We start from the raw sequence: 272,137 nt of genomic DNA on the forward strand, positions 1-272,137 counted from the left end.
CAATTTATATAACAACTAAAATGTATAATAACTAACCTTTGAGTTGTACAATATTAAATCCGGTGTGCAATCCTCAGGCAGTGATAGCGTAACTAGTTAGTTACATGGCGGATGACATGTATATTTGAAACAGGACCAATCAAGTGAGATGCTTGGCCTGGGCTATTGTTACGACACCAAGGACAATGACATGAAAATAGATCCACCCAGATACCCTTTTACCTAAAATGTAATCAGCGCCGTGACACATAATTGTGCAGTAAACATAAAAGCAAGAGACAAACGGACTGACCACAAATTGCAACTTATAAATAAGATTAACATGATTAGTTATACATTTATGTACACGATATAATATCACTAAATTAATACCTGTTACATGATGTTATTATCAACTGACATTATTGAAGGCTCTGTCCAGGAGATTAAAGTATCGTCAAATTGTTGTCCCCCTGTGTGACACGTAATCCTAACATAATCGATGCAACTATCATCAACCAGTATTTTTAAGCCAACTCATTGCTGAGTATTTTTTAATATTGACTAGTATTGTGCACAACCACCAGTAGCTAAAGTGATGACGTAAATCCTGCTGGGGTATCATGCAGGAAGCCGAGGTACTGTAAGTCCTCATGATCCCCAGCGAGGTGGCCTAGCTTTGGTTGCTGGTGGCCTACTTGGTCACGTCGCTATATGGCTGAAATAAAGCCGATGCGACGTTAAATTCTAACTCACCCATCACTCACACTCACGGGGATCATGAAAGATGAAACGAAAATCAATCAAATGTGGAGAACAGAGGTCAGACTACACGCTATGTTGCCGATGGCTGAATATTTATCCAGTGGTCAGTGGATTGTGACGACTGACAAAAAACTTGCATTCTCGGTGGTTTGTAGAGACGAAGGATTACGATCGTACATAATAACAATTTTGCCACCATCAGGTGTAGTTAAACATAATATATCATGTTCGGCTTCAAATGATCACCTGTCTCTGTTTCATTACTTAATGAAAATAAGTATCAAGTAGATGACATGTTCGTGGAGTTAGGGACCGAGTACAACGTTTCTAATATGTTACTTTGGAAGCCGTTCAGCAAAGTCATTGCTCAAATAAACCTAGTGGCTTTGCCTAAGAAATTGAAAAGTATTGAAAAGATATCAATGGATAATTTGATTAATCAGTTGGAATTAGGTGACAAAGAAGAGCCAGAAACGAACTCTAACTTGGAATCTCTGTTGCTGGTAGTGGGATGAGTGTTATTAATAGTCGTTAGTGTACTGTTGTATCCGGTAAAACCCTGGCTAGCAAAAAGAGAACGTGGTGGGAGAAGTTCGAGATGGTGTCGGTTGAAACTATGCTAAAAAAGAGTATAGTGTTTTCTCTCCGAGGGTCGGACACCCTAATCCCTTGGTGAAAAGAGTATAACTGAAGACGCACGCTGCCTCGATTATTTAAAGACCGCCGTCAAATAGCTGGAATATTGCTGATTGTGGCGTTAAACTACAAACAAACAAACAAACAAACAAACAAACAAACAAACAAACGTGTGTATAGGTATACTCTTAATAAACTTACACAGTGTGAAGCAAGAGGCTAGTGAGGCTAGGACCTAGTCCTGCACTATGTGTGTGAAATGTGTATGAGGCCTTGTATGTGTATGTACCATCCAAACACACATGGTAGCCTATACTCCATCGTGACTTTGATTATTAAAGCGTAAAAGACAAGTATTATTTCTCTTGACTAAACCGGTACAGGCTTTAAGTGTCAAATATTTGCAACTCAACCGAGACAAGTTGCTTTACCGTCAGAAAATATGGGGCCTTTCTTTGAAATGCTCTGGGTGCACTAGACGACACGTCACGGTCCTTAATTTTTTATAAAATGATTTTTTGTGTTCAGTACAAACTATTTAGGACATATACAAGAAGATACAATAAATCATATAAAAAGCAAACTGTGCCATATCCGCCCTCAGGGCATTTCAAGTTTAGACAGTTGCCGGGCTTTTCGCTCCCATTGAAAAGTATTCTTCGGTCAGTGCTTTACCTATAGACTACTGCACCGGAGGTACATGTAGTTATATAGTGCAATAAGTGCAATAATCTTGGACGCGACGTTAAACTCCATTTCACTTCACCTTCCCCTGTGTGAATCTCGGGTGGAATGTGTCCTCAGCACCCTATTGCTTGTCGTAACAGGAGACTAAATTGCCGTGGGTTGCACCCCTGTGTCGGTGTGGAAGGCATTCTGGTCGTTGGGAGAACTGGAGCCAGGAACAATGTTCCTTTTGCCCAACACACCACTTCGACTCTGACTTCACCTAGAATGTGCCCGGTCCTATCAATCGGCTGTTCATATCAAGCCCTGTGCATGAAGTTTTGATATGGCTTGACACAATTCGCTTATTTTTAAATAGTGAGTTAGTGGGTGGGTGATATTTAACGTAACATCGGCAATATTTCAGCCTTATCGTGACGAAACAGTTATTAAAAATATATTTAGATTGAATAAAAAGCTGTCAGCGAGGGTCAGTATCATAACTTAGGTATCACAGTTTAGATTTTTAAAACTAGTTTAGAACATTTAAAAGAATGCATTATCATTCAACAACACATGTACAATATGAAAATTGGCTATAGATCACCAGCAACTGAAGTTAGGAACCATGCTAGGGACCGTGGGGACTTACGATACTTCTGCTACCTGCACGGATCCCCGGCAGGATTTACACCATCCCTTCAGTTGCTGGCGATGATACGGAATTCAGCAAACAATTAAAAAGCAAAGATACTTCGTTTAAAACTGTTGTATGAATAAAGGTACTTTGTAGGATTTGGTCTAACATATCCTCTCAGGGGGACAATATGTTTACAGTAATGCAACCGCCTTTGAGAATACCGCCACTAACCTTCTTAGTTACAAATTATACACTACCAATATTATAAAATATAACTATCTAAACATTTCAAAATATTATAAAAAAAGTTAAATATATTTTTGAAAAAAAAAAAATAATTAAATGAGAGTGAGTGAGTTGGGTTTAACGCCGCTCATAACATTATTCCAGTTATATCACGGCGTGTTAGCTTAATGTGGGAGGAAAGCCTGAAGTGATGTAGGTCTCAGACGTTTACCACTTCGGTGAAACCCACGAGCACGGGTATGGTGCTGACAAACCTAGAAACATAATCGATGCGAACCGGGATTCGAACCCACAATCATAGGTTTCTGGCGTGCCCAAGTCACAGCGAATCGCGACGACTGGGCCACCCATTCCCCCAATTAAATGAGATATAATACTATTAAATAGATCCTTAATAGATGCTGATTTGACATAAGTATCCCTTTGACGGAAAAAATCAACACAGTCAAGAAGGACATGCCTGGCTAAATTCTTTCATCACAAGGGATACAGAACGGAGGTTCGCCACCCTTCAACAAATACTCATGGAAGAAACGAGAATGGCCAATACGACATCGTCGTAAAATGACCTCTTCAAATCTGGACTGACAACCGAAGTAGGTGTAACCGATATTTGGTTTAATGTCATGTAATTTATTAATACCTACACGGGTGTCCCTCTTCTTTTGCATGAGATCTCGGATATATGATCTAATTCAGGCGTGTGATGAGTGTATGGAATCAGAAGTAGTGTCACAGATTTGTTGAGTGCTGCTTTAGCTGCAGCATCACCCATTGTGTTACCAACGATGCTAACATGGCTTGGTAACCAGGACAAATCGATGTATTGACCAGTAGCAAATTCAGTCTATAATCTAAGAATTTCGATTAAAAGTGAATGTGTGGTAGACTGATTTTTATTTGCCTGAAGACAGGAAAGACAGTCGGAAAATATAATAAATGTTTATGCTTTGATTGTTTACTAATGTATTCTGGTACTGTCATCTATAATATGGCTTTTGATGCGGCTGTAAAGGTGGAACAGTTATCTGCCATACTGTATGATATTGTCCTGGGTGCCGTTGTACAAAGCGATCTTGAGGCTAAGGTGATCGTTACCCCCACACCTTAACACAGACTTACGACAGTTCTAGCGCTAAGGTTGTTTTGTACAACGACACCAAGGATCCAATGATAGTGGCGCTGGTAATTGCGTCACCGTCCTAAGATCCATCTGTAAAGATAGATTTGTAGGTATATAAAAACTTCTTAATTGATTATATTCTTGTTTATAAATTAGTTGATTGGTGTCGAATCTATTTAGTTTAGTTAATGTAAGATCCACCTCTGGTTTTACAAACTGCCATGGTGGAGAAGACAAAAGCAGAGCGGGGACTATATTGTTAAGATTTATTTTAGTAGAAGAAGTATCAGATAGTAGTCTAATTCCAAGTGGTGGAATAAGAGATGATTTTTTTTATTGTTAGGATGTTCGTAAAGAGGATTAAACATAAGTCATACGCCGGATTGGAGTTATTAGAACGTAATGTAGAGATATGTTGTGACGATAATTTAATGCGACGTTGTTTAAGGGATGGCTCGTCAGCTTCCACGAACAAACTGTGAATAGGCGAAGTTCTGAAGGATCCAAGGCAAAGCCTAAGTCCCTGGTGATGAATATTATCAATTAATTTGAAATTGCTTTTACAAGCCCCACCATAGACGATGGAGCCATGATCAAGTTTAGAGCGGAAAAGTGTTCTGTATAGATGGATGAGGGTTTCCTGATCCCCTCCCCATTTAGATTTGGAGACAACCTTAAATAAATCTAGGGCCTTCCGACATTTATGTTTTAATCTGGGGAAGAAAGGTCAAATGTTGATCGAAAATTAGACCTAAGAATTTGCTTATTTTACAACTTTAATAGGAATGTTTGTTTAAAATTAAATTTCGTTCTCTGTGGGGTTTATTTTCCACATAAATTTATACAGATTGTTTTAGAATTGGAGAAATGAAATCCATTTTCTAAAGACCATTTCTGGATTTTATTTTAAAATAGCTGCAGTTGCCTTTCAATATTATGCATGTTCATGTGGAATCATCCACACAAGAAACTATCCATCAATGGAATCATTTAAAACTTTAATTTAACTGTTTATCTTAGTATTAAACTATGTGCCAGACAAGATACTGCCTTGTGGGACACCCTGATCCTGATTATCATGATCAGACAGGGTAGAACCCACGCGGACTTGAAATTGCCTGTCGGTAAAAACTTGGATATAAATTAAGGCAAACGGCCTCGCAATCCAAAATCATGTGAATCTTTTAAAATACCGTGTTTCAGGTAGTGTCATACGCTTTTTTCTAGATCGAAAAAGATAGACACTCCATGTTGTTTATTGATGTCTGCATTTTAAATGAATGATGCCAACCGAACTAAATAATCTATAGTACTTCCGGAAACCACATTGTATATCAGTAATAAGATTGTTGGTTCCAAGTACCAAACTTGTCGATTATTTATAATGCGTTCCATGGTTTTGCAAACGCAGCTTGTAAATGGATATTGGTCGGTATGATCTCGCTCGGGTTTGGGTATTGAGACAACTGTGGCATCCCAACATGAAGGAGGAAATTTCCCCGACTTCCAAATATCATCAAAATTGTCAATCGTGTTTCTAAAGATGACTCTGGTAAGTGCTTGAGGAGTTGATAATGTATGTTATCAGTTTCTATAGCAGTATGGTGAGCTTGTCCAATGGCAGCTCCTGAATAAAAAAACAGTTCATTATAATCTTCCCCATTATCTGAATTTAAAATTAATAGTTTTCTGTTCTTGTTGCTTTGATACTTTATGAATTGAGATACATAGTTAGATGAGGAATAGTGTTTAGCCAAAGTTTCCCAAAGTTTATTAGCAATATCTGATTTATGAGTTAGTAGTTGCTCACCATTGTTTAGATGGTGAATACTATATTTAGTGCCCTAACCCTTGATTTCGTTTGGTCATGTTCCATACCTTGGACATGGGCGTTTGTGAATTTATTTTTGAAACATAATTTCGCCAAGATTGACGTTCACTATGCTTATATGTACGCCAAGCTTTTGCGTTTACAACTTAAAAAATATTTAAACTGTAGATCATAGGGTGGCGACGGAAATAACGTTCAGTTCCTTACCTTCCTAGCTTGTTTGCAGTCATCGTTAAACCATGGTTTACGTGTGGGGAATAGCAGAGGACTTTGGAACACATTCTTCAGCTGTACTGTTTACTTAATCACAAAAGTATTGTATTGGGTCAGGAACGTCAATAAAGCGTAAGGGTGTTAGTTTGGATGTGCAGAGACTGTCATACAGAGGCCAGTTAGCTTCAGTAAAGTTCGCTCGAGATGTTTGTGGAACATCAAAGGGGGTATTACGGATAAGAATGGTTGGAAAGTGGTCACTTCCACAGAAGGTCGTCGTGGACGGACCACTCAAATTCATTCAGCAGGTTGGAATCGGTAATAGACAAATCAAGAGAAGAGTATGTGCCTGTACCAGGTTGAAAATATGTTTTTGAATTATCATTTTAAAGGCAGGAAGCATTGTTGGAAATAAAGTCTTCCAGGATCTTTCCTTTACTTCATGTATGATCACTACCCCAAAGTCGATCATGTCCGTTCATATCGCCCATTGTGATACAGGGCTTAGGCGGCTGGTCACAGAGAGTTGAAAGATCGATTTACTGAAAAGATGAAGACGGGGGAATGTAAAGAGGAGTGTAAACAATGTGCGTGCTGATACGTGCTGCGATAGCCTGTACAGGAGTAATGAGAGGCATAGGATTATGAAGAACACCCTGCCTCACCAAGATTGAAGAACCTCCAGTTGCCTTATAGGAATCATTTTGTCTAATGTTGAGTTCATCTGTAGTTTTAAAGTGAGATCCTGTAAACAAAAACCTGATGGCTTCAAATAGTGTGTTAATAACTGCAAATCATTATAATTGTCCTTTAAAGTTAGTCCTCTGCAGTTCCACTGTATAATAGGACTAGAAATGTTCATGGTGGTTCTACGGGTGATCTTGGCTTGGAGGGAAGTCCACTCCCATGGTCTGTTTGAGATGGAGTGACTTCCTTCGCCAAAGGTCCAAACTGATTATGAACTGTAACAGTCGTGGACTGAGAAGAAGGCACCTGCCAGTGTTGGAGGGAAAAGGCCTTTTTTAGAGTTTCTCTGTTTTTGTTTAAGGTAAATCTTCATGAATTGGTGATGAGTCTGATTCTAATAATTCTGATGAATGTACAAACTCCGTCTGTGAAGCTGATGTTCTTGTTGCTTTACACTTTGAGATGTTTGAGCTGTAGTGTCTTGTATCATCTGCTGATCACTAACCCAAGAGATGATTGTTTGGCATCCTGTTGATAGTGTGGCAACTTTAACAACAGGGGTTACAGTTGCTGCTGCTGAGTAAGATTTGGTTGAAGTATTTGGAGATTGTGACAGATTATTTTTTTAGCATCATGAAAAGAGATATTGTTATTGTGTTTGATTTGTAATATTTATGATTGAAGAAGAAATTCTGGACAAAGTTTAGCGGAGGCCAACTGGCCCCTCTTGCAATTTGCACATTTGATGGTATCTGTGCACTCAGCAGTCTCATGTGACCCACTGCAGCGGACACAGATTGTTCTGAAAGTGCAGGTCTTAGCACCCTGTTCAAATGTTGACATTTGTAACATCGGAGTGGGGTTGGTACATAAACCTTCACTCCGATATTAAAATATCCAGCTTTGATAGATTTAGGAATTTTTTAAAGGGAAAAAAGTAAGACATATGTGTTGGTCTTGATGCTGTTATCCTCTATTCTTGTGAAACGCTTGACAGCTGTAACGCTGATTTGTTTGTTCAGTCACGATTTAATCTTCACTCGTGTCTGCCACACATCGGGCTCTGTCTCTCACGATGCCTCGACACGAGTTCAATGTCCTGTGTGCCGAGACAGCAACCTCTACATTTGGAAATTGGGTGATTGATAACGGGTTAGATATTGTTGTCTCCTGGCAAATTCCACACGTATGGAGCGATTACGCAGGCGGGTACCACAACAACCATTGATGGCCTTAGAAATGGCAAACGGTTCAATTTCGTAGGTTGATTATCATAAGTCTCGATTACAATGAATCAAGCCCAGGAATCAAATTGGAGATCAGTTTCCTCATCAGAAGAGCTAGCATCTACTTGTTTTCTTTTTTAACCAGAGTGTTTTCGAGACATAATGACAGAAAGTGGTTCTGAACCCCTTCACCACACCCATCATCGAGTGTTAACAAGGATAGTGTCTTATTGTATTGGATATCCAAAATCCAAAACACCAGGGTTACAGGGGTGTTACACTCCAGCAAATATGAAATGAAGAGCTGTATTTGTCAACTAAATTCACTACCAAGCTAGTTCTGCTAATAACAATAATTTAGAGACATACAGAATACAACATTACCAGATTGGCCCTTCCTTCTGGCATACGACTCTAGGCAATGTATTATTTCAATAATTGTGCTGAACATACCAAGCAATATATTTCTGAAAATTAACATACATGTATGTACACAAATAACAATTAGCTTGGCGTGACTGTACTGTAGCTTTGTATTCAACATTTCTTTTGGGGAAAAGGAATCAAGGATAAAGCTTGTAAGTTGAAGGATGTTAAGAAATTACGATCTGAAGCTTTTTTATTAAATGATCTAGGGAGTGAGTGAGTTAACGTTTAACGTCACATCGGCAATATTTCAGCCATATCGTGACGAGACAAAATTAGACATCAATCATAGATATCTTAAACTGTATAACATTTTGTCGTCGAGGACAGTATGATAACTAGAATATCACAGATTTACGTAAAACTAGTTTAAAAGCATGCAAAATTAAATTAGCATTCAACAACACAATATAAAAACGAACTATAGATCTCGGCTAACTGAAGGTAGATCACCACACAAGGGACCATGGGGACTTACAGTACTCTTGCTACCTGCATGGACTCCTACGGGATTTACATCACCCCATCTGTAAACTGTTGTTGGCGATGACTGACGAATTTAGCCAAACATTAAAACAACACATAGTCTACGCTTAAAAGACGGGGCATAAATAAATATACTTTGAAAAACGTGGTTTTACATACCCTCCCATGGGACCAATACTTTTACACTACTTCTAATCCCTTCAAGGATACAGTCCCTAACAATCTCGGTTATCCAATATAAACTGACGTCCAAAAGAAACTTTACCAACTGAAAATATAAATTTCAGACAAAGCATAAATTTTTTTCCGATGAAGTCTATCTAAAACACATAATCTAAATACAACAATAGTGTATGCAGAAAATGTTAATCGTCTGTTACATGTTTGCGAGATAACACGCGAAAAAGTGAAAAACACGTGCACCACGGACAACTGCAAATGCACGTGCGGGTAAGGGTATAAAACGGTTGCAACAGCAAGTCAGACATCCACAGTGAACAAAAAAACACAAAAGAAATGCCACGTCTCACAGTCGAACAACGTGAACGAGCCTTGGGTATGGTACAGATGCGAGCCACCCATGCCCATATTGCACGAACCTTAGGTTGCTCCCGTGTTGCCGTTACCAACTTGATGCAACGTTACAGACAGACAGGGCGGGCCGCTGATAGGCCAAGAACAGGCATACCCAGGGTGACCACGCCCCACGATGACCGGTACTTGCGTACCTTGCACCTCCGAAATCGCTTCCTGACAGTGACGTCATCGGCGACAAATGCCTTAGGTCACAGAGTTAGTCGACAGACAGTGGCCAGGAAACTCAGGGTTCATGGAAAAAGGGCTTTTAGACCATACAGAGGACAGCGCAACATCGTCGTCTGCGATTGAGATGGGCCCGGACTGTACGGCGTTGGCAACGACGTGACTGGCAGAGGGTTGTCTTCACTGACGAAAGTCGATTCTGTATGTTTAGGGCTGATGGAAGACAACGTGTTTACCGCCGAAGGGGTGAACGAACGGCGGCGTGTTGCGTGCAGGAGGTCGTACCATATGGTGGAGGGAGTGTCATGGTGTGGGGAGGGATCTGTGGGCAGGAGAGGACACCGCTGGTCATCGTCGACGGAAACTTGACAGCTCAGCGTTACATGGATAACATTCTTCGTCCAGTTGTCCTACCATTTTTCCAACAGCAGCCAAGTGGTGTCATTTATCAGCATGACAACGCCAGAGCCCATACAGCCAGAATTGTCACTAACTTCCTCGCAGCCAACAACGCCAACGTCCTGCCGTGGCCTGCACGCTCACCTGACATGTCCCCCATAGAACACCTCTGGGACTTGATGGATCGTCGTGTTCGACAACGACCACACTCTCCAGCCAACCGGCAAGAACTGATCTTGGCCCTCCAAGAAGAATGGCGTCAAATCCCACGTGACCTCATCAGACGACTGACTTTTTCTGTGCGTCGAAGAGTTTTTGCGTGTATTGAGGCATTTGGGGTCACACACGCTACTAATGACTTGTTATTGAACGTGAGCGATTGTGTATGTACTCTGCCTATTGTCCATGATTCTGAAAGCTCGAGTTTTGTACCACAACCAACTTTGGGGGGCTCTGACGTCATTCTCGGTCGCGGTATGATTGTCATTTTCAGTGTTGATTACGTTGATATATTGATCTTCTCAATACACTTTACTTCATGCATGTGTGTTTTGTTGTTTCACAGCAAGAGTGATTTCAAACTCTGGTAAAGATTCTTTTCGACGTCAGTTTAGTTACCCATGGTAAAAATGCCTTGATTATATACAAAAGTTATCGATTAATTCAATTTCCTTGAAACAAGAACTTAATGAGGATTTATGTTAAAAAGATCCTTGATTCATGAAACATTGAAATACTTATCCCTTGTGATGGAAAAATTTACACAGTCAAGCGGGACATGCTTGACTGTGATTCTTTCATCACAAGGGATACAAAATGGAGGATCTTCACCTTTCAATATATATTCACTAGAATATCTACTATGGCCAATACATTGTTGTAAAATGACTTCTCCAAATCTGGACTGACAACCCAAGTAGGTGTAACCTATATGTGGTTTAATCTCATGTAACTTATTGATACCTACCTGGGTGTCCCACTTCTTTTGCATAAGATCTTTTATGTTACCTTTTGGGATAAGAAGTGGTGTTACAGATTTGTTGAGTGCTGCTTTTGCAGCAGCATCGGCAATCGTGTTACCAATTATTCCAACATCGCTTGGAAACCAACAAAATCGTACCATCCAGTAGCAAGATCATTATATAATTCTACAATGTCTAGTAAAAGTGGATGATGCCATGCATTATTTTGAATGGCCTGAAGACACGAGAGAGAGGCAAAAAAGATGATACTTTGATACTTTGTTTAAACGTACGCTGAGCTTTAGCATTATTTTTTTAAAATTATTCACATTATGTACCATAGGACGATGGCAGAAATAATGCTTTGCCTTTTTCCGAGCTTTCTGAGCATCTTTGCAGTTAGAATTAAACCATGGTGTACGTATATGTGGAATCGCAGAGGACTTAGGGCTATCAGCTACTTCGTTTAGTTTATCCGAGAACAGCGATACTGGATCGGGGACATCGGTAAACAGATCAGGCTGTAACTTGTTAGATGAAAATAATTTAAATAAAGACCGATTCCGCTGTAGTGAAGTTCCATCTTGATGATGGAGTAACATCGGATGAAAGTACAGCTTTCAGAATGGTTGGAAAATGGTCACTTTCGCATACAAACGTATTAAGCATATCCATAATGGTAAATCAAGGGAAGAGTACGTACCTGTTGCGGGATGTAAATATGTGCTGGAATTATCATTAAAGAGGCATAAATTATTGTTGGAAATAAATCATCCAGTACTTTCCCCTTATTGGTTTTATGTGTACGTCCCCAAGGTGGATTGTGTCCATTCAGATCACTCATGGTGATGTGATAATCTGAGATTTTATTATTGTTATTTTACCCCTTAATTATAATGTAAGGTATATCCTAGAGTTGGTTTTATTTCATGAAGTTTGTTTATACCTAACTTGGTATTCCACTTTGTTTGCATTAAATGTTTGATATAATCTTTTATATATATCTTTTTTTTAAACTTATTGTAAATTCCCTATTGAGTGTTATTTTATTGATAAAACCCTTGAAACCTTCAATTTTGCCCCTTCATTTCGAAAATGAACTATTTTAAAACGTTGCAGTGCAACCATGAACCATCAGATTTTTTTCTGTTCTGAGAGCGGCTGCCGCCAAGGAGAACCAGTAGCCCCATATCTGGTTTTTTTTGTGAACAAATGAACACGTAAAGGGAATTGATGTCAGTATAAAAGAATATTTCATATTTCAATATGCAGATAATGCAAATTTCACTCTAGATGGATCTGAAAAAGGAATCTTAGAATTAGTAACTATTACAAAAAAAAACGTCTGCGAAAGTACCAATACTAAATATCAATATCAATATGCGACAAAACAATTGCGGTTTGCCTTGGATCAAAAACAAATTTTGAGGTGCAAGCTTGTCCGCATATACCACTCCGATTGTCTAAAGAACCTTTCACAACTTCAGGAATAATGTTTTCAACATGCTTAAAGGAAATGACAGTGTTAAACTTTGATATAATCTTCACCAAAATGAACAAATATTGGTCGAATAGATCTCTTACATTAAGAGGTAGAATAACAATATTAAAATCTCAGATTATCACCCTTTCCTACACACATTTTTGTGGCACTTCACAGCCCAGACAAACAGTTCTTTAAGAGGCTAAATTCAATTGTATATGAATATATTTGGGCAGACGGGCAGGCAGGCAGGACTGAAAAAGAGGAATACGCAAAAGTAAGGGATAAATATATTCGTAGCTTGAAATCATTTTGTAAGTATATGAAAAAACGTATTAAAATGTCATGTGCCGCAGCGGGCTTATGGCACCATTAGGTCAAGAATCTATAAATCTCATTTAATTTTGAAAAAGGGCAATTTCAAAACAACATTATTTCTTTATAATAAAAGATGTAGTCAAAAGCTACATTATTCTTAAACAAAGCGGGGGCACGGGTGGTCCAGTCGTCTAAGGCGCCGCGATTCGCTGTGCAGAGTTACGTCCCTTGGGCACGCTAGAAACCTATGATTGTGGGTTCGAATCCCGGTTCGCATCGATTATGTTTCTAGGTTTGTCAGCGCCATATCCGTGCTCGTGGGTTTCACCGAAGTGGTTACCGTCTGAGACCTGCATCGCTTCGGGCTTTCCTCCATCATCAAGCTGACACGCCGCGATATAACTGGAATACTGTTAAACGCGGCGTCAAACCCAACTCACTCACTAACTCTTAAACGAAACCCAACTGTTCAAGGATTTTGGAGTTTACCTTTATCAAACTTTGTTCCATACAGCGAACTATGATTGTTTATAAAATGGTATAAAGAAGGTTCAATGTATGTTAGGGACATTATTTCTAATACCGAAGATTCAAAGACTGTTGATAGACTCAGAAAAGAATTCGATTTGAATGAAACATATTTACCTTACTGTAACTCAAACAATAAATAACTAAACGATGGATACAGTTGTAAAAAGTTAATGCTAAATAATGACGGTGAACCTGTAATTGCGATCTTCTAAGTGATATTCCTCAATCTGCAGATTGTAAATTCATTCATAATTGTTTACAGGACACTCTTGGTGATCCTTTTGGTAACCCCCATGTAAAACGGGAAAATATACTGAACGTCTATTTTGAAAAATGTGTTGCATTGATAAATGATACTAGGATTGAAAATAGAACAAGAAACTTTCAATGAAGAATAATCCATCGAATATCAGCAACAAGCTCCTTTCTTTATGCGATAGAAAGATGAAAATGATTTTGTACTTCTTGCAACAGAGAGAATCTCTGGAAAACCTTTCTTTCTATGTGTAAAATCAAATGAATTGACATCACAGTTCCAAAATTGGTTTAAATATAAAGCAGGAATCCATTTAGTCATCGACATCAGATCCGTTATGCTTGGAGATCAAAAGATAGTAATCTAGTAAACCGTATATTTATTATTATTGAACAATACATATATAATTCCAGATATATTGTACTGACTTGTATGTGACGCATGTTACAAATACAATAAAGGCTACTTCTATAATCTTGGACAATTCATTTTTAGAGAAAACAGATTGAAATTCAATTGTAAATGGCAATGTCTTAAAATATTCTAATGAAGTTTTAATTACTACCTCCACCCTGCCTGCCACCTCTACCTATTACCTTTCCACTGCCAAATCAACTCTTTTCATTTCTCCATTCATATCTTTTATGTCTCTTTCTGTCGTTTATTTATTTAATCTGGCACAAAACGGGGTCATCCCTTACTGTATTACTATATCTCACAAATGAAGAAACCATGCCAAAGGGTATAATGACATTGTCAGCAAATGACATCGATATGTTGTGTTTGTCCATTCTGTAACATGCCCAAAACGTATCACGACATTACAAAGTACACACAATTTATGGAAAACAAATTCTTTATTTTACTGTAATGGCGACGTTCCAGTATAAATCCCTATACCGTTGCCAGGCAAGACTGGATAATGAGTGAGTGAGTATTGTTTTACGTCGCTTTTAGCAATATTCCAGCAATATCACGGCGGGGAACACCAGAAATGGGCTTCACACATTGTACCCATGTCGGGAATCGAACCCGGGTCTTCGGCGTGACGAGCGAACGCTTTAACCATTAAGTTACCCGACCGCCCCTCCTGGATAATGAAGCATGATACAGACTATCTATGGTAGGTGGAGGATTGACAGTAACAACAATTGCATCCATGAGAGAGGAAGGGTAGTTGGTTATTCTTTTCTGTTTCAATGGTGAACTGTGCTCGGGGATGTTGTTGGTTTAGATATTGTAGTAGCAGGGTTGGGTCTTGGTCTTGTTTCAGGATAACGAATTGGTGTCTTCGACTTGTCTGTACCAGCAAATGGGTTGGATGGGGTGATGTGGTGAGGGTTTGCTGTTGCTGTCATATGGATCTCAATTAGGATAGGAGAGAGAGGGGACCCCATGTTGAGGCCGTGTATCTGTTGGTAGTACGCGTAATCCCAGATATATATAAATTAACTAAAGACATGAATACAGACACAATTATTGATGAAGAATATCCAAATACTACTATGCACGATGATGAAATGCTCAATAGTGATATCACAATAGAAGAAATACGCAAAGCACTAAAAAGCCTGAAAAATAACAAAGCTTCTGGTATAGATCACATTGCAAATGAGTATAGAGTAAACTCCTGACAATTATTAGCATCCGTATATATATCTTGATTACTTTAATGCCGTGTCCAATACCGGAAACATACCAGATGCATGGCTAACGGGTGTGATCAAGCCAGTATTTAAAAAGAAAGGTAACCCACTAGACCCAAACTCTTACAGACCAATCACAATTTTGAGTTGATTGGGGAAACTCATCTTTCACTGATAACATCCTGTTTCCCGCACAAGCTGGATTTAGGAAAAACTACTCAACAGTAGACAACCTGTTTATCATCAATGTGTTAATTCAGAGCCTTAAGTATATAGCAAACAAAAATTTCACCAAGGTTTTTGAAAAAGTGTGGAGAATAGGTCTTTGGCACAAACTGTTGAAAAGTGGCGTCAGGGGTAAATTTTTCATCCTAATTAAAAATCTGTACAGCAGTATTAAATCGTGTGTTGTTGTAAACAATGAAATATCAGCTTTTTCCCAAGCCTTTCCGGAGTTAGACAAGGGGAAAATGTATCCCAATTACTATTTTCATTGTACATAATGAAATCTCTATTGGAACATTGTACATAAATGAAATCTCTATTGGAACATAACTGTCACGGTGTAAATGTTGATTATAATCTTGGCGATGACGCAAACGTATTATTACAATTTATAACTTTACTGTATGCTGATGATACAGTCTTCTTTAGATGTTAACATTTCAAAAACAAAAATTATTATATTTGGCAGTGGCCCTGCTAAACGAAGTAAACTCCAGGTCATGTTTGGTGGAAAACACCTCGAGATAGTAGACAGCTATGTTTACCTTGGCATAACATTTCATAGAAATTTGAAGAATGATAGGTGCAATCAAATCTAATGCCTCTAATGCCAAGAAAGCTATGTTCTGTCTCCTGAAGAGAGCAAGAAATATTAATTTACCTCTCGATTGCCTTTTATCGGCGTTTGATTCTATGGTATCACCTATCTTGTTATATGGTTCAGAAATATGGGGATACGAAAATTTACAAATTATTGAGCGTGCTCATTTAATATTTTTGAAATTTGCTACTGGATTAAGAGCATCATGCAACTCCAAATTGCTTATTGCGAAGTAGGCAGGGAACCTCTACGCATAACAATCTCCAAACGTGTAATTAAATTCTGGCATAACATCGCAACACCTATGTGTGATAAGAAGCTTTCACAAATGATTTATCACTTTGTTGAAAGGAATCATGATGTAAGCAATCCCTGGCTAGAATGGATTAAAACTATATTAAATAACTGTGGACTAACACACATATTCTATAACCCTAATACCTGTAATGCCACACGGGTGGTTGCAAAGGTAGGCCAGATACTACGGGATCAATTCCTACAAGAATGGAGATGCAATATGGTATTGAGCAGTAAAGGTTACTGTTATCAGTATCTGACAGAAAAACCAAAATTTGAAAGATACCTTTTAAAAATATGTATATTCCAATCTTAAAATTCAGAACATGTAACCCTAACTTACCTATTGAAACCGGCCGTTGGAATAATGTAAAGAAAGAGGATCGTGTATGTGAACTGTGCAAATCTCCTTCAGTTGCAGACGAATTTTATTATCTGTTTAGATGCCAGGCTGTCAAAACATAGATTTGTATACTCACCAACTGCTTACCAAAAACATTGGTCTAATTTGTATACATTTAAGAGGTTATTATCCAGTCAAAACACTAGAGATTTTAAGAACCTATAGAGATTTAGTGATGAAATAGTTAAAGCAGTAAGAAAACACAAAACAGAAAAGATATAACACATCCATGCATGACATACTGTCCTCTTGTAACATATTAATACTTTGTTTACATGCTTACTCTTTTGTACCACCGCAGGTGGTTTGGGGGGAATAAACTGTTCTGTTCCAAGGTGAACTAGTTAGAGGTGATGCAGGCAGTGGTGAGGGCGATGATAGATTTGGTTTGAATGTGCTTCTTCTGTACTCGGGTCAGACTGTTGAAGGTGTTTATTGCCACGTCTCCATGTAGACGACGGAATGCTTGACAGACATTTCTTAAACGTTGAGTCAAGACAACAAAGTAGACACAACTGATTGATGATTTTTTAAATATATTTTACTGCAATGGCGACTTACTTACTTACTTACTTACTTTGGAGATTTAACGTGCGCTTTCCGACTGATGCGTATTTCGCACACGGAAGAAATGGCGACGTTCCTGTATAGATTCTTATACCATTGTCAAGCAAGGCTGAATAATGAAGCAAGGTACAGAATATGTGTGATAGGTGGAGGATTAACAGTAACAATTGCATCCACGAGAGAGCTGAACATGAGTAGGTTAAACAATAACAACAGAAGGATAATTCTGTAACAACATGATGGACAGATAACACATGACGAGAAAGACAATTAAACGGGAAGTCAATTAAGCAGGATTAAGCATATGGGATGGGGTGATTATTGCTTAATGAGTTCATAGTAGGCGGATTGGATGAAAGAGCCTTGATCTTATTGTTTGGGGATGGTTTTAATACTTCATGTCGTGATAAAAATATGCATACTATTGAACGACAATTACGTTGGTGTCTAAATACAATTCATGCATGGTCACTTGAGAAGGGCTTTAAATTTCACAGACCAAGACCAATTGTACACATTTCGGTGGAAAATATTAACCCCAAAAAGGCCCCGAAATCTTTTTAGATGGCACTCAAATGAAGATTGTAAAAGAAGTCCAAATTTGGGATTAATTTCCGACCATCATGTTTTTGCAACATATAAATTATTTGAAAACAAAATGCCTGAAGGCCCTAGATTTGTTAAAGGTCGTCTAAAATTCAGTAGGGAGGGGAATCAGACAACTCTCTTTCACTTATGTAAATCTGAAATATTCTCTAAACTGGACTATGGCGCCATTATGTATGATGGAGCAAGCAAGAGTAATTGGGAAAAAAACTAGATTGACTCCACCATCAAGGACTAAGACTATGTCGTGGTGCCTTTCGAACATTTCCTGTTGACAGACTTTGTGTGGTGGGTAATGAACCTCCCTTAAAACAACGCAATGTTTGTGATACCCACTATGAAGAAACTGTGTCGGAATAAACCAAAGCTGGTTCCTCGGCTTGGAATTCGGATCAAATCCAATATTATTGCTTCAAATCTGGATCTGGACGTTATCTTACTTACTTACATTGGAGATTTTACGTGCGCTTTCCGACTCTAGCGTATTTCGCACACGGTGGACGTTATCTCTCCGGCTTTTATCTACCCCTCCCTGTCAGTTAGTAAGGCCAGGAGTGGACATTTCTCTAACACGCTTTATGAAATCTACCACAAATCAACTGGTATATCAACAAAAATATGTACAATTAAGAAATAAATTCGACACTCATCGTTTAATCTTTACTGATGGATCCAGAAGGACGGTGGCAAAGTAGTAAATGCCATTGTCGTTGGATCAAACCTTATACCTGACTCACTCACTCATTCACCGTTTATCCTAACAAAATCCAGAGTAACTCTGTCAAATGTGCACGCACTGACTAGTGATGTATAGCGTTTTGCTAAATGCCAATGACCCCATAACGTTTTGAATGGACTATCCCTTTAAGAGTGGCACATACGGAGATGGTTCATGTATATCATTCAGCCTTAAGAATGTCACAGCAGTACCAACATAAATGTAGGCAGATTGCAAAACAGTGGTTAAGAGATAAAACAGTTTAGTTTATTTGCATACATCAGAAATGGTATATAACAAAATAGACATTAGCCATCAATACTTATGGTCTCTAATATGTGTGTGTCTGCAGAAAACGGTAGCCTGTACAGTTTTGAGACAACTTTTTCAAAGGTTGTGCACCATAATCTGTGCAAACCTGGTGCAGTCATTGGTGATCATTTAATTTCAGTTTATAACAGCAAGGATTATGTTTATTGTTGTCTCGATACAATTGTAGCGACAGCAACGTCAACATTCAGCCTCCATTACTTTTTTGGTTAATGGTAAAGGCACATCATGACATGTTAAAACATATTTCGATTTCAAAATACACAGGTCTTTCCTATAGTCTCTTGTGTAAAAAAAACCTCTTTTGTATCTGAGATTCACCGTTCCAAGGGCGTCAATACATAAACCAAAATATGCGTCCTCAAACTTCAAGAACGGTACATGACGCGATATGTCATATACCTGTTTTGCAACGGCCATACTAGTGACATAGCCACTACCTGAACAATAATCAGGGTAGTATGGCTCAGGAAAGCCGTTGAATGAAATATATCCCTTCGATCTCTTGTCTCTAATCACTTGTCCATGTCCACATGCTCCTATTACACCTGATTGCAAAAATATCTGATGTCGTTTGACTAGTCGTATCATTTCAGGCACATTAATCCACATGTCGTCATCTGTTTTTAGGACAAATTTGGCATTGTCACAAAATAAGGAGGCCCATTTTAAACCCATGATGGTTTTGTATGTCAGATTGGTGTACGAGTCTCTGAAGTCCTCCATCAACATGTCTTTATGGCGCATTGCCTCAAGCTTTACGTTTTCCATTAACTGATTACGAAGAACTTCACCCAGTAGGAAGACATAGCGCACATGTCCAGTATTGTTCCTGGAGATTGAAGCCCATGTTGCGCGTATGCCATTCCTTCTGTACACATTGTTGTGGCTTGTCAGGATGAGTATTACAAGGTCAACTGAGTCATTATTCGTCTCGTCGCAGATGTCTTTATTTTGTATGAGATACATGAAGTCGTGTCTGAAACAGCTGTTACACCTAAACGGCCGAACTTGAGATCCAGATGCAGACGTAGGTTCTTTGTTTGACTCCTCCGTGATGATCACGGGGTATGAAATGCCAGCAGCTGCATCAGGATGGCTTTCAGTGTCTGCTTCAGATAAGGCATGATCGGTGCTGAAGGTGCTGAAGGTATTTTGAAAACGCCTGTGCTTGATGCTCATAAGGCGTGTATTTGGCGAATATTTTCTGGTGGTATCACTTTTCGTCTTTAAAAATTCATAACATATGTTTAAAGAGATAAGAATTATAATTGTGAGACATATCAAGTACTTCATGTTTTTCAGCCGCATCGTTATCATCTCTTTTTGTCACATATTCATCTGGTGTTCCTGTAATACAAAACATTATGTTTAGTTTTTCATGAAACAAATGTGTACATAACTTCAGTGATATAGGTTTTCTGTTGTCGACATTCAAGCATTGACTGGTGTTAATAAATATTGTTGAGCAGTTTAAGAGTTTTGATATCGAATGCAATTTCAATACGTTTCCACATACACCCGTATCCTTACTTTTACCTCCTTTGAATTCACTTATAGCTAATGCAGCCAAAATACAACTCTTGAAAATAACGATAATTTTTACAACTGTCACTAGTCAATATGTCTGTACCTCCTTCATGTTTATAATTGGTCTCTCGTTAATGTCACTTGTTTTGAAGAAGGGGGAGTGTCAGTTATACAAATCTGATAGTTACACACATCCACAGATGCCAATTACTAACTTACAGATTATTATTTTCTTTTTTAATGGTTCAGTACTAACACCGATAAGCAAAACACAGGCTTCACAAAACAAAATTTAAATTTCCCTTTTGTAAATTCATGTGAAAATATACCTTAAAATAACGAACTCCAAATAGTATGGGCATCGGACTTTATCGTTGTTTCTATTTGGTACCCCTAAAGATGTAATCAAAATTTTATTTGTGCGTCTGACCTTGCGTTTGCACTGACAAACGTCAAACAACAAGATCCACCGGGCACACAATAATTCCTTAAAGCGAGATGTGAAATATGCGTATGCCTGCTCACAATATCCCACAGTAACATCGTACATAGTTTGGTTACAAGAAATATGTTTGAATAAATCGTTAAAAACTACCTCAGTGAGTGGGTGAACAGAATTCCAGTTACATCACCGCGTGTAAGATTTATATGGGAGTTAAAAGCCCAGAAATGACTTTTATCCCTTTGGTGACACCCACGGTTTGGTATGGTGTTGACAAACCTGGAAACATAATCGGGGCGAACAGGGATTCGAACCCACGATGACAGGTTTCTGGCGTTTTGACGCAACCCTTCACAGCAAATTGCGGCGCCTTAAACGACTGGACCACTCGTGCCCCCTCAATCCCAGAACCATAATCAGGGTAAAGCGACTCAGGAAAGTCGTTGAAAGAAACAAACCTCCTCTATCTTTTGCTCCTTATCACTTGTGCCTGTCCACATGCTCCTAATCACCTGATTGAAGCTGATTGCCATTGACTAGTCTCAACAATTGTTGCACATTTATCCGCATGTCGTCATACAACACGTATTCAATAATAATATTTCATCAGTCAGCGAGCTTGAAATGTCGATAAGAGCAAGTAAAAAATGCAACGGCTTCCAGATGAGTTTTCAGTTGTTTGAATAATTGAAATGAATGTTGTATTACAGATACAACAGATGAATCTGTGCCAAGAAGACGTGTTATAACATAATATGGTGTTGCTACAGAATATGCATTTCTTGATATGTCTGATGATCATTCTTAAGTCTTTGAACTATGTTATTTATTTTTGATGATCAAATATGACCCAAATATACAGTCATAATGTCAGCAGAAGGCACAAACATTTTCAAATTAGGTACAGCAGCGAAGCCAATCATGCCTCATCTGAACCAAAAACCAGACGCATGACATTACCTATCATCACGGAGTCAACAACAGAACCGATGTCTGAATCTCATTCTCAAGTATGGTCTTTTAGATGTAACAACTATAATTTCTATAGTGGGAGATATTTTCCCGAAACCTGGTATCATAATTACTTGATAGTGATTCATAAACATACTCGTGTCTGTCATATCGTCGGAACCGTACACTATTTCAAGTACCAAAGACGTAAATTGATTATAAAAGGCTTTAGTCGATTGTTTATCCTAGGGACCTGTTCTGACCCTGGCCTCCTACCTTTATCTCCACAGTAACTAAGTCAACATATCTACATGATTGCATGTTACATTTCTATCCGGTCCACTCTACGAACGTCTTGGTTTTGATGAATGTTAATTATATGTGCACATTGTTTACGGATATGTAGCAAAGTGCCATTCACTGTCATAATGGAGAAACAAGATCTTTTCATCCCCTCTATCTTGTTCTGAGTATATACGCGGTACCCAGTAACCTATTCGCTGTACAGGCATACCATGACACTCACTCAGTTGGTACCGTTGCGAAAACTGAAACGCAAATGTTTGTTATCGTGTTGTACTGTAAAATAGCGAATAATCAGAAGATATTCCGCGGAAAAGATGCGAATACATCTCGAATAATTGCGACAACTATTTCATTGTTCTATGGCACTAATTATGGCGCCGTCAACGCGTGGCGGGCCATGACAATACTCTCCACACATGTACATGTACAATGTATACTATGATGCTACACTATGAATCAATTGCAGGTGCATTTAATGTTTGATAAAACACATGTAAACACCATTTTGAAAACTATTTTTGCTATGATAATGCTGTTTTTAAAGTATTAGTTTTACTAGGTGTCATTGTGATATAACAGTAGAAGCTATACGTTAAAATGCATTTTGCACATACTGTAGAGGGTATTACCATCAGACAGACTGTAAGTAAGACAGCAAACTAACTTTATTAACGTGTTATGCACATCAAATTGGCATTGCCTAAATGTCGGGCCGGGCCGGGCCAAAACGGGCCAAAGTGTTACTGGCTAATTACTTCATTATCGGCGATCATACCTACATATAATTGATGCAAAATACAAACATGACATTAATGAACAATCACCAAACAGAAAAGTGCACCATAAATAAGTAATTCGGAGTAAATCGCTTGAAAACCAGAAAGTGGAGCTTTGTGTAAGCGTCGCTGATCTTGGTAACATGTAAAAGAGCAATCGTTAAACGAAATAAGATTTGAAACGTATCAAATACTTATAGCTATCGTGATACAAATTTCCATCTGTCGGCATAGCGTTTATATTTATTGCCTTTAATTGCCTTTAGGGCAACCAAGTAGTTTACTACGTCTTAACATATCCTTTACGAGGCGTATTTGGTGACGTGTGCCAACAAACACTGTAATATAACTGACAACTTAGCTTCCTGTATCATGATACATCTTTCAAGATTTTCCATATTTTGCCCTGTGCAAATTACCAGGGTCTGTAGTTATACAAACTGATACTAATATTTTACCCGGCTGTATTGTACATCAGATTATCTTCCCGGATGTTGATTACTCAACATTCGGGTCTTAGTCTTTGTGTCGCGTTCAATACACCGGCCAGGGCCCCAAGCGACATGACTGTTGAATACGATAATTTAGCATCTGCTTTGGACCAAATTAAAAAAGACTTTACAGGATATCCAAGTCTATCAGAAGTGTGTTGAGCAAACCATTATTTCCACAGAAGACGTTGCAGCATTAAACAGTGCAAGAGACAATTGCGACCCGAGTGGTTTGCTTGGAAACCGTCAACAACGTGGCGGAATTGACAGCCAAGTACCCGACCATGTCTATTCAGATGGCAGTAGGAGTGCGCCTGTTGCCGACATGCAACGGGAATATAAAGTCTTTAAAGACTGTGTTCGCTATACAGAGACGGCGCCAAAACAATTGTCTGTTATTGTTTACAAGGGAGTTCCTAACTTCAGTGATGATGATATGCAGGGGTTATTAACTATTTTCATTCAAAGGTTAACTGTCTGCAAGGAGAATAGTCAGGGTTGTTAGTGAATAGCCACGGTGAGACTGCAAGATTGCTCAAATGTGTAGAGAAGAACAACACCGCTTTTTCATCAGTTTTTACTGAACGCGAGGCATGCTGTGGAAATATCTGCTGTCAGGTCACGTCATGTTCAAGCACAGCCTTGGCGTAGTTTCAGTTCTCGTCCTTCGACTTCCTCGTTTGCACGTGGAAGCTACCGCGGTTGAGGATGGCAAGGTCATTAACATAGACCAATTTCAGCAGTTCAACAACAATTATCCAAACAGTCGTCAGGGATTTCAACATAGCGGTCACAATAAAGATAAAACAGCTTTTTTTTTTTTTTTGGGGGGGGGGGGGGGGGGGGGGGTGGGGTGGCATGATGAATTGACAATGCACATGATGCAGTATGAGCGCATGGCACAGTGTAATACCGAATGAATCACAGTCTTTTGATGCTAGCAAAATTAACATTTCATTTCAAATTGGACAGATATTAGGACCAGTCAGACTGTATTCCAATTGATCCAGGATGGAGTCATATTCCATTTGAGAATCAACCACAGTGTTTTGAGTTGCCAAATCGGTATATGGTACTTGGATAATTAGTTATTGTTAAAGACTGGCGAATCGCTTTTAGTCCTAATGGGTCCCGCGGTCAAACTTGTGAAGACAAGATACTTTTAAATATATGTTTTCTTATCTTTAATTTCAAAGGGATGATATTAATTGAGATAATCTAACAGATACAGCTGAAGCAGCAGGAGGAGGGACTGGAGGAATGAGTCTAAATTAGGAACTTTTACAATCAGCTGTTAATGATCATCATGATGACTTAAAAGAAGATAAAAAAATATGTTACTCCTATTGGCCATGCCTGCTCCAAGTTTACAATAGATAGTAAAGGAATACTGCGACTGCATGGCTCTCCGGATAGTGAATTTATGCATTCTCGTCCTCTGAAATCCATAGCATATACTACAATAGCTGGGCGTATAGATGGTATCAATCTTATTCGTAGTGAATTAAACATTGTAGCCTATGACAGCTCACAAGCAAAACTGAGGTTCTTCAAAACAGGCCGCATTGAGCTTGATGCAACAGCAGCTGCTACTAGAAAAGATACTTTGGAAGACATACCACAACATGCCAAAGTGTTTTCAGACGGACTTGAAGACATTTCCATTATAGGCACCATCTTTGCAGTATTAGAGAACTACGAGGCTTAGACAAGGCAATGCAAACAATACGGGGATTACGCCTCAATACTACAGCTAAGCAAGCTGAACTCGCCAAGCATATAGCTTATGAGAAAAAAAAGTTACACAGGCAGAAGATGAATTCAGTAGGCGCCATATTGCAGAAAGATTGCGTTACTTCGCAGACGAAAATCAGCCTACGTGGAAGCAGCTTCCACTAATAAAGAACCACTTCAGTCACAAATAAGTCGAAGTCAAGAAACTATTGATCAAGTCCTCAATAATGTCACTACACTGGCTGAAAGAATTAAAACATTGTTATGAGAATAGGGATTAACCATTCCAAGTATTTTAAAGGCATAGGGTTTTATAAAACTAAACGGCAAAAAAAGTATAGGTTGGCAATTTGTAATTTTCCTAAAAACAGCGATAACTAGGGGAAAGTGGGTACTGGAAATATGACTGCCAAGGAACAGGTACCAAAAAACACCTCACCCGAGCGCGCCACCTTTGATGAAACAGGTTTCCCGCCTATGGCATAAACTGCACGTGCATGTATAAATACGTTCGTCCGCAGGATATAACCACACGTGATGAAAGCACACAAAAGAAATGCCACGACTGTCACAGGAGCAGAGAGAGAGAGAGACATCGGTATGGCCGAAATGGGGGCAACACAGGTCCAAATTGCCAGAAGGTTTGGTTGTACACCACTGACAGTAGCCAGGCTGATCTAACGGTACAGGCAGACAGGGAGGACACAGGACAGGCCTAGAACCGGACGACCCCGAGTGACAACACCACTGGAAGACGGTCAGATACGGCTCATTCACCTGCGAAACAGATTCGTAACGGCGACGGCGACGGCGACGGCAGCAACAGCGTAGGGACATCCCATTAGCCAACGTTCAGTACTACGACGACTTCGTGCTGATGGAATCCGAGCATATCGTCCTTTCCGAGGAATGGTACTGACTGCTCAACATCGACGCCTGAGGCTGCGATGGGCGAGGCAGGTTCGAATGTGGCAAGTGAGAAATTGGCGTTGAGTGCTGTTTACTGATGCAAGTCGGTTTAACTTGTTTCGAAATGACGGCAGAGAACGAATTTATCGACGTTTGGCTCCGGTGTGTATTCGAGAGGTCTATCCATTCGGCGTGGGAGGTGTCATGGTGTGAGGCGGTATTTGTGGAGATCAGAAGACTGATTTGGTGATTATACAGGGAAACCTGAACGCTGTGCAGTACAGAGACTAAGTGTTGCAGCCAGTTGTGCTTCCGTTCTTACAAAACCATCAGCAGGGGACATTGTTTCATATTTCATAGATTATATTATAATTTACAACAAAACCTCTTATTGTTATATTTTTATCGATCATGGAACTCGACCTGTACTTTGTCTTGCCGCCCAGTTATATTTCAACTTTGGTTCTCGCTTCAGCTGGTGGTGCTACATGTGATGGATGCTAAGGATGGTGTAAAAGAGTGGATAAAAAGCATTTAACGTCATTAAGGGAAGCTCTATGAAAGCTTTCAGGGAAAGCTGCAACAGCACTTCCTGGTATATAAGGAAGTATTGTATCCTGGCTCTTGCATTTATTCGCTAAGACTGCCACTTGGCTTAGTCAAAGCCTCTGTGCAGTGATTTTAGCAATTGCAGGGCTGTTGTATGTGGCTGCTAAAGATCATGAGTGAACCTGCTACAACTTCATCTACAATAAGTGCTGTTAATCATCATAATGTTGTAGATTTTGAGCAACAACATGTTCAGATGCAGTGTTTGGCTGAATTACAGTAGATTACTGTGATTTGACTATTCCTGTTTAGCCTGTGCTTGGTTGATTTATTCAGGTGGTAAGATCTGAATTGATGGCTAGTGTTTGTTTATCAGTAGCAATTACAATTTTATCGTTATAACCTACCACTTGGGCAATCGTAAGTTCAATGTTACTCGGTGACGTATACAGACCTATTCCCCAAACATTGTCTACTTAGAACAAGCATACTGTAGTACATCTTGATATTGCTGGATAGGTCGATCAACATGTGATGAAATAGCATCCTCGACGTTTGCAGCAGACTGCTCTTGCGCATCGAATGCTGTACCTGCGCCAATTATGCCCTGTGCGAGGTAATGATAAGTTGTTTATAGACAAAGAAGGTCGTGCTATATCTGATAGATATTATAGTGTATGCACATGATGAACTTTTTAAGCCTTATGGAGCTAGAATCACACTAAATGAGTCAATGGAACACTCGCTTTAAACAGCGGAAAATATTTTCCTTTTACTTCATAGGGAAAAAACACTTGGATTTACAGGAGGAGAAGTGAGGCCCATAACAACAGTGCATGAACTTAAATTACCCAATATAGTTCCCTACCAAGTGCTGTGCATCCACATTGACCAGTTTAGTACAATAGATAATATTCAGATTCAGTGTCAAAGTTCTTCAACTCTACTAAGGAGAACAGAATCTTTCTCATCATACAGTATAAGAAGTAAAGACAGGGCATTACTACAGGGCTCAAAGATTCAGTAACAAATGTCATATTTTGGATAACTCATTCTGAGTAAAGTACAGATACTCGTACTTTGGGGGTTGAGTCCCGTCCGGGAATCGAACCCACCGTGCTAGAATGAGGCAACTAATCGCCAGCACACAAAGTCAGCGATCTAACCCACTTGCGATCGGCCACCATACATTAACATATTTAGCTATTAACATAATATTACCTATTAATATACCCTTTCAAGTCATTACCATTGAGATCTGCTCATATCCCATCAACATCAATTAGTTTAAAATATTTTAAAATTTTTATGCAAAACATTTTGGCTCACCGATGCGAACCCAAGCGACGCTTACATTTCCACCCAATACAAGTCTGTATTTCATTTTGTTGGTAAATGTGACAATATACCCTTATACTATCAACAAAAGCGACAAATTTGCTTACGGTTGGCACATCAAAGATGTCGGACAAATAGAGATATCTGGGATATCATCAGGATATCCACTTGGGGGGGGGGGGGGGGGGGATTACAAAGTCAACATCCCGTCCCAGATCGGAGACCCTTAAACTTAAATCTCCCATCAGTCAATTCTATTTCAGAAGCACAATAGCATTGATTATATTTCCAAAAACAGTTTGCATTGAAGGAGTTAAACGACGCATGAGAATAATAAGATTCAATGTTTGTACACAACATTCATATATTTACATGTATACGATGGGTACATGGGCAAGTATAACGGTAAACACAAACACGTGTTTGATAACATTTTTTTGTGTTAAAACAATGCTAGAGAATAATTAATTTCGATGTTTCAACGACACAAATTTCCATTTGGCGTGAAGATTAACAATAGTGGTAAAAATATTTTAATGGATCACTGTAAAACAGTCATATACCATGAATGAAATGTATATACATGTTTAACGCATTGACAGAGAGGATTGCAAGCTGGAACGGTTTCTGCAAACGAAGTAGACATTAGCGATTCCATTTATGCACACGAAGTTGTTTCATTTATCAAAATATGCATGTTTGTTTGAAGGGCACATGCTCTTCGCCGACTTTTATGATCTTGACATACAGACATGCGCGGGAAAAGATACCATATAAAATAAAATAATTTCCATGTTGAAATGAAATAATCAATACACATTAAAAACACATAACTTGTCCAAGAGTGAGTGAGTTCGGTTTAACGCCGCGTTTAACATGATTCCAGTTATATCGCGGCGTGTCAGCTTAATGTGGAAGGAAAGCCCGAAGTGATGCAGGTCTCAGACGGTTACCTTTTCGGTGAAACCCACGAGCAGGGGTATGGTGCTGACAATCCTAGAAACATAATCGAGGCGTATCGGGATTAGAACCCATAGGTTTCTGGCGTTCCCAACTCTGCACAGCAAATCGCGGCGCCTTAGACGATTGGGCCACATGTGCCCCCAACTTGTTTAAGAGGTTGTTTACAGTTTCTTAAATAGAAGCGACTAAACCATTTTCATAATCATAAGAAATCTCTGCTGAATGCAAACTCCATTGTTCAATACCGACTGTATCATGAACATGTGTCTATGAATCACTATCAGATAGATCAGTTCGAATTGAGATTTTTCTAATGTAAAACTAAGTTCGCAAAGAGTTGACAAATAAAAAAGTAGACAAAGTTGAGAGAGCTGATTGGGTGTTACCACCAGTTGGGTACAGGATATACGCGTTTGCGTTTCGTTAGTTGTGGGTCGACCTGTTTTGTATTTATAATACCAGTATGTGTTAGTGTATGTGTCAACATTATGGTTAGTGGAGGCGTGTCAGGTAATCTTCATCAAACATCAATTCTATAATTTTAACATTGTAAAATATTTTCTTTTTCAATCTTAGGGACATCTCCTGCCTATGGAAGAGACGAGTATACGAATCACATCCTGGGGAATGGTAGCCCACTCGGCCTGCAACGCAAAAGCCAACTGCTGCAACGTCTGGGGTTGTGGTTGACGTCGGCGTAGCCGTCTATTCAATTCATCCTACATGTGCTCTGTCGGGTTCAAATCCGGGGTTTAGGGTACTGGAACCAGGAACAGGTCTTCCTTTTGCCCAACACAGTACTTTGACCCTTAGTTCACCCAGACGGGTGGTAGAATAAGCCCGGTTCTATCAATCGGCTGGTCATGTTATGCCCTCGCCGGGATGTTGAATCACTGTTCTCTATCATGGCTACTCAACAATACACAGGTTGTCGTACGAAAAATAAGAGACGACATTTAGACACAGATACAATTTCATCCTCTGATAGTGACAGTACATCACAAACCAATATTGACTCCTGGCCCCGGTTTCTGGTGGTGGATGGTGTTGATGGAGCTCCTCTTAGGATCAACCCTTTCATTGTATCAAAAGCTCTCGAAGGAATTTGTGGAGATCCAGAACGTGACTCGCCTCCGGAACGGGTCATTGCGTGTTGAATGTTCAAGATTTAAAACCAACTGCATTTTGTTTACAAGAAACCTTTCTTAAAACTACTGATAAATTTTATTTAAGACAGTATGATTCATACCATTGCTTTTTTCCCCTCCAGGGGATAAAGCAACTGGAGGCGCTTCTGTTATGGTAAGGCAGGGCGTCATTCAGAGTCCTGTTCCTCTCAATACCACTCTTCAGGCTGTAGCAGTGCGTGTAACATTGAATATTGTTTTTACTTTGTGTTCTTTGTATGAACCACCATCGTACTCTATCCGACAATCTGATCTTCAGGCACTGTATGACCAACTCCCTAAGTCCTGTGTTATGATGGGAGATTTAAATGGCCAAAACAGAACTTTGGGGTAGTAATGACAGCAATTCAAAGGGTATATTATTAGAGTTTTTCTTAGATAACGACTTATGTATTGTCAATGATGGTTCTGAAACATGTCTTCATCCTGCAACTGGAACATACTCTTGTCTGGACTTGTCAGTTGTAAATTCTAATTTACTGAGTGAATTTGAATGGTCAGTACACGATGACCTTTGTGGAAGTGACCAAAATTAATTCAAAATTGTAAAAGCAAAATCTAGGCGTACTCTTATACAAAACAAACGCCAATCTTGGCAAAATTATGTGTCACGTACGCCGATGCCCAAGGTGTGGAACATAATTCAGAAAATTAAAGGTAAGGGTAATAAATCAAACATACATCATCTTAAAAAAGGAGATCAGTTGTTAACTGATAAAACGGATATTGCAAACAACCTGGGTGATACGTTAGCAAAACATTCTTCTTCCTCAAATTATGTCCCTAAATTCCAACAATTTCAAAAGCAGCAGGAAAAGAAAACTATTAATTCAGTTAACGGGGAAGTCTTTTCGATTCATGTGCTCCATACTGCCCTTGAGCAAGCTCATGATACTGCTACAGGGTCTGATAACATACATTATCAACTCTTAAAACATTAACCAGTATCATGTTTAGAAACACTTCTGTTAATATTTGAGGCATTTGGACATCCAGTAAATTTCCTTCTTCATGGGGTGATGCCACTGTTGTTCCCATACTAAAACCTGGATGGGATCATACCGATCCATCAATTATAGACCCATTTCATTGACTAGCTGCGTTTGCAAACCCATGGAACACATGGTCAATAATAGATTAACATGATACCTAGAATCTTATAATTTAATCACAAATAGTCAATGTGGGTTCCGTAAAAATCGCAGTACCATTGACCGTTTAGTTATTTGTTAAGTATGCCATTGTAAACAAACAACATGCAGTGTCTGTCTTTGTCGATCTAGAAAAAGCATACATGTATGACACTACACGGAAGGACGGAATTTTAAAAGACTTACATGACTTTGAGTAGTGGGGCCGTTTGCCTCAATTTATATCCCATTTTTTATTAGACAGGCAATCTCAAGTTCGCGTGGATCATTATAATCAGGATAAGGGCGTCCCACAGGGCAGTAGTTTATCATTAAATTGTTCAGCATAAAAATAAATAGTCTATCCAAAGTTATAAACGACTGATGATTTTAACATATCATGTCGTGGTAAAAACATGCATACTATTGAAAGAGAATTACAACTGTCTAAATAAGATCAATAAATGGTAGTTGGAAAATGGTTTTAAATTTTCAAAATCCAAACCAAATTGTATACGTTTTTTGTAGGAAATACAAACCTCATAAAGACCCTGATTTAGTTTTAGATAGCACTCCGATTAAAGTTGTAAAAGAGGCCAAGTTCTTGGGTATTATATTTGATCACCATTTAATCTTTTTACCACACATAAAACATTTGAAAAAACAATGTCTGAAGACCCTTGACCTACTGAAAGTCGTTTCAAGTTCAAATTGGGGAGGGGATCAGAAAACCCTCCTCCAGCTGTACAGGACACTTATTTGCTCTAAATTGGATTATGGCTCCATCATCTATGGTGGAACCTGTAAAAGTAATTTAAAAGTATTAGATGGTATTCATCATCAAGGACTGAGGCTTTGCCCTGGAACCTTCCGAACTTCCCCGATACAAAGTCTGTGGGTGGAGGCTTATGAGCCGTCCCTTAAACAACGTCGCAACAAATTATCCTTGCAATATATTTTCAAATTACGTTCTTTCCAATCCAATCTAGCCTATGGTTTTGTGTTTTTGTCCTCTGTATGAAGACCTCTATAATAAAAAAATCATCACTTATTTCACCACATGGCATAAGACTACAACTTCTGTTTCTGCAGCTAAAATAAATCTTGAAAATATAGCCCCTGCCCAACGTTTGACTTCCCGATCTTGGCAGCTAGTACAGAGGTTGAGTTAACCTTAACTAAATTTTTAAAATCTGAAACAAATCAACTTATTTATCAACAGAAATATAATCAAATACGAAACAAATATGATACTTACAAATCTATATTCAAAGATGGATCCAAGGATGGTGACGCAGTTGCTAGTGCCGCCATCATTGGATCCAGGACTGTATCATCCAGAATCCCACATAACTGTTACAATTTTTCAGCCGAATCAAAGGCCTTATTTAACAGCACTAGAATACATTAGTAAACAATCATGAGAGAAAACATAAACAATTTATTATTTTTTCCAACTCACTTTCCTGTCTTCAGGCAATTACAAATGAGTCTACCAAACATCCACTATTAATCGAAATTCTTGAATTATATAATGAACTTGATACTGGCCAATACGACATCATTTTCTGCTGGTTACCCAGCCATGTTGGAATAACTGGGAACACAATGACTGATGCTGCTGCTAAAGTAGCACTCAACAAATCTGTGACACCACTTTTAATTCCATACACTGATTATAAGCCAGTGATTGGATCATATATCCGAGATCTGATGCAGAAGAAGTTGGACACCCAAGTAGGTGTTAATAAATTATATGAAATTAAAACAAATATCGGTTACAGATTCTTGGGTTGTCAGTCCAGATTTGAAGAGGTAATTTTACGACGATGTCGTATTGGCCATTCTCGTTACACCCATGAATATTTGTTGAAAGGTGAGGATCCTCCGTTTTGTATCCCTTGTGATGAGAAAATCACAGTCAAGCATGTCCTGCTTGACGATATTGATTTTGCCATGATCACAAGGTATAACTATTTCAAATCATCATCTCTTGGGGATCTTTTTAATAGTAATAGTTCTCATTTAATCATAGTTTTTTTAAAAGAAATTAAACTTATTAATAAATGTTGAAGTGCATAGTTGTTTTTTAAATTGGTAGTGTTTGATTGTGAACTGAGATTTTTATTGGCTGTGCCCTTGACGGGGTGTTACGACGTAAATTGTAATGAAAAGGTAAATTGTAATACTTGCAGCAAATTGTAATAATTTTGACGTAATTTGTAATAACAACGTAAATTGTAATAAAATTTGACGTAAATTGTAATACGCAAATTGTAATACAAATTGACTTAAATTGTAATAATCTCAGCTTGCGGTAACATGTAATAACTTTTTACGTAAATTGTAATAACCTTATAAGTTTAGTGTCAAAGGCGTTAAATGACTAGAACCTATCCTTGTCAGGGTTGGTACAGGGTTTATCGTACAATCGTCATTAAAGTATGGGTGTGGGGGAGGATTGAGGTCGTTATCGTACATTGTTGTATAATTATATGTATATATAAACCCATTAGAGTTTCATTTCTATGGTTGTCCAGAAGAGGATTAATTACTAGAATGAATTTATTTATGAACTTGTTTCTTATTTATTTGAGAAATACTCTGTGTGTTTTGTATTATATTTTGACGAAGAATTCAAATACAACAAATGAGTGACAGATCTCCTGTGCAATGTCAAATGAAAAAAACAGTCGTCAGCAAATGCAGCATAGATTTCCCATGCATGGGAAAGGAGAATACTTAATACATCACATTATATACAATGTTTTTATTAATATCAAAAGAGGGGCGTGGATATTCTTTACCTACATTGCATATACTATTAGATATTGTGTATTCTCGATCTCTGTGAACTTCTCACAGATAAAAAAATAATAATAAATAAATGCAAACCATGTTCACTTATGCAATATTTGTAGCAATGTATGATTCACATATGGATCATTAATATAACATAAAATATTTCCTTTCATAGGAAGAAGTATATTTAATGAAATAAATGAATAAATGAAGAACTAACAACAACTTACTGACAACTTTTGCTGGGAAAATAACTCCTTGCCCCAACAACAAAAACAGAATCCATCATGATAACGGCACGAAATCATAATTCACAAGCATACACAAATAATATCCGGTATCTTCGGGCATGTCTTGTTAAGTTTCAAAGAGCATCAGAATGTATAATAAATTTGTTGCAATCAATTATTGCTGAAATAAAACTGTTTTGATCAAAATTGAAAGGATGGAAAATCTATAATGAAAAGGGTTTTGTCACTAACGTAAATATTCTCTTTGACCTTATAAGAAGAGTATTCTAAGATCACTAAACTCGGCAATCCTTGACGGATTGCGCCAAGCAACCTTGATACCAAATTTGGTACCTCACGTATTATGCGGTACATAATTTTCGAAACACATAAGTACGTTTTTCATAAGTTATCACTAATTTGTGACATATATACGGACAAAAATACCTCAGAGGATAATCTTCTCTGGGGGTTTAAGAGGATTAAAATAATTCCCGCTAACATCAAGCACTGTAATAAAATATTGAAATTATAGCATACCTTCTTAACATTCCAATGAAAAGAATAGTGACTAACTAAGAAACCAAATGATATTTATCTCCGATACTATGCCCTCATCAGTATACACAGACACACATACATACACACATATACACACCAACACACACATACGTGTGTGTGTGTGTGTGTGTGTGTGTGTGTGTGTGTGTGTGTGTGTGTGTGTGTGTGTGTGTGTGTGTGTGTGTGTGTGTGTGTGTGTGTGTGTGTAGTAAATACGACCTCTATATGTCATTGTTATCAGATCTATGACTGCACTTCTACATATAGTTCCAAGTGAAAGATGAGTGACACTACTTAGTGAGAGGTCCCACAAAAATGCTGATATGAGCAATTAAAGGTTATACAAATTGTAACTAATGAACAAAGTAAGATATTCTAAAAGGTGAAATAGAAACACAAACCTGTAGATATACGAATTAGAATGTAGCAAATACATTAGATAAACGTATCTTCTACGTACATAAAAGTATGTCCAACGAAGACATAAGAATATTCTTCGTAGATTTTGTATCACTAATTTGAGACGGAAAATAATCCCCTGAAAGCATAACCTCCTCTGGGGGTTTAAGAGGATTAAAGTAATTCCAACAAACAACAAGCACTGTAATGAAATTACAACATACTTTGTTAAAATTCTGATGAAAAGACTAGTAACTATCTAAGAAACCAAATCATACTGTTGCTGCGATACTTAGGCCTAATCAGCATAGACACACACACACACATACCCACACGCACACACACACACACATTCACACACGCACACGCACACGCACACACACGCACACGCACATGCACACACACGCACACACACACACAGATACAGACACAAACACGTGTTGCACACACTACATACCGATACAAAAACACCACCACACCACGTACGTATGTATGTATGTATGTATGTATGTATGTATGTATGTATGTATGTATGTATGTATGTATGTATGTATGTATGTGTGTGCGTGCATGTAGGTGTGTATGTAATGACAGTTAGTGTGAGCTCTATGTCATTGGCATCACATATATGACTGCACTTCTATATATTCTAGATGACAGTATCATGTACGTAGATGAAAGTATGTAAGTGGACGATAGTATCTAGATGGCATACTATCATCTACGTAGAAGATACTATCATATACGTAGATGAAAGTATCTTCTACGTAGATGATAGTATCTTCTACGTAGATGATAGTATCTTCTACGTAGATGATAGTATTTTCTACGCAGATGGTAGTATCTTCTACGTAGATGATAGTATCTTCTACGTAGATGATAGTATTTTCTACGCAAATGGTAGTATCTTCTACGTAGATGATAGCATGCCACAAACAGAACATCACTTCCAATAAATGCCTTTCACTATGTTGACACCACCCTTCAATGACGATTGTACGATAAAGCCTTTGTCGCAGAGGCTTATGCAGGGTAATGGAGAGACACAAAAGCATGCTGCTTTTACAACCGGATTTATTCCAATGATGATCCACATGCAATCAGTGGTTATGATGATGATTAAGATGAAACCCTAAAACACAATATTTACAAACTGTAGGCAAACATCATAACCAATAGATCATTAAAAGAATACTGCCATTATATATCTATTACATGTGTTTGATATACCAATCAATAAGATATAATGTGAACACTTACTTTACATTTAGTACGGTAAAGCATGTTATGGAGGATATCTCCTCAGTGAGGATGATATCACTGAATACACTACAAAGCAACTAAATAATACTATATTAAGCAATATAACATTACAATAGTATAGACAATTATGCCATGACATGTTGACATAAATACATGTATAACCAAGGGAAGTAACCCTCACCTCGTCTAAGGGACGGAGGCCAAACCACCAGATGTCATCAAAACTGGTCATGCAGCATCTTACGTGACCTGATAAATGATATATAACTATATGAATCTTACTGGTATGGTAAACATCACATGCATTGTATACATGGCATGTGAAACCCATCTAGAAGTATAAAAATCAACATTTTTAGGCATTTCATATGTATGATAAAATCAACAAATATAATGTTTTGGTATTTTACACTTTCATGATAAAATAGTAACAATACATGCTTAAATCTAGTACACTCATCATGCATATACCTCAATGGTAACATCTTACAATATTTAAATATATATTGCACTAACATGAATATACTGATAATTCATGTTTATAACATATACATGATATACTGTTCTTAGGGAACATAAATGACTTAATATGAGTGTACTAAAATACATTATATATACTAGAAACCTAAGTACAATGATAATAAATATATTTAACTCACCCCAAACTGAACTGTCCTTTCCCAGTGAGAGTTGTGACTAGAAATGGTGCACATAGTAAAGGTATGAAGTACATGACCAAGGTGGTCATGTGACGCGGGAAATACAAAGCCAGGCCAAGCTGACCAGCAGAGAACAATAGGCTAGGCTGAGACCGCAGTAGCCTTAGCACAAAGAATCAATCACCACATGTTAGATTATGTTACTGAGGTGTGAGTTAGTGGACTAAGTAAACTAATTTATTTAATAAATACACTTATCCTAAAATACCTATGTTTTGGATAAGTTTATACTAAACTACTTTTTTTAAAATAATCCCAAATATATACATCCTGCCAAACCTATACCAACCATCCCTAACTTAACAGTTTTGTACGTTTGTCATCATACACAGTATTTCTCGAATTGTACATGTGAAACGCAGGCTCAACTGACAAAAATCATTTCTAGTCAATTGGCGTCTTGGACACCACGGTAGTAAGGTTATTACAATTTACGTAAGAATTTATTACATTTTACCGCAAGTAGAGATTATTACAATTTACGTCAATTTTTATTACAATTTGCGTATTACAATTTACGTCAAATTTTATTACAATTTACGTTGTTATTACAAATTACGTCAAAATTATTACAATTTGCTGCAAGTATTACAATTTACCTTTTCATTACAATTTACGTCGTAACACGGGGGTTAAAGTACTGTAAAATTATTGTCCCCCTGAGAGAGTGTTGTAAGTCCAAATAATTCAAAGTACGTTATTCCTATCATAGTTTTAATGGTAGAATGTGTTCTTTTAAATTTCGGCTAAACTCCTAATCGTCGCCATCACTTGAAGGGATGAAGTAAATTCTGCTGGGGTCCATGTCGGTAAAAATGGTACTATAAGTCCCCATGGACCCTAGCATTGTGATCTACATTAAGTTGCTGGCGATCTCTAGCCCTGTTTTATATTGTTTTGTAACATATAGTTATATCTTTTTATGGTTGTATGGTAGTTTTAACTATTAATCTGTGATGTTCTAGTTATTTTACTGTCCATCGATGACAGGTTTTATTCAGTCTGAATATTTATTTTAGTCCAATTAATAATATATAACTCCTAGTCACGATATGGCTGTAAAAGTGCCTATGTGACGTTACATATTAACTCACTCACTCAAATCCGGGGATCTGGAGGGACAGGGAAACCTGTCGTGCCATGATGAGAGATAGCCGCCCACATCATAACGCTACCCCAAACAAACCTGATGCCAGGCAATCAAACACTCTGCACTTTAATAGCGTTCATAGTGCTGCTGCACGTGCAGTACGTGCAGCTCCATGGCCCTTTTGTTACTTCGCTGGGTGCGTTTTTCCGAATCGTACGTGTTTCCCGACTAATGATCTGCATGTCCTTGTTGTGATCATTTACCTCCGGGAAATTTGTCACTGACACCTTAACACATTAAACCTCTTAATTATGCATCTCTTGGGCCGCTAAATTTGCTTATATGGCCAAAAATATCCGTATTCTGTTTCATTTGTTTGAAGCGTATACCATGCCAAAACAGTAGGGGATATTGGGAATCATCAAGACATATCCTTTGATCTATGGAGTGAGATTAACGTCGCGTTGGCATTTCCGCCATATAGTGACAAGAACATGTTGATGTATACAAAATTCTGTCATAAATACAAAGTTATGTTTAAAAACAAATTTATCAAACATATTTGGGCATAACAATATTATTTCCCCAGGTTAAAACACGGACTATAGGCCGCAAGTAACCGAAGTTAGGCCACCCGATCCATATTGTATTGGCAAATGAAAATGATATGCTCATATCTGTTGGGGAGTAGGCGATGAAATCTAAAGGGTTTTAATGGTTGGTGTGATGAGATGGTGGCGCGTTAGATCGTTAATGAGGTCGGGGGTCAAACTCAAAATTTCCACTTTGCAGCCAACGTCGGGTAAAAGAACCTCTGTTTGCCAGACATGCACGAATGCCTCGAGGCATGCTTCTGATGAGGCGACCAATGTCAGCTTGACTCATGTTGTTCCACACATCAATAAGAGCAGCGCCGAGTTCATTGAGAGCGGTGGGTGGATTTTGATGTTGACGTAAACGTCTGCCAATGACGTCCCAGGCGTGTTCAATCGGGGAAAGATCAGGGCTGATTGCTGGTCATGGCATGACTTGGATCTTTTGCTGTTTGAGGAATTTGGTCACATTCCTGGCTTAGTGAGCACGTACATTATCATCTTGAACGATGAAACGTTCCCGAACACTTTGTACAAATGACACCACGAGTGGTGCAATAATCTTGTCCCGATAGTATTGACCTGTGACTCTACCGTGGGCAGTATGGAGCGCAGTTCGGCCAGTCATTGTGATACCACCCCATACCATTTTGTACCCATCCCCAAAACTATCATGCTGTACGACGTAAACGACCATAAAACACTCATTAGGACGACTCTAAACTCGATTCCTTCGGTCATGGAAGTCGAGGGTGAACCTCGAAAAACATGACATTAGCCGAACGTCCATTACCCCAGTGCTGACATTTTCTACACCCCTTGTGCCTGATTCAAATCATGTTGTGGGATGACACGCCGACGTCGTGCACGCAAATGTCGCCTGTACTGACGATTTTACACGATCTGGGCATGTACTCGTACACCAGTTGCCTGTTGCAACCGGTCTCTTTTCCGAATGGCAGTTTGCAAACGATATCTTAATGACATCTCTCTGACTAATCTGACCTGGCCTGGAGCTGTTGTCCTTGGGCGTCCAGAGCGGCATCGATCACCGACGTTATGTGTTTGTTGGTATCGGGCCCACAAGCTGATGATGAGAGATTGAGAAACGTGCAGCGTTTGGGCATTAATATTCTGCCGTTGAAATATGCCCATGACACGCAAACGTTCAGCCCGTTGCAAACGTTGCATGGTCAATGATGTGGCTTCCTCAATGGTTAAATGTTTTTAATAAAATGTATTTGAGCGTTTGGTTCCAAGAAAGCAACATGCGTCTGCTCACATCTGAGTGTGAGTGACAATGGCAAATCTTGCATACCACCCCTTGCAGGTGATGTCCGAGGTCAGATGCTTCATAAATGTCACAATGTTGTGTTTTGATCTTGATTTCTTCTTATTTCAAATTTAATCCGGGGTAAGTGAAAGATGCAAAGCTTAGATATCATTACATCGTAAGTACTATATTTGAAGCAACTCTATATGCTTTAAACATATTTATTCTATGTTAAACTTTATCAAACTTTAAAATTAATTTTGCTGTTGTAATATGCGAGTTAGATAACATGATAAATCATAAATAAGGAAACAGAAAAGACAAATAAAAATATACAACTGCAGAGTTGCGTCCCTTGGGCACGCCAGGAACCTATGATTGTTGGTTCGAATCCCAGTACATTCCGATTATGTTTCTAGGTTTGTCAGCACCATACCCTTGCTCATGGGTTTCACCGAAGTGGTAACCGTCTGAGACTTGCATCAATTCGGGCTTTCCTCCCACATTAAGCGGACTCGCCGCGATATAACTGAAATACTGTTAAACGCGGCGTTAAACCCAACTCACTCACTCACTCACTCAACTAGAGAAGGAGCATGATTCTCGAATTGGATTATATAATAAGTATTATAGAGCTGCGAATGCTCTTCATGGAGTTGACACTGCACTTATAGCAACGAGCATGGGTGCAGCTGGTGTTGGTTTATTATCAACTATAATCGCAGCACATATCATACTTGCCATTGAAGTAGCAGCAGGAGTCTCTGGATTGACAGGAATAGTTCTTAAATTAGCTGATGGCAAGATATCCGAGGAAGAGGTTTGTTTTGTGTTGTCAGAACTCACCAAATACAACACAATGAAACACGAGATTCGGTCAAATTCACGTAAGACCAGTGGTATGAGTGAAGATAAAAAACAAGTTCATTTTACAGGAGAGACAACAATCATCCCAAGCATTATTTGCTCAAACCAGAGAACTGGTATGAGAATACATTGATCCCGTTCGTCATTTTTCCCGGCAAAATAATTAGCCATAAGTTCCTTCACATCGGCCACATCTCCCTTCAGTAGGGATCAATTCCCTTACCCCCATCGTCCACGACCATACTACTGTTGTCAATATGTCTGTTACAGCCACCATAAAATCCTCCATGTCACAACTATCGTTTAACTTCTTTATCAAAATATTAATTGTCCAAACTTTGTTTATAAACTGACATATGTCGCATACAATCCTCTTATTTGATAGAAACAGTACGTGCGCTAATTGGAGGATCAACTGGTTGTTACATTCCCTATATCAGCGAACGGTCCTGTCTCATAATATGCACTAGACAAAAAATTAAAGGCTAATTACCTCAATTTTAATGTTGTTCTTTGGTTGCAATATTTATCAAATATTCTAAACTTGTGGTTTCATTATGTTTTCGAGTTTCGTTTCTCATAGGTCAAGTATGGCCGAGTGTTGTTGACGTGAACACTAATGTACTAAGTGTGTACAACTTGTGTCAAATAAACAATTGCAGTAGATATACTATATACACTATTAATAGTAGATATACGATGAAACACAACTTTTACTGAAATTGGTTCTCTCCGAATGTTATGATTGGAATCTCTAGAATTAGAATCGGGTATGAACCATTGATTCATCTACTCATACATTTAATTTTTCTTACAAATGTTACAGTGCATATATTTCATTACACTTTTTATATTTTTAACAAATTAAACTTAAACTAGGAAATTCTAAAATTCGAAAGTCGCTAGACCAGTATTTCTCGTTTTTATCGCCACTGGTCGACCATGACGGCTGCTCCTCGGCAAGCTCATTCACGCGAACAGTAAATTACGTAATCATAGATAAAGTCGGCGCGTACGTCCGCCCCGGCCCTTGTTCTCTTGATAAATGTTTTGTTACCAGCTGGCGCAGGTTTTGACCACCATCTTAAACTGTAATTAAAACAAATTCTTCTCAGGCAATACTGATACCATTCTATTACCACCTGCTTTTGTGTAGTCAACTTTGACAGCCCAGGGCAGATAACAGAGACCGAAATTACAACTTCAAAGTAATTGTTAATGTGATAAGAGTAGAGCTGTGGGGGTATATAACTCCTTGGGTTTTGGTCCTCAGCACACTTGCTTGAATAAACCCTAAGGACCTCACAGCTCTCTTCTCTCTTGTTTCAAGGTAAGAAACATTTAAATATTCCTATTTTATGACTAAACTTCTTATTTCATTGTTATTATTGTCTAGAAAATGTTATAGTTAAGTTGAATCAGTACTGCCATATTGTTACTCTCAATCTACTGTGTACAAGTTCTAAATGACTGCTCATTATATATATTATTTACTGTTTAATACACAGTAACTTCCCAGTGTTATTTGAAGTGTAATGCGTCGTGGGCTCCTCCAGTTTATGTGTCATTAATATGCGGCACCAATAGTTCTCTCCTATATTTCGACATCCATAATTATATTCCCCTTCTATGTCTAACATCATCTGTTCAAAATGCCAGATGCATATACAGTTTATATTTCCGTGCAGTAGCGTAGCGTACATGTAGCTTAGTCACAAAACGGTTCCTAGAGTTAACACAACTGTTTCAAGCAAGATTTATTACTAGGTTGGTTATTCCATACTTTCCGACAGTCCACCAATCAAAGGTTATATGTGCAGCTTTACCTTCCGTGTGCGCTTACAGCATAGGCTATAACAACGCATTCCATATTTCTTAGGTTTTATCTTCATCAAGTAAGTATTTGAATATATTGTAAAGAGTCCCGTCCCTCATATAGTTGCATACGCTGCAACACAGCCTATACCACAATTTCATGACCGTAGTCATTTAAATACTGTAAAAGTCATCTTTTATACTTCATAATAACGTACATTCAAACGCGCACCGTTCAAGTATACAATTACCGTATTCACTCCATTAGCTGTTATGGTATAGCTCCGTATATATGTAGGAAATGCGCGTAGTCAATAGCAACATAGCCGCCGTGATTCATTACCGTAGTCACCAAAGTAATCACTACTAAAACTAATAATGACACTAACTAAAACCGAGCTATATCTTCTACCGCGTACATTCGTATCTTTATTTGGACCAAGTATTTACCTTCCGTATTAGCCGAAATTATTATGTTGTGATAATTATTACTGAAAACACAAATATTAATGTTTACCGTCTTTTCATAAGTAAATGTCATGTTCCTCATCTTAGCAGTTTGCGCAGTCTACCGTACATGCTCCATTAAAATATTACGACTACTCAATTTAGCTGTTAAGGAATGTTATTTAGCATTACCGTTATTATTCTAGTAAATACTGCATCTGTTGTATAATGTTACCGTACATACTCCAATTTAAATACATTGCCTTTATTATTATGCCTTTATTAGATGGACAATGTGTTAGCATATTATTATCATTATTATGATTGTACGTCACCATATATATTAATTGATGTAACTTGAATAATATGAGACACTTGCTTGAATAAACCCTAAGGACCTCACAGCTCTCTTCTCTCTTGTTTCAAGGCTAGCTCCCAATAGCTAATTCCCCAAACCGAGGCCTGACAGTTATTGGGATCACCCCAAAAAGGCTGTCTTAATTGGTGGAGACGTTCGATCCTCGGTGCCTGGAGCCAGCCTTGTGAACTACAAGTTGAGACTGTGACGTTACCTGTACCTGACTCCACACTACCACCACCACCTCCACAGCTTGACACCACACTATGCCTGCTGACACCATCGTCCCCTACAGAAGCAACAACACAGTCAGTCTCATCTTACCCAGCAACAACCCCCAGTAATGGCACAGATACATCTCCCCAAATACACAGGTCAGCAGGATGCTGAAAGTTGGTGGGCAGATTTCTACAACTTCAACTTCCTCCATGGTCACACAGACACCCAATCCTGTAGAATTCTACCCTTCTACCTGGACGGAGCTGCTAAAGTATGGTTCAGGGACCTGCCTGCGCACACACAGCTTGACATCCACTTGCTGAAAGCGGCCTTTCAGCAACGATTTCGCAGTTCATCAGCCTTCAATTTGAGTCTTCTTGATATGACACAGAAGGAACAGGAGGACGTTGGAGACTTCATCACCAGGGTCCAAGCATCCGCGTTACACTCCTGCTTACCACAATCTGTGATAGTAGCCATTGCAATCAATGGGCTACTCCCACAGATTAAGCAGTGGGTGTATATGAAGGAGCCATTGACGCTGGATGAGGTTCGTCACCATGCCCAACTGGCTGTACAATCGCAGGCCCCAAGCAAGGAAGAGGTCAGCTTGGTCCAACAAGTTGAGCAATTAACGAACTTGGTGACCATGCTGATCACTACAAACAAGGTCTGTGCTGTACAATCAGCAACTCCCTCATCCCACCATCAGCAGCACGAGCCCCAGGTCCAGCAACAGCCACCCTCCCCATCACCAAGATACCACCAGCAACCACAACAGGAACCATACCAACCACAAGAGGATCCATACCAGTCGCCACAGCAGTACCAACCACAGCAGGATCCATACCAGTCACCACAGGAACAATACCAACCACCACAGGAACCATACCAGTCACCACAGGAACCATACCAACCACCACAGGAACCATACCAGTCACCACAGGAACCATACCAGTCACCACAAGAACCATACCAGCCACCACAGGAACCATACCAGCCACCAAAGGAACCATACCAACCAACACCACAGCAGTACCAACCACTACAACATCAATACCAGATACGGCAGGAACAATATCAACCACTACAGGAACAATACCAACCAACACCACAGCACTATCAGCCACCACAGAAGGAGTATCCAGTCCCACCACCTCAGCCCCACCACACAGCACAGCAACAACAACAGACGCCATCCTTCTACCCGTACAGCTCCAGCAACAGTCAACGTCTGCCAATTCCACAGCACCTTCGAGGCAGATGTCGCGGATGTGGTGAGTTTTTTCGGTTCCCTCACAATTGCCCTCATAGAAATACAGTCTGTAATTATTGCTCACGCATAGGTCACCATTCAAAAGTATGCATGCGCGCATACTATACACAATATCGACAGCCACAGGGACTCATACCTGATACTCATCGTTCTAGGGTCAGGCAAGAGTCAGCCTTTGTATCACTTGTGGCTCCCTTGACAAAGAACACTGTTCATGTCAAGGTGAAACAAGTGAGAACTACAGCTCTTGTTGACACAGGTGCATCAGTTAGCTGTGTCAGCATGGGCTACTTAAATAAAGTTGGCATCAAACCCTCTCATTTACGCCCATCTCACCTAACTGAAATCATAGGTGTAGGTGGTGAAAAACATTCTGTGCTAGGTTCTGTCTCTCTTGACATTAACATAGGGCATATCTACCTCCCCCAAATCTTTCATGTCTTTCACAACTTACATCACTCTCTCATCTTAGGCATTGACTTCCTTGAATTAAACAAAGTCACTATAGACCTGCCCTCAAAATGCCTTCACATACATGAAGGTCTTGTTTCAGTCTCCCTGGCATCAATCAATGGAGGCTACGCAAGACCATGCAAGTCTGTAATTATTCCTCCACACTCTCAAGCTGACATTCCCATCAAAATTTCTCATTGTCAACAAGGTCAAGTTTTTCTTCTTGAACCAGTTCCGGCATTAAATGACATGCAGCTCCAAGGTGCTAAGTGCCTTATAACCAACAATCCAAAATCAGCTTGCATGAGATTGCTTAATGCTAGTGACAGCCATGTCACTTTATATTCAAAAACAGTGGTTGCTGTAGCCTCAGAGATTGACCCCACATCTGTCCTTGACCTTCCTGACACTTCTGATTCTGATCCTCCTACTACTACAAGTGCTAACACAACACATTCACAGGACATTGACTTTGATCTTAGTGATGCAGACCTCACACATGAACAACAAACACATTTACGTGCATTTCTCCAATCACAAAGGTCAGTTTTTGCCTCAGATTGGTCAGAATTAGGACACACCCACTTACATCAACACAGAATAGAAACAGGTGATGCCAGACCGATTAGACTCCCTTTTTACAGGCAAAACGCAGCCATTAGAAAAGAATGTTCAAGACAGGTAAAAGAAATGTTAGATGCCAATATCATTCAACCTAGTTCTTCTGAGTGGCACTCACCTGTTGTCATGGTTAAGAAACGTGACAGCTCTTACCGCTTTGCCGTAGATTATAGACGCCTCAATGCAGTTACTAAGCCTATATTTTTTCCTCTGCCACGTTTTGAAGATGTCGTTGATGCAGTAGGTGACAGCCATGCCAAAATCTTTAGTGTCCTTGATTGTGCTAGTGGCTTTTGGCAAATACCACTCCACCCAGATACAAAACACAAGTCCGCCTTCATTACGCCTGATGGTGTTTTTGAATGGAATCGCCTTCCTTTCGGCCTCAAAAATGCTCCTATGGCATTTCAGCAAACCATTTCAGAGGCACTAAAAGAGATGAATTGGCGTTACATATTGATATATGTCGATGACATAATAATATTTTCTAAAACCTTTTCTGAACATCTGAATCACCTCAAGGCAGTATTCCAAAAGATCAGAGAAGCAGGCCTCACTCTAAAACCCAGCAAATGTAAATTCGCGACAAAACAAGTTACCTACTTAGGGCATATCTTCAGCAAAGATGGCATCCATGTTGATCCTTCCAAAATAGATTCAGTCACACAGATTCCACCTCCTAAAAATGTCCATGACGTGCGCCATTTCCTAGGTTTGGCATCATATTATAGGAAATTTGTAGCAAACTTTTCGGGCATTGCCTCCCCTCTTTACAATCTTCTAAAAAAAGATGCATCTTTCGAATGGTCATACAATTGTCAACAGGCATTTGAAAAGCTAAAACATGCCCTTACAACTGCACTTATCCTCGCATACCCTGACCAAAACCAACCCTTCATCCTCACAACTGATGCATCACAAACTGCAATAGGGTACATCTTAGGCCAACTTGATTCTCAAGGTAGAGAACATGTAATATGTTATGGCGGCCGCTCTCTCCATACTGCTGAAAAGAATTGGGGTATCACACATCTAGAATGCCTGGCCGTCCTAGAAGGTATTAAAAACTTCAGGGTGTACCTTGCAAGTGGATCATTTTCTGTTTACACAGACCACAAAGCTCTGACTTGGCTTAAGAAAACCAAACATGACTCTGGTCGCCTTAGTAGATGGTCCCTCATGCTGCAAGAGTATGATTTTGAGATCATACACAGGCCAGGCAAAGCCAACACAAATGCAGATGCCTTATCTCGCATTCCTCATGCAGAGCAAGTACATCAACCTAACACTGATGATATACCCTCCCCACCCATTTCAACAGAACCCATCTCATCAACCCGCACATATGAACAAGTAGCTGCCACTGCTTCATCTCCACTCTTACCCACTCCAACTTCACATTCGATGTCACCATCAAGCAGCCCCAAAGTGTCATTCCCTCATCACCAAGGCAACACGAGGCCTACTCCCTCGACTGCCACTTCTCTCCATTATGCCAATCCCAATACAGGCAACATGAGGTTTACACCCTCAACTGCCACTTCTCGCCATTATGCAAATCCCAATGCAGGCAACATGAGGTCTACACCCTCGACTGCCACTTCTCTCCATTATGCCAATCCCAATACAGGCAACAAGAGGTCTACACCCTCGACTGCCACTTCTCACCATTATGCCAATGCCAATACAGGCAACAAGAGGTCTACACCCTCGACTGCCCATTCTTCCCATTATGCCAATCCCAATACAGGCAACAAGAGGTCTACACCCTCGACTGCTCATTCTTGCCATTACGCCAATCCCAATGCAGGCAACATGAGGCCTACACCCTCGACTGCCTCTTCTCTCCAACATGCTAATTCTCACTCAGCCAACAAGAGGTCTACACCTTCGACTTCCTTCACTCGCCAATATGCTTATTCAAAAGCAGGCAATATGAGGTCTACACCCTCAACAGCCTTATCTCACAAACCAGCCAGCCATGCTCATCCAAGTCCCATGCCACCTACTGACAAGAAGACAAACAAGTCGGTCACCACTGCTACAAAATCCTCCAACAACAGTGTCCACACCAAACTACCATTCATGTCTCGTCCCTCCAGCCAGCTGAGGTCTTCTTCCTCTTCAACCAAATCATGCTCATCTCCACAAAACAACTTTCCAAAGCATACAAACATTGACAATGACACTCTTGACTCACCCAGTGTCTCATCAGAAGATATCAGTAGAGATGACATAACATCCTCTATATCTGTAGACTTTGTCTACAAGTCGGGTCCTCACGATCCTCCTTCAGGCCCTATGGTCTTTGCTATGGGAACTGATCTTGATGATAAAGACTTGGCAGAAAAGCAACGTAAATCCCCTGACCTTTGTCCAATCATGGACTACATTGAAAAAGGTGAAATTCCTTCCACCTATACAGATGTTCAAGTCAAGGGTCTAACTGGCCTTGCTCAAGAGTATGACATACGTGATGGTATTCTGTACCACTTCTATCATGCAAAGCATCGAGGTCAGAAAAACAATCGCCCTCCCATGGTAACACAGCTAGCTGTCCCTGTCTGCTGTCGCAAAGAGCTTCTTTTTGCCTACCATGATTCCAAAGCTGGTGGTTGCCACTTTGGACGAGATGCCACTCGTCAGACAATACTCACAAAGTATTACTGGCCAGGCTTATACCAGGATATTGAGAATTATGTCAAGTCCTGTGATGACTGCCAACGCTCCAAAAGAAGGACAAATGCTAAGCCAGCACCAATGGTGCCCATGCCTATTGAGGACACATTCTCTCGTCTCCATGTTGACATCCTCGGGCCATTGCCTGAGACTAAGGAAGGTTATAAGTATGTTCTCCTTGCAGTTGATTCCTTCTCACGCTGGACTGAAGGTTTCCCTATGCGCACTCAAGAAGCCTCCGAGGTTGCATCAATCCTGTTCACTGAGGTTTTCTCACGGTTTGGTGCTCCCCGTACTCTTCTTACTGACAGAGGTAGGCAGTTCACTTCCAAGCTAGTAAATGCTCTCTGTGAACTCCTTGATATCAAGCACTACTACACTTCGTCCTACCACCCCCAGACTAATGGGATGTGTGAAAGGAGGAACAGTGTCATAGAACAGGCTCTCCGAACATATGCTGACCCTGATCAGACCAATTGGGCCAAACTCATTCCATGTGTTATGATGGCCATGCGCAATGTACCTTGTCAATCTACAGGGTATTCACCACACTACCTTCTGTTTGGAAAGGAAATGAATCTTCCTTTTGACACAACCTTGCTGCCTAAATCTACCCTCGGCAAAGATGCACAGGGTCATCTTCAAGATCTCTTGAAAAATCTGAATGTTGCAAAATCCCTTGCAAAGGACAACATGTCTGCTGCTCAGGATAAAAGCAAGAATCTTCAGGATATCAGAGCCAAGGAACCTTCATTTGCAGTTGGTGATCAGGTTCTCATGACTGATCCAACTGTCAAAACTGGCCTTTCCCCCAAACTGTCAAAGAAATGGATAGGACCTTACAGAATCATTCGCATCGGTCTTAACCATACTTTCAAACTACTGAACACTAACACAAACAAAGAACATAAATCCTTCATTCATGCCAACAGACTTAAAACTTATACACCTCCAACCCCTCGAAGACAACCTGCACAACCAGCTCAGCATCTAGCAACACCCACTCAGTCGATGGCCTCCCAGCCTGAGAATCCTCGTAGAGAAGCCTCACAAACAGCCCAGCATCAATCAACTCCAACTCAGTCAACATCCTCCCATCCTGACAACCCTACCACAACACAGCACACTTCCGTAGAGGATCCCATTATGCTACCTCACTCGTCTGATAACTCTGACACTATTCCACAGAGTCCCACATCATCTGCCCAACCAGATGATCAACTTTATGCTGTAAAACGCATACACAAAGCTAAAAAGAAGTCAGGAGTAACTCATTACCTAATTGAATGGGAAGGTTACCCTCAACGCACCTGGGAACCTGCCTCCAACCTTAGTGCGGAAATGATAAGTGATTACCATACATTTAGAACAGGATCTGGTCACAGACGGAAACGGAAACACAGATATTTTGCAAAATCATAGGTCTTGACCTTCCATGCTATTCTTCCTGGCAACAAGTCATCATTTGTCAAGGTAGATGAGCTCTGACCACCCCCCTACAGGTAATCAAATTGCCTTGTGTTCTATAAGTGCTACGCAGTGAAATGTTGTGGCCACAACTTTCCTGCAACAATGGTCATCCCATCTGACTTGTACTTTGGTTTCTTTTTGTCTTTGGTCCATCATGGAGAGCCACTATCCTTGAGTTCGGCTGATATTCGTGCCTCCTGTCCTGAGTGACCTCGCTTTGCCTCCAATACCTAACTAAGATATGTACACGTCAACTACCGTTAATCTCTCGTTGTCATCACCACCTTAACAGACTACAATGTTTCCATTCTGTTAGGAATCTTGGCTGTTCCTTGGGCAGCATTTCTCATCCTTGTCTCAAAATCTCAACTGTCTTCTCCAAGACTTGAGTATGCCACAATTCCAATTCTTCCACTCACTCTGTGCCTTCCTATTGGCATATCCAAACGCCTTCTGGTGCCTCACTTCCCACACATTCACAAACTCTTTAAGCACCCCTTTGCCACCTATATCCTAATATTTCACAAGGGATACTTTCAAATCGTAGACCTAGCGTGATGTGAAATGTTTGACAGTGTCAGGGCAAATTGTTGTGGAACGCTAAAAACTCCCTCATCACACAACAACCTTTCCTCATATTATGTATGTTTTTGTTAACCGGTTTCCTTTTCACAGAAATGCTTGTTCATTACTTCAAATTGTCATTTTTCTTGTAGTTTAATATGTAGGTATGTTTCAGAATCTTTGTAATGGAAATCGTGTGCCTTATGTTTTCAACTGATCAAACTATCTTCATGCACACATTTGTTCATGTCCAACGTAATCTATTGTATCATTGTATTCTGATTATCTATGTATATTCGCTTCATTTTAATCCTTTTCTTTTGGCTTTTGAGGACAAAAGCTCCACGACGCACAGGGGTATTGTTACAGTGCATATATTTCATTACACTTTTTATATTTTTAACAAATTAAACTTAAACTAGGAAATTCTAAAATTCGAAAGTCGCTAGACCAGTATTTCTCGTTTTTATCGCCACTGGTCGACCATGACGGCTGCTCCTCGGCAAGCTCATTCACGCGAACAGTAAATTACGTAATCATAGATAAAGTCGGCGCGTACGTCCGCCCCGGCCCTTGTTCTCTTGATAAATGTTTTGTTACCAGCTGGCGCAGGTTTTGACCACCATCTTAAACTGTAATTAAAACAAATTCTTCTCAGGCAATACTGATACCATTCTATTACCACCTGCTTTTGTGTAGTCAACTTTGACAGCCCAGGGCAGATAACAGAGACCGAAATTACAACTTCAAAGTAATTGTTAATGTGATAAGAGTAGAGCTGTGGGGGTATATAACTCCTTGGGTTTTGGTCCTCAGCACACTTGCTTGAATAAACCCTAAGGACCTCACAGCTCTCTTCTCTCTTGTTTCAAGGTAAGAAACATTTAAATATTCCTATTTTATGACTAAACTTCTTATTTCATTGTTATTATTGTCTAGAAAATGTTATAGTTAAGTTGAATCAGTACTGCCATATTGTTACTCTCAATCTACTGTGTACAAGTTCTAAATGACTGCTCATTATATATATTATTTACTGTTTAATACACAGTAACTTCCCAGTGTTATTTGAAGTGTAATGCGTCGTGGGCTCCTCCAGTTTATGTGTCATTAATATGCGGCACCAATAGTTCTCTCCTATATTTCGACATCCATAATTATATTCCCCTTCTATGTCTAACATCATCTGTTCAAAATGCCAGATGCATATACAGTTTATATTTCCGTGCAGTAGCGTAGCGTACATGTAGCTTAGTCACAAAACGGTTCCTAGAGTTAACACAACTGTTTCAAGCAAGATTTATTACTAGGTTGGTTATTCCATACTTTCCGACAGTCCACCAATCAAAGGTTATATGTGCAGCTTTACCTTCCGTGTGCGCTTACAGCATAGGCTATAACAACGCATTCCATATTTCTTAGGTTTTATCTTCATCAAGTAAGTATTTGAATATATTGTAAAGAGTCCCGTCCCTCATATAGTTGCATACGCTGCAACACAGCCTATACCACAATTTCATGACCGTAGTCATTTAAATACTGTAAAAGTCATCTTTTATACTTCATAATAACGTACATTCAAACGCGCACCGTTCAAGTATACAATTACCGTATTCACTCCATTAGCTGTTATGGTATAGCTCCGTATATATGTAGGAAATGCGCGTAGTCAATAGCAACATAGCCGCCGTGATTCATTACCGTAGTCACCAAAGTAATCACTACTAAAACTAATAATGACACTAACTAAAACCGAGCTATATCTTCTACCGCGTACATTCGTATCTTTATTTGGACCAAGTATTTACCTTCCGTATTAGCCGAAATTATTATGTTGTGATAATTATTACTGAAAACACAAATATTAATGTTTACCGTCTTTTCATAAGTAAATGTCATGTTCCTCATCTTAGCAGTTTGCGCAGTCTACCGTACATGCTCCATTAAAATATTACGACTACTCAATTTAGCTGTTAAGGAATGTTATTTAGCATTACCGTTATTATTCTAGTAAATACTGCATCTGTTGTATAATGTTACCGTACATACTCCAATTTAAATACATTGCCTTTATTATTATGCCTTTATTAGATGGACAATGTGTTAGCATATTATTATCATTATTATGATTGTACGTCACCATATATATTAATTGATGTAACTTGAATAATATGAGACACTTGCTTGAATAAACCCTAAGGACCTCACAGCTCTCTTCTCTCTTGTTTCAAGGCTAGCTCCCAATAGCTAATTCCCCAAACCGAGGCCTGACAGTTATTGGGATCACCCCAAAAAGGCTGTCTTACAAATATCAAATGAATTACACCGTACATCTCACTACAGTTGGATATGTATACTTTCTGAGTCATATCTAAATCTACAAGACGGCCTTCTTTGTACAACACAAACGTAAATGTACGTGTGTAGTGATAAAAGAGACGATCCTTGAATAAAATATATGCTATTTCTATTTGTTCTCGTTCACTCTATTGTACTTATGATTTGAAGTCATATTATCGTTTCAAGGAGTAATGGTACGCTATTATAACTGTCGTTTGGTGCAGAACTGCAGTTGGAGTTCATACTTTCCTGTACTCAGAAAGTCTGTGGTTTATGCAGTTATAGGGCCAGGCTGTTACACGTGTTTATGAAATGACAGTTTAATAGCTAATTATGTTTAGTAAATATAAAGTTACAATGGAAATCTATTTTAACTCACTCTCTATACGACAAACTTCAGTTGTGTCTAACCTTCAAAGTATATATTAAGACGGAATCGAGATATAAATACGGTGGACAATGGAGTTGTTTCAAAATCTCTGCCTCTCAATGATCGCGTAGCCATTGTCATTGTAGGCGTGTTTGTTCCGAACCTTTTTGTAGCTTATAACTTTAAGTATAGACAACAGCGATGTGTATTTCATCTAACGCAATATGGCCAACAAGAGTTCGAGCAGCCTGTGCAAAAAGCCACATGATAAATATCCACTTAACAAAAGCAGAAAGAAACTAAAATATGAAATATATATGACATAACATTGACGTTACCTTGCATGGGCATGTCACTGGGACGGCTACGTGTTGTCTCTTGCACAGCTCGAAGTGAAATGTGTCACTGGTCTTTCCACAAAGGGACGGTCGAAGTTGAGTTGGACACAGCTGTTACAGAACCGATTTTGTACATATTTAAAATCATTTCAATGTCGTTCGTGCAGTTACAGTCAAATATGATGCACATACATGTAGTCATTATGAGCATAAACGGCAGGTAATGAAAACAAAACTGTCAATAAATCGTAGATATCAGCAGTAAACCTGTTTTGTTATGTTTTCAACACTTGTGGATATATTTCACATCAAAAGACAATTTTGAGAGCTATTATTGTGCGTGACTTTAACGCTGATTAATAGTATTTCTGTTACTAATTAAGACCTTTGCAGCTTTCGTAAACCACCAAGCAGGGATATATGGTGCTGACAGACCAAGAAACATTCTCAGCGCGAGCCGGATTCAAGCCCACTGTCATAGGTTCCTGGGACGTCTAAGGGACGCAACTTTGCAAGGCGAATTCCAGTGCCTGAGACGACTGAGCACGGAACAACCAAGGGATGAGTCATCAAGATATACTAGAAAGAAAAATACCCGTGAAGGGCTAGAATTGGTCTTCAGCAACCCATACTTATCATAAGAGGCGACTAACGGGATCGGGTGGTCAGGCTCGCTGACTTGGTTGATGCATGTCATCGTATCCCAATTGCGTTGATCGATGCTCATAATATCAATCACTTGATTGTCTGGTCCACACTCGATTGTTTACAGACCGCCGTCAAAAATCTGGAACATTTCTGTGTGCGGCGTTAACAACAAACAAAGAAAGGAAAAGCGAAGAGAATAAAGATTGATATTTCATGGTCTCCTATAGTCTCTAAGTGAAAATATAAAATACGCTAGTACGTGAAATCTTAAAGGTAACCACACACGCCCACAAGATGGCGTTTCAACTACCACACAGTGAACAAATGCACATTATAAGAATTATTGATTACTGTTGATTTATGAATCGACCCCATGATTAATATGGTTGTCTGAAATGAGGGGATATTTAACGACATCATGATAATTAAGGGGAAATGATCATTATCAGGGCGAATCTGGTATTCGAAGCCAAGATCTATGGATCTTAACGCGGCTTGGAGACGCAGCTTTGCACATCGAATTCCGGTGCCTTAAAATACTGGACCACACGTTGAGATTGGCAAAACTCAACCTAGTCATTATAAATGGTCTTTGTGAAGAAGCAAATCATTTTCATTTAATTAACACATATGGCACCTGCCCACATTTTACTGGTATTTCTTTTATGGAAGACATTAATGACCCGGACTCTCTGTAATACTTAATATTTCCAGGTGCTAAATTGAAAGTTTGATAGAGCTCATCCTTTTATTCAAGAAAGCTCACTTTCAGGGGATTGCCTAAAACTCCTGCCAAGAAAAGTCGGGCCTGCCCGGGCCAGAATACTAAAACGAAACGTGCACGTTTAGCTGCTTTATCGGCGTTTTCATTACCGTATATTCCTACGTGGGCGGGTATCCACAAGAAGGTTATTTGTTTGCCTGCCTTAGTTAGGTCGTTGGAGCTTTTAAGTATTTCATTTATTAATTTAGGTCGGTTTTGGATATTTTTGTTTTGGAGGGCTTGCAGTACACTAAGGGAGTCGGTAAGTATTAGGATTTTTTTGTGGTTTTTGGATTCTTGACTATGGAGGGCTGAGGCCATGCCCATTAGTTCTGCCGTGAAAATTGATTGGTTGTTTGGGAGTCGGAAGGATTGTGTGATTTTAGTTGGTTGTGTGGTATGGACTACGAAACCTGTGTGTTTGGAGGTCGGATCTGAGGATCCGTCAGTGTAAATGTGACACCAATTTGGCCAATTTTCGTGTATGAATGCTAGTGTGGTAGTTTTAGCTATGTTTGGGTCGGTTTGTTTATTTATTTGGCTTGCTAGTGTTGTGTCTATTTTGGGTACTTTAAGTTTAGGGGTGAAGATATTTGATTGTTTGCAGTTTTGTTTAAGATTTTTAATTTGGTGTTTGTTATTCTTTGGGATATTGGGGTAAGTAAGGGGTGTTTACGAGTTAGAGCTTGGTTTTGGGGGCTGATGTTTTGGTTTATTAAGTTTTGGATGAGAGGGTTTGATTGGGACGCGGCCCAGAAATTTAAGCTTATCTGTTCCCTGCGTAGACTTAGTGGCATTTCTCCTGTTAAGGCCTGAAGTGAGGTGTAGGAGGTGCCATGTTGGGTGCGTGTAATTAGTTTGAGAACCTGATATTGTATTAAGTCAAGTTTTTTAGATAGAGAGTTGTTTAGGGTGTTGTATATGGCGCAGCCGTAGTCTAGTTTTGATCTAATTAGTGATATGTAGAGAGAGAGGAGGGTATCTTTGGATGCTCCCCAGTTAGAGCCAGTTAGGCATCTTAGGGAGTTTAGGTCTTCACTGCATTTAGTTGTTAGGTTTTGGATGTGAGCATCCCAGGTGAGATGTTCATCGAAAATAAGTCCTAAGAATTTGGTTTGTTTTTGAAATTTGATTGTTTAGCTGGAGGATTGGGGAGGCGGGTTTCATGTTTTTATGTTTGAATACTATTCCTGTTGTTTTTTCTGAGTTGAGGGAGAAGCCCCATTTGTCAGCCCATTGTTGTATTTTATTAAGAGATTTTTGGAGTAAATTTTGGACCATGTTCATGCTTTTAGTGCGGATCCAGATGGCTCCATCATCCGCGAATTTTGATGAGTTTACTTTAGGGGATAGGCCCTCGAATAGATCGTTTATCATTATATTGAAGAGGGTGGGGCTGAGGATACTGCCCTGTGGAGTACCATTTTCTAGGGGACATTGGTCCGATAGAGTTTGGTCTATACCCACGGTTATTTTACGATTGTTTAGGAAGTCCTGGATGTAGTTCATTATCTGACCTTTGAGTCCTATTTTTTTAAGTTTTTGTATTAGCCCATCGTGCCATACCATGTCAAAAGCTTTAGAGAAGTCGTAGAGAACATTGCTTAACCTGCTTTATATAGGGTTTGACTTCTAAGTTGGTGTGGGCTTTTGGTGTGTGATTTCATGTAATGTTGATTCTAAATATAAAATATTGGTTGATATTGTTTGACAAACAGTTGTACACACCGTCCATTGTGTTACTTCTACTTAAGGATGTTTGTTTAGTCAATTGACATGCGTTCATTGTAAACAAGGATCATTAGTGTGAAAGGATTACTAAGTTTGTCATCCAGTATAATGCACTTCCACGATTAGCATAATTAGAACAGAGTTTGTAATTAGTTACATCCGGACTCCAGTTAATCAAGGCAGCTACATCAGTTGAGCGTGTGAGCAACTGAAGAAGGGGCGAGCAACTCAATGTGATTTATGAATTAGTGGAATTTTAATAAATAAACGAACGCCTGTCGCATAAAATGCATTCGAACATTGAACACGCACAATCGCAGATTTCTATCGTACATTTGAGGGTGAACGTGAACGAAGCCGTGCAGGATGCCTAACAGCGATTTGTCTTCAGAACACACAGTGAGCTCAGGTGAGTTTATAAATGATGATATTTTAACTCACTCACTCACTCAATACGGACTATACGGACTATTTGTGGGGCGATAAGGGGTACAGGCCACAAGAAAATTTATAGAGAAACTAACACAGCCATTACACCTTTTTACAAGATGGAAAACATATTTGCTGTTAATAATTATATTTATAGAAATCGAACCAATATACAGGCTATATGTTGTAGAACAGAATGCTATGCCAAGTTATTCGTACCTGATACCATTAATAATTGGAATAGTCATCTGATATAGAGGCTTATTAAACTTGGACAGTGTTACTTATATTATATACAGTTAAGCCATGATACCAGATTTTGTCACATAATCCTTTATCGCCTCGGACTCGGTTGTAGGGATTTAAACTTCCATTGGCTTAAAAGTTAATATATTAAGTGAGTTTATATTCAGTGGTTTATGGGAAACAATTTGTCAATTTAAGTATTTTGAAATCATTCCATGTACATGTTCGGGTGAATTTGCACTAATGTTATAACTTAAGAATTAATTCATATTTTAAGATAACTATTAAGTATTAAACAGTTAAATAGCTTTTCTTAGTAATTGAACACCTTTCCATCGACCGCACCAAACTGTTGACCAATCGTTTTTGTTCTGTTTTAGTGTATATATGTATCATTTAATACAATTTGTATATAGGAAGCTTGGTTGGGACTTTTGGGATATAAGAACTGAATACAGACTGCCATATTGTCTGAATGTCTTAACAATCTCCGGGTGTGACCATGTAGACAGGATATTATCCGGGTTTCTGATAATTACTCCATGAGCATACTGGGTATTGGTGCTTGGGGATATTAAACGTAACAGTTTGTTATCAAAGGAGATTGATAGTGAACTTTTAGTACCAGTTAGATATGATAATAAATCAATTTCATCTAAAGGCGGGTCTTCAATATTAATCTTATTACCCTTGAGGTTTAAACTGTCGGACTGAAACATGTCACTGAAATATGTAAACCACATATTCTGACTCTTAGTGTTAAAATGTCGGGGTACTGTGGATATACCCCAAAGTACCCTCCAGAATCTAGCAGGGTTATTTGTTGTTTGGTTTCAGATATCTGCTTATTTCACTTGATAAGCTTGTTTTGTCTGCATTCAAATGCTCTTATATTTATTCATTTCAACACAATAAAGTCGCCTATTTTGAACAGATTTGCATTTCCGAAAACGTCTTAAAGTCTTGCGAGTTCGATACTTTGCTCGCTTACAGTGAATATGAAAACAACACTAGAAGCGCCTGTAAATGAACGCTTTCTCATAAAATAACCCGGCCAAATGATCCGAGAGCGCAATGCTTATATCCACGAGCTGTGTTACACTTGTAACAAAAATGATTGGGAGGCACAGTGGATATTTTCAATATATACATTAGCTACGTATACAGTTTGATTCCAGGTGTATTTGTAATTATCACTACATATATCTGAACGATGCTGATTGTACATTTTCAGTGGCTTTTCTTGATGTATAAGATAGATATCTAATTGCATATGATCCGATTTAAACCCTGCCGTGTACATGCAATGACTCCACAAGCTGAAAAGCGTCAACACCAGCAATATCAGGTAAATTCTCAGGCGGGTTGTTACTTTGTCCAACTCTGGCGTTCAGAACACCGGTGATAACCACATAACAGTCAGCTAGGATATCTAGGTTCTCAACCAGCCACTTAGACTAACATCTAGTCTGTGAAATGAACATATCGTACAGAAAAAACAGTTGTTCAGTTATCTTAATAAAAATATAATTAAAGGGTGACCAGTGACTCTCTTCATTTTCAGAAGACATTTCCTGATACTGCGGTAATCTAGACTTGCCAAACATTATAGACTTGCATGGGCTGTATTTGATATATGTTTGTATCAGGGTCTGTAAGACAGACAACCAGCCACTGTTCAAGGAGTTCAATACCAATGCTTTTCCCACTTGATGTATAGTATGTGGACCCCTCTGGTGGTACGTACATACCTATCAAGAAAATATCCTTTTTTCTTTGCAGTACCCGTTTAGATATTTTCAGAGCAACAGAATTATCAATACCAAGCATTACCTGTGTGCACAATGCATCTAATGTCTTTTTGACAAAACCATACATACCGCCTACATACAGTCGTCCATGACGGGCAGTTTTATGTGCCTTTGCTACATAAGGGGTATACTCTGATAAATAATAACTTGATAATAACTTTATCGCTGAATGTTTACAGTAAATACAAAATGTCAAACTCTGATAAATATTTTAGAAAAGCCAAATCATCGCGTTTATTTGATATACCGTTAACTAAGATAATGTGAAAGTAAACAATCATCTGCTTGCTGTTAAGGATTGGTGCGGGAGGGTGCCCTGGGCCAAGTCCCGAGGACGGTGTCTGTCGCGGATGAGTGAACACAGCTATGCGGCTAGCATAAATGTAAACATTATCAGTGGCGCGGGGAATGTACTCCTCACATAGTGTACAAGTATTCAGAATTACATCTTGGTTGAAGGTCAGTGTTGCTTGACAGTAGTAAATATACAGTGAATAGCAAAGAACACAAGATGAAACGATACGGCATATCATCGTGGGGTGTAGTGAATGGCGTGTACCCGTCGACGTGGCTCACCTGTCGGGTCCCGGGTGGATGAGAGAAACATCCAATTCTGGCTCTATATGTAGTTAGATCCTCCATATTTACGTAGTTCGTAAAGATACCACTGAGTCTTTATTCATTGCCCCGTCTATTTTCTGGATCGTTGGTTACCTTTGTGCTCTATAATTAAATATGTGGCTGCTGTTGGGGCGGGTAACTCATCGTCAATATATTGCATAAATATTTAATTGCGATATTATGGTTTGAGCTAACAAGAAAGGAATCTGTAATTTATTCACCATGTACTTCACGTCTATTCGACTATGACACATTTGCTGACTCTTAGTAAGGAACAAAATATCGCAGTGCAGAGTTTTCAGACTTATCATTCAGTACAGCCTTGGAGCAAGGCTAGCTACAGGGGGTGGGAAGAGGCTTCCGATTGGGAGACGGTCAGCAGGAGCAAGCTCACACTTGACGTGTAGTAAAAGAGAGAGAGAATAGTTTATTTTCGTGTCATATGTATTTTACATTATTTTACAAAAGTTGGCCCTTGATATAATACCAGACTGTAGATGTAAACACATTCGATGATACATCCGTGAGGTTTAAGTTGATTTTGACAGCCCGGGCCAAGTCGGACCCAACACAAGCCAAACACTTCTGATAGAGACTATACTGAGAATGTGGAGGAAAAGGGGCTTCACTTGGAGCACCGCTACCGTGTTTTCTTTAAATACCGCGATCTAAGACACTATAAATTGTATATTGGTAGATAAAATACTAGTCTATAGATGTAAACACATTTCATGATACATCTGTGAGGTTTAAGTTGATTTTAACAGCCCGGGACAAGTCAGACGGAACACTTGTCAGACTGTTGAGAGTATGGAGAAAAGAGCTCTACTTTAACCATCGTGTCTGCTTTAAATAAGATGAACAGTGACATTATAAAGTGTTTTTTATTTAGATATAGGACTATCCTAGAGATGTAAACGCTATGCCGACAGAAATATTTGATAAGTTTCAAATCCCATTTCGTTTACCGATTGCTCTTTTACATGTTACCTAGCTCAACAACGCTTACACACAGGTCGACTTTCTGATTTTCAAGCGATTTACTCGCAATCACTTAATTATGCTGCACGTTATTTTGGTTTGTGATTGTTCATTATATTAATGTCATGTGTGTCTGTTGCATCAATAATATGTAGGTATGGTAATGGAGAAATTAGCCAATAATAACTTGGGCCCGGACCGGCCCGACTTTTAGGCAATATCCACTTTCAGGACGAGAAAGAAAATTATAATAGGATTTAACTTCTTCTTTAAAACCGTTAAAATCATGGTTAGAATATATCTTCAGCAACCCACGCTTGACGTAAGAGGCGACTTACAGGATCGGGTGGTCATACTCGCTGACTTGGTTGACGCATGTCATCCTATTCCAATTACGTTAGTCGATGCTCATAATATCACATACTTGATTGTCTGGTCAAGACTCCATTATTTACAGATCGCCGTCATATAGCCGGCGCATTGCTGAGGCGGCGTTAAACAACAAACAAACAAACAGCGAACTTTAATTTCCCCAAATCGTTGTCGTGTGACTGGGTTGCTGGTTCATCACTTGGTTGTCTGGTTTGCTCACATACCGCCGTCGCATGGTATGATCATGACTATTGCTGTGCGGCATCAGGCAAAAACACTTACCTTTTAAGCAAATCATGTGAGCGGGGTGAGTCTTACCGGGTGAAGGCATGCTTACCCTTTTCGCGAAAAACCTGGTGTCATTACTGATTTTCAGTAATCGATTCATATAATATTCCCTGTGTTTTCCCGACCAATTTAATATGTTTCTAAATATATTTCGCGAACAATGATCAGCGTTCAGGGCATTTTTGTTTTATACAAAAGGAAGAAGCTGCTGAAGTCATTTTGTCACAAAATAAATGTGTACTTACAGTGTTCCTGCAGTGCTTCATGCTAACGGTAGCATGGGATATCCTTAGGGATTTTCACTTTAATTACAAGAATCTCATAGTATGCGGTCAATTTGTCAATATAAGGTCTGGAGCATACATTGGAACATTGACAGCTATTCATATGACTGTGCGGTGAAGTTGTATGTATGTTGATATAAATAATATATTTTGCCTCTTTTTCCAAACTTGTGGACGTGGCCGTTCGCACGTCTTTCACAAGCAACATTAGCATCAAACCAACAAATCATGTTTAGAAATTTTGAAACAGACTCTCTCGTTATTTTCTGAGAAAAACGATCACGGGATCACGCTTCAACAGACAAATGATTGCTGGGTTTTGACAATTAATGAATATATTGTGAAATATTATCGATTGCTTCTCGAAGTGACTCCAAAAACGATGTCTTCTTGAAATATGTTTTTGGATTGATGGTTTCTGAAAGTGGTGAGCTTATGAGGTAGTCTGTGTAAGATTTACCTATGTAAAAAATGGTGCAATCAATCAATCCCTTTTATTTCCTTTTTAAGGCCTTGGAGTGAGTGATTGAGTGAGTGTGGTTTTACACCGCTTTTTGCAATATTTGACCCACGTACAAATTGAAATAAACATTAATAATACACGGAGGAGTGAGACATGCTGAACATGACATGAACAGCGTGATGCTAATGCACCTCTTTTGTAGTTAGAACAGTTCGTTCGAGTTGACAGACTGTTACGATGTAATATTTCAATTCAATTTTTTATCATTGTACACAGGTAAATTTCTAAGTATTTATGCTGCAACTTGTAATATGTACGGCACATGCAATGACATTCATCTTTACCATTATCATCCTCCTTTCTGTCGTGATGAGATGTTTCTGCGCCGTATCGCTTTGGTTTTCTTGTTTGACAAATGAGACTCAATACAAAAGGAATGCTTGACATTGGAATACATATCGAGTGAAGAACAAGCTTGAATGTCAGAGAAGATTGACTGCGCTTTACAACCATTATCCTTGAATGGACATTTCATTTCGAAACGCTGCTTTATTACCAACTCCCTGGGATTCCTAGACAAATCCAGGATTCCTGGCAACATCAATTACATTACACAACATAATACATTGATTTGGATATCTATCCTCCGGGAGCTCCAAAGCTCAAACAAATATTCAACCACTCTTAACGAGGAATCAACAAACAATTCCTGCCATATTCAGTTACAACGGCATTATTTGTGCATGTATAACTTACACCCATTACATATTTGCGAAACCTCACATTTCTGAAGTCTCCAACCTTCCAGGTTGTATCGCAATATCAAATATTTTAAATGCAACTACTGGAGATCTATTCAGAAGTATGTTTGCAAATTATTTAACTGAATACGATGCCTTATTTTTATTTATTAACAAAATTTGAACAGAAATTGTTCGAAGTTATCGATCCCAAATGATTATAAGTTGAAATTATTAATCTTCTATCTCCAACATACAAGGCTTCATGCTTCCTCCACCTACAACCATTTCTGAAAACCAACGCTTCCGTTTCATCAGAATTGATAATTTAAGCCAATTGGCAAAATTAAGAAAGTTAGTCACCATTCCTCTGCAAACTGATCTTGATAATTTAACATCTGCTTCAGATTTGAATACATATCCTTTAAGATATTAAACATGTAAACATGAATGTTATTCTTTAACATTACATTAACATTACATTATATCAAAGAAAATCTCTGTTAACTGAATCAAAGGCTTTACCATAAAAATGTACAGTCTTTGATAAACCGTAGTGAGTTCTTGCTTAGGTTATCGTTATATAAAGGTAAAATTTTGGTGCAATATAGAGCAGATGACTGAAGAAATTGAATAAGTTTATTTACACCTTTTGACGTATTATCCACAGAAATCATAAACGTCATTTTATGAAACTGAGTTTGACTTATTTTCCAATGTTTGATGAACGTTTTCCTCTAGGGCTCAGCGTGCATTAGTTTAGAACATAAACTTCCAAGACATAAGGGACATGACTCCACCAAATAAAGCCCAGCCACACTCTTACACACCTTTCTCTGTTGTCTCCACCTCTTGATTTGGCGTTGTGAGGTTGCTCTGAGCAAACTGTAGGGTGAACACAGGGGAATCGCTGTGATGGTTACTGCTCACACTTACATCGTCCTTGAAAATTAACCTTTAAAACCTGAGATTTCCTCTTCTGACTTTTATCTCTGCATCCATGATAAGTTTCAGATTTTGCATTTCGTCAAGGGTAGTCGGTACAGTCTGCTATTTCACTGAGTTCAGAAATCAAAATCCTTGAGTAAGCAATGGATGTGCGATGAAATTACAATACGTAATACGAAATACGTCAGGTGATAGCAGTGAACATTTAGCACCATGACTCCTACGCTCGAAATGGCGGTCTCCAGTTATAGAGTGAGGCGAATTGTAGTCTATTTTCAAACATGAGAAATGGTATATGACAAAGCAAACAACATTTATTGTCCCTGATATGTGTACGTACAGAAAACGGCAGCCTCTAAAGTTATATAAGTTTTATAACAACTTATGCAAAGATTGTGCACTATCATCGGTGCAGACAGTGACATAATTATAATACAGTCAGTGGTGATCGTTCCAGTTCGATGTTTAATGTAAGTTGTAGGCCTGATACAATTGTAGCAACATCAACGTCAACATTCAGCTTGCATTATCTTTTTGATTAATGGTAAAGGCACACCATGACATGTTAAAACATATTTTGATTTCAAAATACACAGGTTTTTCCTATAGTCACCTGTGTAAAAACATCCTCTTTGGTATCTGAGGTTCACCGTTCCAAGGGCGTCAATACATAAACCAAAATATGCGTCTTCAAACTTCAAGAACGGTACATGACGCGATATGTCATATACCTGTTTTGCAACGGCCATACTAGTGACATAGCCACTACCTGAACAATAATCAGGGTAGTATGGCTCAGGAAAGTCGTTGAATGAAATGTAACCCCTGGACCTCTTGTCCCTTATCACATCAAAACGTCCACATGCTCCTAATGCACCTGATTGCAAAAATAAATGATTGCGCTTGACTAGTCGTATCATTTCAGGCACATTTATCCACATGTCGTCATCTGTTTTTAGGACAAATTTGGCATTGTCACAAAATAAGGAGGCCCATTTTAAACCCATGATGGTTTTGTATGTCAGATTGGTGTACGAGTCTCTGAAGTCCTCCATCAACATGTCTTTATGGCGCATTGCCTCAAGCTTTACGTTTTCCATTAACTGATCACGAAGAACTTCACCCAGTAGGAAGACATAGCGCACATGTCCAGTATTGTTCCTGGAGATTGAAGCCCATGTTGCGCGTATGCCATTCCTTCTGTACACATTGTTGTGGCTTGTCAGAATGAGTATTAGAAGGTCAACTGAGTCATTATTCGTCTCGCTGCAGATGTCTTTATTTTGTATGAGATACATGAAGTCGTGTCTGAAACAGCTGTTACACCTAAACGGCCGAACTTGAGATCCAGATGCAGACGTAGGTTCTTTGTTTGACTCCTCCGTGATGATCACAGGGTATGAAATGCCAGCAGCTGCATCAGGTTGGCTTTCAGTGTCTGCTTCAGATAAGGCATGATCGGTGCTGAAGGTGCTGAAGGTATTTTGAAAACGCTTGTGCTTGCTGCTCACAAGGCGTATATGTGGCGAATATGTCCTGGTGGTATCACTTTTCGTTTTCACAAATACATAACATATGTTTAAAGAGATAAGAATTATCATCGGACATATCAAGTACTGCATGTTTTTCAGCCTCATCGTTATTATCTCCTTTTTTATCCACCTGGTGTACCTGTAATACGAAACAAATTATGTTCGTTTAGTTATTATTAAATATTGTTGAGCAGTTCAAACGTCTGACATTAAATGCAGTTACAATATGTATCCACACACACACACACACACACACACACACACACACACACACACACACACACACACGCACGGACGCACGCACGGACGCACACACACACACACACACACACACACACACACACACACACACACACCTGAAACCTAACTTTTTCCCAAGTAGCACTGTGAACTGATGTATATATTTACCCATTCCTAATCCAGCCTTGAAGATACCGATCATTTTGACAGCTGTCACAAATCCATATGTCAGTACCTCACTCTTGTTATAAATGTTACTTGTTCTGAAGAATAGGGCGTGTCAGTAATGCTAAGTTGACAACAGATGCCCATTACAACACTTACAAATTATGTTCTGAGTGATAAAGGTCTCAGAAGTTCATCACTTTGGTGCTGAAAACTGTGAAAACAGAATCGGGGTGAACTGGGATTCGAACCCACGATCATAGATTTCTGGTGTGTCCAAGGGACGCAATTCTACACTGAGAATTGCGGCAACTTAGAGCACAAAGCCACCCGTGGCCCCTCTACCAAGATAAGGTGTGACACACATGTTTTATTTTCGTATCTTTTTGGTATTTGGTGTGTCCGCGTTAAGCTTCCTAAGGGTATGAACCAGGATTAAATACATCACTGATAAGTAGACGACAAATGAACCTCATCCTTCGATGGTTTCAAACCACCACTTCATTTCGGTAACGCGCAAAAGTCAAGCATCTTTCACTTACCTTGTGAAGCAACATAGTAAGTACCAAGAACTTCATTTCCTCACGCTTATTTGTAAACTTAACTTTGAGATTAATGGACGCATGCGGAATGATAAAAAATAAACGGAAAATGTTTTATTGACAATTTGCTAATCGTGCATTATGAAAGTACTTTTGACGATAAGGGTTATTGTTTTATCTACACCTTGCTTATTCGCCGCACCGAACATATTCTAGTAATATGGCCTTATCGATTCTCTATTTATTTCTCGTAATTGTCAGTGGCAAAAAATGACCGAAACGCTCGTAAAATATCAAAATGCATTTGTGGCCAGCTTGGAACAGGATGTGTGATTGAGAGGTACATCCTATGGTTGACAAACACACGTGATGTGACAGTTTCTAAAATGCTGGCTGTACCTATACACGAGCGGGCAATCGAGGTCTTTATCATGCAACCTGACATGCATGTTATATGCCTGATTGAAACACCGACTGGCATCTTCAGACAGTATTCAATAACGAAGCACTGGCCTCTTTCAAGGCATTACATAGTGACAAATTCTTGACATTCGTGTGTGCACTGACATATATACACAAAGAAAAAAGTTAAGCACACCCTAATTAATATATTTCATTATAGTTTGGTCCAAATATTTGTAAGAGTCATGAAAGATATAATTACGGGAAGAATTATGTTTTCTCAAGATGATGTAATCAGTCATGCGTGACGAAAGCTCACGTGCCATGCATGGTATGCCCGTGCAGCATGCTACCCGAGAGTATCTCAAAAAGCAGTATATCCAAACGTTAATAAGGCTTTCGTAAGCTCGGTTTTAATCAATTATTCCATGACATTGTGTGACCATGGCACGAAGGCGATTATCAAACGCCACAAGATGTCAAATAATCGGCATGCATAACGCTGGAATGTCTTGTGATGCCATTGGTCGGAATTTTGTCGAGGAACATGCTCAGACCGGTGATGTACAGGACCGTCGAAGATCCGGAAGACCTCCTGTGACGGCACATCGCGAAGACAGGGACCTTCTTCGTCTCATGCGCCGAGAACCCTTTTTGACAAGTACTCGTCTGAAACAGCTGTGGTTGCCAAATCGGCGTTCCCGTCAGGCTAGACGAGTCATAAAGCGTCCCTTGTTGAGAGATCACCACAAAGCTGCGACGCATACAGGCACGAGATCCTCCTGTACAAGATTTACGCCAATTGGAAGCAGCATTGCATCAGGAGTGGTTGTTGTTGACCCATCAACAGATCCAACGTCTGACTGGAGTCATGAGACGGAGGGTGGAATGCGTCATCCGGACACGTGGCGGCTATACCCGCTTCTGATCTCTTTCACGTGTCATGTCAAGTACAGACTTTAAGGAACAGTTTCACATAAAACGTAACACGTTTACTTAATCCTGCAGCTCCATACTTTTTTTAGGTATTGTCTAAGGTCAAAAGCAGTACCTGTGTTACCATGATGTTTTTGTCAGTAAATTTCAATCACAACTCACCAATATTTTCCTTATTTGTTGTCAATGTTTGTTCTATCCCATAACATTGGTATCGCCCAGCTCCTGTGGTCAGTCATCCCATGCCATGATTTTTGCCATTTGTCATGGTTAAGAAATAGGGGTGTGCCTAACTTTTTTTCTTTGTGTATATTATAGAGCCTGTTACTAACAGCGACAATTTGCTCAGCTACATCTGCAAAACCAGATTTTTTTCAAACGAGCCTAAAAAAACATAATCTTGCAACAATGTATTTTTGGTGGCCGACAATCTCTTTTTTTCAAGACTAAAGTATAATTAGTTTTTCAAACATCTGGGACAATGCATGTTTTTCGATAAAATATATGCTATGGTTAATCACATAGATGCAGAATTTTTGGAAATATTTCGGCAGTCGAGAAATTTAATGTTGCGGTTCTGTATTTATAACTGATCCACATGATATACTAGACGACTTAATGGATCGGGTGTATCAGCGACTTAATGGATCGGATGAATCAGCGACTTAATGGATCGGATGTATCAGCGACTAAATGGATCGGATGTATCAGCGACTTCATGGATCGGATGTATCAGCGACTTCATGGATCGGATGTATCAGCGACTTAATGGATCGGATGTATCAGCGACTTCATGGATCGGATGTATCAGCGACTAAATGGATCGGGTGTATCAGCGACTTCATGGATCGGATGTATCAGCGACTTCTTGGATCGGATGTATCAGCGACTTAATGGATCGGATGTATCAGCGACTTAATGGATCGGATGTATCAGCGACTAAATGGATCGGATGTATCAGCGACTAAATGGATCGGATGTATCAGCGACTTCATGGATCGGATGTATCAGCGACTTAATGGATCGGATGTATCAGCGACTTAATGGATCGGATGTATCAGCGATTTAATGGATTGGATGTATCTGCGACTTAATGGATTGGATGTATCTGCGACTTAATGGATCGGATGTATCAGCGACTAAATGGATTGGATGTATCAGCGACTTCATGGATCGGATGTATCAGCGACTTAATGGATCGGATGTATCAGCGACTTCATGGATCGGATGTATCAGCGACTTCATGGATCGGATGTATCAGCGACTTAATGGATCGGATGTATCAGCGACTTCATGGATCGGATGTATCAGCGACTTAGTGGATCGGATGTATCAGCGACTTAATGGATCGGATGTATCAGCGACTTAATGGATCGGATGTATCAGCGACTTAATGGATCGGATGTATCAGCGACTTAATGGATCGGATGTATCAGCGACTTCATGGATCGGATGTATCAGCGACTTAATGGATCGGATGTATCAGCGACTTAATGGATCGGATGTATCAGCGACTTAATGGATCGGATGTATCAGCGACTTCATGGATCGGATGTATCAGCGACTTCATGGATCGGATGTATCAGCGACTTAATGGATCGGATGTATCAGCGACTTCATGGATCGGATGTATCAGCGACTTCATGGATCGGATGTATCAGCGACTTAATGGATCGGATGTATCAGCGACTTCATGGATCGGGTGTATCAGCGACTTAATGGATCGGGTGTATCAGCGACTAAATGGATCGGATGTATCAGCGACTTAATGGATCGGGTGTATCAGCGACTTCATGGATCGAGTGTATCAGCGACTTCATGGATCGGGTGTATCAGCGACTTAATGGATCGGGTCTATCAGCGACTTAATGGATCGGATGTATCTGTGACTTAATGGATCGGGTGTATCAGCGACTTAATGGATCGGATGTATCTGTGACTTTATGGATCGGATGTATCAGCGACTTAATGGATTAGATGTATCCGCGACTTCATGGATCGGATGTATCAGCGACTTAATGGATCGGATGTATCAGCGACTTCATGGATCGGATGTATCAGCGACTTCATGGATCGGATGTATCAGCGACTTAATGGATCGGATGTATCAGCGACTTCATGGATCGGATGTATCAGCGACTTAATGGATCGGATGTATCAGCGACTTAATGGATCGGATGTATCAGCGATTCATGGATCGGATGTATCAGCGACTTAATGGATCGGATGTATCAGCGACTTAATGGATCGGATGTATCAGCGACTTAATGGATCGGATGTATCAGCGACTTCATGGATCGGATGTATCAGCGACTTCATGGATCGGATGTATCAGCGACTTAATGGATCGGATGTATCAGCGACTTCATGGATCGGATGTATCAGCGACTTCATGGATCGGATGTATCAGCGACTTCATGGATCGGATGTATCAGCGACTTAATGGATCGGATGTATCAGCGACTTAATGGATCGGATGTATCAGCGACTTTATGGATCGGATGTATCAGCGACTTTATGGATCGGATGTATCAGCGACTTCATGGATCGGATGTATCAGCGACTTAGTGGATCGGATGTTTCAGCGACTTAATGGATCGGATGTATCAGCGACTTCATGGATCGGATGTATCAGCGACTTCATGGATCGGATGTATCAGCGACTTAATGGATCGGATGTATCAGCGACTTAATGGATGTATCAGCGACTTAATGGATCGGATGTATCAGCGACTTAATGGATCGGATGTATCAGCGACTTTATGGATCGGATGTATCAGCGACTTAATGGATCGGGTCTATCAGCGACTTAATGGATTGGATGTATCTGTGACTTAATGGATTGGATGTATCAGCGACTTAATGGATCGGGTGTATCAGCGACTTAATGGATCGGGTGTATCAGCGACTAAATGGATCGGATGTATCAGCGACTTAATAGATCGGGTGTATCAGCGACTTCATGGATCGAGTCTATCAGCGACTTCATGGATCGAGTGTATCAGCGACTTAATGGATCGGGTCTATCAGCGACTTAATGGATCGGATGTATCTGTGACTTAATGGATCGGGTGTATCAGCGACTTAATGGATCGGATGTATCTGTGACTTTATGGATCGGATGTATCAGCGACTTAATGGATCAGATGTATCCGCGACTTCATGGATCGGATGTATCAGCGACTTAATGGATCGGATGTATCAGCGACTTCATGGATCGGATGTATCAGAGACTTAATGGATCGGATGTATCAGCGACTTCATGGATCGGATGTATCAGCGACTTCATGGATCGGATGTATCAGCGACTTCATGGATCGAGTCTATCAGCGACTTCATGGATCGGATGTATCAGCGACTTAATGGATCGGATGTATCAGCGACTTCATGGATCGGATGTATCAGCGACTTAATGGATCGGATGTATCAGCGACTTCATGGATCGGATGAATCAGCGACTTAATGGATCGGGTCTATCAGCGACTTAATGGATTGGATGTATCTGTGACTTAATGGATCGGATGTATCAGCGACTTCATGGATCGGGTGTATCAGCGACTAAATGGATCGGATGTATCAGCGACTTAATGGATCGGATGTATCAGCGACTTCATGGATCGGATGTATCAGCGACTTAGTGGATCGGATGTATCAGCGACTTAATGGATCGGATGTATCAGCGACTTAATGGATCGGATGTATCAGCGACTTAATGGATCGGATGTATCAGCGACTTAATGGATCGGATGTATCAGCGACTTCATGGATCGGATGTATCAGCGACTTAATGGATCGGATGTATCAGCGACTTAAAGGATCGGATGTATCAGCGACTTAATGGATCGGATGTATCAGCGACTTCATGGATCGGATGTATCAGCGACTTCATGGATCGGATGTATCAGCGACTTAATGGATCGGATGTATCAGCGACTTCATGGATCGGATGTATCAGCGACTTCATGGATCGGATGTATCAGCGACTTCATGGATCGGATGTATCAGTGACTTAATGGATCGGATGTATCAGCGACTTAATGGATCGGATGTATCAGCGACTTTATGGATCGGATGTATCAGCGACTTTATGGATCGGATGTATCAGCGACTTCATGGATCGGATGTATCAGCGACTTAGTGGATCGGATGTATCAGCGACTTAGTGGATCGGATGTATCAGCGACTTCATGGATCGGATGTATCAGCGACTTCATGGATCGGATGTATCAGCGACTTCATGGATCGGATGTATCAGCGACTTAATGGATCGGATGTATCAGCGACTTAATGGATCGGATGTATCAGCGACTTAATGGATCGGATGTATCAGCGACTATATGGATCGGATGTATCAGCGACTTAATGGATCGGGTCTATCAGCGACTTAATGGATTGGATGTATCTGTGACTTAATGGATTGGATGTATCAGCGACTTAATGGATCGGGTGTATCAGCGACTTAATGGATCGGGTGTATCAGCGACTAAATGGATCGGATGTATCAGCGACTTAATAGATCGGGTGTATCAGCGACTTCATGGATCGAGTCTATCAGCGACTTCATGGATCGAGTGTATCAGCGACTTAATGGATCGGGTCTATCAGCGACTTAATGGATCGGATGTATCTGTGACTTAATGGATCGGGTGTATCAGCGACTTAATGGATCGGATGCATCTGTGACTTTATGGATCGGATGTATCAGCGACTTAATGGATCGGATGTATCCGCGACTTCATGGATCGGATGTATCAGCGACTTAATGGATCGGATGTATCAGCGACTTCATGGATCGGATGTATCAGAGACTTAATGGATCGGATGTATCAGCGACTTCATGGATCGGATGTATCAGCGACTTCATGGATCGGATGTATCAGCGACTTCATGGATCGAGTCTATCAGCGACTTCATGGATCGGATGTATCAGCGACTTAATGGATCGGATGTATCAGCGACTTCATGGATCGGATGAATCAGCGACTTAATGGATCGGGTCTATCAGCGACTTCATGGATCGGATGTATCTGTGACTTAATGGATCGGATGTATCAGCGACTTAATGGATTGGATGTATCTGTGACTAAATGGATCGGATGTATCAGCGACTTAATGGATCGGATGTATCAGCGACTTCATGGATCGGATGTATCAGCGACTTAGTGGATCGGATGTATCAGCGACTTAATGGATCGGATGTATCAGCGACTTAATGGATCGGATGTATCAGCGACTTAATGGATCGGATGTATCAGCGACTTCATGGATCGGATGTATCAGCGACTTAATGGATCGGATGTATCAGCGACTTAATGGATCGGATGTATCAGCGACTTAATGGATCGGATGTATCAGCGACTTAATGGATCGGATGTATCAGCGACTTCATGGATCGGATGTATCAGCGACTTAATGGATCGGATGTATCAGCGACTTCATGGATCGGATGTATCAGCGACTTCATGGATCGGATGTATCAGCGACTTCATGGATCGGATGTATCAGTGACTTAATGGATCGGATGTATCAGCGACTTCATGGATCGGGTGTATCAGCGACTTAATGGATCGGGTGTATCAGCGACTAAATGGATCGGATGTATCAGCGACTTAATGGATCGGGTGTATCAGCGACTTCATGGATCGAGTCTATCAGCGACTTCATGGATCGAGTGTATCAGCGACTTAATGGATCGGGTCTATCAGCGACTTAATGGATCGGATGTATCTGTGACTTAATGGATCGGGTGTATCAGCGACTTAATGGATCGGATGTATCTGTGACTTTATGGATCGGATGTATCAGCGACTTAATGGATCGGATGTATCAGCGACTTCATGGATCGGACGTATCAGCGACTTAATGGATCGGATGTATCAGCGACTTCTTGGATCGGATGTATCCGCGACTTCATGGATCGGATGTATCAGCGACTTAATGGATCGGATGTATCAGCGACTTCATGGATCGGATGTATCAGCGACTTAGTGGATCGGATGTATCAGCGACTTAATGGATCGGATGTATCAGCGACTTAATGGATCGGATGTATCAGCGACTTAATGGATCGGATGTATCAGCGACTTAATGGATCGGATGTATCAGCGACTTAATGGATCGGATGTATCAGCGACTTAATGGATCGGATGTATCAGCAACTTTATGGATCGGATGTATCAGCGACTTAATGGATCGGATGTATCAGCGACTTTATGGATCGGATGTATCTGTGACTTAATGGATTGGATGTATCAGCGACTTAATGGATCGGATGTATCAGCGACTTCATGGATCGGATGTATCCGCGACTTCATGGATCGGATGTATCAGCGACTTAATGGATCGGATGTATCAGCGACTTAATGGATCGGATGTATCTGTGACTTAATGGATCGGGTGTATCAGCGACTTCATGGATCGGATGTATCTGTGACTTTATGGATCGGATGTATCAGCGACTTAATGGATCGGATGTATCAGCGACTTAATGGATCGGATGTATCAGCGACTTAATGGATCGGATGTATCAGCGACTTAATGGATCGGATGTATCAGCGACTTTATGGATCGGATGTATCAGCGACTTAATGGATCGGATGTATCAGCGACTTTATGGATCGGATGTATCTGTGACTTAATGGATTGGATGTATCAGCGACTTAATGGATCGGATGTATCAGCGACTTAATGGATCGGGTGTATCAGCGACTAAATGGATCGGATGTATCAGCGACTTAATAGATCGGGTGTATCAGCGACTTCATGGATCGAGTCTATCAGCGACTTCATGGATCGAGTGTATCAGCGACTTAATGGATCGGGTCTATCAGCGACTTAATGGATCGGATGTATCTGTGACTTAATGGATCGGGTGTATCAGCGACTTCATGGATCGGATGTATCTGTGACTTTATGGATCGGATGTATCAGCGACTTAATGGATCGGATGTATCCGCGACTTCATGGATCGGATGTATCAGCGACTTAATGGATCGGATGTATCAGCGACTTCATGGATCGGATGTATCAGAGACTTAATGGATCGGATGTATCAGCGACTTCATGGATCGGATGTATCAGCGACTTCATGGATCGGATGTATCAGCGACTTCATGGATCGAGTCTATCAGCGACTTCATGGATCGGATGTATCAGCGACTTAATGGATCGGATGTATCAGCGACTTCATGGATCGGATGTATCAGCGACTTAATGGATCGGATGTATCAGCGACTTCATGGATCGGATGTATCAGCGACTTAGTGGATCGGATGTATCAGCGACTTAATGGATCGGATGTATCAGCGACTTAATGGATCGGATGTATCAGCGACTTAATGGATCGGATGTATCAGCGACTTAATGGATCGGATGTATCAGCGACTTTATGGATCGGATGTATCAGCGACTTAATGGATCGGGTCTATCAGCGACTTAATGGATCGGATGTATCTGTGACTTAATGGATTGGATGTATCAGCGACTTAATGGATCGGGTGTATCAGCGACTTAATGGATCGGGTGTATCAGCGACTAAATGGATCGGATGTATCAGCGACTTAATGGATCGGGTGTATCAGCGACTTCATGGATCGAGTCTATCAGCGACTTCATGGATCGGATGTATCTGTGACTTAATGGATCGGGTGTATCAGCGACTTAATGGATCGGGTAGCTCGGCGACTTAGTGGATCGGATGCATCAGCGATTTAATGGATCGGGTAGCTCGGCGACTTAATGGATCGGATGTATCAGCAACTTAATGGAACGGGTGCATCAGCGCCTTTATGGATCAGGTACTTCGATGACTTAATGAATCAGGTAGCTCGGCGACTAAATGGATCGGGTAGCTCGGCGACTTAGTGGATCGGGTGTATCAGCGACTTAATGGATCGGGTGTATCAGCGACTTAATGGATCGGGTGCATCAGCGCCTTTATGGATCAGGTACTTCGATGACTTAATGAATCAGGTAGCTCGGCGACTAAATGGATCGGGTAGCTCGGCGACTTAATGGATCGGGTGTATCAGCGCCTTTAAGGATCAGGTACTTCGATGACTTAATGAATCAGGCGACCTAGTGGATAATACCGGGTCACGTACGTCTACGGCGTGGATCTTTCCTAATTATATCAATCAGTGGTCTGTCTGGTCCGGGACCGCCTCCGTGGTCTAATGGTAGAGCGTCCGCCCGGAGAGCGGAAGGTCCGGGGTTTGATCCCCAGCCGCGTCATACCAAAAGACGTTAAAAGATGGTACTTGTTGTTACCCTGTCTGGTGCTGGTCAGGGGCTAAAACAAGGACTGGTCGGCTCGGAGTCAGTATACTGTGTCTGAGTTGGGTATTCATGTTAAACTGCGGCATGGTATCTCAGTGTGCTAGCACTATAAATCGGCATCAGTCCGGACTAGTACAAGCAGCCACACACACACACATACACGTGCATGCACGTCGCTATATAACTGCAATAATCTTGGACGCGACATTAAACGCCATATCACCTCATCTCACCTCATCTGTCTGGTCCGGACATTTACAGAGCGCCGTCATGAAATTGGTGCAAGCGATCGCGAGTTGAGTGTGGCGTTACAATGTGGGAGTTAAGTCCCTTCTTTAGCCAGTCTGTACCCAACTCCGGGCGAATAAACATTGATTAAACCTTTTCGATTCTACGTCATGTTTACGTGACAGATGATAAAATAACCGTAACGGACATAAACTAGTCACAAAATGTTCTTATGTAAATAGTCGCCAATTGCTTCTTATTCCTTGGCCCGTGGAATAGCAGTAATGACTTTTATATTTTGCTTGTTAGCAGTTCGAATGCCACGCATGAGAGAAAACCTATGCTCTTAACTTCTATCTTGATATCCCGATTCACAAAACCAGCAACAGCACGTACGTCATTACAGAAATACGTTGATGAAGTGCGGAGTCAAACAGGTCATGCATGCTATAGCGCAGAAAAATATTCTTGCCAGTCACATCACTAACATTAGAAACATTGTATAGCCCTCTGGGCCTGCTTTGAATGTAAATCCCTTTGACCCTGCTTTTGGCGCATTAATATATGCACATTATTATCCTGGAACACGTCCCATTTTAATTCTGGAAACCCAAAAGTCCAGAAACTCTACGCTCTTTACCCAGTCTCGGTTAAATGTATTTACAAAATTAAACATGCAGTTTTCATGGGAACATACCAAGGAAGAAAAAATGAAAAAAAAATGTTTAAAAACTCAATATTTAGACTATGTCGCCCATGGGCCTGCCCATGGGCCTGCCCATGGGCGAAGTGTGGCCCATGGGCCTGCCAATGGGCGAAGTCAGGCCCATGGGCGAGAATATTTTCCTCTACTTAAAACTCATGTTTTTGTTTCGCAAATACATTTAATGTATTCATTCAAGTATCATGACACAAAATTAAACTCATTTTAACTTAATTCAACGATTTTATAGCGATATTGAAATATTTCGCCCATGGGCGAGAAAAAGGTTTGGCCCATGGGCGAGAACATGTTTCTTTACTCAAAACTCATGTTTTTCCTTCGCAAATACATTAAATGTATTTATTCAAGTATCATGACACAAAATTTAACTAATTTTTACTTAATTCAACTATTTTACGGCGTTATTAAAATATTTCGCCCATGTTTTCGCCAGTCCCTTTCAAGCATCAACTAACTGTTTGCAAAGTATATTGTTTCATGTGAAATATACTTTATATTATATAATTACATTACTATTTAAAAAGGGCTTTTGGTTGGATGTTTCCTTTAGTTCTACAAATTTCACCTGTTTTACATATTGTAGCGATCTTTAATGAACCCGGCCTTACCTCTCAAAACGTTTTGACAGTTTATCATACGAATTCATGTGCGTGTACTCAAATTCATTGGAGTTATTTTCCACAACATTAAATTTTAGTTAGTTTCTATTTCATTTCCCATTTTATGTCCCGTTGATACATCACACTGGGCAATTACGTGACACTAGGTATGCAATATACAGGTACGCGTGCGCCTATTTTAATGAAAAAAACTATTCGTCTTTTATTGCATAACGTTTGGCTGAATATCTTACATTCTAACGAAATCTCGAAATAATTATTTAATTACATGCGGTTTCGAACTGACCAGTAGGAATTATGTTTCAATGCGATTGAGGAAAACGTGAGTGAATATTGTGACACTAAAGCAACTTTTAACTGCATTGTCACTTTTGGTATGAAAATGGTAACAGTTCAGAAAAAACAACAGCCTTCTTATGATAATTCTCATTAGTACGTTGTATCTAATTACAGTGTCGGCCTTATTTACAGGTGATTCTACAATACCTGCTCTCGGTCAATTACGATCTACCACACCACGCGTGAATAAACAGTTATGCAGGTGTTGCTGTGGGCAAATACCTAGCCTGAAAATGTTTATTTTTTTTAGGATACATGTTTTACATATTTTCGTTGATATGTGGATATATTAAGCACCAAGACACAAAAAGTTTATGAAAGATAAATTAGTGCCTTGATATATTCATCGAGATGTGTATCATCGTTTAATCGGGTCATTCAATAAACGTATGTTTGAAGGAGATATCAAAGGAGCCGCCCAATATACACAGTGTCGTCCGGTGAACTATCACCCCACCCTGTCCATTAGAGTTATGTAATCGGTACACAAATATATTTGATGCGGTGTCAGTGCGGAAGGAGTTTGAATTACGTCCGCCACTTGCCACAGAAATCCTCAAAGTATAGAAACAATAAACAAGGTCAATCCGTACTAATTAGCTAGTGACGCACGCAACAACGACTGTCAATAGGGAAAATGGTGAAAACAAATTGAAATAGATTTTAATAAAACATTATTGTACTAAATAACTCGCAAAAGCGGTGCCTAAAATTGTTTGACCGTGTTATGTGTGTTGTAAACTGACGAATAGCAAGTAATTGTCATGCTGTACGCATGGTTCCATATACAAATTCAGTTATACAACCGGTATGAAACTGAGAACTTAGATACCAAGTACAACCTGCATTCACACACGGAAGCAATATACTTGTGTGTATGCCCTCTCCTCTAAAAAATGTATCACTAAAGTATTTGCATTGTAATAAATATAGTAATGATAAAACTTGGTAATTTGGTAGGTCTCCGACAGATATGATTTTCAGTTTTTTTACACCTTTGATTGATACGGATTACGTACCTGTAGTCTAGTCACTGTACGTATCTAATGTATCTGCTTGTTAGAAATTTCAAATGTCTTGTTATAGCACTGTTCCTAAAATACGTCAGTTTCTTTTATCGGGTATAAATATTTGATTCGTCTTGTCACGCAGTCATTTTTACTTGATCGAATGATTTCCACAAAAAATTACGGCAGAGAGTTTTGTATTTTATTATATTTTTTTAGAAGATTTTAGAAGATGCTTACATCACTGTATCTCAGAACGTAAAACTGATAACATTCAAACATGTAATTAGTACACAGTTAATTGTTACATATAATTTCCTGCATATTCCTTTTTGAACAAAAAGCCTACATGTATACTGATATCGGTGTCCACTGTTAAAAGGGTATTAGTGCAGTCAGCCATGGTAAATGGAGAGACAATAATAAGGTGATTAATTATAGTCTGTTGCAGAATATGCGGTATAAGTGTAGTCATGGATACATATACACATTACACATATACAGATGAAATACACGATATGATGCAGTGCAAGAACAAATTAAGATACGGTTTCTATTAAAAATATTTATACGATTTTGGATTTAATTAGCATGTTTAAATTTTCAGGCCAACACGGCTGAGATACAGCATCGGCATACTCAACTGGAGTTGTTTTCTGCCGGTCGTAAGTTCATTGTTTGACTGAGCACACTCGTGTCGGGGTTGCGATATTTTCTTCTCTTTGTTGGCAGCCTGCCACCGGTCTGAATTTTGAGAAAGGTCTCAGCATGGGACTGTTAATTACTTCTTAATGATGTCTACAAGCTTACAAACTTGTAGATGTTGGGTGCGGTTAGGACCAAACTTTTTCAGCTCAGAGTGTTAGTGGTCCTGGAACCCATAGTGTCAAACAGGTTCTGCACAAAACGTCCATCAGATTCTACTGTTCAGCAACATTGTCACTGAATTTCAGAACTCTGGCATGATATAATAATCAAGGATTTCGAAGGTGAACGAGGGGAAAGGCAGACGCACGTGGATTTACCCTCAGGTTATTATTGTCTGGAGTTCACATTTTGGGGCATTTCATATACTAATTGAACAGAGTTCACCTGCACATGTCCACTTTAGTGATACAGACTGTAACCAAAAATGCAATGAGCCGTAGCTCTTAATCCCTTATAACAACGGTAACAACAACCAGGGTGAGGACACAGTAAGGTTAAACCGTGTCCAACAGACAATCTGAGGTGGCTATCTCCCATCAAGTCAGCTCTGTTTTTAAGCGCATAGTTATGTTTTTACATATTGAAATAAAAGGAATTTAAAAAATTATATTTAACAAACCTACACATTACCAAATATAAAACTTTATAACCCTTTCTAGACTTCGTTCCAATTAACCTTGATCATTCAACTCGCTCGCGAAGGTCGTATGCGACTTTAAAGTGAATACGTCTACAGTGTACAAGTAAATTTTAACTGTATCATATATACTCATGATAAGCAATTATTTTCGTTCCTAATTCGAATGAGCACATTCTGAGGCTAAATCTGCAAAAGGACAGATAAAATATTTCTTTGTACAATGCAAACGATACAAACGTAGCGGCTGATAATAGAGACAATGATTTAATAATCTGCAATATATCAAGTGTTCTCGTTCAATCTATTGTACATATTGAAGTGATTGTAAAGTTTCAAGGAGTACTAAAATGTTGTGGTATTATGAATGTATTTAGAATATGAATAGCGAAAAACAGTCACCATATCGGATGTACATGTATAATTTGTCTTCCAACACTACGCTTGTGCCGAGGCCCATGGTAATAAAAATAATCGGTCCCATAAAAGGAGCAAATAGTTTCGCAGATACTTCTTGCTATGGTTCACTCCCAATTGTCAGACGACCTAATCATCAGTCAGACCAGTCAAGTGTGACCAGCGTACCTGCCTGGATTTGGCTCCTAATTACTGAACTGCCCAATACTGTCATACTGTGGGCAGAGTAAGCGGCCTCGTTGAGTGATACAGACTAACCAGATTATGATTGTGTTTGTAAGTTGCGTTTAATCTGTGTCGGGTTGCAGTTGTTTTATAAGTCAAGACTAGGGGTAGTCAATGAAACCTTTTTGAGTTTGTTTTGCATTCATTTCATTAAATACATTGTTAAGTAGAATAATAACACGTTATATGGATTAAACATCTCCCTAATCTGAGTATAATCTCACATGTACTCTAAGTACCGTACTATATTACTTTGCGGAGACACTGAGTATAATTTTTTAGTTGGCATTGTATGCTGTCTGAATGACTTTACACAAATCCCTGCATTCAATAGACCCGTGAAGATCTTCAACAAACCATTCTTGGCGTAAAAGGGCGACAGCGCTTGTCGTAAGAAGCGACTACCGGGATCGGGTGGTCAGGCTCGCTGACTTGGTTGATGCATGTCATCGTATCCCAATTGCGTGGATCGATGCACATGATGTCAATCACTGGATTGTCTGGTCCAGACTCGATTATTTACAGACCGCCGTCATACAGCTGAAATATTGCTAAGTGTGGCGTTATACAACTAACAAACAAACAAAACACAAAAAGAGAAAATGTATGAGTACTAAAACTTGCAATAGATATGCGTACCCTACGTACACACATGAGTCCCATTCGACAGTCTACAACACACGAATAACTGTCAAACAAGTTTGGGTACCCCTTCTGTTCAGGCAAGTTATTTAGTTCGATTAATTTTGTATTAAAATCATTTTCAATTTGTTTTCATCCTTTTTCCCTATTCCATGCATGTTTATGTTGCTACATCTTATTGCTCATGTTTCCAAGTATTGTAAAACACTTTAATGTTTCTCCTTCTTAATCTAACGTTATAACATTTCAGGTCATTGCCATCATCTAATACACAAGAGATGATACCAAGACATATTTTATTCGGTTTTATGGTCTATGCGGTCTTACAATTGATTTTATTAGTCATTAAATCTTATGTCTAGTAAATATTTTCACAAACAGGGCTGTTAACTGATATAAGGAATGTAACATCCAGTTAAGGACTGAATACGACGTACGTTAGTCTGGTAACGACATTTCTACAATTAATATTTTGAATAAACCGTTAATACGCCAGTTGTGACAGGGATGATGGTATGGTAGATGTAGCAGACATATTGACAGCCGTTGTTACGCAAGTCACTAGGTTATTAGTACGGCATTGGCCTTGTTGATTGGTACTATACTTTCTGTGGCCACTGGCGGACGTAATTCAAACTCCTTCCACACTGACATTGCACCAAATATATTTGTGTACCGATTACATAGCTCTTACTGACAGGGTAGGGTGGTAGTTCACGCCAAACGGACGACACTGTGTATATTGAGCGGCTCCTTTGATATCGCCTCACAACATACTTTTAATGAATGACCAATTAAACGATGATAGACATCAGGATCGCGGAGAAAATACAAGCTTCGTTCGCGTTGAATATATATATCAAGGCACAAATTCATCTTTCATAAATTTGTTGTGTCTTGGTGCTTAATATATCCACATATCAACGAAAATATGTAATACATGTATCCACAAAAATATACATGTACAGGCTAGGTATTTGCCCACAGCAACACCTGCATAACTGTTTATTCACGCGTGGTGTGGCAGATTGTAATTGACCGACAACAAGTATTGTAGAATCACCTGTAAATAAGGCCGACACTGTAATTAGACACAACGTACTAATGCGAATATGAGAATTATCATAAGAAGGCTGTTACGTTTTTCTTAACTATTACCATTTTCATACCAAAAGTGACAATGCAGTTAAAAGTTGCTTTAGTGTCACAATATTCACTCACGTTTTCCTCAATCGCATTGAAACATAATTCCTACTGGTCAGTTCGACACTTGTAATTATATAATTATTTCGAGATTTCGTTAGAATGTAAGATATTCAGCCAAACGTTATGCAATAAAAGACGAATAGTTTTTTTCATTAAAATAGGCGCACGCGTACCTGTATATTGCATACCTAGTGTCACGTAATTGCCCAGTGTGATGTATCAACGGGACATAAAATGGGAAATGAAATAGAAACTAACTAAAATTTAATGTTGTGGAAAATAACTCCAATGAATTTGAGTACACACACATGAATTCGTATGATAAACTGTCAAAACGTTTTGAGAGGTAAGGCCGGGTTCATTAAAGATCGCTACAATATGTAAAACAGGTGAAATTTGTAGAACTAAAGGAAACATCCAACCAAAAGCCCTTTTTAAATAGTAATGTAATTATATAATATAAAGTATATTTCACATGAAACAATATACTTTGCAAACAGTTAGTTGATGCTTGAAAGGGACTGACGAAAACATGGGCGAAATATTTTAATAACGCCGTAAAATAGTTGAATTAAGTAAAAATTAGTTAAATTTTGTGTCATGATACTTGAATAAATACATTTAATGTATTTGCGAAAGAAAAACATGAGTTTTGAGTAAAGAAACATGTTCTCGCCCATGGGCCAAACCTTTTTCTCGCCCATGGGCGAAATATTTCAATATCGCTATAAAATCGTTGAATTAAGTTAAAATGAGTTAAATTTTGTGTCATGATACTTCAATAAATACATTTAATGTATTTGCGAAACAAAATCATGACTTTTAAGTAAAGGAACATATTCTCGCCCATGGGCCAAACCTTTTTCTCGCCCATGGGCGAAATATTTCAATATCGCTATAAAATCGTTGAATTAAGTTAAAATGAGTTAAATTTTGTGTCATGATACTTGAATGAATACATTAAATGTATTTGCGAAACAAAAACATGAGTTTTAAGTAGAGGAAAATATTCTCGCCCATGGGCCTGCCCATGGGCCAGACTTCGCCCATGGGCAGGCCCATGGGCCACACTTCGCCCATGGGCAGGCCCATGGGCGACATAGTCTAAATATTGAGTTTTTAAACATTTTTTTTTCATTTTTTCTTCCTTGGTATGTTCCCATGAAAACGGCATGTTTAATTTTGTAAATACCTTTAACCGAGACTGGGCAAAGAGCGTAGAGTTTCTGGACTTTTGGGTTTCCAGAATTAAAATGGGACGTGTTCCTGGTAAGAAAGAGGTGACGCGTGAAGACTGCTGAGAGACGACTATGCTTGTCGTCAAAGCGACTGACGGGATCGGGTGGACAGGTTCGCTGACTTTGTAAAGGACATGTCAAACGAATCTTCCCCGAGATCGTTTCCTCGAAACGTACCAAGCATGACACCTGTCATGACCGACTGGAATAGTATTTTGTATCAATACAATAAAAATAACATCATATCGTTAAACGACTATCCACTCAAAGCAGGTTGCATCAGCAAATGTGTGGCAATGTTGAATTAAAAACAACACGTAAACACTTACTTGATATGTTTTGACCGCCGCATTCAGGACAGCCCAGTGATGTATGTTTGAAACGTATCTACATATGTCCGCACAGTGCTGCTTAACACTCTACCTGCGCCTGCTGCGAACCTCTCTTTATATAGACGTCGTGTCGTGAGACCTGTTCACACCTGTCGTCCCGTTGTGGTGAACATGAAGGTGTGTGTGGAAGGATGGGGCGGGGGGAAGACGGGTGACGCTTGACGCTTTACTCAGTCATAATGGATAAACGCATCGACCTTCGTGTGAACCCAATCATTTATAAGTAGGTTACCCACAAGGCATGTGTGAATGTACCCGTAATTACACGATGGTCGTCTGAATGAAGGTAACGTTAAGTACATGAACTTAACATTCTGAATAATCATTCAAGGGTGGCAAATCTCCTTGGTCTAAACCATCTCCTGCACAGGTCTCGACATTGTAGTGATATGTGTAAAACTGAGTGCGTGAGTTGGGTTTAACGCCTCTTTGTACAACATTTCAGTTATATCAGGGCGTGCCAGCTTGATGTGGGAAAAGAAACACACTGATGCAGGTTGGTTGGTTTGTTGTTTAACGCCGCACTCAACAATTTTCCAGCTATATGACGGTGGTCTGTAAATAATTCAGTGATTGATATCATGAGCATCAATCCGCGCAATTGGGATACGATGACATGCATCAATCAAGTCAGCGAGCCTGACCACCCGATCCCGTTAGTCGCTTCTTACGACAAGCATAGTCACCATTTACGGCAAGCATGGGTTGCTGAAGACCTATACTACCCTGGATCTACACGGGTCACTGATGCGGGTATTCGCAGGGGTACGGGTATTTTGCTGAATCATACAGGGCGAATTTGGGATCCGAACTCTCGCTTATAGGATTCTGTCACGCCTCAGGGACTCCACCCTGTACAGCAGCCCACGGTGCCTTGGACTCTTGGGACACCTTTCAAGAACAAAGTAAATGTTTTAGTATGTGAGTGAATGTATTGACTTTAACATCGCTTTCAAAGTATTCAAATGTATTAGTCAGATCAATTTGGTTTTAAGCGATGCAGATGTTCTTATGTTTACCACTTTGGTGTGACAAAAGTTCAATGATGTGCTTCAGACACGCCAAGGTCCATAATCGGGGGGCGACCTGCTAGCTGTTTGTAGGTCGCATCTCTGAATTGTAACTTAGTAACCAAAGGGAACTCTGATCCCATACCACGCCCTTGTCCCGTCGTGATAGAGTTGGGATGTTGCAGCCTGCAGGATTAAACTATCAGGGAGGTCTTCCCTTTGAACAAACAGGGAACTCAGTATATGACATGTGTGAGTTTGTGCTACAACAAATGGTTTTGCAGTATTAACCTGAAATAAAAAGTGACTATGTTTTCTGGAAATAGTTGTGCCCGTCCAACATGGGACGTGTGTCCCAGATACTGGTACAAAGTTCTCCTTCTTCTCGGCAGCCATAGGTACAATAGACAATAACCACAAGGTCAAACAGCATGGTTGAGAAGGTTCATATGTCAATAAACTCAACTAAAACGTGGTCCTCACTTTGATTCGCATCAATGAATGTCAAAACAACTAAGGTTAAAGTCAGCGTTGGCTGACACAGCACACTGGACATAAAAAGTGATTGCTTTCTATGCAAAAAGAGAATATGAGAACAAGGGAAAGTGTCTTTGAGTTACTTGCATAGGATGTTATTACCCGTTCTGTATTTATGCATCGTAGTTATAAACCACTGGTGAAGATGACACTTTTTGTAGCTGGAGTATTGGATAAAAAGCCACATTTTAATTCAACATAAACATAGTAGAACACCATCAAACCTACGGGATTAAAAAGCAACTTATAATTAAATTTGTTGGTGACTACAATGAATCGTTTAATTGACTTTTTGAGGGCTAAAAACATATTTTTTTCACGAATATTGTGCTAGAATATTAGTATTATAAGTCCACCGTACCCTCAGCATCCTCCCCTCCATTGATTATTGTTTGGGGGCATTGTCTTTTCGTAATAACCTCGAAGGAGGTTTTACTGTTTACTAGTAAGACCTCATCGATATCCCGGGTATGAGGTTTTACTGTTTACTGGCAAGACCTGATGAGTTTGGGCATGTTTCAAGCGTCCGATGTTCTCAAAATCGAAGACAACAAATAAAACTGTTTTCAATATGGATGACGGGAATTAAACTTCAAACTCCTGATCAGTAGTCAGGCACTCTAACCACGAGACCAGAGAACCTGTGGAATATATGGTGTTCATTAGAAGATACCATGTTCAGCGAATATTTTCAAGCACGATATGTTTTACGAGTGTTTTTTTAGACTGTCGCAACGCACCTTTATACATAATTTAACGAAACATTAATAAATGTCTCGATGGTTCATAAGTCGGATAAAACACTCCTCCTCGGTTTTGGTTGACATAATAAAACCTTTGGCCACTGCAGTGTCATCCCTGACCAGTCGTGTGTCATCCCTGACCAGTCGTATGTCATCCCTGACCAGTCGTGTGTCGTCCCTGATCAGTCGTGTGTCGTCCCTGATCAGTCGTGTGTCGTCCCTGATCAGTCGTGTGTCATCCCTGACCAGTCGGGTGTCGTCCCTGACCAGTCGTGTGTCATCCCTGACCAGTCGTGTGTCATCCCTGATCAGTCGTGTGTCATCCCTGACCAGTCGTGTGTCGTCCCTGACCAGTCGTGTGTCGTCACTGACCAGTCGTGTGTCATCCCTGACAAGTCGTGTGTCATCCCTGACCAGTCGTGCGTCATCCCTGACCAGTCGTGTGTCATCCCTGACCAGTCGTATGTCATCCCTGATCAGTCGTGTGTCATCCCTGACCAGTCGTGTGTCATCCCTTACCAGTCGTGTGTCATCCCTGACAAGTCGTGTAACATCCCTGACCAGTCGTGCGTCATCCCTGATCAGTCGTATGTCATCCCTGATCAGTCGTGTGTCATCCCTGACCAGTCGTGTGTCGTCCCTGACCAGTCGTATGTCTTCCCTGACCAGTCGTGTGTCGTCCCTGACCAGTCGTGTAACATCCCTGACCAGTCGTATGTCATCCCTGACCAGTCGTGTAACATCCCTGACCAGTCGTGTGTCGTCCCTGATCAGTCGTGTGTCGTCCCTGACCAGTCGTATGTCATCCCTGACCAGTCGTGTGTCGTCCCTGACCAGTCGTATGTCATCCCTGACCAGTCGTGTGACATCCCTGATCAGTCGTTTGTCATCCCTGACCAGTCGTGTGTCATCCCTGACCAGTCGTATGTCATTCCTGACCAGTCGTGTGTCGTCCCTGATCAATCGTGTGTCGTCCCTGACCAGTCGTATGTCATCCCTGACCAGTCGTGTGTCGTCCCTGACCAGTCGTATGTCATCCCTGACCAGTCGTGTGACATCCCTGACAAGTCGTGTAACATCCCTGACCAGTCGTGCGTCATCCCTGACCAGTCGTATGTCATCCCTGATCAGTCGTGTGTCATCCCTGACCAGTCGTGTGTCGTCCCTGATCAGTCGTATGTCATTCCTGACCAGTCGTGTGTCGTCCCTGACCAGTCGTGTAACATCCCTGACCAGTCGTATGTCATCCCTGACCAGTCGTGTAACATCCCTGACCAGTCGTGTGTCATCCCTGATCAGTCGTGTGTCGTCCCTGACCAGTCGTATGTCATCCCTGACCAGTCGTGTGTCGTCCCTGACCAGTCGTATGTCATCCCTGACCAGTCGTGTGACATCCCTGATCAGTCGTATGTCATCCCTGACCAGTCGTGAGGTCGTCCCTGATCAGTCGTGTGTCGTCCCTGACCAGTCGTGTGGACTCCCTGACCAGTCGTGTGTCATCCCTGATCAGTCGTGTGTCGTCCCTGACCAGTCGTGTGTCGTCCCTGACCAGTCGTGTGTCGTCACTGACCAGTCGTGTGTCATCCCTGACAAGTCGTGTAACATCCCTGACCAGTCGTGTGTCATCCCTGATCAGTCGTGTGTCGTCCCTGACCAGTCGTATGTCGTCCCTGACCAGTCGTGTGTCGTCCCTGACCAGTCGTGTGTCGTCCCTGACCAGTCGTTTAACATCCCTGATCAGTCGTATGTCATTCCTGACCAGTCGTGTAACATCCCAGACCAGTCGTGTGTCGTCCCTGATCAGTCGTGTGTCGTCCCTGACCAATCGTATGTCATCCCTGACCAGTCGTGTGTCGTCCCTGACCAGTCGTATGTCATCCCTGACCAGTCGTGTGTCGTCCCTGACCAGTCGTATGTCATCCCTGACAAGACGTGTGTCATCCCTGACCAGACGTGTAACATCACTGACCAGTCGTGAAACATCCCTGACCAGTCGTGTGTCGTCCCTGACCAGACGTGTGTCATCCCTGACCAGTCGTGTAACATCCCTGACCAGTCGTATGTCATCCCTGACCAGTCGTATGTCTTCCCTGACCAGACGTGTAACTTCCCTGACCAGACGTGTAACATCCCTGACCAGTCGTATGTCATCCCTGACCAGTCGAATGTCATCACTCACTCACTCACTCACTCATCCCTGACCAGTCGTGTAACATCCCTGACCAGTCGAATGTCATCCCTGACCAGTCGTATGTCATCCCTGACCAGTCGTGTAACATCCCTGACGCAGCCGTAACCGATTATGTACATGCTGTCATGACCAGTCGGTGATGTCATCATTAAAATCTCTCTTGAAATAAACTACAGGGCAAAAGAAAGAACATGTAAACACTTGAGAATTGTTGAGATACACAATGATGCATGTTCGTTTCATTTTTAGCCGCCATCATACCTGAGTGCATGCTTTGTTTTGCCCGACAGTTTATATTTGAGCCTTTTTAACTAAATATTTGACTGAATATGTGTGACCACGCTATTTCTTTATTTTTGTTTTTTTATTTTTGTGGTTAATATTATTAGTACTACGGAAGGAATATCAGCAGCAGTATCATCTCAATCACCATCACCCTCATCCTCATCCTCATCCTCATCCTGACAATATAAGGGGCGGTGGGGTAGCTTGTTGGTTAAAGCGTTCGCTCGTCACGCCGAAAACCCGGGTTCGATGTCCCTAATAGGTACAATGTGTTAAGTCTATTTCTGGTGTCCGCCAACGTGATATTGCAGGAATATTCCTAATAGCGGCGTAACACCATACTCACCCACTCACTCATGACAATCTGAACATTATTGTTAGTACTATTACTATTATTATAACTACTACGAGATCTTTGCTTGGGAATGCTCTGGTCCGCATCTGTTCCTTCCAATTTGTGGTATACGCTACTGTGGGTGAGAGATGGTACTTATATTAATCACGTAGTATAATATGATAAATTATAAGGCATCAAAGCGAAATTCAATTTCAACTTTGTGAAAATACTGAAGCATAGCTATGTTCATGATAGTCTTCATGAACAAGTACATAGTTGGCGAGAATAAAGGAAAATGATAAATAACTGGTAATTTTATATTGTTTTCGGTGGCTGCGGAGAAACATTCCAAACATCGGGAGGCAGTTTCAAGAGAGCAGTATTAAGCCTATGGAGGGGCGGATAGGCAGTTTCAAGAGAGCAGTATTAATCCTAGGAAGAGAACGGGTCAACAGTTTCAAGAGAGCAGTATTAATCTTAGGGAGGGGCGGGTAGGCAGTTTCAAGAGAACAGTATTAATCCTAGGAAGATCCGGGTAGGCAGTTTCAAGAGAGCAGTATTAATCCTAGGAAGAGAACGCGTAGGCAGTTTCAAGAGAGCAGTATTAATCCTAGGGAGAGGCGGATAGGCAGTTTCAAGAGAGCAGTATTAATCCTAGGGAGGGGTGGGTAGGCAGTTTCAAGAGAACAGTATTAATCCTAGGGAGAGAACGGTATAGGCAGTTTCAAGAGAGCAGTATTAATACTGGGGAGGTGCGGATCGACAGTTTCCCGAGAGCAGTATCAATCCTGGGGAGAGAACGGGTAGGCAGTTTCAAGAGAGCAGTATTAAGCCTAGGGAGGGGCGGGTGTGCAGTTTCAAGAGAGCAGTATTTATCCTAGGAAGAGAACGGTTAGGCAGTTTCAAGAGAGCAGTATTAATCTTAGGGTGGGGCGGGTAGGCAGTTTCAAGAGAGCAGTATTAATCCTAGGGAGGGGCGTGTAGGCAGTTTCAAGAGAGCAGTATTAATCTTAGGGAGGGGCGGGTAGGCAGTTTCAAGAGAGGAATATTAATCCTAGGGAGGGGCGGGTAGGCAGCATCAAGAGAGCAGTATTAATACTAGGGAGGGGCGGGTAGGCAGTTTCAAGAGAACAGTATTAATCCCAGGGAGAGAACGCGTAGGCAGTTTCAAGAGAGCAGTATTAATCCTAGGAAGGGGCGGGTAGGCAGTTTCAAGAGAACAGTATCAATCCTGGGGAGTGAACGGGTAGGCAGCTTCAAGAGAGCAGTATTAAGGCTAGGGAGGGGCGGGTAGGCAGTTTCAAGAGAGCAGTATTTATCTTAGGAAGAGAACGGTTAGGCAGTTTCAAGAGAGCAGTATTAATCCTAGGGAGGGGCGGGTAGGCAGTTTCAAGAGAGCAGTATCAATCCTGGGGAGAGAACGGGTAGGCAGCTTCAAGAGAGCAGTATTAAGGCTAGGGAGGGGCGGGTAGGCAGTTTCAAGAGAGCAGTATTTATCTTAGGAAGAGAACGGTTAGGCAGTTTCAAGAGAGCAGTATTAATCTTAGGGTGGGGCGGGTAGGCAGTTTCAAGAGAGCAGTATTAATCCTAGGGAGGGGCGTGTAGGCAGTTTCAAGAGAGCAGTATTAATCTTAGGGAGGGGCGGGTAGGCAGTTTCAAGAGAGTAATATTAATCCTAGGGAGGGGAGGGTAGGCAGCATCAAGAGAGCAGTATTAATACTAGGATGGGGCGGGTAGGCAGTTTCAAGAGAGCAGTATTAATCCTGGGGAGAGGCGGGTAGGCAGTTTCAAGAGAGGAATATTAATCCTAGGGAGGGGCGGGTAGGCAGTTTCAAGAGAGTAATATTAATCCTAGGGAGGGGCGTGTAGGCAGTTTCAAGTGAGCAGTATTAATCCTAGGATGGGGCGGGTAGGCAGTTTCAAGAGAGCAGTATTAATCCTAGGAAGAGAACGGGTCGACAGTTTCATAGAGCAGTATTAATCTTAGGGAGGGGCGGGTAGGCAGTTTCAAGAGAACAGTATTAATCCTAGGGAGAGAACGGGTAGGCAGTTTCAAGAGAGCAGTATTAATACTGGGGAGGGACGGGTAGGCAGTATTATTCCAAGAGAACAGTATTTATCCTAGAGAGAGAACGGGTAGGCAGTTTCAAGAGAGCAGTATTAATACTTGGGAGGGACGGGTAGGCAGTTCCAAGAGAACACTATTAATCCTAGGGAAAGAACGGGTAGGCAGTTTCAAGAGAGCAGTATTAATACTGGGGAGGGACGGGTAGGCAGTTGCAAGAGAACATTATTAATCCTAGGGAGAGAACGGGTAGGAAGTTTCAAGAGAGCAGTATCAATTCAGGTAGGTGCGGGTCGACAGTTTCCCGAGAGCAGTATCAATCCTGGGGAGAGAACGGTTAGGCAGTTTTAAGAGAGCAGTATTAAGCCTAGGGAGGTGCGGGTCGACAGTTTCAAGAGAGCAGTATATATCAATCCTAGGGGGAGAACGGGTATGCAGTTTCAAGAGAGCAGTATTAAACCCAAGGAGGGGCGGGTAGGCATTTTCAAGAGAGCAATATTAAGCCTAGGGGGGGGGGGGGGGGGGGGGGTAGGCAGTTTCAAGAGATGTCACAGTTTACTAGGGTGTCACAGTTTACTAGGTGCAGTTTCCAGAGGGTAATCATCCCAGGGAGAGGTACAGTTTACCAGGTGCAATTTCAATAGGGCAATAATCCAAAGCCTGGGCCGTTTCAAGAGTCAATAATCACATAATCACAGGGAGCGGGAAGAGGTAGTTTCAGTGGGACTACAGTTGCCCTAGTATCAAACGTACAGACCAGGAGCACAAAAGTAACATGAAGAAACTGCCATGCATAACGCACATGTGTATGTCGGCCTCACTGACCATATGGTCTCTGGTCTGCCTGTACGACTCAAATATTATAATTTATTTGTTGCAAAATATTACATATATAACCCTACATAAAATAGTGACCAGTATATTATAGTCCAGGCCAATGTTATACACACATACTGGACATGTATATTTATACAGTAACAATTATGTCGAGCTGTTACAGATATCTTTTATAAAGAGATCTCCTCCTCCGGTCGCGTCAGTATCTGTCCCCTTCCCAGACCTGGCCTCAGTGCTTCGTTTATCGAGTGGTAAGCCTTTTACAAGGGACGCGACTCTTCCCATGGATTACTTGCGCGAAGTGCTACTGTCATGGCGGATCTGTTTACGCGTTTACTGTCGAAGACAGGCCTGTTGTAATCTTAACCTACAGATCGCTTACTATAACTGACAGGAAGTCTCTTAGGTGGGTTATGGTCGGTTTTATTGTGGTAGAGTCAACAGTGCGAATGCAGAATCTGTTCGCCCCCCAGTAGTATAAATAAAATCGATATGGCTCAAGGTATAGCTTTTAGTATCGCACAATCGGAAATAATACATTTGCCTATTGTGATATTAACGGGTGCCACTTCGATCCTTAGGGTTAGTTGTGTCAGATTTGTTTGTTGCTGTTTAACGAAGCACAATATTTCAGCTAAATGACGGCGGTATTTAAATAATAGAGTCTGGATAAGACGAACTGGTGATTGACAACATGAACATCGATTTACGCAATTGGAGTGAGTGAGTGAGTTGGGTTTAATGTCGCTTTTAACAGTATTCCAGTTATATCACGGCGTATCAGCTTTATGTGGGAGGAAAGCCTGAAGTGATGCAGGTCTCAGACGTTTACCACTTCGGTGAAACCCACGAGTACAGGTATGGTGCTGACAAACCTAGAAACATGATCGGGGCGAACCGGGATGTGAACCCACAATCATAGGTTTCTGGCGTGCCCAAGGGACGCAACTCTGCACAGCGAATCGCGATGACGTAGCGACCGAATCAGCAATTTCTAGCTCCCTTCATCAGTCGCCAGAATCAGTGAATCTCCATTGTCCTCACTTACAGCCTAAAGCCTCATCTCCGTTCATGGACAATGTAGTCGAATGTCTTAGGAGGTGTATCCTTGACCACGCTCACGCCCACTCTAAACCTGTTCGTCGACGCATCCCTTCAGGGTTGGGAAGCTCCTTTGAAGGGGCAGATTGTCTCAGGGCTGAGGTCAGACTAGAAGCTCCCATGCTGGCCATATCGCATTGGCAGAATGCATCGTCTCCTGCACACCAAGATATCCATCTCCACGGACATCACGGTTGTTTGGTGTCTCCGCAATCAGGAGGTGGCGAGATGCCACACTCGGCTTCTCATCATCTCATCAGTTGGACCTGCAATTCCTTGTCCAACACATTCCAGGTTGCAGAAACATTTTAGCGGATTTATTTCCCCTATGAACAAGGTCGTTCCCATCGAGTGGCAGCTCCACCTAGATGCCTTCACCTTAACTTGTCAACAGCTGGGCCTCCCTAACTTCGACTTGTTTGCCGCCAGTCACACTTCCAGCACCGAGGATATCTCTGGTTCTGAACCTTCAGGTGTGGGCGGTCGACGCTCTCAGCATCCCCTGGGAAGGTTTAAGAGCGTACACTATTCCGCCACCTGTACTCCTACCCGGGGTTCTTCAAAAGATTAAGACCACACAGAACCTTGATCTGATTTTGATCATGTCGTGGATGCGGATGAGGGGCTGGTTCAGGGACCTCAGGTACCTCGCCAGAAGAGATCCTCTTGAACTCCCATTCGTCACCAAACAGGTTTCACCTGCATGGCGGGTCCATTTACAAAGAGCCTTTGGCGCCAAGGGTAACTCGGGAACTTTTCGATGAGAAGTGGCATTTCTTTGAGTCCTTTTGCAACGACAGACGTCAGCACCTATCTGGTAGCCCTTAACTCAGTATTGGCGATTCCCCAAGATCGCAAGATGATAAAGATCACGGAATTCCAAGCGTTGCGTTCAGACCCCAGTTTGGGTATGCCGCTCTCTATCACAGTTTGTCCTACCTGTTCTTCCTCCATTCCTCATGGTCTCGTTTTTCCTTCTGACAGGAATGATAACAGTTTTCCGTTCTTCGATCAGGATGCTGTACGAGGTACCTGGACTTACTGAGGGTTTATTGAGGGTACACGCCACACACATAATTAAAACAACTTCTTCTGCAGCTGGACCTCTCACGGCTTCGCCTTTCTGTAAAAAAAACCGGCAGTAAATGCATTGATAGTAAATGACTAATGCAGGATAGAAGTATACAAATGTAATTTGTTTTAAGATTTTACTACATTTGTTCATATGGAATATTGCTCACCAGCACTTCCATACCAAGACCATCTCTATCACACACACATACCGGGAGATCATCACACAGTAACAGTTGCTGAAGCTTCCAATCCCTTTCTACACAGTCCTATGACATACATTAAGACAGGAGCTAACACTGCTTGGTATACTACAATGATTACTTTTACATAAGCGCCACTGGCAGGGCACATTTTTATATTTCAATATCAAACTGGAGGCGAAACTTGGTCTGGGAAAGGGACAACAGACTGTTCAGATTGCCTTGTGTGGGGAAATCATCGATGCTTCCCCACAAGTGGTATAATAAAATAAGAATTTGTATATTTACGCCTTTGACAAGTCACTCTAGACATTAGTAAATGAAAGAAGCATCCTTGTGTATTGTCCACATCAATTAAACGGGAGGCAAACGTTAGTCTGGGAAAGGGACAACTGCAGACTGTTCATATTGCCTTGTATATAGGCGTGTGAAAAAATCATCATCGTTATCCCCGAAATTGGTATGATACAAGGATGTTTGTTTATATTTATTCCAATAGTATGTCACTCTTACACATTATTATAAAAAAGAGCCTTGCATATTTTCAATATTATTTTATACGTGGCGCGAACATTGGTCTGAGAAACAGACAACTACAGACTAAGTGCAAAGTGCCTCGTGTATAGGGTGTTGGTAAGTCATCGGCGCTACCACCACAATTGGGATAATACAATTATGTTTACATAGTTAAGCCACAGCCACTACATAGAATATAAAAGCAATAGCCTTGCGTGTTTCTATATCAAATAAACAAACGAGAGGTGAACATTAATCTGGGAAAGGGACAACTGGAGATTGTACACGGCCCTATGTCTATATTGATACGGACTTGGTAATGACGGCTAGCTGGGTCTGGGAAAGAGACAACTGCAGGCTGACCATAGTGCCCTGTATATAGGGTGTGGGAAAGCCATCGCCGCTAACACCACAACTAGTACAATTATGTTTACATATTTTCAGCCACGGGCAGATCATTCTTCACAGTAAAATTAAAAAAGGAATAGCCTTGCTTATTTCTATATCAATCGCCATGCTGTTGGGATGTGCAACCAAACCCAGGGCCTGGTGGAGATAAATTGCTGAAAATAATTCATTTAAATGTTTGTAGTTTGAAAGACAAAACTGATATAATCGATATGGAATTTCATGATAATGATATAATTTGTATCACAAATACCTGGTTGAATATATACTGAACCGCAAAAGAAACGTCACCATGGATAGATATATGAGAAACATTTTTTTGGCCAAACACTGAAAACATACTTTGAGGCATATTAAGAAGATGAAACTTCGCAAAACTGATCATCAAGGTTTAAATTAAAGTGTCAAATGTTCTTAAAGTGAAACACAACACTAGTCTCTGAGAAAATGGCATCACAAATCAGTATCTCGTGTGTTCGCCATGTGCATTGATGACTGTCGTGCAACGTCGATACACGGAATGGATGAGGCAGTTGATGAAGGCCATAGGCACTTGAGCCCACACTCTGAGGAACGCCTGACGCAGTTCAGCTGCAGTTGTCGGCCTTGGTCGGACGTCATTCAGCCGTCTTTGAATCTCGTCCCACAGGTGCTCAATAGGATTTTATTCGGGGCTGAGGGTAGGCCACTGCATGGTTCGGATGCCATTCGCCCCGTGAAGATTCCGGGGTAGAATAGGTCTTCAGCAACCCATGCTTGCCGTAAAAGGTGACTATGCTTGTCGTAAAAGGCGACTAATGGGATTTGGTGGTCAGGCTCGCTGACTTGGTTGATGCATGTCATCGATCCCATTTGCGTGGATCGATGCTCATGATATTGATCACTGGATTGTCTGGTCCAGATTCGATTATTTACAGAACGCCGTCATATAGCTGGAATATTGCTGAGTGCGGCGTTAAACAAAAAAACATCCTCGGTGTGGCCTGTGACAGTGGAGGTGTCTGCTCGTCAATCGTCGACACGGTGTGTCCCCGTGGTCTGACGACCAGTTTCCGCAGCAATAACAAAGCGATCTTGAAGAAGCTGTCGCTTCATCTGACGATCCTGATGTCGGGTGGTAACCCTTGGGCTTCCACTACGTGGTCGGTCATCTGTAGTATTGGTGGCCTGGTGCCGTTGCTGGAGCCTGTATATGGTCCTTACGTAGACTTGAAATGCATTGGCTACTTGCCGGGCGGTTTGTCCAGCTTGCAATCGTCCAATTGCAAGGGCTTGGTGTCGCTGATTTCTTGTCAATCTTGGCATGTGGTAGCAATTCAATAACGAATGAATGTTATCCGATCTGGGTTGATTTTTATAGGGCAAGAAATGGGGGAACGCATGTGCATTTCAATTTGCACGGAACTCACGTGCACCGGGTTACCATGGCCGTTGCCGTGATGCGTTAGGGCGATCGGTTTTATTGTCATCTGCTTTGTTTTTTTAATCATCAAATTAATTTTTCCGGTCAAGGTAATGTTAGTTTTTAGAAAAATAGGACAAAAATTACCCATATATTTAAACGACAACTTTTCATGCAATGTTACTTGGGGTGACGTTTCTTTTGCGGTTCAGTATATTAGATAATGAAATTACACTGCTGGGTTTTCATACTCCTTTCGGGAAAGATGGAGAAACAAGGGGAGGTGATGTAGCAATCTACGTAAAGGATACGCTGTATGCAAGACGAATGTAGGACTTCCGGGCTTGAGGCGGTGAGGGTAAAGACAACATGTAAAAAGAAAATATGCTGATTGGTGCTATCTACAGGGCTGATACACGACATTCATACTGTGAATTGATTGACGAATCTATTGGCAGTGCCATAGACCTTAATATTGATACCGTTATTGCTGGGGATTTAAATATTAATTTTCTGAGTAAAAAAAAAGATTGAATGAATAACATCAGCATGTGGACTTAGTCAGTTAATCACACAGCCAACGAGAATAACAGAGCTATCCAGCACCCTTATAGATCTATGTAATATTTGTCTCGTGTACCGACAGAGTGTATATGTCGGGTGTGTCAGACCCTATCTGCAGCGACCACTACCCAAGGTATGTCAGTATGAAGGCACACAAACCTACTATAAAGACTTACTTTAGGAGGATATATCAATACTCGCTGATGGATATCGATGGCCGTGTAACCTCACTGAGGTTAAACAGTCAGCTAAAAGTATATCAAAACCACAAATTAGATTTCTTAATATGTAAACACTCCTCCAAATTCCCTACAATCTGGAAGGAAGCTCTTGTAACTCCTGCTCATAAGAAGGGTAGTAAAAACGAATGTTCTAATTACAGACCTATTGCACTTACAAGCTGCTTAGCCAAAACACTAGAAAATGTGTATTTAGATATATTATGTATTCAACTTCCTTAGAGGTACTGAAATTCTAAGAATCTCCAGTCGGGTTTTATCCCTGGTGATTCAACGCGTACCAATGGATATACTTGTATGACTCTATTTTAAAAGCCGTTGATGATGGTAAGAAAGTTAGGGCACTCTTTTGTGATATAAGTAAGACTTTTGATAAGGTTTGGCGCCGTGGATTAGTAAACAAACTAGACACTTATGGTATCAAGGGAACATTATTAAAATGGGTTGAAAGTTACTTGATGGATAGAAAACAAAGAGTAGTAGTATATAGAAAACTGATATAAATCCAAATTAAACTTAATACTGGCCGGAGTACCACAAGGGTCTGTCCTTGCTCCACTATTCTTCTTGATTTACGTGAAGGATTTAGTTGATAAAATAAATAGTAATATCAGACTTTTTGCTGACGATACGTGATTATTTAAATGGTACTGTTTATTGCGCAGATAAGAGTATGAAGCGTATTCGGAACTAATTGATCAATCAGTGGGAAACGCAGTTGATATGAATATGTACACTGTAATTGCAGGAGATTTTAATATCAATATACTTCGAGAGAATAATAAAAAAAATCGAATATTTGCAAATGGTGCATGGACTTTCACAAATCATTAGAGAACCTACGAGGATCACCCAACATTCCAGTACGTTGATAGATATACTTTTTGTGACAGACGTTGATAGTGTACGGGGCTCGGGAGTACTTGATCCAGTTTGTAGTAACCACTGTCCAATTATTGTAACCATAAAAGAAATAATCCCTAAATGTCATTCCTTTAAACGTAAAGTGTAAAAAGGGTTTAAGTACTGACTTGCTGAATATTGATACTAGTAATTTATTATTCTCATCGAGGGACGTGAACACAATTACTAACGAACTCACATCTCGAATTATACAAGTTTGTGATAAACATATTCCTAATAAAAGTGTTACCATACGATCAAAGGATCCACAGTAGATCAATAATGAAATACGTTCCTCAATAAGAAAACGACATCGCCAACATGAGAAAGCTAAACGATGTAATACTCCAGCTGATTGGGCAAAGTTTAGGTTGTTAAGAAATGAAGTAATGGACTATATCCGTAAGGCAAAGAAAACATAAGCATCTAAGAATGATACTGTAATAAATAGTTCTCAAGGTACAAAGACTTGATAAAGTTGACAATCGATTAGTAAATATAACTTTGATGGAAGAAGAAGTTAGGGATATACTACTGTCCGTGGAAACCACAAAGGTAACTGGCCTTGGTGGTATTGGAAAAAAAGTACTTAACAAATAAAGCTTACAGTTAAGCCCCAGTCCTTACCAAACATATTCAATTTCTCTCTTCAATGAGAATATTCCCATCACTATGGAAAGAAGCTCTTATCATTCCTATTCATAAGAAAAATAGCGTGAATGAATGACTGTACAAATTACAAACCGGTTGCGCTCACAAGTTGTTTAGCAAAGATCTTTGAAAAATGTATAGTTTAACATGTGTACAACTAATTAATTAAGGAATAATAATGTGCTCACTAGCCTACAATCTGGATTCACGAAGGGAGACTCCACCTCACATCAGTTGACATATTTATATGACTTTATTGCAAAGGGTTTAGATGAAGGTAAGGAAGTTAGAGTTGAATTTTCTGACATAAGTAAAGCTTTTGATCACGTTGGGCACAAAGAAATAATTTATGGGCTCCAACATTATGGGATCTGTGGAAATCTATCGAGATGGTTTGATGGTTACTTAGAGAATCGATATCAAAAGGTAGTTATGAATGGCTATAGCTCAGATCCAAAAGCTGTCTTAGCAGGTGTACCACAGGGCTCGGTCTTGGGACCATTATTGTTTATTATTTACGTCAATGACATTGTTGAAGGTATAAATAGTAATATATGACTTTTTGCTAATGACACATCTTTGAATGTGATCATAGAAGATCCTGATATAGCTGCTCGTAATCTTAATAATGACTTGGACAGAATTTCAGAATGGGCTGCCAGATGGCAAGTTAAATTTAGTCCCGAAGAAACTGAATCTAGTCGCAAACCTAACTTATATATGAATGGTACAGTAATCAAAGATGTACAAAGTCATAAGCACCTTGGTGTTACTTTACAAAGTAATTGTACATGGAAAATGCACATTGATGATGTTGCAAGGAAATGTGGTCCTCTGGTTAATTGTTTAAGAAGTGATAAATATCGTCTTTCCCGAAGTACCTTAGAAACCATGAACAAATCATTTATTTTACCATTTGTTTTTATTATTGTTGTCATATTTGGGACATCTGTACTTATGAACTAGCTACTTTATTGGAAAAATAAACTTAAATGCTCTTAGAACCATATATGGCGCTGTCCGGGGTACGAGTCATCAAAAGATTGACAATGAAACAAATTGTAAGTCATTAATAGACAGAAGATACAATTCAAAATTGGTAATGTTTTACAAAATGAATAATCATTTCTCCCCCGGAATATCGTTGTAGGCTTATTCCTTATACAGTTTCGGGAAACACAAATTATAACTGAAGGGATAAAACTCATCTTCAAACAGTGAAGTGTAAAACAACATCTTTTGCAGATTCATTTATACCAGCTACAACACAACTTTGGAATGTGTTACCAGAAAACTTAACGGGGGCAGACACCGTTACACAATTTAAGAATTTGCTTCACGTAAGGGGAGATAATGGTATACACTTGGATTACATTATGGAAACAGGTTACGTCAAATTGTTCACAGTCGCCCCAGGCTAGGCTGCAGCGATCTTAACCCAGATCAGTATGATAGATATATTTTGTATACAAGAACTTGTTCCTGTGGATATCATACCGAACATGCTATACACTTTTTTGTGTGTGTGTACAAATTACCATGTTCTTCGAGATTTTCAATTAAGTAAATGAATTATTGTTTGATATAAACTGCAAATATATTTGTTATATATGCACATCTAGTTTGACATGTACAATTCATTAGTTACATCTAACCTTCATTGAATCATTTATTGCATCATGTCTTATGTGTAATCGAGCGGTATTAACATAAGCGCTTCGCTTGTTTACCAATCCATTTTCACATTTTCTTACAATAAATATCTTACAATAAATAAATCAATACTGCTAAATCTTAGCAGAATGCATAATAAACATAGCAAATAAGACGCTCCCCTTATAAGACCAGAAAAAAACGCAAAAGCGCATTTAATAAAGCTTAACGAGACTACACACATCTAAAGATAGCACACCAACTAAATCATCAAGTACAAAATCTCGTCAAAACTGCAAAAGCCAAAACTGGAAAAAATTCTTCGAAGAAATAAATCACCACACAGACGCCAGAACAGTATGGCGCAAAATTCATGCCATCCGTGGCGTCAAACGGACCAAAAAAACACCAAACATAAATAACTCAACAAAACCGAAACAGAAAGCAAAAATTCTAGCAATCCATTTCTCAGCCATTAGTAGCAATAGCAACTTCAATAAGTAAACAATTACAAAATGAAAATAAATTCTCCAAATTACCCAAAGACGATAACCTAGAAATAAACCACCCATACGCAATGGGGGAACTATTCCATGTACTAAATAATCGGGGGGGGGGGGGAAGAAAAGCCCTGGACTAGACCTAACCTCAAACCAAATAATTAAACAGCTACCCCAAAATCTTCTTGAATCACTACTGAAACTATACAATTTCGTCTACCAAAACGGTCAAGACCCTATTTCAAGGAAAGAGGCATTGGTCATCCCAATACCAAAGCCAAATAAACCGGCAGAAGAAGTAATTCTTATAGACCAATCTCCCTAACCTGAAACTTATGTACAATTATGGAAGCAATGGTCAAAAACAGGCTCCAACACTTTCTAGAACAAAATAACATAATAAACCAAGATCAAAACGGTTTCACCTCAAACCGCTCTACCTTACATAACCTCAGCCGCTTAGAGCAAGATATGGCTGAACCGACGATACAGAGTAGGAACATTTCTAGATTTCTCTAAAGCTTTCGATATGGTATCGCATAACGGACTAATTCAAAAACTCAAACAAGCAGGACTTAAAGGCCAAATAATAAACTACATACAAGACTTTTTAGCAAAATCGAAAGATAACTGTGGGATTGACCAAAATCTACCAGTCCAGTGTCCCCCTAGAGAATGGTACGCCCCAAGGCAGCATTCTGAGCTCAACACTTTCCAACATTATGATTAAATTTCTTCGAGGGAATATCTAATAAAATTCAAACTTCTAAATACGCTCGTGACGGATCCCTCTGGGTCAGCATCAGTAGCATTAATATGGCACAAAAATATTGCAGAAGGCATTAAACAAAATTCAAACATGGGCAAATAAAAGGGGCTTCTCACCAAATGCCGAAAAGGGGATAGTATTCAAACACAGATATATGCGCGCAAACACCCCCAAACTAAAACTAAACAATAACCCCATACATTTCCCAAACCAGACTAAATTTCTAGGACTAATCTTTGATGAACATCTATCCTGGGGTGCTCACATTAAAAACCTAATAAATAGATGCACTAAAGACCTAATCACACTACGCTGCCTGACAGGTTCCAACTGGGGGGCCTCCAGGGAGACCCTACTATCACTTTACAAATCACTAATTAGATTCTAAAAAGACTATGGATGCCAAATATACAACACCCTAAACTCAATATTAAACAATAAACTAGACTCTACCCAATACCAAACACTAAGGTTGATCACACGCACACAACAGGGCACACCGCACACAACACTGCAGGCAGTAATCCCCTTGGATCTACGCCGAGAACAACTTACAATAAATGTCTGGGCCTCCGACCAAGACAACCCACAAATCCAACAAATGCTTAAAAACAACCTTAGCCCAAAACTCCAAGCGCTAGCTCGAAAAAACACAATTAGTACTAATTTCTCATTTCATACTAAACTACTTAAATACTCCCAACCTAAATTATTTAGGCGCCAAACAACAGTACTCTTTTATACCCAAACTCCAAACCCCCCAAATCGACATATCTCACACCACCAAACTAAATAAAGAAACCGACCGAAACACCGCTAAATCCACCACACTAGAATACATACATGAAAAATGGCCAAATTGGTGTCACATATATATACACAGACGGGTCCTTTGACTCGGACTCCAAACGCATGGGGATTCGGCATCCACATCAACACACCTACAAATGAAACAAAATCCTATAGACTCCCCAATAACCAATCAATCTTAACAGCCGAACTAATGGGGATAGTAACAGCCCTACACAGCGCCAGAAATAAAAAAAAAGAACAACAAAACTGATCCTAACAGATTCATTAAGTAGACTCCAGGCTATAAAAAAAACAAAAACACAAAAAAACAGTCCAAAACTAATACTTCAGATACTTAATAGCTCCGACAATCTCCGCAAACGAGGCAAAGACATAGAAATACGCATGGATCCCTGCCCACGTCTGTGTGTTTGGTAACGAACACGCCGACAAAGCCGCTAAATCAGCACTAAAATTAGAAGAAGTAAGCACCAACCTTCCAATATCTAAAACGAATATTACTAAGGAAAAAATCTTCCAAAAGTCAGACTATCAGAAATCATACTACAAACTAAAACACCTGCTACAAACGCCACTAAAAAAACAAATCCATTATAAAACCAAAAAATCGACAGGGCAATAACCAAATTACAAACAGGCCACACTAAACTAAACTCACACCGACACCAAATTAAAAAAAACCACCAAACCGATAAATGGCCACATTGCAACCAAATAGAAACAGTACTCCTGAACGCGTAATACTACATTGCACACATTACCAACAACACGGAATAACACTAAAATCCACACTAAACTACAACAACCAAATGACACCAGCAACTCCACTAAACCCCTTAAACCCCTTAAATAACGTACAAACCTATAAAGCAGGAGGCATTTATCTAATCAAAACAGGCCTACTCGGTAGCATTTAAAAAAAATAAAATAAAAAAAATAAAATAAAATAAGAAACACAACAAACAAGCTATCATAAATCTATAAAAACTCCTTCCCCCTACCCTATTAGCATGGCATATTTCAAAACTCCAAATTTCGGCCATCATTAATTAAGCGACCATAAAGCCCCTCCAGGTTGCCTTACCTTTCGGACATACTAATTAAAATGGCCTGGCGGGCTCGTGCGCGAAATACCCAAAATGTCGGAAAGCGCACGTTAAAACCCAAACTAAGTAAGTAACCAGTGTTCGCCCCAGATATAATGAGATGGAATATAAGAAAGGCTCTTTCTTTCATATAATAGTGAGTAGAGGGAAATGTGTGTGGCGTAAATATAAAACAATATTTGTAGTAAATGTATATCAATTGTGAGCCAACCAGTTATAATAAGTATATCTGTTTTCCTCTCTGATGACTTTATCACTTTTGATAGCAACGTTTGTCTCTGGAGAAACGAAAAATAAGGAATCAGAGTAAAATATAGTCGCCTGTGTTTTGAAAAGGAAGTTCGGCTGTCGTTTGTCAGCTATATTTGTGAGATTGCGAGAATGTGTATGAAGAATATATGCACTATATCCGTTCTAATACCTAGTCAAACGGATTTTACAAACGTGCATGTATTCATTAGTATAGGGTAGCGTGATGCATTACCATGATGTCTAAAGATACTAAATCAAACTACAGCTGGTCTCAATCGCCACCTTCCTGACAGTGCAGGTAACAAAAATAATGGCTCTAAATGTGTCAAATTGAATTATCTTGAATTAAATATAGATTTTCAAACTTATAAAACATGTTACAGAATGAATTTTAAGGCTTAGAGAATAAAATACTCTCCTTTATCGTTATTTGTTATAGTATGAAAAATGTGTCCCAGAATACTGCGTTCGCTTTTGAGTAATATTTGTTCCGACTGGGATTTGTTTATTATTAGCCGCACATTTCGTTTTGTTGTTCGGCAGCTTAACTATAGTACAGTTGAACTATACGCGCGTATACAGCAGGCCTACCTCTCGATAAAAATAGCGCTGAGGCTTGGTCTGGGAAAAGGACGTCCTCCAAACAGCAAGGCCGTGACCCGAATACTTCAAAAGGCAGCTAATGAAAAGGGAGGTAACCGTCGTATATAATTTGACGCCGTAATCGGCGGGAGATTGCGAACTGGAAACACGTGGTTCACGAATGATGTTGTCATTATCACACTGGAAATTGACATCGTTCTGAAAGTAAACAGGTGATGAAATGTCATGTTTTGAAGTTAGGACACATAAATGCATTCAATGAAACATGCAAAGGTGGATCATTGCATCAACAGTACTGCAAATTTCGATGGCGAAAGTCATGCTAGGACAAACACAACAAGCCATTTTTCAATGTCTCTTTCGTGTTGTTGACAGTTATACAACATACGACAATGGGATATTCCAAACACCAATATGTTAGTGATGGACATTCAAAGTGTATTCCACAAACGAGTTGTCTGATCAGCTAGTTAAGAAAGATCTCTGAAGATGTCTGACATCTCGGTATAAAAATATTTAAAAAATGTCCCTGTTGTCACTCTTCAAGGCTAATATTCCTAACTGCTTTAACACTAGGAATAGGCTATATTCTGGTCCTACTTTACACAAAATCAATGTAGATTACAGCAGAAATCAACCAAGAAAATATTTGTTATGCAGAAAACATGAAAAACTGTTGATATGATTAGTATGGATATTATTTTCCTGTTCATTGAGACATGCTCTTGAAAAATATTTTAAAAATTCACAGACTGAGAAGTCTATGCTATCTTTGAGATTTTTAGTTAAGTTTCATTATATAAATTTATCTAGAAATGATGAAATGTGTCCAATAAATGTTTGATCTGTGTGAATTTACACAATTTGACACAAATTAATTAATGTAACAATGCAACGATGCTGTTCATGTTAGGCCTACATGTGTGTCGACTTCCACATCCACAATCCCAAACAGTGGTACACCTATATTCTATTGCCCAAGGATGAGTAATGTAAAAGCTTCAGTTGTTCGAGGATGAGTTACGGAGAAGCTGCAATTGTTGAAGAGACTATCTTAAATCCCTGTGGTATACCCATGCTATAATGTTAGCCCAAAGTTTGTGAAATATATTGTATACATTAATGATATGCTCTGGCTTGAATGCCACCTAGGTTCAATCTCCTGGCAATATGCATTGCTTACAACTGATTTTGTTCCATTGTACAAACAACCTTGAGGATATCAGGACAAATACATGTTGACACACAAGTTTTGCAGTGCGTCAGGGGCACCCTTTTGAAAGTCTACAATTTGCCGTGCAGATTTACTGAGTTGTGCCAGAAACATATGATCGTTGGCTCAAATCCTGGTTCGTCCTGATTATGTTTCTAGGTTTGTTTAGGTTTTATGCTCTTGAGTTTCAATAATGGGGTAAACATCTAACTTAAATGACTTTCCTCCCACATCAAGCTGACACTCTGTGATAGACATTTTCAAAGGACAGGACACCGATAAACCAAGGTGACTGGCTCTTACAGTGCTTCACATTGCCAGGGGCTGAGTTCATTGACCCTGCCACATCACTACTAACATTGCACTACTGGTCCAAGACTTGACAAGTAACTGGCCAGTTAGATAAATGCTAGTGAAACAGTGTCCGATATAACTGTCCGTCTGCCCCCCGTGGCTGGTAACATTTCTGTTGGGCTGTCTGAAGTTTTCCTCCATCTACCCTACTGTCTGGCAGATAATTTTAAGACAACTTATGTATTCAGTTTTATCATAACTGTTTGTAGATTTTCAAGTAATTGTTTACATTATTTCAACTGAATCACGAGGAGATTTGTCTCTCTTTTTTCGCGATTTTTCAATATTTATAATGTCTGAATGTGGGCAGATAACTTTGAAGATGGGCAGGCAACATGGATGGGTCACCTGTCTGACTGTCTTGTTGGGTTTTAAAAATATTTCAAACACTATGGTGAAATATATCCTTGTCCACAACTTGTATTATATTGTTACTGTCCTAGATGACTTGTGCAAAGGATAAGGAAGATGTACTTACCAGAAAACTACCTGTACAAATGTTTTGGTTCAATTTAGGTCTGAAACAACAAGTTGACCAGTCATTTCATACTTGATTATCCAGTGTATCAAAAATACCCTGCACTCATTCGCGACCAAAGCTTCGTTTAAAGTACAAAGGACACAACACTGAAAATAGACGGCCAATCAAATTATACAATATTGGTTACAGGAACACTTGTGTACATGAGGTACGAGAGTATAACTGGGAATGCCTGGTAGCATAATGACTTCCATCCTTTGTCTTAATACTCAAGAAAACATCTTTCTCATCTAAAATAGAAGTTCATTCTGATTTGTAGTAAACTCCTCTATTTGTCCTGATAGACTGGTGATACACTGAAGGATGGACTACGCTGTGGGTGGTTTCCTATTTCTTGATGAATAAGTTACCATAAAGCAAGGACATGAATGCCTGAAATCATTATTCCTATGTATTCCAGTAAGTTCCTGTAATGATACGAGTGACACACTGTTGCATCACACAATGAGGTGAGGTAGTTCCTACCTGGCAACATGTCTGAAACTGCTTGGCCAGCCATAGAAAGTAACTGTTTTAGTTTACTAGACCTTATAATGATAACGTATATCAAAACTCCTCAAAAGTAGCACATTTCTGCTTGTCCTTACGATACCTTAACTATTGGGCAGTTTGGCAAGGACTGTTGACCCGATCCCGTTAGTCACCTCTTACGACAAACATAGTAGCCTCTTACACCAAAAATGGTATGCTGAAGACCTATTCTACCCTGGATCTACACGGTTCTAAAAAGTATGTAGTGTGTATCAACAGGCGGCCACTTTACAAATGGCCCGTGACATGAGGAGACAAAATGACTCAAAATAATTAGGAAACTGAATCTACAGAACAAAATTGCAACATATTGTCCAGGGATATTTCTAGGATTCCAAACTAAATGCTCTTGACAGACAAATTGAAAAGACACTTTATTTTGGTCCTGTTCTTAGTGATATACATATATATATATATATATATGTTTTGTTGTGGTAAGATGTGCTTATTAACCCTCTCTAATGTGTTATTGTCGGGGGTATCTGTTAATGCTCTCTTGTGTTGTCACATGTGCTGATCAAAATATTCTCTCTCTGATGTTTGGTGTATAGTTTATTACTGTCTCTGTTGTATTAGGGTCAGGTGTCCAGGATGCCTGGGGTGTTGCGATATTTCCGATGCCCGGGACTAAACCAGGGAGCAGCTGAAGTGACCACTGCCAAGATCAACAAAGTCTTGCAGGGGACATTGGTCAAAACTATCGACACAGAAACTTGTATCTATGTACAGAATGATGGTATTGGTAAGTTCAGAAGCACTTCAAAACATATAAAATTCCTTGATGCCTATTACGAGTTAAGTCCCTTCTATGTCCCTTCTATTGACCTATCAGATTACACCTCTCACAAGATGGTGGGACCCGTGAAGATTCCGGGGTAGAATAGGTCTTCGGCAACCCATACTTGCCATAAAAGGCGACTATGCTTGTCGTAAAAGGCAACTAAGGGATCGGGTGGTCAGGCTCGCTGACTAAGTTGATGCATGTCATCGATCCCAATTGCGTGGATTGATGCTCATGCTGTCAATCACTGGATTGTCTGGTCCAGACTCGATTATTTACAGACCGCCGTCATATAGCTGGAATATTGCTGAGTGCAGCGTTAAACATGTTAAACAACAAACAAACAAAACAAGATGGTGGTGCCCAGTCAAGACGATATGATCAATTATCAAGGCCTCCATTGTAATAAAACGGGTCTTACCATGAAAAATGCATGAAATCACTTGGGCACCTTGATTTAAAACCTTTGGAAAGTATCTGCTGATGACCAGTTGATGGTACACTTGCTTTGCAAACTTTCAGTCAACCGAAATCTCTACGTTGAAGCGTTCGTCAAGTATGGAAACTGGGCTTTTATAGTCAGTTAACGCCCTCGCCTTGAGATGTATGAGGGGCAGTTTGGTGGAGAGGTCAGACATGACTTGGTTGCTGCATGTGTTTGGGACCTGACAACAGTATTTTGGTGTTTTAAGATTATTGCAAACACTGGAGCTGCCATCACATATCGAGATGAGGAGATGTTTAAAAAAACAACAGCAATATGATGTCATGGTTTGCTGTTTTTGTACTACTTATTTGGTTTTTTTATCAGTGAAGGTTGATGACTTCATGTTTTCACTTTTCGTGAGTCATGTAGACACTGTGGGTCTGTGGGTCATGTAGACATTGTGTACTGTGAATCATGTAGACATTGTGTTTCTGTGAGTCATGTAGACACTGTGTTTCTGTGAGTCACGTAGACACTGTGTTTCCGTGAGTCATGTAGACACTGTGTGTCTGTGAGTCATGTAGACACTGTGTGTCCGTGAGTTATGTAGACACTGTGTTTCTGTGAGTCATGTAGACATTGTGTTTCCGTGAGTCACGTAGACACTGTGTGTCTGTGAGTCATATAGACACTGTGTGTCCGTGAGTTATGTAGACACTGTGTTTCTTTGAGTCATGTAAACACTGTGTGTCTGTGAGTCATGTAGACATTGTGTTTCTTTGAGTCATGTAGACATTGTGTGTCTGTGAGTCATGTAGACATTGTGTTTCTGTGAGTCATGTAGACACTGTGTGTCTGTGAGTCATGTAGACACTGTGTGTCTGTGGGTCATGTAGACACTGTGTGTCCATGAGTCATGTAGACATTGTGTGTCTGTGGGTCATGTAGACACTGTGTCTGTGAGCCATGTAGACACTGTGTGTCTGTGGGTCATGTAGACACTGTGTGTCCATGAGTCACGTAGACACTGTGTGTCTGTGAGTCATATAGACACTGTGTGTCCGTGAATTATGTAGACACTGTGTTTCTTTGAGTCATGTAGACACTGTGTGTCCATGAGTCATGTAGACATTGTGTGTCTGTGGGTCATGTAGACACTGTGTCTGTGAGCCATGTAGACACTGTGTGTCTGTGGGTCATGTAGACACTGTGTGTCCATGAGTCACGTAGACACTGTGTGTCTGTGAGTCATATAGACACTGTGTGTCCGTGAATTATGTAGACACTGTGTTTCTTTGAGTCATGTAGACACTGTGTGTCTGTGAGTCATGTAGACATTGTGTGTCTGTGGGTCATGTAGACACTGTGTCTGTGAGCCATGTAGACACTGTGTGTCTGTGGGTCATGTAGACACTGTGTGTCTGTGAGTCATGTAGACACTGTGTGTCTGTGGGTCATGTAGACACTGTGTGTCCATGAGTCATGTAGACATTGTGTGTCTGTGGGTCATGTAGACACTGTGTCTGTGAGCCATGTAGACACTGTGTGTCTGTGGGTCATGTAGACACTGTGTGTCCATGAGTCATGTAGACACTGTGTGTCTGTGAGTCATATAGACACTGTGTGTCCGTGAATTATGTAGACACTGTGTTTCTTTGAGTCATGTAGACACTGTGTGTCTGTGAGTCATGTAGACATTGTGTGTCTGTGGGTCATGTAGACACTGTGTCTGTGAGCCATGTAGACACTGTGTGTCTGTGGGTCATGTAGACACTGTGTGTCCATGAGTCATGTAGACACTGTGTGTCTGTGGGTCATGTAGACACTGTGTGTCTGTGAGTCATGTAGACACTGTGTGTCTGTGGGTCATGTAGACACTGTGTGTCCATGAGTCATGTAGACATTGTGTGTCTGTGGGTCATGTAGACACTGTGTCTGTGAGCCATGTAGACATTGTGTGTCTGTGGGTCATGTAGACACTGTGTCTGTGAGTCACGTAAACACTGTGTGTCTGTCAGACATAACTGGTAATAGCCACTGGTAATTCCAGCCAAGTTCGGCATTGGTTGAAACTGGACTTTTAGAGTCAGTTAACTCCCTTGCCTCGGGAAGATGCCAATCTTCATACTCTGGCGTTAATCATGTGCTTTAAGTATATTTTTCGTTGGTTCAGCTCTTGATCCAGAGGAAGAGAGGAAGTTGCAGTGGATCTTCTCCATCCCATTCCAGGCCCACAAGCTGCAGACTACCTCCAGTCTCCATGATTCTCCCTCAACCCTCCTCCTAGAAGTGGGCCCTAGGTAAAGTCCTGACCACCACAACCATCATCACTACTACAGGGGTTTGTATACACCATGTTCCTCCATCACCAGGGCATACGTCAGGCCGATACGTGCTGACGTATTAGTTATTATTTGTAGTTCACTAATCAAATAAGACCATGAAAAATTCAAAGTTCAACTCCATGCAGGAACTTTGTGTGAATCTTGCCATTGCCTGACATTGAAGTAATGTGTAGACCAGATTCCACAAGTCCATGGCACAGTTTGCAGATGTCAGATGAGAAAAAACGGTAATGGTGCAGTGTAAACTGATTGAATTGGTCTGAGCACTCACTAGTTTCCCTCTTGCTGAAATGAGGCTGTTGCTTGGTCCGTTGGTCAGAACTATACTGCCAAGTGGTCATATGTAGTCTTGGTTGATGGAGGAACGTAGTGTATGTTTCCCTTGAAGAATTGATGACGATAAGGAACAAAGTCTTCATTTCTATATCAAATAGGAAAATTAAACAAAAATACTCTTCCAGGACAAAACCTTTACTGGAATCCCAACATTGTAGGTGGATAAAAGTGAATTCTTCAGTATAACACTGCAGGTCAAAAAGGTGCAGCAATGCCATGCAATGCTGTCAAGCACCAGACAAACGTTTAACTCAGGATGCAGGATAAAATGTGTGCACACTGTTCGTGTGATCCCAGGGCAGTGTGGGCCCCCAGTGTCCAATGCTTGTCATTAGATGACCACGTGGACATAACATGTTGTATAAGGGGTTCTTGTACCATCACACACCCTGGTCAGACAATCAAGCACTGCTTCACCAGGTCTCAGTTAGTTACAGGCTACTGTGAATGAATATTGACGACTGAAACGTTGAAACTGTTCTTTGACCTGTGTTCACTCAACATTCACAGTACACTGTGTGTCATATGTCAGTGACTAATGGTGGGTGTTTAGCTCTTCATGTAACATACATGCACAGTAATCAGAAAGTGATGAGTGAGCAGAAAGACCACTTCCAGATATAGGGTCCTGCTCCACTGAGTGGTCTCAGGGGAAGTCTGTGTTGTTATTAAGGTTGAAACGACTATCAAATTCCTGCAGTCAGCTAGTTTTGTCTGTTTGTTGTTTAATGTCGCACTCAGCAATATTCTAGCTATATGACGACAGTCTGTAAATAATAGAGTATGGACCAGACAATCCAGTGACTGATAGAACAAGCATCAATGAACGCAATTGGGATATGATGACATGCATTAACCATGTCGGCGAGCCTGACCACCTGATCCTGTTAGTCGCCTCTTATGACAAACAAAGTCACCTTTTACGGCAAGCAGGGTTTGCTGAACACCGATTCTTACCCGGATCTTCACGGGTCAAGTCAACTGGTCGGTATCTGTAGTCTTCGGACAGTCGACTTGGTGCTTGTTTTAACTGTTGTGAGAGTTCCTAGATTATGGTGCTAAGATTACTTTGTGGAACTGCAACCAGTTCAGACAGCTTTGCCAAGGTGACTTAGTGAATGATGGCCTAAATCTCTTGTATTCTCTCGTTTAAGGTTAAACTTCTCAACAGCATTCTCCACCAATGCTGTATCAATCTGCCAGTCAGTTGGTCTGAGCAAGATATCGAGGATTGAAGAGTCCACACGCTACCTCATCACCTTCACCAGCGATACTAAACCTTCAACTGCGGAGGAAGACCTCATTCTATCTCAACTGTATGACCGTATGACACAATGTAGATACCTCAAACCATTAGAGAGCTTCAAGCTGTCTGTGCGGACGGAGCCTGTGTTTGAAGTGGACATCATGGGACGTGGGCGGTCAGCTTTAGAAGAAGCAAACAAAGAACTTGGTAAGGCCACTCCAAATTAACCCAATGTGAATTTCAGGTTAGAATGGGTCTCCAGCGAACAATTCTGGTTTTTATGGGGCAACCAGCTATGTTTTGATCATTATCACTTCAACAATATTGATGCCGTGTGAGATTTGAGCCACAAGTCCGAAGCCAGAGTCTAGTAAACCGGTGTTTGGTTTAGTAAGCCCAGCTTATAATTGTCAATATGTTAATGATAAAATCTACTACAGATGATGCTAAGAGCCAAGTTCGGGCAAGTAGACTCAACTGTTTAGGCACAGACGGGTGATGTCTTCTTTCTTGCTAGTGAGAAAGGTATTGTACCCAGACACACTGTGTATTTACAAACCTGAGGATATCACACAAAGCTGCCGTCTGTCCTTAATGTTTGGTATTTGAATAAGAATAATGCGACAATCTACACTTTTCATAGATGCAGAACTATGAGTTATCTCCCTTTAATCACTTCCATTAATTCATTTCATATGAGATTAAGAGAAATTCAGAGGTACCCTTTATGTTAAAGCCCCATCTGCGGTAGTAACTACCGCACTCTAGTGGGCGGAGCTTATAAAAGTGATTTGACAGGTCTATATGACGTCATGATAACACATACATTTCATTGGTTTAATGCGTAAACGGGTGACGTCATGTAAACACCCACCCACGTGGGTCGTTTGACAACAAGGACGTAAGTTTTAATGGTAATATAAATATCTACCAAACGATTCCAAGACTTTTCAGCAAACGCGTACGTCTTTGGTTTCAAAACATACCTGCCATGTCGTCTTCACATCTTCATAAAATGATACCGTGGAATGTCCACGATTTATCCAGCACACAAATTATAGTTCTAGATCTCTGGACTAGAACGAAATACGTTTGTCGTGATGCATATGAGCAGTGTAAATGAAGAAACATAATATGTGTTGGGGCACCAATCGCTATCCTGTGGTGTACGGTATATCTGCAGTTTACAAATAGCATTTCTCACAATATATACGGCAATCGGTGATTTCAACAATGTTTTTCTTCGTTGTGTTGTTCGTCTTGCCTCATTTGGAATCTGGATGACAACGATCGTGTAAAAAAAAACTGGTAAAAGGTCAAAAATATTTTCAAGTGATCAAAGTAGTTTCTTGTCGTTTTTTTCATTGCCCAGTAGCAATCTATGTATTTTGGCAAAGTCTTACTTGTCCGATGAAGCTCCTCATGCCGAATTAAGTAACTCGATCCGTGAAACTTGGCGGGTCCCAGTGACCCAGATCCCTGTTGATTGTTATGCCAAGTGTCATTTGCATAAGGCCATCCATATTTTGTGTATGTGTTTCTCCCCTCAAGCCTCAACTAAACAATCAGATACCGGGCGGACGAAATACAATATATGACTTATAAAAAAATGTCTTTCAATAATTGTGTAAGTTATTTGATGACATTTTTAAAAAAGGTTCAACACTTGGTACTAGAAACTAGTCTATGAATTAATTTATGATGTAGATCGATTCGCTTTGCTTCGGAAACGAATTTTTAATAAACAACGGAAAAAAGATAACGTTGACCTGGTTCTTTTATGACGGTGCAATTGTAGATCTAGTAGTATTTCTTTTATTAGATCGGTGCGCAATTTTCCACAGCGGCAGCGAAATTGAGACACGAAGACATTATATTATTTCACGTCGGAATGGAGATAGAAATATTCAAATACGGACAGCCTCACAGACTTCGAAACGGTGTTCAGATTAATATTTGTTCACATTAATTCTGTCATGTGCGTGAAAATGGGTTTCAACATTACATTCATCAAGCTTACATTCAGGTCGCTGGCTTCTTCGGCATTAACACATGTTTTGTCTCAAAGCTCAAAGCAACAATGTTTCTCTCAGATACTTTTTTCTCTCCATCCATGACGAACATCTGTCATAATGTCAATGCTTCAACATTCCTGGGCAGTTGATTTCAACAATGTAATACACACGGCCTCATTCACGGCGTCATCGCAAAGATTCCTTCCAAATACCCACCACGTGATCAGGGTTACGACCTTGGGATAAATTAATAAATTATTTTGCATTTTTAGAAAAGATTTGTTTTCGTGAATATTTTTTTTTTAAATATCCTGTACATGGTACTTTTGGATTGCACTGGGTATTTCTTTTATTACTTTCTAAAACTTTTTATTTTCGCCTTTCTGACCACGCGATCTCCTAGCAACCACGCCCCATGAGCGCATCGAGTTGCTGCTTACAACTGTCAAGAACTTTGCAATTTCGCTTGTCTTCAATATGAGCAACAAAACATTTTCATGTGAAGCCTAATTTGACGAAGAATTGTTCGAGATAATCAGGGAGCCTTAGGTAATTTCGATTATGACATTGGTGACTTAATTGTGGAGAAAGTTCCAATTCAAGATGACATCATTCCGATTCACAACTCGAATCGACAAGATGGCGCCTCTCTTCCCGCCCTTGCAATTGCAACAGAAACTTTGATAAATTCAGTGCCGATTCTTGGGATTAGTGAATCAGTGTCACAGCTAGATTTCATTGTGGAACCAGATGAAGCCGAATATGTATGTTCACACTTCTTTTGTCAACCATGCGTGACACGGCACAGGCAATCGCAGTTAGGGAATGGTGCGGCCACCATGTTGCAGAAATTCGTCGATTCGAACACATTGCTTCTGGACTGAGCTAAATAAACGAAGTGTTTGGAGAGATCGTAGATACTTGGACTTGAAGAAACGGAAATAAACGTTGCAGCAGATGAAGGATCGGTGTGGACAAAACGGGAAAGGGATCCCAGATTATATTTTAAAACTTGTGCGCGAAGTGTATCCAAATACCCCGAACAAAAAATACATGGGACAAGTGTGGATCTAATGATCAAATGTGAAAATTCTGTGAAAGAAAAGGAAATTCATAATTAAAGTTGTCTTGGAATATGTGTATTGGAGTTTTCGTTTATCGTAAGTACAATATTATCTGGATACGCCTTTAGTAGGTCAAAACATCAGGTATATTTCGTTACTTATTAACCAGTTGCTTATGTGCATTGTTATGTTGATACACGTGACATATTCATCTATTGAAGTCAAGCTGAGAAATATTGGCGCAACTTCTGGTGCTTCAAATTAGGCCCCTTCCTAAACACTAGTTGAAAAATCGGTGTAATAATTTAGGTTTTATAAATATTAACTAATTATTGTGTGGCACAAATCTAACTGTTGAATACAAATGACCAAAACTAAACAAATATCTGTAATTTTCGGATTGAACTGAAAGAATCGCGTCGTCAATTTCGTATTTAAATATCATTACTGTTACATTAACCGAAACTGAAGTTCAGCCGTAAAAATATGCAACACAATTCACTTTGACCACAAATGCATTGAATGTGTCACATGTACACACGACCATGTGCTTTGCTATTTATAGCGCAACCGTAAATAAGCTCCGCCCACTGTGATTGATGCAGACGCCAAACACGATCGATTCGATTTTTTATGATAAAACTACAGAAAATCTATTGACTTATGTCTTGATATGGAGCCATTTGTTGTATCCATGGTTTGTCATTCAAGTTGATACTAAGTTTGACGGTCAATGGTGATCTGGTTCCCTTATGGTTTTCAAAAAACGTCTCCCGACACTCGGTTGTGTTTACATTGTCAGTCATTGTTCGAAACTGAAACACCGCCACCTTGCGGGCTATTTATAGTCAGGGTGGGGCTTTAACTCAACATCATATATGGTTAAAACCAATCTCTGGTGGTGAGGATTCAAAATTGTACAAATGGAGGGGCTGACCCCACAGGGGCTGAGGGGCGGGGCGAAATAAGGGTATTTTGGCGTTATTGCTCTAAACGACTTCTTCTCTGGAACTAAGAGATAGATATCAACCAAACAAGGTTGAAAGCATTCTCCGGTGGTGAGAATTAAAAATTGTATAAATAGTGGGGCTGATCCCCCAAGGGGCTGAGGGGCGGGTCGAAAAAGGGGTAATTTGGCGTTATTGCTTTAAGCGAATTCTTCTCTTTAACTAAGAGATAGATATCAACCATATTTGGTTGGAAGCATTCTCCATTGGTGGGGATTCAAATTGGAGAAATGGAGGGGCTGGCCCTATGTATACTTATATATAGTCCCTAGCTTCAGGTCATAACTTTGAAAAGGTTGGGATCCCCACCCCATAACCATTTCTTCACTTTCTAGGCATAAAGTTTTGTCACTTCCTTTCAAATATTGTTTCAACTTCAATAAACTTGATTTATGTATAAAAACTTTGCCTTTGTTTTCATTTTTGTTTCACTCTGAATAGCCATGTGACGTTATAATTATCCTGTGATGTACCACAGCTTTTCCTTTAAACCGTTACTACCGCATAGTTAGTTAGTTTTCTTTTCTAACATTAATTTGCTTCACTAGTCCAGAATGGCTGATTAGTTAGATGTGTACTAGTTTAGTACATAAATATGGCCAAGCAAACTTTTTTTTAAAGCAAAGGTGTGACCACTTGCCTCATTTGGCCAAGAAAACAAAGTGTTGTATAAACAAAGTGGGTGGGGCTTAATAGCTGATTAACAGGCAAATTTTAGAAGTTGTCTTCCCATATAGATGGAGTGATTTTCACTGTATTTGATACTCGTCATTGTATAGATGGAGTGATTTTCACTGTATTTGATACTCGTCATTGTATAGATGGAGTGATTTTCACTGTATTTGATACTCGTCATTCTATAGATGGAGCGGGGCCGATGGGAGAAATTGAATTCTAACTTTGAATCTACAGCGTTAGAAATTGGGACTTGTCCTATAGCAGAGCTCCAGATAAGCTTTTGGTGTTGTGGGTATTTTACCCATGCATTTTAAAATCATTGGGTATCAGTAATTCTATCTGGGTATTCAAATTTCTGTTCCCCACTAGTTTTTACACATGTGGGTATTTAAGTTAAATATTTAAAAACACTATTCATCAAGTCCCTGCAAACTGGTGTCGTGTGGTTTCGAGAGCTTTATAGGACTCCAAAATACCACGATACTTCCACAAGAAAGTGTGATGGCAAATGATCATGATGTAACTGTCATCGTGGAGTTTGGCAAGGTTGACGGAATGCCCGGTAATAATTTCAAAATAAGTTGCTGATTTGCTAATCGAATATGCAGGGTTACTTCACAATATTTTGATGATATGCACAAGTTTTATTTTTGTAGCGTATCTGTAATGTTCGTTGCGTATTTGATACGCTTGGATTATATTTTACTGCGTATTTCTGCATGTCTGATGCGTATTTTACGCAGATACGCAGCTTATCTGGAGCTCTGTATAGTCCTTGCCAAACTGCCCAATAGTTAAGTTTTCATAAGGACTAGTAGAAAATTGCCATTTTTAAGTGTTTTGCTATATGTTATCATAATAAGGACTAGTGGACTAAAACAGTTAGTTTCTATCACTGATCTATATTATACATATACTTGACATCATAACACAAATACATTCATGTTACCAAGATCTGCCTTGGAGTCTGTTGCCACCCCAGGGGTCAGACTCGAAAGGGACTTTGGGTCATAATTACTTAGAAGAATGTCAAAATCCCCATCCTATGTACCCATGCTCATCAATACATCCATGCTACCAGGACTGGCCCTTCTGTTCATCTGTCCGGCACTCCCAAAGGAGTTCGAACCTTGACCATAACATGCAAACCGATATTATCCCCACCCTATAATAAACAGATACATTGTATGTACATTTGTTTGTTATGAAGAGATAATACATTTATGCCAATAGGATTCGCCCTGGGATCCAGCCTTGCCTCTGGAAACTTAGATCCTGGATCATAACATGGAAACAGTTCAGATCTTTCTAGAGAAATACACGTTCATGCTGTCAGAGTTGCCATCCACCCCTTTTAAATGCTGGCAGAGTCAAAATTATGAAATATTTGCAATTTTATATACATGTACAATGCAAATGTATATTTTGTAATTATTGCGTAAATATCCAGGTGAGCGATACAGGCCCTATGGGCCTCTTGTTTATTGATAGAGTAAAAAATTATTCACTATTTCCCGCAATGTTATTGAAAATAAAATTCACACTTCGACAACGGGTCCACATCGAACATGTCAAAGAGCAAAATAGAGACGTTTCAAGCAAATCTTTAAATATAGTATACAAAGTAATAAATAAAATCAACAAAAATATATCTAAAGTTGTCAAACTTACATCTAAGTTATTATTTCCATTTTTTCTTGCAATCTCGTGTAATGTAAGTCCAATGATATCTTGGCTTTTGTCGCCTCTATTTCTCAGCCCAGACATGATGTTTAATGCCAAAATATATGCATGAAACATATTTGTCACAGATCGTAAAGTAGCACGATACATACACAAAGTTCCACATTTTTAATATAGATCACTATTTCCTGCTTAAAACGTTCAGAATAACAAGATTTAACAGAAATCTTTTGTCAAAATCTGAAATTCATCATACACGAGGACAGTACCATAGCTGTAGATTTTGGCAAGAAAGCATCATTAGAAGCCAATTTTATCCCAAAAAATCGCATGTTGCAGCTACGAAAAGACTCCAGGTGATGTTACGACCGTGGAGATGAAAAAACAAACTTTCTAGCAATGAGTCTTATGGCAGTCTTCGACGAACGTGTTATTCATACGAAGCTTCGAAAATGGAGGTATTTCTTCATGTTACTGAGCGGACAGCTGCTGTTATCGGGAAATTGGTGATGATAGATACTATTTATAATTCTTTTTAAAATAATTTTCAAATTATTTAAACAAAGAAAATAAAAAAGAAATAGGTAAGTGTATTTTACAAAATCTTATATTTGCTGAAAATCGTCAAATTTTTGCTTCCTTGGTCCTTAATCTGGACGTTATGAATGTGTTAGCCTACATTTTTTTATTTACAACAAATTTAATTAAGTTGTAAATGCATTATTTAAATAATGTGATAAACATAACTTTCATATTTATAAACAATAGGACTAGAGCTTTCAAATGGGGTATAACCTGTTGTAGCAAAGATGTTTTACAAGCAGATATTTTCTTTGATAAATGTTGGCTTCATCTATCACGCAAGAGTCTCTGGGAACTCAGTGTCACAGCAGTAAACGCTTCTGGTTGACTGGTGTTGAAAGAGTGATGGTTATAGAAAGTTCAGTATTTGTTGTGACTTGCTGATGGTACTGAAGAGTGATGTTTGTGATTATCAATGATACCCATGTTACATGAAAAAGTGTATGTTAAGCAAAGTTTGAACTGTGTTTCAGTTTGTGGATTGTTACTCCCACGTTGATTATGTTTCAGGCCTTGCGTTTGATGACTGGGACCTGGACTACTACACAGACTTGTTTGTAGACAAAGTGAAGAGAAACCCAACCAGCGTGGAGTGTTTTGATCTAGCACAATCAAATAGGTGAGACTCCTGCTGACCAAGTCTGACAATGGATGGCATCAGGGAGCCTGGAAATTCAAATATCTGTTTGAGAGTACTGGGGATTGTAGTAACGAAAACAGCCATCAGCCAATGTGATTTAAAAACTCATAGTAAAATTTTATCGCTTAGTTTCTGTTATAACTACAGCAACTTCCACATTTTGATGCTCAGTAATCTGAGGTGTGTCTAAATAATCGAGTCTGGACCAGACATTGCAGTGATTGATATCATGAGAATTGATCTACACAATTGGGATAAGATGACATGCATCAACAAAGTTGGTGAGCCTGACCACCCAAACCCAATAGTTGCCTCTTATGACAAGCAAAGTCACCTTTTACAGCAAGGATGGGTTGCTTAAGACCTATTCTCTACCTGGATCTGGGGCAGTCTTGTATTCTAATGGTTAAAGTGCTTGCTTGTCATACCTAAGACCCAGATTCAATTCCAGACATAGGTACAATGTGTGATGCTCATTTCTGGTGTCCCCGGCCGTGATATTGCAAGAATATTGCTAAAAGCGGCATAAAACCATACTCAATCACACACTATACCTGGATCTTAACGGGTCCATTATTACATTGACTGCAAAGTTAATATGCATCTTGATTTTAAAATCGGCACATGAGGGTAAGTTTCACTTCAGGAGATACCAGAGGTGGGTTTGGTTTGTCCAATCAAAGTACCTGCTGAAAGTCAGTTTTTGCTTTGTGATGGAAAAGATTTGTCCATGCAGATAATTGCATTGTCTAGATCTCAGTGATGTCTGATATTCACTTTGTCAAATCAGCACAAACCAACCGGTGACTCTGTGTTTTCAGTGAACACAGTCGACACTGGTTCTTCAAGGGTCGGATGGTAATCGATGGTGAGGAGATGAATCGGTCTCTTTTTAAGATGATCATGGACACCCAGCTTTCCAGCAACAAAAATAATGTCATTAAATTCAATGACAATAGCAGGTATGTGCACATCGGAGATACTTATATCTCTATACATCTCAGGACAAACAAAACGACATCTTTAAGCTACACTACAGTGGCGAGTTTGTGCACATCTGACATTGACAAATAATAAGATCTCTTTGCGATGTATCGACCATCTGTTCTCATACTGGAAATCTGGAAAGTTTTGTGTGCAGAAAACTACTGCAAAGCTGCGAGAAATATACACTCCCATTAGTTTCATGACACAGTTACTTTTGCAGACCAAAAAACTTTAGACATAAGGAGGCATATATCTTGAAGTCACTTTCACATGTCAAACCAGCCAGTACATGATAATAAACAACTAATCCCTCACATTCCCTAATTGCATCATGCGGCTTCCTACTTATCAAACAAATCACCTGCAGTGGTAACTTTGATACTTGGTAATCTTTAACAGGGTATCGCAAAACTTTCCAGATGGAGCTGAGGCTATTGTTAGCCACTCACAGTAATTTAATGGCTCAGATGTTTCCATATTGACAGTGTATCTGATATCTTGCATAGCTCTGTCTCAGTTCCCTGGACCTGTAAGTATTTGTGAATCTAGAAATATGACATCTGTACGTCAGGAGTCTGAAGTTCTGATCAATAATGACATGGTCTGCCATTCCTACAATCAGATGCCCTTTTCCACATGTCAATACACCAGTGTGTGACATCATGGACAAGAGAGATCATTTCTGAGTATGGCACTAAAGGTTGCAAGAGCAAATTGATTCTGATACTGGATGACCCTATCATTCTCGATTGTACGAGAAATGAGAAATACAAAATATTATTTGTTCACAAGCCCTGATGAATGCCCAATGTTTTATTGACATAATCTTTTGATCTTCATTGTGATAAGTTCTAATTAAATACAATATGTTGTAAATCACAAATATCTTGATGATTCAGCCCCTAAATTCCTGTCATTCAATATGTAGTTTTCTGTGATGCGGAAACCGCCAGCAGCGGAGTGGCCTTCTTCATCGCACTGGCCCTTTGGAAGTGTTACTGGGCAGAGTTAGTATTGTTAATAACGCTGCATGACAAGAAGTTGTACATTATTCTGTGTGGTCCACTCCAGTGGTATCAATGGTCATCCGGTCACATGCCTGGCCCCAGCTGACCCTACTGCACCCAGCAGGATGGTCAAGAAAGAAAATATCCTACAACACGTCATCTTCACCGCGGAGACTCACAACTTCCCTACAGGTGGGTTCCCACTCCTCCTTACACTCCGGCCATTCACAGGGATCCCCCGGGTTGGAATAGGTGCCTAGCGACCCAGAGACTCCTCCTTACACTCCGTCATTCACAGGGATCCCCTGGGTTAGAATAGGTGCCTAGCGACCCAGAGACTCCTCCTTACACTCTGTCATTCACAGGGATCCCCTGGGTTAGAATAGGTGCCTAGCGACCCAGAGACTCCTCCTTACACTCCGTCATTCACAGGGATCCCCTGGGTTAGAATAGGTGCCTAGCGATCCAGAGACTCCTCCTTATGCTCCCGTCATTCACAGGGATCCCCCTGGGTTGGAACAGGTGCCTAGCGACCCAGAGACTCCTCCTTACACTCCCGTCATTCACAGGGATCCCCTGGGTTGGAACAGGTGCCTAGCGACCCAGAGACTCCTCCTTACGCTCCCGTCATTCACAGGGATCCCCCGGGTTGGAACAGGTGCCTAGCGACCCAGAGACTCCTCCTTACGCTCCCGTCATTCACAGGGATCCCCTGGGTTGGAATAGGTGCCTAGCGACCCAGAGACTCCTCCTTACGCTCCCGTCATTCACAGGGATCCCCTGGGTTAGAACAGGTGCCCATCAACCCAGAGACTCCTCCTTACACTCTGTCATTCACAGGGATCCCCTGGGTTGGAACAGGTGCCTAGCGACCCAGAGACTCCTCCTTATGCTCCCGTCATTCACAGGGATCCCCTGGGTTGGAATAGGTGCCTAGCGACCCAGAGACTCCTCCTTACGCTACCGTCATTCACAGGGATCCCCTGGGTTAGAATAGGTGCCCATCAACCCGTAGACTCCTCCTTACGCTCCCGTCATTCACAGGGATCCCCTGGGTTGGAACAGGTGCCTAGCGACCCAGAGACTCCTCCTTACACTCCGTCATTCACAGGGATCCCCTGGGTTAGAATAGGTGCCCATCAACCCGTAGACTCCTCCTTACGCTCCCGTCATTCACAGGGATCCCCTGGGTTAGAATAGGTGCCTAGCGACCCAGAGACTCCTCCTTACTCTCCGTCATTCACAGGGATCCCCTGGGTTAGAACAGGTGCCTAGCGACCCAGAGACTCCTCCTTACTCTCCGTCATTCACAGGGATCCCCTGGGTTAGAATAGGTGCCCATGAACCCAGAGACTCCTCCTTACACTCCCGTCATTCACAGGGATCACCTGGGTTAGAACAGGTGCCTAGCAACCCAGAGACTCCTCCTTACGCTACCGTCATTCACAGGGATCCCCTGGGTTAGAATAGGTGCCCATCAACCCGTAGACTCCTCCTTACGCTCCCGTCATTCACAGGGATCCCCTGGGTTGGAACAGGTGCCTAGCGACCCAGAGACTCCTCCTTACACTCCGTCATTCACAGGGATCCCCTGGGTTAGAATAGGTGCCCATCAACCCGTAGACTCCTCCTTACGCTCCCGTCATTCACAGGGATCCCCTGGGTTAGAATAGGTGCCTAGCGACCCAGAGACTCCTCCTTACTCTCCGTCATTCACAGGGATCCCCTGGGTTAGAACAGGTGCCTAGCGACCCAGAGACTCCTCCTTACTCTCCGTCATTCACAGGGATCCCCTGGGTTAGAATAGGTGCCCATGAACCCAGAGACTCCTCCTTACACTCCCGTCATTCACAGGGATCACCTGGGTTAGAACAGGTGCCTAGCAACCCAGAGACTCCTCCTTATGCTCCCGTCATTCACAGGGATCCCCTGGGTTGGAACAGGTGCCTAGCGACCCAGAGACTCCTCCTTACTCTCCCGTCATTCACAGGGATCCCCTGGGTTAGAATAGGTGCCCATGAACCCAGCGACTCCTTCTTACACTCCCGTCATTCACAGGGATCACCTGGGTTAGAACAGGTGCCTAGCAACCCAGAGACTCTTCCTTCCACTCCCGTCATTCACAGGGATCCCCCGGGTTAGAATAGGTGCCTAGCAACCCGTAGACTCCTCCTTACGCTCCCGTCATTCACAGGGATCCCTTGGGTTAAAATAGGTGCCTGTCAAACCACAGTTTCACTGGTCATAGACCAATAAAATTTTGATTTGACCGATGGTTTGTTTGAGTAGTCAGACTTTTGACCGATAGAAATGCTAAGCAAGACGTCAGGCAATTCATAATTAAGTAATCAGTAAGGATTAGTTCTACTGTCAGTATCGATCTAATAAAACAATGCACAGCTATCAAAAATTGTAATTGAAACAGTGCTTGTCATTGCATCGCGACGTTCAATGGTCAGATCACATGAATTTATCCACAAATGGCTTTGCATTGATTCCCCGATATGGTTCATCTCCTTTTTTGTTGATTTGTGAGCACATGGCATAAGTTATTCTGTTGTTTTGTTGATGTGACTTATTGCCTTTTCCATTGACTTATTGCATGTCTTGGGTGCAAGTCAGTGGCCTACAGACAGCTTTTTGTATCAAAATCACTGCATTACATAGGGCATTGTAATGGATCTAATTGTCAAGCTCGTTTGTGTTTCAATGTTTCCTGGCGGCATGGGATATGGCCACAATATCAATCACTGTTTTGTCTGGTCCACACTCGATTATTTACTGGCTGATGTCATGCAGTTGAAATATTGTTGGGTGTGGCGTTAAATTACATACTAAATTACATCCCCAACTAATATGCTATGTATCTTCAGGAGTGGCTCCGTTCCCGGGAGCAACAACAGGCACCGGTGGGCGTATCAGGGATGTTCAGAGCACAGGCAGAGGTGCTCATGTTGTAGCAGGCACTGCTGGTTACTGCTTCGGTAACCTCCACATTCCAGGTAGGCTGAACTTTACCTTGTAGGTCTGAATGTCATCATACAAAACTTGTAATTATGCTTCAGGGATCCAAGTTAATTTTTTCTGAAGAAGGCATTTGGCCCTGTGTTTATTTGGTGTGTTAGTGAACATATCATCACAAAAACCTCCCAACATGCCAGACAACTAATTTTACAATTTCAGCATAAAACTTTGTTGTCATGTACTGTAAATCTGGAAATTAATGCATTTCCAAATTAATGAGACTGCTGACCCCTAGCTAAAATGCAACTCAATATCAGTGCAACTCCCCCCCGACCCATCCCCAGTGGAATGATACATATCCTTACCTTAATCCAATCAATCAACAAAGAGCACTGGTTATTAGCACTGAGTAGAACACTTCCGTAAAAACAATAAACAGTGTTTTCCTAAAAACACAGTTTATATGTTTACAGAGACTGGTATTATAGAAGTTCAAATGCAATAAATTAATTGAAACAACAACAGTTCACTGATTGCTATGCGGAGAAGGTGTCAACAAGCTTGACACGAGTGGGTAGAATTCCTGACCTCAGCGGTGATAACTCACTGGATGCCCATTGTGTAATTCCTATTCTTTGAATGACATTTTTATATACTTGTTACAACTGCTGCTCAATAAACTGTGTTTGTGTTTATATTCAAATTGGTATTTCCGCTATCCAAAGTGTGCAGTGAGGCCGTCTTATTGTTGATAGTCATTTGGAGACACAATTGCGAAGTTAATTAATGGGAGCAAAAACCACTCACATTTTTCGCATTTAATTCACGCTCACATTAATTTCAAGATTTACAGTATATGTGTACAAAGCACTTCTAAATGCCCATCCAATAGTTAATTTGTTATCTACTAGCACAGTCAAATAGACAAACAAGTGATAGAGGGGATGCATCTTGTTAGTAAGAATTTCTTCAGAGACATTTTGGTAATCATGAGTCACCTGTACATATGAAAACCTACATATGAAGATCCTGGGTAGAATAGGTCTTCAGCAACTCATTCTTGCTGTTAAAGTCAACTATACTTCTCATAACTGGTGCTAACGGGATGGGTTTGTCAGCCTTGCTGAATGTCACTGTATCCCAACTGCCAAGATCGATGGATCACTGGATTGTCTGGTCCAGACTGAATTATTTACAGACTGCCATATTGGTTGAATATTGCAGAGTGCGGCGTTAAACAACAAACAAGCCAATCAAGGTAGAGCCATATGGATTTAAATACCCCCCTGCCACATATTAGCATCACGAATGTCATAAATCTGATTAACACATGGGTGTTTCTTCTGCTTCACGGAATTGGGCCCAGGGACCTAGATGTTTGTTGTACGATGAGACTTTGCAGTGATAGAATGTAACAGTTTTAGTCCACTAGTCCTTAAAATGACAAAATATAGCAAAACCGTAAGAGAGGGCAAATTTCTACTATTCCTTATGAAACTTTAACTTTTGGGCAATATGGCAAGGGCTATAGGACTAGTGCCTATTTCTAACACTGCTTAGTGGATCGAATGGTCAGTGTTGGTGGATTGCATGTCATCAGCTGCTCATGATGGTAGTTACTGGTTTGCCTGGTCCCAGCTTGATTATTTGTATGGCGGTTTCCAAACTATGTGTCCTTGGCAAGTATTGTTACTTGCCCAAATTGGTCAGTCCTATTTACTGACATATGCTGCATAGGCTCTTAGCAGGCCCAGATAAGTCCCCGATAGCTGATTGAGGTGGTAAACAACCAACAAACTAACTTCATGAGAATTGATTGTCAAATGTCGGTTGTGACTGAGTCATTAAGAGAGCAGTGAAGCAGTTCACTGGAGGGTCTCACATGGAGAGAATGACGTATCATTTACATCATACATTCTAGGTTACAAACTCCCGTGGGAGGACGAGCAGGTGAAGTATCCCCCGAATTTTGCCCCTCCCCTGGAGGTCGCTGTGGAGGCCAGTAACGGTGCCTCAGACTATGGCAATAAGTTCGGTGAGCCAGTTCTGGCAGGTTTTGCCCGGTCATTTGGGATGATCCTCCCGGAAGGTGAGAGGAGGGAGTACATCAAGCCGATCATGTTCAGCGGGGGTATTGGGGCGATGGACGGCAGACATGTCCACAAGGCCGAGACAGAGAAAGGTAAGGATGTTTGCTCTAAAGATAGGAGGAACCAAATGTTTAAATGTGTTTTGTGTTTTTACAATGTATTAAAGAGCATACTGGTTTTTCTGTGTTACTTTCGGGTGGTCAGGCTAGGTGACTTGGCTGATGCGTGTCATTGTATCCTAATTGTGTAGGTCGATGCTCATGATGTCAGTCACTGGATTGTCTTGTCCAGATTTGATTATTTACAGATGGACGTCATATAGCTGGAATATTGCTGAGTGCTTCATTCAACAACAAATAACCATAACATTGGCAGTCGGTAGTGTCTGACAAACAAACATCATACAGAAACTCTTTCGGACACTCCACATGGTTAGTAGACGCATGTTGTAGGGCAGACGGAAGCTATACTGACTGTTGGCACTAAATACTAACTACTTTGTAATTCTGTCTGACCAAAAACAACAAATTTCTTCGCCCACATTTTATTTCTTGGTTCCCTGCAGGAATGAAGGTTGTGAAGATTGGTGGCCCTGTGTTCCGGATTGGTGTGGGGGGAGGGGCAGCCTCGTCTGTGCACGTTCAGGGGGACAACAAGGCTGACCTGGACTTCGGGGCTGTTCAGCGGGGTGATGCAGAGATGGAGCAGAAGCTGAACCGCCTCATCCGGGGCTGTGTGGAGCTGGAGACGAGGAACCCCATCTGCAGCATACACGACCAGGGTGCAGGGGGTAATGGTAAGACCACATCCACTCACTCACTGCTCCAGTTATGCTTCTAATATCACTGATGCAGATACATTTTGATTTTGATGAATAATTGTCATCTCTTCCAAGTTGTACCAGGCCTCTCGACCCTCAAAGTAGCAACCAAGTTAAATGACCTAAATTAACATTTATTGTATTTATTGCTTGGTTGCCAGTTGGCTCCTTTTTATAGCTTGGCAACTAAAATATTTAACATATTGAATGACACTGGAGTAGAACATCTCTTGTCTGTATCAACATCATGACTTCCCTGTTTAGGGTGTAGTTTTACTCCTTAAGGCAATACTGAAGCCTATGCTGCTTCTGATGCTGCTGTCTGTAATGCAGCAAGTTTAGGTATGGCTGGTCATGTGGACATTTCTGTTTTCTTTCACAATGGTGGCATGTTCAAATCATTGAAGAATATTTCTACATGTTTTCAAGAGTCATCTCTACATGCTCTAAGCCAAACTGTCCATCACAGAATGATAGGACTCTGGCTATCACTGCCAGCAGTCCAAAAAGGGGCATTTATTAGATGCAGATGTTGGTGGGCATAGTGAAATCGGAGATTTCAGCATTGGGAGGCAAGATGAGACTGAAATTACTTCATCTGCTATAAATGTGATGGTAATAAATGAATTGGAAATCCAAGCGAATTCGTAAAACAAACATTAGAATAAGCAAAAAGGCAGCATTGATTCAGGTAATTGGCTGTGTGAATTCCAGTGGTCTTTCGACAAAAGTTTTGTTGTTCAGACACATAAGAACAATTGGAATGTCTACAATCCTGTCTTGTCTTTTATGGAATTTCTTTAATAATAAATTCTTTGTAAACTTAAATCAATGTGGATCCTTAAATTTTAATGTGGCTCTTTAAAGTTTGAAATGGCACCTATATGAGGAAATCATGTAAGCTTGGAGTGCTGTCCGTATTAGTTACCAAACATGGCCTTCCCCTTCAAAGCCTGTACACTAGCAATCTGCAAGCTAAGCAACCACCTCTCTCAGCATTTCATAGAACCGCTTCATTCACCCACATCACTAACAAACAAGCTGCCTCAAGTCATTCCAGTGTCACCCACTTCCCCGAGGCAAGGGCGTTAACGTACTATACAAGTCCAGTTTCCATCCTTATCCTGCAATGTGCATGAAATCACTTGAGCACCTTGATTAAGAACATGAAAAGATATGCAAAATATGTGTTGGCTACCAGTTATTGGTGGACATGCTTTGCAAATCCTGTAATCAACTAAAATCTGCATGTTAAAATCTATGTTGTTTACGAACTGGATGTCTAATTTGTAATGCAAATTTGATTGGAATATAGACTCATAAGTCCAGCCAAAATATACCTCCAGAATTCCCGCCTAGTTCAGCAAGGGTGGAAACTGGACTTTTATGGTCAGGTAACTCCTTTGCCTCGGGAAGTGATGAAAACAATTGTTACCAGTGTTCCCTTTGGTATTTACTTGAATGGAATACATCCTATGCATGATCCAACCAAACATGCTCCATGTGAATAATTTGTGTCATTGCATCACTTGTTCCAGGCAATGTCCTCAAAGAGATCTGTGAGCCATCAGGCGCCATCATTCGAGCTGATGACTTCCAGCTGGGTGACCCGACACTCAGCATCCTAGAGCTGTGGGGCGCTGAGTACCAGGAGAGCAACGCCATCTTGGTGCGGCCCAAGGACGTGGAATGCCTGAAGCAGCTGGGGCAGAGAGAGCGGTGTCCCGTGTGCTTCGTGGGGACAATCACAGGAACAGGGAGGGTGAGATGCATCGTTTTCTTGTCATACACGCCAGATAGATAGTGGTGTTTCATTATGATACATCAGAACTCAACACTTCATATGATCTCATCAAAGAATTTTTTAACAGTATTCCAGTTATAGCACGGCTTGTCAGCTTTATGTAGGAGGAAAGCCCGAAGTGATGCAGGTCTCAGACGTTTACCACTTCGGTGAAACCCACGAGCATGGGTATGGTGCTGACAAACCTAGAAATCAGGGCGAACCAGGATTCGAGCCCACAATCATAGGTTTCTGGCATGCCCAAGGGACGCAACTCTGCACAGTGAATCACTGGGCCACCTGTCTTACCAAGATATATTTTGCACACTATTTAGTTTAACAGTGTTGGTAGTGTTATATATACAATTACATTAAGTAATACGTTACCACTGTTATACCGAGGCTGTTGTCTTTCACAACTGCTGCTATAGCGAAATCTACCACAGAGATCTCAATTACCTGATGCAGCACGTGGGTAGCCACCTAGCTGCCATGTGACACCCTTCACTCTTGTCTCTTCGCTTGCTCTAGCAAGACGTACAATAAACTGCTGAAGCGTTCCTGTTTCTCCGACCATTCGGTGATATTTATTACTGTTTATTCTCTTTAATAAACTGTGCTTTTCCGGGGCGTTTGCTGTAACTACGCTTGGAAATATTTTTCCCGCCAAAAGCGGGGTGTCTCGTATGCACTTTGCGTCTTACGTTCCCCTGTTCTAGTATATCTTTTTTATTTACATCACTTATTCCTCTATATGTTATATGTGTATGTTCTATATTCGCATTACTCGTTTATTTTCTGGTGAAAATACTCGTTTGTGACTATTTGTGGTGCGTGTGTTGTAACCATGTTTTGCTCTTTGTTCATAGTACAAACAAAATGTCTGACATGGATGTTTCGCCGTCCTCCACCCCCTCTACCCCCGCAACCAGGAGCTGCGGGGTGTGCCGCAAGCGAGCGCTACCGGCTGTATGTGCAGTCCGTTTCCACCCCTGTGGTGGCTGGCTCGTCCGGTCGGGGTCCCCTTGCGGGTACCACCACCACGGCTGCGGCAGATCCCTTGGCGGCCCGTAGGGGCTGTCCGGGGATTCCGTCGCTGCATTACTTGCATAACTTGTGGACTCCAAGCTGGCGGCCTTATCTCAGGATAGGCCGCTGGCTGTTCTGTCCCCGGCCACTTCGGTGGTCGCGGGGTCCACCGGTACGGCAGCTCCCGTGGTCACCGGTCCTTCCCCCGAACCGTTGCTCCCGCTATCGGTTAAGGACCGCGTGGCCATGGTTTATGACCTCTTTGAGGACATGCCACGGCCCGGGCCGGTACCACGGGGAATCCACGGCAATGTGGGTTCCTCCGAGGTATACGATGAGTCTTCCGACACGGCTTTCCCCGCATCAACCTTGCTGCGCGGTATCAAGCCTTCCTTGGAGAACGCCTTCGCGGCGGTCTCCGGTCGGGGTCTCCCGTTGCCTCCGACGTCCTGGAGAAAGGGTTTATTCCCGGTACATGACCTTGCCTTTCCCGAGGCTGGTCCTACCGCGGAGGCCCATGTTGAGCGGTTGGGTGTCCGTGCCCCACCGGCTGCTACGGTAACGCAAGCTACCTTGCACCAGCTGGTCGCCCTCGCTCGGCACTCCATGCTTGCCATGTCTCACGGAGACACTTACTTGGCTGCAGCAGGCCAGTCTGGTCGAAGGTTCTCCCACGGACCGTGACCAGCGCATTTACAACTGCCGGCTCAGTTTAAATGCTTCCCTGACCTTGCCTTTCACTTGCTTTTGTTGGGTCCCTGCATAGACGCCTGGGTGCCGCTCCTAAACGGAGCGCGCCCCAGGCTGCTGCGGCCGGTAGGTCTAAGGGGTCGGGTTCTTCTTCCTCTGGGAAGAAGCCCCGCCCTGAGGGCCCGGTATGGGCAATCAGCTGCCCTTTCGCGGGAAGACGGGGAACTGGGGGAAGCCCAAGTCGTCTAAGGACGGCAAGGGCCCCTCCAGGTGACTCTCATTGGAGGGGTTCGTATGCCGACAGCGCCAACTTCAGTTGGCCCTTAGGCAAACCCGAGTCACTTGGCCCTGGACAGTTGCGCCTGCCGCAGCCTGTCAGGGCCCCCTCTCCTTCCCCAGTGGGAGCCAGACTCCAGACTTACTGGGAGAATTGGGAACAAGTGTTTGACGACCCGTGGGTGGTCAACACGATTCGGTACGGCTATCGGCTAGATCTCAAAGCGAATCCGCCGCTCACCGTTGCCCCGTTGGCAGGTTTCGATTCGGAAACCGATCTTCCCCTCCTCGCCGATGCCATCGGCAGGTTGGTGGAGAAGGGGCAGTACGGGGTTAGCTCTACCAGAAATAACACCGGGGTTTTACTCCAGGATATTTCTCGTTCCCAAGTAGGACAGTGCCGAACTCAGAATGATTCACACGTCCGCTTCCTGGCTGTTCACCCGGTTCACCACCCCCATAGTGGGGTTCCTCCACATGAGGGGTGTCAGGTACTTCGCGTACCTGGACAACTCGCTCGTTGCAAATTGAATGACGGACGTGCTGTCTCGTCCTCTTGGAGCAATTGGGGTGGATTGTCAATCTCCCCAAGAGCGAGTTAACCCCCCTCACAGAACTTGAAGTTCTTCAGAGGTCGGTTCGAAACGGTGACCCATCGCCTCTTTGTCCCCCCAGACCGGTGGCACAAGATTCAGGCGATGATTGCCAAAGTCTAAGCGGTGCCACAGACTGTTCCCTTTTGGGAACAGCTGTTAGGGCTACTTGTGTCTGCCCTGGACTGCACCGATTGGGGTCGTCTCCAACTCCGCCTGCTGCAACGGTTTCAAATCCAGTTGTTAGCACAGGAGGAGAACAGTGCGACCGTCGCCCTCGTAGATCGGCTCCGCCCGCATCTGGAGTGGTGGACGGTCCCTTACAATGTCTTATCAGGAGTCTCTATGCGGCCCTACCGGGCCACGTTGAACCTGTATACAGACGCCTCTCTAGTGGGCTGGGGCGCCCATCTAGAGGGGGAGGTGAGCTCGGGGCTGTGGTGCGTAGACGAACTAGGTCTTCACATCAATTGTCTCGAGTTCAAGGCAGTGATAAACGCAGTCAATCACTGGAATCATCGTCTCGTCGACGCCCGGCTCATGCTGGCGACCGACAACACGACGGTAGTGTCCTATGTGAACAAACTGGGGGGAACCCACAGTCACTCGCTACTCGATCTCACGTTCGAGTTTTACGCTCTGGTGGACAGTGTCCCGTGCCAGGTACGCACCCGTCACATCCCAGGTGTGCGAAACGTACTGGCCGACGCTCTATCGAGGCCTCGGGAACCGAACCCCACAGAGTGGATGCTCAACCCAGTAGTGTTTCAGTGGCTGTGCGAACGTGTGGGTCGTCCGATGGTCGACCTGTTCGCAACCGGGTTCAACAATCAACTCCCGTTGTTTGTATCACCAGTCCCGGACCCGAGGGCCATCGATCACGATGCTCTCGCGTTAGACTGGACGGGCATGGACGCTTATGCTTACCCACCGACGGCGTTAATACCACTCATTCTAAGCCGGCTCCGAGGAGTTCGCTGTCGAATGTTACTGATCGCGCCCATGTGGCCGAACAGATTGTGGTATCACGACTTGCTGACCCAGGTCACGCAGTCGCCACTCCCACTGCCTGTGAGACCGGATCTCCTGATCCACCCTCACACGCGTGGATGTTGTCACCGAGCGTCTGAGGAGTAAAGGTTTTTCTCGTCGGGCGTCTTGGGCATACATTAGTATGCATCGTGATTCCACCCAGAAGGTGTATAATGCACGTTGGGTTATTTTCACGAAGTGGTGTTGTAAACATCACATTCATTCGCCAGATAAGGTATCTGTGCAGGATATTGCTCTTTTCATGTCTCACTTGCGAGAGACCCGGAAACTCTCCGGGGGTTCCATTGCCAACTATGTCTCTTCCGTTGCTACGGTAGGGGACGTTGCTATGGGTACCAGTCTCTCATAAGAGCCGGTGATTCGGGGTATTATCAAGGGTTTCAAACAGCAAGATCTTCAGAAAGGCCGCCTTCGGGCATCGGCCTGGGATCTTTCCTTAGTGTTGAAATCACTTACGGAAGCTCCATATGAACCCTTGAGTAGTGCTTCGTTCCGGCATGTGCCTTGGTAAACAGCATTTCTCCTCTCCTTTGACATGGGCCAAACGGAGTGAGAATTCACTGTAAGATCACTCAAAGAAATCTTACATCCTGCTGATACTGAGGACAGAGCGCTGTGTCCGGTTAGGGCCCTTAAGTATTATCTTAAGGCTTCGAATGAACGTAGACAAGGGCGTGACCGTCTGTTCATATCGTGTAACCCTAATCGCACGGTTGACATAACTCGCAACTCGATTGCGTTGTGGCTTCGTTCTGTCATCAATCTGGCGTACCGGTCTCGGGGGTTACCGGTAGCGGGGTCAAACCCGCACGAGATCAGGGCGCTAGTGGCAACATTTGCCCTACACTCGAATATCTCTGTTCGCAGAATATTACGAGGTTGTTACTGGCGTTCTGACTCGGTTTTTGCCAATCATTACCTCAAACAGGTCGCTGATGCCGTCGTGGAGAGTGTGCACCGTCTTGGGCACCTAAGGGGTGTGCCCAGCACAATTCCGAACACCTCAGGCGTCAGACCTTGCACGGTGGTCAATCTGGGTCGACTCCAATGTTCCCACTGCCGTGGGTACAGGAGTTGGGGTCCCGCAAACCAGCGCACTCACACCACAGGTGAGGGTGGCTTTTTGTGTGCTTTGTCCTTATTTGTATTTTGACAATTATGTATTTAATTGTCTGTCGTGTATCCCAACCTTGTGATGCATGCTTACAAATACTGGAATTAGGTCACGCGCCTAATGCATACTTTAAGTAGGCTTGCTCTGGGATATACGGTCTGAATGAAATTAATTTCCCTCTTTTCGACTGTTTAACCTGATCTAAGATTAAGCTCACGCGGATACAGTGTTCTCATCCGCTGCGGCGATGAAATACCTATCCAGTAGAGTCACCAATTGTTTTGGCAATGACGATTGAGCCTTACGGTATGCGCTTGACAGTGCTTTGGTATTCCTATAGGGAAACGCCTAGCTAGGTGCATGCGCATCGAGTGCTTCCGCCTTGGTGTTTACTTCCGCTGGTCGGAAGGAACGCTAGCAGTCAGGATTCGGGTTGTAGGTGCTCCCCACCGCCTACTGTGGTAGTCAGCCTCGGTATAACAGTGGTAACGTATTACTTAATGTAATTTGTAGAATTTTCCTATTCGGAATATTCTATAAGTAATACGTTACCACTGGGCTGCTGCCTGCCCGTTCGTCCCCCGAGCACTTGCTCTCGCAAGAGACAAGAGTGAAGGGTGTCACATGGCAGCTAGGTGGCTACGCACGTGCTGCATGAGGTAATTGAGATCTCTGTGGTAGATTTCGCTATAGCAGCAGTTGTGGGAGACAACAGCCTCGGTATAACAGTGGTAACGTATTACTTATAGAATATTCCGAATAGGAAAATTCTACAAAATTTAATTGCACTTTGCAAATGATCTGCAGAGTATTCAACTTTTATTACCATGTGTCATTGTGTTTTGATATATCACGATGCCGTGATGACACTGTTGGACAACAGAATTTTTTTCGCCTTGTGATTTTCAATTTGCTGTTATATGAGCAGTTCAGTTTGTCAGAGCTTCAGACAGATGTGAAAAAGTTTCGGCAAGTGATGCTACCTGTAGAAACAGATTCATCAGGTATCACAAATATAGGGTGAGGGACCAACATGGCATTGAGAATGTGGAGGTCATTTGTTTATTCAGCTTATTCAACCAAGGTCCGCAAGCAATTTTTTTTACCATGTCATGCCCAAATTACCCAACACTGCACCAAAGGCTGCTTGAATAAGACGATTGACTTTTGTTTATCTGGAAACATGTGAAAACAATGTACTCAAATTTGCAGTCACGGTTTTTGTTCCCATCCAGCCACTGTAGTTTATGGCAGTCATAGAGAGAAATATTGCACTTGTTTGTGGACATTTCAGATTCAGTTACAAGACTTCAGCTCAAGATCTGGTGAGGACACACCCGAGTCTAAGATGGCGAAGACAGATGCTGTGTTGCCGGTAGACCTGGAGCTGGAGCATGTGCTGGGGTCAATGCCCAGGAAGGCAAGTACTTCAGGTCCTAGTGACAAGCTGACACGCCCAGTAGATCAGGTCCTTGTGACAAGCCCAGTATATCTGGTCCCAGGGACAAACTGACAAGCCCAGTAGAACTTGTCCCAGGGATAAGCTGACAAGCCCAGTAGATCATGTCTTTGGGACAAGCTGACAAGCCAAGTAGATCTGGTCCCAGTACATCAGGTCCCCGGGACAAGCTGACAAGCCCGCTAGATCTGGTCCCAGGGATAAGCTGACAAGCCCAGTAGATCTGGTCCAAGGGATAAGCTGACAAGCCCAGTAGATCTGGTCCCAGGGATAAGCTGACAAGCCCAGTAGATCAGGTCCCAGGGATAAGCTGACAAGCACAGTAGATCAGGTCCCAGGGATAAGCTGACAAGCCCAGTAGATCAGGTCCCAGGGATAAGCTGACAAGCCCAGTAGTTCAAGGTCCACTTGTACAGAACAATTTTTGCGTAACGACTATTGTAAATCCGATCTTAGGGCGCCGGCTACAATCGCCAATTGCACAAAGCGATTGTAGGCTAGGATCATTGTAAGCTACAATCCAAACTTACAATTGGACTGGACCAATCTTAATCTAAGATCCCTGAATAAGCTAACTTTTGAACTGGACCCTTATGGGGGTCAAGTGGGTACAGTGATTCCTGACTCTACCCAATGAACAGCTACAGGTCTGGTATTGTTGCCCCTGCATTTTCCACTCAGGCAATGAAATATTTAACTTTTTCTTTTTGAGATCTCATGCACAATGTGTCTGTTCCTGTAGGTTTTCAAGCTAGAACACATGACACCTGTGCTGACACCTATCAAACTGCCGGACAACTTGCTGGTGAGAGATGCCCTGGAACGAGTCCTGCGCCTGCCGTCTGTTGCCAGTAAGCGATACCTCACAAATAAGGTAAATCATTGTTACTGCGTGTGTTAGTGTGTGAGAGCATGCTTTTCCTGATCTGTGAACATTATATGGACAAGAACTAGTCCTGGCTAGGGTTACCTTTCCTCCTACCATGAAAGAAAACGCAAAATCTGATGACTAACTTGAATGTCCAGTGAATTTTGATAAACACAAACTGTTGCTGGAAACAACCTGCTAAGACAGATGTATCATGATACATATCGTAGTCACACAAGTATAGTGATATATATCAATACCAATCATTAAAATCAGACCTTAGTTCTCGCTATTGCTAAACAAAGATCTGAAGACATCCCATTAGGGGTCACGTCAGAATGACCTTTCATCCGACCAGTCAGAGCGTCGCTTAACAGATTATGAAAATGACAGTCGGAATGTGATTTCTAATCATGCAACCTCGGAAACTTTAACATCGGTTATTCCGAACGATAGTTACGGGTTTAATGATTGAATCCTTACAATCTAGACCATCTATCATGTCTATTAGCCATTCCAGAATGTTTTATTTTGTTCAGGTTTCAAATTTGTAATCAAGAATTTGTCAAAATATGTTTCGAAGTGTAGTCGCCAATTTGAAATAAGTGCCGTAAAGCACGAGAAAGCTGCCTTCTGATTGGTCATTCCATTGGTCGGTCAATGTTTGCACAAGGTCGGTCTGATGTGACCCGTAATGGGATGTCCTCAGATCTTTGCGTAGCAGTAGCGAGAACTAAGGTCTGATTTTAATGAGATTGGTATCAATACCTGGGGTGATGTATCTTGTCACCCCTAGTGATCAGAGGGACAAATGTGGATGAGTTTTTCATGGTACATCGTTGTGATGATTATGCCAGAAGGATGTGTTTGGTGTTGTGTTTTATTGACAGCGTATACTTACCTGTGGGTAACTGAAAGATGTACAGTTAATTTGCCTCTACAATATTGTCAAGTTGGAAGCAAATTCAAGAGTATTTATTATACCCTTGACCTAATACCAAGGAATTCGTCCGTCCTTCCGAGGACATTTTTGTGTGCGACCTGTAACTTGAAAACTACTGCATAGATTCTTTTCAAACTTGGTGAACACTTTCTATTCCAACAAGAATGGTGCAGTGCCAAGTTTGATTGCAATATTTGGATTTTCTGGAAAAATACAGCTACTTTTCATTTTTTCACTTACAATTCTCTTAAACATTTGTGCGACCTACTTCTTCCCAAGGCAAGAGAATTAACTGACTATAAAAGTTCAGAATCCAGCTTTGCCGAACTAGGCTTGAATTATGGAGTTATATTTTGGCTAGACTATCGACTTCATCCACAGTCAGATCAAAATCACGTAACAAAATCCACATCCGGTTCGGAAAACTGCTGTCCAGATTTCGGCCAATTACAGGATTTGCATAGCAAGTGTACCGTCAACTCAGCGTCAACAAATATTGTCAAAATCTTTTCATGTTTTTCGGTCTTGACTATTTTGCTTGAAGCAATTGCAAGAAATATGAAAAGTGGAATCTGATTGGTCAATAGGATGGGACATCACTTCTAATAACCAATGGCGGCGCTACGATCGACTCCAAGAATTTCCGCCTACTTCAGCAAGGGTGGAAACTGGATTTTTATAGTCAGTTAACTCCCTTGCCTTGGGAAGATGTCAAGCTGCTTCCTAGCGCGTGACATCTTCGTTACACTCTCGGTAACATCGCTGCCACCAGTGTGGGCACGGCCATTACAAGAATCTTGAAATTTGCCCTCTAACCCAAAATGTAGTAACGTTGATACTTTTGTCTTTTGGAATGCCATCATATTTCATTTTGAAAAGGTTTACGACTGACCATGTTTTCCAGATGAATTTACTTTGTTTTAATAATCAGATTGGTTCAAGATTGTAGACTAACGAAAAATCAACCAACTTCTCCCTTACATTCTTACTATATCAATAACACGATAGTTTTAATGAAACAGAAATTCAAATTGACAAACAAAGAAAGTAATTTAGCAGAGATAAGTGTAATCGGCGTCACAACAGTCGTCACTTGTTTGTAAACATAACGGTCTATGGTTACGAGTTCAACTCCAAGCATGGTTGTGGCCACCTATTCACTGTGGGGAGTTTTGACTGGTGGCAGCGAACAGGCTATAGCCTATTGCTGTGAGGAGCTTTGGTAAGATGTGTGACCTGTTTCTTAAATAACTCATGGATTCTTTTCAAATTTAGCAAACAGTTTCCATACTAATAGCAGAGGTGCAGTGCAAATTTTGATTTTAATATATGTATATGTATTTTTTTACATGTTTTGAACTTCAAATGTTTTGTTTTTGTTTTACTTCAACATTTGTGCAACTGTATGTCGATTTTGTTATGCAATTTTGATTGGACTATGCATAGACACGTTAGTCCAGCTTAAAACATAACTCCATAATTCCAGCCTTGTTCGGCAAGGGTGGAAACTGGACTTTAATGGCCATTAAAGGTATTGACAGCTGTACTGCAAGATGTCTCAGGTGTGTGAGTGTTTCAGGTGGACCGGTCGGTGACGGGACTGATCGCCCAGCAGCAGTGTGTGGGTCCACTACACACACCTCTCGCAGACGTGGCCGTCACCGCTACCTCATACTTCGATGCAGTGAGTTGTATTGATGAATTTCTTCTGAAGAATTCAGCTATGACATACTAACAATAAGGCAAACTTTGGGTACTCGCCCACCCCTGTTTTAGATTGCCTATTCATTATTCGGAAAGCAGACCCAGTGGGGATTCCCTGAAAAGACCAGCATATGTCAGTAAAAAATCCCAAATTTACCTGTTTATGCTGTTTTTGTTACCCGATATAATTAATGTTATAATGTTGTATGTTGAGGTGTCTTGTATTTCACTGATAACAGGACCAATGAAGAGGTTTTAATGATTAGTTAAACATAGTTGCATTCAATGCTATGTTAAAATACCATTGAATTTAGGCCCCCTTAGCACTAAGATTGAAGTAAAAGTGTTGTAGTGAAAAGTATATTAGTAAACTATTCTCGGAACAGCCTCAGCGCTTAGTTGTCATAAGTTTACGACAAAAACATTGGGGTAGGCTGGCACACAGTCAGACACATTGCACATTGTGACCACCTGTTGGGGGTAGTCACAGTCAGACACAGACACATCACACATTGTGACTACCTGTTGCCGGGGTGGGCTGACACATCACACATTGTGACCACCTATTGGGGTGGGCTGACACATCACACATTGTGACCACCTATTGGGGTGGGCTGACACATCACACATTGTGACCACCTATTGGGGTGGGCTGACACATCACACATTGTGACCACCTATTGGGGTAGTCAGACACACTGCACATTGTGACCACCTATTTGGGAAGTCAGACACATTGCACATTGTGACCACCTATTGGGGTAGGCTGGCACACAGTCAGACACATTGTGACCACCTATTGGGGTAGTCAGACACATTGCACATTGTTACAACCGACCCATGTTAGAGTCAGCTCCACCAGACATTGGGCACTGGGGACCTACGACACAATCATCACTGCTTCCATATTTCTTTGTACAGTGTAACAGAATGTCATGTGATCTGGTTTCAGGTCGGTGCAGCGACTGCTATCGGAGAGCAGCCAATCAAAGGTCTGATCAACCCCGAGGCTGGTGCCCGGATGGCTGTTGCGGAGTCTCTCACTAACCTCATGTTTGCAAGTGTCACAGATCTCAAGGTAGAGTATTTTGAGGGTTTTGAAACCAGACATTTGAGATTCGAAAGGCAATGCTTTATTATTTACAAAATGTTTGTCATGCATAGCTCTTCTTTTATTGATGTTTGACTCATTTGGTTGACCATAGAAACTAAGAAAGAAATACATTGTTTATTGATTGAAATATTTGGAACAAATCAAGCCAAATGTTTCCATTACATTTCGCAAAAACGAGCTTTTAGCAGTTTTTGTTACAGCTATGGTATGTAAGCATAATGGGTTTTGAGCATTCTACCAAATAAACGATTTATAAGTTCCAGTGTCATTCGGAAAATGTCCTCAGCTGTTGGTGAATGCACAATTTGATGATGTCTGCGAAATTTTGGTTCACTCCTATAATGATAATGACTTACATCTATAAAGCTCTGGATAACTTTTTGAGCAATTGAGTTTAAGGGTTTTTATTCTAATTGGGTTATTAGATTTTTCATCGGGTAACCAATATTTTTTCACTCATCTATTTGGGGTTTTCCCCAAATCAGTGAACATTTTAAGATTTAAAAAAAATGAAATGTTTTAGATGTACATAACTGTTATAAATATATAGTCGTAACTCGGAGAGTAAATTAGCTCGTAATTGTGTTTCGGAAATTACCCCCTTTGTATGCATGCTGAAAAAGCTTCTTTGGGTATTTACACATGCTGTTTGAGTTTTTCATTTTATGCATGTGTTTCTGTAAGCAAGTTATTGAAAGCCGAAGACCCTTTGAGCTTACCTATAGAATTCACAAAAAATGTACGTATGAATATATAGATAGCCTACATAAAAAATGGCTGCCGATTGATCACTCCCCATATGAACTGTAAAACATATCTATTTTTCCACGCTGGGTCTCATACCAGCCATGTCTCTAATACAAGGACTCTCGGGAAATTATAGCGGCGTAATTTAAAAAATAGAGGAAATACGGTAGTATCGAATGTTTTGGGCGATCTAGGCTGCAACCTAGATGATGACATTTAACGAAGGCATATCTTTTGCATACAAATGAAATGTTTATGAAACTGTTAGGGAAATGTTCTCTGATGACCAGAATTGGAACAATTGAAGCTATTTCATTGAAACAACTGACAATGAAAGTAAATTATAACATTAGAAAAATTGTTTGAAAAAACCTTATTCCAGACATTATGTTGTTTACAAACCTTTTTCGTGATCGATATTCGTTGCCATCTCCGTCAACAACCATCGTAAGGATTTGGCAGATGAGGATTTGAAAGTCCACTCAGAAAACACTCGTCCATTCGAAAAGCCACGAAAACAATGTCCCAAAATCATTGAAGTCAAACTTGATGCAATTCATTTAAGCAAATCATACACGACCCACTATTTCTGGGCCACGATTGTCTCATTCCATTCACACTCTGGATTGGAATGCATGAAATCTTGAAATTGACAGGTCACACCATGCAGATACTGAGATAGGCCCTACCTCGTGTCAAAATTTCCGGCTTGTCTGCAGGCTAAAAAGCGGCTGTTCAGACATACTCAGTTCCATTGGTAATCATATTGTACCAGCAGGCTCGATCAATCCCAGTAAATCTACAGGTTAATGTTGAACCACATCATAGATCGGGGTTGTCATCCTGCTACATTTCACTAGCAACGGAGAATGTAAACACAAGATTGACAGCTGTGGTCAAGTTCTGCCACATCCAAGTTCGGGGTAGAGAGGCATATATTTTGATGTTATTATTGTTTACTGGGGGTTATTGCTAACTAATAACACTTACACAACTAAAGCAGTCGGTTCAAAATTAAAATAAAGAGGTACTACAGTGGGACTACATCAAATTTCAAAACACAGTAGGTTTATCTCCCATATTCACAATAGCTATAAAACAGTTTGTGGAAAATGCAACAAAATATTTGTTTGCATTATAAAAGAAAGCACAAAATATAAACTTGCCTCTTGATTGTATTTTATCAGCACCTGTATAAACACATTATCATATTTGGCATAAGTTTGCAGCAAACATGAAAATCCCCAAAGTAAGAAATATTCTACACCAGTTTATCACTCTAATGCACCCCATATTGCTGATGGATTTGTTGGGTGAAGAAATATTTAAAGATCAATACTTGCAAAACTGGCACAGCTGTTATGGAAAGATCAAAAGGTTTGAACTACAAAGAATTTAAAGAAACTTTAACTTTTGAAAGGTATGTCTTCTCACTCAAAATGTTTTCAATTTAGAAGTAATAGCCTTTTCCCATTTCTACTGCTACAACTCCATATCCAACTTTACACAATACCTGATAATTTGCAGTTGCTGAACCATGAAGTATATATTTTGAAACAGTAGTCATAATAGGAAGACAATAAAATTTGGTCAGATTTGTCCTTAACTTCAGTCATGAAAAAATGTGCAAAATTTGTAACCTCGATCCTGCTGAAACAAAGCCACATTCACTCACTATGATGTCACTGGACATAATAACGGTCATGCAGTGCACACACAGCTACCATTGAGGTGTTTGAAGTATTCATTGCACTGGAGTCTTTTTAGTGACACAATGAAACTCTAAACTATATCAGAATATAACACAGAAATTAGGATCAAATTGAAAGATACTCTCGCATCTCAGTAACTATGATAAGGATGATCCCTTACATTCTAGGCTGTGTAGCTGTGTGTTATACTTACAACAAGTAGCAGATCAGTCTAGTACCCTTCCTCCGGATGTTGTAGCCAGTGTCCGAAATAACCGCCTGCCCGTGGCTGGTAACTTCTGATGGGCTGCATGACTGTCTGGCAGATAATTTTATGACGTATTCTGTAATGATAAGATATATATATGGATGAACAACTTCTTTATTACAATTAGGAGTGACGTTTCGGTGTTCCAACACCGTTATCATATATCTGACCTTACTTTAAATGCCTCTCAACGAAAATACTTATATATTCAGTTTTATCATAACTCCTTGTTTGCATTACTTCAACTGAATCAACATATTTTTCTATATTTATAATGTCAGAATGTCTTGTTGGATTTTAAAATTATTTCCAACACTGGTTGTAGCTATGTACGTTATGTATGTGTGTGTGTGTATGCTAACCCAGGACATCAAGTGTAGCGGCAACTGGATGTGGGCAGCCAAGCTGCCAGGAGAGGGCGCCGCACTGGTGGATGCGTGTAAGGCCATGTGTGACCTGATGGGGAAGATCGGCATCGCCGTGGATGGAGGCAAGGACTCACTCAGCATGGCAGCGCGAGTAGGGGATGAAACTGTCAAAGCTCCAGGTGAGGAGGACTTGCCCAACTTTCAATTCAGTAGAAATAAATTTTTTCGCCTGACATAACTTGTACAAAATTTTGGTTGTAATGTGCCAGTGATCTAAGGTTTATAGGCTCGTTGAGTTGCCTCCCTTAGCCATGCCAGGATGTTCTAATAATGGGTTTGAATCCGATTTGTCCCAATTATGCTCCTCGGTTTGTACCAGCATATGAGGGCCCACTCGGTCTTTCATCCAAACTGAGCTGACATCCATCTTGTGTTGAGTTGGTCAGGAACCTTTTTTGCACTTTGAAAAAACATTTTTTACTTTTATGGTTATGAATCTTGGAGGACAATGTTTTGCATAAAAGTGGACTTAAGTCACACAACTAATGCTTCAACTTTTTCAACAGGAACATTGGTGATATCATCCTATGCTGCCTGTCCAGATGTCACAAGAACAGTGACCCCTGACCTCAAGTGTCTTGGGGGCGAAGGTCAGGTCACATTGCTTATTTGACACTATTCATGTGGCCTTTCTCAGATTTAACCAAAAAAAGTTAGAATTATTGATGTTGTTGATTCAAGTACATTTTGTCTTCAGGCACTTTCTGATTACTAGTCAGCGGAGCCTATTGACGCTCATGTGTGCTCCATGGCCTGCTCCCTAGTGTTTATTCTAGAATGTGGCATTGCCGTGTCAAGCAGTGGTTCCATTCCCCACATGGGTTCTATGGGTGATGCCCATTTTGGGGCACATGGTTACCTATATAAAAAAATCTTATAAATATCTCCAGTTGCATTATTTTTCCACATTTTGTCAACATGTTTCACTTTCTGATACGAAAGTGAGCAGTGTGCAGTTACGAAGCAAGCTCCATCAAGCATGACACCTGCTTTACATTATAACACCGGGAGTGAAGTGTTAGGAGCTTTGTTGCACTGCAGGACGTAAAACTGGTCATTTGATTTTCTCTCGTCATGCAATAACAATCATTATTGACTTATCTGCATGTTTGAAAATCAACAACATAATGGTTGTGCTTAAAACCACAATTGAGTTCCAAAGTATGGTAATGGCTGACTCTCCCAATCATGAAGTTTGGGGTCAGCAAAGCAAATTTCATGTGAAAGAGCCAGCCGATGACATCTCTGTTGTCATGAAACAACATCCTGGACTGACCTGCATAAAGCACAATAAATATCACATGTAAAAACTTCCGAACAAGTCCCCTGGCATGCACCCTGTAAGTCGCTGGTGGCTACCCTCTTGACAAACACTGCCCAGTCCACGTCCAGACTGTGTGAAACTGGAACTGTCAGTCATATATTGCAGTCTGATTTATAGATATCACAACCTATTTTAACCATACCAAATATCGTGTACAGGTACGCTGTTGTATGTGAACCTGAGCAGCAGTGTGACCCTAGGTGGGTCAGCCCTGGCGCAGTGCTACAACCAGATCGGGGACGACGTGTCCGATGTCCTGCAGCCCGAGCTCCTGGTCTCGGCCTTCAGAGTGATGCAGACTCTGCTTGAAGGTAGGTAGTGATGAAACTATACAGGTATTTGGCCATCAGCTGTCAATGCATAGGCACAGTGTAGGCACGATGTAGGCACTATGTTTTAGCAGGAGGGAAATCAGCAAGTGCTCTGACTAATGGTTGCACAGATGACATCACACAAACAGCAATATTTCTCATACAACATGTTCCCAGCACATGGCTTCAGTATCAGCAGGGATTTAACTGAACTGCCTCAGAGACTGACAGTAAGTCTACAGTAAACATCAGTAAATATAAATAAGTAAATAACTTGGAATTAATATTGGCCCTTTTCATTGTAAACATGTTGATATATGATGGCCAATTACTTTCAAAACCCAATTACTTTTGATTAACTTGCGTACAGGGATGCATGCATAAATTGAAATACTCGAATGTACAAAAACAGCTTGCGTAAACACCCAATGAAGCTTTTCAGCATGCATACAAAGGATCTAATTTCCAAAACACAATAACGAGCTAATTTGCTTTCCGAGTCAAGCCAGTTTTATACATCTTTATACATTATTTCATTTTTTTTAAATAATAAAATGTTCACTAATTTTGGGAAAAACGCAATAGAGTGATGAGTGAAAAAATATCCGTTACCCAAATAAAAAAGAAACCCAAGAGTAAAATCTCAATTGCTTAAAAAGTTATCTGGAGCTCTGATAATATATATTCAATCACACAGATGACCTCATAGACTGAACTCATGTATTTAACAAATCTGTGCAAGGATGATATTAGTTACAATAAAAATATATACACATGTATACATAATCATAGGACGTGCATATTTCATATACATTCCTATACAAAAGTATAGCCATACACTAGAGCACAAACTGAGTTCACCAAGTGCTTCGAGCTGTTGATTCTGATGGTGGTGCTATCTTAGTGCTACGCGACCTTTCGGCTACCTTTCGGCAGCGTTCGATACTGTAGATCACGGTATTCTGCTCAGAACACTAAAACACTGGTTTAATGTGACTGGGGACGCCCTTTCATGGGTGACATCATACCTCTCATCTCGCTTTCAATCAGTACAGATTAAGGATAAACTGTCCGATAAAGTGAAGCTTGCATATGGCGTCCCCCAAGGTTCGGTCTTAGGACCAGTGCTATTCACCATCTATACATCTCCACTTGGTGATATTGCCTGACATCATGGAATACTTTTTCATCTGTATGCAGATGACACACAACTCTATCTGTCCTTTAAACCGAATCAACTTCACTCAGTGCAAAAATCCCTTCAAAGGTTGCAGACCTGTATAGATGACGTGAAGAACTGGATGCTGATAAATTTTCTCAAATTAAACTGTGATAAAACTGAAGTTCTCTTTATGTGCAACAACGCCATCAGAAACCGAGTGAGCTATCCTTGTCTCGACATCGGAGGCAATATGATCATCCCAGGCAAAGAAGTTCGTAACCTGGGTGTGATTTTCAACTCATCACTATCTATGGCGTCTCATGTTGATAACATCTGCAAGCGAGCATATCTGAACATCAGGAATATTGGACAGATTCGCCAGTGTATAAATCCAAAAACAGCTGCTTCTCTAGTTCACGCATGTGTTCTATCACATCTAGATTTCTGTAATGGACTACTCATCGGCCTTCCTCATAACCTTTTGACTAAACTTCAATGAGTTCAAAACTGTGCTGCCAGGCTTGTTACTAAATCCAAAAAGTTTGACCGTATCACACTGATTCTACAGAACCTCCACTGGCTCAAAATCAATGAGAGAATCCAGTATAAAGTGATGCTGATTGTGTTCAATGCGAGACACAATCAAAAACCAACTTATATCAGCAAGCTTCTTGAAGAGTACGTGCCTGGGAGATCTCTCAGATCAAGCTGCCAGTCACTACTCTCTGTGCCTAGTGTTAGAACGGCGACTTTTGTAGGTCGGAGTTTCGCCAAAGTTGCCCCTGAGCTATGGAATAGGCTGCCATTGGATATTAGGAACATTGACAGTCCTACTTTGTTCCGATCAAGACTCAAAACCTATCTTTTCACCAAATCATTCTTAGAGTATTGAGGCTTTGTGTTTTCCTAGCTGTGTAATGTCTCTTTTTTTGTGTAGACTCAAATGAAGCGCTCTTGAGCAGTTCTTCAAAATGGATACCAGCGCTTTATAAATCTGTAGTTATATTATTATTGCTGATATGATCTACAAACATGAAGGGAAACTGGGTAGCATAGAAATGTTTGTTGTTGTAATACTCATGATATATACTGAACTGCAAAAGAAACGTCACCCCAAGTAACATGGCATGAAAAGTTGTCATTTAAATATCTGGATAATTTTATCAAATTTTCAAAAATTTAACATTACCATGAATTTTGATGATAAAAAAACAAAGCAGATGACAATAAAACCGATCGCCCAAACGCATCACGGCAACGGCCATGGTAACCCAATGCACGTGAGTACCATGCGAATTGAAATGCACATGCGTTTCCCCATTTCTAGCCCTTTATAATTCCACCCAGATCGGATAACATTCATTCGTTGTTGAATTGCTACCACATGCCAAGATTGACAAGAAATCAGCGACACCAAGCCCTTGGACGATTGCAAGCTGGACAAATCGCCCGGCAAGTCGCCTTGCATTTCAAGTCCACGTAAGGACTCCAGCAACGGTACCAGACCACCAATACTACAGATGACCGACCACGTAGTTGGTCACCACCGACGTCAGTATTGTCAGATTGTGCGACAGCATCTTCAAGATCGCTTTGTTACTGCTGCTGAAACTGCTCGACAGACCATGGGGACACACCAGCGACACATTAATGCGGACACCGTGCGTCGAAGATTGATGAGCAGACACCTCCACTGTCACAGGCCACACCAAGGACTCTTTCTGACACCATGTCATCGCCGGGACTGTCTTCAGTGGGCAAGGCAGCACCAGCATTGGCGCCACCAGCAGTGGAGAGTCCTTTCTCAGACGAGAGCCGTTACTGTATCTCAACAGCAGATGGCAGAGAGAGAGTCTGGTGACTACTTGGGGAATGTTATTCGGACGCTTGTGTTGTTGAGAGAGACACGTGGGGTGGTCCGAGCACCATGGTGTGGGGTGGAATTGGTCATGCACAGAGGGTCGGCCCTGTGGTCTTCCAGAACATCAGTCCAGAGAGATTCAATGGTGTCACAGCAGCTCGGTACATTGATCAAGTCTTGAGACCACACGCCAAACCTCATTTGGCACGTCGCCGCAACCACGAGTTTCAGCATGATAACGCCAGTGCCCACACTGCGAGAGCAACAAGAGACTTCCTCCAGCAGAATGGCATCAGAACCATGCAGTGGTCTGCCCTCAGTCCCGATTCAAATACCACTGAGCACCTGTGGGACGAGATTCAAAGACGGCTGAATGACGTCCGACCAAGGCCGACAACTGCAGCTGAACTGCGTGAGGCATTCCCCAGAGTGTGGGCTCAAGTGCCTATGGCCTTCATCAACCGCCTCATCCATTCCATGTATCGACATTGCACGGCAGACATCAGTGCAATGGCGGACACACAAGATACTGACTTGTGATGCCATTTTCTCAGAGACTAGTGTTGTGTTTCACTTTAAGAATATTAATATGTCTCAAAGTATGCTTACAGTGTTTGGACAAATAAGGTTTCTCATATGTCTATCTATGGTGACGTTTCTTTTGCGGTTCAGTATACCTATGAGGGCTTCACATTATTCACCTGAGTGGGGTAGCCTTGTGGTTAAAACGTTTGCTTGTCATGCCGAAGGCCCGGATTCGGTTCCCAACTTTGGTACAATGTGTGAAGCTGATTTCTTGTGTCCCCTGGAATATTTTAAAAAGTGACTCACTCACATTATACATGGACAACATAGATAGCTATGAACAGACACATACATGTTAAGTATGTACTCACCCTTTCTCAAATGAAAGATGAAAAGGTGAAGAATTTCTATACAAATGCCATGAAAGGAAAAAAAGTAACTGTACTTCATATACTTTCAATAAGAATAAATTTATTCTAAAATTAAAAAATGCATCTTTCTATACATACTGGTATACCTCCTCGACTTCGTAATTCACAAGTTGAATGTTTTGTGTGTTGGGAGCAACCAGGTGAAGGATCACAACATCCGGCTCCGACGATAAGCCCAGTTTCGCTTCCATGTCACTGTCAGGCACACCTAAATGTGTGTAGACCGCATCTGATGTTCAGGAGACCAGTCTAGGACAGTATACCGTTCACAGATGAGTCCTGGTTTCATCTGGACCGCTCTGATGGTTGGCAAGGGTCTACAGGCGTCCAGGAGAACGTTTTAACAATGCTTGCGTTACTTAGCGTCATCAGTTTGTGGGTGTAAGTGTAATGGTATGTGGTGGCATCACAACTCATGGGAGAACACACCTCATTATTGTTAATGGCACATTTTGCACTTTTGGAGGAAGCATAACATTGCTGTACTGCTATGACTGACTGTTTCTGCTCCATTGAACATGTCTGGGATGAGATGGAACAAAGCCTACAACAGGACCAGAACCATCCACTAACGCCAGCTCAGTTGGGCCAATCTTTGGTTGGCATCTGGAACAGCATCCCCCAGGCTGTTTCCAGTCATCTGGTGTTTTCAGTGTGCCACCGCTGCCCCGCCTGTATCAATGCAAATGGTGGTCCCATTGACATTGTTCACTGAGTTGTTACACCACCCCCTTTTAGGGCGTGTCTCTGTCTCCTGTTACCAGGTATTTGTTTTGTTTGCTCTTGCAAAAGACCAAAAGTTGTGTTGTTATGTTCAATAACCAAATATGCACATAATTATTCTTGTCCCCAAGCAATAAAAACTTAAATACTTAAATGTTTGCTCAAATACCATCTGTTGTGTGTATTGTCATCTGAACACAACGGGTCATTATCAAAATTGGTCCTTTTATGGTCAGTTGAGTATTTAAGATTTAATCACCTTTTACATAATTTAATCATATTGAAAATTCTTCAAATAATTCCACTTTGAGCTTGCATTTTTTCCCTGTTAAATGAAATATTTTGACCAATTTTATATTTCATGTGGCTGCTTTATTATCTTTTCATTGTACCTGATGAATAACCTAGTGTTACAGTCTACTTAATCTTGAACTCAGCATTTCAGTATACATTGAGAAACGTCTGAGTTTGACTGCATGATTGTTCACAAATATCCACGCTTCGACCCATCCTAATGAAGAAATGCACAGCCAAACTATGGTAGTATCAACTCGATCTGTGTCTAGGCTGACACTGACAGTCCACAGCAATCTATGAATTTACCTTAGTGTCTGTTAGACACATCTTTAATAACCTTTCAATGATCAGCCAGTTTATCAATGATGTAACCACCACAGGTTCAATAACAACTTCTGAAATCTCTCCCATCACATTTAACATGTTGGCCATTTTGACATCTTGAACTTGATGTAAATGCATTACGACGCGCTGTCATTGTGACTGACTTACTGAGGTAGTTCTTTACAGACCTTTCTCATCTAATGAGGATATTATTTGAGTACATTAGTTCTAAAGAAACTACAAAAGCATGTTGAGCATGCATAAGCTCATGTCACCTCTCATTTTGAGGAACTATTTTATTCCGCGATACAGCTGGTTGTTGTATGGTTGTCAGTGTAAACATGAAGTCACACTTCATATAATTGTGTCTAGATCAAGGTCTATTATTAGAATTGACTTTACTAGAATTACCTGAGTGAGGGCCAAACTGTATGAATGTCGGAGCTTGCGACGACGTTCATACAGTGTTTGGTCCTCACTCTATGAAGGTTCATACTCCAATGAACTCACACAGTTTAGTCAGTTCTTAAATGAAGCACGGTTACTTTTTCCCCTGTTTGTATATATATGCCTTTAACTATTTACAAACTTACTGACCTGGTTAAAACATTGAATGACCTCAAATATATGTCTATTTGAAGTGACTATTTAGATAAATATTAAAACATTGTGATAATATACCTGAATACACAAATAAATACAAATACATAATAACAATGTGTATACTATATGTTACTAACCTGGAAGGATGATCTCTGAGATTATAACACAAACACCAAGCAGTTGAGCTGTGGTTGGTGACTAGTGTGCTGGTGAAATGCTGAGTGTAAGGTTGGTATTTTGAACAAGGCCAATCAGGCGTAAGCTGACTTAAACAAAGAACCCAACCACTGAGTGACCCAAGCTGTCTTCCATACTCTGCAGCTGACAGTTGCATTAAAGAAAACTCCACACAGAGGTTACATTGATATTCTGCTGAAAGCAGTGCTGTAGAGTACAGCAGGTGTACAGGTTTGTTATACCCCCGACAAAATGTCGGGGGTATATAATTATACCAAGATTCCGTCTGACCGTCTGTTTGACCGTCCGTCTGTCCGAAAACTTTGTCTGCGCGATTTCTCTTAAACTATTCAGGGGATTCATCTCAAACTTAGTACATATAATCTGTGTCATATGAAGGGGTGCAGTCAAAAGAAAAAAATTGTTTTTACTTATTTTCCATTTTTTTATGAATTTTTCAAACCCTAACGCCGTCTGAAAACTTTGTCCGCACGATTTCTCTTAAACTATTCAGTGGATTCATCTCAAACTTAGTACATATAATCTGTGTCATATGGAGAGGTGCAGTCAAAAGAAAAAAATTGTTTTTATTAATTTTCCATTTTTTTATGAATTTTTCAAACCCTAACCAGGGTTTCCCCTGACGCATAATTCTTGCGTATATGACTCTCAATTAAGGAAAAATACGTCCAGAAGGAAATGACTGCGTCATGACTGACGCAATTTCAAAATATTGATGTTGTTGTTTGCCAGCTTTGGAATGAAAATATTACAACTACTCACCTGAACTTAATTTATAAACATTTTCCGGAGACAATATATGCAAACGTCTTAAAATTTACGTCTAGTTTTTAATTAATCGTCGTTTTTAGAAGTAATATAACTTCGCATAACACCACTGCCACGGGCTAATTTGCATAGCCTGTCACATGACCAGACTTTTCTCTCGTTTTAAAACATACGCTAAAATCAGAACAGCCGGGGGCTTTACATATTGTTTTGCATAATTATATAGATATGCTACTAAAACTGTGCGACGGTGAGGTACACGACAAAATATATTTATTCATCAAAGTGAACGTAACTCTCACACTCCGTGTGGCTTCGATGACAGCACGTGATGAAAAACAAAGGAAAACTACGCAAATGGACAAGGTTTTTCACGTTTCAGCATATTTTCTCACTAAAAGTTAACCATGACATATGTTTATCTAGATGTGTAGACTCGTAAAAAATGAAACAAAAGAAAATATTATTATTGTTGTGGTGAATAATGTGATTTGGCACGGTCACAGTATGTGGTTAAGCGGAACCTATGGAACGGGGTAAACGGAAGTTGTAAGTATCTGAGGGACACATGTTTTTGCCCAAATTTAGGTAAACATTATTGAATGAAATTTTAAATAAAGTTAATAAAATAGATGACAAACATAAGGTCAGATATACAGAGAACACATTTTTATTACCAGATAGTGTAACAACTTGGGTAATTCAATTCGGATTTGTTATGCTATTTCCGATGACAGATCATGGCAGCCTGAAATGAGACTGAAGAAAAGTCTGTGCGTATTATACACGAGAGAATTTTTTCAGGATTTAATTGCCCATAATTAGGGGTGTGTATTATACACGAGTGTGTATTATGCACAAATAAATATGGTATATACGAAATGGGCTTGTTTGTTGTTGCTAATAAACTGTATTCAACCAGGAAATATTACGTGTGTTCACAATTCTTCAGTTCAACTTCATTGTTGATAGATAATACAAGATAACTAGATAAAAGATGTAAATGAGTTAGTGGTATTAAATTATAATCTGACATGAAATGTATTTTAATATCCATCAATGATTAAAAATTGTCTCACAGTTGAGACTGATGTTATTTCTTCATCCTGTATTAGCATTGATTAGTGCCACTGTAAATTGTTTCATGAGCTGTGAAGTAATTAAAGATTGTGAAAAAATAAAACCAACAAACTTTGTTTTTCATTCATATATCCTTTATTTCTCTGTAGTACAATCAGCTGAGAACATTAATTAGCACTTGTTAACTTAAACTAAAGACATATAATATTTAAAAGATACTTAACTTTAAGTGTAACATTAACAGTGAACACTTTAAATTTCATTAATCATACAATAAAACATTTGACTCTCAAAAAATATTTTTGACTCCCAGAAATTCATAGGCTGAGTCAAGGTGACTCTCAGATATTGGAGTCTTGGGGGAACCCTGCCTAACCCTATCCTAGCTATTTAATTTGTAACTACTGACACACTAGGCGGGCCGGGGGTATTAGTGAGCCACGCTCACTTTTGCACTTGTTACTTTTAGAGCAACATTAAACAGTAAAAGGTCAGGACATCATTTCAATACAATATATATACAGATGTGTAAAATACGGAAAGTACAAAGATGTACATCTATTTATCTGGAGGTTGTGAATTATCTCCCTTGTACCATTCCTGTAGATGAGCTGTGGATTATTAAACTTTATTAGTGTGCATGAAATGGTTTTGTGGCCTGTCAGTAAAATAGCTATCTGTATCCTATTGTTGACTGCCTGTTGCAGAGCGGCTTGTGACAGCAGGGCACGATGTGAGTGATGGAGGGCTGATCACCTGTCTGTTGGAGATGGCGTTTGCTGGCAACTGTGGCATTGACGTCAGTCTACACACTCTAGAGGATGAAGGTGAAGCTCACAGACTTTGTTTTGGAAAACAACACGAAAAATTAGTTATCTGCTTAAAACGACAGCCCCAGGGTGTCGTAGTTCAAAAGATTGATTAAGTGGATGTAGGCCATTATTAAGGATTACCTGACTGACAGGCAGATTCGTTAACAAGGTGATTTGTTTTATTGTTGTCTTATAAAAAGAAAAGCATGCTTCAGATTTTCAAAAGAAAATAACATTTCAACATTTTTAGTATGAAAACCACACAACTTGCTAGGTCAAATTTGAATTATACAATCTGCATATTTTGAAATCTTTAGAAAGCCTGTTGGGTCCATTGGCTACAGAATTGAACATCAGTGCACCTCACAATGAAAAAGTGTCGAGTTTCTTGCTGTAAGACTAAACAAAATAATAGTCTTGGTTCCCAGGCACCGACCGCATCATCATAAAGTCTGCCGCACATTTCGTTTTTTATTTCTATTTTCAAAACAAATCCCTAGGACTTAACAACAATGCTATCCAAATAAGCACACAGTTACTTCCCTTTACATGTGCACTGCTTCACTACACATCTCATGTTATAGTCATGTGGCAATAGTATGCTTGTTTATGTAGGGAGGCACCATCCCAGGTTGATGGTACACAACTGTTTATCTGGTGAAATACTAGTTGAACAAGCGGAAAGAAACATCGTGTGATGTGGAAGTCGGGTATGGTAATGTTCTGTCACGTGGAAGTCGGGTATGGCAATGTTCTGTGATGTGGAAGTCGGGTATTGCAATGTTCTGTCACGTGGAAGTCGGGTATGGTAATGTTCTGTCACGTGGAAGTCGAGTATGGTAATGTTCCGTCACGTGGAAGTCAGGTATGGTAATGTTCCGTCACGTGGAAGTCGGGTATGGCAATGTTCTGTCACGTGGAGGTCAGGTATGGTAATGTTCTGTCACGTGGAAGTCTGGTATGGTAATGTTCCGTCACGTGGAAGTCGGGTATGGTAATGTTCTGTCACGTGGAAGTCGAGTATGGTAATGTTCCGTCACGTGGAAGTCAGGTATGGTAATGTTCCGTCACGTGGAAGTCGGGTATGGCAATGTTCTGTCACGTGGAGGTCAGGTATGGTAATGTTCTGTCACGTGGAAGTCGGATATGGTAATGTTCCGTCACGTGGAAGTCGGGTATGGTAATGTTCCGTCACGTGGAAGTCAGGTATGGTAATGTTCCGTCACGTGGAAGTCGGGTATGGTAATGTTCCGTCACGTGGAAGTCTGGTATGGTAATGTTCCGTCACGTGGAAGTCGGGTATGGTAATGTTCCGGTAATGTTCCGTCAGGTGGAAGTCGGGTATGGTAATGTTCTGTCACGTGGAGGTCAGGTATGGTAATGTTCCGTCACGTGGAAGTCGGGTATGGTAATGTTCCGTCACGTGGAAGTCTGGTATGGTAATGTTCTGTCACGTGGAAGTCGGGTATGGTAATGTTCCGTCACGTGGAAGTCAGGTATGGTAATGTTCTGTCACGTGGAGGTCAGGTATGGTAATGTTCCGTCACGTGGAAGTCGGGTATGGTAATGTTCCGTCACGTGGAAGTCGGGTATGGTAATGTTCCGGTAATGTTCCGTCAGGTGGAAGTCGGGTATGGTAATGTTCTGTCACGTGGAAGTCTGGTATGGTAATGTTCTGTCACGTGGAGGTCAGGTATGGTAATGTTCTGTCACGTGGAAGTCGGGTATGGTAATGTTCCGTCACGTGGAAGTCGGGTATGGTAATGTTCTGTCACGTGGAAGTCTGGTATGGTAATGTTCTGTCACGTGGAAGTCGGATATGGTAATGTTCCGTCACGTGGAAGTCGGGTATGGTAATGTTCTGTCACGTGGAAGTCTGGTATGGTAATGTTCCGTCACGTGGAAGTCGGGTATGGTAATGTTCCGTCACGTGGAAGTCTGGTATGGTAATGTTTCGTCACGTGGAAGTCGAGTATGGTAATGTTCCGTCACGTGGAAGTCGAGTATGGTAATGTTTCGTCACGTGGAAGTCGAGTATGGTAATGTTTCGTCACGTGGAAGTCGGGTATGGTAATGTTCCGTCACGTGGAAGTCAGGTATGGTAATGTTCCGTCACGTGGAAGTCGGGTATGGTAATGTTCCGTCACGTGGAAGTCTGGTATGGTAATGTTCCGTCACGTGGAAGTCGGGTATGGTAATGTTCCGGTAATGTTCCGTCAGGTGGAAGTCGGGTATGGTAATGTTCTGTCACGTGGAGGTCAGGTATGGTAATGTTCCGTCACGTGGAAGTCGGGTATGGTAATGTTCCGTCACGTGGAAGTCGGGTATGGTAATGTTCCGGTAATGTTCCGTCAGGTGGAAGTCGGGTATGGTAATGTTCTGTCACGTGGAAGTCTGGTATGGTAATGTTCTGTCACGTGGAGGTCAGGTATGGTAATGTTCTGTCACGTGGAAGTCGGGTATGGTAATGTTCCGGTAATGTTCCGTCAGGTGGAAGTCGGGTATGGTAATGTTCTGTCACGTGGAAGTCGGGTATGGTAATGTTCTGTCACGTGGAAGTCGGGTATGGTAATGTTCTGTCACGTGGAGGTCAGGTATGGTAATGTTCCGTCACGTGGAAGTCGGGTATGGTAATGTTCTGTCACGTGGAAGTCGGGTATGGTAATGTTCCGTCACGTGGAAGTCGGGTATGGTAATGTTCCGTCAGGTGGAAGTCGGGTATGGTAATGTTCTGTCACGTGGAAGTCGGGTATGGTAATGTTCCGTCACGTGGAAGTCGGGTATGGTATTGCTCCGTCACGTGGAAGTCGAGTATGGTAATGTTCTGTCACGCGGAAGTCGGGTATGGTATTGCTCTGTCACGTGGAATTCGGATATGGTAATGTTCTGTCACGTGGAAGTCGGGTATGGTAATGTTCCGTCACGTGGAAGTCTGGTATGGTAATGTTCCGTCACGTGGAAGTCGGGTATGGTAATGTTTCATCACGTGGAAGTCGGGTATGGTAATGTTCTGTCGCGTTGGAAGTCTGGTATGGTAATGTTCTGTCACGTGGAAGTCGAGTATGGTAATGTTCTGTCACGTGGAAGTCGGGTATGGTAATGTTCCGTCACGTGGAAGTCTGGTATGGTAATGTTCCGGTAATGTTCCGTCATGTGGAAGTAGGGTATGGCAATGTTCTGTCATGTGGAAGTAGGGTATGGCAATATTCTGTCACATGGAATTGGAGTATGGTAATGTTCCGTCACGTGGAAGTCGGGTATGGTAAGATTCTGTCACGTGGAAGTCGAGTATGGTAATGTTCTGTCGCATTGGAAGTCGGGTATGGTAATGTTCCGTCATGTGGAAGTCGGGTATGGTAATGTTCCGTCACGTGGAAGTCGGGTATGGTAATGTTCTGTCATGTGGAAGTCGAGTATGGTAATGTTCTGTCATGTGGAAGTCGAGTATGGTAATGTTCTGTCGCGTTGGAAGTCGGGTATGGTAATGTTCTGTCGCGTTGGAAGTCGGGTATGGTAATGTTCCGTCACGTGGTAGTTGAGTATGGTAATCTTCTGTTCCAGATGAGATCGTGGACTTCCTGTTCTGTGAGGACCTCGGGGTGATCCTGGAGGTCCGGACTGGGGACGAGGAGGAGGTCATCGAGATGTTTGACGATGAGAATGTACCCTGCGTCCCTATTGGCCGATCCAAGGCTTTATCTGACAGGGTGAGACTGTTGTCTGATTGGGTGAGACAGTTGTCAGACATGGTGAGACTGTTGTCTGATAGAATGAGACTGTTGTTGAACCAAGTGAGACTGTTGTCTGATAGGGTGAGACTGTTGTCTGACAGGGTGACACTGTTGTCAGACTGGGTGAGACTGTTGTCTGATAGGGTGAGACTGTTGTCGAACCGAGTGAGACTGTTGTCAGACCGGGTGAGACTGTTGTCTGATAGGGTGAGACTGTTGTCTGACAGGGTGACACTGTTGTCAGACCAGGTGAGACTGTTGTCTGATAGGGTGAGACTGTTTTTGAGCCGAGTGAGACTGTTGTCTGATAGGGTGAGACTGTTATCAGACCGGATGACACTGTTGTCTGATAGGGTGACACTGTTGTCGAACCGAGACAGACTGTTGTCTGACAGGGTGACACTGTTGTCAGACTGGGTGAGACTGTTGTCTGATAGGGTGAGACTGTTTCGAACCGAGACAGACTGTTGTCTGATAGGGTGACACTGTTGTCAGACCGGGTGAGACTGTTGTCTGACCGGGTGACACTGTTGTCAGACTGGGTGAGACTGTTGTCTGACAGGGTGACACTGTTGTCAGACCAGGTTAGACTGTTGTCTGATAGGGTGACACTGTTGTCGAACCGAGAGAGACTGTTGTCTGATAGGGTGACACTGTTGTCAGACCGGGTGAGTCTGTTGTCTGACAGGGTGACACTGTTGTCAGACCGGGTGAGGCTGTTGTCTGATAGGGTGACACTGTTGTCGAACCGAGACAGACTGTTGTCTGACAGGGTGACACTGTTGTCAGACCAGGTGAGACTGTTGTCTGATAGGGTGAGACTGTTTCGAACCGAGACAGACTGTTGTCTGATAGGGTGACACTGTTGTCAGACCGGGTGAGTCTGTTGTCTGACAGGGTGACACTGTTGTCAGACCGGGTGAGGCTGTTGTCTGATAGGGTGACACTGTTGTCAGACCGGGTGAGACTGTTGTCTGATAGGTTGACACTGTTGTCAGACCAGGTGAGACTGTTGTCTGATAGGGTGAGACTGTTGTCGAAGCGAGACAGACTGTTGTCTGATAGGGTGACACTGTTGTCGAACCAAGACAGACTGTTGTCTGATAGAGTGATTCTGTTTCCTGATAGGATGAGACTGTTGTCTGACCGGGTGACGCTGTTGTGCCTCATAAGGAAACAAACGAACCATACCAATACCAAGCTGTTGCACTCAACAGGTTGTGATCAGCGTCAATGACGAGGAGGTGTTGATTGAGTCGACGATGGTGCTGCGAGACATCTGGGAGGAGACAAGTTTCCAGCTGGAGCGTCTCCAGGCCAACCCCCACATGGTGCAGCAGGAGCAGGAGGGACTCAAGTCTCGCAGATTCCCCCCCTACCAACTCCCCTTCTGTCCCGACGATGACATCAAGATCAACAAGGAATTGGGTAGGTCACTCACTGATGATGCCATGAACAAAGAATGAGGAACAGAGCATGACACAGTGGAGATTCTGGGTTGCAATAGGTCGTGAAAAGAAGCATAATGAATCAGATCAGAAGTGTCAAGCTCAGTGTTTTGGTTGATTGTATGTCATTGTATTCCGATGGTGTGGATCATTAATCACTGAATTGTCTGATCCCGTCAGGTCTTGATCTGGATTTGTAAATTGTAAAAAAAATTGTTTTGATACTTAGCCTTGTCATAAAAATTGTTGCCCTATTTGTGACAGTGTTCCTCCAATGCTCAGATCAGCTGCCGATGGTGGCGGTGTTGAGGGAGGAAGGCAGCAACGGTGACCGCGAGATGTGTGCGGCATTCACGTCTGCAGGGTTCGAGGTGTGGGACATCAACATGCAGGATCTGCAAGATGGCAAGGTTGACTTGGACACATTCCGAGGACTTGCATTTGTCGGGGGCTTCAGCTATGCCGATGTTTTGGGTTCAGCTAAAGGTACCATTGATGTAGCTCAAGTTTATGATGCATTCTACCATGAATTTGGAATTTACTCCATTCTGAATGGTCAATCAACGGCCTTTAAATCACAATAAACCTCCTCTGAGTGAAACAGCTGGTTTAACGACAGCATCACTGCAGATGCTGGTATTCACAGAATAGTACTTTTTTCAGTCATTGTCGGTAGGCATATATAAAAAATTATATCTACAATTACAGGTTACAAAATGCACAGGTGCGGTTACTACAATATTCAAGGGATGTGTGGCAATGCATTTCGTGCAGAAAACACGATAGAAATCTACAAAGGGAATGTATTTACGTTTTGGAGACATCAGAGAGCTTGGAATTTTGGCGCTTTTCTATATACGACTGTCACGTCATAGCTTTTGCGTCACAATGAACGATATGACGTCATAATGGTGACGTGCGATGTCGAGCGAAAGCCTTGCAAAGCTTGCTTTGTTTTCTTTACGGATGCCCACCTCATGTTAGCTTACCAAGTTGCCGTGCTTATATGTTTTCAATGCCTGTCATATGTTCGAGTGAAGTATTACGGTGTAAACCAACTGCTTGAGTATACACAGCGCCATATTTTGTTCAGTGATTCTGTAATTCAGATCGATAACCCACTCAAAACACTGGACTCAACCCATGCCGCTTCACTCAGTATATTTGCTAATACCAAAGAGTTCGCGTTTTATTTAGTCATGGTAGAATGAAGATAAACATACTGTGTTTTCCCTGTAGAGCTACGTTACCTGTAGATTTAACCGCGCAAAATTTAACATTTGAAACCTCACGCTGCGTGTTCGGTTCCCAATTCAATTTAGCGCGGTTAAATCTACAGGTAACGTAGCTCTACATTGAAAACACAGTATGTTTATCTCCTAAATGTGTGGTCCTTTCACATGTTATGTGTTCACTTGACAAAAGGGTCCCTTTAAAACACCAGTATGTTCATAACACATTATTTTTAAGTTTGTTTTCCATTTTAGTTGGGCTTTAATAGTTCTACTCATGCTACCAGATGAGCATGAGAGGGATAGACTTTGATTTCTTTCTTTCTTTCTTTTGTTATTTCAAGAATAAATTCAAGATGAGGATAATGAACGTTATAAACAGTGTGTTGATCTAACAAGTACAAGAAATGTTAACCTTTGAGGGTAAGATCTTGTCATTGATAGAACAAAACCTGTGCACATTGGTGTAACCACACAATTTCCCTCACAGAGAACAATGCTCTGAAGCATTGGACTTATGTTTTTACATCATAACTTTTCCAGAGTGATATGGTTTGTCAATATAACTACAGTAAACTACATTTATCACAAACAAGCTTACAATGAACTAACGGATTTGACAAACTGTTTTTTCAGTCCCGGCCATTTGCTGTATACTTTATCATATACAATTAATGGATGCAACAAACAGGCTGATAGCAAAATAACGGATATAGAGAACTCACTTTGTGATCCCGTGTGTACTCTTAATCTCAATGGATCCAGGTTCGCCCCGATTATGTTTCTAGATTTGTCAGCACCATACCCGTGCTCGTGGGTTTCACTGAAGTGGTAAACATCTGAGACCTGCATCACTTTGGGCTTTCCTCCCACATTAAGTTGACACGCCGTGATATAACTGGAATACTTTAAAAGTGGCGTTAAACTCAACTCACTCACTCACTTAATCTCAATGTATATAACAAACTGTTAATCTCTGAGCTGCTTGTGTCACAATCACCCTGTCAAAACATTCAGGCCACAAAGTGGCTCCGTGGTACATGAAAACATGGTGGGTTTACAGTAATTATTTTGAAACATGTGACGTCTCTCTTCCAGGCTGGGCAGCAGCTGCTCTCTTCAATCCCACAATCAAGGAGCAGTTTGAGCGATTCCGCCAGCGTCCAGACACCTTCAGCCTGGGTGTGTGTAATGGCTGCCAGCTGATGGCGCTCCTTGGATGGGTAGCACCAGATCCGTCAGGTTGGTCACACTGCCTTTTAAAAATAGGGTAGGATGTGTTGAATGCTTCAACTATAAATGCATTGCAAAATTTGGGTGTATTTCCTCCTTTGTCTTCACCATGTTTGTGTGTTTCTCCATTTAATCATTTCCTTTCTGGAAAACTGTTTGCTGTAAATATTGAAACATGTTCGTTATCATGAAACTAGAGTGTAGTCAATCTTTGTCAACCCTGGAGAAAATGTTCTTGATTGTTTCTGAGGAATTCCTCAGAAACATTCTACAGACTGTCGATTAAAATTTAAGACTAATTCTGCATTTGTTCAATAACAAAAATATATCCTGGACAAAAGAAACTCTGGCAGTCGTGAAATCACAGATTCTTTCAAGGACTATTGAAGGGTAACAAATCTGCTTGTTCCCATATCTCCTTCTGATAGTGGTCCTGATGTTGTTGCAGAAGTGGGTTTGAGTGAGCAGGGCCTGCTGCTGGACCACAACGACTCGGAGCGCTATGAGTCACGCTTCGTGACAGTGCAGGTACAGGACAGCCCAGCAGTCATGCTCAAGGGCATGGAGGGAACAACGTTTGGCATGTGGGTGTCACACGGTGAAGGTGAGAAACATACAGTTGGGGGATTCCAGGACAATTGGTCCCCAGTACCCAAACATTCTCCAGTACCTTATGCTTGTCTCCCAAACAGTCTCCAGTACCTCATGCTTGTCTCCCCAACATTCTCCAGTACCTCATGCTTGTCTCCCCAACAGTCTCCAGTACCTCATGCTTGTCTCCCCAACATTCTCCAGTACCTCATGCTTGTCTCCCCAACAGTCTCCAGTACCTCATGCTTGTCTCCCAAACAGTCTCCAGTACATCATGCTTGTCTCCCCAACAGTCTCCAGTAACTCATGCTTGTCTCCCCAACATTCTCTGGTACCTCATGCTTGTCTCCCATACAGTCTCCAGTACCTCATGCTTGTCTCCCATACAGTCTCCAGTCCCTCATGCTTGTCTCCCATACAGTCTCCAGTACCTCATGCTTGTCTCCCATACATTCTCCAATACCTCATGCTTGTCTCCCCAACATTCTCCAGTACCTCATGCTTGTCTCCCATACAGTCTCCAGTACCTCATGTTTGTCTCCCAAACAGTCTTCAGTACCTCATGCTTGTCTCCCTGTAGGTTCCACATTTGTGCGTGTGTACATCTTTATGTTGAGCACGACTTCTTCCGCGGTTTTGTGGTAGAGCATCTGCACGGTGAGCAGAAGGTACATAGTTTAAACCCTGACCACGTCATACCAAACAACGTAAGAAGATGGTACTTGTTATTCTGCCTGGCGCTTGGCATCAAGGACTGGTCGGCTCAGAGTATACTGTGTCTGAGTGGGGTATTTATGTTAAACTGCGGCATGGTGTCTCAGTGGGCTGTCACTATAAACTCGGCATCAGTCCAGACTAGAACAAGCAGACACACACATAAACACATGCATGCACATGACTATATAAGTGCAATAATCTTGGACACGTCGTTGAACCCCATTTTACCTCACCATGTTGGGTGACCGGTAAGTAGACCCCAGTACTTAATACTCCTTGTAGGTAGAGGATAAACGATACAGCAAGGTCATGGTACAAAACGTATCATGACACGTAGGTCACAATATGATACATATCGTGAATAGGGAAACGTCTTGACTATATATATTTCAGAGCAGGTTTCAAGGAAAAGCTAGTTGTAGACACATAATTGTAGCGGCTAATTTATAAATAGTGAACCTGAAACACTAATTACAAAATAAAATAAATTATATTTGACTCACAAAAACGCCAGGGGGTTTAATACCATTAAACAAGGAGTAAGTAATAGATTTTAGCAAGTGTATCGTCTTGAATCAGTACAGACAAATACATATCGTGCATCAGAATCATGCCCTTTGAAGAGTATTTCAGTTATACCGCATGTCAGCTTAATATAGGAGCAAAGCCCAAAGTGTACCACTTTGGTGAAACCCAGGACCATGGCTTTGGTGCTGACAAGCCTAGAAAAGTAATCGGGGCAAAAAGGTGATTTAAACCCACGATCACAAATCTCTGTATGCTGTAACCTTAGACAGCTGGTCCACCGTGTCCCTAAGTCAAAGTGGGCAATGACTTACAGACTTTGTATTACATTCTATGCAGAATGAACAATTCATACAACATATTTTGCATTCCAGGCAAAATGGTTTTCAAAACAGATGGCTTACATCATGACATCCTCTCTAACAACCTTGCGCCTGTCCGCTACGTCAATGACGATGGTGAAGTGACAACCAACTACCCTCTCAACCCCAATGGGTCTCCCGATGGCATAGCAGCAGTGTGTTCTCAAGATGGCCGCCACCTGGCGATAATGCCACACCCAGAGCGGTGCTTCCTCACCTGGCAATGTCCGTGGATGCCGTACGAATGGCGAGAGGACAACACATATTCACCGTGGATCCGGATGTTCCTCAATGCCTACAACTGGTGTGTGCAATAGACTGTGAGAGTAGGATGTTTCTTCTAGTTATTGGCCGGTCACAGATTTCAGCTGTTGTAAATGGATATCAGCCAGCTCAATGTAAGTAGAGAGACACTGTATTGATGAACCAGGTGCGTGTTGATATCAACAGATTGCATATTGATGTCAGAAAACTCATATCAATATTAAGAACTTTGTGTGAACTGTATATGAATCTCAATATAACATTGATATCAATCAACTCAACATGGATATCAAGAACTCCATTTTGATATCAAGTGGGTATCAATGTAGATGTCTACTTCATATGGATTATCAAGCACCACTGTGAATATGGATATCAGCTTACTCAATATGGATATCAAGAACTCAATGTAGATATCAAGCAACTCTGTGTTGATATCAACATGGGAATGTCAAACACCTCCAATGAATATCAAGCACCTCCATGTGCATATCAAGAAACAGACATCATGCTTTTGTTCATGGACATCCATTTTAGGTTGATATCAACTCCCCAGGGCTACCCAGTGACTGGATATGCATCACAACCTACTACTATCAACTCCCCAGGGCTACCCAGTGACTGGATATGCATCACAACCTACTACTATCAACTCCCCAGGGCTACCCAGTGACTGGATATGCATCACAACCTACTACTATCAACTCCCCAGGGCTACCCAGTGACTGGATATGCATCACAACCTACTACTATCAACTCCCCAGGGCTACCCAGTGACTGGATATGCATCACAACCTACTACTATCAGTATACACTCTGATGTCATGTTACATATGCTTTCAAATAACAGATGAATATGTGAGTGTAGGACATGACTTGGCGCTGAATGCACCAAGAGTCTGGCTGAACACTGTTTGAGATGAGCTACTGTGAGATACATATAGCCCTTTGTGTGATTCTGTACAGTCTCACTTGTTCTGGAGATGGCGTCCTTGTTAGTCGTTACTGATCTGTCATTCGTAAGATAATCCATTATTACTGAATACTTCAGTAGCTGACTGTTACTGACGTTTTATGTAGGAATCTTTACATGTATCCTCCCAAATGTCCAAATGTAGCATGTTTTTTGTCCTGTGTCACCTGTCACACAGTTTTAACATACAGTATTGAAGTGTGAGGTTGAGGCATTAACAACCTACTTACTGTTTCTTTTCAATGCTTACATTATATACATATAAAGCAGTGTTTCATGACTAAATACATAATAAAGTTTTAGATTTGAAACAAGAGAGGGAAACTGTTGATTACACCACACATGACTTTGAGATTGGCATGTAAGCTGAAGAAGTCGACAAAAGCCTATGGCCACTCAGGCACTGTTTAGTACTGATGTTGACATGACACATTCACAGTCTCACTTTCCGGGGATCAATAGCTGCATTGACAATATCTTTATCCCAATATATCAAGGTCATGTGAGATGATTTAAGATTGTGACAGGCCTTCTTTTCAAAGTTGTCTCCCTTGTGCGGACAAATAGCTATAATCATGAGTATACTTATGAGGTGACGCATTGGCAGCTGAAAGTAAGTGTGTTTATTAACATAGGTGGACAAATTTCAAAACTATGACCTTGGTTATTTAGTATGTGTTTTAACCCAATGGTGTAAATATATATCCTCAAAGTTCACAATTTGATGCAGTTGCAGTAACAAGGCTAGATGGACATTATTTCAAGGGGAAGACCCCATTATGACAACCTCACAAACACAACTTACCATGTGCTTTTGTTATTAAGCACATGGGTTTATCTTGGCCTGGTCAGAGGCTGATATTCAGCCCCAGGTCTGTTCTAGATATCAGTAGAACTTCCCAACTTGGAATTATGATTTCCTGTTTTCATGTTAATATTGTTGTGTCTAATAGTATCGTTTTGGAAAGGTGACTTGCATTTCACTGAGAACAGGACCAAGGAAGAGACATTATACAAATGAATACAATGTTGTAATACCTCTGAATTTAAGAAAATTTTGACTTTACATAAAACAACAACAACTTTTCTCCACAAGCCTAAGAAATCTTTGCTAAAAGCAGTGTTGAATTATTATTCTGACTATCTCATGATGTAAAATTCCTAGTTTTGCACAATAATGATTTTTTCAAATTTGCCAGCCTAGGCACTTAATTTAGAATCTGTGATAAGTCCCTGAAGCACATCTCTAGAACATCATATTCTTGTTGTGCTATTGAAATCCATGAGCATGGAGTATGATATATTCAGGCAGGTAATGTTTGTAGGCCCCTGTACATTATGCTGTCTGTTGATGAGACAAGACACGTTTCATTGACTTTCATACTTTCTCTCTCCATTATTGTTATATGTTGCATTGTGGGGTTTGGAGATATTGTTTTTCACCTGGGCAGAGTTATGTCCCTTGGCTTTGGACTTGTCAGTTCTACTTTTGGCCTCTCCACAGTGGTATTGATGTGTACAGACAGCAACCCTGTGCTTGCCTCTTTAAACATATGAACACATTAACCAGGCCGAGTCATTTTCAAATCTGACAAATGCAAAGATGTCTGACCTCAATCTGTGCCAAAGCCTTTCAAGTCTACTGGTCCGAAAAGGTATTTTGGCATTTTTTTTAGTAGACTTTACCCTTAGTATATGGACTTTAGTATATGGACTAGTATAAGCTGGTCTTACTATACTGGAAGAAATTTTTCTTGACTTAGACTGTGACCTGGTGAATACATCTTCCGAGGCAAGCGAGTTAACTGTCTGTAAATGACCAGTTTCCACCCTTGCCAAACTAGTTTGCAATTTTGTGGTTCGGATGTAGCACCACCAGTGACGATTATGGATTGTGTCCCTTCTATGTCCTTCCTATTGACCAATCAACCTCTCATATCAGTTGCATTTGCTTCAAACAAAATTGCAGTGCCCAGTGAAGACAATCTGATCGATAATCGAGATCTTTTTGTAATAAAATGGGTCTTATCTCGCAGAGTAGATCAAAACACTTGAGCACCTTCATAAAAAACATGAACAGATTTGGAAAACATCTGTCGACGCCTATTAGACGGTACATTTGCTCTGCAAATCCGGCAATCAATTGAAATCAGCACGGCAGTTGCCGTGTTGTTTATGAACTGAATGTTGATTTCGTTCCAAAAGTTTGAATGGACGATGTATAGACTCGTTACTCCAGCCAAAATATAACTCCATAACTCAAACCTAGTTTGGCAAGAGTGGAAATTGGACTTTTATAGTGGGTTAACTCCCTTGCCTCGGGAAGATGTGGTGAACATGAAATGTCAGTCTCCATGTTTTGTTAAGTGTTAACAGAATGAAGGAACAGACTTATTTGCTGTAGATGTCTCTCATGTTGCTAGATATGAAGCCAATGTTCTTGGGACCATTGCTTTGCTTTAGCATGCGTGTTACTTGAAGTCATTATTTGATCATTGTCTGTATTGTAGCCAGCATATGAATGTCATGCCAAGTACCTGGGGGCACGGGAGCTGAAGCCTTCTAAAACCAAGCAAGCATTGTGCAGAGTTTTGTCCCTTATATGTATCAGAATCCCAGATTCTCCCTGGCAATGTTTCTAGGTTTGTTAGCACCATTTCTTGAGGGGTTAAAATTAGTGGAAAACATCTAAGACCTGTATCACATTTGGGCTTTCCTCCCACATGAAGCTGACACCATAATATTGCTGAAATACAGTTGAATGCAAACTAAACTCACCCAGAGTGGACAACTGAGTGTTTGTTGTTAGTTTGCTCCTTCGAGGAGGCCTGAATTACAAGGCAAGACGGTCATTGTATGTGGAGAGGACTGAATATGCCTAAGTTGTGGGCCTGAGTTTGTACGTGAAAATGATTTTAGCAGTTTATGTTAATGCTGTAAATAGATGTAGCAGAGCTGTCACCTGGAATTGTAAGAAGTATTGTTCAGAATTGTTCAGGATGAAATGATGTTCAATGAGAATGTCATGGACTTGAAGCCTGAGGATCAAACCATTTGCCAATATCTGTAAGTGGAATTTCAGAAGCTCCAGTAACACAGACACTGGACATGGTTATATAGCTTAGGATTACATACACAGACATTAATTAAAACAACACACAACGGTGACAATCACGTTGTTGGTTGTTTTGTATGGAAAAAAATAGAGAAATAGGAATCCATAAGTTGATCAACTCTTGAATCATTTGGATGTTTTAGGGAATTTAATATCCGCCCTTATTGGCATGGTTTATCAATGTTAGGGGAAGACACCATGTGTAGAGTCCAAGCTATTCCTCAGTGCCTTTCCAGCTGGCGATTGGAGTTTATAAGTTAATATTTAAGAGAAAAGAACTGATTCTTCAAGAACTTCCCTAGTCAGAGAGTTGCAAAATAGTGGTCGTGTCTATAACTGTTATGGGGAGAGAATTCAATAGCTTTTTGTTGGTAAAAAGATTTTGCTTTGAAAAATTTAGAAAACTGTAAAATTGTGTAGAATTATGATTGCTGTTTTCAAAAAGGCGGCAGAAAACTAGAAAATGAGAATGGATCACAAGTAACAAGTTCATTTGAGGACACTTAATAATTAAAATGCCTCATGTAGCTCGGTAGTGCCCACCTGAAATCTAGTTGCTTTGATATTGGACTGAGGTTTTTCATGTTGTAGTGGTTCTACCAATGACTGAGTGGTGTACTTCTCATATCAGATTTTGTATCACTTTGGAGCCTTTGTCAACAGGTTCCGCCTACTGGTTCAACCAAGATTCTGCCTATGAGTTCTGCCTACAGGTTCAACCAAGATTCTGCCTATGAGTTCCGCCTACAGGTTCAACCAAGATTCTGCCTATGAGTTCTGCCTACAGGTTCAACCAAGATTCTGCCTATGAGTTCTGCCTACAGGTTCAACCAAGATTCTGCCTATGAGTTCTGCCTACAGGTTCAACCAAGATTCTGCCTATGAGTTCTGCCTACAGGTTCAAAATGAAATGTATGTGTTTTATATGCTCATCATCCTATTTACCTCAAACATTTTGACCTCAAAAAGAACTTTTCTAAGTTTTAGACAATTGTTTTGATATGACAACAACTCAGGATCGCCTGTTATGGATGGTAATGCAGTCACAAAGTTTGAACATAAGATCTGGTTTTATCAGAAGGAACCACACAAAGTATTTGACAAGATGATAGATTGTAGCAAGTATCCCAGGCATTTCCTCGACTGAGTTATTATGATTTGAGAATTGGAAATTGACAAATTTCCAGTTGCTGTGATTTTGGAGGCAACTTGTAATAAAAGTTTCCAACATGTTACACAGATCTGATGACGCTTGACACAAAATGGTCCTTGTTTTCTTGATGCTCTTCAAAACAGGTTCTCGGGGATTCCATGTGAGAAAATAGATCCCCAGTAGCCTATTCTTGTTGTAAGAGGCTACTAAGTGGATTGGGTGGTCAGACTCAATGACTTGGTTGACTTTATGTCAATTGTCCCAATTTCATGGATCAATCCTAATGACGTAAATTACTGGATTGTCTCGTCCAGACACCATCATTTTCAGCTTGATGTGTGAAATTTTGCAGAGTGTGGTGTTCAACAACAAAGAAATGAAACAAAATGATGCCCTTAATCTTGCAAAAATAATTGAAAATATCAATTTTCTTTATAAGCATTAATGGGCTAGTGTTTGAATTGTAACAAGATAGTTTTTATGGATAATAAACAAACATCCCTAATGTCAACGATTGTTTCAAAATATTTTCCTTAATTCTGATGCTATGATATGCCTACACATATTTTTTGTGAATGACTTCCGTTCTGTCAGAATACATAGTTTTTAATATTTGTTTATCATGATCTCAACATATTGGCTGAAAAAGGACAAGATAGAGTATTTGTATGAAAGTTACAAGACATGTTCGAATAGTTGAAAACTAGCCATTTTTTAGCTCACCAGTCTGAAAGTCATGTGAGCTCATGTCTTTGCCTATTTGTCCAGCATCTGTCATAATCATCTTATTCTCAGAAACCACTGGACCACTGAAGCTGAGACTTCACATGCTTGTTCCTACCTTTGATGCCACCCCAATTTGATCAAGAGTTTTTAATCTGATTTTCAGTGTGGCTGCCATATTGATTAACTTTGTTTTGGGCCATAACTCAGTCATTTTTGTTTAAAATTGTAATGAACAGCTGATAGAGGAGAAGGTCGTTAGTTCAATCGCCGGCCACATCATACCAATTAACATTTTTAGATGGTACGTGTTGTTACCCTACCTTGCACTCGGCATCATGGGGAGAAAACAAAAACTGGTCAACGCAGAGTCAGTATATGATAAACTGTGGCATGGTATCTCAGTGGGCTAGTACTACTGTAAACAGGCACTAGTCCAGACTAGTACAAGCAGACACAAACATGCATATTGCTATATGTGTGTAATGGTGTCGAACAAGATGTTAAAACCCATTTCACCTTACATCACCTCACCTGTTTGTGACATTGTAAGCGTTTACTTTACTCCTCAATTCGCTCAAAGTACATTCTGAACACGGTAGACATCCCGTCAGAAACCATTGGACCAATGTGAATCTGAGTATCACACGCTTCTTCCCACCAGTGACGACACACCGATATTTTCAACAGATTCGAGTCAGAATTTTTGAATATCAATGCTGACAGCAACGTTTGTGTATGTGTATGTCTTTGTTGAAATTTTAAGTTGTGTGACTTCATATCTAGGTGAGCTACAGTGCCCTTGCACTATATCTCCTTCTTACACTTGCAAAATTTGAACTTAATTTGAGTCTTTGAGTTTGGCTGAAATGAATGAAAAACTATGAGCAAGTCTGTGACGTAAGATTGTTCTACTGACTTTATCTACATCTAAGAAACTTGGTTTCGGTCAAACACTTCCTCAATTTCAAAATATTAGAAAGTACTCTTGAAAACTTGCAAAATCCTTAATTTGTATTAAATTTTAGACATACCTATACAATCAAAAGCTGTTATATTCCAAAAGTTCACAATCATTGACATGAGCAAAATGAGCTCACATGCGATTATCAGATTACATAATGATTTCTAAATGTTTTGACCAGTTTCTTACATTATGCAGTGCCTGTGGTCCAGATAGAGGCTCTCCTGTGTTGGTTATACACACAAATAGTTTCTTCTTACTGCCACAAAATGTAATGTAAAAATAGTCAATCTACCTGAAATAGTTTTTGAAACTTATTTGTCAGAGAACCGTTTGTTTGAGTAATGATGAGATGTTAGTTTTCATTGTTTGTCATAAAGTACATGTTATCGCCTCTGTGAAAGTGATGCTGCAGTTGGTTCCGAGAATTCAATGAATATTCACTTGTTCAAGAATGAATTCAGTTTAATTGTGTAGTAAATATGGTGTACATGATGTGCATAGATGTCTAAATGTTGTCTGTTGTGTTTCAGTGAAAGTCTGTCCTTCTTTACAATCGAGCTTCTATTCTACTTACTTTCACAGGTTAGAGAATAACTGCTTTGGCCAATACACCAACAAACATGTTGGGGCAAAAAATGTTTGAGTTTCCCCAGGCCAATTTACAGTTTCGCTTACTTAGACCAATATCTGTTTAAAAGCTTGCCTGGGGAAATTAAAAATTCAGCTTACCAAGGTCAATAAGTTGTCTATAAGTGACTCAGTTTGCCTAGGCTGATAATCAGCTTGCTAATGAAGAGGGGATTCTCATGTGGTCATGAGGGAAGGTTGTCCAGACCAGTAAACAGGTGCACTGCTTGAACATATAAACATGTAAAACCGAATGGATAATAGAGAAGTTATTTTGTTCTCTGCATCACCATCCTGTAGAAACGCTTATAGGTGGGATGGTCAGCCTGTACAGGATAGAGAAGTCATTGTGTTCTCTGTGTCACCATCCTGTAGAAACTCCTATAGTTGGGATGGTCAGCCTGTACAGGATAGAGAAGTCATTGTGTTCTCTGTGTCACCATCCTGTAGAAACTCCTATAGTGGGGATGGTCAGCCTGGGATGGTCAGCCTGTACAGGATAGAGAAGTCATTGCATTCACTGTCACCATCCTGTAGAAGCTCCTATAGTTGGGATGGTCAGCCTGTACAGGATAGAGAAGTCATTGTGTTCTCTGTGTCACCATCCTGTAGAAACTCCTATAGTGGGGATGGTCAGCCTGTACAGGATAGAGAAGTCATTGCATTCACTGTCACCATCCTGTAGAAGCTCCTATAGTTGGGATGGTCAGCCTGTACAGGATAGAGAAGTCATTGTGTTCTCTGTGTCACCATCCTGTAGAAACTCCTATAGTTGGGATGGTCAGCCTGCACAGGATAGAGAAGTCATTGTGTTCTCTGTGTCACCATCCTGTAGAAACTCCTATAGTTGGGATGGTCAGCCTGTACAGGATAGAGAAGTCATTGTGTTCTCTGTGTCACCATCCTGTAGAAACTCCTATAGTGGGGATGGTCTGCCTGTACAGGTTAGAGAAGTCGGCCTCGGATGGTCAGCCTGTACAGGATAGAGAAGTCATTGTGTTCTCTGTGTCACCCCATCCTGTAGAAACTCCTATAGTTGGGATGGTCTGCCTGTACAGGTTAGAGAAGTCATTGTGTTCTCTGTGTCACCATCCTGTAGAAACTCCTATAGTGGGGATGGTCTGCCTGTACAGGTTAGAGAAGTCGGCCTCGGATGGTCAGCCTGTACAGGATAGAGAAGTCATTGTGTTCTCTGTGTCACCCCATCCTGTAGAAACTCCTATAGTTGGGATGGTCAGCCTGTACAGGATAGAGAAGTCATTGTGTTCTCTGTGTCACCATCCTGTAGAAACTCCTATAGTGGGGATGGTCTGCCTGTACAGGTTAGAGAAGTCGGCCTCGGATGGTCAGCCTGTACAGGATAGAGAAGTCATTGTGTTCTCTGTGTCACCCCATCCTGTAGAAACTCCTATAGTTGGGATGGTCAGCCTGTTACATCCATCTGCCCCTGCTTTCCCTTTGAGCTACTTGTCTCTTTTGTCTTGTGACCAGGGAGCACATCATGATAAGATTGGTACATTTGTCTATGACTTACATGTGTCACTTGTGACGTTAAACAAAAAACAAACAAAAAGTTGATTCTGCCCTAATAAATTTGTACAACCCGCTAGTAACACATGTAACTCATCAACAGGGAAGTTAACACTGATGTCAGTCGACTGCACTTTGTCTTTTTACCAAAAGCAACCTGAAATATTTGTTCAACCAGTTTAACACTTCAATGACTGGTCACACGTGCTGACTTGGTTATCCCAATTGTGTAGAGCGATGCTCATGATATCAATCACTGGACTGTCTGGTCCAGACTCGATTATTTACAGACCGCCTTCATATAGCTGGAATATTGCCAAGTACAATGAATTCAATGAATATTCACTTGTTCAAGAATGAATTCAGTTTAATTGTGTAGTAAATATGGTGTACATGATGTGCATAGATGTCTAAATGTTGTCTGTTGTGTTTCAGTGAAAGTCTGTCCTTCTTTACAATCGAGCTTCTATTCTACTAAAGTCACCATCCTGTAGAAACTCCTATAGTTTGGATGGTCAGCCTGTACAGGATAGAGAAGCCATTGTGTTCTCTGTGTCACCATCCTGTAGAAACTCCTATAGTGGGGATGGTCAGCCTGGGATGGTCAGCCTGTACAGGATAGAGAAGTCATTGCATTCACTGTCACCATCCTGTAGAAGCTCCTATAGTTGGGATGGTCAGCCTGTACAGGATAGAGAAGTCATTGTGTTCTCTGTGTCACCATCCTGTAGAAACTCCTATAGTTGGGATGGTCAGCCTGTACAGGATAGAGAAGTCATTGTGTTCTCTGTGTCACCATCCTGTAGAAACTCCTATAGTGGGGATGGTCAGCCTGTACAGGATAGAGAAGTCATTGCATTCACTGTCACCATCCTGTAGAAGCTCCTATAGTTGGGATGGTCAGCCTGTACAGGATAGAGAAGTCATTGTGTTCTCTGTGTCACCATCCTGTAGAAACTCCTATAGTTGGGATGGTCAGCCTGTACAGGATAGAGAAGTCATTGTGTTCTCTGTGTCACCATCCTGTAGAAACTCCTATAGTGGGGATGGTCTGCCTGTACAGGTTAGAGAAGTCGGCCTCGGATGGTCAGCCTGTACAGGATAGAGAAGTCATTGTGTTCTCTGTGTCACCCCATCCTGTAGAAACTCCTATAGTTGGGATGGTCTGCCTGTACAGGTTAGAGAAGTCATTGTGTTCTCTGTGTCACCATCCTGTAGAAACTCCTATAGTGGGGATGGTCTGCCTGTACAGGTTAGAGAAGTCGGCCTCGGATGGTCAGCCTGTACAGGATAGAGAAGTCATTGTGTTCTCTGTGTCACCCCATCCTGTAGAAACTCCTATAGTTGGGATGGTCTGCCTGTACAGGTTAGAGAAGTCATTGTGTTCTCTGTGTCACCATCCTGTAGAAACTCCTATAGTGGGGATGGTCTGCCTGTACAGGTTAGAGAAGTCGGCCTCGGATGGTCAGCCTGTACAGGATAGAGAAGTCATTGTGTTCTCTGTGTCACCCCATCCTGTAGAAACTCCTATAGTTGGGATGGTCTGCCTGTACAGGTTAGAGAAGTCATTGTGTTCTCTGTGTCACCATCCTGTAGAAACTCCTATAGTGGGGATGGTCTGCCTGTACAGGTTAGAGAAGTCGGCCTCGGATGGTCAGCCTGTACAGGATAGAGAAGTCATTGTGTTCTCTGTGTCACCCCATCCTGTAGAAACTCCTATAGGTTGGATGGTCAGCCTGTTACATCCATCTGCCCCTGCTTTCCCTTTGAGCTACTGGTCTCTTTTGTCTTGTGACCAGGGAGCACATCATGATAAGATTGGTACATTTGTCTATGACTTACATGTGTCACTTGTGACGTTAAACAAAAAACAAACAAAAAGTCGATTCTGCCCTAATAAATTTGTACAACCCGCTAGTAACACATGTAACTCATCAACAGGGAAGTTAACACTGATGTCAGTCGACTGCACTTTGTCTTTTTACCAAAAGCAACCTGAAATATTTGTTCAACCAGTTTAACACTTCAATGACTGGTCACACGTGCTGACTTGGTTATCCCAATTGTGTAGAGCGATGCTCATGATATCAATCACTGGACTGTCTGGTCCAGACTCGATTATTTACAGACCGCCTTCATATAGCTGGAATATTGCCAAGTACATTGTTTAACAACAAACAAACCATCTAACATACCTTACATAATGGGGCCCAGTGCCCTTATTATTTCAAGGTGTGAGTTTAACGCAAGAAGTAAATGTCTACGACCTACATTTCTCTCATTTGAAACTGACAGTGTCATATCATCGAAACCAAACCCATTTGTTTATGGGTATATTATAAAAATTGTAGATTTGGCATTTTTCACTGAAAATGTGTAGATTTTTGTTATTATGAGGGGGTTCAAGTTTGTTGAAAGCATCAAAATTGGAATTACAACATGTCCACCAGGTGCCATCTTGGATGCCTAAAAATTCAAATTTAGAAATCTTGTTTTCCAACACTTAAAGTGCCAGAGGCCTGAACTTGGTGAGTGAGATTGTCTCCATACGTAGTTCCAAATTTGTCCGAGACCTCATGGTTGGAAATCATATTGGCCATATTTAAGAATACAAAACGTGCATCATTCGTCCTAAACATCATCTGCTCACAAACCACTGAACCAATGAAGCATGATTGTTCCCATCAACGTTTATTTGGTTGTTGGATATTTTGTTCTTTAAATCTTTAGTTTTAAGTGTTAAATCTTTCAGTTAATAATGTTCTGTTCTTGTGCAGAATTCTTTTTGAATATATTAATGCCGACAGCAACTTTTCTGGTAAGTGGCTTCTTGACATTTCAAACTGTCAAGATATATACAGGTGAGCTGCAGTGCATTAGTGGCACTATTTTGTCAGTACTTGTGTTTGTATCATTTATACAATGTAGCAGCTTGTTATTGATGTGTCACTCTATTGTGACTTGCTCCTTGTTTTTCAATAGTATTGATAATTAGTTTCTTGAGGACAGGGAGGGGTCCGTAACACACTTTAGGCAGGGATGGTCCACTAGTTTGTCAGTCTGGATAACCGGGGACTAATGCCTTGCACTTTGTCAGTTTTGGCAAGATTGATAGAATTCATTCACACACCACTTTTTTGCCAGATTTTGATGATGCATCTAATGATGATGTGATGAGGCAGATGGTGTATTGGTATCATCATGCTGGGTAACACTTGTGATGAGGTCTGTGCTTACGATGGCCTTAGTTAACAAACCAACAAAAAGCAAGACACAGCAGCAAAGCAAGCCCTTCCCTAAGTAAATTTCCTTTAGGAAATTGTGGATATTGTGAACAAAGTAACTCCTGCAATCATTAAGTTTCTCAAGTGATCAAGAGTAACTTGCCTCATCCCATCTCACCCCTACCTTCATGGCACCTTCAAAGACTGGTTAACTCAGTAAATAGATCCCATAGCATCAAGGGTATACACATGCTAAAGCTTTGCACATAATGTTCTTTGTACATGTACTTGGTGACAAAAGTAAATACATATAAAAGCTAAAATAAAGAGAGTTTAGGGGAGGGGTCTGTGCATGCCACTCTTGATCTGATCCTAGACTTGCCCAAGTCTCTAAGGGAATATTTATTAGTTTAAATCATAATTTCTTGATTATATAAAAGATAAGAACAAGTGTAAGAATGTTAGTGGCATCCTTAGTACTGTCTGCTTATCTAGACTTGAGTATTATAAGGATAGAATTACTATGCACCCATGGACTTACCATTCAGTACTATCTTGGACTTGGAGCAAGGCTAGTCTCATCCAGACAGATGGACAGTTGCCAACTGCTGCAAACTTTGTTTTTCAACTATTATTGTCCATTATTAAGTTTTGTTTATTGTGTACTGTTTTAAGTCTAAGACTTATGGATTTAGAATCATATCCCAATACAATATGGTGTTTCAGTTGTAACTATGGCAACCATTGTGAAACTTCCCTTTAGAAGGCTATTTGATTTTGTGAGTGTATATCTGGTATATGTGTTGAATTTTCTAATTCTGTACCATGTTTGTTTTTACAGATACAAATGTTTGTTTTTACAGATACAAATGTTTGTTTAGGTTGCCATATCCAATATGGCAGCGTGCAACTTTGTCCTGAAGGACACTGTCATTTATTAAAGGGTTGAGTGGGCCTGGATTGTCAGATTAGTGTTTAAGAATGTTTGTGTTTTGGCCACCCATTCTTGGCCATTTGGTTTGTGATCCTGCCCCAGTACACACAACTGCCAAAGTAGTTATCAAATGTTTTAGGCATTTTAACCATATGCAGTTGTTCATTTGGATCACGAACTTCCCTCAGTTGTTCAGGTTTTGAGGACAGAAATGTTCCTTAGGGATAAAAAATAATAGTCTTGGTTCTCAGGCACCACCCGCAGCATCATAAAGTCTGCCCCACATTTCGTTTTTATTTCCATTTTCAAAATAATAAAATAATCCCAATACTTAAAAACTATGCATTCCAATATAGCACACAGTTACTTCACTTTAGGTCCGCACTGCTTTACTGTATCTTGTGTTACGGTCCTGCTGGCAATTGGAGTTTGTATGCTTGCTTTTGGAGGGAGGTTAATGGTACACAACTGTTTATTTGGTTACATACTATTGTGAACAAGCCACACACACAAAAAAACCACCGCCCGCCTGCACTATATTTTGAAAAGTTTTGGCCAGAGAACCAAGTCTTTGAATCCCAGATTGGTTATGACTTGTCAGCATGCTCATCACTTTGGATTTGCCTCCCACGACAAGCTGACATGCCCTGATATAACTGAAATCTGATAAAGGGACCTGAAACCTCATTTACTTGCACAATTTTTCAGGACATGAATCTGTGAGACCCACTTTCACTCCCACCCTCTAACTGCCAGGTCCTCCAGGAACTAGTATTCTTGCTTCTACACATTGCTGTTAACTTATGCTCCATATATAGCATCATTGAAGCAATTCACTGACTCTGTATGGCCAATATTTGGTTTTGCTGTGTATCCATTGTTCACGTCAAATTATAGCAGCAACTGCTTGTAACTTTATCATTTATCGGACAATAAATATTGTGTTCAGTTTTTATGATGAGATTTATAGTGTGGTTGTTTTTCAACCTGATCCAGCTCAACAAGTTTCTCCTATGCGTTACATCTTTTTGTTGTTGAATGCTTTGTGTGTTTTATTTGCTTAACAAAACATTCAGCAATATTCCAGCTATATGGTAGCGGCGTGTAAGTAATCAATTCTGGACCAGACAATTTGAAACCCATACTGGTTTTGGTTTGAGGTTGGTTGGATGGTTTGTTGTTTAAGGCCACACTCAGCAATATTCCAGCTATATGATGGCGGTCTGTAAATAATTGAATCTGGACCAGACAATCCAGTGATTGATATCATGAGCATCGATCCACGCAATTGGGATCGATGACATGCATCAAACCAAGTCAGCGAGCCTGACCACCAGATCCCGTTAGTCGCCTCTTACAACAAGCATAGTCGCCTTTTACAGCAAGCATGGGTTGCTGAAGACCTATTCTACCCCAAATCTTCACGGGTCTTTGGTTTGTATGTGTGCCTATATATAGTAATGCAAATATATGTCTCTGGTAAATTGGCAATTCACTCCTGTCATTCCAACTATTTCCACTTCTGTATTCCATATCTGTATTGGGATGTTTAGTAAGAATGAATGCACAATAACCCTTGCTTGTTTTAAGAGGTGTCTAAGTGGATCAGACTGCCAGAGTCCGGTGACAATCTTGGTGCTCATGGTATCGACCAGAGTATGGTCCAGGCTCAGATTATGGACGGACCACTGTGACACAGGTGGAACTGCAGTTGTGAACAAACAATAGTATCTCTATGAAGGATGTGGGTGGTATCTAGCTTTATAAGTAGGACGCAGAAATATATGAAACATTATCTTGAATAACAAACTGTAATGTGCACCTATGAGAAGAGGAAAAAGGAGTGTCAGGTATTGTATAAAAACTGTTTGTCACTACAATCCTGATTAAAAATAGTGACATATGTTTCAGTCATTCATCGTGACTCCTAGGCCTTTTCCATCCACATTAAGCTGAAATATTTTTCAAAGCAACATAAAACCAAACTCCCAGACGCTAAAGTGGGAACATCTTACACCTACCTCACTTTAGGGCTTTCAATCAATATCAATGATTACTCTTAGATAATCATTAAACAATAGGAGCAGACATTTGGTTACAGAGGCCAAAGTAATACTTCCCATCATTATACAACAGGGGCAGACATTTGGTTACAGAGGCCAAAGTAATACTTCCCATCATTATACAACAGGGGCAGACATTTGGTGACAGAGGCCAAAGTAATACTTCCCATCATTCTACAACAGGGGCAGACATTTGGTGACAGACAGCCAAAGTAATACTTCCCATCATTCTACAACAGGGGCAGACATTTGGTGACAGACAGCCAAAGTAATACTTCCCATCATTCTACAACAGGGGCAGACATTTGGTGACAGACAGCCAAAGTAATACTTCCCATCATTCTACAATAGGAGCAGACATTTGGTTACAGAGGCCAAAGTAATACTTCCCATCATTATACAACAGGGGCAGACATTTGGTTACAGAGGCCAAAGTAATACTTCCCATCATTCTACAACAGGGGCAGACATTTGGTTACAGAGGCCAAATTAATACTTCCCATCATTCTACAACAGGGGCAGACATTTGGTTACAGAGGCCAAAGTAATACTTCCCATCATTCAACAACAGGGGCAGACATTTGGTGACAGACAGCCAAAGTAATACTTCCCATCATTATACAACAGGGGCAGACATTTGGTTACAGAGGCCAAAGTGATACTTCCCATCATTATACAACAGGGGCAGACATTTGGTTACAGAGGCCAAAGTAATACTTCCCATCATTATACAACAGGGGCAGACATTTGGTTACAGAGGCCAAAGTAATACTTCCCATCATTCTACAACAGGGGCAGACATTTGGTGACAGAGGCCAAAGTAATACTTCCCATCATTATACAACAGGGGCAGACATTTGGTGACAGAGGCCAAAGTAATACTTCCCATCATTATACAACAGGGGCAGACATTTGGTGACAGAGGCCAAAGTAATACTTCCCATCATTATACAACAGGGGCAGACATTTGGTTACAGAGGCCAAAGTAATACTTCCCATCATTATACAACAGGGGCAGACATTTGGTTACAGAGGCCAAAGTAATACTTCCCATCATTATACAACAGGGGCAGACATTTGGTGACAGAGGCCAAAGTAATACTTCCCATCATTATACAACAGGGGCAGACATTTGGTGACAGAGGCCAAAGTAATACTTCCCATCATTATACAACAGGGGCAGACATTTGGTTACAGAGGCCAAAGTAATACTTCCCATCATTATACAACAGGGGCAGACATTTGGTGACAGAGGCCAAAGTAATACTTCCCATCATTATACAACAGGGGCAGACATTTGGTGACAGAGGCCAAAGTAATACTTCCCATCATTATACAACAGGGGCAGACATTTGGTGACAGAGGCCAAAGTAATACTTCCCATCATTATACAACAGGGGCAGACATTTGGTTACAGAGGCCAAAGTAATACTTCCCATCATTATACAACAGGGGCAGACATTTGGTGACAGAGGCCAAAGTAATACTTCCCATCATTATACAACAGGGGCAGACATTTGGTGACAGAGGCCAAAGTAATACTTCCCATCATTATACAACAGGGGCAGACATTTGGTGACAGAGGCCAAAGTAATACTTCCCATCATTATACAACAGGGGCAGACATTTGGTTACAGAGGCCAAAGTAATACTTCCCATCATTATACAACAGGGGCAGACATTTGGTTACAGAGGCCAAAGTAATACTTCCCATCATTATACAACAGGGGCAGACATTTGGTGACAGAGGCCAAAGTAATACTTCCCATCATTATACAACAGGGGCAGACATTTGGTGACAGAGGCCAAAGTAATACTTCCCATCATTATACAACAGGGGCAGACATTTGGTGACAGAGGCCAAAGTAATACTTCCCATCATTATACAACAGGGGCAGACATTTGGTTACAGAGGCCAAAGTAATACTTCCCATCATTATACAACAGGGGCAGACATTTGGTTACAGAGGCCAAAGTAATACTTCCCATCATTATACAACAGGGGCAGACATTTGGTTACAGAGGCCAAAGTAATACTTCCCATCATTATACAACAGGGGCAGACATTTGGTGACAGAGGCCAAAGTAATACTTCCCATCATTATACAACAGGGGCAGACATTTGGTTACAGAGGCCAAAGTAATACTTCCCATCATTATACAACAGGGGCAGACATTTGGTTACAGAGGCCAAAGTAATACTTCCCATCATTATACAACAGGGGCAGACATTTGGTGACAGAGGCCAAAGTAATACTTCCCATCATTATACAACAGGGGCAGACATTTGGTTACAGAGGCCAAAGTAATACTTCCCATCATTATACAACAGGGGCAGACATTTGGTTACAGAGGCCAAAGTAATACTTCCCATCATTATACAACAGGGGCAGACATTTGGTGACAGAGGCCAAAGTAATACTTCCCATCATTATACAACAGGGGCAGACATTTGGTGACAGAGGCCAAAGTAATACTTCCCATCATTATACAACAGGGGCAGACATTTGGTTACAGAGGCCAAAGTAATACTTCCCATCATTCTACAACAGGGGCAGACATTTGGTGACAGAGGCCAAAGTAATACTTCCCATCATTATACAACAGGGGCAGACATTTGGTTACAGAGGCCAAAGTAATACTTCCCATCATTATACAACAGGGGCAGACAGCCCAAGTGACACTTAGCAAACATTCAAAATCCACTACCGACAATAATGACTGAACCATAATTTCTTGTTTTACTGATATCTATTTGTTTTATAAGTTGATTGAGGTTTTGTGTATTTACGGTTTTACTGTGGGTGTATATAAATTCGTAAACCAAACGAATTCGTACCCCTAGAAATGAGCAATTCCTTTTGGGCTCCTTGATCCTGGTAGCAGTCGAGATGGAGATTGGATATGTATATTTAACAATAATACTAGGTGAAGGTACATAAAGTGATGATGATTTTCATTCAATAACTTTGAATGATGCAATTATGCATTAGGTACGTTTATGCAATATACACAATAGTCCAGCTTTATGTGGGTGTCTTAATGCAATGATTGCGAGGTGATAAATCTGTTTCCTGAAATATCAATAGCCTCTGTTTTGTCCTCTATTCCTATGCGATGAATGAACTGCTCCACCGTGACATCACACAACACATTATAGCAAGAGAATCGCGATAAACATAGCCGTCTGAAAAGTGTGGTTGGAAACCTATCCAACGATAATACTGTCTAAACAAGGCAATTTTAGATTTGTTTGATTGTTGTTTAATGCCGTCACACTCAGCAATATTCCAGCTATATGAGTCTTGACCAGACAATCCAGTAATTGACATCATGAGCATCGATCCACGCAATTAAGAATACAATTACAAGCATCAACCATCAAGTCAGCGAGTCTGACCACCCGATCCCGTTAGTCGCCCCTTACGACATGCATGGGTTGCTGGAGACATTTAGCGTTTCGAAGTTTCCAGCTTTAGGGGTACAAATTCGTTTGGGTTAGGAAATTACTATCTGAGCCATTAAGTGAGGGCATATTTTACTGTTCCACTGTCCCATTAAAGCAGATTTGCCATAGTTTTCCAGATGTTTGTTTGGAATAGATCTGACTACAGGTGTGACTAAAACCGTTATCACCTGCCTCAAATTACACGTCTATGCATCAAATACCCGAGACAGACGCTCATATCAGCCGTCTTAGAATACACTGTCATTACAACTGCAAAACAATTACACCGTGATAGTTCTCTCTGAATCTTTCTTTACAATGTGGAATTCCCTCCCTTGTTTTGACACGGCTGCTAGAATTACTCCCATGCTTTCCAATATCAGAGATATGGGCGCGATACCTACTGCTAAAGTACATAACAGTATAAATCTGAATAACCCATGAGTTCGGATGGTGAATGACTTAATAGCCCCAAACATGAATAGAAATATGGCAACGCCTCCTGAAAATGCACTTAGCGTATTGACCACTGGATGTACTGACAAGGGGCACATCGGAACAAGAAGAATATTCAGTGACGTCACTGGCATGAAAGCCCACGCCAACACCATGACACCGATCCCGAGTTTGTATCTTATAGGAATCTGTTTGCTTAGGAACGCGAGGGATACGCCTTGAATCCATCGCTTCCGCTGTTGAATAAAATCCATGACTGAAAACGTAGACTTTTCCCACATTTCACCTTCTACGTATCCAAATTTGTACCCTTCCTTCCACGCCATGAGGGCAAAGAAACAGTCTTCAGCTAGGCTTCCTTCTGGACCAAAGTCAAAAGAAACCTTTTTCTCAGCGCTGGCATTCGCTACAATAAACGAACCCTTCCAGCTGAAAACAGGTTTGTGTAGCTGGCCAAGGGTGAATCTCAAATTGCCATAATCTCCACCCACTCGGATTAGATCGGCTAAAGTCGTAATCCAACATACGACCGAATCGCTTGCGTATGTGATAACTCCTTGTCCAAACTCATACTCCCCTGAACGGATAAAGTTCAACACTCCTGCGAGTGAAGACTCAGTGAGCAGAGTCTCCTCGTCTAAATGGACTATCCAATCACTCTCTTTCAAAACAGTGACGTCATCTTCTAGCGAGTACTGCAATGCACGTGCTTTGAATAAACTCTCCCGTGATGTCTTGTACCACTTTGGCACAAGCAGTTCTCTCACGTTCAGTAATCCAGTGATGGATATTGGGTTATCCGTCACAACTTCAAAGGTATAATTCTGCAGTCCTGCCTTTGAACACAGTTCGATATTTCTTCTGAGGTTTCTCTTCACTAAATCTGGGTACGTGCCTCGTGTGACCACCCGGAAGCATATTGACCCGTGTGTCAGTGACGTCACAACCCTGGAAGGAACAGGATATGTGTTGCAAAATATTATCCCGAAGAAGTTACTTAGCATTATTGGTAGCGGAATCAATGTCAGGGTCCGTAGAATATACAAAAGTATTGTTGGTACCTTGCCATACTGTGAATATGGGTCAACATTATTCAGGGGTGTCCTTGTGAAGGGGAGAGCACCCGATGCCGAAAACACGATGAACAGAATAATAAGGAGTAGAGCCAGTGTGAGAAAGTGTTTCAGCCGACTTTTCGTTGTCTTCATCCAGGATTCCAAAGAATCTGCAAAAAATAAGTGACAGGTTTTTTGTTTATTTGTTTGTTTGTTTAACTCCGCACATAGCATTATTCCAGCTATATGACGGCGGCCTGTAAATAGTCGATTCTAGACCAGACAATGACGTCATGAGCATTAATCCACGCAATTGCGATATCTGACACCAATGAACAACAGCAAGCTTGACCACCCGATCCCTTAGTCGCCTCTTACGACAAGCATGGTTAAAATGTTAACCTAGATCTTCACGGGTTGATAAGTGTAAGCGATAGAGAATACATGCATGGAGGAAGGTTATTTTGTGCATACAAAACGAAAAACTTAAAATGCAATCTTAGTGACATACACCATCTGTAAAACTTTGCATTTGTACGTCATTGTTTGTTGTTTAACGCTGCAGTCAGGAACATTCCAGCCATGTGATGGCGATATGCAAAGTATCAAGCCTGGACCAGACAAACCAGTGATTGATAGTATGAGCAATGGCCCACGACGTCTGTCTAAACTGACATGCAATTAAGCAACTCACATGACCTGACTCGCCTCTTACGATAAGCTTGATTGCTGAGGACCTATTCTAACCCCTATTTGGTTGTATATGAGCTTGCATAGTAAAACTCCGTTTGTCCAGAAACCCTACCTCCAAGGCGATTAGTGGTAGACAACATTCAAACTGTCGGATGATACTGTAACAGCGGGTCTCACCTACTGTAACCACTGTACCTAGTTTACAGTTAGCTGTCACAAGCATGGACGTACTGGCACCACACTGAGACAAAAGTCGAGTGAATACTAGGTTTTGGTATTGGAGGTTTAAAATCTATCACAATATTTAACAATGCACAATGCCGTATTGCGATACGCATCACGATATATTGTATAATTCTAAATTTTGAATTTAGAAGCAATTTGAAACACAAGTGTATGAATTAAAGTTCATAAATGAAACAAAAACAAGTTGCTGGTACAACGTAATGTTTACCGTATTTTCTTGTGTATAATGCGCAATTAATTTGTGCATCATACAAGTTATAATGAGTTGTAATGTTTTTTCCCTAACCGTGACATACCACCTGAAATAGCATGTCATAAATCTGTACTGAAGTACGCAATTTACTCATGTAATTACACTGTCTGGTTATAAAAAGGGTTCGTTGTATATCTGGACAAAACCCATGAAGATCCGGGTTAGAATAGGTCTTCAGCAACCCATGCTTGCCGCAAAAGGCGACTATGCTTGTCGTAAGAGGCGACTAACAGGATCAGGTGGTCAGACTCGCTAACTTTGTTTATGCATGTCATCGTATCCCAATTACGTGGATCAATGCTCATGATGTCAATCACTGGATTGTCTGGTCCAGATTCGATTATTTACAGACCACCATCATATAGCTGGAATATTGTTGAGTTCGGCGTTAAACAACAACCAAACAAATTATGTCTGTAATTTATTTTATTAATTTTATTAGAAATTTCATTTAATATTGTTGGTGAAGTGTGTGTGGTGATCGGTAGATCACACAACTCACCGTTATTTATTGCTAACTTAATCAGTCACAGCGGCCAGAAGATTAGTAAATATCCCTTGATAATGAGTATATCACACTACTTCAACCACACTAAAAATGTGTCAATATGTAAACACATACAAGACATGTTCAGGAATGTGTTTCAATTCAAAACGTATTGAGAATTTAAATACCTTTAAACATGTTTAATAATGATGTGAATTTTCATAAAGCTATAAGTCAAATATGGATGAGACGTATATTATATTGAAATTAGATGTGCACATCAGATTCACGGGTACTTGCATAATACATATATACCACCAGGACTTACAACGAACTTGGCACAATATTAACATAAAGATGTACAAAATTTAAATAATCCATGCGAACAGTGGTGATAATGAAAGTATATTTGATCACTACTTAGCCTTTTTTAGTTAGTGATGAGAGGCCTCAAAGTATAATAATATACTAACTTATTAGTTAAGTCTGCTAAAATGTTAGTGGAAAGTGAATTTCACTAAGTTAGCAAACTTTACAATCTATTTCTCTGTAGTGCATTGTAACTCGTCTACCCCGTACAATGATGGAGTGAGCAGTAAGTAAAGCTTATTGATGCTCCATATATTCGATTGTTTAGTTCTAGTTATAGAATTGTTCCCTAATCACACAAATTTAATATTGAAAAAAGTTCTTTTATTCATTATAAGTTTAAAAGTCAGTCAAAATCTGTTGAACATCTTTTGGAAACTAGCACATTTCTATCTGGCTAAATTTAGACTTGGAATACAGATCTTAGAGTGACATTGGTTAACTTTGAAGGAATTTGATATTTACAAAGTCCCCAATTAAAAACCAGGGACTTTGTAAATATCAAATTCCTTCAAAGTTAACCAATGTCACTCTAAAATTAGCTTTAGTATTGTATGTGCTTGTTTTGTTGTGTTGCATGTGGTGGGCTTACTGTGTTGTGTTGCATGTGTTGTACTTGAAATGTTGTGTTTGTTGTGTTGTACTTGCTAAGATGTGTTTGCTGTGTTGTACATGCTGTATTGTTTGCTGTGTTGCGTTTGCTGTATTGTGTTTGCTGTGTTGTACATGCTGTATTGTTTGCTGTGCTGTACTTGCTATGTTGTGTTTGCTGTGTTGTACTTGCTGCGTTGCGTTTGCTGTGTTGTGTTTGCTCTTATACTTGCTGCATTGTGTTTGCTGTGTTGTACTGTACTTGCTATGTTGTGTTTGCTGTGTTGTACTGTACTTGCTATGTTGTGTTTGCTGTGTTGTACTTGCTGTGCTGTGTTTGCTGTGTTGTACTGTACTTGCTATGTTGTGTTTGCTGTGTTGTACTTGCTGTGTTGTGTTTGCTGCGTTGTACTTCCTGCGTTGTTTGCGGTGTTGTGTTTGCTGCGTTGTACTTGCTGTGCTGTGTTTGCTGTGTTGTACTTGCTGTGCTGTGTTTGCTGTGTTATACTTGCTTGTTGTGTTTGCTGTTATACTTGCTGTGTTGTACTTGCTGTGTTGTACTTGCTGTGTTATACTTGCTGTGTTGTGTTTGCTGTGTTGTACTTGCTGTGTTGTACTTTCTGTGTTATACTTGCTGTGTTACACTTGCTGTGTTGTACTTGCTGTGTTGTGCTTGCTATGTTGTGTTTGCTATGTTATACTTGCTGTGTTATACTTGCTGTGTTGTTATGCTGTGTTGTACATGCTGTGTTGTACTTGCTATGTTGTGTTTGCTGTGCTGTGTTTGCTATGTTGTACTTGCTGTGTTATACTTGCTGTGTTGTAATTGCTGTGTTGTACTTGCTGTGTTGTACTTGCTGTGTTGTGTTTGCTATGTTGTACTTGCTATGTTTTACTTGCTGTGTTGTACTTGCTGTGTTGTAATTGCTGTGTTGTACTTGCTGTGTTATACTTGCTGTTGTGTACGTGCTATGTTGTACTTGCTGTGTTGTGTTTTGCTGTCTTGTACTGTACTTGCTATGTTCTGTTTGCTGTGCTGTACTTGCTATGTTGTGTTCCCTGTGTTGTACTTGAAATGTTGTGTTTGCGAGGTTCTGTTTGCCATGTTGTATTTGCTGTGCTGTACTTGCTGTGTTGTAATTGCTGTGTTGTACTTGCTGTGTTGTACTTGCTGTGTTGTGTTTGCTATGTTGTACTTGCTATGTTTTACTTGCTGTGTTGTACTTGCTGTGTTGTACTTGCTGTGTTATACTTGCTGTTGTGTACGTGCTATGTTGTACTTGCTGTGTTGTGTTTTGCTGTCTTGTACTGTACTTGCTATGTTCTGTTTGCTGTGCTGTACTTGCTATGTTGTGTTCCCTGTGTTGTACTTGAAATGTTGTGTTTGCGAGGTTCTGTTTGCCATGTTGTATTTGCTGTGTTATACTTGCTGTGTTGTAATTGCTGTGTTGTACTTGCTGTGTTGTACTTGCTGTGTTGTGTTTGCTATGTTGTACTTGCTATGTTTTACTTGCTGTGTTGTACTTGCTGTGTTATACTTGCTGTGTTGTAATTGCTGTGTTGTACTTGCTGTGTTGTGTTTGCTATGTTGTACTTGCTATGTTTTACTTGCTGTGTTGTACTTGCTGTGTTGTACTTGCTGTGTTATACTTGCTGTTGTGTACGTGCTATGTTGTACTTGCTGTGTTGTGTTTTTCTGTCTTGTTCTGTACTTGCTATGTTCTGTTTGCTGTGCTGTACTTGCTATGTTGTGTTCCCTGTGTTGTACTTTAAATGTTGTGTTTGCGAGGTTCTGTTTGCCATGTTGTATTTGCTGTGCTGTACTTGCTATGTTGTGTTCACTGTGTTGTACTTGAAATGTTGTGTTTGCTATGTCCCTTCAAAACAAAATCATGGCAGGGTTGGGCAGTCTCATCCATTGTTACCCAGCTTCCATTACCCAACTCCCCTGGGAGCATTATGTGAAGCTCGTTGCTTGTGAACCAAATAAGACAAGCTCACATCGTGTAGTTCTGATCTCACGATGTCACGATTACCGCCTTGATGATGATCTGTGTAGAAAAAAGGGCCCAAACAGTGAATAGTTATGAAAAAGATCTGATCCTTGGTCCTTGTTTGCCGATGAAAATGTATGAGAAATGCACTTTTACATGAAAATTCTTTGAAATACGTGTACGGGAGATCTGTCATGGTCTTTTGCTACTAAACGTACTTCGGATAGAATGATGTCATTGATAAAGACTGCTACTGTATGCGTTTGACAGGGCGAAGGTTACATATCTCCACGTCACATGTTTTCGAGCCCCCAAGCAATAGGTAGATCTAATCAAGGTAGACGCTTCAACACCCGCTGAGGACATCAAAGTGTTGGCTACTAGTCGCTGACTTTATGTTAAGAATCAAGCTACAAGAGGTAAGATATTCAATATGTTATGAAAACATACCTCAAAATTATTTTTTTTACTAAAACACATTAGTAGGCCTTATGGATGGGGCTCGAAGTCATGTGACGGTAACAAGATGGCGCCTTATCACCTTGGCGAGGCATTATCACTATAAAATTAACAAATCATGGTCAAATCATGTTAACAGAAATAAATGTTCTCAAATGTAAGACTTAATTTGAGTATATTGGGATTGTTATTAGACACGAAATCAGAAATTCTTCTTAGGGGCTCGAAAACCTATAACACGGGGGAATATTTAGCCTTTCCGGGCCTGAAGCCTTCCACTAGTAAGATTCCCTGACGGTGGCGGAACAGCGTATCTTGATATCTAGTTAGGTCTTATATAAGAGGTTTAGTCACAGATTGATGTGTACCCATGTATTCCTTTTCTTGTAATTTTCGGTCTGTACTTACATTTTCTATTTTTCGTTGTCATGTTTCAATGCGATTAGTCGTCACCTTGACCTTCGGTAGAACAGGGGAAGTAACCCAGAATGGAGAACTATAGTTAGAGAGTTCAATGCGTACATAAAGACGATCGCCAAGCTTTAACAACAATTAAGAGTAAAACCACAGGAATAGGACATAGCGCTGGCGTTCTTCTTGTATTGAATCTGTGTCAGGCTGCCAGTGATGAGATGCGGATGTAAGACCAACTATATATATGTATAATATAAAAAATAATCAGCATCCTGTGCCTGTGTTTGGACGCTCCGGGGGCAGTGGTTCGTTAATAAGGCAGAGGCACCAAGTCGATTTACCATTTTCTGACAGAATGTGTAAATGTTGTGTATATAGGTGATAGCCTGGGCTGATCATTGAATCAGAACTGGTCACTAGATCATGCACAAAGTGTTCTGGGGGCGGTCGGGTAGACGTGGTTAAAGCGTTAATTAGCTCGTCACGCCGAAGACCCGGGTTCGATTCACGACAAGGGTACAATGTGTGAAGCCCATGTCTGGTGTTCCCCGCCGTGATATTGCTAGAATATTGCTAAAAGCGGCGTAAAACCATACCCACTCATTCAAGGTGTTCTTAAAAATAAGATGATATGTGGTTAAAAATAAATTGTTGGGTTCCTCCCATCTGTAAAACATAAAAGTTCATTAGGCGGACGGGGATCGAACCCACGACCTTCCGCTCTCCGGGCAGATGCGGTTGGTTGGTTGGTTGGTTTGTTGTTTAACGCCGCACTCAGCAATAATCCAGCTATATGACGGCGGTCTGTAAATAATCGAGTCTGAACCAGACAATCCATGCAGTGATTAATGTCATGAGCATCGATCCACGCAATTTGGATCGATGACATGCATCAACCAAGTCAGCGAGCCTGACCACCCGATCCCGTTAGTCGCCTTTTACGACAAGCATAGTCACCTTTTACGGCATGCATGGGTTGCTGAAGACCTATTCTACCCCGGGTCTTCACGGGTCCGGGCAGATGCGGTATCCACTGTCCTCAAGGAGGCCATGACACAACATAGAATCAAGTTATTTGAGAAGACTCGCGACTTGAAAACATAGAGAAAATCAAAGCGACAGGGCGGTATAATGGCAGGATTCACATATCTGCACTATTTTAATACTTGGCCACAAACGTGTGACAATGGCATCCCAAAATATAAGTATATTGAAAGGCTCATTAAAGTTGTTCTGACCAAACATAGATATCCATTCACATAACTCTGAAATCTGCACAAAAAGTGTGGCCCTTCTCCAGAGAAAACGGGGCATTTTGTAGACCACGCCTAACTAATTTGCGTAAGTTAAATGGTATACACGTGTAGTTTTATTCACTGATGATTTAACTTCTGTTCATATATTTGCTACTGATTTCAGAGACAACCTTTTTATTATAATGTATATGTAAAGTAACTTGTTACATATACCAAAGGAGAAAAAAAGGGTTGACATGTTTCATGGACATCGTGGACAGTTTCACAATATATCAGTTTGTCCGGCTCATAAACCAAAAGGGTAAGACACGTACGTTCTTCCTTTCTGTTTAAAATTATTTTGTAGAGAAACCGTTATTCAAAATTACATGGCAAGAGTGAAAAGGTGCACATACTTTTTTTACGTAATTGTGTAAGTTACATGGGAACTTTGGCTCAGTATCAAAATACTCCACATATGTGAACAGCCAGAATAAACCATTCGTGTCACTGAGTATGAATCAGACCTCAGAAAATAAAACTGACACGTGCTAAATTAAAAAATCTGAGTCGTATTCTACTTTGCTTGATATTTAAAACTCACAACTGTTCATTAACATATACTCTTTAAAAAAAGAAACGCAAAGCCAGATTTGTGTGAGGTAGGAAAACACGAGGAACCGTTCAAGATATTGAGCCAAAAAGTTGTGAAGAGAACACTTGTTGATCGTAGTCATCTCAGTTATCGGTACATAGGAAAAGACCAAGGTGAAGGTTAGCTACCATCAATAACGCGTATTTCCCCCGTTGAAATCGATAGCGGCTTGGAATCTCCTGTCCATGGAAGAGACGAGTATGCGAATCACATCCTGGAAAATGGTACCCCACTCGGCCTGCAGCGCAAAAGCCAACTGCTGCAACGTCTGGGGTTGTGGTTCACGTCGGCAGAGCCGTCCAACCAATTCATCACACAGTCTCTATATCGGGTTAAAATCCGGGGATCTGGAGGGCCAGGGGAGAACATCAACGTTGTTGTTGTGTAGACAGGCTATTGTGATCCGTGCTGTATGCGGCCTAGCGTTGTCCTGCTGGATTGCATCGTTGATGTATCGTGGAGCAGTACGTAAGATTGTCCTGGATATGGACCAAACCTGTCCTACCATGATGGGAGATAGCCGCCTACATCATAACGCTACCCCCACCAAACCTGTCCATTTCCTGTAAGCAGTTGCGTTCTCCTCGACGTCTGTAGACCCGTGCTCTTTCATCCCCTCGACGGAGGAGAAATCCGGTTATTTGAAATGCGGTTGGGGTGGCTGTGGTCGTCCTTTCACGCAGGTGGCGCAGTCGGATGTATCGATCTTGGACGGTAAAGGTTACTCTTGGTCGTCCCGAACTTGGGCCGATCACGTGCTGACCCAAGCTGCTGAAACCGATCCCATAGCCTTGTGGTGGTGCTGGGCGCTACATTGAAAATTCTGATCAAGATTCCCCTGCCTGCAAAGCGGCCTATGACGTTGTTTCTTTGCACTTCTGTTAATCTTGGCATGTTGTTGAACTGTCACTGTTCGATTGACGCAGATGCCAGGCAATCAAAAACCCTGCACGTTAATACCTCTTATAATGCTGCTGCACGTGCAGTACGTGCAGCTCCATGGCGCTTTTGTGAATGCAATGGGGGCGTTTTTCCGAATCGTACGTGTTTCCCGACTAATGGCTTGCATGTCCATGTTGTGATCATTTTGATCCGGGAAATTTACCACTGACACTATAACACATTAAACCCCGCTAATTTTGCTTTCATGGCCCAAAATATCCGTATTGCGTTTCTTTTTTTGAAGAGTATACTTATATTATAATCATACGTTTGAAGTGCATATGCATCTGATTCGTTAGCAATTATATAAATCCAATCTCAAACATGCACAGTTACTACGAATGGAGAACTCCAGATAACTTTTTGAGCAATTGAGTTTTTACTCTAGGGTTTCTATTTTAATTGGGTTATTACATCTTTCTCCTAGTGTAACTAATATCTTTTTACTCAAATATTCATCACTCTATTGGGTATTTCCCCAAAAGAGTGAACATTATAAGATTTAAAAAAAATGAATTAATGTTTTAGTAGATGTACATAACCATAATAACTGTTCTAAACATATAGGCTTGACTCGGAAAGTAAATTAGCTCGTAATTGTGTTCAGGAAATTAGCTCCTTTGTACGCATGCTGAAAAAGCTTAATTGGATATTCACGCGTGAAGTTTTTTTATACATTTGAGTTTTTCATTTGATACATGCGTTTCTGTACGCAGGTTAATGAAAGTAATTTGGTTTTGAATATTTTTTGGGGTATTTTACGCAAATACTCTGCTTATCTGTAGCTCTGTTACGAATGTATTTGTAGTTATAATATTTGTATTTACATCCCCGCCACGACTACTGATCGTGTGGTGTATCACGTCTTTGTTTTAGCACTATGCTGTATACTAATTGTATATCGTCTGACCTTGTGTTGTTCTGTTCCGATGTCCTATATTTCCCCATGCATCTAGTATAGTCATTAAACAGTTCTGTGTTTGTTTATCGTCACTCAGCCATTAATATTGCAGGAACCACATTAACAGTTTTGTCATTTCCATGTATCCGAAAAAGTTTGATATGCTCTTGTATATACAAGTCCACATTCCAAATATATCCTCGGTCAATTATGTCGCCAAAATGAAACCTGCTTCGCAACTGAATCTGCCATGTGGGTAAGGACATTCTTCAACAAGGAATGACGACTGGGGTATCTCCTGTTAAACAATACATACAATCGTGTACTTACAAAGCTGGCTACAATTCTATAATAAGACTTCTTTACAAGGAACTTCAATCAAAAACGCTCTTGAACAAATTACACACTATGGGTGTTTAACTCGTGACTAAATGGAAAGCATGTGCATTCACTCATGGGGTTCTCTCAATGCCGGCTCTTATTGTTTAAGGTATGGAGGCAGTGTGATAATCTCTAAAACAGCAGCTGGTTGGTTTGTTAAATGCTATAGTCCATATCTTAATTGTACAACGTAATAAGTGAGTGTTGTTTTACGCCGCCAATATTCCATCAATATCACAGCGGGCGATACCAGAAATGGGCTTCACACATTGTACCCGTGTTAGGAATCGAACCCGGTTGTTCGGCGTGACGGCAGTAACGAAACACCGAAATACATATGTACATCAATTTATTTCATAGACACATCCATATACATACACTCTTCAAAAAAGGAAACGCACAGGTAGTCTGTTGTTCACTGAACCTGACTACACAAAAAAGCCGGTATATAAATTGGCACTTGTTATTGTCAAATGTTGGTAGCCAGATATTCGACAAACGGTGCGTCAAACGAAGACATTGTCGATTTGCAGTGTCCTAAACAGCATTGTTTTCACCCATGTTAAAAATGTCATGGAGGAAAACAGTAAAGCAAAATGCATGTTTAAGTTATGGCATTCGTAACTCGTGGTAGTGGCTATAAAAAGGCAAGCATAAGCCAATAATTTGTCATTCAATTGTCAACATTTTTCAAGGTAATTTTTTTGCCGTCGAGATGGAAGAAAACGTGTTTATCGTCGTCAAAATGAGCGTTTTGCCCCCAGTGTGTACGTGAATTCGACAATTTCGGTGGCGGTAGTGTCATGGTATGTGTCTCTGTGTCACCTACACCACGAGATCTGACTTGGTTGTACGTCAACGTCAGAACACGCCGCAGACAATCCCACAACTGGCCAACGCGTTACAAGCAAAACGGCACAGAATTACGCAGGACAGAATTCGTACACTTATCCAGTCAGTGCCGAGGAGATGCAGAGCCGTGATTGCTGCCCGGGGCGGTCACACGAGATACTGAGTTCAGCGCAACGTTGTGTCCTTATGTGACATGACAATGAGCAGTTTTCAATGCCTTTGTACAACAACAGCATGTGACTATCGAGCTCCCAAATTTCATATTTGTCTCTATGATATTAAATTAACTATATCGACTTTATTTGGTGCAATAAATTCACTAAAAATCTAACTGTGCGTTTCTGTTTTTGAAGAGTGTATTACAGTAGTTCACGACGAGGTGAGAGACGGAGTCCGCATACTGGAGTGGACAAGTTTTATGTTGTCAAGTGGACACACGTTTCTCTTCTTAATTTCAAGGTCATGGTCATGGTCAAGTTCATATTTCTTCTTTTTGGTTTTAGTTTGCCACCAGCTTTAATTTGAATAATTGTCATTTCAGTGGCAAAACAAATAAAACATGTTTAAAATAAAATCTTGCGTTTAAATGTAAGGTTTTTTATTTTACGTTCATGGCATTTAACCAACATATATTTTTCTTGCATTTAGTTTTATTACACACCTAGTATGCATTCCTGGTAAATAGTTGGTTGGTTGGTTGTTTAACGCCCCACTCAGCAATATTCCAGCTATATGACGGCGGTCTGTAAATAATAGAGTCTGGACCAGACAATTCAGTTATTAATATCATGCCTATCGATCCACGCAATTGGGGTCGATGACATGCATCAAAACCAAGTCAGCGAGCCTGACCACCCGATCCCGTTAGTCGCCTCTTGGTAAACAGTAGAAACTGGCATGGAATCATCATGGACCTTTATTTTCAAGTTGAACTTCAACTCGGTAACTTGAGACAGTGCGACACGCACTAGAAGGGGGTGATGTAACAACTGAATTAACAATGTCAGTATCGGTTGTGACCACCATTGGTGCCCCGGCGTTGAGACAGACGAGGCAACGGCAACGCATTGAAGACTCCAGATGATTGAAAACAGCCTGTGGGATATTGTTGCAGATGTCAACCAAAGAATGGCCCATCTGAGCAAGCGTTTCCTGTTGCCTCTTGTCCTGTCGTAGGCGTCACCCAATCTCTTCCCATGGTCAGACGTTACGTCCCTGCACAAAGGAAAGAACATGACCTCGAACGATGTCGTCCCGGTAGCGTACGCCATTCAAATTGCCAATAACACTGATGAGTTGTGTTCTCCCCATACCATTATACTTTCACCCCAAAAACGTTCACCCCCAAAACGGACCACGTGGGGGTGACGCAAGCGTTGGCAAAACGTTCTCTTTGACGCCTGTAGACTCTTGCACGGCCATCCGAGCTGTGAAGATGAAACATGGACTCATCTATGATCAGTACACGGGCCCATTCTTGTCTTCAGAACCTCAGACTCTGTCTACATCAAGCTAGGCGTGTCAGACGATGATATGGAGGCAAAAAAACAGCGTATCGCTGGACATCGGGGCCGGGTTTGTGATTCTTCACCTGATTGCGTATGGTTCTACAGCTAGTTGTTCTCAACCCTCAATTTTGGCAGTTTGGCATCCATTCCGTAGATGGGCCGAGCGAATATGGATGTCTTGTTGACGTGACGCCACACGTGGACGACCGGCCCGTGGAAAGTCCCGAGTGTTACCCTGATGTAGACAACTTCTTCAAAAACGTGATATTGTGTCTCTATGAACATTAAAATGTCTGGCAACTTCGTTTTTCACCACTCCTGTTTGCAGGATACCAACGGCGCGAGGTGGCAGTGCGTCAGCGTTATTTACAATCATTATATGTTGTTCGTATCATGCTCACAACACGCAAACATCCAGCTTGTCCGCCGTGCATGAACGTGCAAATTGTGAATCACGACCTTAAAGTCGAGATTTCTTCATGCATATGTACTTTGAAACATGCATTATTTAATTTCAGAATACATTTATTTTTACTGAACTTTATATGAAGCACAGTTAGTTTTTTTCCGTGTGCATAGCTCTTGTCTGTCACACAGACCCCGAAACAAATAAACTTACAGGTCTATAATAGTGAACATGTCTCGATTACTGCAGTGTGAAAATGAAGAACGTCTCTTGGTTACTTTTTATTATATTTTTTTACAATGAATTAACAAACTGTTTTCTGTAAAATCTGTTCATTTCCCTGTAGGGCGAGGGATAAATCTCATTACAATTAATTGCGACACAACGAAGATTATCATAAGTTATTTCACCTCTCACTCAAATAGTGTTTGTTTGTTGTTTAAGGCCTCACTCAGTAATAGTCTAGATTTATGAGGCCGGTCTGTAAATAATCGAGTCTGGACCAGACAATCCAGTTACTGAAGACCTATTCTAACCCGGATCTTCACGGGTGATTCAAATAGTGACATGACTTGTTTGCTGACAAAGGAGCCGCATTTGACTTGAAGAGTAGATTTAATTTCATTTACTGTTACATTGCTCAAAATGCAATTTCGTAGTGTTTGAAAGTGTTACCTTACTATTGACAATGCAAGAATATCCTAATTATTATCTTAGTGTGATGAAACTTGTCGATTATAACAAAACACATCGGACATATTTCGAAATACAACAGTTAAGAAATCGTACAGTACAGCTCATATTCAACGAACAAAATGATTATCTTACCACGTCGCTGCATATACATGCATACACTACAGTGGGATATGGCGGTGATGGCAGGGAGATAGAAAGAAGGTGCTTCAAGAAATTACGTAGATTTAACCCTGAGACATTATGCAGCGCTAGTAGCCTTCTCTCATGGAAATACAGTAAACTACGGTTATCCCGTACTCAATGGGAGCACTAATGTGTTCCTTATAACCGTAGTTTGTTATAAGCATATATACAGCAAATGGCTGGGGGCCCCCAAAAGATCGTCTTATCCGTCAGTTAGTTATAAGCGTGTTTGTTATGAATATAGCGTACTGTAGGATGATATCCATATTGAACAACACACATCATACATACATATATATCTGCTGCTGGCATTCAAACACATAACATGCACGTAGTGGATTTCGTTGTCCGCACATAACCCAGGGTGGCTGTGTTTAGGCTCTCAGCACTTTTTTATATTTGCTGCCACCTTTTGATATTTGATTGAATAATTTTCTTGTAGCATAACTTAAAAATGAATAAATAACTGTTCCACAAATAATGTTTTGTTGCTTAATGTTGTGAGGCCTTTTGCCAATCCTCCACTGCCGATGTCTGTGGAAGTCATGGAATAAGACACATTAATATGTCGTTAGTTTTACCCTCAGCTACCGCCAACTTCTGAAGTTTTGTGTCAAGATTCAGAAGGTCCAGTGCGAAGATTGTATTACTTCCTTTTATAGTAAGGAGAGATACACTGCTGCCATAAAGACGGAACTTGTGGACTTTCTCTCTGACATATTTCAGTTTGGTTACGTTGTTCTTGGCGACAGAATGTTCATAGAGGTATTGATCAGAGAAATAATACAATACCTCGCCCAGGGGATCCCATGTCAAGTTATCAATGATCGCACCTTTAGTGATCGGTGTCACATTCGTTCCATAGTAGCTGAAAGATGTCAACTCATCATCGAAACTTACATAAACTGTTGTAAATCGAGGACTAACGGTAACTGATCTATGACGAGTGATGCTCATGAAAAGTATCTTCAGTGCTGCCCCATTGTCGTTAACACGGTACACAATATACTTTTTTACTAAACGACCTGTCATAAAGACAAGTGTTCTCTGTTGATCGACCACCATCTGTGCAGGAACATTTCGAACAATAGTGGGGCTTCTTTTATCCTTGGTGTAGGAGAGTACCTGTCTGTGCGTGGACACCAGCAACTTCCCTGGTATTTCCACATGGGCTATGTCTCGTACAGACTGCAGCTGGATCTCCTTGTATGTCCTGACGGATTTGTTGTGGGGCAGCAGCACATACAGGTCAGATTTGTCAGGGGTGACGGGAAAGAACAGTACTCGTTTTCCACCCTCCTTGAACAAATGTATTTGTTCCTGATTGTCTGTCCCTGAAACGTTTAAAATGTGCGTGTGGACATAAGCTCGTTATGTCGAAACCATTAGAAACACTAAACACAACACAGGTACTATAAGTACTATATTTGATGTTGATATACTTTGCTCTAAGAAACAACTTATATATTTATGGAAATATTAACTATCATACAAAAATTATATACTTGTATTAAAAATTATATACATGTATTAATAGTAATAAATGTCGCTAGTACCTTGGCTGTACTTACTCAGAACACATCGGACGCCTTTGGTCCGAGTAAGGATGAGGCGTGAGAATGGCGGGCATTCCTGACCACTAGTTGGTGTCCATTTGCTCTTTCCCTGGCAAACATTCTCACAGATTCAATCTCTTTAAAATCAGATCTTAGTGCTCGCTACCGCTACACATATATGTCAGGCGACGTGGAACTGAAACCCGACCTGATACACTAGGGAAAACTAGGGACCCTGTTAACCAATCGCTACCAGACATAAGTGTGAAGGACTGAAAAAGCACTGTCCAGTCAACTAGAGTTAGTGAGCTCTAATATCTTGACAATGAGTGACACACTGACTACATTAAAGACCACAGTAGACAAAAACAACGCCAGTATAAACAGGAGTTAGAGAGCATACACAGAGAGAACAGCGATCTGAAGATTCTTGTCACAACTCAGGCCATCACCATTAGTGCTCTTGAAGATACACTTGTTAGAAGTGAGAATTATTCAAGACGAAATAACTTGATCCTATTCGGAATGGACATGGAAGAGAAAGAAGAACAGAGCGAAACAAAGGTGAAGGTCTTGAAGGAAGAACTTGATATGGAACACTATGATGACATTCAGTTGGACACAACTCACAGTCTTGGCACAAAACGTAACCATGGGGATCCACCTAGAATCATCATTAAATTTGTTGCAAGAGATGACAAGGTCGTGTGTTTTCTCAAGCAAGGGATAAACTTAAGCGCTCTTCCATCTTCCGGGTTTCAGAAGATTTTTCTTATAAGACTAGGGAAATGAGGAAAAAGCTATGGCCACATCTCAAAAGAGCTAGGGACGAGGGGAAAACAGCTTTCTTAAAAACAGACTATCTATATATAAATGGTCCCAAATTCTGTTTGGATGACATTACTGGGGAGTTGATTTCAGTAACTGCAGCTTGAAGGAATTTTGTTTTGTTTTGTTTTTAAATTTTGAATCGAAGACTTTGTAAAAAAAATTTTCAAGCGTAGTCTGTAATAGGATTCGCCATTTTGAAACAAGTGCCATAATACTCGAGAAAGTTGTTTTCTGATTGGCTAATGTCTACTTCCTTTTATTTTATTGCTTAGTTGATATCCGCGAAAGATCTTTCTGACGTGACTTGTAATGGCATTTCTTCAGATCTTTGATGCACCGGTAGCGAGCACTCAGATCTGATTTTAATGAGATTGTCACAGGTTATATTTTTTTAAAACAGACCGTGGTAGTGTGTTAATGTTGTAGTTAAGTGGTAGTGTGTATACACGTGGTAGTGTGTTAATGTTGTAGTGTCGTAATATAGTTGAGTGGTAGTGTGTATACACGTGGTAGTGTATTAATTTGGTAGTATCGTAGTGACGCTGAGTGGAAGTGTGTATACACGTGGTAGTGTGTTAATGTGGTAGTGTGTATACACGTGGTAGTATGTTAATGTGGTAGTATCGTAGGGAAGTTGAGTGGTAGTGTGTTAATGCGGTAGTGTGTATACATGATGTAGTAGGCTATAGTGTGTTAATGTTGCAGTGTAGTTGAGTGGTAGTGTGTATACATGTGGTAGTGTGTTAATGTGGTCGTGTAGTTGAGTGGTAGTGTTTATACACGTGGTAGTATGTTAATGTGGTAGTGTAGTTGAGTGGTAGTGTGTATACACGTGGTAGTATGTTAATGTGGTAGTGTAGTTGAGTGGTAGTGTTTATACACGTGGTAGTATGTTAATGTGGTAGTGTAGTTGAGTGGTAGTGTGTATACACGTGGTAGTGTGTTAATAGTGTAGAGTAGTTGAGCGGTAGTGTGTATACACGTGGTAGTGTGTTATTTGGGTAGTATCGTAGTGTAGTTGAGTGGTAGTGTGTGTATACACGTGGTAGTCTGTTAATGTGGTAGTGTCGTAGTGTAGTTGAGTGGTAGTGTGTATATACGTGGTAGTGTGTTAATGTGGTAGTGTCAAATTGTAGTTGAATGGTAGTGGGTATACACGTGGTAGTGTGTTAATGTGGCAGTATCGTAGTGTAGTTGAGTGGTAGTGTGTATATACATGTGGTAGTGCGGTAATGTGCTTTTGTGAATCAAGGGACTGGCCGTTGTAAATCTCATTGGCGTCTTGTGTCATATTCCAAATATCACATTGTCGGCACATTAAAATGAAATTTAAAATAAAACATATGAAGTAATTTTTTTTTAATTATTATTCGGTAGTCGCAATGATCGCTCATGAACAAAACAAACTCTATCCTGTCTAAATATGACTAAAAACAGGGGAAGGTATGAGGGGAAGAGGATGAGGGAGCGGAAAGTGGGGGATGGAGAGGAAGGAAAGCGAGGGCAAGGAAGTGGGGCGAAGGAAGTAGGTGGGGAGGAAGGAAGTTGACGGCGGGGAAGTGGAGCGAAGGAGGTGGGTGCTGGAGAGGAAGGAAGTTGATGGTAAGGAAGTTGGGCGAAGGAGGTGGGTGGACAACAAGGAAGAGAGGGCGATAGAGTTGAGAGGGTGGAGAGGAATGAAAGCGAAGTCAAAGAAGTGTGGCAAAGGTGGGTGATAGAGAGGAATGAAAGCGAGGGCAAAGAAGTGTGACGAAGGTGGGTGATTGAGAGGAAGAGGGCGAGGAAGTGTGGCGAAGGTGGGTGATTGAGAGGAAGAGGGCGAGGAAGTGTGGCGAAGGTGGGTGATTGAGAGGAAGAGGGAGAGGGCGAGAAAGTAGGGCGAAGGCGGGTGATTCAGAGGGAGGGGGCGAGGAAGTTTGGCGAAGGTGGGTGATTGAGAGGAAGAGGGAGAGGGCGAGGAAGTAGAGCGAAGGCGGGTGATTGAGAAGAAGGGGGAAAGGGAGAGGACGTGTGGCGAAGGTGGGTGATGGAGAGGAAGGAAGTTGACGGCAAGGAATTGTGGCGAAGGAGGTGGGTGGAGAAGAAGGAAGGTTTGGACGAGGAAGTGGGGCGAGGGAGGGTGATGGAGAGGAAGGAGGTTGACGGCGAGGAATTGTGGCGAAGGAGGTGGGTGGAGAAGAAGGAAGGTGTGGACGAGGAAGTGGGGCGAAGGAGAGTGATGGAGAGGAAGGAAGTTGACGGCAAGGAATTGTGGCGAAGGAGGTGGGTGGACAGGAAGGAAGAGAGGGCGACAGAGTTGGGCGAAGGGGGTGGATAGAGGGGGAGGGGGAGAAGGCGGGGAAGTGGGGCGAATGCGGGAGAGAAAGGTGTGTTTGTTTGTTTTCTGTTTATCGCCAGCTACATGTCGGCAGTCAGTAAATAATCGAGTCTGGACCAGATTGTCAAGTGATTTGACACCATTTGCATCGATCTTCACAATTGGGAAACAATAACATGTGTGATTGGGAGAAGGAGGGGGGGGGGGGGGGGGGGGGGGTAGAAGAAGGAGGGTGAGAGGAAGGGAAAAGGGACTATAGGTGAGAGGTGATAGAGGGCAACGCATAGGAGGATTGGTTGGGTCTTACCTGTGTTGAAGTCACTTCAAGAAGTTGTGTATAGTGCCCGGGTATTGTCTTACTGTTAATCTGACAAGTGAGACTGGTTGCTGAGAAAGAGAAAGCGGAACATCCAACAACCTGCCTACAGAGCATCTCACACATTGCTGGACCAAATGGCTGTCTCACGTGGTGCTGTAGGTCTGCGACGGGACAAGCTACATGTAGGCACACCAGGACAACACCGCACCAATACGTCATGTCGTCCAAACGTAGATGGAGATGTCTGAAAATGGTAGGGTTATCACAGGAAACGACGCCTCTTTACAAAGTTGGATAGTGAGCAGCGAGCGTGCATGATAGATGTAACATTTAGTTTATGCCATATTTCTTACATGTATGTGTTCAGTAACACAACAGTTGTGTAATACTTGTAACTCACCTGTGTGAGATGTGATGCTTCGTCTGCGGATGGAAATGGTCTACTGTTAGACTTGGGGTTGAAAACTCGAAACGTTTTGACTTTCGGAAATCTTTACTCCTTACTTCTACATGAATCATTGATCAGTTTTCACCAGTTTACAATCGAATTTTTGAAACTGATAAAAGACATCGCATACCTCTTCAGGGTCGTTTCTATAAACTAGATCGTTGTCTTTAGTATTGATTAACCAAATTACCAATTAACGATAGTCTGAGTGAAGTTTAATGGTCCTAATCCTTTTCAGTGTAATGTTATAATGAATAACAATTATATGATAAGAATATTATTTTTTTCTAGCACGATAGCAAAGTTTGTGAAAAGTCAAATGTGTTTGCTGCCCTTTGAATTTTATTTTATTTCACTGCTTCTTAGCCTCCTCACACACCATTGCCACAGCTATATGTGGCCATGTGTCATCGACTTCCCACATGTATACTAGACTCCTGACATGCTTCAGTCAATATCCACGGGTTTTTTTTGTCCCCGTGGCGTATATATAATTTATTATCGGTATAGAATCAGTCTTGAATATCGGTGTACAATCAATTATTCCTGTCATTGATACTTGATTTACTGGGCAATATTATTCCACTCAACTGACGTTACAAAGCATACTTGTTTATCAGTGGTATTGCCGCTTTGACCAGCATTTCAGACGGTCCACTCCCAATTGCCAGACAGACCAGTCAAGTGTGACCAGTGTAATTGCCTGGTCTCACCTTCTAATTAATGAGCTGCTCCCAACTGTGGGCATAGTATGCTACTCCAACTCGTAAGGTGATACAGATTAAGCAGATTGTGATTGTGTTTATAAGTTGCTTTTGATCTGTGTTGGGTTGCGTGTGTTTTATTAGCAAAGATTTAGAGAAGTTATTCCAATGATATAGAATACAGTAAACTCAGTGAAGATTAGCAAACAATGTTAAATACAATGTTAGGCAGAATAAGAACACATTAAATAGATTTAACTTATCCATGACCTGAGTTTAATCTCACATGTACTATGGGTACCGTACTATATTAAAGTATTACTATATTATAGTATAAGTCAGAGTCACTGAGTTGTGTCACAAGTCCCGTACTGTACATAACCCTCCACGCCCACCAATCTCGGTTCGCTCACCAGCTTAAACTGCACAGTCGTCAATCACCTAGGCCCCTGGGACTGACAAATATGAACTTGGAAATGGAGATGGCGGGCGGACTTATGTCCAGAAATTACAATTGTTGAGAGTCCGTCCAACTCTCAGGAGAACCAGCCCAGTTCTCGAAAGGGTCAGCCCAACCCAAATGAAGGGAGTCCCTTCACTCTGGTCACCAGAAAAACTGCCAAAAAAATAGCCAACATGACTTATAGTCAAGCCGCGCAAAATGTCCCTGACCGTTTTCAGGACAGATTCACGTTCTCAGAAACTAAAAACAAAGAAAATATCGATTATAGTGCCCAATGGGCTCAAGGCATGCTTAAACGCAAACAGCCTCAATCTAGCCCACCTAAGGCTAAAGTAGTACAGAAAAGACAAAGGTTGGTCATAACAGAATAGAAGACCACAAACCAAATGGGAAAAAGTAGTCTTCAGCGCAGACTTCTCCCAAGATCTTAATAAGATCCAAACAGCTCAAGATATTGCCAAAGAGCAAAAGCACAAAAATATTATTAGAATAAATATGTGTGGAAGAGGATATGTTGCTGTCGGGGACAACCTAATAGAGTCAGTTGACGTGCCCAAAAGCATAAATGAGATCAAACTAAAATAGGATACCCCAAAGTGACTTAGCAATGTCAGATGCGCTGTACATCTTGACAAAAAAATAATGACGACGAGCTTTATCAAATTGTCTGTCAAGCCCCAAAGAATGTCACTTAACCTACAATCCTGTCGGCGTTCAGGATCAAATCAAATGGCACAACCAACACGTGAGTAGTAATACTCACATTAAGGACAATGAAACATACCATACAGGAAAAGGCCAACCCAAAGCACAACTGTATGCTCTATGGACATACAAAAACATCATGCAAACGCCAGATCTTGGTAAACAAAAGGCTCAGAACACAAACGGAGTTCATAGCCATGGCATTGATCCAAATTACAAGCAGAAAAATGAGTGTCAAAGCCACCCGCATCTTCAAACTGGCTTCCAAAATAATGAAATACAAAGGAACAAAGAAACAGTCCCTAAATAAGGTATGCCCCAAAAACTCAATCAGCGCTCATCTATAAACAATCATGTACTTGATTTTATTACAGTAGAATGCAAATGGCCTTAACAGCCATGGCAATGAACTGAATGCACTCGTAAGAAACAGGCGTTAAAGCCGCATGTCATTCTAATACAGGAGACTAAACTCGGTGAAGAAGCCAAATTCACACTACCTGGGTACACCCAAAATAGAAAAGACAGAAAAAGACCTGGCAACAAGGGAGGAGGAATAATCAGCCTTGTCCACGACAGCTGTAACTAAAAAAATATCGAATCAAACGTAGGAAACCTTGAAACCCATGTGATCTCCCTAAAACTAGCAAATGACAATGAATTACGCATAGATAACATATACCAAAGGGTTACCCATGTAACGAACATGGAAGAGCTAACAAGACTAGCTAAATAGTAGGCAAAAATGGGATAATCCTTGGTGACTTTAATGCCCACATCCCTCTTTGGGAAGACAGGAATGATTCATGCAAATACGGCAAAATGGTAGAGAAATGGGTTGAGGACGACTCTGAACAACGGCAGTCACACACGTTATTCCCAAGTCCACAACACATGGAGTTCAATGACCTCACAACTGCCACCAACAACCTTGCCACACATTGTCAATGGCAAGTCCATGATGACACTTGGGGAAGCGATCACCTTCCTATATTCACCTATATAGGTAGCCCATCATAATTAGAGGAACAGCCCAATCCTCAGCCTACATGGGACTATGCAAAGGTTGATTGGCCTAAATTCAGGAAGGAATGTATATCATTCAAATCCTCAGAAATTGCCTCGGATAATCCTGATCATTTTGGCCAATACCTCACCTCAGCAATTATTGCCACAGCTGAAAAATCAATTCCAAACAGACCACAAAACATGCAAAACTCCGGTACCATGGTGGAACTGGGAAATAGCAACAGCTAGGAGAGTGAGAAAGAAAGACCTAAAAAGGTAAAAAAGGGATAAATCAGCTTTCGCCCAAGTCTGGGCAGCCAGGACAAAAGTAAGACAGCTCATAGATGATTCTAAAAAAGAGTCATAGCGGAGCTTCTGCAAATCTCAATATGAAGAAAACAAATGCTAAAAACGTCTGGAGCAAAATACACGCAACGCAAACAGGGGTAAACCCAGAATAATTCCCAAGTTAGCCAACTCCCATACAGTCAAAGAAAAGGCCAACATTCTAGCCGAGCACTTCACATCTGTCAGCAGCAACACAAATTGCAATTCAAACAGGAAGAACTGCTTTTGCTTAAGACATGAAAACAGGCGCAAAGCAAGCATCTGGTGTACAATATACCATTTACTGTGACAGAGTTTGATGATGCAATACAACATAGAAAAGGCACAGCACCTGGTCTTGACACAACCAGTTACGAGATATTGAAAAAGCTTTCTACCTGAGTTGTATAACACGATATGGTCCAAAGGAGAAGTCCCAAAAGCATGGAAACATGATACAGTTATCCTGCTTCTAAAGCAAGGGAAAGATGAAGCCCTACCAAACTCTTATCGACCGATCTCACTCACCTCAAACATGTGCAAAGCTATGGAAGCCATGTTTATGAAAAGGCCCATGCATCACCTTGAAACTGGCAACCACATCAAACCTGACCAAAGCGGCTTCAGGAAGGGACACACGTGTCAAGATCATATTCTAAGACTGGAAAATGAAATAAAAAAGCTCAATTACACAGACAATACCCAGCCGCAGTATTTCTGGACTTCAGCAACGCCTTCGACATGGTATGGCATGACGGACTCCTCACAAAACTAGCACAAAATGGAGTAGAAGGGAACATGGCAAACTTCATAGACATCTTCCTGCAAGACAGGTCGCTACCAGTTAAAATAGGGAACAATCAATCTGATCCTATGTCACTGGACAATGGCACGCCACAAGGCAGCATTATTAGCCCAACCCTATTAAATATCATGATCAATGATCTTTTTGATAATGTCATCTCTCCTAAAACACAAACCAACCAATTTCGAAAAATCCGCAATACATCTTTGGGTGATCCTTGATCAACACCTCACTTGGGGCAAACATATAGAATGTGGGATACAGATGTCAAAAAGACGTATTACGGGCAATTTCAGGCACATCTTGTGGCACATTGAGGAACACTCAGCTGGAAGTCTACAAATCACTTATCAGATCAAAAATAGACTATGGTTGTGAGGCCTTTCTCTCAGCATCAACTATTGTCTTGAGCCGCCTCGACAGAATACAACACAAAGCCCTAATGCTGGCCACAGTCGCAGCATCAGGCACTTCACTTGGGGACGAACATCAAACCCCCTGATTAAAAAGATATGACAAGACAAAAACACTCGAGATGAAGCAAAACCTCGGAAAAATCCCACTTTAACATCAGAAGTCACCAACTCTTCTACGATCAGTAGCTATAACTAAACTTCAAACTACCTGGGACAGCTGGGCCCATACATACACTAATGGATCCAAGAATCCTATCAACAACAGTGTTGGTTATAGGATCCATATCCACAGCTCCAAACCCCAAGCACATTCGTTTCGCCTGCCTGATGGTCAGTCAGTATTCACGGCTGAATTGGAGGCAATTCATCATGCACTCAAACTCATACCAGAACTTCCGGAAGCAAGGCAGTCGTCCTACTGAGACTCGCTAAGTGCACTTCAAGCCATCAGTGGCAGAAACTCAAACTCCAGGCCAAACACAGTCAACAATATTCTATACGAATATACAAAACTATCGGACCAAGGGCAACAGGTGGAGCTGTGTTGGATCCCCTCTCACATAGATATTCATGGAAATGAAAAAGCAGACTCACTGGCGAAGCTAGCTCTAGACAAAGCGGAGATACAGCCTATTCTCTTCAGTAAACTAGAGATAGAAAGCAAAATCAAAGCCTCTATAGCAGAAACATGGCAAGCCCAATGGAACACAAGTAAGATCGGCAGATGGCTACACAAAATTCAACCCAAGATCCAGCAAAAACTAAACTCATACTCAAATGAAAGGAAAATTGAAAGTGCCATCTCACGCCTCAGACTCGGTCACAAAAAACACTATGACAAGGTTCGTTCATCTTGCTATCAGGCTAAATCCATTGCTCACGTGTTACTGGAATGTCAAGACCACGCCCCAGCCCAGGCTCGGTTAAAACAAGAATTGCAGTTAGAACCGCTATCTGTCATAGATCTCCTAAAGCCAAGAGATGCAATAGCGAAGGCCAAACTAACTCTATTTCTGAGAGATCGACAGCTACTCGAACGTATATAAACAGAGCAGCCAAAGATTAAAATTGAAATCATATCAATACAAAAACAGAAATTCTGTGAATACCAAACTCACAATAGATATGTGTACTCTACTCACACACAGGAGTCCCCAAGAGGGATAGGTCAGCAGAAATTGCTTAGGCAGAAGGCAACCTCTTAAACACTTTATGTAACAACAACAGTAAGGTAACACCACCATGGCTGGTATACGCAGAGTTGAGTACATAGATTCTCAGAGAGGAACCCAACAAGTATTCCTTGACCACGCTGGAGATGTATCATCAAGACCTGCCGTGGGAAATGTTCCACTGTTGGAGACTTCCTTAAAGATATCTCGGACCACTGCCACCCACCTAGAGATCAGACTCCTGTCAAGTTTGTCATTACTTTGAGGACACGGGCCAGAGAAGAAGGCTGGTGCGTCTCAAAGAGAAGCTGGTTAGTGGGCAGAAGACACCTCTTGAATTCTTGGATGTTGTTGCACATTTGCTGAACCTGAGCTGAAAACAGCCATTGTACTGAACTGTGATCAGGGTGTATTGTGTTTATTATATAGCAATATTGCAAAAATGTAATGCATACTTCAAAAAGTATGATTTCTGGTATGATTTGATGATTATAAGTGCATAATAAACCAATCCTGTAAATTCCTCAAAATGTGGTTTTCTGGTATGTCCTACTTTTATGAAAGGTAAATATAAAACAGGTAACTATTGCTACAGGTAACTATAAGCTGTCTGACAAATGGGATGTCTGACAAATGGGAGGTTGCCTTTCAAATATACCAGGGCCAAAAGTCCCTTGTGGGGAAGGCGGAACCCGCCACAGCTATTTGTGCCCATTATTTGAATTTACAATTGGTTGAAAAAGAAGTTTTAATTAAAATTTGATTTGGAATTAAAATCTTGGAATTCACAGCATAGCAAAAAAAATATAACACCGAATCTTGCAGTTTGGAACTTCAACATTCTGTAAATATATATAGTATCTTGTTCATCGATGCCTAGATGTTTGATTTTCATTGACAAATCAGATATGTTAGATGTTGTTTATGTAGGTTTGTCTTAACTGTACATCACCAGTGAACGTTGAAAGAGTTTGCTGTTTTGTGTAATTATCTGCATGACAAATGTCACCTTTGAGGTCAGGTATATCTGAACTGCTGAGAGATCGACCTGAATCATGAATAAACAAAATTGAAAAACGTGATTTAAACGTTGATATTAATACCAGTAAATACAGTGGCCTTTCGAAAAACAGGGGTTTAGTTTAGATTTAATGCTTGAAGTTTAATATTTTCATGTTGTCACTACATTTCAGTAAGAGCAGGTTTTGTAGACTCACCTGTAAATAAGGCCGACACTGTAAATAGATACAACGTACTACTGGTTGGTTGTTTTGTTGTTTTAAGCCACACTCAGCAATATTCTAGCTATATGACGGCGGTCTGTACCAGACAATCCAGTGATTGATATCATGAAACGTACTAATGAGAATATGGGAATTATCACAAGAAAGCTGTTGGGTTTTTTTCTTGACTTTTTTTCATACCAAAAGTGGCAATACATTAAAAAGTTTATTCACTCAAGTTTTCCTCAATCGGCTTTAAACATAATTCCCATTGGTCAGTTCGACACCTCATATAAAAAAAAAATATTTTGAGATTTCGTTAGAATGTGAGATATTCAGCCAGACGTTATGCAATGAAAGACGAATCGGTCTTTTTCATTAAAATACGCGCACGTGTACCTGTATATCGCACACTTAGTGTCAGCTAATTGCCCAGTGTGATTAATGGAACGTATATGGAACGCAAAATCTACTTAAAAGCGTAGGCCGTTAACACTTTACTTCAATACACCAGACCAAAGATGCGACTGGCCGGGTTCTTCCGCTTTGTGGCCTCATTATTGTAAGTCATCATAAACAATGTAAGGAATAGAAAAGTAACAACGAGACATAAAATGGGAAATGAGTAAGAAACCAACTCAACTTTAATGCTGTGAACGATAATTATAACGCCAATGAATTGGAATACACTGGAATAAATTCGTATGATCAACTATAAATATCCGGAGTCATTAAAGAACGTTACAATATGTACAAAAGGTAAAACTTCTATAAAGGTAACATCAAACCAAAGGCCCATTTTAAATAGTAATGTAATTATATCATATAAAGTATATTTCACATGATAGAATATACTTTGCACACAACTAGTTAATGCGTTAAAGAGACTGACCAAAACATGGGCGAATTATTTTAATAACGCCTACATTAGTTTATTTATGCGACATTTTATCTTCCTTGTTCAATGTTGTAAATACCTTTGACAGAGACTTGACCACAGCATGGAAAGTTTCTGGACAAATGGGTTTCCAGAATTAAAATTGGACGTGTTAAAATTTCTCTGATCAATACTAGTTAAGCACGTTTAATGTGAAAACGTATCTGTACATCTGTAATGTATTCTATTTGTTTCACTGAGAATAATGCAATCTCAGAAAAGAAAAAAAATCGTCAAACCAACAATAATCAGCAAGCTGTGAGATTTATTCTCAATTATTGTGAGTGTTGCACAGTTTTAGCGTGGGCTGAAGAAAAAACACCTATTGTTAGAATACTATTGCATGCCAAATTGTGTGCAAAAATGTTTCACAATTTGAATCTTGGCCTCACAAATGGAGAACTTATAAAACAGAAACAAACGAACATGTTGGGAGAGTTGCTTCCCTTCTTCGAATATCAACAAAATAGAGGGGACATATGTTATGAAAATAATTTTTTTCTCACTTTTTTCCATGGCGTGATCCATGATGATTATATTAAATCAAGCTGGCGAATGGCTGTATGGTAATCCCTTGTTATATGTTTTGAGCGATACTGCAATTCAGGACTGGCGGCAGACACTAAAGAATACAGAGCACTACTTTAGCTGAAGGCCTGGATCTTTGGTGAATTACTTGTGATTTTTGTCTGTACAAATCCGTGGCAACTACATATATGCAATGGTACTCGACATAACATTGTAATATTCATTTATCAAACTAATCTCTATTTGTTTGTTGTAAACATCAGCCGTATCCAGGTGCATGTACATGTATTTGACAGCCCCAGACAATCCAGTGACTGACATAATGAGCAGAGATCCAAGCCCTCGGGTTACAGTGTAACACAATGAACAAGCCTGATCACCCGGTCGTACCATAACAGGATGCCAGAAAACTATTCTAACCCCTGGAATCCCTACAGTGGCAACGCATGTTTGGCAACAAACAGAGGTTAGTATATGTTCTCTTAACAAAGAATATGCATGAGAGGGATGTTTGTGTGGTAGTGTATTCTGTGTTCAGATTTCTTCGTATATCTCATTTGATGTACTGTCGGATGTCGCGCGTGATGGCACGACCCTGTTTATGTACATCGGACTTTCAATGGGTTCATACATGCTTTTCTCTTCCGACCCGCGAGACTGTATAGAACAGTATGCTCCTTCCCCAGGGCCTGTGTTGCGCGAGTTGACATCAAGTGTGTCGTACGTCTTGGATTCAGGTTCATTTCTGTTGGCCCGAGGTTTTGTCTTTTTAGCTTTAACATTTTTCGGTAGCTCTGTGTTGTCGTACACAGCTTGGTCAGGGCTCTCCGGTAGACGTCTGTAATAAGTAAACACCAATATGAACATTAAAGGAATCACTCAAACAAATATTACAGTATATACATCACCAGACTGGAGCCAGTCAAACTATATTTCAGAAATGAAGCGAAAAGCATCCGGGATATATTGTTTTCCTCGTCATTGCTGTGTAAAGATCCCTGTACATGGTATGAACTTGTTTGAATCAGTATGCCAAATCGGTGTGCATTTTGTACATGCTAGAAATGTATCTGAATTGTCTAACATATGACACTGATTTCGGAATATACCAATAAAATTCAGGTCGGGTCTTCTTAGATTAACGACGGTACAGATGGTTGACAACTGCTATTCTTTTACGACTATGCCCAATTTGTAATACAACAAATTTAAGATGAATATGTCTCTTTGTCTTTCTTTATCCTATTGGAAAGTGATTCTTCCAGATCTTTTCTGTTATAATGTCACTATAATAAGTACAAATTTAAAACATTACTATCACCTGTAAACTCCAATTTGACACTATTATTATCGCACTGTTTTCATATCATGCTCATCACTAACCATGTTAAAGCAGTCAGCTTATCTTATATACATGTATTATCATAACATAACTTACATTGTAAGTGAACCGAAACGTGCACTTGTGTATGCGGCAGATGCCTTCACACAATAAAAAAAAATCTTTGAAAGATATTAGTATTGTGTTATCCCTACTGTATAATTTTTACGATAGGGGCACACAATCATTGAGGTTATGACCCGAGTGCGTTTTGAGATGGTGAATATCCTGTATTAGGAATAAACATTTTATTTAACCTCTTTATCATTTAATGTCATTCTAAAATTCTGTCGTCGAAAAACATATATTAAAAGACAGAAAGTCAGTGTTTTGTCAGTCGGGAAGTGACAAAAGTCAATATAGTTCCAACTGAAACATATCTCTTAGAGAGTGGTGTGCGTACACATGCGCAAAATAACAATTGCCTACAGATATTGTTTCCACTTGGCTTTCGCGGCAATACATCGGCTGGCCTGCAAGAGTAACTGCCCTTTATCAAAGGGAAGTTACTTTCACCTTAGCCTATGAGACGTCAGGTTTGTTTTGTGTGCCTGCCCTGTCATAACGTTAAGAAGAGCAGCGTTACATGTAACAAACAGCGACAAAATGAAACATGGTAACAATTCTGACATATTTCGGCCAAATACAACTGTTTTAAATTAGGGAAAAGGTCCCTTTAATAATACATTGGCCAATGATTTGCAGTCTCGCCTGTCGACTGAATCACCAAACCCCTATCCAAACGTAATGGAGCGGTTGTCAGTGGATTTATTCAGCAATTAAACATGTATGTGGCTTTAAAGAGACCCCACGAAGTGAAGTCATTTGCATTTTTATCTGATCGTGATACCGATTTTATGGAATTAGTTCATCACATCGGTAAGGCTACCCAATTACGATAAATATGATAAATAGACCGGCAAAGGTTTATAACATGCAGTTCAGAAGGACCTTTGTTTCCTCTTCCAGACAACAACTCCAACGATGATCATAACAACTGCAACCACAGCGGACACAGTCCCTGACACCACCAGTACAAGGGTGTTTCCGACCACTGGATTACCTGAAAGGACATGACTGACGTTAGAATTCCTTAACGTGGTATTTCATGTGCATTGTGACATGATATTCTAATTACAAATTCATGTTTTCAAAATCACAACAATTATTTTTCCATGCCTTTTTACCAGTGAACTTCCTGTCTGATAAAAGATCGGGATAACATAGTGTCAGTGGTTGGTAAGAATATCTGTCTTTATGCTGCAGCTGATCTTAAGCCTACATTTTTACCATTGTGGGATGAGATTAACACTGCAAATACACATGTTGTACCAATATTCGTAAACTGTACTGCCATTGGGTTTTAAATACATTGTCCTTGTGAGAGGGAAGATCTTGGCTACAACATATTTTGATTCATGGTTGTATTTATGTACATTCGAGCCTCGTTATCTCGCAGTCCTTTATCTCGAATGTACCGATACATCAAACCTATTCTCCCTCCGATCACCTCACTTATATGAATAAAATATTGTAAAGAGTACACTTAATTGAGCGGAAAATCTCTAGTAAGGTAGCTGCGGTAACCGTATCTCTATGCTGCTACCTATACTAGATTTTGACATTGAATGTCGTTACACTGAGCTGTACACTATACACTATACCAAATGTTTTCCTTTTAGATTCCCTTGCAAATCTGCATCGCACTTAATATGATTTAGCGAAATGCATGCGTTGGGATATGACGACAGATCCAACATGATTCACTTCCTGAGACCTTGCCTTCAAATAGGAATACTTATATGTTAGAACGTGCATTATGGCATGGATGTTAGTGCGGGATGTTTCGCGTCGGGAATGTATATATTAGGAAAACACTACGGGACAGTCCGTAGCCCTGTATTGTTACAAGGTCATATCACAATCCTGTATAGGGAGCAACACAGAGATACGCTTACGTCTGCCACCGATATATAGATTCAAGAAAGCCGACATTTTCCATGAAAGCTCAACCAATATTATGAATAATAGCTTTGTAAGGTTCACGTCTGATTGAAACCATTTCACCATTGACCTTACATATAAAGTTTAGGCTCTTTTCAAAAACGATTCACAGTTCCAAACAAGAAATATCTACATTGACAGCTACTTTACACACGTATTTTCTCACACATTTGAGGACAAAGTATCTATATTTTGTAAATCTGGTGTAAATTTGTACCAGTTGAAAAATGAAATGAACGTTTTTACAACAAGAAATAGGAAATCGGCCACAGAGACAACAGGTCTGATGTACCTTTACACGTCTCAACTCCATCAGAACAAACGGCATCGCTTCTCTGCTGAGCTCCATTATAGGCAACAACAGTAACATAAAACTTTCCACAAGAAGGTGCTGTCCATGTGACTTCGGTAGAGTGTGTTGATTCCATCTGCCGTTAGAAGAATAACATCATAGTAATTCCTGTTCTGTGTCCTCATAACTGACACGTGAATGCAAAACTGTATGTTAAGATTATAAAATGCACTGTACTGGAGGATATGTATACTGAAAACAGATTTTCCGAAATTACTGAGAAATCAACGTTATCTATACAGCTACCATTGTTACAATCAAACAATGAAGTACTGACGTTTTTGGTTTTATTTAGGTCAAACGCGTCTCCCTGTAAACATCTGGGACCGAAGGTGTACTGATAAAAGGCGATTGCGCTCTCGTTGTCAAAGAATCCGTCCCAGTGGGCATTGAGCTGTAGGCTGTCCTGGTAATCCATTTCCGGGTGCCCAGACTGACCATCGTGGACAATGCCAGCATGAGGGGGGCTCACGTTTAGTGTGATCTAAAAATATCGTTAAAGTTCTGTTTCATCAGCTTATCATGATTTGCAAAGGAATATTGTTTACATAGCCAAGAATGCATTTAGAGAGAACTTATGTGCATGGTCTAAGGGCAAATCACATACTTTCAAAATATACTATAGAACAGCTATATGTATGCCGAATTTTATTAATCTTTTTGAAAACAGTGTCATGTCCATAAATCATATCAACAAATTTGCCAGCACGAAAACAGTCGGGAACACATAGTTGGAATGCAACTTTCCTATTCACTGTGAGTGAGTGAGTGAGTGAGTGAGTGAGTGAGTGAGTGAGTGAATATTAAACATCACATCGGCAGTATTTCAGTCATATCGTGACGGGCTGTAAGTCTGGGCTGTACAGTTAAATCACCCAACCTACAGACCAGACTTAGCCCCCAGTGACTATTTCCTGTTCCGGCAAATGTAATCTGCCGTACGTAGAAGACGCTTCCAAGACGACGAGGACATAAAGGCTGCCACAGAGGCGTGGTTGGAGGGCAACATTGCGGATTTCTATAAAAGTGGTTGTAAACGCTTGAAGGACAAATCAAATAAGTGTATTGAGACAAATGGAGATTATATTGAAAAATAAAGTAACTGAACGCCCCTCGTAATAACTGACTTTGTCTTTGTGTTAGTTCATCAGAGTTTGAACCGTTTTTGAGTAAGGGACAAACTGTACGAACGTCTCACCAACGAAATCAAGTCAATGACCGGACGATTTCCTTCTGATAGGTAAATGGGCGAGGTTTCCAAAATTTTGTCTTTTAACCTATTACGTTTAGATATCAGGCATCATTGCTGAATTTATCAATTAAATGTGATATATGAAGATTGGTCTATAGTGAAATACGTCCATAGATAACAGCAGAATGCTGTTGATTGTCAGTCTCGGTTTGAGTCGATTATTTACTTTGTACTAGTTTTCCCCACCTTGATTGGTCGTTGCGAACTTATTCTTTCACAAAGATGCAGTCAAAAGCTCAACACATTTTGTGTGCAAATTACTTGAATAAAAGATTAATATCGGAAATGAACATACAAAGCGTTTCAAAATGAATGGTTTATGCTCATAGTATGAAGTGGGAACGGGTGGCCCAGTCGTCTAAGGCGCCGCAATTCGCTGTGCAGAGTTGCGTCCCTTGGGCACGCCAGAAACCTTTGATTGTGGGTTCGAATCCCGGTTCGCCCCGATTATGTTTCTGGGTTTTTCAGCACCATACCCGTGCTCGTGGGTTTCACCGAAATCGTAGACGTCTGAGACCTGCATCATTTCGGGCTTTCCTCCCACATTAAGCTGACATGCCGTGATATAACTGGAATACTGTTAAACCGGCGTTAAACCCCACTCACTCATTCACTCATAGTATGAAACTCAGTTTCGTGGCAATGCCACCTCCAGTTTGGTTTCAGCAAAGTAGTATCCATCTTTGGGATGTCACCCTTAGTGAATGAATGTAATATACATAACTGATACGTATGAGTCATCCAAACCTTCCACCTACTTTAAACTCCATCTTTGTTGTAAGTTTGGCGTGGTTTGACACAGTGACTTCAAGGTGGTAGTCGGAGCCATGAGAGCCCTTGCTCTTGTCACTAAATATTCCTCCATGTGAGAGACTGCTGACTACTATGGTGGGCTTCACTTGGAAGTGACGATGGTAGCAGCCTTTGGCTGGCGTGCAGTAACAGTTAGCTCCCCTGGCGGCACCAGCGTAGATGTTCTTGCAGTCAGAAACTGACTGATTGATAAAATAAAGATATTAATAATGCGTTTGTAATTATCATTTTGAAACGTATAGATGTGTATGTTTTAAAATTCAAGTTAGCCTGCAATGTTGAATATGAGTTAACAACTATATGCAGTACTCGGGCGACACAGCTAGGTAGACAAAAATTGCCTTACGCTTGTTTCCCCTTGCGCCCTTATGTGCTGCACTCCATGCACGATGTCTCGACCCCGGTATTTATCTACAATCCGCCATGACACCGCCTCCAGGCCGCTGTGCTCATCGTATGCAACCCACTCAATTCTGTAATTGTATGAACCCTTACCATGAAAACACTTCATGATTGTTCTGATATAACTGTGCAGTGCACGAGTGAGTTGGAAGCATGTTTACCATGTTAAATATTAATTTATTAATACCATGACATGCCAGATTAATGTGGGAGGGGACTTGTGTCCCCGATACTTTTATATGTAAAAAATAAGACGACATTAAATAGCGAACGCTGTAATAATAAGAAAAGAAACATGCGTCATTTCGGTGAATTCCTCTACTCTGTGGACACTGATGTTGAGTCTGTCGCCTCTGGTGAGCCACAGGTTCTCTATGACTGGTGGTGATGTGTCGATATGGACTGTCACATACTCTTCTTTCAAGTCCGACTTGATGTCATAGGCTCGAATCCAGAAGCGCACAGTGTCACCATCGGCAAGTGAGGGTGTTATAGTTTGTGACTGACTCAGACCTTGACTGACGAACTCGTTATTAACTGGGGGACTGGTGATGGACCATCCTCCTTTATGGTCAACTTTGTATGACGACAAGAACCGTGTTACACCTGTTAAAAATGTAATTTATTTTACCATTAAATGTAAACTGACAGAATCAGCATAAATTCATGGCTGACAGTATAATAATGACATAATGCGTATGATAAACCTCTAGGGACAAATATAGGGTACCATAGCTGTGTTGGAAACATTTCAATAGAACCCATCTGTTCTTGCTTGTAATATGAACTTACCCTGAATATTGTTGATGACAGCCACACTTCTGTCACCCTCGTTGTCATCATAGTCCGAGCCGACACCACCACTGGAAGCCACCCCATGGAGCCACTTGTTGCTGTGATGTACTGTGTTGATGTATCTGTTGGTCCAGTCCACTGTCACTGCTGATGACGTCGTTTGCCACTCTGACGTTGCTGAAGATGCTGTTGTCACACGGAGTTGTTTATTGGCTTGAGTTGTTACAGTCGACGTACCATCATATATCAGGATCCGTCTGGCACTTCTGTGATTACCTGCCTTGTCATAGGCAGATAGGACAACTGAGTACACGCCCGCCGTCGTTAGTGTGTAGCTGTTGGCCGTCTGAAATGTAGGGTTCATTAAGTCTACACTGTGCTTCGAAAACAAAACACTTACTCATAAATGCATTTATCACATCACATGTAAGCACCATACCACAACGACAGCTGATCTTTTGAATCTTCTTTGCATTTGTATCGCTATCATTATAGAGATTTATGTTAATTCTGCAGATCTGTTGCTGCTTTAAATAATTGCATCAGGTAGATGAGCCCTCACCGATGAGCTGGTCAAAGTAGTTGTGTCAACCCGACGTTTATCTCTGAGTACATTCCCAACAGCGTGGAGTTCATACACCTCCCTCACAAAGTGGTCAACACCTGCATCAGCATCTACCCAGCCACTCCAGCGGAGGTTCACAGTTGGCTGAAACAATTCGCGGAATTACACTTTTGTAAGATGTAAACACATCTACATGCTGAGGAAACCTTGTCCCTTATACACATGTACTTACAGTCTTTATAACATTGGGAGCAGTCAACATGCTGCCAACACAGGCAGTAGAACCAGTACAGTGATAGGGTTCCACGAGGTCAATGGTCATAGTAAAGGTGTGGGTCTGTGTAGCACCGCTGTAGTTGTGGGTGGCCAGGGTCTTAGTCTCCTTGTTCCGGACTTTAACATACCCGCCATTACTTGTTGCGTAAGAGAATTCGATACTGAAAAACAAAATCTCAGTTATTATAATAAAACGGATTGAAATAATTATATGGATGAATGTTGTAGTCATCTCAATCTGCAATAGTCAAGTACTATCACGGCCGCCAGTAAACAATCGAGTCTCAATCAGACAAACCAGTGAGCATAGATACCACGACATTGGTATAATCGATGACATGCGACCAGCCAAATCGCAGAACCTTGACACAGCACCCATTTATTGTCGACTCCTGAAACAAGGATAAGTAACTGGGGTCTCTTCATTGCTGAACCCTCAACATAGAAAATATACATTATGATGCTTATGTTAATGATATTAGTAATTAGTGAACATGGTGTGGAAAATGTGATAACAATAATGATGAAATATTCAATACCTGAAATATTCAGTGAACAAATAGTGTCAGCAATGTAACCCATGTAAGCATATACAACACTTATAATTACTTCCGCGACTGGTAATGTCAACAACAGTAGCCACTCAAAAAGCACCAACACCTTCACAGCATGTGTCTATATGGATATATAATAATTTACAAACTCAAACTGATAAATTTCAAAGTACTCTTTCAGGGGAAGTCCCTTCGAGAAAGTCCCTTGTGCATTACTTATGTAGCATGGTTAACCTTTTCTTGTGATTCAACGACAAAACATTTACCTGTTATTTATGCATACATTTTGTATTCTTAACTTTTATTATATTAAAAGCTGCAGTTATACCATCTACAAACACACACGTTAAAGCAACCGTACATTTAGCAATATTGTTGTCACGGAAGACATAACAAGTGCAATGTATTAGGGCTTCCAAAACATAAGAAAAAAACGATACCATCACAATGTTATTTTTAAATTGTATTAACCATGCAGTTTGAGTGTGATTACGTCATTCTATAAACATTTATTTTAATCTTAAAAATAAAACGTCAACGCCATAGAATAACCAGTCGCGATTATCGGATGAAACAGATTCGGTTGGACGTAAAATCAGTGAGGACACCAGGTGTTCGCCCAAAGGGTAAGCATGTCCTCTACCAGAAAGGCAAGGGTTTGTATGTTGCCTGACACCGCACAGAAGTTGGTTCGTTTACCAACACAGTGGGTGGCATCCTGTAATGTGTCAAACTCTAAACAGTTTCCCGCTATGTACAAACGTTTAGTTGCATCTCCCCAACTCGCAGGGCCCTGTGTTGAAAGGCTACAGGCAGTAAACATTTCTGTAAACATCAAGTTGCAGTTATTATTATTGATAATATTCAAAAATCGAAATGATAAGATAGTTGTTACACGAAATCTTTATTTGATTAGTCATCTCTTCTGAATATTATACCAACGTCATTCCTTCAACATTTCATGTAAAAACCTTGTGATGATTCACGGTAAAAAATGTATACCGTTATGTACATAACCGATTTCTAAATGAATTCCTTTCCCCCAACTCACACGTCTCTGTGTTGGAAGGGTAGAGGTAGTAAAGACGCCCCTGGTGAGGTTCCTTCACAGGTGTACAGGTCTGTGTCCGGGCTGCTTCTGCTGACTCCTCCACAGGTTACTACTTTAGTGGAGACGACACCTCCACCTAGGTACACCAACAGATGAGTCAGATGAGACAACAATACAAGTCAGAAACGTGTGCGCTGGGACTCCCCAGAGCAGGAGATAAACCCAAAAAATATATCGGGGAGGGGAAAGTGGGAGGACGGTGAGAGCTGGACGAAGTGAGGGGGCAGCTGAAACAGTGGTCAGTGACGTCACTTTATTCATCGGTAAAGACGTCCAATAAGCAATATGTTTCTTACAGATTGCTATCCTGATTTTCATAACTGTTAAAATTCATAAGCCGTTACATATTTTCCATTGCATCGTCTCTATTGTTGGACAAGTAGTAGTTAATCTACGAACAGATGTTTTCACTCTGAAATGTATATTCGAGAGAAATGATCCTATGTTTTGTGATCTCCGACAAACCTCTCTTTAGTTTGAATGTTGTAGAAGCACCGACAATGCCCACTGTGAAACTTTCAATGAAGCCATGTCTGGCAGGAGGAAATGTTCTGTACGAGGCTGTGAACTTGTAGTACATGCTGGATGGGGAGTTGATGTTGGACCAGCTGGTGGACTGAGATGGACCACTATTGATGTTGGGAGGTGCCTCTGTCACGTCTCCGTTGCTAGCGGTCAGTCTTAGAATGTTAAAGTTGATCATGGGCTTTGTTGTTACTGTAAATATACATGTGCAAATATGGGAACATCTTCCCTCATCTACAACGACACTAATGTAATAAGCTATATTGCTACCAACCTCCAATTTCTTTGGTATTTACAAGGCCACTAGAGAAACGATAGAGATGAAATCATATGAAGCACATTAGTCATTCCAAGGAGTGTCAGCAAGGTCTTACTTGTCTGACAATGTTTCCCTGTGAATCCACTGGAGCAGGCACAGTTGCTGGCGTACTCATTCCTGCAGGTCCCGGGATAACACCAGGTGCTGTCACTCCGCCAGGAACATGCCTCTGTACATAAACATGTAGGATTTATGACTGACTTTAGCATGTTTTACAAACAGCCTCGTAAATGTGCTTCCTGTGATGCATTGAAGCCACGGCATAGCATGTACTCCCTGAATCAAGACTTCGGGTCACCGGAAGCCACATTTGCCTGATATCGAGCGGCATAAAACCATTTTTAGTAAGTCACTTACGTTAATTGGGTAGGATGCCGGTTTTTTTGACAGGTCGGCACTGCACATTATAATTACAGGATACAATACCACATAGATAAAAGTATATACAGGTTATACAGTTTGATTTTAAATGATCGATTCATGAGAATTCGCGCTGTGCAGATCAACAGGTTTTGGACACGTTTCATTATATCAACAAATAGATCCTAAATTTAAACAGTAAACCCCTAAAATTGTTTCTGTTTCTAAAAACTGGTTTCTTATAACAGTGTACATATTGTTTACTCGTTATTCGTCGACTGCAACTTACGTATGCATTTTTTGTTGTCAGAAGATGCCACATATGCCCTGTGTCCTGCCTGCTCTGACACGACCCCCTCACAGCGACTACACACCTGGTTGCTGCTGCTGGTGCATGTCTCAAGTGGGCAGTTATTGATTTTCGTGCACACTGGAGACAGGAATAGCATTTTCATCACATGTGTGGTGCTGTTTAGACAATGGTAAGGCAGACATGCTATGACTTTGCATTTTAGGCAATGTAATTCTTAAACGGTTATTCAAATATGCCAGATAGTTAAACTGATCGGAAGATCCTTTATGAATGGATAGGGTAAACCTGTACATACTTACTTCTGCATCGTTCATTACTTGGGAAAAAACCATCATTACAGTTGTCACAGATCCGAGGGGAAGTACAGGTCCCTCCACTCCTGTACTGTGTCCTGCCGTTTCTGTTGATGATGTGCGATGTCCTATAGTTGATGTTGCAAGCATCGGAGTTGATCTGATTGTCACATATAGCTGTAATATGCAATTGGAGGTTAATAGTAAATTGTTTGTTGAACATGTTGATGTATGTTCATCACAAATATGAGGTAGGATGTTTAGTAATATGTAGTTAGCTAGGATCAGAAGAAGTGAATTCATGTTACTTGCCTATATTGCATTTGTGAGACCTCGCACAAACATGTGCACATGGCCATCGGCATTGCGTTAAAAAAACACGCGACCAGTTCAAACTCTGTTGCCGAACCTATGCAAGTCATCAAAAGTGATTGTAATTAGATTTATGTCGAGCAGCTTAGTCCAAGTAGTATGATTCACTCACCATGGGGACAACCTCTGCCATCTGTTGATCTGTACCCGGTCCTGCACTTAAAACGCTTGTCTTGGCTTTTTCTGGAAGTAAAAACGTGTATGTTTAGATGTATGTGCATTTTACTGTAAACGTTCGGATGTACAAATAGTGTGTAAAATTAGTATGTAAGTGTAAAGAGTGTTAATTAATATTCTGACGAAGTAATTGGTTTAGAATCTGTTTTAGTCACTATCAATCTGTCTGAAGATGTCCGTGTGTCATAGAGGTGTGCTGTGATTAATGTTTTATGCCAAGAAGAGCTATCAAACATTAAACAAGGAGAACCAGTCATATTAGGAAGATAAAGCTAAGTCATTTAGTTATTCAGGAAACAACCACTGTATATAATATTAGAGCTTAGCAATGATGTTGCTTACCTGTATTTTGTGCACCGACCCCACTTCCAAAAACTACACTCCACTGTGTAACGCGATGACCTGTAAGTTGTAATCGTTTCTACATTTTTACTGAAAGGAAAAACATACATTCACTCTCTTTGTTGTGAATTTCCAACTAATACGTGAGCAATCAAGTAAATAGTTCGATTCGTCTAAGAACAACGTTCGTACTTTCCATGTGCAATTCGAGTTCATGTATACAACATCTGCATGAAAAACGAACTTAACGGCATGAATAAACATTTCATTTTTTCTGAAACACCTGCAAAGACCAGCGATATCTTTGAAATCGCTCCCCTCATAGAGTAAGAGAGTTTGGTTTTACGCCGCTTTTAGCAATATTCCAGCAATATCACGGCAGGGGTCACCAGAAATGGGCTTCACACATTGTACCCATGTCGGGAATCGAACCCGGGTCTTCGGCGTGACGAGCGAACGCTATAACCACTAGGCTACCCGACAGCCCGCTCCCCTAATAGAACACGTATGAGTTGTTCTTGGCAGACATGTACAACCATGATAACCACCACGTGACCTGTGTCTGGCGCTCCAAGATAAAGTAAATTCCCCCTATGGGACGTTGATCCAGTGAATGAAGTGGTCAGGCGACAGATGGTATTTATGTTCTCAACGATGTATTTTTTGTCAGTGTTCTCTTTATGGCAGGATATTATATAAGTTCTTGTTTTCAGAACACGTTCACTTAGTTCACGAAATTGTAATCTTCAAGCATGGACCAAATTAATGTTTATGTTAACAATCTAATTATCTGTATAACTTGAGTTTACTGACCGTTTAGAATAACTCGAAAACAACAGTTTCGACAAATGAAGGATTTATGTAAGGTAGAGTTGGTTAAATTATAAATAGTGCTTTTTCCATCTAAAGTTTTAGACAGGTGCCGCAATACAAAACCATGCGAGCTTGGGCATCTCAGGGATATCATATCATATACATCTCCTTTATTTCCATGGTAAATGATTATGGTGCACTTTGACTTGTCATGGGTAAAGGTCACCTTCAAGGTCGTAGCCTGAATTTGTTTTGTTTACCGACAAATTCGAGAAGTGTTTACTGTAGATAAATGCAACTTGGTACATGTCTTAATGTCTACATGTAGATGTTCATGACATCTTTAGTGACACGTAGATTGTAAAAAATGATTGCGATTTTTTTACAAATTATATCAATTGTCTTAGATATACAGAGTCTACGTGCCTACATGTCTAAATGTCTACATGTCTAAATGTCATCTTTAGTGACTCGTAGAGTGAAATAAATGATTGAGATTATGTTATGAATATCAATTGTCTTATATTAGATATACAGAGTCTACATGCCCACATGTCATCTTTAGTGACACGTAGTGTAATAAATGAGTAATATGCAGCTGAAAAGTTCTCTGTCAAGAGCTCTGTGGGTAGATAGGTGTGTTTATTTAATGCGTATTGCGAAGCATGTAATCAAAGATATGTAAGGTCTACTAATGTCACATGACAAATGCCCACAGGTAACTACAGAGTTAGTTGAGTAAAGTCATGTGTAGGAATTCGGAAGCAGGTTAACAAAGAACGTAAGAACACCAGGCGGTTTCATGTCAAACCTGTTTCAAAAGAGTTGGAAGATTAATGTGGTTAATATGATCATGAACCAGTTTTTTAGAAAATAGTAAAAAGTGGGAGTAGTATTTGTTAAACAATGATAGTTGGAACAGAGAGCTAATAAACCCTATTTCCCAGTCGTCAACTGAAAACCGCAGATATCTTACAAAGGACTTAAAATTGCAATCGTATCATATGAATAATTATGTTGCATTCTGAACACTAGGTAAATAAAATACCGTGAAGGTTTTATACACTATTAAAATATGATTTAAAAAAATCTATGCAACGAATGAACTTATCAGCTTTGATATAAATAGTTCTTAATGTGAAGGATTTTGTTGGATGCAGTGATTGTTTAAGGGAGTAAACATTCGATGAACTGTCGCTTGGTAGCATTTTGATTGCATTCGTCGGCGTTAGCTTAGATTGCTATCATTAGGCGAGATAACGCTTGCATCTGTGCTTTTTCCTGTCAAGTGGTTACATTGGTTTCCGGATATGTTTGACTCACTTCCAATTGTGTTACCAAGAATGCTGGAAAATAACTTTTCAAAACAGCTATTCAAACTTATTGGTCTAACATTTTCTGGATTGTGTTTATCCCCTTTACCCTAGACGGATAATGCCATTAAGCCACTGCTATTGGTACATACCATCATCTTAAGTTGTGTTAAATAACTTTACATATAAAGGTAAGACAGTGTCTCTGGTGGTTTTGATTTTTTCATTATTTATAAGATCAGGACCGCAAGCCTTACTGTATTTTTAGATTACAAACAGCTATCAATATTTTTTCACGTGTAATTACACTGTTTAAAATATCATTACAATCGTCAGTGTCTATATCTAGCTGATCAGAGAGATCATCAGGTTCTTCAATAAGCGTATCATTATTTAAGGATTTGAAGTGTGAAAATATTTGTTCAGGTGACGGAAGGTCCAAATTTTTTGTATCTTTTTCTAAACAATATCATCAATCCCGAATTTAGATAATTTGTTTTTTAAAGTATTTCAGTTAAAATCATGACTTTTTATCAAAGTTTTTTTCACAGTTTTTTTTTGCAAGGATTTTCTGTTGTTTCATTCCTCTGGAAAATAGTAATAGCTTGCTGATATTTTCCTCGGCGGATCTTACAATCACGACCAAACAAGGAGTTTGGGGCGTTGAGTAACATGTTTATATTTCTTTGTAGTGTTTTTGTAAAAGCCAAATACTGCCTCAACACTTTCAATAAATACATTATTAATATCATCAACGATATTTGTAAGTGTATGATAGTCTCCGATTGAAGTCTCGAAGTCAGACGCAATATCGTCTATTACATTATGATGAGAGTCAATAGCACTGTGAAACTGACGTTCACGACGTTTGTCCAAGCGGCGGTGAGAGCACGTGTAGTTCGTACTGGTGTCAATTTCAGATCCTGATTGAGAGTTGATAATACTTGTATCGCAGCTGTTGACAGTCAATTTAAGAACACAATGGGCATTTGAGAGTACAGGGTGAGCATCTAGTATACATGTACTCAAATGTATTACTGTTTTGAGTACTTTCATTGAGCTCAAAGTCCAGTCAATATATTTATTATCAACAAAGCGACCATTTATAACAAAACGATAATTATTTCTACACAAATCTATTAATTTATCACCATGGTTGTATATTTTTCCAGTATCTGATGAATATCTTCTACAGTCTAGACAACGTGGTGACAAGGCTGCAGCTGGTAAATCTAATTTCTCCGGTATATCTTCAGTAGTACGGATGTTGTGAGGGCTGTGCCTGGCCTTTTTCTGTGGTCTGCTGTGTGTAGGAGTGAGTGTTGAGGGAGGATCTCTACCAGTGGAGAGGGGAGGAAAGTCCCGGCTGGTCTCTACCAGGTGAGGAGTCTAGATAGAATCTCTTTCCATCGCCGTGTAGCCTGTCCCTGATAAATGCTGTTTAATATCCCTTGCTTTTAGCTTGTAAAATCTGTGCCCAAAGCTATTCTCTCTGTTGATGAATTTCATATGGAAATGTATGCCCACAGGAGAGCCGTTCAGTTTATATCATTGTCTTTTCACTACATCTATGTCTTTCTTTGATGAAAACACAACTAGAGGAGGTCTAACTTCAGGCTGGTCACTTCTCTTCTTTCTTAATCTCAGTTTCTTCACAATGTATATCATTCTCTATCTCTAGATTGCTCTAAATCAGCTGTTTCACTTTTAAATCCGCATTCCCATCCTCTGATTCACACAAACCAGTGAAAAGCAGATTATTTTGTAAGTCAAACAGCTGTGTTTTGAGTTCATAGTTCTGATCACATACTTCATGGAGTCAACCAGATAAATAGTCTATTTCCCCATAACAGTCATCGCGTATAGGCCCCAGTATGTCTATAGTGTAAGTGTTATCTTCTCCTGTTGACGTATTCTTATGTATCTTGTGTGAAGATTTATTCAGAGCAGTTTCAATATGTGTAACTCTTTGTACAGTATGCTGAACAGTGTGATAGTCGTGCTGTTGTTGTTGATACTATCAATCCTCGATAACAAGCGAAATTCACTTTTCCTTCACTAATCAGTTGCAAATACACTCAACCGAGTCTTCAGGAGATGATCAGTATGTATATAGTTGGTACTGGTACTAGGCCATGTATCTCTATTTTCACAGAGAGCATTATCGATACGGCTTCACTCGATCCGCCACCATGCAGTATATCCCCCTATCTTGTATACTATAATAACTAACATATGGCTAAATAAGATGCCTTTGCTCATCAGAATACAATAATGACTGAATAAAATAAGTACATGGCAAATTAAAAAAACATCAGTATATATCTATTAATTATATATCATTTGAAATGGTGGTTCAGATGCAGGTACAGCATATGCCAAAAATAAATTGTTTTAGGGATGAAAAATAAGTGTATACTTACCCATTTTCTACCAACCCTATGCTTAGCTCCCACACGGCACATGTACAGAGCCAGAACATTATAAGGCATTGTACAGACATCACACCTCTTGTCTGCTGACGTTCACTGAAGGATAACAAGAACGTGTTAGTGCATTCATATCCTCTTGCATATGGCAGTAAACAAATACATACTGCCTCCTCACACAACCACGAAACTGTTTATTGAACAGAAGGAATTCAGTGGTAAAACTTGAAATATTGTCAAAACTTGAGCGCCGCCGCGTTTTACTTTTTCAAGCCACTAGGTGTTGAATATCTGAAGGATATGATATGAAAGTTATCTCTCTCAGGACCTGGGAATATTTTGAGGCATTGGATGTTCCTATTAGAGCCAAGGGCATGGAAGAGTTCGTGCTCAGATAAATAACAAAAACGTTAAAAGATAGTATTTGTTGGGGTGGGGGGCATGTGATATTTCAGCTTCAGTAATATAATATTCGTCCTATGGTTTTCTGAGATGTTAACAGACGCCGCCGCCGGATGCTGGACACGAAGGTCATGATTGTCAGTAATTAAAAAAAATGCTGTAAAGGTGCAAGTACAGCCTTTCTGGGATATCGTCTGCCAAGTTAACTTCTTAGAGTTTTCAAAAGTTAGTTACGGCCCTTCTTCCCACTCTTTTCAAACCGTTCAAAGAGTGTAACACTCCCGCCAGTATCTTTTCATTGTCACTTCAGCGTTATTATATGAAGACACCTTCATACAATTCATAACTTGTTCCGATCCAAAGATAAATATTTATAAAGATTATTAATCATGGATAACAGACACGTACATCTGTAGAGTGCTGACATATATTCATAGATATAGAAGGATATATATGAATGCATATATACTTACGTTTCCGACTGTAACCTACTTGTTCTTGTTTTTGATATGCATCCAAATAATATCTCGGACTGGACGAAATATCCCACCACTTTACTGCGCCTCAACGAATGCAGTGTTCCAATTCAGGGAAACTACCCTGGGTATAAAACAGGCCTCACTACGAATGAGGCTACCGATAGAGTTGAGCTGTACCAGGAAGTGTTGGCATATGATAGGAAAACGAGTGTTAGCAAATGCAAGGTGAATGTGACCAGTCTGAAGGACCGCCCTTTTGTGTTGTTATCGCTCATTGTTAAATTCCCTCGGGCTTTTAGTTGCATTGTGTGTCTGTGTGTATGTGTGTAAGGGGCGGGGTGGATGCTTATAACACATTTAGATAACGATCTGTAACACAAAAATACACGATAGGAACGTTTTTCCCATAGAGAACAAGTTTGTCTCATAGTCTGGCGTCTCACTGTGGTCACGTCGTTCTTCATACCCAAGGCGAACTGAACCTGATCGAGCTGATCTGAGCTAATTGTAAAGGGTCTGTTGCCAGTCACAACACATTTTTCAAACCCTCAGATGGGAAGAAGTTCATCGATGCAGCTTTTGCCAGAATAATGTCTGAGACCATGTCCTTGGTATATAAAGGGGATACCAGTAACGCCATTCCAGTGAGTTGGGATCTGACTCCAGCGATTCAGAAATCGAAGTACATGTAACCTGATTTCAGGTTTCCATTTTCTTCAAATGCCCGCTAGTTCACATGCATTTCGATTATATATTTCCATGTTTGTACTGTTTTTTAATTACATATTCATGAGAAAATCGATCCTCGACCCTAAAAAAAAACCATAAACATGTCATCCCATCAAACATTTCGAGCCGTCATAGTATGGTATTCAGAAGAAAAACTTCAGAAGTATAATGAACGTATTTTCCTATAGCAAATGCTACAGAATATTTCCAAAAGGATATCGTTCTAAAAACAATATTTTCGGGGACCTTCTTGAGTCAAGTTTCACGAATACATCGCAAATCAAAAGGAAATTGTTATACTGTCATTAATGTCTGACAGTAGTAGCTCTCTGTACATGCTTCGATTTAATCAGAAAAACAACTTTGAATGCGATTTGTAAGTGACAAGTCAACACAAGCATCAGAAACACCAATGCAGGTGGAAAGCAACTTTGCTGTTTAATATTCCTGTTTATTATACTGAGACTCCCTTGACAGAGCACATTGCCATGTGCAATTGCAAAACATGTGGGGTCGCGTTATTCACCAAAAATAATCACTTGGCGACATGTACATGTTTTCATTATCTTTGTCAATAGTATAATATATTTGTATAAGTTCATCCCCATTTTCTGTAGTGTATGCGACTTGTAATATATCATTGGATGGTGCACACCAGAGGCCCAGTTAGTAATAATGTGGTTAATTTGATGTACGTTGATATTCCTTGCATGTATATTGTATTTCATGGTCAACAGATCAGGATATATTATCATTTTCGTTGTCTATATTTCCAGGTTGATTGTTGACAGTGATATATGTATACGTATTTTCACAGAAGGTGAACAACTAAACTATCACTCACTTGTCAGTCACAATCAAATCAGTAAACAAATACACTCTCTCATATGTGATTGACTGATTGCATTGTGAATGGTTCATATAACTTGTATAACCCCAACACACACATACTCTACCTATGCACACTGATCATGTAAACACCACAGAGCACAAAAGTTGCGAGCTTATACACCAAGTGTTGTTAATCTCTGTCAGTCAAAATTTGATTATTGAGCAGGAGAGATGGTTTAAATGAAAACACAAATCCATGTACACGTACATGCGAAGACACCACCTACATGCATACTTCTAGCATTATTGTGAGCACACCAAAAAAACAGAAAAACGAATGATGAGAAATGTTGTTTCACGAAATCTTTATTTGATTAGCCATCTCTTCTACGTATTATTCCAACGTAATTCCATCAACATTTTATGTAAAAACCTTGTGATGATTCAGAGTAAAAAATGTATGCCATTATGTACAAAACCGATTTCTAAATGAATTCCTCTCCCCCAACTCACACGTCTCTGTGTTGGAAGGGTAGAGGTAGTACAGACGCCCCTGGTGAGGTTCCTTCACAGGTGTACAGGTCTGTGTCCGGGCTGCTTCTGCTGACTCCTCCACAGGTTACTACTTTGGTGCAGTTGACACCCCCGTCTCAGCATCAGAACAAAAACATAAACATTGGTTATGATCATTTACCTGCATAAGTCTGATATACCATCAGTAAACCATTTAAAATACACGCTAAGGAGAATAACATGTGAATGATGATACTAGCGTACCTCTTCTCAGTTTGAATGTTGTAGAAGCACCGACAATGCCCACTGTGAAACGTTCAACGAAGGCATGTCTGGCAGGAGGAGCTGTTCTATATTCGGCTGTGAACTTGTAGTATATGCTGGATGGGGAGTTGATGTTGGACCAGCTGGTGGACTGAGATGGACCACTGTTGATGTTGGGAGGTGCCTCTGTCACGTCTCCGTTGCTGGCGGCCAGTCTTAGAATATTAAAGCTGATAATGGGCTTTGCTGTTACTGTAAATGTACATGTGCAAATATGGGAACATCTTCCCGCATCTATATCGACACTAAACCTAATAAGCTACATTGATATTAAATTCCAATTTCTTTGACATAAACAAGGACACAAGCGAAACGATAGAGATGAAATCGTATGAAGCACGTTAGTCATTCCATGGAGTGTCAGCAAGGTCTAACTTGTCTGACAGTGGTTCCCTGTGAAGCTACTGGAGCAAGCACATCGTACAGTTGCTGGCGCACTCGTTCCTGCAGGTTCCGGGAAAACACCGGGTGCTGTCACTCCGCCAGGAACACGCCTCTGTGAAGGAAACCTTGGATGTAATATATTGAGTAAGAAAGTACACAGAAAGAAAAATCCGTTTTTCAAGAATAGAATATTTTTAAACACATGATAAGTTACTTAATTTCTTCAATACCGGATATATACGTATCTGATCAAACGAGCACATCTCTCAGTTTTTTATTGATGTGGAATATATAAAGTAGAGTTTTCATATCGAATCTTTGTCTTGTGTAAAATAAGCTCTTCTGAAGCGTGATAGCATGCAGACCAATTGACACGGGGCTGTGCTCCAATGATCAGGGGTGTCAAAAAATAAGAATAAAGTAATAAAATGTGTTAATAGGTTCACAGCGTTATTAAATAACTACTTATTGTATTTATCGTTGACAGTTACAAATAAATCCACACTGCGCTCACACATGTCACAAATTACTTCTATCAGCGGAAACCTAGTTTTAGACAGACAACTGTATTACAGCTATGAAAAGGAAGACCCGGTGCGTCGACCGCCAATTATGTCAGTTGCGACCAATTAACACCTGAATGAATTAACTCCACACTCCACTGAGTGAATGACCTGGGCTCAGAAAACAAAGGGAAAATAAACGACGAGAGCTTATCCCTAAAATGAGTCACTTAGACTACAAAACTAGACGATTACGTCTGAATATCAACTAGTCTTAATCGACTAAAGTTTCTGTCACTTTGACTAAACAAGAAAATACTAAAGTTCCCAAATACTTAGTTAATCACGGGAAGGTTGGTTTTCCACGGATTACTAGAATAACAACAGAGTAATGGAAACATTAGTCACTAAGCGCCTTGTCAGGTTGGTTATCCACGGATTACTAGAATAACAACAGAGTAATGGAAACATTAGTCACTAAGCGCCTAGTCAGGTTGGTTATCCACGGATTACTAGAATAACAACAGAGTAATCGAAACATTAGTCACTAAGCGCCTAGTCAGGTTGGTTTTCCACGGATTACTAGAATAACAACAGAGTAATGGAAACATTAGTTACTAAGCGACAAGTCAGGTTGGTAATCCACGGTTACTAGAATAACAACAGAGTAATGGAAACACTAGTCACTAAGCGCCTAGTCAGGTTGGTTATCCACGGATTACTAGAATAACAACAGAGTTATGGAAACATTAGTCACTAAGCGACAAGTCAGGTTGGTAATCCACGGATTACTAGAATAACAACAGAGTAATGGAAACACTAGTCACTAAGCGCCTAGTCAGGTTGGTTATCCACGGATTACTAGAATAACAACAGAGTAATTGAAACACTAGTCACTAAGCGCCTAGTCAGGTTGGTTATCCACGGATTACTAGAATAACAACAGAGTAATGGAAACACTAGTCACTAAGCGACAAGTCAGGTTGGTAATCCACGGATTACTAGAATAACAACAGAGTAATGGAAACACTAGTCACTAAGCGCCTAGTCAGGTTGGTTATCCACGGATTACTAGAATAACAACAGAGTAATGGAAACACTAGTCACTAAGGACAAGTCAGGTTGGTAATCCACGGATTACTAGAATAACAACAGAGTAATGGAAACACTAGTCACTAAGCGACAAGTCAGGTTGGTTATCCACGGATTACTAGAATAACAACAGAGTAATGGAAACACTAGTCACTAAGCGACAAGTCAGGTTGATTATCCACGGATTACTAGAATAACAACAGAGTAATGGAAACACTAGTCACTAAGCGACAAGTCAGGTTGATTATCCACGGATTACTAGAATAACAACAGAGTAATGGAAACACTAGTCACTAAGCGACAAGTCAGGTTGATTATCCACGGATTACTAGAATAACAACAGAGTAATGGAAACACTAGTCACTAAGCGACAAGTCAGGTTGATTATCCACGGATTACTAGAATAACAACAGAGTAATGGAAACACTAGTCACTAAGCGACAAGTCAGGTTGATTATCCACGGATTACTAGAATAACAACAGAGTAATGGAAACACTAGTCACTAAGCGCCTAGTCAGGTTGATTATCCACGGATTACTAGAATAACAACAGAGTAATGGAAACACTAGTCACTAAGCGACAAGTCAGGTTGATTATCCACGGATTACTAGAATAACAACAGAGTAATGGAAACACTAGTCACTAAGCGACAAGTCAGGTTGATTATCCACGGATTACTAGCAAAACTGAGTATTACAAACCCTAGTTACTACGTTGAGTTCAGTACAACCAGACAAAGTCAGAATCTAGATCGATAACGCCCCGAACCCACTTGCTATCGAAACCTGAGATTCGAACATGGCCACTCTAGCGAGACAATCGTGTACGATTTAACCAAGCCTGGAGAAGGAAGATACGAGATCTAGAAAGTATATAAATACAGCGCACGTGGCCGTCGGAGGAGACATACTCTGCTTGATCGCCGGTGGATTCAACTGACTGAGGCGACACGCCAACGTGTGTTTCAATACACGGGGAAAACACGAATGGCAAATTAACTTATGTAAACTGAAGACGTAAGAATCAACATAAAGCGCTGAGCATAAGCTATCCTTCCGTATCATTAACGATTCACAACCAGCTATGTACAATTATTGATGAGGCAAAAATGATCATATATACATGAGAAATATTTGATTGTAGATGTTAATTCCCCTTTTATTTGCAATCATAAATACAAAAACATTTTCAATGCAAGATTATGGTAGCGAACACATGAGTGACAACATACATCCAGTCATAACAGGGTTTGAGAGTGTCATTAGATTACAAGAGAGAATCATTCTATAACAACAAATGACCACACAATGTACAATGACGGGCGCCGGAGATTACTGAGCGATGCCGGAAATAACGTCGGGGAACATAGCGGCACTGACACCAATCAAAATTAGATAATGTTTTCATATCATTTTATGTGACATTAGTCTATTGTAATACTCTTTATAAACTCACGTATGCATGATCTCTTGTCCGAAGAAGCCACATGTGCTCTGTGTCCTGCCTGTTCCATCATGACTCCATCACAGCGACTACACACCTGGTTGCTGCTGCTGGTGCACGTCTCTAGGTCACAGTTGCTGATGGCGGTGCACACTACCATAAGGGATGACGGATTATGTATAGATATACATGTAGCTCTATCATCCTCTTGTTAATTACAATCCTTCTTTGCTACTTACAACAGAAGTCATGAAACAAATAAACAATACAATGAAACCCTGTAGATCGAGTGGTAAATGTAGACGTCCCTCTGTATAAACCGGGCCTGTGTTCTGCCGAACTGTGGACATATACGGCATGGAAAAAGGGGAACAGATGTAACAGAGAATGTATATCTAACATGGAATCCTTCAGTGTGTTCTTCTAAGAAAACCGCAAATCATTATACACAGAAGTTGCACACGTATACTAATATTTTAGCTTAAAGTGAACTACAGTACCTTGATGAAGTATCTTAATTGAAAGGAGCACTTTTTTTTATCTACATTTGATAAAAATGACGCAAAACTTGAACCTGGATCATTAAAACTTTAAATAGTGTTTCAGTTGTATGGGCTTGTGCCCAAAGTGACGTTTACCTTTGACAACACCTACCCACGAGGTATGGTGATAAAAGATCAAGAAGTATCATTAGAACGAGATTTAGAACTCAGAAGCAAAGAGCATAGCCTAAAGAATGTAAAACATATACAACTTGGCCCACCAGGCCAAACCTGCTCCAAGGTGTTTTCGAAGGCTTTATTGCAGGGAAATAATATAGGGGAAAAGAAACACCTTGCCATGGTTTCCAATATGGTGTTAAGTCAGAATTAAAAACCTCCTGTGTTTTAAAAAAAAATATTGGTTGAATTTCCCCAGAGAGTTTGAATATAATCCCTTCCAGTCTGGTTTACACTGATGGTGAGCCCTCCTATGCGGGCTTACAATGATTGCTTGTATCGATAAACCCTCTGATGAGATGAGTAGTAGATGAAATTTGTACTTGGTTTTTCAAACGTCGAAAACAAGAAATGAAAGTTTTCTTTATGAATTACGGGAATCGAACCTGCAACCTCACATATCATGTTTAGTTTTGTAACCCACTTTTTTCCAACTGAGCCGACTGAAAAGTTCTTCAATTTGACATGTCATGAATCCAGTTGGTTCATGCTGCACATGTTTTTTTCTTTCGCACGCTTTGATCGAATTGTATTGTTTCACTATAATGTATATCGATACATGACGTGCCTACAGCCCCCTCCGTATGTTACCACCTGTCAGGGTTTACAATCTTAAGTAATTCCTAGAAAACGTTGGTTCTCCTTGACTAACAACATACTTCTACATCGTTCGTTGTTTGGGTAGAATCCCGTGTTACAGTTAACACAGTTTCCCGGAGAGGCACAACTTCCTCCACTCCTGTACTCAGTTATGCCGTTACTGTAGCTGATGTGGGACGTTCTGTAGTTGATGTTGCAAGCGGATGGGTTAATGTCATTGTCACATATGGCTGAAAGTAAACCAACAATATTTAACTCGTACAGCGCTGGTCTTATTTTGTGATAGAATCACAAACACGCGTAAGAGGAAGTAACCTAGACTTGCAACGTTTGTATTATTGAACATAGCAGTGAGCTAAACTTTTGTCAAATATATTCACTATTACATTGTCAATACACTGATTACATAGGAGATAGATAAATTGTGTTTTCAATGTAGAGCAGGGTTATCTGTAGATTAAACAACCCACAATTGACAGAAAGACGAAATGAATAAGGGAAACACCGATGCTAGTCTATACACTATGTAATGCGCCGTATATGTTTTTTATGTTGTTTAACATCATTGTTTGTTTTGTTTGTTTGTATGTTATGTAAAGCCGCACTCAGCAATATTCCAGCTATATGACGGCGGTCTGTATATAATCGAGTGTGAACCAGACAATCCAGTGATTGACATCATGAGCATCGATGCATGTTATTGGAATACTATGACATGCATCAACCAAGTCATGCATCAACCACCCGATCCCGATAGTCGCTTCTTACTCACATCTTTGTAATTTACTTGCGTATATTTCAGGTATTGAAATTGCGTGGCATACCTACTTCGTAAGCTAACGTAAATTGGAACGCATTGAGAAAAAAAACAAGTCCTGAAAGGTTAAGTTCTGCACCACACGTCATCATTATGACGTCACACTGAATAGCGGCACATGTCAAGGTCACTGATGTCCCCAATACTCGAGCATCCTGCATACATTGAATATTGAGGTAACCGATACTCTACTTTTGTAACCTATAATTATACATATCATTATTTCAAAATGCCTACCTACAATGATTGAATATGTTTTTTTCTTATAAATATTAGCTTCCTCGCGGTTGTGCAAAGAGCGATTTGTGATTTTTTTTTTTTTATATATATTTATGTATTATATGATTAACTCGATTACTTTCCAAATTCATAGTAGAATATCAAAATAGCTTTGAAGTCGTCATGACCCTTGGTATATCACTGACCTTTAGGTATGATAAAGATAGGTGTAACTTTGCGCTGATTTTCAGAAATTGTGACTACCAACTCAAGACATTGGTTGAGGGCTACAATGACATCAATTTAACTATTAAGAGAGAATATATGTCAGTATCGAACCAAGATTAGAACAAGAATTGCTTATTCCTTACTGCAGTGCAAAGCAGAGGTCAGGTATTGGAGTGTTGACTCACCGTGTGGACACCCTCTATTGTCAGTTGATCTGTACCCAGTCCTGCAGTGGTATGTTTTAAACGACACTTTCCTGTAATGTAGGTATTATTACAGACAGACAAATTCATTTATTTCGTATATGAGGTCAATAGTGCAATGACATTTTGTTGTTGGACAATTTGTCGTGGAGCACTATTTGGTTATTGTAATGCAAATAGATTAACATATTTGGAATTTTATTAATATTCATGACAATGTATCATCTTCTCCGAAATATCTCAATGACAAAACTGCAAGTCTGAGAACAATGTGGCAATCTGAGAAAAAAATCCTTTTCCGCATCACCAAAGCCTAAATATGTAGTGTTACTGTAGTACGGTAACATTCATATACACATCAATTACACTACCTGTATCTGCCGCAACGGCCCCAGCCAAATAATCAACAACTTGATGTGTATCTCGTCTTGAAATACGTCATTCTTGTATCCACGTTAATGCCAAAGATACCGTAATGAATAAAGCAACGTCACGTCAATATACATGTTGACTATGTAATACGTGTACAGATAACCACAATTGTATAGAGACGTATATTATGTACTATTTATGATTAAGTAATGCGTGTACAAACTGTAACTATTACATAGATGTGCTGACTGTGTGAGAGGTGTCCGTACATAAACACGACCGCAACGAATACGCGAATGACGTTAATCAACAAGGACTACATACAAACATAAATTGTGTGAGCCGTGTGGCACCAATCTCTCAGATGCATATATATCCACAACAGTGTGTGTCATTCATTTGTTTACAATAAAAATATATTTTAGCCTAAGCGAACTGATACGCGGAAAATATCTACTAAAGCATTTTCTTGAAGTCCTGTGCTAAAACCAAATGTCAGTAGTAAAAAACAGCCACAGACGACGAAGCTATCCCCATACATTTTATCTACTGTCATGGCAGAGCATACCTAAAACTACATATCCATGTCACGAGTTGCATGCAGGCAACAAGTACTGAGGCGGACCAGGAAGTATATTTAGACACACATGTACAGCTTCATGGTTAGTGATTACATTGTCCTTTCATATGTGACGTACAATGCTTTTAAGGGCGTGTTGTACACAACGAACGTAAAACAAGTCATCTTGTCTCAAACTGTTGCTGCACATTGCTGTTCAACAAGTAGCATGGAGAATGAGATTTACATTTCATGTTGGCTTAAATCTTGACTTGATTATAATTAGGGAAATATCTCCCGGTATTTACCTTGGTCTCACAGAAGATGGATGATTGCAAGCTCCGTTTGTGAGAGAACTAGTGTCGTAAAGAATGTTGTGAGAAGAAGTAATAATGATGTCACTTTGTCCTGATGCTTATAGTTGTTTCAACGCTTGTATAAGTAATTTTGGGAACGGTCTAGGGGAGATAATCCCATTGCTTTATACCGATGATGGAAGTACTGATGATAGTTGCTTCCCTTGGGGAAGAATGGCTAATGGCGTCGAACAATGAAGTTCGTCTTGATTCGTCTCGTGGTACTGGTGATAATTAGGTCGTTAGTATGGACACAATATGAACACCCCAATAGTTAAATGAGATGTATTTCACGGACTTCAGTGGCCTTGCTCCAGTCTATGACTTACGTAATACATATATGTTAATGGTTTTACGGCTGGAACTTAGTCAACTTCGCACATCTACTTCGTGCTGGTTGAATACATTGATCTGTCGGCATAAATAGTATATATCCATCGCTCCTGTTGAAGGAGCTCTATGAATATTAACGAGTTTCGAGTTAAGGAGCCTTGAATAGGCAATCTCATGCATGATGTCACAGGTCAAGACTGTAAGGAATGTGGCCTTTGTTCATATATCGTAGCCGTGGAATTCATTAGGAGTGCCATTGAACCTTTTGGAACGCAGTCGGGGTGGATTCTTTAGTCCGGATATAAAACCGAGAATGATCATCATTAAATGGAATTTCACCATTTCATGAAAGAATGAATGCCGAGCCCCAGGCCCGGTTGGGCAACAAGTAAAATCTTTAATGATTTTTTGGTATGACATGATCCGGTCGGTCTCCAGGGTAAAGCTGTATCAGCTAGACCACGGTGGCGGAAGTCCTAGTTCAATACATGAACTGGTGCCTTTTTAGTATTTTACAATGCTTTAAAATGTAATCTTTTTCAAGTACTGTTTAGGAATTTCGAAGAAAAAAATTCGATTTTCATTACGACAAACTTAGTTGTAAATTAACGTAGAATGATAGTATTTATGTCATTTAGTTTGAATGCAGGAACCGATGCTCTTTCAAACCGGAAGTGACAACGTCCAAATCGGAAGTACCTGGTACCAAGAACCATGGGTCTCTCTGGTTTACACTCTAATACAGCCTGAATGTGTTTTCCGAGACCGATAGTGATATGATCCTTCCACGACGTACTGACAACATTCTTGAAAGGTAGCTTGAAAGTTAAGACTTTCTCGTTGTAATATTTACTAAGAAACGGAGACCTTTCAGTGTGTCAGTGTTTTAATATGTGTGTGTGTTAGTTTGGTAATGTGTCAGTTTGTTGTGTGGTAAAGTGTTAGTATGTTAATATGTTAGTGTGGTAATGTGTTAGTGTGTTAATATGTTAGTGTGGTAATGCGTTAGTGTGTTAGTGTGTTAGTGTGGTAATGTGTTGTGCATTAGTGTGGTAATGTTTAAGTGTGTTATAGTGGTAATGTGTTAGTGTGGTAATGCGTAAGTGCGTTAGTGTGATAATGTGTTAGTGTGTTGTGTGATATTGTGGTGATGTGTTAGTGTGTTGTATAGTGGTGTGTTAATGTGTGAGTGTGTTGTGTGATATTGTGGTGATGTGTTAGTGTGTTGTATAGTGGTGTGTTAATGTGTGAGTGTGTTGTGTGATATTGTGGTGATGTGTTAGTGTGTTGTATAGTGGTGTGTTAATGTGTTAGTGTGTTGTGTGATATTGTGGTGATGTGTTAGTGTGTTGTGTGATATTGTGGTAATGCAGAAGTGTGTTAGTGTGGTAATGTGTTAGTGTGTTGTGTGATATTGTGGTGATGTGTTAGTGTGTTGTATAGTGGTGTGTTAATGTGTTAGTGTGTTGTATAGTGGTTAGTTAATGTGTGAGTGTGTTGTATAGTGGTGTGTTAATGTGTTAGTGTGTTGTATAGTGGTGTGTTAATGTGTGAGTGTGTTGTATAGTGGTGTGTTAATGTGTTATTGTGTTGTATAGTGGTTTGTTAATGTGTGAGTGTGTTGTATAGTGGTGTGTTAATGTGTTAGTGTGTTGTATAGTGGTGGGTTAATGTGTGAGTGTGTTGTATAGTGGTGTGTTAATGTGTGAGTGTGTTGTATAGTGGTGTGTTAATGTGTGAGTGTGTTGTATAGTGGTGTGTTAATGTGTGAGTGTGTTGTATAGTGGTGTGTTAATGTGTTAGTGTGTTGTATAGTGGTGTGTTAATGTGTGAGTGTGTTAGTAGTGAGGTAGAGTAGTAATGACATGTGCTGTTTTAATGTTGAATGTTGATAAATGCACAAAATATGGAAATGTTAATGAAATACTTTGTCTGGTGGAATCTTGTTTGATTTGATACCTTTGATTGACTAATAAGTGTGCAGTATTTTTAAAAGACCACCTCATGTCATCATAGGATAAACATATCATCTATGATACTTACATGAAACTACACACAACAACATATAAAGTTCATAACATACAAACATATCTTTGTCATTATAACACGAATGTTGGCACGTTAGGTATGTATCGGAACACGTGTCTCATATTTGCTCACACGACTAGTTCATGATGAATCTCGCACACTGATGTTGATTTGTCTGCTCGCTTATGCACACGTTTGGTGTAATATTCTTGGTCGGTAAAGATAACACCAAATTGACAGCCTGTGACATACATGTACTACATGGACATGGTCTCCGTGGTCTAGTTGATAGAGCGTCTGCAAAGAGAGCGGAAGATCGGGAATCCGGAATTCGATCACACTCACTCACTCACGTACAGGTACGTCGCATTTTGAGTGCAATAATCTTGAATACGACTTTAAACCCCATTTCACCCAACCTCGAAAGAACAACAATGTGCCAGGAGAGCACATAGCGGTAGCGGTGCCCCGGCCCTATCCCAGGCTTACCCTACACTGTACGTACAGGTGGGCCAAGGCTGAGACCCTCTGTTCTCTCGTCTCCGGACAAAGGGTGACAGAGCCAATGTCATGACAAGGATCTAGTATTGGATATACAAAATGGCAGTGTGTTACAGTGCAGTTTATTTTCACAAAAGCACCCAAAAACGGTTGTACAAGAGTATATATACAACACAAATAGTTATTCAATATAGATAATAATGGAAACATACTAAAGTGATTTAGACACATTTACGTAATAATGTACAGTGAATCTGGACACAAAAGTTTAGGTGAACAGATCTTGGTAATTCACACATAGTAGGCAAGATATAAGAGCGCCCTGGGAATGATTTGTGAATAATGATTTGATATGTGAAATTATGGAATTGGTAATACACAGTATTTCGGAAGTAATAGAACATTTTCAAATTTTGGAAACATTTTAAAATGTTGGTAATATATACCTTTGGAACTCCATAGAATATTTTCCCGCTACTTGTGAATAAATTGATCTTTAAGAATTCGTTCGACCTTTGAAACAAACCATGACGTTGAGCAAGTAGATGGGTAGATGAATACTTCTGTCAATCCGACGTTATTACCAATAACACATAATGTTGTAGTTGCACAGCTCGTTTATGGTAGCTGTATAATACAACGTAGATTACCACTGCATCTGGGTGAACTTCAAGTCGACTTAGTAATTCTATTTTATTTGACTTCTGTATTGTTTGTTACGCCTTTTCTAGGCAACCCCTTGCCCTTCCATTAAGTGAATACTGTACTGAATATGTCTATGTCCAGTTAATATAAACACAGTGCGTGTGCGTGTGCGTGTGCGTGTGCGCAAGTGTGTGTTTTCATATATAAAAAAGGTCAAGATGACGATAAAACCAACTGGATTAAGGAGAGGGAGGTGAAGTCAGCTGTGGGGAAATACAGCTATTGGAATGGATGTGATAACAAAGACATGGCTCGTGTAAACAATATGACACTAAAACAGAGAAAGAATATCGCGATATGATTATACCATTAAAAACAACTGGCTATTAATATTTTGGTTAACAGATATTAAAAATACTAACGAGCCGGTGCACGGAGCTATACTGAAAATCCTTAAGGTGACAAATACCAAAAAATCTCTATTTAACACAAGTTTAACAAGTTTAGTTTGAAAACGTATATATATAATTAGGGTATTCTACATTTGCATTTCAAAGTCTCTGGTTCTCCATTAATAATTATGCAATCTCAAAGTGATAAAAACGTCATATTATATCATATGACCATATCAACATATATTAATCGCCTTACGTTCAATGGGCGCGCAGTTCCAACAATAATCAGCAAGTTGTGAAGGTTAATGTGATTCATTATTGTGAATGTCGACGTCGATGCACAATTGTAGAAGGGGTGGGCAGGTAGCAGAAAATATTGTTTGTTTTGAAAAGCCGTTTCATTGTCGAGAATACGACTATTGTGTGTCAAATTATGTGTAATACCTGGTTCGTAATTTTGAGCATTTTCCAAAAGTGCATTTCCCAGTAAACTCACTCCATTGATATATTCGTTGTGGAGCAGTTGCTGTATCGCAGGACCAGAAAAATGGAGATCTAACAAAAAAGAAAAATACAAACACCTTGAAAGAAATGCTTCCCTTCTTCGAATACCGACAAAATACAGATGACCACGTTTACGAAAACGAATATTCTTGGCACTTTTGTCCAGTGCGCGATGATTCCAGTGAATCAATGTATTTACAGTAATCCTTGTTATTTTTGTCTAGAGATGCTGTAATTTAGGACTGTCGGGAAATGAGAGACTAAGCAAAACAGATCGCTATATTTTTGCTGAGGGTTTGCATCTTGGGTGAATCAGTTGGATGTTTTCTTTCCAGGGGATATGATTTTATCTGTATCCATCCGATACATGTATTTTAATGGCACTCGACATAACATTGTTATTTAAAGTTGCCAGACTAATATTTCTCTATTTGTTTCTTGTAAGCCTCAGCCGTATCCAGGTAAATGTACATGTATTTGACCGCTGTGTGACAATGTTCGAATCTGCTCTAGACAATCCAGTGATTGACATAATGAGAAGAGATCCACGTCGTCGGGTTACAGTGACACACAATGAACAAGCCTGGGCACCCGATTAATTGAGTCGCGCCCAATACAATCATAGGTTGCTTGGAACTTTTTTAAACCATGGTATCCCCACGCTTGTTTAACAGAGGTTTGTATATGTTTTCTTAACAAAGATTATGATTGAGAGTGATGTTTGTGTGGCAGTACATTCTGTGTTCAGACGTCTTCGTATATGTCATTTCATGTACTGTTGAACGTCACGCGTGGTGTAAACCTCGACGTACCGCCACAGTTTACATATATAGGACTTTCAATGGGTTCATATATGCTTGTTTCACCCGACCCACGAATCTGTATAGAACCATATGCTTCTTCATCAGGGCCTGCGTTGAAGTCAAGCGTGTCATACGTCCTGCAGCTGGCTTCAGGTTGACTTCTGTTGGCCCGAGGTTTTATCTGTTTAGGTTTAACACGTGTTGGTAGCCTTATGTTGTAGTACACAGTTTGGTCAGTCTTCTCCGGTTGACGTCTGTAATACATAAACATCAATACGTACAGGTTAGCGCACGAGGACATAGTGTCTAATTGTTTAACTGGCTAGTTAACTAACCATTTCAACGATTAGAAACCAAGGTCCGGGTGAACCTATTTAAACCATGGCCAACATTCAAAACACCTTAGCACCTAAACTGTTATAACAATTGTGTTTTGTTTTATATATTATTTATAAAGACATTCAAGAACTCAATGTTCAACTGTGAAAATACTGTATGAGTCGGCCCTGTGTGATGCCCGTCAACAATGTTCCCTGAGCCGTTCGCACGTGCACCTCACTCTTTGGCGACTGTGGTTATGAATGCACTTACCGGGGCAAGAATACAATATATATTGGCCAAACTGGAGCACATTTATCAGTCACCTATATATGACTTGCCCATGTTGATGGGCGTATTATGAGCAAACATAGCCCTGATCAAGATAAGTGTTTTTCATTATTCTCTGTTTGTTTCTATGGACGAAAAACGACATCACACATGCGTACAGTGGAAAGAATAACATAAAACGTACGGCACAAGACATGGATTTCACCGTTCATAAACAGATGAAAGTCCCGCTGGAGAAACACCTTTTCTTGAAATTGTTCTATTGTCAAGGGAAACTAAAGGGGAAAAACAGCTCCCTCGTTGCCAAGTGGTGTTTAACTGAGAACTGAATTAGTTAATGTGCGGCCAAGGACAAAGGAGTGATGGTAAAATGTACATTAAAGTATAGTGTAAAGATCCCTGTACTTGGTTGAAACAATATGTCAAATCATTGTACATGTTGAGATGGCTACAGGTTACAATTGTATCTGAATTGTCTCATTTATTAAACTGATTTCGGAATATACATAATTATAACTTTTAGGTCAGGTCTTATTGGATTTGCGGTAGAAGATGGTTGACAGCTGCTGTTCTTTTAAGACTATGACCGAAATGTAAAACAAAAAATTTAAGATGAATATATCTCTTTGTCTTTTTTATATTCTTTACAAGCGATTTCTTCCAGGTCATTCCTGTAATCATGCATACAACAACCATGTTTACAAATTTAAAACATTATTATCACCTGAAAACGCCAATTTGACAAAAAGATAATCGCAGCATATCGGATCGTGATAAGACTTAGTGTATCTTATATTATTGGTTGATAAAGTTGATATTAATATCCATTATATGTTAAGTAGAATTGCATTTCAGGAGAACAGATGACCTTTGTTTCCTCTTCCAGACAACAACTCCAATGATGATGGCAGCACCTGCAACCACGGCGGACACAGTCCCCGACACTATCGGTACAAGGGTTTTTCCGACCACTGGATTAGCTGAAGGAAAATGCACTGACGTTAGAATCCATTGACGTGGTATTTCAGGAGCATTATGACATAGTATTCTCATAACGAATTTATGTAGTCAATATCATGCCCAATTACCAATAGTTACTGTCTGATAAATGATTGGGAGTACATTTCTGATGGTATCTTTGATTTGGTAGGAATTAAATATGTTTTCGGCAAAATGCATCTGACCCCTTAATTTTGACCATTATGTGGGGTGAGATTAACACTACTAATAGAAGATGGTGTACCCATATTTGTAAACTGTACTACCACTGGATCTTAAATACATTGTTCCTGTGTGAGGGATCCGGAAGCTGACATTTATATTCATAGTTGTATTTTTGTATTTCAAAGATTACACGGAACTGAACGGAAAGTCTTCAGTAGGGACACTGACGTTAGATATGAACCTTTATCATAGCTAACAGTGACATTTTAGCACGTCTGTTAAAATATTTGTAGTAAAACAGTCGACTTTTTCTATGAACAATCAAGCAATATTATGATTAATACTTTTCAAGGTTCCCATCTGGTTTAAACTTTTTCCCCGTTGACCCTACATGGACACTGTAGCTTGTTAAAGCCTCCTTTTGAATATCAATTCATAGTTCCAAACATACCTACATATCTACAAACGCTTTGAATGAGCATCTTTATTCTAGTGAATGTGACCTTTGATCTTCTCGTGACATCCTTCCCGAAAGTATTTATCATTCGCTCAAAGTTTCCACTCTCTTCATAATGTGCCTTCCAAAAGTACTTCATTTCATTGGGTTAAGATTATGAGTAAATTATTGATTTTGTACACATTCAACTTAATACACGTCTTATGGATGCAGACATCTATGTTGAGTTAAACTGTATATGGTGCCACAGATTCTGAGACACTGAAAGGTGAATGTACCTCATGATGCATTCAACAATCGTGAATGTACGAAAGTCCATTATCACTTACACAAAAGTTATTTAAGCCTTTTTAAGCTTTGTTCGTCTTGCGGATAAACTGTTTACACACTTGCGGCCAAATTGAAAACCGGGTTTGAACTTCGAAAGGAAATCTGAATGCTCACAATAATAACAGAAGTCTTGACAACAGGGAATTGAAAAATAGACTGAAGAGAGATCAGGTCTTAAGTACTTTCGGATTTACTGGGTTTACTGAGGACGTGAGTGGATTTGCACGTCTCTAAATTAGTACTTACTGAAAAATGAAATGAACGTTTTTACAACAAGGAATAAGAAAATAGACCGCAGAGACACCAGGTCTGATGTACCTTTACACGTCTCAACTCCATCAGAACAAACGGCATCGCTTCTCTGCTGAGGTCCATTATAAGCAACAACAGTTACATAAAACTTTCCACAAGAAGGTGCTGTCCATGTGACTTCGGTCGAGTGTGTTGATTCCATCTGCCGTAAGAAGAATAGCACCACAGTAATTCCTGCTCTGTGTCCTCAAAGCTGACATGTGAATGCAAAACTGTGTATTATCATTAGAATATATGTACTGTACTGAAGGAGATGTATTCTGAAGAACGATTTCCCGAAATTACTTAGAATTCTTTATATGATAATGCTATTTATATAGTTACCATTGTTACAATGAAACAATAAAGGACTAACGTTTTTGGTTTTATTTAGGTCAAACAGGTCTCCTTGTAAACATCTGGGACCGAAGGTGTACTGATAAAAGGCGATTGCGCTCTCGTTGTCAAAGAACCCGTCCCAGTGGGCATTGAGTTGTAGGCTGTCCTGGTAGTCCACTTCCGGGTGCCCAGACTGGCCATCGTGGACAATGCCAGAATGAGGGGGGCTTGCGTCCATTGTGATCTAAATATATTGTTAAAGTTCTGTTTCATCAGCCTATCATGTTCGTAGGAATGTATGTTTACATAGCCATGAATACATTTTGAAAGATCTGAGGAGCATGGTTATAATTATTGGGCAAATCACATGAATTCAAAATAATACAAAAACGATCAAACCCAAACCTGGAACGTATATGTTTAGTCCAACCACAATACCACACCTACATGCATGCTGTCATTGATGATAACACGCAAGGCAAGGCAATGTTCAGCTTTATTGGTCTAATGGTTTCTGGGGACCGTTTACACGTCAGAAATCGGCCACGCATGGAAAGGTTCACAAGATACCTATCCTGTCTCTGTGTTGTGACCCTGGGACAACCTGGTCTTTGTGGATAGGCAATTGTTCCAGTGCCAAAGCCTCCATATCACACTCTGAGTTAAAATGTGCAGGCTGTTTCCCTTATGGTGCATCCCAATAGCTCTGTCTCGATTTTCAATAATCAGTGAGTGAGCGAGTATGGTTTTCTGCCGTTTTTAGCAATATTCCTACAATATCACGCCGGGGGACACCAGAAATGGGCTTCACATATTGTACCCATGTCGGGAATCGAACCCGGGCGAACGCTTTTAACACAAGGCTACCCGACCCCCCACCCCACCACCCCCCACCCCCATCAGCACTCAGAAATCGATGCATTGTTTCATGTGTTCCTGTCATTCACTACTGTTCTTAGGGTTTAAACCCACGTTCCCATACTCTGATTTGCAGTCTAACTGGTTGTGTACAAGCGGTATAAATTTGTGAACACAATGCATACATTTGTGAAAATGTGGTCAGTGTTTACCTGCTTCTACAATGATACCTTGGTTCAAATATTGCTTTATTAATAAAGCCACAAACATTCACATTAATCAACAGTAGACACAATAGTATTTTAACAACTGGGGCTTTGCTTATTATATTACGAGTGCGTACACTAATACGGTTCCTCTGTGGACGAGACGTTCACCTAGAGTAGGCGGCGTAATGGTAAGTTCAGAACCGTTACTTGCAACAAAGACCATTCTACTCCGCTAATACTATTGGGGATGTGATATACAATGAAAGGTGAAATTCGTTAAAAGATTTGTAAGCCGTTTACCTTTACTTCATGTTCAGTTTTGAGTTTAGCATGATTTGTAACTGTGACTTCAAAACAGTATTCCTTTCCATCAGCTGACCTGACTTCCCTTATGTCGTCGTGTGAAGGTTTCACATGGAAGTGGGGATGATAACATCTGCCGTCGGGAGTACAATAACAGTTACCATCCCTTGTGTCATACATGGTGTTGCAGTCATCCATGGTCTGAAATCATCGTTACTTAAACATCAAACATGACATCATTTCATTATATTTATTAGTTTATATTGAGTTTCAAGTGTTCAAAATAAGAACGTTAAGACTACTAATGTTTGAGGGACAGAAATGCTGCATAACACAAACTTTTCTGCAGGCCATTGCACCAATGACAACCTGGATTCTGGATACCAATCAAAAACAGTGACATACACGATGGCTTTGAATAGAGATGTCATGGACAGTCAGCACAATGTCTTCATCTTGTCGTTTTTCTACGATTCTCCATTCCACCATTTCCACTCCACTGTGTTCATCGGACATGTCCCATTCCATTCTAGGATGAGATAGATTTGCTAGGTAGAAAAGCTGTTTCAATATCAATCTAAGGTAATTTTTAATTTAATAACGTGATATTTCTCAAATTCATTTTAACACAATGTTAAAACATTCAAAATAAAACAATGTGTGTTGTCCCGCGGTGCCGTTTAAATGATTAAGATGAAGAACTGAATTAACAAATGGCACATGGACAAAACTACCACAAACATGCTTACATCACATCATTAAGTTCCTCCACCCGATAGACGCTGATGTTGAGGCTGTCGTTTCTGGAGAGCCACAGGTACTCTATGACTGGAGGTGATGTGTCGATGTGGACTGTCACGTGCTCTTCCTTCACATCCGACTTGATGTCATAGGCATGCACCCAGAAGCGTACGGTGTCCCCATCCACTAATGAGGGTGTTATTGTTTGTGACTGACTCAGACCTTGTTTTGTGAAAACGTTATCAGCCGGTGGTCTGGTGAGGTACGATCCCCCTTTATGGTCGATTTTGTAAGATGTTCGGAAACTGGTGATACCTAGTCACAAACATACACTTCATAACATGATCTGGGTGTTTGTTTTCATAAGTGATATCCACTTATTGATTAAATAATCACAATGGAATATACATCAAATATATATCTTCTGTGACAAACTTCAGTTGTCTTAAGAAATTATGTTCAATTACTTAATCAGTGAGCCACATGCCAACTACGTATACTGACTCACAACTACCTTGCAAATTTAGAATTGCAGCTATGTTTCTTTAAAATCCGCAGTGAGATAACAAATGAACATCACGTCGGCCGGTAAATAACCGTGGATTCATGAGCAATGTCCTCAGTCATCAGGGTACGGAGACAAGCAACCAATCAAATAAGCGAAGCTCACCAACCAATCCCCTTAAACATTGGAGTTCTGGGTCCACTTGCACAAAACGATCTCAGTGAAACGGCTCATGTAAGTCTACGATCGTCGTAGCGCTATGGCTTTGTGCACATGGACCCAGGGGATTAACTGTAACCCAGATGCCCTCCGGTCCGAGCTTCTCGTGTCATGAATTAATAGCACCACTGCTATTGTACGAAAGACGGCTGGTTTTGTCATAATGTGTGACAGATGAATTATATGTCATTAGATTCTGGAACCCGTGTATGTTCTTTATGAGCAACCTTCTGATGCGAGCCTACCTTGAACATTTTTGGTTGCAGCCACACTTCTGACACCCTCGTTGTCATCATAGTCCGAGCCGACACCACCACTGGAAGCCACCCCATGGAGCCACTTGTTGTTGTGATGTACTGTGTTGATGTATCTGTTGGTCCAGTCCACTGTCACTGTTGATGACGTCGTTTGCCACTCTGACGTTGCTGCTGATGCTGTCGTCACACGGAGTTCTTTATTATCCTGAGTTGTTACAGTCGACGTACCATCATATATCAGGATCCGTCTGGCACTTCTGTGATTACCTGCCTTGTCATAGGCAGACAGGACAACTGAGTACACCCCGACTGAAGGTAATACGAAGATGTCTGTCTCCTGAAAGAATACACACAGGATGTAGACAGTCTGAACTTGTCGGTTATTATTACCAGGTTTCCTTATCCCCGAAGTCAATTACAACGATACACAGACATAGTGAAACAAATTATATAAACTGATCGAACCAAATAAGGGAAAAATATATAATAAGCTTAACTAACTGTCAGTACAGTTGAAATAGCGCGCATACAAATTCAACACATGTCAGAATCAAACGTTGATATGTGTTTGTGTGCATTGTTTCCAATGTGTTTGTGGTTGACAAGGCTGGAAACCCATGGTAGTATATAATTTTACTGTGTCTAAAACTAAGTGTTAGCTTATCCATCTCCATCTGCCAAAACGAAACGCAAAAGCAGTTTTGCCGATATCCATGCAAAATAAATACCATGGATTGGGATCGATTTGTGTGGAAAGGAGTAGGGACTGCAGAAAGTTGATGTTAAGATGGAAAAATCGCAAAAACACAACCACGTGACATGCACGTGCAACATCACGTGTTGGACTACAACGCTATTGGCCGACTGCAAACAGGAGAATAGTCTTTGGCTGTAGCAAGGTTTTTCCCCAGATCCGATTGACCACGTGTCACTAGATTTATACGGCTACGTCACTTACGTGAATGAGCCACCATGGCCAAGTCTGACTACGGAAATACCAGGATTGTGAAGGAGATCAGCCCAGACAGTGAGGAACCGTTTACGCGCTGAAAGTATTCGCGCTAGGCGACCACTTTGCGGTGTCATTTTGACGTACCTGCATCGTCGGCTGCGACGTCAATGGTGACAAGGTCACAGAGTATGGCCACAACTGCGATAAAGTGACGAGTCACGTTTTATGCTTCGCCGTGCGGATGGTAAACGTCGTGTTTACAGTCGTCGCGGGGAATGTTATGCACAAAACTGCTTACAGGAAGTGGACAGATTTGGTGGTGGTAGTGTGATGATGTGGGCAGCCATCTCAAACACTGGTAGAACAAACTTTGTGCAAGTTCTGGGGAATTTAACTACACAACGTTACACGGATGTGATTCTTTGACCACACGTCCTTCCCTTTATGCAAAAAGCGAACGTAATTTTCCAACAAGACAACGCCTGACCTCACATGGCAAGAGTGACAACAGCCTTTTTGAGGAATCACAACATCCAGGTCCTGCCATGGTCCTCCAGATTTAAACCCATTCGAACACGTATGGGATTCACTCGATCAACGACTGCGAGCACGTCCGACAGTTGGCATAAACACTGCAGACAGAGTGGGATCTGATTGCTTCCATGAGACGATGATGCCAGGGAGTTTTGGACTCTAATGGTGGCCATAAAACATAATGAGAACAGATGACATTCACCATGTTCCATGTGCAACATATGGAACCTGGGTCAATGACAATATTGTGTGCCAATTTTGAACAATCGATTACCATCTGTTGATTATTTATGTGATACATAAACAATACATCACTTTTGCGTTGTTTTTTATGCAGAGTAAAGTAAATGAAACAATCACCTTTGACCTGTTGACAGTCTTAGTGTCGACTAAACGTTTATCTCTGAGTTCATCCCCAACAGCTCTGAGTTCATACACCTCCCTCACAAAGTGGTCAACACCTGCATCAGCATCTGACCAGCCACCCCAGCGGAGGTTCACTGTCGGCTGAAAACAATGATGAAACAAACCTAAGATTATGTCAAGAAGTTGACGAAATTATATAACTAACCTAAACCACAGGTGTGTTCTATACTTACAGCTGTGATCACATTGGGAGCTGACAACATGCTGCCAACACAGGCAGTAGAACCAGTACAGTGATAGGGAGCCACCAGGTCTATGGTCATAGTAAGGGTGTGGGTCTGTGTAGCACCGATGTAGTAGTGGGTTGCTAGTGTGTTACTCTCCTTGTTCCGGATCTTTACATACCCTCCATTGGTGGCCATGTTGGATATCTCAATGCTGCCAATGATGAATAAATTTGTCTTTTGTGTTTTGATAGTTTTAAACAGATGAAGCATCCTTTCCTTACACACGACAGGTAATTATCGACAAACTATACTCACACGAAAAAAGAAACGCAAGTGGATTTAAGCAAATAGGTAACAAACACGGAACCATAAATTGATACGAGTTTTAGCATGTAGTGAAGCCTGATGGTGTTATCAATATTTTTGGTTGCATTTTGAAAGCCCCGAGTAAAAACGCAACATAAAAAACGAATCTCTAAAACGCACCATTTCAATGAATATGTGGGTATCATGCACCCATTTCTCGCGAAATCGAAAATGCACCAACTGTCACGAACTTTAGTGGGTATAGAACTGTGGCCGATTCTTGGACCTACCACTCCTTGGTCAACAATGCCACGCCTAACTCAAATTCAGAAAAACCAGGCTATTGGACGTTTGGAAGAGTCTGTCCGAGATGTTGCCCGTCATTTCAACGTTAACATAACCACAATTTACCGTCTCCTGTATCGATACAATGCTACACAGACCACAGATGACCTTCCTCGGAGCGGTCGTACTAGGGTTACCACACCTCGACAAGATCGGCAGATTACCCGTCAATACCAGCGACATCCGTTCCTAACTGCAAGTGAAAGTGCTCGACAGACCATAGGAACACATAATCGACACATTAGCCGGGACACTGTGATCCGACGTCTCCGTTCCAACAACCTCAGATGTCGCCGACCAGCACGTCGTCCTGTTCTCCAACCTCGGCATTGACAAGCACGACTTCATTTGGCACAGGGTCATCGTGAGTGGAGGCGTGTCATCTTCTCTGATGAAAGTCGCTTTTGTGTCTCCCATGCAGACGGAAGAGTCAGAATTTGGCGGCGTCGAGGTGATCGTTTCGCTGACAGAAACGTTGTGGAAAGGGATCCACGGGGTGGACCTAGCATCATGATATGGGCAGGGATTGGACTTAATGCGAAACTTAGACCCATGTGCTTTCTGAATGTTGGTCAAGGTCGGGGACACGGCGTCACTGCTCAGCGGTATATCGACCAAGAGATCAGACCCCACGTTGTTCCATATTTTTCACAACATCAACAACACATTTTCCAGCAGGACAACGCTCCATGGCCTTTCTGCAACAACACAACATCCGTGTTCTACCGTGGCCAACCCTCAGCCCTGACCTGACTCCCATCGAACAATTGTGGGATAAAGTTCAAAGGCGTCTGCACAATGTGCGCCCAATCCCTACAACTGCCGATGAACTACGCACAGCTGCTCTGGATGTGTGCAGGAGGATCTCTTGGGCCTTCGTCTGATCCACTCAATGTACAGGAGATGTGTGGCAGTGATCAATGCTAATGGTGGTCACACCAGGTATTGACTGACATTTTGGGTATTGACCCGAAACTGTGTAAGCCCTTAACATTTGAAAAAAAAACAAACAATTATGTCATCTGCCTTTTAATCCATTAAACTGTCTTCAGTCAAATTTTTGTCAATCTTGCCCTATTAGTATTTCTTGTCTTTACTGTTGAAAATAAATAACATATATACTGCATACTCGACTTGCGTTTCTTTTGCGTGTGAGTATTAAGGGATCAAGGAACCAATTTCGGAAGGTATCATATCTGAACTTTACCACTGATTAGTAATCGTCTACATACATTATTATCCATCTACTTACACATCTCTGTGTTGCAAGGGTAGAGGCACATGTAGTACAGACGCCCATGATCTGCTTAACTCACAGGTGTACGGGCCTGTGTTCGGGCTGCTGCTGCTGACTCCTCCACATGGAAAGGAGGCAATTTGACCTTGGCAACAGAACAAAAACATATCATAAGTCATGACCATTATCCTGCATACAGCTGATATACCTATTAACAAACCATGGTATATACTTTCTAGTAAGGGGATGACATGTGGATGATGACGCTGAAGTACCTCTTAGTTTGAAGGAAGTATTACCACCAACAATGCCCACTGTGAAACGTTCAACGAAGGCATGTCTGGCAGGAGGAGCTGTTCTATATTCGGCTGTGAACTTGTAGTATATGCTGGATGGGGAGTTGATGTTGGACCAGCTGGTGGACTGAGATGGACCATTGCTGATGTTGGGAGGTGCCTCGGCCACGTCCCCATTACTGGCGGTCAGTCGTAGGAGGTTGGAGTTTATCGTGGGCTTCGCTGTAACTAGAAACCAAATCATACACAGCATATGAACTGCTATTATAAAAGGTTTGATCAGGTTAGTGAACTATAGAAACATTACATCTTTAGGAAAAGAAGTACCAAAAGGCAGATATTTGATATCGCCACGTGTGCCTGGCTCTCTAGCCCTCTTTCTCTGGCTGTTAATAAGTCTCACTTGTCTGACAGTGTTTCCCTGTGAATCCACTGGAGCAGGCACAGTTGCTGGCGTACTCGTTCCTGCAGGTCCCGGGATAACACCAGGTGCTGTCACTCCGCCAGGAACACGCCTCTGTGAAGGAAACCTTGGATTAAATTTATTGAGTAAGAAAGTATACAAAAGAAAATCGGTTTAATACCAAAATCAGGTTTTCAAGAGCAAAATAATTTTAAAATCGAGAGAACTTTAATATTACAGCTGAACTGGATATGTAGGTATGGGATCATATGTGTACGTCTCTCAGTGTTTGATTGATATTGAATGTATAAAGTAGACTTTTTATATCGAGACTCAAAACAAACTAATCGGGAATACTATAACCTGTATACTTGTCATAATTACATAATTCTTTTCATTATACATTATGCGACACAATTCTATTTTAATACTCATTACATACTCACGTATGCAAGATTTCCTTGTTGAAGATTTCACATATGCCCTGTGTCCTGCCTGCTCCGACACGACCCCCTCACAGCGACTACACACCTGGTTGCTGCTGCTGGTGCACGTCTCTAGGTCACAGTTGCTGATGGCGGTGCACGCTGACATAAGGGACAACGGATTAAGTTCACACAAACGTGTGTGTGTGTGTGCGTGCTTGTGTGTGTGCACGCGCGCGCGCGTGTGTGTCTACGTGTGTGCAACCTGTTGTCTACTAAAATCCTGTTATTCAGTGTAACCCTGTTAATCGGGATGGTGCCGTTCAAACGAAATTGTCTGTGTTAATGTTGATGTCCTTAGCACTGACCACCTTGGAAAGCTGTGTTGCAAACCCCGGGCCAATGTTCTGCTCATGCTATTTAGAAAAACACGAACGCATATACCAGGAGACGTATTTTCAATATGAAATTCTTTGTTCCCCAAAGAGTACCGAAAACTATCAAACACTCAAGAGGCACACGTGTACACATATTTTAGTCTATAAATATATTTAGTCTATTGTATTGTAGTCTAAAAACTAGCGTTTTGAAACATGTGCTTGAAAAACTGATAGTATTAATGGACGTTAATTTCCACCCAGAAAGTGATAGGCCTACTGAGCTGAGCCTGATAGCGGTGACAATCAGTAACAGGGGCTTGGTGGGCACGATTTCTCACCGTTTTTGCTCCTCAGTCAATCGTACTCTCTCAAGATAACTAAGGATCCAATATACCTCCATATATCATAGTAAAAAGATGGAAAAAATGAGTATGTCGAAATAAGGATTTTAACTAAAGGGCTCAGACAGGAGACATATGACAACAACCCAGTAGGACAAATGGGCAATGCAGAAGGGGGTATTGAGGTAATAAGACGCAATCATCCCAGAATCAACATAATTGAGGAATGGACGGATGCATTTTTGATATTTGTGAGCATTTATCTGGAGGCACACAGCAAATGCTCAAATACATGAATATTGTACACATGGCAGCTACAAGGATGACAGATTAGGATTGGCGTTCCTATGATCAGCAGTTTCGACTTCGCCATGCTCACAATCCGCATGAACCATGGTCTGTCATCGACAATGAACGTTTGCTTATGTTTGCAACCCAATCATCAAGTGCTTATATCAATCCATACTACAAGCAAGGTCAAGGCCAAGGCCAATATATTAAACCCAACACACAGATAAAACGCCAACTTCCATGCTATGACTTCAATTCATGCTTTGACTTCGAAATGGAGCTGCAGTTTGTGCAGATATGAACATGTGTGTAGCAACTGTAGTAGGCCCCACCCTTCCCGCCTTTGTAAGAGTATGTCAAAGTTGGCACATGTAAGCCACTCAAATGGGAAAGCAACCTAGTTTTGCCTGATAAAGGTAAATCGCTAGTCAATCCGCCTTTATTAACAGATTACAATAGGTATATGTAGGATGGCAGGGCCATTTAATATATTTCCTACAAATCCCAAACTTAAAGGTGTCACATAGACATAAAAAGAGCATTTCGATTGTGTAGGATAATCAATAAACAGGATCTATCGGGTATATCTTTCCAGGTAAACTATTATGTAGGTATGTGCCTCCCAATGGGATGCCGCACCAGCTGTGTAGTGTTTGAAGTTTCATACACTGGACTATTCAATGCAGGTTGAAACAAGGGACATTACTTCACTATTTGGATGACTTTCGTTTTGGTAGCTCACCTAACCCTAATCATGGCCAAGGCGCTCTTGACACCTTTATGTTGCTATGTCAGGAGTTGGGAGTTCCTATTGCAAGTGAGAATACAGTACTTCCATGTACTTGTTTGACATTCCTTGGAGATGAAACTGATTCAGTAGCGATGGAATTGAGAATACCGACAAACAAAATCAATCATGATCGATACAAAAATAACAAGAAGAGGTTTTGTTGTGAATTATAATATAATCTAGGGAGGGGTAACAAATGTTTGATGAATGAAATTGTGCAATCACAGGTAATGTAAGCTCAAGGTAAACAATGGTGTGGTAAGAAATTTCATTTTCAAAAGTTGTCTGAAATGTCACCAAAAGTTTGTCAGACACACTACAAGTTCATTGTCGACATAGTTGCCTTCAATAGCGTGTATGACCTCCAGCTGCCTCAATGCATGCTGTGATACGCCGCCTCATCGATGACGTCAGTCTTCTGATGACGTGGACTGGAATCCGCTGCCACTCGTATCTCAGGGCCTGCTGCAATTCTTGTCTGTTGACGGGAGGCTGAAGGCGTGCTCTAATCTGTCTGTCAAGATGGTCCCACAGATGTTCAATAGGATTCTGGGCAGACCAGGGCAAAACGTCAACGTTCAGCTGGTTTAGAAAGTTCCGAGTCACTCTTGCAGTATGGGGCCTGGCATTGTCGTGTTGAACAATGTCCCCCGCTGTTGGTTTTGTAACTGGCTGCAACACTTGGTATCTGGACTGCACAGCGTTCGGGTTTCCCTGTATAATCACTAAATCAGTTTTCTGACCTCCACAAATACACGCTGGAGCCAAACGTTACCCTCTGTGTCGATAAACTCGTTCTCTGCCGTCATTTCGAAACAAGTTAACCGACATTCATCAGTAAACAGCACTCGACGCCAATTTCTCCCTTGCCAGCGTCGAACCTGCCTCGCCCATCGCAGTCACAGGCGTCGATGTTGAGCAGTCAGTGCCATTCCTCGGAAAGGACGATAGGCTCGGATTCAAGCAGCACGAAGTCGTCGAAGTACTGTACGTTGGCTTATGGGATGTCCCAACGCTAATGCTGCCGTCGCCGTCGCCGTTACGAATCTGTTTCGCAGGTGAATGAGCCGTATCTGACCGTCTTCCAGTGGTGTTGTCAGTCGGGGTCGTCCGGTTTTAGGCCTGTCCTGTGTCCTCCCTGTCTGCCTGTACCGTTAGATCAGCCTGGCTACTGTCAATGGTGTACAACCAAACCTTCTGGCAATTTGGACCTGTGTTGCCCCCATTTCGGCCATACCGATGGCTCTCTCTCTCTCTCTGCTCCTGTGACAGTCGTGGCATTTCTTTTGTGTGCTTTCATCACGTGTGGTTATACCCTGCAGACGAACGCATTTATACAGCTAACATGCACGTGCAGTTTATGCCATAGGCGGGAAACCTGTTTCACCATTTTTTTGTCACCGCACGAGCGCCGTCAAAGGTGGCGCGTTCGGGTGAGGTGTTTTTTGGTACCTGTTTCTGGGCAGTCATATTCCCAATACCCACTTTCCACTAGTTATCGCTAGGAAAACTACAAATGGCCAACCTACCTTTCTTTTGCGCTTAGTTTATTATTGTCCCAGAGATAATGTCGTTGTTATTATTAAAGTCATTTTGGGGTATATCACTGACCTTCAGCCATCGATAGGTGTAACCTTGCTCTGATTTTGAGATTTTGTGACTACCAACTCAAAAAAAGGCTTTGGGAGACATAGACGTCGCCTCATCTAGCAATTAGTCCAAGAAATAAAGTTATTTTATTCCTAAAATATACATCTACAAAATGAAAGAAGTAAATCCAAATGGAGCTCAGAACAATGCGGAGGCAATCTAGACTTGAGTTAGATTCATTTTGGGAGAATACTGGGAGAGAATATATGTCAGCATCGGACCAAGTCTAAATCAAGAATTACTGTATACCCTACTAGAGTGTAAACTTAAGGACAGGTATGGGATTGTTGACTCACCGTGTGGACACCCAATATTGTCAGTTGATCTGTACCCAGTCCTGCAGTGGAATGTTTTAGACGACCCCCGCCTGAAATGTAGGTATTATTACAATGTGGTCAGTTACAACAATACGTGTGTGGTATTTGGAGGAAACTATCGGAACGGAACTTCATATTGTTATAAGAAAGGATCAAATGAGATAAGACTGTATTGTCCAATGTGAAGATCCATGTTGCACAGTTGATTAGCACTAAAATATGAAAAAGAAATATGACATAAAAACATGTACATAAGGCAATAAATCATTTACTAATATAACCATAGGTAACGACATGTAGAAAATTAGACATTATCACAGTGACAGGAAAGGTATTTAAATAAATATCTATAACAGATATCTATATCTCGGTAACAGTAAACTTTAATAAAATGGATAATGACAGGAAAAGTTTTGTATAAAGCGAACTGTTGGAAAGTATTCAACAGATAATCATTTAACGGGCCAATACTGTCGTGATCATACGATGTGTTTCTTCGTTACCTTATATATCATCATGTTTTTTATTTATACATTATGTGATTCTACGATAAACATGTGCATATGGATGTCTAGTACGTATACAATCCAAATAAAAGTTGAGTATCGAATAAACATATATTCCCACGTGTTCAATGTCTAAATATGTATTGTTTATGTAGTACACATTAAAACGGTAACACACACATACATGTAGAAAGGAAAAAGAAAATGGATTACCCTACCTGTATCTGGTGCAACGACTCCAGCCCCATGTACCGCACTTTGTTGTGTATCTCACCTGGGAATACGTTGTCCTCGTAACCACGTTAGTGCTAAAGATAACGGAATGAAAAAAAAACAACAACGTCAAGAACACAGTACAGGAAATCACTTATACAAACACAGAACTTCAACAGGCAATATTCTACACAAACATTAATTCAGGAAAGCCTTGATTATTTAAAGCGACATGACAACGCGTTCAGGGAGACGTAATATATATCCGCACATTAAAAGGATAACATGGCGGTTATTCTGTAAAACGTGTCTATTCTATGTTTATTCATGTACATGTATTCTACATGACATTGAAGAATCTTCTGATTGGTTATAGTGAGGTCACAATTTTTCAATTAAAACCTTTTGACACAAAAACCGTGTTAATGAAAATATCAACTGTCCTCAGAACTGCATACGTTCGATATCGGATGTTTTTTCATCCAAGACATTATCCCTGACTGGTGTGATGATGCGGTGACCATCCTTAAGGAAGGCATATCGTTAACATACAAATGATAATTACGTTCATGAAACTTTTAGTGACTTGTTCTGTAATATTCTAACTGAAATGCACTATAATATAGGTGACATAAATCATTAGAAAAGTGCACTCCGTCCTGTCCAGTTGCTTCATTTAAATTGTATCTGTCTACAATTAATCCTGAAAGCACTGCTTTATGCACCAAAAGCCCCGAGCACTCACAAACATTTCTCCCGACGCTCCCTGGTCCACTGCAGAGTCACTGCACAGGCACTTGATCAGTTAAGCAAGACCTACACGAACCACTGTGTCAGTGCCACACTCTTAAACCATGCAGTGGAGATATGGAACAGGTTGCGGTGACCTTGAAACATATCTTTGGGAAACGTTGTGTTTTGAAGAGTTATTTTGAACTAGTGTAAGACTGTGTGTATTTTAATCTTGAACTTCAGTGATATTATGTAACATTAACAATACCTGTGACCCCTTTTCGGAACAATCTAAGATAGCTGACCTTTGTACTCATAATGCACTTGAAAGCGTCATTGTAGAATTTAGCTCTTTAGCGCGAGTATTCAAATGTAAATAAGAAGGTATCGATTCTGCAGTGAGACGTCAAATTTCAAAATACACTAGGTATATCTCCAAACTACCTGTCTACACAATAACATGATTACATTCATGTGTAATACGTGCTTACACATAATCACAATTGTATCGAGACGTATACTAAGAAAATATTTGAAATTATGTGATACGTGTACGTAATTTGAGGATTACATAGATGTGCTGACTATGTAACAGATATCCGTTTACAGTAAAGTACGTTTATATCGAACACGACCATTTGTTGTATAAATGTTGTATATATGCCTGTAACGAACTACGGTTATTACGAACTAAAATTAGTGGTCCCTTTGAGTTCGTTATAACCGTAGTTTAGTGTACATAAACACGATGACACAGAAACGTTAACAGTGTGTGATACGTGTATACCCTGTACCAGGACGACATGCAGGCAAACAGTTTACACTATAGCTCAGAGATCCATATATATCCACACCCGTTGTTTCATTTCTTTACAACACACAATTCTTTAGCTGAAGCCAATTAATACGTTAGAAACATCTACTTACGCATTTTCTCGAAGTCCTGTGCTAAAACCAAATATCAGCATAAAACAAGAACCAAGGGCGACGAAGCTATGAACAGACATTTTATCATCTGGCAGAGCTGATCACAGTGTCACCTAAAACAACGTGGGACAGGACCAGGAAGAACATTCAAGTGTATAACACGTGACACATGCAGATAGATTGGTTGATATAACACTGGCCTTTTATAAACGATTTGCAATGCTTGTGACGGCGTGTGGTACATCACAAACATGGCATGTATGAATGTCGCATTGATTCGTCAACGTTTTTAAACAATTCGAAACTATTTCTGACCTTTTTAATACCGTGTCAAAGTACTTCACTTTAGCATGTTTGAAGGAAATTAAACTGTACGATAAGATGTATTTTTTAGTTTTGAATGTCAGTTTTTACTGTTTACTGTGATAATTGACAGAAGATTTTTATGGGGTTTTTTTCTATGGAAATTCTAGTAGCGAATAGCTGCAATATTGCTAATGTGGCTTCAAGCAACATTTACTCACTCACAAGACCAGCATAATATAAATGATCTAGTCTCGCAATGTTGCTGCATATTGCATACTGCTATGTGTGAGGGGTAACACGGAGAGAGGGATGTACATGTCATGTCCTGGGGGCTCAAATGCTTACTTAACGATCGGTATACTTGTGTCGTGTATACCACGATGCCACTACCATCCGCCGTACCATTTAGAGATGATAATGTTTTCTTATATATCGAACTTTAGATCAAACTGGTAGTTTTCATAGACCTGATACTCTTGTCATGTCGTATGACCAGTTTTTGAAAGACGTTTTTGTTTTGGAAAATAATGAAATCTTTCCTTGACATTTTCGTCTAATATTAAGAGGAGAAGGTTTTTTTTAATGAAGTAAAGCTTAATGAACGTAAATAATCATGTAAAATCAAAAACTGAAATATCCTAAAACCTAAGTAAAAATCATAATCAGTGCACATCTGCACAGGTAAGACCCGGATTCGATTCCTCATTGGGTACACTCTGTGAATCCCGTCCCTTTCTGGGGTGCCCCACCGTATCATGGATGGAATATTGAAAATACATGTGTATTTCTTTTTCGCATGACGTTGGAACGAACGTATCACGTATCTATTGATAGATGAAAGTAATACCGTCTCAACATTAGTTCGGCATTGATTCCCTAACAACCGATATAATATACCTGTACATTGCCCTGCCGGCAACATCAAAGCAATTTATGCTGTAGTCGCAAAGGTCAATATCCTGGTAAGACACTGTTTTCAAGCAGTAAAAAGGTCTAGTAGTTTTATTCAGTAAGAGTGAGTGAGTGAGTTTATGCTTTACGTCACATCGGCAATATTTCAGCCATATCGTGACTTACTCAGTAAGAAGAGTAAAACTTTGGTTTATAGTTAGTGAATCAGTGTATCAATGATATATGAATAAAGTTGTTTTATCTCATTTGGCATTAATCAATAATGATATGGTCTACTCCATGTATTCTATGTAAGGAATCGACCAGGTTAAATTATTTCAACCTTTTCTTAAAATAACTTGTGTATACGTGCAAACCTAGGCAGGAGATACATAATCTGTGTTGGCGTAAACCCACGTAATTATAGACACATCATATTGGTACTTGCGTATATGTTTATGCGTATGGACAATGTATGCGTATGTGCGTAAATGAGTGCATGCAACGACGTATGCAGGTAGAATGAAATGTACTAGGTATTATTTGAACTGGCTCTTAATGACATATGTTATTAATGCGTGTTCTTTGTTGACATTGTGAAGAAGACCACGTGGTACCATGTATGTTTATTTTGCTAAAAGGCAGTGTTGGCAGTTGTCAGGAAGTTACTGTGTTTATATGCTAGTGCGGTGTGTAAACTTCCGGTTACGTCGACAGTGTGTTATAGAGACACGTGGAATGTGCCAGTGTCGCTGGACTGGTAAGGGCTCTGTGTAGAAGTTTCCAATGGCTAGTTGGACTGTATATATAGTCGGATAAGAGTGTTTACGCATCTCTCAAACGTTTCATCACATCAAGACCAGCTTTCCTGTGTTGATCACTCATCCCCTCTAATTCCCTGCCTAGATCCACCTCGGAGCTTGACCACTGTCGCCGCTGGCTGAATATACTAATATCACTGACTTTTGCTATAACCGCTGTATTTGTGTATTTGAAAATGACCAATGCCATCATATTATATATTGCCATTGGGTATGTACTACCACTCTATTGTTGACTGCCATTGTAATTGCTGTGCAGTCATTTGTATTGATTTGTAAAGTTCGTGAATTTTGTAATACATTTGTTGATTGTATACCACTTGTCAGTTTCACACTGTGTTCTTTCACGTACATATTTCTGGGTTAACATCTTGTTTCAATTTGGGAAACGACACTTAATAGTTTACTGAATAATTCCAGACGGGACTGTATGCGTGAAAGTTGGAGTGTGTAAGCCCAGGGCCAAACATCTGCTAGGTGTTTTATATTATATGCATACATGTCAGACAGAGTGAATACTCCTTACCTGCGGAATGACTTGTTTTCATTTTATAAGTATCAGCGTACATGCAGCTATCTTCGTTAATGTCAGGCATTTTGTCACAGAGACGGTCACTTCACGGGGCGTTGAATAACCAGACGTGTTTTACACTCATTGCCGGGTTGATATGCATTTTGAATTGGCGATCGATATCAGCCCGGTAAGGAATTGGAGTTACGTCCCTTATAACTCCATGTGCTTGGCTGGCTTTCCCGTGACAATGTCTTTCAAAGAAGTTGAAAATGCATTGCTTTCACGTGCAAATAGATACATTTTACAGTTTGTCGCTATGGAATATGATAAAAAGTTAGTTATATGGCAGTTTTTATGTCACACCTCATATTAACCCTCGACTCCCATATCAGCCTTCGGCCCTCGTGCTTGACAAGGGGGGTCTTGGGTTGATATCGGGTATCATATGAAAAATGCCATGTAATAACCACTAGATATAGACCAGTGATTCCAGATTAGCAATTCAGAGAGCCATGATGTATATTTCTATATGTGGTCTGTGTTGCATGTAGTGTGGAAACAGGCTCCTAGTGGAAATATCAGCTGATAGCTGTTATGTACCATGTATCTGAATCCTGATGTATGGTGTCTTATGATATTGAACCTACTCAGACTTAAATTGTGAACTGATTGTTTGTGGGTTTTATGTAAATGAGGATATTGGACATGGGTTGATTCGTCCCAGAAAAAGAAATGATTGTTGTGAATACTTCAGAAAGTAATCACTTATTAAACATTACGTAAATACGCAGATAACGTACACCATATCAAGTTCTGGAGAATAACACGAGTGTTTTGTCAGCCGCCGCTTTGAAATATGTTTCATTTAAATCAGGCTGCTGCAAAGCCAGAAGTGATAGCAGGTCTTATAATTAGGTCATTTCCACCTTGGTGAACTCAAGAGAACAGGAATAGTGCTGAGAAACCATGAAATATAATCAGGTCGAATCTGGGATATTCGAACCCACAGGTTCAACACGCATAAGAGACGCAACTCTGCACAAAACGATTCAACTGAAACATCCACTCACCCAGAAGTTTAAAATGATATATGGACAAACACAAACTCTACCAGGATACAAATTGTGAAGCTTTTTATTTCCAACCTCAGCATATATATCATGCAGATAACCTATGATAAACATTTCATTATAACAATGATAATGATTAATAAACTTTATATTGGATTTGCGAACAGCTGAAAATGACGTCGCATCGTTGACAAACAGCTTTATAAACTTAAAAGGAAAATGAGAGGGTAATTAAAAGAAATATGCTTGTACAGACAATTATCATAATTATCATAAAGAGTCAGGCGACTATGTATAAGTAAAACCTGGTAGCATCACCTGTAGTGGGTTCTCAGCAAATGTATTATCATATAAAATATACATATGCTACAACGGTGACTGGATATATCTAGTTTAATGGTTTGTGTTTTTATAACTTGCTCTTAATATGATCGTTTACCTTAATATCTCATGTCTATCATTAAATTATTTCAATTCCCGTTCACAGACTACAGTACTCGGACGTCAAAATATCTAGACTAACACGTTTACAATGCTGGTTTAATCGGGCAAAATTGTTAAAGTATTGGATTGTGAAAATAACGTAAATAGGTTATTGCCCTGCATCGCGCGGACAACGCATATTTCAGTTGATCACCTCACCAAACACAATACACGTTCAACAATTACTCGGCCTTGTCCCGTGAGTATGGGGGTTGATGGGGACCCCAGACCGACCTCTCTTGCCGAAATATCTTCTTTCACATACATACGCTATCAGAGAAATGGCTACAACTGCGAGAACGATCGCAATGATAATACCAGCTAATGTCGCACTTTGGGAAACTCTGACACATACAACAGAACAAGATATGATCCGTTTGTTATATCATACACTCGAAGTTAAAACAGAAAACAGTATATAATTATGAACAATTCGTTACATTATACATGTAAGACGAAACTGACACCGTTATACAATAATAAGCTCAATTTATTCGAATGTAAATGTTATGCAAAATGGACACCAGTACAAGAATACAGATATGACCAGACCCGGTCAGCTGATGGGTTCCCGTTCACGGCAAGATGCAACACACATCATGTATCCTGTTACCTACCCTTTAGTTTCACAGCAAGTGCGGCTGTTGATGGAACCACAACAGCCGTAGTCACAGAGGATGGTGCTGCGTCAGTGATCTGTCCACAGCTTATGCACAATACATCAGGTAAAGGAGCGATGTCATATTTTGTAAACGTCAAGGATATTTATAATTAATATGCTCGGGGTAAGAAATGTCATTTTTCCCCAGGCTACATTATCACGTTTGGAATTCGACCTTGTAATAATTCGCATCCAATAAAAATGACGTCATGACATCATATCATATCTTGATTTGCACAGTGGGTTCGTCTATGAGTTTCATTACTGGAGCGACATTTCTCACACATATCACTAAGGGTAGCTGACCTGCTTTATAGAATACTACCAAGCGAGATACGGTTTTCCAGTAATTCTCACTAGGAATTAATATTTTTACTTTATGCTGATTGGCTAGTTTGTTCCAAGACTCGGAACTTAAAACATTAACTCAATCGGAACAGATATTCCGTAAATATCAATCAGTAAGTTATTCTTAAAATTATCTATTCCTCGAGAATAAGTGTGGTAAATGACCTTGGCTCGAGGTTTAATTAACTATCGAGTCTGTAAATACACATCTCCATTTTGTCGATATTCTTGACATAAAGTTTATACCACATTTACCAATACAAACTAAAAGCAAAAGTAATATTTTAAGAGTGATATAAACTATGCTGAAGTCTATTCTAAAGTTGTACTTATCAGCTATGCTAACTATAAAGCAAACATAAATATGATAGATGTTTTGACAGTTACTCAGTATATAAGTTATAGTAACTTAGTTAATTATGAGATGGTATGATTACTAGGTACATGTAGCCTCCACATTGTTGCAAAAAAATGCAACCCAGAGTCCACAAACATATACTGCCAGTAGCACATGTCGATATTACTCAAGTATGTGTGCACTGTACGACTGGGCAAAGGTTACATTTCACAGGCTGGCTCATTATCAACATATATAGTCAGAGCCACATGCGTAGCAAAACGCCCACTAACAGGTATATGTGCCATCATGGCTTGGTAGAACCGTATAGCGACATTACATTCACGACCCAATAATCGATACACAAACTGGCTATACCGCATTGGGCCTGTTAAAAGGGACACGCTTATGTATATTTATTTCAGTGACACCTTTGTGAGCCTTTACAATAGGGATTGAACCCTTACGTGCTTACGTGAAATAATACTTCCCAGAAAATCGAATGCAATGCCTTAAGGAATATTTACAGAAAATAATTCATTTTCCTTATCGTCGATGTTTTCACATTTCCATTCCTAGACTGAAGGCGCGCACCGCATTGTTTGAATGTCTCCATACAGCTGTTTTCAACCTACCCGTGAAGTAGATACACGTTACAATGAAACACACAGTGTACTCCATCCTCGACGATGAAGATCGTGGAGTTTATCATTTGTTGTGGCGTTTCCTCTTGGTTGAGTATGCTTCTATTCGCGCGAGCCATTGTTTGCAATCGATGGTTTTGGCTACCGTTACAGCTTCTCGGTGGTTTCGTAAACGATTATGCAGTCCGCAAATGTGCCATTTTCGCTTTGAAATATTCCTTGGATATTGTCAAATGACATACTGTAGTTCTAATTATGTGGAGGAAGGTGAAAATAGATCAAAATATGTTTTTCAAGACACCGAAATTGGCCACATTTGTTGTTTACAGATCTCGTTCAGTTCAAGCTATGTAAGGTTTCCAAGCGCTGTCTAATAGGTATCGAGTGGTTGTATTGTGTGACATGACTCAGCATAATTTGTGTCTTCGTATCGAAGGCGATTGACACCTGATGACGTTGTCACACATTAATTTGTCTGGTCCAGATTCGATTATTTACAACATATCCTAAAGCATATGATGTAATGAGAGCCAACCACATTCAATCCATATTCGGTTCTCAATCGACATCCAGTCTACACACAGACCGTACGGGGCCCGAGCTAAAATCAGCGCTGGTTTGGGATATTTAGCATTGTAATGTTTGTGAACAGATACAACCAATGGCGATTTGGTATCACCGCCTTTCGCCTGGACACGTGCGTCATTACGCGGGTTGATTGATGCGTTCTGAGCCTCATATAGAAAGAATTGCATGACAGTGTAATCTTTTGTTGTGGACTTTACATGCTGTTGTGGATAGAAGTATATCCACAAAACCACGAGTCATTTGAGTAAAAAAAGCGGGTGTGTGTGATCTCTGGACAAAGGACAGCCCTGAGGAATGTGCAGTAATCAACCCCCACACAGGTTCACAGTAACACACCCACACTGCCACACTGAAGAACACATTAATGCTTCGATTGTTATCGTACCCAAGAAAATGTGTAAACCTGTATATACGAATACCGAACCTCCTAACCCCCATGCCCCTGACGTTTCCGCTCTGTCAGTAAGATGTGAAGTAAACAATACCGGAGACATTAATGTTTGAAGGAATGTTTTCCTCAACACTTATCAGGTTTGGGTTTTTTGTTCAGTATATAAATATCATATAAAATAGAACATATAAATATATGACTGAACGCCAGTTGTTGGGTATAAGTTGGTCATGCCCATACCTTCCTCGGTGTATCGACCAACACACCTACAGTTTAGTTCTTGGAAGCTCTTTGACCAACGGTGCATCTGTTTTCCCTGGAACGGCGTGGCGATCGCAGTTGCATCTACAGTTAGCGTAGTTTAATAACGGGCCACTATTTTACACGTGGACTGTGTGTGGCAATGATGCCCGACCTCACGGGGATTACTGGCTAATGACAGGTGACATGGACACCATACTTGCCATACATCCGATGAGGATCGGAAGGTTGTGATGTGTGACCTTGCTGATAGGACCCGGCGGCAAGGCACCGTTGCTCGTGATGTCAACAGCTTATCCTATTTGTCTGACTTGATGTTTTCCAGGCATCCGTGATCTAGATTTAATATTGGTGACACTTTCATTCACTACACTCGCTTATCCCTGTAATGTGGGCTGATGGCGTGTTTCAAGATGTTTAAATAACCCTTGGCGTTAAGTAACATGTTTTGAATTATTGCTGTATTGAAATATGAAGTGCCCGGACTCAAATCACACTCTGACTGCACTGCATATGTATACGTACACATAATTATGCAATTACAATTCTACCACACTCTTATAATCATGTTTAGTCACCACCCTAATTGATCGAAATACACCACAGTGGGAGGTATATTACAAGTTTAGGAAGGATCAAGAGGGGTACATATGGTTTTATGTGTCCCGCGTTAGGTTTCATACCACGAGCCGGGCGAGCACCCGAGTGCTCCTGTTACAACGGATTTATCTTACCGACATGGTTTAATGTGACACTGTGAAAGAATTAAAACAAATTCAAAATTGATAGAACATAGCTGTTCGATTAAGCTGAGATTACCTTTGCTATGTCACGTGACTTTCATTGACTCGGAAAAAGCGTGTGGCTTTGTGCTTCGAGTCAAGAGATCAAGATCACGAAAATCGATCAGATCTCATCATTTTGACATGGGACACGTGAAGATCCGGGGTAGAATAGGTCTTCAGCAACCCATGCTTGTCGTAAAAGGCGTATATGCTTCTCGTAAGAGGCGACTCTCGGGATCGGGTGGTCAGGCTCGCTGACTTGGTTGATGCATGTCATAGGATCATAATTGCGTGAATCGATGCTCATGATATCAATCACTGGATTGTCTGGTCCAGACTCGATTATTTACAGACCGCCGTCATATAGCTGGAATATTGCTGAGTGCGGTGTTAAACAAACAAACATTCTGACATGGAGGTAAGATCATGATTATTATTGGTTCCGCTTGAAACCAGCGATAATGCACAAAAAGTAACATGTAGTTTACACACCGATGGGGTTATGATACAGGGGCTTCATGTATGTTAACCAAGGATGCCGACTCTGATAAACAATACCAGTACGGACAGAACCGTAAAATACATTCATTTAATATCTGGGTGCGACTAGCATCAGCTCGCAGTCATTACAATTGTTCACGTATATCTCCCCACTGATGGTGCAGGGAAAACACTGCACTGACAAGTAGAGTGTAATCAATATATCATCTCCCGTGAGACGTGCGGAACACAATCACCATGGACCTCGTTACCTTGGTGCCACAAACAATAGGGTCAAACACAAACTTCCTAACACGACGTAGCATCAACAAATCATATAATATATATCATGGAAATCTACATGTTCGTTTGAAAACAATACGTTCATGTTCCTGTTCATATGGTAGCCCTCAAGAACCATTGTGTAGTAAGGTTGACTTTTTCGTCTGATGTAAATATAATGATCGATTAACCATATGTCTCTGGATGAAGACTTGTTTTGCTTGCTCGCGGCATGACGATAAGCTTGAGGGTAGTATAGGCTGATATATTTGTGTCCACTGCAAGACCCTCTGACTGGTGGTCATAATGGCTTTGGGTGTTTATAGTACTTTGGTTTGAGATCAAATGGGGGCAATCAAAGCTCGCACAAACCGGTTTCTGGTTTCCCTCATTATGGCATTGTTGCATTTTACAAAAGCTTCTATTCTAGGTCCTGCAACGGGAACTTCGAGGGTATTTTATCTCGGGTATCACTCTGAACCAA

At 40.7% G+C, this 272,137-nt stretch overlaps 7 protein-coding genes across 24 annotated transcripts; 2 read left to right on the top strand and 5 right to left on the bottom strand.

Moving 5' to 3' along the window:
- Positions 1 to 19,054: 19,054 nt before the first annotated feature.
- LOC125376254 (beta-1,3-galactosyltransferase 5-like) lies at positions 19,055 to 20,341 on the bottom strand. Its single transcript, XM_048388296.1, has one exon. It carries the CDS (start codon positions 20,337 to 20,339, stop codon positions 19,209 to 19,211), a length of 1,131 nt encoding a protein of 376 aa, XP_048244253.1. The 5' UTR covers positions 20,340 to 20,341; the 3' UTR covers positions 19,055 to 19,208.
- Positions 20,342 to 64,730: 44,389 nt separating this feature from the next.
- On the bottom strand, positions 64,731 to 84,941 carry LOC124141917 (beta-1,3-galactosyltransferase 5-like). The gene is made up of 2 exons (XM_046510111.2): positions 84,821 to 84,941; positions 64,731 to 66,077 (listed from the first exon to the last, which is right to left on the bottom strand). The coding sequence occupies exons 1-2, from the start codon at positions 84,841 to 84,843 to the stop codon at positions 64,916 to 64,918; spliced, it is 1,185 nt and encodes a 394-aa protein (XP_046366067.2). The 5' UTR covers positions 84,844 to 84,941; the 3' UTR covers positions 64,731 to 64,915.
- A 121-nt stretch (positions 84,942 to 85,062) lies between these two features.
- LOC125376105 lies at positions 85,063 to 89,151 on the top strand. The gene is made up of 3 exons (XM_048387725.1): positions 85,063 to 85,106; positions 87,281 to 88,495; positions 88,599 to 89,151. The coding sequence occupies exons 1-3, from the start codon at positions 85,063 to 85,065 to the stop codon at positions 89,149 to 89,151; spliced, it is 1,812 nt and encodes a 603-aa protein (XP_048243682.1).
- Positions 89,152 to 105,764: 16,613 nt separating this feature from the next.
- LOC124141849 (phosphoribosylformylglycinamidine synthase-like) lies at positions 105,765 to 179,444 on the top strand. Of its 18 annotated transcripts, none has more exons than XM_048388335.1 (28): positions 105,765 to 105,854; positions 108,858 to 109,023; positions 111,663 to 111,789; positions 113,325 to 113,623; positions 120,956 to 121,064; positions 121,907 to 122,047; positions 123,144 to 123,271; positions 125,953 to 126,081; positions 127,965 to 128,225; positions 128,699 to 128,929; positions 130,492 to 130,715; positions 136,786 to 136,911; positions 137,693 to 137,824; positions 140,341 to 140,445; positions 141,418 to 141,543; positions 144,652 to 144,832; positions 145,220 to 145,303; positions 146,196 to 146,348; positions 155,028 to 155,147; positions 158,694 to 158,839; positions 160,081 to 160,291; positions 160,594 to 160,797; positions 162,642 to 162,785; positions 163,225 to 163,380; positions 164,984 to 174,115; positions 174,941 to 175,764; positions 175,802 to 175,878; positions 175,954 to 179,444. In XM_048388335.1, the coding sequence occupies exons 2-25, from the start codon at positions 108,873 to 108,875 to the stop codon at positions 165,286 to 165,288; spliced, it is 3,993 nt and encodes a 1,330-aa protein (XP_048244292.1). In that variant the 5' UTR covers positions 105,765 to 105,854; positions 108,858 to 108,872; the 3' UTR covers positions 165,289 to 174,115; positions 174,941 to 175,764; positions 175,802 to 175,878; positions 175,954 to 179,444. The 18 variants fall into 18 exon arrangements, with proteins under 18 accessions (XP_048244292.1, XP_048244293.1, XP_048244291.1 ...); XM_048388336.1 differs by having other exon boundaries at positions 174,941 to 175,386; positions 175,424 to 175,500; positions 175,576 to 179,444; XM_048388334.1 differs by having other exon boundaries at positions 164,984 to 173,737; positions 173,775 to 173,851; positions 173,927 to 174,115; positions 174,941 to 179,444.
- Positions 179,445 to 180,222: 778 nt separating this feature from the next.
- On the bottom strand, positions 180,223 to 191,060 carry LOC124141848 (beta-1,4-mannosyltransferase egh-like). The gene is made up of 2 exons (XM_046510002.2): positions 191,004 to 191,060; positions 180,223 to 185,673 (listed from the first exon to the last, which is right to left on the bottom strand). The coding sequence occupies exons 1-2, from the start codon at positions 191,023 to 191,025 to the stop codon at positions 184,274 to 184,276; spliced, it is 1,422 nt and encodes a 473-aa protein (XP_046365958.1). The 5' UTR covers positions 191,026 to 191,060; the 3' UTR covers positions 180,223 to 184,273.
- A 20,614-nt stretch (positions 191,061 to 211,674) lies between these two features.
- On the bottom strand, positions 211,675 to 230,319 carry LOC124141846. Its single transcript, XM_046510000.2, has 19 exons — positions 230,164 to 230,319; positions 229,283 to 229,387; positions 224,734 to 224,823; positions 224,327 to 224,397; positions 223,849 to 224,019; positions 223,526 to 223,666; positions 222,932 to 223,045; positions 222,498 to 222,749; positions 221,973 to 222,108; positions 220,324 to 220,528; positions 220,089 to 220,235; positions 219,524 to 219,872; positions 219,031 to 219,337; positions 218,676 to 218,802; positions 218,275 to 218,511; positions 216,542 to 216,748; positions 216,205 to 216,340; positions 214,860 to 214,971; positions 211,675 to 213,365 (listed from the first exon to the last, which is right to left on the bottom strand). The coding sequence occupies exons 2-19, from the start codon at positions 229,360 to 229,362 to the stop codon at positions 213,062 to 213,064; spliced, it is 3,186 nt and encodes a 1,061-aa protein (XP_046365956.1). The 5' UTR covers positions 229,363 to 229,387; positions 230,164 to 230,319; the 3' UTR covers positions 211,675 to 213,061.
- Positions 230,320 to 243,045: 12,726 nt separating this feature from the next.
- LOC124141847 lies at positions 243,046 to 263,013 on the bottom strand. Its single transcript, XM_046510001.2, has 17 exons — positions 262,792 to 263,013; positions 261,138 to 261,227; positions 260,393 to 260,463; positions 256,666 to 256,806; positions 256,220 to 256,333; positions 255,796 to 256,044; positions 255,536 to 255,665; positions 253,639 to 253,843; positions 253,400 to 253,546; positions 251,542 to 251,890; positions 250,581 to 250,887; positions 250,237 to 250,360; positions 249,829 to 250,032; positions 248,499 to 248,705; positions 248,150 to 248,285; positions 246,749 to 246,860; positions 243,046 to 245,525 (listed from the first exon to the last, which is right to left on the bottom strand). The coding sequence occupies exons 1-17, from the start codon at positions 262,869 to 262,871 to the stop codon at positions 245,237 to 245,239; spliced, it is 2,955 nt and encodes a 984-aa protein (XP_046365957.1). The 5' UTR covers positions 262,872 to 263,013; the 3' UTR covers positions 243,046 to 245,236.
- Positions 263,014 to 272,137: the final 9,124 nt, after the last annotated feature.

The sequence above is a fragment of the Haliotis rufescens genome, unplaced genomic scaffold (genome assembly GCF_023055435.1).
Source record: "Haliotis rufescens isolate VD_foot unplaced genomic scaffold, xgHalRufe1.0.p SCAF_7, whole genome shotgun sequence".
Classification (NCBI taxonomy): Eukaryota; Metazoa; Mollusca; class Gastropoda; order Lepetellida; family Haliotidae; genus Haliotis; species Haliotis rufescens.

Bases quoted from the DNA above. Each gene is read 5' to 3' on its own strand.
- LOC124141847 (XM_046510001.2), bottom strand. From the start codon at position 262,871: ATGTCTGTTCATAGCTTCGTCGCCCTTGGTTCTTGTTTTATGCTGATA. The intron at 256,334-256,665 runs GTGAGTATGTAA...TTTCCTTCACAG, and splicing joins AACAAGGAAATCTTGCATAC to AGGCGTGTTCCTGGCGGAGT. The intron at 245,526-246,748 runs GTCATCTGTTCT...TATGTATTACAG, and splicing joins GTCTGGAAGAGGAAACAAAG to ACGTCAACCGGAGAAGACTG.
- LOC124141917 (XM_046510111.2), bottom strand. From the start codon at position 84,843: ATGCGGCGGTCAAAACATATCAA. The intron at 66,078-84,820 runs GTAAGTGTTTAC...TTCGTATTACAG, and splicing joins CGGCGGTCAAAACATATCAA to GTACACCAGGTGGATAAAAA.
- LOC124141849 (XM_048388321.1), top strand. From the start codon at position 108,873: ATGCCTGGGGTGTTGCGATATTTCCGATGCCCGGGACTAAACCAGGGA. The intron at 122,048-123,143 runs GTATGTGCACAT...GGTCCACTCCAG, and splicing joins AAATTCAATGACAATAGCAG to TGGTATCAATGGTCATCCGG. The intron at 158,840-160,080 runs GTGAGACTGTTG...TGCACTCAACAG, and splicing joins CCAAGGCTTTATCTGACAGG to GTTGTGATCAGCGTCAATGA.
- LOC125376254 (XM_048388296.1), bottom strand. From the start codon at position 20,339: ATGCGGCTGAAAAACATGAAGTACTTGATATGTCTCACAATTATAATT.
- LOC125376105 (XM_048387725.1), top strand. From the start codon at position 85,063: ATGGATAAACGCATCGACCTTCGTGTGAACCCAATCATTTATAA. The intron at 85,107-87,280 runs GTAGGTTACCCA...TGGCCACTGCAG, and splicing joins GTGAACCCAATCATTTATAA to TGTCATCCCTGACCAGTCGT. The intron at 88,496-88,598 runs GTATGTCATCCC...ATCCCTGACCAG, and splicing joins TGTGTCGTCCCTGACCAGTC to TCGTGAGGTCGTCCCTGATC.
- LOC124141846 (XM_046510000.2), bottom strand. From the start codon at position 229,362: ATGTCTGTACAATGCCTTATAATGTTCTGGCTCTGTACATGTGCCGTG. The intron at 219,873-220,088 runs GTGAGGGCTCAT...CCTACATTTCAG, and splicing joins CTACTTTGACCAGCTCATCG to ACGGCCAACAGCTACACACT. The intron at 216,749-218,274 runs GTAGGTGGAAGG...CGATATTTTTAG, and splicing joins CAACAAAGATGGAGTTTAAA to ATCACACTAAACGTGAGCCC.
- LOC124141848 (XM_046510002.2), bottom strand. From the start codon at position 191,025: ATGACAACGAAAAATAGAAAAT. The intron at 185,674-191,003 runs GTAAGTACAGAC...TATTTTTTGCAG, and splicing joins GACAACGAAAAATAGAAAAT to ATTCTTTGGAATCCTGGATG.